The 250,852-nt window shown below is 39.5% G+C and overlaps 1 protein-coding gene and 1 pseudogene across 4 annotated transcripts; both read right to left on the reverse strand.

The window, feature by feature from the left end:
• Positions 1-13,099: 13,099 nt before the first annotated feature.
• Positions 13,100-20,818, reverse strand: LOC114225650 (actin-related protein 2/3 complex subunit 2 pseudogene; annotated as a pseudogene).
• A 77,587-nt stretch (positions 20,819-98,405) lies between these two features.
• AKAP7 (A-kinase anchoring protein 7) lies at positions 98,406-242,664 on the reverse strand. 4 transcript variants are annotated; one of them, XM_088024249.1, is made up of 10 exons: positions 242,406-242,664; positions 236,107-236,238; positions 220,884-221,023; positions 211,110-211,246; positions 204,931-205,091; positions 182,831-182,943; positions 160,980-161,127; positions 136,140-136,208; positions 100,264-100,380; positions 98,406-99,501 (listed from the first exon to the last, which is right to left on the reverse strand). In XM_088024249.1, the coding sequence occupies exons 1-10, from the start codon at positions 242,662-242,664 to the stop codon at positions 99,296-99,298; spliced, it is 1,482 nt and encodes a 493-aa protein (XP_087880375.1). In that variant the 3' UTR covers positions 98,406-99,295. The 4 variants fall into 4 exon arrangements, with proteins under 4 accessions (XP_087880375.1, XP_027981142.2, XP_027981143.2 ...); XM_028125341.2 differs by lacking the exons at positions 100,264-100,380; positions 136,140-136,208; XM_028125342.2 differs by lacking the exons at positions 98,406-99,501; positions 136,140-136,208 and having other exon boundaries at positions 99,514-100,380.
• Between the last annotated feature and the right edge of the window lie 8,188 nt (positions 242,665-250,852).

The following is a 250,852-nucleotide window of genomic DNA, read 5'->3' on the forward strand; positions in this document are numbered from 1 at the left end:
TTTGCAGTCTCATTTCCCACTTTCTCCCCAAAGGCAACCATTACCATTATCATTTCATTTGTATATATTAGCAGTCTGTTTCTTAGCAGAAACTTATATATAAGTTATATAAATACTTATCTACTTATATATATAAATACACAGATATGTGTGTGTATACATACACATATATATCCATTAATAGTATAAATAATATATAGTATTGTTTTGTATGAAAGAGTATTTCTAATTCACATAAATAGTAATGTATGCTTATAACTTGGCAATAACATTAGGTTTTAAAAATTTATCCGTGTCAAAGTGCATTATTTTATAGATACTATGTGTAATCTTATTCATTCCTTCTACCTACTGTGGAGAATTTAGTCATATGAATATTTAATTTATCTATTCCTCTTTCCACACCATTGGAGTTTCAAATTTTCGTTATCATGGGAAGTACTCAAATAAATAAATATGCTCATACATGTTTCTTTGTGCTCCAATGTAAGAGATATTTCTAGAGTACACATGTTGTAAGGGGATACATTTTTAAATTTCTTCAATATAAGCAAGTGTATTCCCATTGGTATTATATCAATGAAACTCCGTAACAGTGACTATAAATTCCTATCTTCTCATATGTTGACCAGTATTCAATATTGTGATACTTCAAAATCTTTGCCTGTTGGAGGCATATCTTGTTTTACTGTGCATTTCCCTGCTTATTAGTGCAGTTGGTTCTTGTCTGACATGTTCATTCACCATGCAGGTGGTTCTGGGTTTGCTTTTTCTTCTGAAAGCTGTCTATTCCCTTGCAATGATCTTCCCAGGAAGAGCAGGGTTACTGTTTCACTTAGGAAACAGAGCTCAGAGAGGCCAAGTGACCTGCTCTAGCTCACAACACTGGTGAGAACCCCCAGAAGGACTTCATCCTCCATTATCCCAATTCAAATCATCTCTTTTTCCCAACTCTTACGCTTCTCAAGACACTGATCAACCAATTTTAACCCTTTTCATCTTGCCATACTTGACTTCCTGATCTGGGAAGATTTAAGACACTAATGAAAAAAGCAAAGTGAGGAGTTCCTACAAGGTCCAGTTTGGGGTTCTGGCAATAAACCCTGCCTTAACAGTTCCCAATTGTGCCTGGAGTCCTTTAGGGTTTTTAAGGCTTTTCTGTTTCTGGTCAAACCTTCACAACAACTTTATTGTAATATACAATATTACAATCATCATTTTATACTTGAGGGGTTAAAGAACTCCTTTAATGTGACAGGAAGAAAAACTGAAAAAAACATTTAAAGACCTTCTGAGTTAGAGGAAGGGTGACCAAATCTGTTCAGGAAAAACTGGAGAAGATGAAAGTGAGAGTTGAAAGACTGTTTCCTCCCTCCTCCCACTTTTCCCCAGACTCAGGCTTTATAGGATCACAGGGCAACATAGCTATAAAGATCTTTCGGGGCATATTTCTGAATCTTTTGTCTCTCTTCCGTGAAGAAGTTGAGGCCATTATCCAATCTACTGGAGTCAAGTAATTGCAACAAAGCACCTGGCAGAAAGCCCAGCCAAGACTGATGTGTAGATGGGGTCTCAGACGAATAAATGCACATTTCAAAGCATGGAGAAGCTTCACCTTATGGTCTTTTTAGTTGAGCTTCTTTTAACAAAGCCTCAAGTTAACAAGAATCACAGCCACGCTTCAAATCTAAATAAAGCAGAGATAGCGATCTATAGAGTCTTTGAGTGTGTGTGTGTGTGTGTGTGTGTGTGTGTGTGTGTGTGTGTGTTTACAGATCTAGAATAATTTTCTGCATACTGTTGTGCATCCTGGTATCTTAGCCTTTTGGTTTTCCAGTACTAAGAACCCACTTCTGGGGTGCCTGGGTGGCTCAGTCGGTTAAGCGTCTGCCTTTGGCTCAGTCATGATCCCGGGATCCTGAGATTGAGCCCCTTGTCAGGCCCCCTGCTCAGTGGGGGACCTGTTTCTCCCTCTCCTCTGCTGCTCTCCCTGCTTGGCTCTCTTGCTCTTTCTCTCTCTGTCAAATAAATAAATAAAATCTTAAAAAGAAAAAAGAACCCACTTCATTCATTCTGTTATATACCTTTTGATCTTGATACTTCCCTTATCAGGAAGCTGATCTCTTCCTCACCCCTATCTCATCAGCTCCCATAGCCCCAGGGAAGGCGGGGGAAGCCCATCAGGGAAATCCAAATCAAAACCTCAATGAGATACCACCTCACACCCGTCAGAATGGCTAAAATGTTGATTACAACCACTGGAAGACAGAGCATATGATGTCAGAGGATGTTAAGAAGGAGGAAGGAGAGGTAGCCCACCCTTTCTGATTCTGGTGACTTGTGAGAAGCGGAAGAAAGGAAAAGAGAAGCAAGTCCATGGTGAGACATATTACTATGCCTCCCATCTGGCTAAAGTCCTAGAAGGAAGAGCCAGGAGAGAGGACATGAAGGGCAGGAGCCATTGCCTTACTTTCCATTTGGAGAGAACATCTCACAGGTGACCCCCACCACCTACGGAGATAAGCAAACAGGGGCCTGCGTTTGGCTGTCTCAAGCCATCTTCAGTTTCTATATGGCATAGAATGGGATCCTGAATGCACCCACGGCTATTCAGAAATGAGCTAGCAGTTGGCTAGACATTTGCTGGAAGAGATTACCATCTTCAGAATAAAGAGACCCTGAAACTAAGGAATGTACCACTAGAATAAGAGACAGTCAAATATCAGGGACTCACAGCAAGAACAAGGCTTAAGAAGAGATGGGTCAGTAGGTAGGGCTTACCAAGTTAACTAAACCATGACAGAGCAGACTGAAATATGCTAGCTGCCTGTTTCAACAATGGATGCCCGAAGGACACCGAATTGCTGTAAGCCCTCTAAATTCCTGGACACCATTTTGGAGAAAACAGTGAGTGGGAATTAATTCAAAATATGAGATACTAAGTTATCCATAGTATATGAGTTATCTGCATAGACTCTTTAAATCGTTGTGAAAGAGGACTTCGGCTGCCTCCATTTGGCCTCATTTAGTTGGGTTCTTCTTTCCAGCTGGTCTCTTCCCTCAGTCAGAAGACTCTGAGGACAGCGCATCCCTCAATAAGAGCCAAAACTACCCCTCAGACAACAAGGGCTGCCCTGAGCCAGCAGGACCCCATCCATGATGGACTCCAAGACCATTGATTAAACCTTCACTGCCTACCTGCACATACCCACACACCTTTGCCCATATTTTCCTTATGTAAACCTGGAAGTATTTTCAGCACTTTGGAGACAGTCTTAGATGCTAGTCTGCTATCTTCCTGGTATTGGCCTCAGTGAAATAAATTGTTTTCTTGTTTCACCACCGCTTGTCTCTCTGCATTTGGACTTTGTCAGTGGCGAGTGGCCAAATCTGGTCTGTTTGGGAGTCCTGGAGCCACGCACTCTTGCATCCCTGTGCATAGCTGCAATTAGATTGCTGCCTTTACTGGGTATGTCTGAACTACAGTTTTCCCAATACCCAGGGGAGCTTATAAGGAAGATGAGGTCTAATTTCAAGATGAAAAGTGTCTACATTTTCTTTACTTATCTAATTGTAATATGCGTAATATCTCAATGCAAAGACATCAGCCTCGGTGGAAATGGAAAGAACCAAAGTGGTACCAGGAAGGGGTTGCACACAGCACCTGAGGCCGTAGGGAATCCAGGTGTCTACTAGTGTCTGTCTCTGTCTTTGTCTCTCTCTCTCTCATTCTCTCTCTCCACCTCCATGTGCACATTGCTGTATTTGTGGCCAGCAGAGAAAAGTATCTTTCTATCTCAACCTTAATCCTAAATTCAATGGGAAATGGGTCAGAGTTACAGAAAACAAAAATGGCTGCTGGAGGGCATCCCATATGGGAAGGGTCATGGTTATTACAGAATTGAGATCATTATCATCATTTTCTGCTAGTCCTTATCTTTTCTCCTTATCTGAGCATTTTCCATATTATTAACTATTTCATGAAAACATTTTATATGCATATGCCTACCTAATTGCCCATTCTTCTCTTGCTGGGGATTTTTTTTTATCCCAAAGTGGGTTTTTTTGTTTTTTGTTTTTTTTTAGTATTATATAAAAAATAGTATGTTGAACATGCTTATACTTATATTTTTGTGCCTATATTTGATTTTCTCCTTAGGACAGTTTCATAGAAAAAAAAAATGCTGATTGCTAAGGATCTGAAATTTCTCACTGTGTCTAATAGTGAAATTTCATACACCTGTCCTGTTTATAAAATGTCACTTATAAACAATTACAGTAATTCTTGAGACAAAAATATCTAAAATATTTATTCTCTCACACGATGAAATTATTACATTAGTTTAGATTTGTAACTTAGTGAAAATAGATGTGCTTTTCTGTTTTAACATCATATTTTGGATTTGTGGTTGTCTCTTGGTGACATAGAGTTCTTTTACATATTGCAAATATCAAAAGATGGTATATTATATTTAAATCTAGAGTAAATTCTTTTCATTTCCAGACTTTTTTTTTAAGCCTCAGCATGGGGCTTGAGCTAACGACCCTGAGATCAAGACCTGAGCTGAGATCAAGTCGGATGCTTAACTGACAGAGCCACCCAGGTATCCCTCATTTCTAGACTTTGCTATAAATAACTATAAATAACGATGCCGCATTAGTCAGGTCTGAGAAGATGATTATCTTTGGATAAAGCATCTCCTAGAATAAAGCATCACATTTGAATTCGAATTCAAATATAACCCCAGTCATTGATTTTAATAGAGTACTAGCTCCTTATCAGTACAAATGTCAGAGCCTGTGGGAACATTCTTCACCTGTGTCTGATAACAATGTTTACTGGGATTATAAGGGGTGTGCCCTGGCCCCCTAGACCCAAAGGATTTGAGATCACTTTTTGATGAGCTGAATGCATAAAGAATAAAACAATAAGCATTCTTCCATGTGCAGGCAACATGATTCATTGTCACACAACAGTAATTATCTTAACAGAGCCTGGCCCTGCTATTTATAGTACAACTAGAAATAAAAGCTAAAGCTCAATGTTTCCAAAGTAAAAGCTATGATTTTTGGAAAATGACTTTTAATGTTTTGAGAATGCAATTCATTCAGTTAACTAAGGGTACATTTTATAAGTACCAAAAATATCTAATAAGAAGTTATATTAATTAAATTTTAGCCTCTGAAAGTACTTTGTTGGGGATTTTTTTTAATGGCATGAGACCTGTTAACACTGATTTTGAACTTTTCTAAAGATAAAAATCATAGTTGTTCTCTGGGACAGTGTTTCTCAATTTTAGGTTATGTATATGGTAGACCCCTTTTTAAAATGTCAGCATCTTCCTAAAGGAGAACACAGGCAACGACCTCTTCGACCTCAGCCACAGCAACCTCTTCCTAGAAACATCGCCAAAGGCAAGGGAAACAAGGGCAAAAATGAACTATTGGGACTTCATCAAGATAAAAAGCTTTTGCACAGCAAAAGAAACAGTCAACAAAACCGAAAGACAACCGACAGAATGGGAGAAGATATTTGCAAATGACATATCAGATAAAGGGCTAGTATCCAAAATCTATAAAGAACTTCTTAAACTCAACACCCAAAGAACAAATGATCCAATCAAGAAATGGGCAGAAGACATGAACAGACATTTTTCCAAATAAGACATCCAAATGGCCAACAGACCATGAAAAAGTGCTCAACATCGCTCAGCATCAGGGAAATCCAAATCAAAACCTCAATGAGATACCACCTCACGCCCGTCAGAATGGCTAAAATTAACAAGTCAGGAAATGACAGATGTTGGCGGGGATGCAGAGAAAGGAGAATCCTCCTACACTGTTGGTGGGTTTGCAAGCTGGTGCAGCCACTCTGGAATACAGTATGGAGGTTCCTCAAACAGTTGACAATAGAGCTACCATACAATCCAGCAATTGCACTACTGGGTATTTACTCCAAAGATACAAATGTAGGGATCCGAAGGGGTACATGCTCCCCAATGTTTATAGCAGCAATTTCCGCAATAGTCAAACTGTGGAAAGAGCCAAGATGTCCATCGGCAGATGAATGGATAACAAAGATGTGGTATAGATACACAATGGAATATTATGCAGTCATCAAAAGGAATGAAATCTTGACATTTGCAATGATGTGGATGGAAGTGGAGGGTGTTATGCTGAGCGAAATAAGTCAGTCAGAGAAAGACATGTATCATATGACCTCACTGATATGAGGAATTCTTAATCTCAGGAAACAAACTGAGGGTTGCTGGAGTGGTGGGGGTGGGAGGGATGGGGTGGTTGGGTGATAGACATTAGGGAGGGTATGTGCTATGGTGAGCGCTGTGAATTGTGCAAGACTGTTGAATCACAGATCTGTACCTCTGAAACAAATAATGCAACATATGTTTAAAAAAAAAAGAAGAAGAAGATAGCAGGAGGGGAAGAATGAAGGGGGGGAAATCGGAGGGGGAGATGAACCATGAGAGACAATGGACTCTGAAAAACAAACTGAGAGTTCTAGAGGGGAGGGGGGTGGGGGGATGGGTTAGCCTGGTGATGGGTATTAAAGAGGGCAGGTTCTGCCTGGAGCACTGGGTGTCATGCACAAACAATGAATCATGGAACACTACATCAAAAACTAATGATATAATGTATGGTGATTAACATAACATAATAATAAAAAAAAATGTCAGCATCTTGGGGCACCTAGATGGCTCAGTTGTTAAGCATCTGCCTTCAGCTCAGGTCATGATCCAGGGTCCTGGGATCGAGCCCCACATCAGGGCTCCCTGCTCAGCGGGAAGCTTGCTTCTCCCTCTCCCTCTCCCACTCCCCCTGCTTGTGTTCCCTCTCTCGCTGTGTCTTTCTCTGTCAAATAAATATACAAAAAATCTTTAAAAAAATAAAATGTCAGCATCTTTCACAGAGCAGAGGCTTTTAATTTTAATAAAATCTGACTTACTAATATTTTTCTTTCATGGATTATGCTTTTGGTGGTATATCTAAAACCTCAGTGCCAAACCCAAGATCACTTAGATTATCTCCTATGTTACATTTTAGAAGTTTTATAGTTTCACATTTTACATTTCAATCTGTAATCCATTTGAGTTAATTTTTTTTAGAACAGCTCAGCAAAATAAAATTCTGGTTTATTAAAACAACATTGTTTCACACAAACATCACCTAGGCCAAAATAAATAAATAAATAAACAGCAACTTCATAGACAAAAAAGGGGAAAAAAAGAAACGTTTTATCTTTGGCCTTTTTTTTTTTTTTTCAGAGATTTAAGAAAAAGAGAACGAGTCGGGGAGCGAGTTGAGGGGAACAGAGGGAGAGAATCTTCCAGCAGACTCTGGGCTGAGCCCAGTCTGAGGCGGCTGGATCTCAGGACCCTGAGATCATGACCCAAGCCCACTCTTACCCCACTGCAACACCCAGGCGCCCCTATCTGTGGCCTTTTTAACCATCTCACACAAGCCAACGACTTATAGTACAGCAGCTGAGTACACACACAAAAAATGTTACTGGAATGCTCAGAATAAGATTGTCTTGTTGCTGTTTTTGCTTTTTCTTACAAGGTTTTATTTCTCCTTTGAGATTAGAATGAACACAGGCACACCACAGGTAAGTCAGAAGTAGGACAGAGAAGGTTCGGAAGGCTGGTTGGGTCATCAGAGATCACTGAAAATGGCTGACCACCAAGACTATGTACAGAAATATAAAATGTAAGTAGAAAATACAAATTTTCCTTTTTAAAGTATTTTTAAGAAAAAAGGCAGGGCCTGGGAAGTTTGGGTTCTTCTTTCCTCCCCTGTTGCAAATTCTCACTCTGGTTTTGGCTGGTGGAGGGCGTGTGTCACCTGCGGGGTGGCACTGCCCACATGGGGCGGCCGGCAGGACTGTCCCCTCGAAGGTGACCCCATTTAGAGTCTGAGACGGGAAGCGAAGGGTGAATAGGTTAAGTTTTGTTAAGTGTAACTTTTCCTTTTTTGCTGTGTAGTCATCCTCATTGGTCTTCCGCTTCTTGGTGTCGGCATCCTCCTCCTCCTCATCTTCAGCTGCCTGGGCTTCCTCATCTTCTTCTCCATTCTCTTCCTCACCATCGCCTTCCTTCTCCTCCTTCCTTACGTCTTCCTCTTCTTGCACCTCACTGTCAGCCTGCTGCTCCCCACCTTCCTCAATCTCAGTGTCCCCGTTAGCAGGTGCATCTCCCCTATCCTCTGCCTCCTCCACCACTTCCTTCTTCTCCTTTAAGTCCTTGGTGGTGATCTCGGAGCTGGGGTCCACCGCGGCGATCTGGTGGGGCACTCGCTGATCCAATGCATCAGATTCAAAAGAGAGCGAGGGTTCCAGGACTCTGGCAATAAAGCTGCCAGAGTCCTCGGTGGCGGAGGAGGTGCCCAGCGGAGGTGGCTGCAGTGAAGGGGAAGCCACACTCGGGAATGCAAAGATGGCTTTTCAGAGCAGCCAGTGGGAAAGGTGTAAGGTGTAAGGTCTGTGTCTAAGGTCATTATTTTGCACGTGGATGCCCAATTGTTCCACCACAGTTTAATGGAAAAAACTATTTCTCCACTGAATTGACTTTTCTCCTTTGGCAAGATTTTACTTATGTGGGTCTATTTTGGGGCTTTGTATTCAGCTTTATCGATCTATCTGTTCCTTTGTCAATACCACACTGTATTGGTTATTGTAGCTTTATGATGTCTTAAAGTCGGATAGTGTCAGTCTTCTAAGTTTGTTCTGTTTCTTCAATGTTGTGTGGGCTATTCTGGGTCTTTTACCTTTCTATATAAACTGTTGAATCAGTTTGTCAATATCCACAAAATAACTTGCTAAGATTTTGATCTACATTACATTGAGCCTATAGATCCAGTTGGAAAGAACTGGCATCTTAATAGTATTGAATTTTCCTATTCATGTCTATACAATAGCTCCCTGTTCATTTAGATCTTTGGTGTCTTTCATCAGAATCCTTGTGGTTAAAATTTTACTACAAATTCAATTTTTTTTAGAAGATACAGTTTATCTACTTTTCTTGAGTGACATTTGATAGTTTGTTTTTCATGTGATTCATTCATTTCATGTAAGTTTGCAAATTTATTGGCATGAAGTTGTTCATACTACTCCCTTATTATCCTTTTAATATGTGCAAAATGTGTGGTCATGCCTCTTCTCTCATTCCTAATGTTGGATATTTGTGTCTTGCCCCACTCTCTCTTTCCCTCCCTCTATCCCTCTTAGTTAATCTATCTAGAGATATATCAATTTTGTTAATCCCACCAATGTACCAGTTTTGTATTGCATTCATTTTATATATGTTTCCTGTCTCCTATTTCATTGATTTCTGCTCTGTTATTGTTTCCTTTCTTTTGCATACTTTGTGTTTCATTTACTCTCTCTCTCTTTTTTTTTTTTTTTAGTTTCCTAAAGTGAAAGTCGAGTTCATGGATTTGAATCTTTTTTTCTTTTTTAATATAGATATTTAGTGTTATTTTCCCCTAATTATTTCTTTAGCAACATCCCACAAACTTCAGTATGTTGTGTTTTCATTTTTATTCAGTTCAAAATGCTTCCTAGGAGAAGTACTTATAAAATGGTGGAGTGAAGACTTCCCAAAATTTCCCCCTCCATAAAAGCAATGAGAACATTGTGGCAAAAATTATCAAAATTCAAAATTCTAGAAATTAATCAAAGGCTTACAACAATCTGAGGATGTTTTTTCAAGAAAATCACTTGAGTTTCAGTAATAGTGACCTTTGCAGAGTTTTAACTTGCCCTGTTCCCATCCCCCATTAGGTCTATGGTAGCCTTGGAAACCAATAGTCTTGTAAGCACAGTAGCTGTGAAAATCAGCAGCCAAGCAGGTCCTGGAGGGATAAGAAAGGGTTTGGGGCTTCTCAAAATGCTCCATCTCCAGAGCATTGTCACCATTTGATTGATCTGGAAGCTCTTTGGAAAAGCTCTGAAAATGAAGCATTGTTTGACCTCACTCAGAGCATGCTCTGTGCAAGCAATATATCACCAAAGCACTTATCAAAAAGGATGACAAGCAATTATTTAACATCACCACTATCTGAAGCAATGATGACATTGGGGCTTACACCAGGTTGACCCAAACAAAACAAAACAAACAAACAAAAAAACTTAAAAGGAAGAATGGGGAATGAGATATTCATAAAGGGATTTAAAAGCCTTCAACATACTTCTAAAAATCTAAAAGGCTCTGTGCATGCATAGGGCTGTGTGCAGGCCCAGAAAAGAACTGACAGGGCCCTAATCTCTCACCTCAGGCTAAACTTGAAGCTCTGCATGAGCAGGAAGCAAAAGTTAAAGCAAAATTGTAAAGTGCCTGCCAGACCATTGGAGGCTCACCTTAATAAACACAGAGAACCACCTGGCAAAGCTTGGTTGACTTATTGGTTCAAAGCATTTAATAAATCTCTGTCCAATCATTACCCTGACCACTAAAGCTACCTGCAGAGATTTCAGAGGATACATACCAAGAATACAGACTTTACAGGGTTACCCAGGAAACACTAAACAAACAAACATCAGCTGTCACAACAACCATAATAACAGTCACAAAGTAACTCCAAGCTAGGGGGAGGGGGACCTGATTTTCAGAGTTCCCACATTTTATTCATTTATTTTAAATGCACTGTTTTTGTTTGAAACGAAAGAAGTATGAAACATGCAAAGAAGCATGAAAACATGGCCCACCTGGAAAAACACAGGGAAGAAAAGTAGTCAGTGGAAACTCCTCTGATGAAAACAAGATGTTGGACTTACTTGACAAAGACTTTAAATCAGCGATCATAAGTACGTTCAAAGAACTAAAGAAACCATGTTTAAATATTAAAGGTAATTATGAGACTGATGTCTCCTCAAATATACAATATTAGTAGATAGGAATTATAAAAACAAATAATTAGAAATTCTGTAGTTTAAAATAACAATAACAGAAATTAAATTCACTTAGAGAGGCTCAACAGCAAATTTGAATTAGCAGAATAAATAATCAGTAGGCTTGAATATAGGTCAATTCAGATGATCTAGCCTGAGGTACAAAAGGGAAAAAGAATGAAGAAAAAAAAACAGAGCCTCAGAGACCTGTGGGATATCATCATACCCAAGTTTGCCAACATATGCATAATGGGAGTCCCAAAAGGAAAGGAGAGAGAAAGAAAGCAGTAGAAAGAATATTTGAAAACTTAGCAGCTGAGAACCATCTGAAGGTAGTGAAAACCATTGATCTACACATCCCAGAAGTTAAATGATCCATGAGTAAGATAAACACAAAGAGATCCACACATAGATATATTGTAGTCAAATTGTTAAAAGCCAGATCAAGGAAAGAATATGACAGCAACAAGAGAAATGTGACTCATCACATACAAGGAATCCACAATAAGTTTATAGCTGACTTCTCACCAGAAACCAGGGAAGCCAGAAGGCCATGGATGACATATTCAAAGTGCTAAAAGAAAAAGACTATTGGCCAAAACTATCTTTTAAAAAACTAAGAAGAAGAAAAGACATTTCCAGATAAACCAAAACCGAGGGAATTTGTCACTTAGCAGACTTATCCTCCAAAAATACTCTTAAAGGGAGTCACTGAGACTGAAATGAAAGGACAGGAGACAGTAATTTGAATCCACACAAGGAAATAAAGAGTATCAGTAAAGGTAACTACATAGGTAAACATAAAATCATGATGCATTTTTATTAAAATATTGAAATTAGATTCACACACCAAAATAATCTTTTAAAGTGTACAAATTCAGTGGTTTTGAATATATTCAGAATTGTGCAATTATCATCACTATTGAATTTTAGAATATTTTCAGCCCTAAAAAAAAGACTCATATCCGTTAATAATCTCTCCATTCCCTCCTACCCCCAGGCCTTGGGAACCACTAATATACTTTCTGTCTCTATGCCTATTCTTGTCATTTAACATAAATGAAATCATAAAATGTGTGCCTAGGTGACTGGCTTCTGACACTTAGGATGTTTTTAAGGTTCATCCACATTGTAGCACATTATTAGTACTTTATTCCTCTTTGTAGCTAAATAATATTCCATTGTATGGATATACCATGTTTGTGTATACATTCATCAGTTGATAGACATTTATGTATATCACAGTTTCCACTGTTTGGCTACAATAAATAATGCTGCTATGAAAATTTATGCACAAGTTTTTGTGTATGGACATATGTTTGTAACTTTCTTGGGTCTATACCTAGGAGTAAAATTGCTAGGTCATATGGTAACTCTAACTTTTTGAAGAACTGCCAAACTATTTTCCAAATAGCTGCACCATTTTACAAGCCCACCAACAACATATGAGGATTCTGGCTTCTCCACATCTTTGTCAAAACTTGTTATAGTCCATGATTTTAACCATCCATGTGGGTATGAAGTGTTATCTCATTGTGTTTTTCATTTGCATTTTCCTAATGACTAGTGACACTGAGCATCTTTTCATGGTATTATTGGCTATCTTTATTCTTTGGAGAAATGTCTGTGCAAACCTTTTGTTCATTTTTAAATTGGGTTATTTGTTTTTGTATTGTCAAGTTGCAAGCATCCTTTATACAGTGTGGATACTAAATCCTTATGAAACATATGATTTACAAATATTATCTCCCATTCCATGGACTGTTTTTTTTTTTTTTTTACTTCTTGATTGTGCTTTTTGATGCACAAAAGTGGGGGGGTTGGTTTTTTTTTTTGTGGGGATTTTTAGAGACGGGGGAGGGGGAGAAGGAGAGAGAGAATCTTATCTCCAGCACAGAGCCCAATGTGGGCCTCGATCTCATAACCCTGAGATCATGGCCTGAGCCTAAATCAAGAGTCCAAGGCTTAACCACCTGAGCCACCCAGGTGCCCCATTTTTTTCTTTTTTTAATTCTTGAGAACTATGAAGTCCTTGCAAGCATAGCTCATTTCTGTAGATTATTTTCCAAAGGTGTACAAAATGGAACCAAAAGTGAAAATCCCTCAAGAACATGAAGAGGTGCAACATTTAAACCCAGTAGCAAGTGTTCCAGCCTGCAGCTGCCAGCCGCCTTCTCTTCCTGTTCCCAAGAGTTAGTGGTATGAACGCATCTTCCCTGTGACTGTTTTCATTTCTTTTTTCTCGACGTCTGGGTGTGCACGGTTCAGCACCTTGAGGAAGTCGGTTGTTTTTGCCCGCATACGTGTGTGAATATCAGCCTTAGAGCACTTGATGTGCTAGTGCAGATTGTCCTGGAATGGGTGGATCAGGTTGATGGTGTTGTCTCAAGCACTGGAGTTGGTGTGGCGAGGGAATGGCATGAAGGTAATATAGCCAGTGTTGTTACCCACGGCAGCATCCATGTCTTTCAGCTCCAGAGGAGCTTCCCTGTGGAGCTTCACATGTAGGGCTGTGTGCCTGGTTCTGCATCCTTCTTTGAACTCTTGCATGAACACTTTTCCAATGACCAAATCCTCGTCATCCTTAAACACAGTGCTGAAGACTACTGTGACTCTGTCCTTTTTAGACTCAACATACATCCCTCTAGTGGATAACTGCCCTGTTCTCTCCTTCCCTGCCCTCTTCTTGGAATTGGAAGTCTTTCTCAAAGACAGAGGCAAAACAATTTCATTTCAACATGCCAGCCTTGATGCACAATGGATGTCGGCAGATTTTCAAGGCCATATAGCAGAGACATTGTGTCCTGTTTTAGGATTTACCAAGCAACTCCAGTACACTATCTTCAGTAGCTCATCCGCACCATGTGCCTGAACTTCCTTGTTGAATTTCAAAGAAATACTGACCATCACTTTTGTTTTGTCTCCATTAGGATTTGAAATATGATAGAAGACTCCATCAAAATCTGCACGTTACTTCGACTACTTCTGATTTGTCACCGGCAGCCGCTTTCTCGACCTTGAGTGTGAGCGTCCCCTCAATGATGTGGCTATTCACCTCTAGCAGGATCTCAGCAGCGCCTCCCGCCCACCCACCCCCACTAGCAAGCCCACACCCACCTGCCCAGCCTCCTCCCCCACTGCCACCTCACCGACCTGTGCTGATTGGTTTATTGTTATTGATTTTTAACTGCTTTTGAGTTTACCCTGGTGATTTATTTCAGAGCATTTTTCATCTTACAGGCTTTCAAACTTAATCATTGTATGATTTCCTGGACCTGGAATGGCTTCTTTGTGGAAATTAGCCATTCTGTATTTATTCATCATACCATTCAAATTTTCTAAGTGGTGTTTGCTTCTTCCAACAAAAACCATTAGTGATACCTTGTGTTTCTGCCAAGCATCTTGTAAGCAACACGTATTTGAATTTTGATTTTAAAAAAAGAATCTGAAAACCATTGCTTTGTCCTTTTCCTTTTATGACATAGCTGTTCTCTTTGATCTAACTTCAACTCTTTTATGCATGTTTCCTATTTTTTTATGATTTTCAGTTTCATTTACTTTCTGCCTTGTACTATATGGGCTGTATCTTATCTAAACATGTTTTCTGCACTTATTTTGTTTTATTTCTCATTAAGTTTTATACTTTTGTTCACTTTCTCCTTGAAACTCTTGCTTCCTTCAGCATCCATGAAGCCACGTAACTCCTGAGTTTTAGTCTTCCCTCTGGCACTTTCTTCTCAGTTATGATGTTTGGCTGTCCTCTCTTCCCATTCCTCAAATGTTGTGCTCTTCAGAGCTCCCTTTTTTTTCCCAACCCACTTTCCCCGGGCCATTTCATCCCATTCCTTGTATTTAATTGTCATCTATACACTAACAATTCCCACACTTTTAGATCTATCCTAGACCCCTCTCCTGAACCCAAGCCCATAGACATCTAACTACCTACCAGATATCCCCATTTGATATCCTCCAGGCACATTAAACACAATATACTCAAAATAACTCATTTTTTTTCCCAGTAAGTAAACTGCTCCTTTACCAGAATTTTCCCTCCAGAAAGTGACAGCCCTATCCACCTCAAACCTAGAGCCAGAAAATCTGGGAGGATATTTAACTCTCCCGTTTCCCTCAGCCCCCACATCACTCACCCATATCTTTCAGTACTCTTGATTCTGGATTTTACATAATGGTGGAATTCATCTTCATCTCCCTATCTACAGAGCCTCTGCTATGGAGACAAGCGACTACCAGCTCTTACTTGGATCCTGCAAAGGCTGTCTAATTGATCTTTTTCAATCTATCTTCCCTCCTGCAAACAGGAGAATCCTTTAAATGTAAATCTGACTGTATTGCTTGCTCCCCCACTTAAAATTTTTCAACTGGGACCCCTGGGTGGCTCAGTCAGTTAAGCATCTGCCCTTGGCTCAGGTCATGATCTCAGGGTCTGGGGATCGAGTCCCACAGTGGGCTCCCTGCTCAGTGCAGAGTCTGCTTCTCCCTCCTCCTCTGCCCCTCCCCGCCTCCGCTTGTGCTCTCTCTCTCTTGCTCGCTCTAGCTCTCTCTATCTCAAATGAATAAATAAAAAATCTTTTAAAAAACTATTTAATGGATTTCCATTACATTTAAACAAGTCTTAGAAGTCCCTCCTTGATCTTGACCCCACTCATCTCTGCCACCCCTTCTTGAGCTACCCTCCATGTCTTTCTATATTCTCCAACCATAGCTATATTACATTTAGTTCCTTGGACATGTTCGGTACCCTATGGCAGACACTGAAAATTTCCCCCAGTATCCATTGTCTTCTTTTTAGTAATAGAACTGATCTCACTCCGGATTATGTAGGACACATAACTGCTAGTTACTACATTTTTTTTTCCTAGTTACTATTTTTACCAGCCTCCCCTGCTATTAGGTGTGACTCTGTGACCCAGCTTTCATGAACGGAATGTGTGGAAGAGAGCAACTTTAACTTCACTTCCTTAAAAATAAGTTGATTGCCCTTTGTTCCTTCTCTAGGGCTGGAGCCGGTGAACAACCTTTGACCATGTGAATGAGGAAATACACCAGGAGGTTGGGAAGACTGGAAAATGGAGGAACCTGTAACCATAAATGATGATGTGGCGCACAGACATTTGAGTTCTTAATTATAGCAGTTTAGTCTGTGTGTCCGTCAGCATTGTCTGGGTTATGCTGCAGTAACAACCCTTAAGCTTAGTGGTTTAACACAACTAAGGTTTATTTTTCACTCATGTTACATGTCCAGCACAGATCATTAAGGTGGCTCTGCTCGTGTAGTCACTCAGGGTTCCAGCTTAATTGAAGGCTTCATCTAAATATATTCTTTAATGGGCACACAGGTGAAAGGGCGCTCAGCAAACTGTGTTCTGTCTCTTAAAGTTTCCAGCTGGAAGTCAGGCACACCACATTCACAATGCAAGTCAACCTTCTCACCTAATTCAAAGAGGATTAAGAACAGATAATCTTACTATGTTTCCAGAAGAAAGAGAAAACAAGAATATGTGTAACTAGTCCTAATGACTCTCTCAGCTTCTGCCTTAATATGTCTTAGCCTGTGTTCCCTCGAAAGAGGTAAACTCTGATATTCTTGTTCAAATGTTTGTAGGATTTTTTCTCAATGGTTTCAAAATATATATTCCAAGGATTTCACAAGACTGTATCTTCTCATGAATTCTTCCTGCAATCGTTACCCTTGGGAATCCTGAGTAACTATTCCCTTTGCATAATGTTTCCCAAATATTTATCTAAATATCTGAACTTTCTCCAAAGCTCCAGTCCTAGATTTCCAACTGCCCACTACCTGTCAAACTTGACAAGCTAAATACAAATGACTGTATTACTTTCAGCCCCCCTTAAATCTGATTCTTCTAAGTTTATGTTTTTTTGTTTTGATTTGTTTATTTCTCTCTGTATCTCCAGCCCCTAGACTAGTGCCTGGCATGAGAAGAGGCACTGTATACTGAATGAATGAATGAATGAATGAATGAATATTATCAAGATTTGACAATGGCTTGCAAACCTGGAATCTTCTCTGACTCCAATCTCCTCCTTACTAGTCTGTACACAGCCCTTCTATCTGGCTTGTCAGGTGCTCATTGCCTATCAACTAGATTATTACAATAGCTTTCTCAAAGTCATCCCCATCACCAAATTTTTTCATTCTTCCTCCCATTTTATGCAATGTTCCCACATTAATTTCCTTCAAGCATGTGACATTCTGTCACTCACTCTACATCCTTATAAGGAGCGCATTCACATGGAAGCAGTATGTTCCAAAGGTAAACACAAATAAGGCACAGTCTCCATGCTTGAGTAGCTCACAATCCAGTGGGAGACAGATGTGCATCTAGAGACACAAAACAGAGAAAGCAGAGCCGAAATAGAGGAGCACAAAGGGGGAGTGACAGATGTGACAGATGCTGAATCAGTCAAGGAGTCACAGAAGAGGGGACATTTACTCCATGTCCTAACAGACAATTAGACATTTTCCAGAACTGGCGTTAGAGGGAAAGAGCAACGATGCATCTTTTGAGTCAGGAAGGGAAAAAAAAAATGAGCACCAACTGAGGTTAGTTTGGGAGTGGGCAGGGATTGATGGTAATTTTTTCTGAGGGCCTCTGTTTCGTCTCTGATGCCCGAGAAGGATGAAGGATGAGTCACTGTGTTGTGTGGTCTTCCAGGGAGACCTGGAAGTGCTGTCAGTGGGTCAGGATGGCTTCGGTTCCCCATGCCTGCTGGAAACCTCTAGCTATGCTCACAGCATTCGATCGGGTTCTACAAACAGGTACTAATGTATTGGCACCGGCATTTGACTGCATTAGGAAGCTGCTGTTCCCTGTTCTTTCTTGCACATTTCCACAATTCAAGAGGAAGTTTGGCTTTCACAAGAATCCTCAGAGGCACACTGCTTTCCAGGGCAGGAAGCCTGAAGTCAAATGAATTGCTGCATGGATTTTGTAAATTCATAGCAGACCCGATGGCTTAGAAGCAAAGCCATGGCAATGGTTTATGTACATAAGCCAGACTTGTTTGAGAAAGAAAATAGGAGGGTTTTGATGGGGCTGGGGGCGGGGGGTATTATTTTGAGAATTCTAGGGCTGACTTTGAATATAGAGCCAAAGCTCAGAAAATTAAAAGCACAGACTTTGTAAATAAGCCACAGAGAAGGGAAAGATTACAAAATAGCTGCTTTTGCTATATGACATCATGTCGTCCCCTCCCTCCCCCCCCCCCCACAAAACCCATCAAAAGGAACAGAGTCTGACCAGCAGGCAGAAAGATGTGGAATTTTGTAATTTACTTTAAGTGTCTCTTTTGTACAAGGCTCTTGGAGAATAAAAGAAAATTCCCTTTTAAGAAGGGATCATATAACCTGACGACGGTGATGGACAAATCGTCACATGAAGACTGTTCTTTGTCTTCACACTGACCTAGACTTTGCCACGACTCCTGGCTCTTGTGCTTGTGCTTCCAGAGAGCATACAGCTTTTGATAAGATCTTCTAGAAATGTTCGTGGACCTCTGCCTGATGAATTTCCAAAAGGACTAGAAATGCCACTCTACAAAATACATAGGATGTTGAGGTCACCTAAATGAGTTACCAAACACCAGCAGAAATAGGGGAATGGATTAAGCAAATTCCCTCCCTCTCCCTCCATCATTTGATGAACCCTTAGAAAAGAGACCTGGAGGCTTTTAAAAGAGAAAATCTAAGCCCTTAACAGTTTTCCAAGGCACACCCTAGAAAAGACTTTGTAGCTAAATAATAATTCTTAGGCAAATTAAATTACCTTTACAGTAAGAAGCACACTATTCTTACTTTACACTAAGAACTGCAGAGGATTACCTCGAAATCTCCTTGACATTTGTCCAGAATTGCTTTATGATAAAGAATACCTGAAAGGCTGGTCTTCTTTCTTCTTTCTTTCTTTCTCTTTCTTTCTTTCTTTCTTTCTTTCTTTCTTTCTTTCTTTCTTTCTTTCTTTCTTTCTTTCTTTCTTTCTTTCTTTCTTTCTTTCTTCCTGGAAGATTTGTAAAAAAAAAAAATTTAATGCTATGAAAACAGCTATTTCTTTTCAAAAGACAGATCCTCCCCTACCCCACCCCCCTTTTTTTTTCAATATAGAACTTTGGTATTGCTCAAAAGGATATGGGCATGTCAGGTGGCCTTTACAAAATCCTTTTGATAGAAAGAAAAAAATAATCTAGACAGACAGGAAATCACCAGAATTCCTTTAACTCTTAATAATTACTGGACCTGAGAGAGGAGCTTAGAGTATGGTTAACATTCCCCCAAGGAAATGTCAAACTCTCATCAGCAGAGAAGTCTTTTATCAACATCTAGGACTCCGAGGTATGGAGGGACATGAGGAATTTCATAAGCTATACCAGTTACTTGAAATTTTGTCAGGCAAACTGAGCCAATTCTAAACATGTGGGTTATGGGTGCAGCCAGTGCCCCCCATCCCCCAGATCCCTGTCACCTGGCTGCGGGGACCATGCCCCAGCTGGTAGGAGTGTTGGCCTCTGATGGTTCACACCTGCCCCTGTCGCAAGCGCAGCGCCCTCAGCTGTATGACAGTCTCCTGCCTGCAAGGTCATGCCCTGCCCCAGGCGATGCCTGACCACAGAGGTACAAAAGGCTGGCATCTCCTGGGGGGGAGACAAATTCTGTGGCACAGTTGTGGCCCAGAGTGTCCCCTGCGGGGCCTGGCTAAAGCCAGGCTACAGCTCATCCTCGCTTAGCTTTTCTCCTCAGTCAGACATCTTGCTTTCCCAACTTTCTTTCTCCAGAGAGCATTCCCTCAACAAATCTCTTCCACAAGAATCTTGGCGGAGGCTCTGCTTCTCAGAAAACCGACCTAAGACAGTGCAACCAGATAAAATGAGACTCTCTTACATCATTTCCTCAATCCCCTTTCTGTCCCTTTCCTCTCTGCCAGCCAATATTCACATTTTTCACATTTTCTTCCATTTTTTTAAATCAAAGTCTTCCCTCAGGAAAAGATCTGACGGCTTCAGCCTCATACACATTTATGACATATGAGGCTTAGGGGTCTCTCTCCTGGGGCAGTGGCATTTTAACATGACACAGAGAACATGACTGGAATTAAGGAATTCATTATTGGTGGCTCAAGAGTTTTGAGGGGATGGAGTTAACTTTTCAGCACCTAAGCCAACACATCATACATAGGTCAGGGCATACTCTGCCTAAACACGTTTCATCTTAATTAGAAAGTGCTGACGTCATTTGTTTTTGCAAAATTATAACCCCTGACATCGCCATGAATACTCCAAGGGGCCTACCAAGCTCTCTCCAATTTTGGGTAGGCATGAGGGGATTCTGGAAGCAGGAGACAAGTGTCTCTTTCCCCACTCTATCTCATGGCCTCATTTCTTCCCTGGAATTATGGAGAATTAGACCTGCTAGTTCAGCATTTCCCAAAGGATTCTGTGTTCAAGCACCTTTGAAAAGTTATCTTTAATCTTATCCCCATTTAGGGGGGATTCACAATATCATTAATATATTAAATCTAAGAAGTAAGATTTAATATATTAAATAAGTCTAAATATATTAAATCAAGAATCCTATTTAACTTACTGAGGCCAGACTTTTCTAAACTTATCCATAGAATCCAATTTTTCTGGCTCTTGATTTAGGAAATACCCATCTGTTCCAATTTCCTTATTTTACACATAGCACCCGAGGCCCCCAGAGTTTAGCTTCTCTGATTTTCCAACTCCCTGGGTGACAGACAGCTTCAGCTCCGCAGTGATGTGACACATCCTGGAGGCGGGGCTGCCCCGCATCCCCTCTAGCAGTGGGCCAGGCCAGCGCTGGATGCTGCGCGCCTTTGCTAGTCCACACAGGCTGGCTACACAGTCCTCCTTCATAGGGTCACTTTATATGGTTAACAATTCAGTGCTTGAAACGTGAGCTTCAGACCTCCTGTTGTATCTGTATAAACAGACAAAACTGTCCCAGACCGAAGTTGACCAAACAAGTGACTTGTTTGCTTTTATTGGGTGTGTCTCTGGGGGGCTGAAACACGCCTTGGAGGTCTTGGGATTCACCTGTTTTAATTCACGGTCATTCTCTGGTCCAGCGGATCTCAATGACTTTGACGATTCCGGTTTTCTGGGTTTTATCAGTGATTTTTTTTTTTTTTTTTTTTTACAAAGTGATTCATATTTTTTTTTAACACTTGGGAATTGTCTATACTTTTACCTTCTGGTTTACATTATCTACAATCACTGTTTAATAACATTTTGACTTTTTGATCAATGAAGTCAAATTGAAAGGCTCTTATTCTATGAAAAATCAGAGTTTACACTCAAAATAACTTAGGCTTGATTTTCAGCTCCGAGCACGAGAAGAGGACTCGAGTTTCTTCAGCGATATGTCACAAAGCCTGCATATTTATAAATAAATTTGAGCCGTGGTGTGTGTGTGTGTGTGTGTGTGTGTGTGTGTGTGTGTGTGTGTGTGTGTTCAGAAATAAATCCTCAGGCTTCCTGCTCCGTTTTCAGCTCAGTGGAGGAAACTGTAGCAAAAGCTGCTATAGCTGGAAAGAAAATCAGCCATTTTATACCTGTTCCGTATTCAGCCTTTTATCTGTGTCTAAACACGTTTATAAAGAAACCATTAGCATAGCTTGCTTTTGCGCCACTCCAATTGCCGCCGCTGCAGGAGTGGACATACCACAGAGAACCTAAACGCGAGGGTCTGGCGCAGCCACACCCCCATTCCCTAAGTTCATGCGCAAGTTCAAGGAGGGCAGCCACGCGTGCATCCACGCGGTGCGTGCCCCACTGCCCTCTACATTCTTGCCGCTCAGGATTAGCAGTCTGCAGTTCCGCTTGGGGCATCAGTACCCTTCTCCCCTTCCAGCAACAACAGTGAGAGTGTCTCCTGGTTTCCTGACCTGCCATCCTCCTGGTTCGTTCTCACTGCGTACCAGTGAGGAGGGGAGCAAAGCAAAACGAACAGTCCCACAGTTATATGCAGAAACATAATATTTCAAAGTTAAAGAGGACTTTAAACATCACTTCTTTTTTTAATTAACATATAATTAAATAATTTCAGGGGTACAGGTCTGTGATTCATCAGTCTTACACAATTCACAGCACTCAGCATAGCACATACACCTCCCAGTGTCCATCACCCAGCCACCCCATCCCTCCCACCCCCCACCACTCCAGCAACCCTCAGTTTGTTCCCTGAGATTAAGAGTCTCTTATGGTTTGTCTCCCTCTCTGGTTTCGTCTTGTTTCATTTTTCCCTCCCTTCCCCTATGATCCTCTGTCTTGTTTCTCAAATTCCTCATATCAGTGAGATCATCTGATACTTGTCTTTCTCTGATTGACTTATTTCGCTTAGCATAATACCTTCTAGTTCCATCCATGTCTTTGCACATGGCAAGATTTCATTTTTTTTTGATGGCTCCATAATATATATACAATGCAATATTAAACGTCGCTTCTGTGCATTTTCACCAGGAAAATTGTGCTATTCCAGGAAGCCATGCCATCCTCCTTTCTTTCCCTAAGCTCTTGGAGCAGGTATGTTTTGTAGCTGTTGGCGATGTAGCCTTTCCCTTTGCACAACCTCAGGAGTGAGTTAAGCCTCCACATGTGTGCGCACACACATGTTGTTTAGAGGGATGGGAGTGGGAGGCAGCATGAAAAGGAAGGCAGAATAAAGGATGGCGATGAATTTTGTTCAGAGTCAGCTGAGAAATACTTTGGGTCCCATGGAGGATTCCAGAAGCCCCATGTTATGGGCTTCAGAGGCCACTGACCAAGGCTGAGGCCCAACAGGCTTTAGCTGGAACAACAGCTGGAGCAACCCCTTTCCCCAGTGTGCTGGGGTGTTCCCTTCCTGCTCCCCCCCATACCCCGCCTTTAATTAAACAAATTTAAAGTAGGGCACATGGGTCTTCAAGAAAATTGTTAAACAACTAGAAGAACAGATGTTATCGCCTGAAAAGGAAGTATTCGTTTTGGTGAAGTAAATGCGTGTGTTTGTGTGGCCAGAGTGAATTCTCAGCAGATTTTGTGTTCTGCCTCTCCAGGAACATAATTGTTTTCTCTGTGTGGAATTATTGCTCATTCCTGGGGAGATTCAATTGTTCACTTGTATTACTTTGCTGGGGCTGCCGTAACATAGCATCGCAGACTGGGTGGTTTAAACAACAGAAATTTATTTTCTTACAGTTCTGGAGGCTAGAAATTCAAGATCACGGTACATAGTTCCCCCCACCCACCCACACGCACCCCCTTGTCCACAGTTTCACTTCCTGTGTTTCAGTTAGCCGAGGTCAAACCACAGAAGCAGATGATCCTCTGCTGTGAGGTGAGCAATAGCCTAAAGTTACAGCACAGCTCCTACGTCATTCACCTCAGTCCATCTGACCAACTTGCGAAGGCGTTTTATTATCACACACCCTCACAAGAAGAAGAGAGGTGAGTGCCACACACTAAGATATTTTGAGAGAGAGAGACCATTCATTTTTTCTATCATGGCATATTGGTATAATCATTCTATTTTATTATTAGTTATTGTTAATCTTTTACTGTGCCTAATTTCTAAATTAAACCTATCAGAGGTATGTATGTATAGGAAAAAAACGGTATATATAGGGTTCGCTACTATTCATTGTTGTAGACATCCACTGGAGGTCTTGGAACGTATTGCCCACAGATAAGGGAGGACTACTGTATTGGCAGAGTGATTTCTTTTGAGGCCTCTCTTGTTGGCTTACAGATGGCCATTTCCTCCCTCTGTTTTCATACAGTCTTTCCTCTCTGTGTATCTGTGTCCTAATTGCCTTTTTTTTTTTTTAATTAGGTAGATTCCACGCCCAGCATGGAGCCCAAAGCAGGGCTTGAGCTCACAACCCAGAGATCAAGACCTGAGCTGAGATCAAGAGTCAGATGCTTCACCAACTGAGCCACCCAGGTGCCCCCTAATTTCCTTTTTTTATAAGGACACAAGTAATATTGGAATTAGGGCCCGTCTTCATGACTTCATTTTAAATTAATTTCCTCTCTTAAAGCTCTATCTCCAAATACAGTCACATTCAAGGTACTGTGGATTAGGACAAGACATGAATTTTGGGAGACACAATTCAGCCCTAACATCACCTGGTATATGTAGGAAGAAAAAAACACAAATGAATTGAACTACACTCCTGGCATCTCCGTCAAAACAATGAGAAATATAATTGATATTCCCATCCTATAAATGGTGATGTTATTCATGACCAAAATGTACTGATGTTATATCACTGTATTCTGAAGTAATTCAGAATTACTTGTTGAGCAAGAAGGTGTTGCTATGGGCGAAGGTTGGGGGTTCACCTGAAGGGATTGAACATTCTCACTGTCAGACATCTGGAGATGTGCTTTTTGTAGAACAGGAATAGAACTCAGGGAAGCAAACCACAGATTAGGAGAGTCTCAGGAGAAATGGGTCTGACGTCCAAGACATGGACAGATTCGCCATACTCTCAGCGCTGGGATAAGTCAGCCCCTGCTACAAGGACGAAGCCATGTAGCATTTTTGCTGGTTACACCACTGGTAAATAGGGCTTGGTGGCAGCTTCCATTTAACCGGTGGGATTAATATTTACCACCCACACTTGCCCAGTTGCTGGCTTGGGGAAGGCAGGGGTGAGGGGTCTTGGACCACAGGAACGCCAAGCCCATTGCTTGATTTTCATCCACTTTACAAGGCAACAGTTTATTTTTTTTTCTTTTTTTAATGTTTAATTGTGATAAAATCATACAACCTAAAATGTCCTATTGTACCCATTTTTAGGTGTGCAATTCAGTACTATTAAGTACATTCACATCTTTGTGCAACCAATCCTCAGGTCTTTTTTATCTTGCAAAACTGAAACTCTGTACCCATTAAACAACTCCCCCTCCTCCTGTGCCCTCAGCCCCTAGCAACCACCGTTCTGCTGTCTGTTTATAGGAATATGACTACTCTAGGCACCTCGTGTAAGTGGAATTGGGTAGTATTCGTCTTTTTGCAACTGTCTTATTTGACTTAGCATAATATCCTCAAGGTGGTTGTAGCACGTGTCAGAATTTCCTTCCTTTAAGGCTAAAGAACATTCCCTTGTATGTAAACACCACATTTTGTTTATCCATTCTCCACTGATGGGCATTTATGTGGCTTCCTCCTGTCGGCCCCTGTGAATAATGCTATGAACATGGGTTGAGACGCTGCTCTCCATTATTTTAGCTATGTACCCCCAAATAGAATTGCTGGACCAATATGGTAACTCTATTTTTGTTTAAGGATTTTATTTTTACACCAGGTAATATATTCACTTGGTTCAAAAACCGAAATGATATCAAATGCTTTACACTGGGAAATCTTAATAATCCATGCCTTTTCATCATCCCAACCACCAACTGTAGCTAACCACATATATCATCTTTTTTATATCCTTCAAGTGTTCCTTTATGCAAATATGTGTATATGTCCTTGTTTTCTAAGGCCACGGGTAGCTGTGGCAAGCAGGATTTTGGCCCCCATGATCTTCACCCCCTGTATCTGTGAATATGTTTCATTACACAGCAAAATGGACATAGCAGAGGGAATTAAGGTCATGGGGCCTAAAACAAGATTATCTTGGATTACAGAAGTGAGGGCCAAGCTAATCACTTGAGCAGCAGAAGAGACAGGAGAGGTAAAGCAGAAGTGGAAGTCAGAGAAGCAAAACCCAGGAAGGACTCAATGTAGCTCACTTTGAAATAGAGAAAGTGGGCCATGAGCCAAGGAGCACAGGCAGCTCTAGAAACCGGGAACTGTTGTTGGGTTGGGTTGGGTTGGGTTGGGTTTTTATCTCAGAATATTTACATTCTGGTGATGAGCTGAGGCACACAGAGACAATCCATAAGGAAACATGTACAGATGGCCTGTTATGGAGAAAAATAAAGCAGGGTGTGAAAGTGCCAGAAGCCGGGAGGACAGGTGTAATTTTACATAAGATGGCATTTGAGCAGACATCTGAAAGAAGGATATCTGGATATTTGGAGGGAGATACAGTTCATTTCAAAGTTCTTCTCCATTTCTTTCTTTTTTTTTAATATTTTATTTAAATTCAATTAACCAACATATAGCACATCATTAGTTTCAGATGTAGTGTTCAATAATATACAGTTGCGTGCAATACCCAGTGCTCATCACATCACATGCCCTCCTTAATGCCCATCACGTGCCCTTCTTAATGCCCATCACCCAATTTAATGATTCCTCAAATGTTTATTAAGCACACACTATGTACCCAGCACCAAATAATGCAAAAAGGAATGTGATCTAAGGCATGGTCTTAGATCTCCTCTGCCTTTGAGTTTCTAGACCAGAAGGGAAAGATTGGCAAGTAAACAATTCTCTGAAGAGTTCAGTGTGTTTGGGCGGAGGTCCATGGGAGAGAGGGGGTACAGAGAAAATCTGATCACTCCTCTGAAAAAGCTTTAGAGAAAGTGTCACTGGAGCTGAGTCTACAGGGAAAGCAACTGTTTACCAGGAACTGGGAAAGGGCATTCTGGGCTCCAGGGAGCAGTCTGCTGGAGAGCCAGGGGAGCTGTATGTGGGTCATTCAGCAAGGGTAGGTGGAGTTCCAAGGGGATTGTCAGAGGGAGGGGGTTTTGCATAGGAAGTCAGGGCCCCATGTGGAAGTCCTTACATGCCGTTCTAAGATTCATTCCATGTTCTGTCTTTGATGAGGAGCTTTCAAAGCAGTTTAAGTGGGGTAGCAGGGTAGTAGAAATTACTGAGGCAACAAGAATGAAGACAAGATCGCAAGGAGTCCAAAAACAGAACCTAAGCAGAAACTTAGCTTGTATTCTCTCTAGATTAGTTAAAAGGATGAAATCAAACTTTGAGAGGTAAATATTTAATTGCAATATTGAGGAACTGCTACTTAGGAAAAAATATTAAAATTAGGTTTGACAGTTTCTCTTTTTTACACAGATCTGATCAAAGACACATTTAAATTGACAATTACAAACAGTCCATGTCATCACCCTTACCATGGCATCTAGAGTTACCAAAATGGAATTCTTGGCCCTTTAGTTCTCCTTTGCTTGATGGATAGATTCTTCAACTTTGGATTCTTCAAGGAGAGATGAAAGCTAAACTCTATGGCACCCACAGAGAGTCATCTTTTTAAGTGCTTTTTCATATTGTAAATGTGTCTTTTCAGGAGGAGTTTGCTTTGTGTCTACAAAGGTGTTAAGCAGCAATGCATTTCACTCTTGATAATTGGTTTTCTTTTGGCCTGACCTCAATCTGCTACTTAGCAGAGTAGATCTACACTTCCAATTGAAAGATATTAGAGACACAATTCTATTGGGGGTGGTGGTTAAGCTAATAATCCTTTCCATTAATCGACACACCAAAGCTTCAGGGCAGAGATCACCCTTTGCAATTTTAACTCAGTTGTGCTTTCTTGTATATTATTTCTTTCTTAGAATGAGATCCTTTAAAAAGCCATAGCTGGGTGAAGCAAGTTGAGAAATGCATAACGTGTGATAGATGTGGGTATTATTGATTCTTCCCACCCCCGCAGAAGAGAAGGTATGAAAACTCGTGAAACCACTGGCCACAGCCTCTTCCAAGGCCCTCCACCTAATTTTGCACTTGTACTTTCCAGTCCTTGAAGAAGGCCGCCCCGTTGTTCATATGCAGACACTAGACAATGTGGACTGTTGAACCTGTGTAAATCAGGCCACACCAGCCTGGGAGTAAGTCAGACCCCAAAGAGAATTTTTCTGATTGCACGGCAGCTTGTTCTGTGGTCATTTCAGTCCTCCTGAAATTCCTTCCAAATATTTCCAGAAAGTTCCAGGAGTATCTCATCTGTTTCCCAAGCTAAATTCTCTTAGCAATGACAGTTGTCACTTTCCTCCTGCCTGTCTCACTTCATAACAGAGAGGGGTCTTGTCACTGTTCACAGGAAGAGTTGCACTCAGCCGTTGATACCAGGTCCTCTGCTGGTGCCCACCCTCCCCCAGTCAAAGCAATCCAGGCCAGCGCCGAGCAGGGAGACTCCTGCCTTGAGGGCATCATCTCCCTAACCTGTCACCATCTCCTGCGACTGGGGCTTTCTTTCTCACAACCCTTCTCCCTGCTCACCCTAGGTCTCAGCCTTGGCGCCATAGGGGCTGGCCTGGAAGACAGATGAGAGAGACATCAGGCTGTCCTTGAACCGGCTTGGCTCTTTCTTCCCCTACTGTGTGTTCTTTCTCAAGAGGATCTGTGGTCCCTCCGGTAACATACACTCTCGAAGATTCCACTCCACCAGGCTTATATAGACATTCCCAAGGATGGAATGGTGGGAGAAAGGAAAGCCATGGAACAAGGGCATGCCACCCACAGCAGTAATAGGCGTGGCAGTGCATGGGCTGGGAAGCGTGGGCTCTAGACTTGGCTGTCTGAGCTCTGATCCTGAGGTGCTGTAAATAGCTCTGCAGCCTTCAGCAAATCAGGTGACATTTCTATGCCTCAGTTTCCTCGTCTGTAAACCGGCATAAAAATAACACTTACCATATGGGGTTGCTGTAAGGGCTAAAGGAATGGATGTATATAAAATGGTTGGGAAATGATGCTTTATGGAAAAGGTAAAGGAATTTGGAACACCTAATTGAAGCACGGAATTAATTTCTATATTTAAATGGTCATTTCATTTTATTTGCTTAATAAAACTTTTTTCTGGAGTAATGGCAACAGAAATCCATTGAAAAATTTTAAATATTCAGAAAGAGGCAAAGTGAAGAGAACCATCCACTTTCCCCTAGTCTCTGGCCAGTGAGATGGCTCCAGACACAAGGCTGCTGTTGTTCAGGTACCCTTCTGGGGTGCACTGTATGTTTATGCAGTGCAGGTTTAACTTGTTAGCAGTCTCCAGGTTTTGAAAGGTGACTGCCAGGACAGTGATCAGCTCTGCTAGAATGTGCCCTTGGGGAACTGGCCATCTGGAGGAACAGCAGATTAACAACAAAACACTGGGGAGCCTGGAGAAAGTGAAGTGGGGGCAAGCAGAAGGAATTCTGTCACAGACAGAAAAAAAACCAGAAGCAATTCCGACAGGGGTGAAATAGCTGGTGGACAATGTTGCTGAGACTCGAAGCATGATTTGGGTCCTCTTAGAGGTACATTTGTACTACAAATTTCATGCAGAATCTAATCCAAAAAGCGTAAACTTTGCAAAGAAACTTGAGGTAAACAGGATGATTTTGCTCTATAATGTTGGATATGTACCAATCATATTATTTTCTTTTTCTAAACTAAATTAAATTGACCTTGGAGCCGAGAGGATGATACCTGAGATCTGTCATTGTCACAAGACCCCTCTTCACAGAATCCTTGACAAAACTCGAAAAAGACTTTCTGGTCTCCAGGCTGCCATGGCCCCATGAGGAAGCTCTCTGTCCAGCCCACGGGTCCACTTACGTGGGGGCAGCACTGCTCCCTCCAGGCCCTGGCCACGAGGATCTTGTACAAGTACCCAGACAGGCTGAGGACTCAGTGCTCAGGACCCATGCTTCCCCATCTGGGGTCCTCCCTGCACTCAGAACCAGAGTCCTCCTCGCCCCCGACCTGCACACACACGAAACCCTCTGCCCCTTCCAGTGAAGGGTTGCCTCTCCAGTCTTGGCTCCTTCCAATCTGTTCTCCCCACTGTGGCCCAAATGACTTTTGTTGTTTTTGTTCGTTGTGTGCTTGCTCTTTACTAAAATTTACATCAATATAACCATGCTTTCAGAAAAACATTCATGTCATTTAATGCAATGAAATTTATTTTAACTTACCCTGTGCAAATTTGAACCAAACGTCGTCCATAACTTAAGTTTACAATAAATAAACAAGTTATTTTGTTTTTAAAAATCTATTATAATAATAGCTTAAAATCTATGTTTTTTATGCTGCTAAAGCAGGCAGTAAGAACCATGAGAAATTTACCATTGGTTTACCTTTTTTTAAAAATGAGAAAAGAAAAACAAGTTCAAAAATTGGTGCAACAAAGCAATTTCGTCATGTGTCAGGGCCAGCTTATAGTTTTTCAATAATTACCGTGTAATTTGGGAGTGTAGAAAGCCTGTTTGCACCCATGTATTAGTTTCCTAAGGCTGTCATAACAAATTACCACAGACTTGGTGGCTTAAAACAGCAGAAATGTATTCTCTCACAGTTCTGGAGTCCAGAAGTTTGAAATCAAGGTGTCAGCAGGGCTCCCCACAAAAGCTCTAGGGGAGGCTCTTTCCTGACCTCCTTCAGCTTCTGGTACCTTCTGGCGTTTCCTGGCTTGTGGCAACCTAATCTCTGCCTCTGTCTTCACATGCTCTTCTGTCTGTGTCTCTGTGTTCGGATCTCCCTTCCTTCCTCTTAAAAGACCCCAATCCCTGGATTTAAGGTCCACCTTAAACCCAGGATGATATCATCTGGAGATCCTTAGCTAATTACATCTGCAAAGATCCTATTTCCAATAAGGTCACATTCTGAAGGGCTGGGTAGACGTGAATGCTGGGAGCGCACTCCTCAACCCTCTACAACCCATGAAACAACTTCGTTAGCTTGTATTTAGTTATGATTGCATGTTGAGTATAAACATACATAAACCCAGACCCAAGTAATTTCCTGAATCTGAGTTAGCAACTTCAGTTCATTCATCTGCTGAGATGAACAAGAGAATTCAACTTATTGGCTGTCAGTATTTCTGATTTTTATTTTTAAAAAGGGCATTTTTACCATTCTTTCTCAAGTCCAGACAAGTAAATTAACTATAGCACTGATAAGAATACCTTCTGCATTCAAACGTGTGTCGAATAGCATGCCATGAAGTCGATCTGGGTTTCGGTTCATAAGCACAGAGTGCTCTAAAACAAACTTGGCTGTATCACACACCTAGTAACACCCATTGATGATGTGCTCATTGCTCATAGACAAATACCTAACACTGAACGTGAACTTCTGTGGTCTGAGCCCTTTTCTGACCAAATCCCTGAAAAGGCCTCCCCCTCCTTTCCGGGCCCCCTCACACCAGTGATTTTACATCTATTTGAATGATTATCTAAATAATGTAGATGAGCCCAATGAAGATGGAGACGAAGTCTGTTTGCTGTTGTGTCTCCAGCATCCGGCACAGAGTATGGCACGTAATTGATATTCAGTAGACTTATTTGTTGAGTGAGTTAACAAATGAAACTCTGAACCTTTTCCATCCGTACTGTCTCATCCCGCTTTGTTAGGTGGTATCAATACATACACTCCCAGCGGACCTGCAGTCAATGCAAAGCAAAATCCTTAGGTAATCAGCAGCCTCTGTTCCCTCTGAGAAAATGATCAACTGGAACAAAAGCTGAGGCTGGAGAAATGAGGACAAACACGAATTTCGCACAGTCAACAGAGATTTTCGCAGCATGCTATCGCTTTTTCCCCTTTTGGAAAATTAGCAATCTCCTCTTGCGTGAGCGGGAGGGATGCCATGGAGGGAGTCAACCAGGAACTGGGCAGGGGACCCCATTGAGTAGCAGGATATGATATCAGTTGACAACTTGTGAGCCCATCCTGAGTCCCCCTGCCAGGATGTATTTGAATTGGTCCCATCTTCCCTGAGAGCGGGTGCCCCTTTCTGCGTGAGAAACTGACAGCCTGGTGCCTCGAGGCTGCCTGCCAACTCCCAGCCAAGGCTTTGTTGGCCGAAGCACCAGGGAGTCTTGGTCTCTTAAAGGCAAGCGACCCGCTGTTGAAATTTATGTTGGCCTTCAACTGCCACAAAGGCAATCTGCTGAAAAGTTTATTTCAAGTTGAAATGAAAGGGAAATGTCTTAAATGAATCCAGCTGTTTGTTTCAGTTCTCATTTTTAACGAGTCGAGTCAAGCACATTGATCTTCAGCGGGGAAGAGGGCTGCAGATGGATACAGCTTCTATTGATTTCCCTCCATTGATTTTGGGGGGGGATTCAGTCAAGTAACCAAAACGTCATTTCTGGGTAGGAGTCTCCATCTTTGGGATTTTATTTATTTATTTTTTTAAAGATCTTATTTATTGATTTGACGGAGAGAGACACAGCGAGGGAACAAAAGCAGGGGGAGCAGGAGAGGGGAAAGCAGGCTTCCCGCAGAGCAGGGAGCCCGATGTGGGACTCGACCCCAGGACCCTGGGATCATGACCTGAGCCCAAGGGGAGCTCCTGTGTTTTTAGGGACATCCTTCTAAACAGCTATCACAGCACTTCCCCAAACTTGTTCATGTCACGGCACACATTAGAACAATGATGGTCTTTGCATAGCACACATTAATAAACAGATGGGGTCGTGTTTTAAGGGTAACTGAAGTAAAAAGAAAGTTCCTGATTATCACGGTAATTTTACTAATAATCAACTGAATTCTGCAGAAAATGAAGCAAATATAGACTTTGCTGGAAGCTAGGGAGCTACCCACTTCCCCACCTACCCTCTCACAGGCATCTACACCCACAACCACCACTAGCCAAGCTCTCCTGAATTGCTGGCTGAATCTGCACTGGGGCTTGCGGCTGGGCCCGGGGTGGCCTGGTGCTCCCCCAGCAGAGATGATAGCCAACGAACTACATGTAGACCAAGAGCCCGTAAGTGTCACACTGTACATCATGATTCTCACCCAGAAGTGATTTTGTTCCCTCTGCCCCCCAACCTGGGCCAGGGGCCATGTGGCAATGTCTGGAGATATTTTGACAGTTGCTAGTTCTAGTGAGTAAGACCAGAGATGCTCTTAGACATCCTACCACGTATAGACGAGCTCCCCACAAGGAAAAATCATCTGGTACAAATGGCCCTCATAAAAGGTTGAGAAACTGGGCCCTCCCTCAACACGTAGGGAGCGGAGAGAGATGTCCAACAGAAGGAGAATGTTCTGTTTCTGTGAATGACCACGTCTGGCCAGAGACCATGCCGTGTTAAGAGGAAGACTGCGAAGAAATACGCATGTGCCACGTTGTCTGAGAGCCAGTGCTTACATAGCGTGTCGAGGCTAATGCTGCTGGTAATGGTTTGGACCTCTGTGCCGGTGACTCTGACAGTCCTGCAGACCATTCCCACCAGGACCTGGGCACATCCGCCCTCAGATCCTCAGGAGCGCGCAGTAGTGGTGGGATGGCTTGGTTTTGTCTGAAACGACAGGCCTTCCCCCGTTCACAGGCAAATAGACACTAAAGCTGGTTGTAAAAGGCATGTGTTCTGTTTTTCCCCATTTTACGGAGATATAATTGACATATTGTGGTAGTGGAAGATATAGAACGTAATGATTTGATATCTGTGTATACTGCAGAATGGCCACCACAGTACATAGTCTAGTTAACATCCATCACCACACATAGTTACACACTTCCCTCCGTTGTGATGAGAACTTTTAAAATCTACTCTCTTAACAACTTTTGACTGTAAATACAGTATTGTTAACTCTAGTCTCCTTGTTATACACTGTATCTCCAGGACTTACTTATCTTATAACTGGACGTTGGTACCTTTTGACCACTTCCAACCATTTCACCCACCCCCCACCCTCCCGCCCACCCCCCACTTCTGGCAACCACCAATCTGTTCTCTGTTTATATGAGTTTGGTTTTTTTAGATTGCACATTTAAATGAGATAATACCATATTTGTCTTAAGAACAGGTATGCTTTATTCTGGCTTATAACCTAGTATTTGTTCCATGCTAGTTAATACTTCTGAAGAACATTATGAAATGCCTTGCCTTCAGAGTGAAGAGATAATGGCCTCAAAATACATTTGCAGAAGAAAACCCTAGCTAGAGTCACTATAGAAACAGAAATGTATTTTCACAGGGAAAAGCAAAAGCATTCAGTTAGGCTTACAACTTCCAAATCTAAATCTCCAACTCTGACCCCCCCCTGTGTATCTTCTGGGTACTTCTGTCCAGCTGGAGCCCTGTTTTGGGGACACTAGCAAATTCCCAGCCAGGCCCCAGCCTGCCAGGGGCAACCAAGGCACTCAGGATTGCTAAATTAGGTCCCTCCCTCTGCTTAACCCTGCCACCCTGCACCAAGGTTTTGATAGAACTACTCAGGACAGGGCTGGGTGAGCTGGGGTATGAAGGGAGAACTGCCTTCCCTTCTAAACACAAATGGAGGCAGAAGACCTTCCGTTGTTGGGCGCCCCCAGATCCCTTCCCCTTGAATTTACACCTGAGCAGGTGAAAGAAGAAAACCAAAACTCTGCTGTGCCCTTTTCCTCCCCTTTCATTCCCTGTGTTTACCCCTCAGGCCAGAAGTTTCTGGCTGCATTTTTACTGCCCTGTCTTGTGGGCAGGTTCTTCCTTGACTAGGCTCGTGGCCCAGAAAATAGGCTGTGGCCCTTCCTTCTCCCTCCCTGCTCCAACCTGAAGGCTAAACGGAATGATGTCTGGAGAGCAGGAGAGGGACCCCATAAGAGAACGCAAGAAGAGAGACAATCTTTAGCATCATACCATTATATGATATATGATCATTGCTTCTTTACAACTGAGAAAACGGGGGTCAAAAGGACATAGTTACAGAGCTAATGGGTGCTGGAGGCAGGGTTTGAACTCACTTCTCTCTCAGCAAACATGTGCTCTTCCGGTAAGAGCTATGGAAAAACACATGTGCTCTTCCGGGAGAATCAGAGTCCACCTCTCATCAGCTCTGTGATCTCTTTATGCCTCAGTTTTCTTACCTACAAAATGTTGGTGACGACAATAGCACCTGTTTCCCGGGAAGGTTATAAAGATCAACGGAGCTGATATCTGGCAGTATAAAGCAGGAGACAAATGTTGGGAGGAATTATTGTGATAAATGCCGCACCCACCACGTTGGTGACGAGAGTTCACTCTCGCATACAGGGAATGCTGGGGTTCTGCTCCTCCCTTGTTCTCAGGAATTAGGCTGCCCAATGAACAGCTCCATTAGCGGTACGAGTGATTAATTTCTGAAATCATTATCTAAGGAGATATTGCTATTACATCTGTACCTTTTAGATTCCAGACTAAGCGTTTGTTCAAAAGCATAATCTCATTCCCAAGAGCTGCAGGTTGGACTGGTCTAGTCACGGCAATTACTCCTGAAAGCATATTTCATAAAAATGTATTTATGAGTATGGTGTGAGTTTTCTTTAGAGGAGATTTACTTTCCAATTAGGCTTGATTTAGTCTGTTATTAACAGAATTGTGTATTATCCTAGCGCCTGCCACCACCGATCTTCTCTGGGAAAACTGTGCTAGTAATCTCATTATTACTCCTTTCTCTCCTTCTGTGTTTATCATGGATGTTACACAGTTAATACTCAGGTCATTGGCTCTACCTCCCATAGTGGACACGTGATGAGCACCCCCTCCCCTTCTGCCAGCACTTCAACAGTTAATAGGACACTTCTTCACTAAGGGGAGTACTGTTCAGGTGGTTAGGATGGGACTGAATCTCCCACAAACCAGATCCCCTTACAACAGGGACTGGCTCAGGGACAGGCACATGGCAGAGCCTGGGGAATAAGGGTCTTCCCAAGGACTTTTCTGCAAGAGCTCTCCAGGGAAACATCTTCAGGGGGTTCCTAAATAGTAGGTGTGAGACTTGATTTCTGGCAGCCATCTTGCCAATGGTCTGGGGAACACCTGCCAAGGAATGAATCTGAGCAGAGACATAGTGAAATAGAAAGAGTGAACAAGAGACCTGACAATATCTGAACTCGAAACCTGGCCAGTCTTAAAGCCTGCTACGTCCCAGTTATGTTTCAATAAATTCCTCCTCTACCTCTAATTTATTTATTTTGTTATGGTTTGAGTTGGGTGTCTGTCACTTGCAATTAAAGGCATCCTAATTTGCAGCCCAACTGAGCATTTGATTTTTATCTCTGTGAAAGTGAAGCATATCCTAAGTCTAGTGTTTGATGCCACAGACATATACTAGTCCCCTCCATCCATGATTTCACTTTCTACTTTCAGATAGCCATGGTCAATGGCAGACTTATCGTCATAAGGTCAGCAGTAGCCTAACACTACTTAACACTGCCTACATCATCATGTCACTTCTCCTCACATAGACATTCTATCATCTTATATCATCACAAGAAGAGGAAGGGTGAGTACAGAACAGTAAGTTATTTTGAGAGAGAGACCACATTCACATAACTTTCACTACAGTATATTGCTGTAGTTGTCCTATTTATTATGAGTTATTATTAATCTCTTACTGTGCTTAATTTACAAATTAAACTTTATCATAGGTATGTCTGTGTCAGAAAAAAACATAGTATATATAGGGTTTGGTACTATCTGCAATTTCAGGCATCCGCTGGGGGTCTTAGAATGTATCCCCCATGGATAAGGGGAGACCGCCGAACCTTCACGCAATAGGATATCATCAGTGAGGTAATCTCAGTAGCTGAGGGCCCACAGACTCAGTGCCAGTTGAAGAAGAGTCAAAGCCCGGGGCATGGTTATTAACTAGCCCCCTCCCCCATCTCTTCTTTCTTTAACTCTTTCGTGGAGGCTGCTGACCTTGGTTTCCTCTTGGATTTCAAGTACTATCCTGCATTTTTTCAGCACAGTGGAACCAGGAATCCTGGAGCCTTATGTGGTATTAGAAAAACCTCTTGTCTCTTCGCTTCTTTGTCTTCATCTATCAAGTCAAAGTGAGGGACTAATCTTGGAAAATCACTGTTGCTCTTATGAAATCACTGTGATTCTTATGTCTTAGTTGTTCCCTGCGTTTGTCTCATCCTCCCACATAAATCATAAGCTCTTTCTGTACAGAAATAAGACTTTAAACTTCTTTTGTGTCCTCAGCATGTTTGGTTTATACCACTCAGAATATTTTGGTTGGCCAGATGGAAATGTTTTTGAAATAGTTACTTTTTTTTATTATTATTAATAAAGCAATTGAAAATAGAGCAGTGAGAAAGTAGAGTGGTTTTTTATTGCTCTTGGAGAAAAGGGGGTTGAGGAACTCAGAAACTTCCAGTTATTAGAATAAAATCTCCCAGACTGGTACCAATAGTTGGAGCAGAGATTTCATCAAAAATATAAAAGCTTAAACCACAAGATAGTAATTTCTTAGCACAAGATTACTCAATATACATTTTTTTAACATTAGTTTTCCTCATTATAGAGTTAGTAACAATTCTTTTAAATTCTGGAAATGGGTTTAAAAAGAAAAGAGAGGCACCTCTTAAGCTTAAGCATCTGCCTTCAGCTCAGGTCACGATCTCGGGGTCCTAGGATTGAGCCCGGAGTCCAGGCTTCTTGCTGAGGGAGTCCAGGGAATCTGCTTCTCCCTCTCCCTCTCTCTCACCTCTCCCTCTCCCTCTCTCTCTCTCGCACACACACACACACACACACACATGCCCTCTCTCTCTCAAATAAATAAGTCCAATCTTTTTTTTAAAAGAAAGAAAAGAAAAGAAAAATCTTTTGTAATAATTTCATGCAGAAAAAAATGAGTATTACAATTTGATCTATTATTTTCAGTCTTTTTGGGAGGGACTACTATTTTTTTTCCATCCCCAAACAGGGAACAAATGGTGTGCCCTACAATTTTTTTCACTTAATATTATGAACACTTCTTCATATCATGATTTTTGAAATCATTTTTGATGGTTACAAAATATCTCACCCTGGAGGCAGACCATAGTTTATTTGCTTTTCCCCACCTTTGAGAGACATTCAAAGTCATTTCTGATTTTTCTTATTATAAATAACACTTCAGTGAACGTTCTAGTACATAAATCTTTGTGTGCACCCTCTTATTTCCTTAGTTGACATTAATTAATTAACTTGTAACCTAATAATTATGATCATGATGTAAGATAATGAATTCATTAATTGACTCATGGAAAACATTGAGATATTTAACGACCAAAGTTCTTGAAGAGGGTTTCCCAGCAAATGCCGAAGCAATTTCAATGCTGCTTCTTGTAGAGACCCTCATTTAAAGCCGAGTGTAGAGCATGAGTGTGAAATTTCGCCAAGGCGATTTGGACAGAGGCTTTGGTGTTGAAGTCCGTGCTGTGGAATCTGCTGGAAATATCCTCAGGATTCAGTCTCAGGATGACCCTGATGCTCAGAATTGCACTGTCCGCCCAGCATTCACTGTCACAAGAGCTTCACCATCTGATGTTATTATCATGTGACATTAATAAATTATTTCACCCCTACACCTTGCTGCACAATTTACCAGGCGCTTTCACATGCACCATGTGATTCCTACAACACACATCATATCAGGAATATTTCTTCTCATTCCTAGGTGAAGTAAATGAGGGTCAGCATTCTCTCTCAGAAAAATAAATCTGTCAAACCCCATTCTCTCTTTTTGTAAATCTCTGTGACGGGACATTGTATTACGTGTACTTTGACCGTTGCAGTGAAATCCTCCATGGTAGAAGCACTCCTCAGCACGTGGCCTGAGATCCCTCCTGAGCTGACCCCAGCCTTCCTGTCGGCCCTCTTCTCTCACCTCATCTTCCTCTCGGCTCCTGACCCACCGTGCCTTGCATACCTCCCCGTGGGCCCTTCCCCATCCTTTGAGGCCTCTCCCTTCATTGCCTGATAAACCACTCCCATCCTCATAGACTATTTCAAATGGTACCTTTTCAAGAGACTCTTTTGAACTCTTGAAGATACAGGTTTTTCACTGAGGGTCCAGGGCCCTGTATTCCAACACTTACTGCCTCATCTTTGTATTGTGTTTGATAACATGGGCTTTTCTCCAACTAAACGAAACCCCCTTCGGGAAAAAATCATTTCTTATTTATCTCTGTTGTCCCAGTACGTGGCATACTGCCTGGCACGGGGTAGGGGCTTTGTTGGCTGAATGAGTTTGGGGACTGGGCCTCAGAGGCTCAGTGTGCACTAACACGGTCTAGGGATCCAGTGGGAGCTCCCAGGCCACCGCAAGAATAAAAACATTTGGTGAAAAGCAGTAATGTACAAATACAAGCATCTGAGTTCTGTTGGTACGTTCCTGCCCTCTGTCAAAAGTTTTATAATTTGAAGCAAAGCTGAATTTTTAATAAAGGGAATTTTTAAAGGAATAAAGAAAAAAACTGAAAGTATTGAAGAATAATCACGTGGCGTGTGGTAGAAAGAGTCCTGGGCAGGAAGCCATGATGCTTGGTTTTCATCTTGATTTGGCCACTGTCTGGCAATTAATGAATTAACTGGCAAACGCAGTACCTTTCTAGGCTTGGCTTCATCATCTAAGAACAAAGAGACCAGGTTAGGTGACTCTGACATGCTCCCAAGTCTATTAATTAACGGTGAAAACACTCTGATGTGTGCCACATAAAATTGATTCATTTGTATTATTTTATGATTTGGTTTTCTCATAATTTTTTCACTGTCAATTTTTGCCAAAATTACCTAATGCAGATTTGTTCAAGGTTTTTTCCTATATCTGAGAGGAAAACATAAAGTATTGTTTCTCAAAATCTCCTTCTGAAATCTCGAAAGGCATTTCCCTCTGCCCAGGCCAGGAGCTGAGATGTGTGTGGAATGGATCAGATGTGGCTCGAGTTCAGAGGTGCTCCTCCTCAGACGAGGATTGCACAAGCAATCCCTCAGGCAGTAGTCACCTTTTCCCCTGGATTTTAGCCAGACTTGCCCACCTAGTATACTGTAACAGAGTCACGCTGCCGGTCACGTTAGCTTGGGAGCTGCCCAGGATACTGATCTATAAATGACCTTAAATCATCACAGAATCCATTTAAATATGCAGTGCCAATCACCTCAGCCTCCACACATCCCTCCCTGGATACGTGACGAAGTGAAAATCAGCTCCGTCTGAACTGAAGTGGACAATGCATTTATGTGAGGAAAAGGAAGAATCACACACCCAGTATTTTTGCGCGGTATCCGAGACACACCGTGGGCCCCACCATCACACCAAGCCAGCCGGCAGCCACTTAAGTGAGGTCCGCAGAGCTAGATGGCTGAACTTCTAAAAGATAATAGTATGCGCGATGTTGTAATATTCATGGAAATGAAGCACTCGTATTAATATTCCAATTGGGGGCAATTTACTATGGCCCCAGGTAGTTGCCTGGTTTGGAAGAATTGCTTAGAAACCCTGACTGAGTTTCCAGCCGACAGATTTTAGACTCGAGACTGCAATCCCAACTCTATGAATTTCCAACCTGCCGACTGGCTTTGCAGATTTCAGACGTGTCAGCTCCCACATTAGCACGAGCCGATTCCTCAAAATAAATCTCTCTCTCCCTGATCTCTCTCTCTCCTTCTCATATATATATGTGTATGTTTATATATATGATTATATATATGTACCTATATATAATGTGTTTTATATATAATGTATAAACATAATGTGTGTGTAGATATAATGTGTGCATATATATGTGAAGTGCTGTGAGAGAGATACACACACACACACACACACACACGGTATATGAGTGCATCCTATTGGTTTTGTTTCTCTGGAGAACCCTAGATACACTATAACTCTACCCAATTCAATTTGAACTAATACTCAGAGTGCCTACCTGCTGGGACGTTAAGGAAGACCCTACACCAGTGGAGGAGTGTGGGGTACAGGGTGGGAAAGGCAAGAGTTGAAAGCAGCGCCTCTGCTTGAGGATCAGGGACCAAGGTGAATTTTCTTGAGAAGGGGTTTCTCCTAGGTACAGCCCACAGGCAACAAGGTAATCCATACATCTACGTCCAACAAACAGCTACGGTCCTTGCTGAGTACCTTTCCAAGGCCAGACACAGTTCTAAGGTCTTTACATATAATAAATCATCCATCAGGACAGCAACCCTAATGGGGTGATTGAATAACACAGATGAGGAAAGTGAGCCTCAAGGAACCTAAGTAAACGGCCACCTCATTGTGGACCCAGGGTCTAGACCTATGCCGCCTGACTCCAGAAATTAGCCTCTTAACCATGATGCTTAAAGCCGTCTCCCGAGAAAGAAAAAAACAATATCTGGTGAAAAATCAACTGAAGGGAAAATACACATTTTAAGTGCAAAGAAATTAGAACACTTAATGGATCTTCTGGTGTTTGGGGTCAAACTCCGCTAATCTTATCCAAAGGCTTTTGCATTCCAGGCTTTAGTGCTCATGGGCTTCTCATTGGTTGAGACGGGTCAGGGGTAGGGAAGAAGAAAGAGAATAACATATACTGAGCGCTTACTGTGTGCTAAGTGCTTTATATATATATTTTCTCATTAAACCCTGATGATAATTTCCTGGGGCTGGGAGAGGCATATCATTACCCCATTTCTCAGATGAGAAATCTGAAATTCAAAGGAGATTCCATAATTTGCTCCATCCAGGATGAACGTGTTGGAGTAGCAGATTCCAGGTTCAAACCCAAGTCCCTCTGACTTTTGCTTACACATTTTCTAAACACTACATCACCACCCTCCTATAAACAAAGTGTGTAAAAGGGTGCAGTCCACCATTTCCTAGTTGTGGTAAACTCAGAAGTCCTGACTATAACTCGGTGTGGATTTCTTTAGCCTGTCTGAAGTTTACTCAGCTTCTGGAATCGATGGATTTATGTCTTTTGCCAAATTTGGGGACATTTCAGCCATTCTTTCTCTGCGTACTTTTCTGACCTTATAAGCTCTTTCTCCTCTTCGTCCAGACTTCCGAGGAAACAAATGTTAAGTCTTTTGTTAGGGTCCCACAGGTCCCTGTGGGATATTTTATTTGTTTTTTTCCAGGCTGTTTTTTCTCTGGTGCTCAGATTAGGGAATTTCTATTCTTCCATCTTCCAGTTCATGGGCTTCTTTCCTCTGCCCCCTCCATTCTTCTGATGAAGTCATCTGCTGAGTTTTTTGTTTTGTTGATTATAGTTTTCAGTCCTGTAATTGCCAGCTGGTTCTTTACACCTTCTCATGCTTTGCTGAGCCTTTTATATCTTTGCTGAGACTACTTTTTTTCATTTGTTTCAAGTGTATTCATAATCTCTCACTGAGGCATTTTTATGATGCTACATTACAGTTTTCGTCAATAATTCTAAAATTTCTGACACCTTGATGTTGGCATTTATAACGGGGCAAATTATGTCCCCCTCTAACTCATTTGTTGAGGTCCCAACCCCCAAAATCTCCGAAAGTACCTGTATTTGGAAATAGAAACTTTCAGGGGGTAATTAAGGTTAAATGGGGTCATATGAGTGGGCCCTGAACTATATGACTCTTTAGACATGGAGCCTTCAAAGCAGTGATTAAGTCAAAATAAGACCGATAGGATGGGGCCCCAATCCAATATATGGTGTCCTGATAAGAGGAGGAAGAGCTAGTAGGGATGTGCATGCACAGAGGAAAGGCTGTATGAGGACAAGTGAGAAGGTACCCACCTGCAGGCCAAGGAGAGAAGCCTCAGGAAAAACCCAAACTGTCAATTATCAGTCTCCAGAACTTTGAGAAATGAATTCTGGTTGTGTGAACCGCCCGACTCTCTGGCATTTTGTCATGACAGCACTGCCAAACTAATACAGCATCTATTGTCTTTTTTCATTAAGTTTGAGATCTTCCTGGTTCTTGGTATAATACCTGAATATCAATTAAACCATATACATTTTAGATATTCTGTTATGAGACTCTAGGCCCTACTTAAACTTTCTGTTTTAGCTGGCCTTCATGAGACACCACTGCAGCATGGGAAGGGGGAGGCATCACCTCATTCCTGCCAGTGGGGGGATAAGTCCAAGTTATCCATTTGGTCTCCACTGACACTTGAGGAAGCTCTTGTCTACTCCTGGCCAGGGCTGGGAGATCCAGCTGCCCCTAGGTCTCCACTTAGTACTTCCCTAGTTGGCAGGGTCAGAGTGCCTTGTTATTGCTCCCCACGTGGCTTTACTGTACCACAGGGAAAGGGATGGTCTTGTTATCGCTGGGTTGTAGTAAAGGCTTGCCTCTTCGTAGGCCTCCTCTGCCATCACTCTAATGGGAAGAGCATGGGATGCCTCTTCTCTGCTCGTTAGGGGTGGAAGACTGGGCTCTCACATGGTCTTCACAGACACCAGGGGAGGTGAAGACACCACACAGTGGGGATGAACGCTCTGGTGCCCTAATCAGCATTTTCTGACACCACCTTGGTGGGGTTTGGGGTGTCAAGCCCAATAAGGGTGGGAGTCTAGACTCCCCACTCCAACTGTTGGATGGTTGGGGGTGACGCTGTAACACGGCAATTATTTCCTAAAAGTTTTCTGTTTTGCTGGGCTTCTCCTTTCCTGATTCTTTGGCTAGAGAGGGCAGGCTTTTGTCAGAGTTTTTTTGTTGTTGTTGTGTGTTTTTTGGGGAGTTGTTTTTTGTTTTGTTTTGTTTTGTTTTATTTTGTTTTGTTTTTGGTCTATATTCATGGACATTCTGGGGCGATGGCTTCTTCAGCTCCTGGTCTGGGGTATATTAAGCTAAAAGAAAACTCAAAGAACTCAGCACTGTATGTATCATTCCTTATGTTCTGAGATCTCGAGAAAGTCTGCTTCCTTCTCTTTACCTCTCGGGGTCTGCTTAGGTTTGTTTTATAGATAACGTCCAGAGCTTTTAGGTGCACTGAGCAGGAGGAATGGGGGAAATGTGTGTATTCTATCCTCTTGGAAGCAAAAGATTTGACCCATTTTGAGCATTCGAAAAGCTGATTTGTCAAACCATTTTATAAATAACCTTAAGTTGAAGAATAGTTACCACACGTTCTCAACCCCTTGGTGGGCATTTTCACATAATCTAGTCTCAGCCTAACACCATCTTTTTGGATTTCTCTCTCTCTTTCCCCTTTTTAGTTAGAGCAAACCCAACAAACTATCTTGCCCACCCTTCCCCGAAATCTCTGTGGTGTGTTGCGCCCAGATCTGCAGACTGTGTCCAGCTAAAATCTTCCTTTACCCTGAGCAGAGGGAAGGCTGCTGAAATATTGTTATCCTGTTGTTTATTAAGTGACCCTAAGTCACAGATAATGATTATTTCAGACTCATTTCATATTATCTTCTACCTTGTGTCCAGTTTAGAAGAAGCCACTGTACGCTTTTAAAAGATCAGCCACTCAAAGTCATCTTTAGAAAAGTAGCAGCAGAATGAGGTAAGGAGGGGCGCCTGGGTGGCTCAGTTGGTTAAGCAATTGCTTTCGGCTCAGGTCATGATCCTGGAGTCCCGGGATCAAGTCCCACATCAGGCTCCCTGCTCGGCGGGGAGTCTGCTTCTCCCTCTGCCCCTCCCCTTCTCATGTGCTCTCTCTCTCATTCTCTCTCTCAAATAAATAAATAAAATCTTAAAAAAAAAAAAGAATGAGGTAAGGGGCTTCAGATTTGTGCTCAGTGCCTTCTTTGCTTAAGTACTATAATTGAACTAATGGATTAAACTTTGAAATCTTCAATAATACATCTTGCTACTGAAAATAATGGCTATTAGTACCTTTTAACTTATTTGTAACATATTTATTTTTACTTTAAAATAAGTGAGAATCTAGGATAACAGTAATTAAATCTACAGTCTAATATTCTGATTTATATATGTATATACACATACAGTATAATAATTCTCCATCATTTGTGTGTACCACAGGGTTATCTTATTTTAAAAATAACAAATTCAGAAAGATGTGTTTGGTGAAATAAAAAAAAATCTATATTCAAGTCCTCACATTTGGGCACTTTTATATGAAAAACACTTTGGAATTCTTACATGAAAAAAATCAAATGAGAGTTTAAAAAAAACAGGTGGCTAGATCTCTTTAAAAACAGTTGAGGTAAGGGAGGCCTGGGTGGCTCAGTCGTTAAGCCTCTGCCTTTGGCTCAGGTCATGATCCCAGGGCCCTGGGATCGAGCCCCGCATCGGGCTCCCTGCTCTGCGGGAGGCCTGCTTCTCCCTCTCTCACTCCCCCTGCTTGTGTTCCTGCTCTCACTCTCTCTCTCTCTCTCTGTCAAATAAATAAATAAAATCTTAAAAAAAAAAAAACAGTTGAGGTAAAAATGTAAAGCATTTCAATTAAATTTCCCATAAAGATAGGTCGATGTTGAAAGTGAAGAAAATATAATAAGAAGTGAAATATACTTGCAGAAATTCTGGATGTTATATGTTTAAAAATTTCATTTGAACAAGTGCAAACAGGTATTCCTGGACAGTCTGTCTACGCCGTGCCAGCCCAGTATCACTGCTGGGAAGTGACTGGAGACAGGACAGCCAGTTCCTGCTCTGATCGTGGGGAAGACTGAAGATATACCTATAAACAAATAAGCAAGATCATCTCAGGGGGTGCTAAGGACTACAAAGAAAATAAAAGGGTGATGTTTTGGAGCACAGCTAGGAGAGAAGCACCTTCAGAGAGGGGGTCCAGGGAAGGCATCTTAGAGGAGGGGGCTTCTAAGGCCCGGCCTGGAGGGTGTGAGAACACTTCCAGGCAGAGGAAGGGGCAAAGTGCAGGGCCTCTGGAGAGAACAAGCACGACCTGTTTGGCAACCTGAGCGATACCAGTGCCCTAGAGCCCAGGGAGCAGAGTGGGAGTAAAAAATAAATAAATAAATAAGATGGTCCAGAGAGGCGAGCAGCTGAGATGACAAGGACTCTTCAAACCACAGCAAGGACTTGTATGTTATACTCCACCTCATAAGATACACTTGGAAGAACTTGGAGAGAAACAGTTAAAAAGATTCCCAGCACTCTAATATCCCCTGTTCAGGTTGGACTGTTTGTGAACATTTAAATGCACATTCAATCGGGAAGTTGGATGTATGAATTGGGAGCTCAGGAGGGAAGTCTGGGCTGGAGATTAGTGACCTGCAGGTACAGTTGCTACTTGTCGTACGTAGTGTAGGTTCTGCCAGAAACAGACCCGAAGGCAGGCACTTGGATACAAATAGATTATTCGGGAAGTGCAGGAAACTGTAGCAGGGAAAGAAGGAAGGGGTTCAGGCAAGGGAAGGCAGCCACTTAAAGAGATAGTAGCAGCCAGTTACCCAAGTGGGGGGTGACCAGGAATGTCTAGGTAAAAGCACAAAACACAGCACCCAGGATCCTTCCATTTAAAGGCTAATTTCCAAAAGTCATTGGTCAAGGATATTCTCCTGGCCTGCTACATGCATAAGTGGACCAGATTCCATGGTTTAAGACCCAGAGTTGCAGGTACTAGCAGGTAGAAGTTGGCCAAACTTCACGGGAAGATCCAAGGGATGTGGGAGGGCCACTGACAATATCTGCAACATCCTGTTAAGACCATGAAAGCTGGAACATCTGCACATGAATCCCAGCTCTACCACTTACCAGCTATGTGACCTTAGACAAGGTAACATGTAACTGAATCTCTCTGAGCTTCATCATCTGTCAAATTGGGATTGTATTATCCAGGGTTCTCCAGGAAAACAGAACCAGTAAGATGATAGATAGATGATAGAGAGAGAGAGAGATAGATAGATACACAGATACATAGATATATAGATAGACTGATAGATGAGAGACAGAGATTATGAGGCATTGGCTCACATGGTTATGGAGAACAAAAAGTCCCATCACCTGCCAGCTACATGCTGGAGTCCCAGAAAAGCTAGTGGTCCAATACAATCCAAGTCCGAAGGCCTGAGAACCAGAGCTGCTGATGGTGCAAATCCTAGTGCAAGGGCAGGAGAAGACTGATGACCCAGCTCAAGCAAGCAGGCAGGAATGAAAACTGGGGCAAATTCTTCCTTCCTCCACCTTTTGTCCTATTCAAGACCTCAACAAATTGGATAATTCTCATCCACATGGGGGAGGGCCATCTGCTTTACTGAGTCCACCAATTCAAATGCTAATCTTGTCCAGAAACACCCTCACAAACACCCAGAAATAATGTTTAATCAGGGTATCCCATGACCAGTCAGCTGACACAAAATTCATCGGGGATAAAACTACCTACCTCATTCCTCAAAACTTTAAAAATAGAAATAGCATTATGATCAGGTAATTCCACTGTTGGGTATTTACTCAAAGAAAATGAAAACACCAACTCAAAAAGATATAGGCACCCCCTGTCGACTGCAGCCAAGATAAGGCCAAGATAAGGAAGCAACCTCAGTGTCCATTGACAGATGAATTGGATAAAGAAGGTTGTGTAAGATGGACAATGGGATATTACTCAGCCATAAAAAAGAATGACATCTGGCCGTTTGCAACGACTTTGGGTTGGACCTAGAGAGTGTTACGCTAAGTGAAATAAATCAGACAGAGAAAGACAAATACCGTATGATCTCACTTATATGTGGAATCTAAAATCAAAATAAATGAACAAATAAACAGAAACAGACTCATAATTACAGAGGACAAACTGGTGGTTGCCAGAGCGGAAGGGCGGGGGGCGGATGGGGGAAATACATGAAGAGGGTTAAGAGGTAAATACTTCCAATTATAAAACAAATCATGACTGGCAAATGGAAAGACCCACTAAGGGAGGCCATGTCAGAGCCCTGTTTACATTGCTGGACTGTAATATTACATATTATATATACATATTATATGTATATGTATATACACTACCAGACTGGGTCTAGTGGATCATAGACTCATTAAGAAGGAAATGAAAATACAAGTGAAAGACTTGGCCTAGTTCCTGGCCTTCGGTAAGTACTGTATACCAGTACCTGTTATTGTTATGAGCTCCGGCTTAGGAAGCCAGAGAATGACTTACAGCAAGAGTGATATGATGTCAGTCATCACTCGAGCTGTTGAACTACAACTTCATCAAAGCCTCTGAGGGAGAACAGGACTGATGCCAAATCTTGAGGCAAGGTTGAGCTGAGTCTGGCAGGCGACTGCAATTCCCTTATCCTTCTCTTCCATCTCCTAACTAGAAAGCAGAACTCCTCGTTATGAGCTGAACTGTGCTCCCTACCCTGGAAATTCATGTGTTGAAGACCTAACCCCCAGTACCTCAGAATGTGACTGTATTTGGAGATAGGACCTTCAGAGTGGTAATTAAGGTAAAATGAGGTCATATGGGTAAGCCCTGATCCAACAGAATTGAAAGAAGAAATTAGGTCACAGACAGATTGGTATAGAGAGTAAACCATGTGAAGACATCAGAAGACTTCCATCTACAAGCCAAGGAAAAAGACCCTCAGAAGAAACCAACCCTCTGGACACCTTGACCTTGGGCTTCTGGCCTCCAGAATCATGAGGAGATGAGTTTCTGTTGCTGAAACCACCCATCTGGGTACTTTGTTATGGCAGCCCTAGCAAACTAACATACATCTAAATGAGCAACATCGAAGCTCAGAGCATCGTCAGCATGCCCCAGTTGTACCTGGCCTGTGAGCTTGTGAGGCAGAGTGTAAGAGCTCAGTAAACCCTGGAGGTATTACCCGTGTTGGTGAGGAAATAATCTTCTAGAAGCTGTGAAATGAGAGAAATGAGTTTAACAATGCTCACTGAGAGTCATAATCACCAAGCAATACTAAAATTTCTGATACAGAGAGTGCAACTTTCTTTTTAAGTCATTAAGCAAGAATTAACAATAGCCAATACCTACTGAAGGTTTTAACGTGTTAGATGTTGTTCCTTTGCTATATTAAATTCATTTACTGCTCACCAACAACCCTACCAACATTAAAATATTAAAGTGTGCATAGTTAATGTGACTATAAACAGCATTCTAATTATATCCTTAACATAAAACCCCTTGTGCAGATAAATAGTTGAGGCACAGAGGGGCAAGATAATTTTCCCCAGGTCACAGAGCCAGTAACTGGCAGACTTGAAACTATGAGTCTAGCCCCAATATCTGTGCTCTTACCCATTATTCCACATTTTGCCCCACCATACAATGCGTCAATCACAAGATATTTATAAAACATTGAAAAAACATTTTTAAAAGTGCAAAGTACTAAGAGAGATCTGAGGTTGGGTGCGTATGCCTGTGTGACCTTGGTAAACTGGAAAGTAAACCTCCTACCTTCTGCCACTTGAACTCTCTACCAATCAGAGGTCGATCTCTGGCCCTAACAAATATCAATGTGAGTTGTTTTTTTTTTTAAACCAAAAAGAGGTTAACGTGACTATTCCTTTTAAGAGTGGTCAATGGTGAGGAAAGAGAAAGCATTATGGGCGGAGTTTCGGTGATTCTCCCTTGTAACCTCATTCCTTTGTCATCCTTTCCTCAATATTAAAATCCTCATCCTTAATGCAAATATGATTAGCATTCTAATTGTGTATTTACATAAAGACTCCGTTTTTCCTTTTTTTTTTTTTCTTTCTCATCCACAGATTTCAGTATTTGGCAATCTCAGGGCTGAGGGTCAAGGTTTGAAAGCTGCTCTGGGCCCCCCACCAGATTTATTTACAACCTCACAGAGTTCCCACCTAACTACAGATGGGTCCTTAGGCCTTAGTCTATCACAGATTCCTTTCTGTAATGCATGAGGAGTGACCCAGATTTTTTTAAATGCCTACAATCTCCTCTGAAATAGCAGCTGCTTCAAAGGAAGCATTTATTACAGAGAATACAAACTATTTCAGCTGGGAGCTACTCAGAGATTTTACAATTTACCATTAAATGGGATTCTTTGCATTTTGGCAACAAGAAGGTATTCCACCAAGAGCGGACCATTTCAATCGATCGGAGTCACTGTCACGTGGCTAAGAAGGCAGAAATAATCTAACCACCCAATCCAGCTAAGTCAGCCAGAACGCTTTATGAATTCAACTCCGGGATGCTACGCAGGGCATGATAGAAGATAAGGCCCCTGTACCAACTGAAAACACTGTTAATTTTTTTTAAAGATTTTATTTATTTATTTGACAGAGAGAGAGAGAGAGAGAGAGCACAGGTAGGCAGAGCGGCAGGCAGAGGGAGAGGGAGAAGCAGACTCCCCGCTGAGCAGGGAGCCCGATGTAGGGCTCCATCCCAGGACCCTGGGATCATGACCTGAGCCTAAGGCAGATGCTTAACAACTGAGCAACCCAGGCACCCCCACGATTAATTTTTCTAAGTCTTTGGTCAAATAATTTTTTTCTAAGCACTGTCTTAGAACAAAAGCCCTATTTCTAAACTTCTTCCAAAGTGTGATAAAAAAGAAAATACCCACCTTCTTGGAAATTTCATCAGTCTCTTTCTAGAACACTGACTTACAACAGTATAATGTACCTCTAAGATGGATGAAATTTATAGACCATGACTTTTTCATCTTTATCTACACAACTGTATTGGGAATGACACCTCAAATTCATTATGGTTTCAAATTAAAGTCCAAAATTTCTCATGCATCCTGTGCAAAACAGTCGAATCCATAATACGTACTTATTAAATATTTGCACCGTGATTGCTGGAAATCACAAGAGGGAAGGTAGTTTTTCTCAACTAGTACAAACATACAAACAGATTTTTTAAAGTGAAAAATATATTCCCATTTTGGACGTCAAGCCCACTGTTTGTATACAGACTATATTAAAATCAGAATCAGAACCATCTTTCGTATAAGCCCCTTCAAATTGTATTTAGTATTTTACATAACTTCCAATACTCCTAAGCATTTCATTAGGGAAGACAATCTGTCCCAGTATCTGGCAGTGGCAGATATAAGCACATAAAGGTTGCCCCTGAGATGTCTTCCGCCTGATGCTACCTTAGGACTCTGCTTTGTGAACATGGCGCCTACATATCACCCTTGGCCGGGCCTTCTCCTTCCTGGCTCTCTCCCCCACTTTGCATTTCCCTACTCCTATCCTCTGGCTACTTTATGTTTAGCCTGGCTTGCATTCTAGCCCTCAGGTAGGGATATGCAGGCAACCCCTCTACCCCAACTTCACCTTGGTCCGTGTGAGAATTCCCTGCCCTTTCCCCTCAGTCCTGTAGCCTCTGCTGTCCTCTCCCAGGTCCCCTTCCTCATGCCATGGACTCACCACTGAGGAGACACAAGTCTGGGAGCCCAACACACAAGCACATTGGATTAGAGAAATGGAGATGATCAGAAATCACCAATGTACCTTCTATCTCTCGGGTGTCAGGTTGTTGAATTCTTCATATTCCTCGGTCCGTAGCACATTATCATCAACCATCTATACAAGGTTTCCCTTTTGTGTTGTAAACAAAATTAATTAAATCAATCATTTATTTACTATCTTGTTCTCAGAGCCAATTCCATTTCCTCGACTCCCTTGTAGAAAACAATTCTAACATGTCTATGTGTATTTTTTTGATTAAGTGTGTTGCTATAAAATGTTCATTGGTGTGTGTTTGTGTGTTACAGATCTCATTCTATTTATCTTCTCACCTCAGATCATTTTTAAGAGTCATTATGTCGCTATGTATAATCCAATCTGTTATTTTTAACTACTGCAGAATACTCCCTGTGCCCATTCTCCACATTGTGTCTATTTACTCTCCCAGTGATGATCCCTCAGCTTGCCTAGAACTTTCTGACACCACAAGTAATGCTGCAAAGAACATCCTCATACATATCCCATATGGAACTTTGTAATCTTTCCTTTAAGCTTATTCTCAGGAGTGGAATCCTGAGCCAACCCCATGGCAGTCTCTGAGGGCCATACCCATATCTGCTTGGTCTCCCCACTGCATGCACGTACACGCACACATGGGCACACAGGCCTCCTCAACTGCCCACTGCCAGGATCTGCATCTCCTTGCCTGTGGGCTTTCTCAGCAGCCCTCAACCAAGTGAAATCCCTCCAGTGGGCAAACTCTGAGGCTCTTGTTCTACACTGGCTCCTGGAATCCCCCAGTCAAGCTCCGTGAACCCACAGTGGTGACATGCTTGAAAACATACCCTTTATTGAGTGCCTTTCCTTCTCTATCTTACTTCTCCTCTCCCCTACCAGGGTCTCCTGGGCTCGTCTCTCAAATAAATCACCTCCCTTCAAATCCTCATCTTGGGGTCTGTTTCCGGAAGAATCCCAGCTAAGACATAGGGGGTGTATTTATTTACCTTGACTAAGTAGTAGCTGGTTGCTTTCCAGAATGACTGCACACATCTCACTCCCAGCAGTAGTACTGAGGGTGGTACCCATGTTCCACACCCTCCCCAACACTGGGGTTATCCAGCTCTCTCACTTGTGCTTGTCTAATTTGTTTAAAGTGATATCTCCCTGTTATTTTGATTTCCAGTTCTCTGGTTACAAATCTTTGTGAACTTTTCCTTATCTGGTGTACTACCATCTCCACCTCACCTTCTGCAACAAAGATTCATGATACAGCTAACCCTAGATCATCTGTGCATATTCTGAGGCCATATTTCAAGAGCTCTCTCTATATATTAACTCATTAAATCGTGACACCAACCCTAGGTACTCTTCTTGTCACCCACATTTGGAAGATAAACCCAAACACAGAGATGTTAGGTAACTTCCCCAAGGTCACATAGCTAGTAGGTAATCAAGCCCGAGTTTAAAGCCAGACTCAGGCTGAGAATCTGTGCTCTTAATTCCCTTACTCTGCTGTCATGTCTGATTCAACATTGCAAGAATATTCCCTCTTCCATTCTGTAGAGTTTCCTTTGAGCTTGAGTCCCCTTCCAAGCAAGTCAATAATGTAGGGATTGAGTCCAAGAAATGGGTAGGGATCCATTATCTGAGGAACTGTAAACCAAGCCTCTTCAACTGCACAATACAAAGAGCACTTGGTTAACACAACCATTACAAAGTGAAATATTCTACTTAATTAAATACTCTGGTCAACTGAGGGTGATATGGCCACCATATTAAAATGTAAAAAACAGCACCCCAAGATGATACCTCTGTATTAGTTTTCTTTGCTGCTGTAGAAATTACGATGAACTTAGTGGCTTAAGCAATGCAAATGTGTTATCCCACCCCTTCCTTAGGCCAGGTCACAGGAGCTCAGCAGGTTTCTCTGCTCTGTGTCTCAAAGGCCAGCCTGAGCACTCATCTGAAGCTCTCACGTGAAGCTCCCTTATCTAGGAGAATCTGCTTTCCAACTCACTCAGGTAGTTGGCACCTAGCCCCTCTCAGCCACTTAAGGCCAGCTGCCCTACTCATCGTGCAGCGACCTCCATCTTAGGACCAGCAACAGTGTATCAAGTCCCGCTCATGCTTCTCATCCCTGATGTCTCCTTCTGCATCTATTTGCCTCCAGCCAGAGAAAGTTTTTTGCTTTTAAGGGCTGATAGGATTAGATTGGACCCACCTCAAAAATCCAGGATAGACTCCCAATTTTAAATTTATAATCTTAATTACATGTACAAAGACCCTTTGTCACACAACATAACATGTTCAGAGCCTCCACACATTGAGGCAGAGACATCTTGAGGGAGTGGTATTGGTCACCACAAGATCCTAGCAGAAACCTGGGGTGCCATTCCAAATTTCAATGGGAGTAATAACAATACCTACCTTACATGAGAATTAAATGAATTAATATTGGTAAAGTGCTTGGAACAGTATCTAGAAAGTGCTATATAAGTGCTGAATGAATGAATGAATGAAGTTCTGAGTGTACTCAAAAGATTGGAAGTTATGGGTTTGGTGGGGGAGGGTAACGGAGGAATGAGAAAAATCCCTGATGGCATCTTTGTTTAGTTGTCATTTGCAATAGACAAAGGTAGCTGTTATTTAGGGTATCCTGGTTATATGTAAGGTCACTGAGAAGGTAAAAATGCCAATATGGTTGCTTGCATAACAATTTATTTTAAGTCTAGTTAGTCAACAAATCTGTGCCCTGGCATGGGCCTGATGCTAGATAATCCCATGTGTTACATCACACACTGTGGTGTTGTTAGAGAGCCCCGACGCCCTTGCTTCGATATTCCTAGAAACACAGATTTCCTGGCACAAGACCGTCATCCTAGAAGTTGAGAAGAAAATACAGGCTTTTTCCTACACTCAGTGGCACCTCTTAATCTCCATTTTCCCATTACTCTCTCCAGTCCCTTCTGCTGTACCCAGGATAGGAGTAATGACCAGAGACAATTTGTAATAATAAACACTTGGGTATTCTCCAATTTCAAAATGCTTTCATCAACTAAAGAAGCAGCAGGAAATGGTGGATTTGAACCTCAACTCTGCTATTTACTGACTATTTGATTTTGGAAAACTTCCACCCTAGATGCAAAATGGGGTTAGTAATAACTGCCTTTGACTGCTATTACCATAGAGCCAGAGTAATCCAAGTACCTAGCAGTGCCCCTGGCACATGAAAGGCACTGAACAAATGGCTGCTATTATCACATATTATTTCTAAGAATGACAGAAAAATAAAGGATTCCAGGTGAATTTTAATTTCAGATAAGTAATAAATAATTTTTTAATATTAGTATATTCTAAATATTGCATGGGGTACACTTATATTGGCATTGTTTTTTTTAAGATTTATTTATTTATTTTAGTGGAGAGGGGGAGGGGTGGAGGGAGAGGGAGAGAATCTCAAACAGACTCCCCACTGAGTGCAGAAGAGCCCAACACAGGGCTCAATTTCACAGCCCTGAGATCAGGACCTGAGACAAAACCAAGAGTTGGATGCTTAACCAACTGCGCCACCCAGGCGCCTCTTGGCATTATTTTTATTTGCTAAATCTGGCAATGCTCTTTCATGTGATCCTAGGGCAAGCATCAAAGTAGACATTATTTCCATTTTATGGGTAAAGAAATTGAGACCCAGAAAAAGTAAGTGATGTGAAATGATCACAAATTGAAATGAGGTGGATTAAAAGGAAAGATGGGTATTAATTCTATTACTACTTATTACCGGTAGAGTACATGTTGACTTCCAGGCAATATTTAGTAAGGGTCTACTGTATGTACCGAAAAATGAGCTCCCTCAAGTGTAGATGTGAAGTGAGGGGACAGGGAGATACCTTAGGAACAGCATTAGGATCCTCAAGGTCAAGAACTAAGATTTCTTGGAGGCCTCTGGGTGGCTCAGTCCATTCAGCATTAGACTCTTGGTTTCAGCTCAGATCATGATCTCAGGGTGCTGAGATTAAGCCCCGCTGAGGCGCCACCCTCAGCGGGGAGTCTGCTTGAAGATTCTCTCCTTCTGCCCCTCACCCACTCTCTCTCACTCTCTTTCTCACTCTCTCAAATAAATAAATCAATCTTAAAAAAAAAAAAGAAAAGACAAAAGACCTGGGATTTCTTGTATCTTCTCCATCTATCCCCCACCCCTCATTTTAGTTGTATCTTATTCCTCATGGCTTACCAGCATCCTCATGGAAGAGCAAATAGAGAAGATAAAGTTCAAACTAAGTTCTGGCTGGTAACAAATCAATACAGCTGACGTCTAGGTGTCTGGGATTTCACTAAGCCAGGGCAGAATTACCATAACCATCAAGAGTTGGTCTTCCCGCTAATGATACTGTTCCTGGCTGGTGGGTTGTGGAACTCCTCGGTGCTTAAAGGAGAGAATCCAGTCGAGAGACTCCATAGAGAGTTAAAGCGGCAAAGGATTTAATTTAGCAATGGGAACGTACACTCGGGAGACCGACGAGAGGCTGACCCGAGGATGGGTGGCAGTCCACTGAGTTTCTCATTGTGTTCTTTTATGGGGGGTGATTGGGTCTCCTCCCTCCCATCTTGTCATTATCACTCCACCCTTGTGTCGGCCTTGGTTTCCTCCCCTCCAACCCCGTGCGCAAGTCTGTGGTAGTCATCTTCCCATGAGCATCTAAGCACAACCCACGGAGGGCCCCAACCCCAATGCAAATAATACTACAATATCCTTGGGGCCACAGTCTTTCTTAAGTGCGCATGCTCCAAAGTTGGGCAAGTCCCTGTAGCCGGTGGCCCGTGCTTATCAGTGTGCGCTAAATAGCAAAAGGGGTTGGTCCAAGGGAGATGCGTCTCTGGGCCACGGATGGGTAGTCGCTGGCAAATGTCCCTGTGTTACCCTCCTTTCTCCCCTCCTGCTCATGTCTAACTGCCTACTCTAACAAAATTAGAAGAAGATGGGAGAAGAGTTTTAAAATCAGCTTTAAATTACCTCGTTTTAGGGACATGCCAATTGAAAAACATTTGTCCTCAACCTATAGAGGCCAAGAAGAATAAATCTCCTTGATTCCCTTTGTAGGGAGGCTCCAGGAGAAGTGTGATCTCCAAAAAGTATCCTGCCTCCGGTCCGTTTATCTTCTCTTCAGAAGAGCTAGGATTTCATGTTTCTGCAAGCACGCTAAAGAAATTTTTTGTCAATTTTAAGTATATAGTTAGGAGAAAATTAACACACAAGTACTTACATATGGTGTTAACTTGAGTGGCTAAAACGGGCATTTACCCATAGAGAAAACAGAGTCCTGTGGACCTTCAGATTATCACTGGGCCCTGAAGGCTGACCCTTCTTTTTCTATAGCGCATTTTTGCTGACATTATCATTATTCCCATAACCTCTTTTTACTGTACAGTGGCACCCTTTTCTGCCTACTGTAGATTTTATTTTCACTGGTTTACTTGGTTTCGTGGAGAGAATAAACTTGGGGCATTATTTTTAATGTGCATGAAAAATCTTCCTTTTTTTTTTCTTTTCCATATTTATAGCAGTCTGATTTAGCATCTCCAAGAAGGAAAACAATGTAGGGTATGGGAAAAGCTTACGGCAGCCTGAAGAGTGACAGGTCAACTGGGCCCAAAAAACCCTGCTTCTTGACAACACCTGTATCTCAGCTCATTTCTACACACATAGACTGGAAATAGCTACCATGAAATTTTAATTGCTCACACACTAATAAGTCTGCAAATTGCTTAGCTTAGGAACCAGAGTTTCCTTTAGGCAACCTTTCTCAAATGATGGGCCATGGACCACTTGTATCGGATTCACCTGAGATTCTTATGTAAAAGGCTAATTTCTGGTTCCCACCGCAGACCTACTACTGAATGGGAATCTGTAATTAACAACTGTGAGTTTTTAAGATCTGGCCTTAGAGAATGTACACATGCAATTCAAACTGAATTTTATGACTTATTTCCTCAGTTGATCAGCCAGTATGGTCTGGCTAATAACTGTGATTTCATCACTTCCCTACATTCTCTGGCCCATGCACGTAGGTCAAGAATGGACGAGGGGGCTTCATAGTGACCACATCTGAGAGAAACACTAGGCAGCGCTCAGGGCCCAGTGTGGGTGAGGCGAGCAGTCTGTTGTAGTGCCAATGTGCACGATGCTATGATTTCTCTATGCTGAGTTCAGTGCCTGCAGGACATTCTTGACTGAGACAGCTTCCGTTTGACCTACCCCTGGGGAGGGAGATGCAAATGCATAATTCCACACACACAAAAAATGGAGAATTACATAAAGCTTATTTTTAAAAGTAATTCAGGCGTGAAGATATATGTTAATATATTAAAACTACAGTTTAAATACACATTTCCTCATTAGACGACACTTGATGCCAGCATCCCAACATTTTCAGGCTTCCCGTACTTGCTCCAAATCTAGATCTTATACACTGAAACAGCATCAGTTGGATTTCTGTGCTCCATCTCACTCCTTAATTACACAGAATTAGAGTAGTTCCCTCTTAGTCTTGATCTCTCTGAGAAATGTCTGTCCCCAGAGAAAAATGTGCAGCTCACAGTCTGCCCCTTGGCTCCGAGCCTCCTACAGGCTGCCTATCACTGTCACAGGAGGGCTGCGTGTCTCAATCTGGCAGCTGTGAAGACCTGCTAAATTAAGCCCCTCTCCCTGGAAAAATTCCCTATCCACACACACACACACACACACATACACACACACACACATAAAAAAAAAAAAAAACAACCTTGCATTTTTAGCACATTTCCTGCCACCGAACACTCTCAAAGCCACCTGAGTTACACCCTGTCTGCAGGTGGGAGAATAAAGTGAACTCTCCCTCCCTGAAGGAGCACAGCCTTTCTGCAGTGCATCCAGACCAGGTACCTAGAAATTGGGAAAGCAGAAGCTTATGGGACGCTTCTCTGTCTGGAGGGTGTTCTGCCTTCACGGAGCAGCCTAGGAGGTGAGGCACAGGTGCATATATTACCTGCAGAGAAGATCCTGCTCCTTGCTGGGTGAGTGATAAAGAACTCCCAGTCCAGGGACATTAGTAATAGGAACTAAGGAAGAGGCAAGAACATTGAAGGAGGCACCCTGGCCCCCCTCCCTTAAAGAATGGGTGTAGTTAGTGACCACCAGGTTCATATAGAGATAATCATGTGGGTGGAAAAAATGAGAGTTTGCATCAAAAACTAAGCCATTGTTGTAATCAGATGATCAAAACACAATGAGTAGAAACATAGACTTTTACTGGGTAGGTGGTAGGTATTGATGGAGTCTCCAAGGCAGGAAATTGAATTTTAAACTGTTCTTGGATTTTGTTCATATTCAATTTTTGAAAAGATGAGGTGTTATAATTTTTTTAATCACTGCAGAAAATTAGGCTTTCTCAAAAACGGTCTATTCCTTAAGGAAAACATTCTATAATGAAAGCAATAAAGATCTATAATTGCGTGAAATGAGCATTTTCTAGTTAATTTGGGCAGAGAACTGAATCAGGTTGGAAAAATCTATGCCGCAAATCTTTGATCCTCTAAATATAGGAGAAGCAGAGCCATTTACATTTGTTTTGTGTGTTTTTTGTTTTGCTAGAATTATTTTGACAATCCTATGTATGCCTGAATTATCAAAATAGAAACTTGATTTACTGGAATAAACTTCCTCATGGGAAGAGCAAGAAGTATTATCCCTATGATGTATTATTTTTTTTAAAGATTTTATTTATTTATTTATTTATTTATTTATTTATTTATTTGAGAGAGAGAGCACAGAGGGAGACACAGAGGGAGAAGCAGACACCCTGCTGAGCAGAAAGCCCAACGCGGGGCTCGATCCCAGGACCCCAAGATCATGACCTGAGCCGAAGGCAGACGCTTAACCAACTGAGACACACAGGCGCCCCGTATCACTATGATTAAAAAAAGGGGGGGATTTCAGTGTAGAGATCCCAGACTCCCTCTAAGCAGAAAACAGACTTATATAAGTGAGGGGATGGATCCAAGAAATTCGTTTATTCATTCAACTGATATTTATTTGCACTGGAGCTAAGCTAGCCTACACATGTAATGGCCATTCCTTTTCTTTTGTCTTTTGGATCAAACAGCAATACATGCTTCCAGAAACATTTCCAAAGATAAAGATGTTTATAAAGGAAAGTTGTTTCCCTTCCTGTCTCCCCAAGTAGGAATTAACAACCTTTTGTTAATCCCACTAACAATTTCAAGTGAGTCCCTCTATAGTTCCTTTATTTAACTAATCATATGCACATATATTTATCATTTTCTTTATGTTATGCATATTATAAACCATAGAATCTACACATACATATTACTCTGTAACTTTTTAACTTTATTCTATATCGATATATGTTTAAGACATATGTAGAGATATACCTCTATATTTTACTTGGCTACATAGTATTCTATAGACTAAAATTCCATAATTTAAAAAATTCAGTCACTGCCTTCTTGACAAGCCCTTAATTTTTTTCTGGTTTTTGTAAATAAGAAAATTGTCATAATAAACATTCTTTAATATATGCATTAAACTTATAAGCAAATAATTTTTTCTGCTGAATATATTCTCAAACGTGTACATTGTGGCATTAAAGACATATACATTTTCAATTTTAATAAAAATACCAGATTACTTTTGTGTAAGTTCTGGCAATTTACAATCACACCAACCATGTAAGTGAGTGCCTCATACCCTAGCCAGCACTTGATATTGTCATGATTTTTTTTAAAGATTTTATTTATTTATTTATTTGAAAGAGAGAGAGAGTGTGCGGGGAAAGGGGACAGAGGGAGATGGAGAGAGAGAAGCTCCAGCAGGCTCTGCTCTGAGCCAGACGCAGGGCTCACTCCCACGACCCCGGGACCACAACCGGAGATGAAATCAAGAATTGGATGCTCAACTGACTGAGCCACCCAGGTGCCCCAATATTGTCATTATTTTTAATATTGGAACCTAACGGTTAAAAATAGTAGCTCACTTTTGTTTTAATTTTTATTTCCAGATCACAAAGTTTCATATATTTATTGGACATTTTTCCCTTTCTTTTCTGTGGACTGCCCATTGATATCCTTAGGCCATATTTTTATTGGGCTGTTTATCATTTGCCTGCACATTTGCTGGAAGCTCTTTGAAATATAATCCTTTGTTATGTGTGTTGCAAACATTTTTTCTCCAGCCTATCTGCTTGTCTTCTGACTTCTTAATGTTTTCTTTTGTCATGCTGAAGCTCTTAATTTCTGTATAAAGTTCTCTCACATTTTGTTACTTATTCTTTTTTTCCTGTCTAAGAAGTATACCCCACTGCAATCTGTACCCGAAAAACATACAGATATTCTCCGCAGTCCATAGCCTTACAACAGTAGGTTCCTATGACATCTTCCAGAGCCAGCCTTTGGCTATTTTTTTCCCAAACCCTTTCTACCTACTCTCTTGCCATGCTGCATCCTCTAAGACACCCTGGATTTGCGGGGGGAGTTTGTTTGTTTTGTTCTTGTCTTTTTTGTTTGCAGACTTAATCTGTTTTGTCAAAGAAGAAAATAATACGGGAATATTATTAGCAAAGGCACTTCTGTTTGACAAAAGGGCTAGAGAGAAGAAAGTGCATAATGCAAGGAGGGCAAATGCATAACACAGGCTGCATTGGCTCATCAGCGCCTGTGACACACACCTACCTCCACACGCAACAACACTCCAGCGCTCCTGTGCTCCCATGCACCATGGATGTGGCCTGAAACCCTTCTCAATAAAGCACCTTTAGCAGATGGTGCTTCTCCAAGATGGCCACAGCTTCCCACGAGCTTTCCAGCACCTTGTTGCCTCCCAGCCAAGAGGTAGAGTCTAATTCCTCTCCTCTTAAGTCTGGGCGGATTTGTGGCTCACTTGTAACCAGCAGAATGTAGCAGAAGCAACTCTGATGGCCTTCTAAGGTTAAGTCATAGAAGATGATGCAGCTTCAGCCTTCTTAGCAGAAATGCTCGCTCTTAAAGGTGAAATACATGTCTTTGAAGTCTTCAGCCATTCAATTACCCTGAGGCCACCATGCTATGAGGAAGCTTTGCAGAGAAACTATCTATGGATAAATCAGTTGATCAATCAATAGATGTAGATAGATATATAAAAAGAGAGAGAGAGAGATGCCGTGTCAATCCCCAACTGCTCCAGACCTCCACTGCCCTAATCACTGTCTGAGTGTCCTTCATGGGAGACATTCACATGAGCCCTTCCTAATTCCTGACCTACAGAAGTCAAGTCATAATAAAATGTCTATTGTCGTTTTAAGCCACTGAGTTCTGGGATGGTTTGATAGACAACATTACATAATTATAATGGCATACTAGACGGAGACAACCAATGGAATGGAGATGCCCATGAATTGAAACCTATCTAGTATCCCTTGCCTAACTATAAGTGAAATTTTAAGCATTTATAAGTAAGGTAATTTTGGGGGGGTTCCTTTTTTTTTAAGTTCAGTTAATTAACATATAGTGTATTATTAGTTTCAGAGGTAGAGTTCAGTGATTCATCAGCTGCATAAAACACAAAGTGCTCATTCTGGCACGTGCCCTCCTTCATGCCCACCACCCAGTTACCCCATTCCCCCACCACCACCACCACCTCCCCTCCAGCAATCCTCAGTTTCTTTCCTATGCTTAAGAGTCTCTTATGGTTTGTCTCCCTCTCTGGTTTCATCTTGTTTTATTCTTACTAGTTTTGTTTCTTTTTTTTAACTAACCAGAATCATGCTGTATGTATTGTTCTTTGATGTGCTTGTTGGAGATGTTCTCAGCCTAGCACACTCCTTTTATCCATTCTATATTCCACAGAAATAGTTAGATGTTTGGGTTGCTTCATTCTGCTGTTATAATTATGCCCACTTTTGTGCACAAACTTGAGCACAGGGGCTGGAATTTGAGGGGAAGAGTGTCAATTTGAGCCCTTGGCAATCTGAGGTGAAGGCGTGTTGACTTGGCATTGAGCAGGTGGCAGGCTGTGCATGCTGACTCAGGCAGGAGGGCGGCTGGACTGTGCATTTGGGACCCACAGGCCGATGGCATTGTGTGTGACAGGGACGTGGCTGGTTTTGCTTTTCATTTTTGTTTTTCTGGGAAACTCGATCTCTCCCTCTATTCTAAATGAAAGCCTTGCTGGATCAAGTATTCTTGGCTATAGATTTTTTCCTTTTAACAGTTGGAATTTATCATGCCACTTTCTTCTGGCCTGCAGAGATTTTGCTGAAAAACCCACTGATAGCCGTATGGGGTTTCCCTTGTATGTACCTGCTTTCCTTCTCTTGCTGCTTTTAAAATTCTCTCTTCATCACTACTTTTGGCCATCTTATTTACTTTGTGTCTTGGTGCAGACCTCTTTGGGTTGGTTGTGTTGGGGGCTCTCTGTGCCTCCTGGATCTGGATTTCTCTTTCCTTCCCCAGATTCAGGAAGTTTTCAGCTATTATTTCTTCAGACAAATCTTCTGCCCCCTTTTCTTGCTCTTCTCCTTCTGGGATCCCTATCATGCGACTGTTATGCTTGACGGTGTTGCTGGGTCTATTCTCATTTTGTGTGTTTTTGCCCCCCTCTCATCTGCTCGGCTTGATTACTTTCCATGACTCTGTCCTCCAGGTGGCTGATCCTTTCTTCTATTTCCTCTTGCTTGCAATTTATTCCAGATGGTCTATATTTATTTCCATTTAGTGAGTCCAATAGCTCTAATTGTTTCTTTTTTACATCTTCTATCTCTTGGTGGAGGGTCTCATGGAGGTCCTGCACTCCTTCCTCAATTCTAGTGAGTATCTTTATGAGCGTTACTTTAAATTCGCTATCAGACACATTGCTTATCTCTGTTTCACTTAGGTCTCCTGCTCTGATTTTGTCCTGTTATCTGATTTGGGACATATTTCTCTGTCTCCTCATTCTGTCTCTTGAGTTGTCTGTTTCTCTGTGTTAGGAAAGTCAGCTACATCTCCCGCACTTGAAAGTAGTGGCTTTATGAAGAAGAGATCCTGCAGTGCAATGTCTCCTGTTCCCCAGAACCTGGTGCTTCAGGAGGTGTCTCCTATATGTGTCGATCCAAGGGTGTCCTACCGTTGTGGCTGGGATGTGTTTGCCTTCAGTCCTGTTGTCTGCAACGGCTCTCTGCCTGTTGTAGGCAGAGTCTGGTGCCCGTGGTGTTAGTGGGCTGGTTCGGGGCTGCCTTGGGCTTGAGTTGAGTCAGACCAGGTGTTTGCCAGAGATGCAGTAGCACCAGACTGCAGGCACTGTCCCTGTGTTGTCCCCGGAGAAGCTTTTGTTGGTGCGTGGGGCCTGCTGCCTGCCCCTAGCCCACTGCTGGGATCACAGTCAGATCGGTGTGTGGTTATCTTCCCCTCTCCCTGGGGCAGGACTCACTTTGGAGTGGTGCTGACCCTTGTCTGGGCTGTGTGCACACTGCCAGGCTTGTGGCACGGCTTTGATGGGATCCTGCCAAGCGCGATCGGAGGGGGTGGACCTGCTTCGCTGTGGCCTCTTGTCTATGCCGGGCTGCGGAGAGTCTGTTCTGCCAGTTTTCAGGCTGCTTTCTGGGTTATTTATGCCAACATGGGTACTCTCTAGGCGGCCACAGCAAGAGGTGAGCCCAGGGGTGTCCTACTCTGCCATCTTTCCAGCAGCCTCTCTAATTGAGATCTTTTTAAACAGACAGCTTTTATACGCTCTTCAAATCACTCGGTGGTGTTTGTTTGTTTGTTTGTTTGTTTGTTTTCACCTTTAGGTATAATGCTGGCCGGATATCTTTCCAGAAAATTACCTCTCCAAAGTTTCCCTATCTTACCATCAAGCCCCACCCCCCCAACTCCCCAGAAAAAAGCATAAGAAAATTGTGGGAAAAGAATCTACAACTAAGTATCGGGGCAGCATTAGAACAGCCTACATACTGTCCTCCAGTCCATATCAGCCCCTCCCTTGACATGCCCGAGCAAAACGCCCTTCACCAAGTGCCATGGGATTGTCTGTGCTAAGCCCCTCCAAAGTCTGAAGGCGAGTTAGTTTCTTTCTACATCTTTTTATAATCTTAGAGAACTTCAACACTGTGATCACATACATGCTTCATCTTATTTTTTCTTGGCACCCACTTGCCTCTCTCCTCTCCTCCCCCCAACATACACCCCATCTCCAAGGTGACCCATGCTAACGGCTTACATGTATCCATGTATCCTTCCATGTTTCCATCTGTGCTCCAATAACGCTACACAGCCAGAGGCACGTGTAGATTACCATATAAAAAGCTATGCTTTTAAACTTGTTAGTCACACGGGCTGTAACTGCCACTGCTGATGGCAAGCCACACCTCCATGCCTTCTTCTCTTCCTCCCCATTTACCCTTTGATGCAATTGCTCTCCCCTTCTCTCCCTCTCCCGGGTTCAGATCATTTGGAGCCATGACAAGTAGCACTTATGTTTTCATCTCTCCATCCCTCTTTCCTTCCTTCCATCATGCTCTTCCTAGCAATGCTTATTGTTACTCTTTTGATTTCTTCTCAAGAAATTCAGGCAGTCAAACAGGTGAAATGCTGGACGCTTAAGCAGAAACACAAAAGGATTGGTTGGCAAAGGCTCTTGTCCTTCTTGATTTGGAGGAGAGACAATGCCTCATTGGATGGGCTCATCACTGACCTCACCCTGCAGGAATCGCTTTGTTCCTGCTTTCATGTCTGCTACACATTCCAGAAGGCAAGTTAGAAAAACACTATTAGCTTTTCCAGCTATCATTGTCCTATTGTCACCATAGCGACAGATGTTATGTGAAATCAGCTGCTTTATTGTGAAAACAATATAGGTTGGAAACTAGCCTTGGGGAAGTTGCAAAGAACATGGGATTTAATTCTGATATACTCCCCCGTGGGTTCTTTTCTATATTAGCTTTTTTTTTAAATAAACTTTATTGCACAACAATAATATAAAATACAATAAGAAGTCAAAGCGTCATCTTTTAAATTTTTACAATGGTTATTTGATCCAACAGTATGAGACCAGATCTTGGTGGCAGATGTGAAAGCAAAATCAAATATGTACATCCAAAGAACTTCAAAGCAGCCGAAGAAACTATAATGGTCAATGTGTTGTGTACTGAACATTGGTTGAGGCAATTTTATTCTTCTGAACATTAAATTCTATTTCTGGACCAAAATTAGGAATAAAAATACGTACACTGGGAATCTGATACTATCCCATTAACTAATCAGAATCCTGATTTGTCATAAATGAGATCATTCAACTGCTGATAAATAAAACTAAATAATGGCACAACCAAATTTTTAACCCCAAAGAAGATACGTACACATCCAGAATGGAATAATACAATGGGGTGAAAAGAAAAGAGTAAGAAAACTGTGTTACCATTGTCTGTGCCAGCCATGAATTCAGGAGGCATGTTACCTAGAGAGCATGTTTCTGCAAGTGGTCGGGGTGGTGTCATTCACTGAATAAGCCATTAAAGTCAGAGGGACTTTGAACTAGACTTGATTTCAAGACATGAAAAATGCCTGGGCCTTTGCATAAAATTACCCAGGAAAAAGTCAGGCATAAGACAAAGAAATGTACACCATCTGGAAATACAGAATTAGAAAAAAATATTTAGATGGTAGGTAGACACAGTGTAGCTTCAGTTTCTAATCATGCTATTACAACCACACATTAGAACTTGGGTATATTGCAAAGACAAATTTTATGAACTTCTTTAAAATCTTTTTTTAATTAATTAATTAATTAATTAATTAATTAATTTAGCAACCTCTACACCCAATGTGGGGCTTGAACTCACAACTCTGAGACCAAGAATTATGTGCTCTTCCAAACTGTGGAAAGAGCCGAGGTGCCCTTCAACAGACGAGTGGATAAAGAAGATGTGGTCCATATATACAATGGAATATTACTCAGCCATCAGAAAGGATGAATACCCAACTTTTACATCAACATGGATGGGACTGGAGGAGATGATGCTAAGTGAAATAAGTCAAGCAGAGAAAGTCAATTATCATATGGTTTCACTTATTTGTGGAACATAAGGAATTACATGGAGGACATTAGGAGAAGGAAGGGAAAAATGAAGGGGGCGGAATCAGAGGGGGAGACGTACCATGAGAGACTATGGACTCCGGGAAACAAACTGAGGGTTACAGAGGTGAGGGGGTGGGGGGGTGGGTTAGCCTGGTGATGGGTATTAAGGAGGGCACGTACCGCATGGAGCACTGGGTGTTATATGCAAACAATGGATCATGGAACACTACATCAAAAACTAATGATGTAATGTATGGTGATTAACATAACATAATAAAATTAAATTAAAAAAAAGAATTATGTCCTCTTCCAACTGAGCCAACCAGGCGCCCCTTTATGAATTTCTTTAAACAGTTACGGATATCAGGTTGAATACTCACACCATCTATCAGCCTATTTCCTTGATACTAAATATATGGTAATTCATATAGACAAAATTTTAAATTAAGAAATCAAAATATTTGAAAACCAAAGAAGGAGATCTAGTGAATCTTAAGGAAAGGTATGACTATATTTCTATATGAATTATTCTAACTCTGGCTAGGGAGACTTTCTAGGAGTCTAAAGCATTGGTACCAAAAACCTGAATTCAAACTTTGAATCTGCTCCCTATTAGCTGAGTGATTGAGATAAGTTGCTTAATTTCTAAACATCAGTTTCCTTATTTGAAACACCCACTTCACGATGCATTGTGAGGATCAAATGAAACAATGCATGCAAAGAGCTTATTTCAACCTAGAACTTTTATTGTTATTGTTGGCATTCAGCTGTGCAATCCGCCTAACAATTTCAAAAGCTTTTTTCAAGCCTGAGGAGTTTATAACTAATAATATACTTTTTAAAGCTAACTTTATTAGTGTTTGTTTGGAACTGGTATAAAAAGATATGTCCATTGGTCTTCATATTTACATATGATGCCAAACAAGGCCTGAAATCTATCTATTTCATCTGGTGTTTCTGACCAGGACTAGAAATCATCACAGAAAATACTTAAATCTGAAAAGAGTTTTTTTTAAAAGTCTGCAATAATCTGGAGACATCAGAATAAAAATAAGAAATAATGAGAAGAAAGGAAATTGGAAATAAACCGATGTGCTTGAAATACTTATTTCCACAATAAATACTAGGCTTTCATTTGCCATATCACATTAAAAGAATATAAAAGTCAATTTTTTGGAAACTAGGTTGCCTAGGATTTAGATTAACAAGCTAATGTTGTGGATAAATGCGCTCCTTCAGCAGTCTGAGGCATCAGAAGAAGAAGAATTGGGAAATAGTGAAGAATTATACAATTATATGACATTTGTTTAATTTGTGAAGTTGACAGGCAGCTATTTACCTCTGAAATTGGTTTCCGAGAAATGAAAAGAACACAGGGAACATGCGGAAAAATTAAATTAGGTTCCGTGATGAGCTTCTCCAAAGGCAGGGTACTTCTGTTCGGAAAGCCACTCCTGCCCTGAGCCTTGTCATTTCAGAGCTCACCTTACAGGATCTGAATGATTTGGACCTTACATGATTTGGACACAGTGGGTCTCAGACTTTTTTATTTTACAGTTTTCCAAGGATGTCCCAAAGTGTCCCCTGGATCCAGCCCTCCGCTCACAAGAAAACATCTTCGGCTTTTTTTTCTGAGTCTCACATCAGATCGTGGAAGGTTGAAGAGAAGACTTTTGGGAAGGGCCAGGAGATGGAAGGCCTGTCTCCGGCTGGTGTTTCTGGAGGAGATGCGTCTCTGCCTCCCCCGGGCATGGAGCAGGGACACGTTCCCCTGCCGACACTGACCTGGAGGGCTCTTCTGTGACTCCCGAGCGCCCCTGACCACACCCCTCAGCCACAGTCCTCTCTCCAGCTCCCCAGGTGGAGAAGTGCCACTTAGCTTCCATTTGCCACCCTCACACTTGTTTTCTCTGTTACCCAAAAGGCAGGAAGGTGTAATGCAAATGTGAAAGTAAGGAACTGTCTGATGGTAAAGTTAAATCCGATGTCTGACCTAGGAGAAAACATACCCGGATCCTTGTTTTGAGATAAGCCATCTCAACTTTTACCTCCTCTCTCACAGAGGCAAATCCCACTCGTACCTCATCCCAGGACAAGTAACTACATTTCCAATACCTACAGGGTACAAACACAGTATATATAATCCCATTCAAAAAAAGCCTTCAGGCGTCTGGATTGGCCCAGGGTCTTCCCTAGGGTGTCTCTTCTTAGGGCTCTCTTACAGTCCTTCTTCAGCCTGGTACTACAATAGCAACACCCAGGAGATCCCAAACTGTGGCAGCTCTAGGATTTCCATGGGCACCCCAGGGCCTGTCATACCTGGGCTGGAATCCTGGGCTGGGCTTTGGGCAAGGAGCCACGAGGAGTGTCGCATCAGGCAGATTCTGGTGAATACCAAACTTCAGAGAACACAGATTTCCTCAAGGAAATCAAACAGAGAAGCTTGGAAAAATCATTATACTATACCCCCCTTTCTTCAGCTAAAATATTTTTCAGGGGACTGTAGGCATGCAAAGTACTTGCAATTAGCGTGTTCGGGAAAGTATGAATTCTAGAGACCAATGCATATTTATTCACTGACCTAGTCTGTTCAACACGTTAAAACTCCACTTATGTGTCCTAAAACTACATTCTAGAGCTGGCAGAAAAACTCAACCCTTCAAACCCCACCCTTGCTCCAGACTCAATTTAGTTTGTCTTTTAATCTTGAAAATGTTTCAATTAGAAATAAATCTTTAATTTCTCAGGCCTGGAGTCCGGCCCTTTTGTCAAAGAGGATATTCTTGAACTAATTTCCAAGAAAGCCTTTCTAGCAACACCCGTAAGCTGAGCCAAATGGTCTGGCTCATTAGGGAAAATTTCTGGTAAACATCCCCCAACATCTGGATAATTGATTACTGAGCTTAACGACTTTGGCAACCTTCTTGTTGTTGTTCACCTTAACGTTATGAAAACCTGGACCATGTTTAAGGACCAGAAGGAGCTAAGTGCTTTTAGCGGAAATTCAGTAAACACACAAAAGAAGAATAACGTGAAGTTCCTGGCATAGCATGCCAAGAGTGTTTTTTTTCAAACTCAGGTCTGATGTCAGGTTAGCAGTTTGGTGAGATGTGAGCACTACCTCCCACAATCTCTGAATCTTCAGCAATCGACTGCTTGTCTTCTCCTCTCTCTGCATGGTTCTCACCTCCCTGGGGAATCTCAGAGATGGGGGCAAAGGTTGCCTAATTTACCTTCAGACCCTTAGGTTTGTTCATGTTCAAGATAAAGTCATCAACGAGTTTAAATTAGTTAATATACATATATTTCCCTCCCAACTCCAGATCACTCTGGAACTAAAAGGGAAGCTGTGAGGTGTTCAAGACAAATTGTCAATGCTTTCACTCTATTAGGAATTCTTCGGTAGCAAGAAGACAACACATTCCGCTTGTTTCTGGGAGCACTGGTTTCTCTTCCTTGCATCTGCCTCTCTTCCTCCTCTTAGTTCTTTGAGCTCTGAATACATTTCCAGTAACACACTCTTTGTCTGGGCTTAGTGACATCACTCACTAACTATTAAACATTTGTAAAGCACTAAAAGATTGTAGAACGAGCAGTAGTGATAGCAGTGTTTTGGGACTTGCTCTCACCGTTGACTTTAAGAAACCACAAGCTTCAAGAATTTACATTTCTGATGCCTTGAAAATAGAATTAAGTTCTAGATAGATAAGATAGTGGAAATTGCCATGTTCTATGTACCTCAAAACATGTATTTACTAAAATCTTTTAAAATTCACTGAGCTATTTTTTTCCTTTTTATTTAACTTTAAGAAATAAGTTTTAACTTCCACCATAAAATAGATTATGGTGGTGTGAACGAAACAATATGGCTTAAAATTAGGTATTCTCGGGGTGCCTGGGTGGCTTAGTTGGTTAAGCATCCGACTCTTGATTTTAGCTCAGGTCATGATCTCCAGGTCATGCGATCCAGCCCCCTGTGGGTTCCATGCTCAGCAGGAAGTCTGCTTGAGATTCTCTACCTCTGCCCCTCCACCCCTATTCTCTCTCTCAAAATAAATAAAATCTTCTTAAAAATTAGGTATTCTCTAGGTTATTTGTGCAAGTCCATACATAGGTGTTCATAATAAATACTGTATTTTCCACACTGAAATTACTGTTGTCCTCCTTGATGACATAAAAATTTGTGGCTTTTATTAGCCATTGTTTTGTAGAGCATCTAGATATGTGTTTTGGAAAAAAAAAAAAGGAAGGGAGGGAGGGAGAGAGGGGGGGAAAGAAGGAAGGGAAAAAAATGAGGGAGGAAAAGAAGTTGATTCTCTCTATGAATAATCCACTGCCATATCTGTAGGCAGCCATCCAGGCACAAATGTTAGATTAGTTAGAAAAGGGACACCTGGGTGGCTCAGCGAGTTAAGTGTCTGCCTTCAGCTCAGGTCATGATCTCAGGGTCCTGGGATCGAGTCCCACAGGGAGCCTGTTTTCCCTCTCCTCCACACTTGCTCGTGATCTCTGTCGCTATTTCTGTCTGTCTGTCTGTCTGTCTCTCTCTCTCAAATAAATAAGCATAATCTTTAAAAGAAAAAAAAGATTAGTTAGAAAATAACTTGTCAAACCTACTCAGTTGATTCTCAAATCATAGAATTTGCCCTTAATACATAGTGCAGTAAATTGTCCCCAATTCTAAATTCTCTTTCCTCGAAATTTTAGTTATGCATTTTCATCAATTCCTTCTTTTTAATTTATGTGTATGAGTCACTCTTGTTGAGAATCATTCAGGGAAGAGAGATGTGAAATGTGAAAGTGAGTATTCTCATATTCTGTTGAAATAAAAATTGGTACAAACTTTTTCATTTGTATGGTTATAATTGGACAACTGAACACTAAATATTTCATATAGCATTTTTTTCCTAAAAGGAAAAATATTGGAAGTAACCTCAGTACCCTACAATGAGGAAATCAGCTGAGTAAACTGATTGAAGTCCTCACAATAGACTAGTACACAATGATTAAGAAGTTATAAGGCAACACACCTAGTGTTGAGAGTATGATTTTCAAAAGGTTAAAAAAGTGATTGTGTCACGGATTTTATTTAAATCAGTAGTTAATGAGGGAACAGTAAGATGGTAAAACTTGCCCAAAGAGCACTTGAGAAAATATGCATTTATAGGCAGTGTAATAAACAAATGTTCAGAAAAGATTGCAGGGTTAGAAACAAAAATAGGTTAATGTCCAAGAGGGCAATGAACCATAACCTTTGGGATTACCACATGCCCCCTCCACTGGCCCACCAACCCAAGAGAAATTCTTTGTGTCTCAACACAAATCTACAAGTTAATCTCTGCCTCTGCAGAGTTGCAAAATAGTCTGTTCAGGCAATAGAAAATCAAGACTAGTTGCAAGCCCAGCCATGCCCTGGAAAGACACAAACTTCTCTCTTTTCCCTATTACTAGGTTTCAGATAATGTTTCTGGCACTACCTTGTAGGGTTGATGTGAGAATTGCATGTGTTAATACGTGCAAAGCACAGAGAAAAGTGCCTGGCCCAGAGTAATCATCAGTTACCATCATCATCATCATCATCATCATCACCATCACAGCTGGGCATTCATATTTTATTCATTAAAAACCATTTACTTATAAAAGGAAAGGAGACAAAGTAGATGACAGAGTAGGAGTTTTCTAATGAAACTGTATGTGATAATTTGGAAGTTGCGGGAAAAAAGTCATCACAGGACTGAGTCTTTTCTAAAAGAGGGCACTGGAACATTCTTAAGAGGTGCTATTTCACTCTATTTGTCTCTAGAACATCATGGGCCTGGGAGGCGGGAATCAACATCTTCTAGGGACAAAACTTAAAGGTCTTGAACATTGGGATCAAGAATGAAACTAACTAGGCAGTGGGAGGCAGGGAGGAGGAGGGCTTTTTAAAATACATATTATCAGCAGCAAAGCAAAATGAATTTGAAAGCAGCTCAATAGGGGATGATGAATAACTTCTGCAGAGTTAGAAATGGTAAATGGGAATTAGTTTTATAATGCCCATAATTAACTCTTTTAGGATTTATGAAATGTCACTTTTGCTTGCTTTATTTAACATGTTGCCCCATTTATGTTGTTTTAATAGGTTGACAGCCTATTATAACAGCTTTCAGGACTTCACTTGCATCCTCAGCCCCCCGCCCCCAACTCTGTGTTCCCCTCAAGTCTTAGGTTCCTCAGTCATAAATTCTTCCTCCACAAAGATTCCAAGAATCCTCACAGCAAGTCCCATTTGTACCTCAGGGTTTGTGCAAGAGATCATAACCTTACAATCTCTATTTCTTTTTTTTTATTTTTAAAAAAATTATTTTAGAGAGAGAGAGAGTGAGTGGAGGGGGTGGGGAGGCAGAGGGAGAGGTACAAAAGACTCCATGCTGAGTGCAGAGCCTGGCTCGGAGCTCGATCCCATGACCCTGAGATCACGACATGAGCCAAAACCAAGAGTTGGATGCTTAACCAACTGAGCCACCCAGGTGCCCTCAATCTCTATTTCTTAATTTCTAGTAAAAACAATAGTCAAAAGAAATAATCCTCATGGAGGGTTGGCCAAAAGTTAGGAAAGCTATTTACTCCAATTGCTCTTATTTTAGTAAAATAGACTCCTAAGAATGTGATCAGAATTTTGGACCTCTTCCCTAGAAAAACAATTCACATTCATTCATATAGACATTTTGTACATAAGTCCAGGAAGGTGATTGAGCCACTAAAATCCCTCACTGGGTCAGTTAAGCATATTTTAAAAAGCTGCTGTTTTAAGTTTGCTTTTTTTTTTTTAAAGATTTATTTATTTATTTTGAGAGAGTGAGAATGAGAGAGAGAGAGAGAGTACACGAAGTGGGGGAGGGTTAGAGGGAGAAGCAGGCTCCTCGCTGAGCAGGGAGCCTGATGCGGGACTGGATCCCGGGACTCCAGGATCATGACCTGAGCCGAAGGCAGTCGCTTAACCAACTGAGCCACCCAGGCGCCCTTAAGTTTGCTTTTTAACCTTTTCTTATAGAGAATCTCAAACACACAAGAATAGACCAGAATAAGCAGAATAGTATAATGAACCTAAATATACACATCACCCAATCCCAACAGCCATTAGTCCTGGGACAATTCTGTGCTGCTTTCATCTTAATCTGTCTTTGAATCAAGCCAGACCCTCAGATAACCGTACATCTGAGATATATTATTAGCCCCTAGACTGCTTTCACCAAATTATGTTTAGGCATGCTTATAACTTTGGAATGCCTTGATGAATACTCAAAGAGACTCCTAGAAAAAATTTGCTTTTGCACTTCTTATAAATTCATGTTAAGGAAGTTGTGCACTCCTTACACATCCATTCCTCTCTTAGGGCTCATTACTAGGACAGTCTATACTTCTCCTAAACTGTTTCTCTGAGATTATTTCATGAATATTATGAATCCTATAATTGATCATTTTCTATTAAAGTATTTGGTGTGTAGTTTAAATATTGGTTGCAATTGTGAGTGCCTCTTCTTTTTTCATTATATTTAAGCTCATTTTTGTCTTAAATGTTGACTTTTGGTGTCATTATCAGGTATCCTGCCATTTCATTGAACTTTACAATTAATTCTTAGAATTTTTCTGTCAAGTCTCTTGAGTTGTCTATGTATGATGATGTGTGATAAGTATATGATAATGTCATCTGAAAATAATCATGTTGAGACTTCTTCCTTTCTAATATCTTTCTATTAATCTAGTTTTATATCCAATAGCACTGACTAGAAATTCTAGACTGTTATTAAATAATAGTATTGATACAGGATCACCTAATGTATTTCTAACTTTAAAGGGAATATGTTTGAATTTCAGCAATAAATGGGTTCTAGGTTGTTGATTTCAAATTAATATGCCTTATCACATTAAGGAATGTTCTTTCCATTTTTACATCACAAAGAGGTTAGTTTTACTTTATTTAAATAAAAAATAAGAGGATTCTCTCAAATACTTATACAACCTACTTTGAGATGAACATATTCCATTCTTAACTTATGCATTCAGGTTATTTCAGTAAGTTTCCTAATATTAAATTTAACTGCCATTGTTTTCCTAAAATAAACTCCATTGCAACCGATAGGTTATTGTCTTACATACTACTAAATTCTATTAGATCCTTTGTTTATAAACTTTCACATAAAGTAAATTGGCTATGGCATCTTGTCTGTATCTATTTGATATTGAGATTGTGTTTATTTCATAAAATGAAGTGAACAATATTTACTATTTTTCTCTACTCCCAATTCATTTCTATAACCTGGGAATAAATTGATCCTGGAAAGTAGGAATCAGTACACTTATAAATCAATCCCAAGTTTAGAGTCTTTGGAGGAATATAGGCAGCTTTCTCAATTTATTCCATATTCATGTTTTGTGCAATTAAAAAAAAAGTAAGTCGTTTTACTTTTTAACTTATTTTTATTTTGTTAAAATATAAAGACCCAAACTATGCCCTTAAAATGGGTGAATTTTATAATACGTAAGTTGTACTTTCATTTTTTTTAAGACTTTATTTATTCATTTGACAGAAGGAGAGAGAGCACAAGCCAGGGGAGCTGCAGGCAGAGGGAGAAGCAGAGCAGGGAGCTTGGTGCGTGACTTGATCTCAGGACCCCAGGATCATGACTCAAGCCGAAGGCAGACACTTAATCTAAGACTGAGCACCCAGGCGCCCCTATATCTTGACTTAAAAAGTGAATCAGGGAAGGGGAAGCATAGAAGGAAAAATCTGAACTCTTTTGGACTGCCTAATGCTTAAAAAAAAAAAATTTTAAGCCTTTACATTTAAATGTAGTCTGACGGTGTTTACAGATATTTCGTTTTTCTTCTGTGATTATAAGAAGAAACAACTGGAAAGACTGTTGTTTAAAATAGTTATAATAAATTTCTTTGTAACAAGCCAATGCTGTCTTGCACTATGAAAAGGAAAGCAGCATAGAGACTGGGATATCCAGGTGGCCGAACGTTCACGGTCATTTGTTAATTACTGTAGCACAGAAGAAACCTAAATTTGGTGCTCAGTCCTAGTACTAATCCTTTTGAGTCTGTGCTAAGGTATATTATATTAAAACCTATGGTACCTGGTATATATTTGGTGATTGTGAATTGTATTCATTTGTTCATGTAATTTTGGTATCCTATTGAGGAAACTTTTGTCAGAATATTTGGAGGTTTATCAAAAGAAATGGAAAAACTAATTGTTTCCTTTGTAAACATGATATGAATCATTCAGAGAAGGGGGACATCTGAACTTGTTCTTCCTGTTGTTAATCCTCAGTCTTGAAAAAGAGAATTGATAACCAGATTGGACAGACAGCAGAATTCTAAGTAAAAGAAATTATATTAACTGTGTGCTTGGTGCAGGATTTCATATCCAGTCCCTGATAAATCTAATAACATCCAGGCCTCAGCCATGATTAAAGGAGTCTGTGGAGAGAGTTAAGAAAACATTTGGAAGACCTATGAAGCCTTCCAAGGACTGGTCAGAGATGATCTTCAGCATCACCCAGCCACTGACAAAATCCTGCTGCCAATCCACCCTTGGTAACTGAATCACTATAGAAAACATACACTCTATAAGAGATGCAGATGTTGCCAAAGCTTTGTGAGATCTTTTGGAAGGTTTCTGATGACAAAGAAAATTTTGCCTCCCTAACATTTTGTAACTAATAGTAATGGTAGACAGGATTACTTGGTTCACTGAAAAGTCTTTGAATACCTTAGCATAGACTGGCTAAATCTAAGAATAAGGTGAATTGAGATTAAATTTATTAGCCCAAGCATATGGACAAGTAGGATCCAATAGAGACTTGTATCCAAAGGAAGCAGGAAGGAGCATCCCTGGGAAAAGAAAAATCGGTGGCGGGGGTGGGGGGGTGGCGGAAAGGTCATTAGGAACACCCAGTAGAAATGAGGAAGTTGGCAGAAAGATGATCTTTGAAACTCAGTACACTTTCTTCAACTCATCACAGGATATAGACCTGTAGTCTCTGGGTGGAAGGCCTCTCTTACAAGTTACCTGAGTTTTGACAGTCCCATTGGCTTTAGACTGGATGATCAATAACTATACCTTACTGTAGAAACTACTGCAAATTCTTTGCCCACAATGTATTAGTCTCCAGACTAATGGAGACTGGTAACTAAAAAAACATTATATGTTCTGTAGAAGAAAAGCTATGTCAACCAAGATTCCAGCTTCTCAGAGTATCACATGGATATTTCCCAACATTCTCTACTGTGTGGACTCAAAGGCTCTCTGACATAATCTCACAGGTTTTGGTTGGTTTGGTGAGTCACGCAGACCATACAGTTCATCACTGGCATCTAGGGAACCCATTTCTTCCGGGGTATTCTAGGAAAACCTCAGAATCCCATCCCCTCTCCATAATCTGGTCAGGATTTACAATAGAAGAGTGTTCCCCTTCAATGAAGGCTAACTCTACGTGTGCTTCATATCCTGTACCTTAACAAGTACCTCAACGAGTGAGAGCCCCATCCCTTCTCCTTCCTGTGTCTTCAATCTCTGCCTCTCCCTTCTCTCACTTCTTCTCTCACTAAAAACAAACACAAAATCAAAGAGTTCCCCACCCCACTCCATCTATTTCCTCTCTCTCCTCCTTTCCATAACCAAATTTCTCAAAATGGTGTCTGTTCTTACTACATCTGTGGCCTCATCTCCTGAAAAATCTTCCACCCTCTCTGCTATGGCTGCCACCCCACCATTTTTCCAGAAGGCCTCACTCAAGCTCTACGATGTTGCCAAACCCAAACCCTAATTAATGTCAACTTTTCATGCATAACCTGTTTTGTTCATCTCATACCCCCAGGGCCTGGCACACCAGAGACGTTCAGTATATATCTGTTGAATAAATATTTTAAGTTCTAGCACTCGGGGCAGGAGGCATTATTCTAGCAGTATTTCTCTGAGCATTTTCTTTGTTCACAGTTCTTCGATCTCTGCAAACCCACCATCGTGACTGCATGTGAAATCTGAGGAAAAATGTTCTTTGAGCAATCGAAAAGACAATGGTGGTTATGCATGGCAAGATAAGATAAAAAATCCTCGAGATCAAAAACCTTGATTGGCTATCTAATACAACCCACACGCCACACAAACATCGTCAGTCAGCTGTAGGGAATAGTCTGGAAATGCACTAGATTACATCAGGTCTGGGAGATAGTGGATGGTAGAGCTGAGGCTAGACCCCAGTTGTCCAGCCAGGGCTGTTGACAACATGCACATACCCGACGATGACATCCTGGGGACAGACCTCTAGGACCGGAGAAGAGCCCAAACACTGCATTTGCAGTTACTGAGCATTTTCTTTGGCTGCTTGGATTTCAAACTTCATCAAACTTCAATTCTGTATGGAAATGGAATTCCAAATATGGAATCAGCCAGGTGCCATCCACAAAACAAGAGCTGGGCAAAAGATCTAAATTTGGTTCTCTGGTGTCATTTGTTGGAACTTTTTCATCTCAAGATTTTGCTGTTAAGCTGAGCAGCAACGGGTTGTCTCCAGACCTGCAGGAAAGAGCTTCGATTCTGCTTTCGCTTCACTCTACTCTCTCTGTGTGACCTTAGGCACATTACCACAGTTTTCATTCTCCCATTCATTCTTCCACTCCGTTGTTCACTTAATAGCCCTCTCTTGAGCACTTTGTATTTGCAGGGCATCGTGTTGGGTGCAACGAGGTGTGAGATGCCGTCTAGTCCTCAACAAACTTTTAAAAGAAACGAGAGAGGGGAAAAGCGATTTGTACACTTTAGGAGGTAAATGAGCATGTAATCCAAAGATCTGCAGGAAAAGAGTGAAGCAGAAAGGAGAGGAAATCTTAAGAAAGAAGGAAAAACTACACCCTGAAATTTATTCATCCTAAATTATTTATCGTGTTGGTGCCGTACCTGAATGTGATCAATGAAATTTTTTTTAATGTTTTATTTATTTATTCATGAGAATCAGAGAGAGAGAGAGAGGCAGAGGCAGAGGGAGAAGCAGGCTCCCTGCCTAGCAGGGAGCCCAATTTGGGACTCGATCCCAGGACCCTGGGACCATGACCTGAGCCAAAGGTGGATGCTTAACCATCTGAGCCACCCAGGCGCCCCAAGTGATCACTGAAATCTTTAACTATGGCATGACAGAAAAAGCATGAGAAGACCAGGTCCCATGTGGTCGCACACTTACTCTGCATCCTTTAGGCCAGTCCCTTAACCCCTTCCATAAAACATGGTTAATAATAAACTATTTTACAAGATTGCTATAATGTATGTAAAGTGGTCTTTTCATATAAGCACGTTCATGTATTATTTCATACTGTATCTTGCTTTCCCATAGGCTACTGTTAGAACCAGCTTCCAAAGATTCTGCTAACTACAAGTCAGGGACTACACTCAGAGGATAATCTAGGTTGAGTTTCAGGAGACTATGGATTCGTTTTTCATTTATTATCTACCAGTCTATGCACCTCTGTCCTCCCATCTGAAAAATAAAAGTAATAATGCTTATGCTAACAGGCTCATGAGGTTGACATGAAAATCAAGAAAAGCAGTGTTTGGAATGCTTTAAAAGGGAATAAAACTGCTAAGTATTAAGGAACAAAAAGAAAATCATCTGCCCTTAAAAAGAGAAGTGTTTTACTTCTGGGTCTACTCATTTTCCTTGGAATGCCAACCCCATGAAATAGTGCCATTAACATTTTGATTGGCCACCCTTTCTTGAATCTCTTTAATGCCTATAAAACCCCTCACACACCCCCTCCACACACATACATAGTATTTCATGTGAATAGACTTTCACAACCTGTGGTTTGTTTTTTTAAACAATATTTGTTTTATTTATTTATTTATTTATTTAGTTAGTTAGTTAGTTAGTTAGTTAGTTAGTTAGTTTGTTAGTCACCATACAGTACATCATTACTTTCTAATGTGGTGTTCCATGATTCATTGTTTGAGTATAACACCCCAAGCTCCATGCAATACGTGCCCTCCTTAATACCCATCACCGGGCTCACCCCCCACCCCCTCCCCTCCAAGACCCTCAGTTTGATTCCCAGAGTCCATAGTCTCTCATGGTTCATCTCCCCCTCTGACTTCTTCCCCTTCATTTTTCCCTTCTTTCTCCTAATGTCCTCCATGCTATTCCTTATGTTCCACAAATAAGTGAAACCATATGAGAATTGACTTTCTCTGCTTGACTTATCTCACTTAGCATAATCCCCTCCAGTTCCATCCATGTTGATGCAAAAGCTGCATGTTCATCCTTTCTGATGGCTGAGGAATATTCCATTGTATAAATGGACCACATCTTTATCCATTCGTCTGTTGAAGGACATCTCAGCTCTTTCCACAGTTTGGCTGTTGTGGATGTTGCTGCTATGAACATTGGAGTCCATGCACCCCTTCTTTTCACTACATCTGTATCTTTGGGGTAAATACCCAATAGTGCAATTGCTGGGACATAGGGTAACTCTATTTTTAGCTTTTTGAAGAACCTCCATACTGTTTTCCAAAGTGTCCAAACACAGTCACCTTCCTTCAACTTTGACTCCTCACCAAAGCATTTTTCAACAGTTAACTCAAGCTGTATCTCATTTTTTGAGCCCCTCTTAAAAACTCCTTCTACAAGGTGGAATTTCTCCTTAGCCCCCCGACCCCATAAATGCCTCAGTCACAGCACCCAATGCTTATGGCACTTCCTTGCCCCCCAGCTATGACTATCTTCGTAAAAGTGGGGACCATGTTTTATCCCCACTTCATATCACTGGCATTTAGTAAGTACCTGGTACGCTATAGGCACTGAAGAGATAATCAAGAAATGAGTGAAGGAACAAATGGATGAATGAATGAATGAGTGAACTGTTACCTAAACTGTACACACACAAAAATTTTAAATGGTCTCTTTCTAAATTAGGAGGCCAGTCATAAAATTGTTTTCATTATGTATGTCTCAATTATCTGTGTAGACCTCATTAAAGCATATATAATTTTAAATTACACATATAGTCAAATCCAAAATATAATGCTTGCAAAGGTTCAATGATACATTAATTGAGAATAATTTCTTATGATTCAAAATCTTTTTTTTGCATGATTCCATTTATATGAGGTATCTTATGTAGTCAAACTCAGAAATAAAGAGTATAATGGTGGTTGCCAGGGTCTTGGGGGAAAGGAAAATGGGGAGTTGCTGCACAAAGGGTATGAAGTTTTAGTTTTGCAAAATGAGTTAATTCTAGAGATCCACTGTACAACATTATACCTATAGTTAACAACACTGTATTGTGCACTTAAAAATGTGTTAAGAGGGGGCACCTGGGTGGCTCAGTAGGGTAAGTGTCTGCCTTTGGCTCAGATCATGATCTTGGAGTCCAGGACTGAGCCTAGAGTCAGCCTCCATGTTCCGCCGAGAGTCGGCTTCTCCCTCTCCCTCTGCTTGTGCGCTCTCTCTCTGTCAAATAAATAAATAAAATCTTTTAAAAAATGTGTTAAGAGGATAGATCTCACGTTAAGTGCTCTTACTACAATAAAAGAGGAGCTGTCACCACATAACATATAATTAGATTATTCCATTTACTCAAAGCTTTACATCACTTCCTTTGATGTTCAGTAATCTGCTAAACTACAGTAGGCAAATTTTCTTTTTTAATCTCATTTTCCTTTGTTTAGCTCCTTGTTATACTTGATAAAGAAGCTCAAAATTAAAAAAAAATTAAAAATAAATCTAAAGCCCCCAGGTGAATCAGGAGAAATTATAGAGCCATAGGATTTAGTCAACCCTTAAAAGCCTGTCTCAAATGTCACCTCCTCTGCAAAGTATTCCCTAAATCCCAAGGCAGGATAAATCTCCTTCCTCTCTGTTCTTACAGCTCTGTGGCTATGGGTTATGTTAACATTTATGACATTTCGAACTCAGCAACGTACTACATTTCTAACTCAACAAAGGGAAGAAATATGTCATGGCTAGCCTTGTATCCGAGCCTAGCATGCCTGGCATACAGTAGGTGTTCAGTAAATATTCGATTGCTGAGTGAAGGTAAACACTTTTAGAGGTGCTTGGAAACTATGTTATTTTGTATACAAAGTAGCATCCTTCAGTTGATTAAGTAGCAACTGAAACTGACGAATACATTAAGAGAAGGCAGTGGCTGATCGCTAATTACAGGTCTGCTCTAATAGTCCTTGCATTTGTTTGGTTACTAAGCACAAATTTTTTTTTGGAAAAATTCACAAGTGATTTTTGAAGTCACTGACATTATCCTTTTAATATATTTTCCCTTGGGTTTTTGCCAAACCCACCCCCACCAACAATCTTGCGGAATCTACTGATGTGTTTCTCATTTTAATTCCTACAGTACTTGACAGGTTAAAGCATTTTATAATTCTGATTTTCTGTTCCACGAAGCTGTCTAAATATTCATGGTTAGCTTTTTGATTCAAAGTCTTGTCAAAGAATATAGTGAATCGAAGTTATTAGAGATTTCATGTGTTAAGTTTGAGAACAGTTGTCCTAGTGAGATTATAATATGTATTGCTGATATCACTGCTACTTCATTCTTCTCCAGGATGCAATATGCCAGCTCAGATTAGCTGGGCGTTTCATAAGGAAGAATAAATGTGCAGCAATTCTAAAATTTTAATTTGTACAGAATCACCTATGAATCATGTTAAAATACAGATTCTGATTAAATCTGTCCTGGTGGGGTCTAAAGTTCTGAATTTCTAAAATGCATCCTGAGGTTGTCAATTTTCTTGGTCCATGGACTGCCCTTTGAGAGGTAAGGCAATAAAGAATGAGAAAAGGTAATTGCTGTCAACTTCATTTCCAATGACAATCTCCCAAGTCTTAGATCACTATGAACTTAACCACTGCCAATTGAGATGCCAGTTATTGAACTTGTTTTATGAAAAGCAGGATACTTATTATCAGTTCGTCCACCCTTTTTGTTTCTTGAATGGTTTCTATGGAGAACTAATTTAAAATGAGAAAATCTTACTAAATTTAATTTTGAGATATTATCACCTTTGCTGCCAGAGAAAACATTCCATCCACTCAAGCATATACTCCAAGATATTAAATTCAATGGAAGAATAAGTAAAAAATATATCATGTTCTACATGCAGCACAAACTCCAGAGACTGAGCTCAATACTGGCATTGCAGCTCACAAGAACACACAGGTGAACTATCTCAAAGGGAAAACTCCCCCTGCCTAAAGGGAAAGCAAACGCTACTTAAAAAGATCTTACCGAATCCATAGATCGATGTGGGGAGAACAGACACCTGAACAAAAGTGAGTCTTCTGATTCATCGACATGGTATATCTCTCCATTTTTTAAGGTCTTTTTTGATTTCTCTCAGTTTTGTAGTTTGCACTATACTGATCTTCTACATATTTTATAAAAGTTATTGCTAAGTATTTCATGTTTGGGGATGCTATAATAAATGACTTTCTACAATTTTAGTATCTAATTGTCATTGCTAATATATCAAAGGTGCAATTACAGTTTTCTCTTGGCCTTGTATCCTATGACCCTGCTAAGCTCATTTATTAGTTCTTTAGCTTTTTAATACACTCTCTTGATTGGTCTGGCAAGAGCCTTGCTTATTTAATTGTTTTTCTTTCATAGAATAAGGATTTGTTGTTTTTTAAAAATGTTCTCAATTATTTTTCTATTTTCTATTTCATTGATTTCTGCTCTTGTTTTACTATTTCCTTCTACTTACTTTGTATTTAATTTCATCCCTTTTTTTCTGGCTTCTTAAGGTGGAAGCCTAGATCGTTGATTTGAGACCTCTCATTTTTCTACTATAACATTTAAAACTCTAACTTTTCCTCTAATCACTACTTGAGCTGCATCCACAATTTTTAATATGCTTTGTTTTTATTTTCATTCAGTTTGAAATAATTTATAACTGCCCTTGTAATTTCTTCTTTGATCCATGGATTATTTGCACATTTGTGGCTTACTTTCCAAAGGTTTAAGCATTTTTCAGAAGTTTTTCTCTTATTTCTTTCTATCTTAATTCCTCTCTGAAAAGAATGTTTATTTGAGTAGAATATTCTATGAATGTCAATTAGGTCAAGTTGCTTGACAGTGTTACTTTAGTCCCCTTCATTTTTGATGCATGTATTTTGGAACTCTGTTATTGGATTTATACGTATTTATTATCGTTTTGTCTGCTGGATGAATTAATTTTCCCCTTTATTGTTATGAAATGACACACTTTATCCCTGACAGTCTTCATTCTGAAGTCATCTTTGACTGATATTAACATATCCACACCAGCTTTCTTATATGTAGTATTTGCATGGTATATATTTTCTCATCTTTTACTTTTAATGTATGTCTTTATAATTAAAGTGTGCTTCTTATATATAGCATACCATTGAGTCTTGATTTTTATCCAATTTAAGAATACTCACCTTCCAACTGCAAAAATTAACTTTTATGTTTATATAAAAATTAACTTTTCTGTATTAGTATCATTTTCCTTCCACCTGAAAAATTTTCTTCAACATTCCCTATAATGAAAGTATACAGGCAACTAATTTGCTCAGGTTTTGTCTCTGAGAAAGTTTCTTCTTACCTTAATTTTTGAAGAATTTTTTGCTGGTTATATAATTCTGGGTTAATACAGTTTTCTTTTGGCACTTTAAATGTGGCTTATACAGTTTATGCCCCAGAGTCTGCTCTCATTTTTACCTTTTTTTTTCTTGAGATTTTATTCATTTTTTGACAGAGAGAGAGAGAGACAGTGAGAGAGGGAACATAAGCAGGGGGAGTGGGAGAGGGAGAAGCGGGCTTTCCGCCGAGCAGGGAGCCCAATGCGGGGCTCGATCCCAGGACCCTGGGACGATCACCTGAGCCGAAGGCAGATGCTTAATAACTGAGCGACCCAGGCGCCCCTCTCATTCTTATCTTGTAACTGGTCTTTAGAAATGTATGATTTGTCAGTATGGGATTGAGTATATGAAAGTGTGGATATGTGGGTGTTTATCCTTGTTTAGATTTATTGAGCTTCTTGAATCTGGGATTTATAGTTTTTATCAAATTTCGAATTTTTTTAGGCATTATGTCTTCAACTATTTTTTTTCTATCCCTCATGCAACTGTAATACCTTCTTGGACTCCAATTATAAGTATGCCAGACTCTGATACCGTCTCATAGGTCACTAAGGCTCTGTTTATTTTTTTCCCAATCGTTTTTCTCTATTTCATTTTGGCTAATTTTATAGCTATGTCTTCAATCTCACTAATCTTTACTTCTGCAGTATCTAATCTGCTCTTAATCATATCCAGTGAAATTTTCATTTCAGATATTTTATTTTTGATCTCTGGAAGTTCTATTTTTAATCTTTCCCTTCTCTTCTCATTATGTTATGTCTTCCTTTATGTGCTTCATATACTTACCATTTCTGTTCTAACAATATTATCTACCAATTTCATCATTTGGGGGTCTATTTTTCTTGACAATTTTTCTTGTTGTCATGGGTCACATTTCCTGCTTCTTTGAATATCTAGTAATTTTTTTTTTCATCAGATGCTGGACTTTCTCATTATGAGGTGCTGAGTATCTGGACTTTGCTGCCTTCCATTAAAGATTGGTGGTCTTTGTCTTAAAGATAGTAGACCAGTTTGATCCCTTGAATCAAACAAAAACAAGCTTTGTTTTAAGCTTTGCTAGAATGGTGCTAGGGTAGACTTCATTCAAAAGACAGTTCAGCTCTACTACTAAAGCGTCATCACTCTGAGATCTCCATCACATGTCTCATATGATCACTAAGGAGTTTTCACTTTGCCTGGCCAGTTGAAACATCTCCCTGTCCTGTGTGAACTCTGGGAATTCTTCTGCTTATGACACCCCTGGCTTTCTTTGCCTTGTAGTTTCATGCTATACTTGTGTGGCCTAATACTTAGCCAAGATCCAAGAGGACCCCCGTACAGATTCCTGGAAGTCTTCTTATGTGTAACTCTCCTTTTTCCAGAACTCTGACCCACAACTTCCAGCCATCACAGCTTCCCTGAACATTGATCTCCACCTTCAACTCTGTAAGGCCACCCATGTTTTGGGAGGGCTCCCTTCCCAATCTGGAATTTGCCTTTGGGTGAAAGCTGAGACATGTAGAGCTTGTTTCTCTTCTCTCAAAGATCACATTATTCTGCTTGTTTCTAATATCTAAACACAGTTGTGTTATATATTTTGTCCAGTTTTCAAATTATTTGTCGGGGGGGGGGATTATCTCTGGTCACTGATATTTCGTCATGGCCAAGAGTGGAAGTTTGAAGTCATTTTTCATGAATGACATTGTAAGACTAGGCAATGTGTTTAAAAGCCCAGATGATATAGTGTGCCACAATATTGAGGTGAGGGGAATACTATCCATTTCTGTGAGGAATAATTGCGGCTTTACTCCGTAAGGACTGAAGGGAAGGCAGTACCACACTATGATCTCAGTGTTTCCACCTTTGGGATGGAGCAAAGAACACCACTCTGTTCTGGACAGCATTCTTCTGAAGAGGCAACAGAGACATTTATGGCAGAGCATAAGGAGTGAATGATAAAGCTTCAGAAGCTGGTATTTGGGCAGCTCCTTGGCAGAAGAATAGCAGTAAACAGCACTTAAGGCAGAAAATACTTGATGAGTCTTTTGGGATATTCTTGCAATATAGGGAGGAATGACCTGCAAAATGACTGATTTATTTTTTATGGAAAATTAGATCTCTAAACTTTCATTTCCAAAGCCATAGTACATTGTCTTTTCAGTCTAGAAACAATGGAAAAAAATAAAATTCTCAATACGTAAATATTCTGTCAAAAATAGTTATTGAGACTTTATGGTGTACAAAGGAAAAGTTCCTGTCATGGAAGGCCCCCAAGACACCTGAAGGAAAGACAACTACGTTGGGCCAATAATTATAAGAATATGTTCAAGGTGTAATGAGTGCACAAAGAAGAAGCAGCATTTACTGCTGTTTGGATGACAGCCAAACATACACAGTTCAAAACAGTTTTCATCATAACATTCCTGAATTCAAAAGAGGCTAACCCAGCTGGAAGAAATGAAGTCAATTCAGTTTTCCCAATGAAGTATGTATAAACAATGGTCTACTCATTTTTAGTCTTTGGTGCAGTACTTGATCTTTCTCCAGTGTGAAAGACATACCAGTGAAGGGTCTCCCAGTCTGATCAGCACAAGAGGGATGATATTAATAGAACTATTTCAATGTTGGGGCGCCTGGGTGGCTCAGTCGTTAAGCATCTGCCTTCGGCTCAGGTCATGGTCCCAGGGTCCTGGGATCGAGCCCCGCATCAGGCTCCCTGCTCGGCGGGAAGCCTGCTTCTCCCTCTCCCACTCCCCCTGCTTGTGTTCCTTCTCTCGTTATGTCTCCCCCTGTCAAATAAATAAATAAAATCTTAAAAAAAAAAAAAAGAACTATTTCAATGCTGTGCTTGGTTATTGAACTACTCTGTCTCTGGATCACAAACTTCTCATAATTTTAAACACAAAGTTTTAAATAAACAGAGACCCTCAAGGAAATGCAGTCAACAATTAAAATGGAAAACAAAGCCATTTGTAATTATAACACATTTTAAAGAAAACCCTAGGAAGTACAGAACTGAGCTCATTGGAAAAGATCAACTCAAATCGCCTGATATTAACCATTTGAAGAAATCAAGCAAGTTTTCATATAGCCATTCTCTAGGCTCTACTCTTCCTTACACATCCCACAGCACCTCTATTCCTTATGGCAATGTAGCATTAAAAACTCCACAGCAAACCAGTTTGCAATGTAGACTGTTCCCTGAAAGCCAATCCCCCACAACACATAGGAGTGAGAATGTGTGTGTGCGCGCGCGCGCGCGTGTGTGTGAGGAGATCTAGAAATGGAGGTTGCTGCTTTTATTTACTCAGCAGGTACTGAACTACATATCTGTTAAATATGTTCGTTGCAATGGGAATTCCAAAGCACATTGTTAATTCCCTCCCTAAATAATGGTTTCCTTCATATGAAAGAGCAGCACTCAGCAGCAAAAAAGAATGTATTGCTTATAATGAAGTGGGAGCACATTGATGGAAGCTGGAAATGCCCCTCAGGCCACAAAATACAAAGCCTTGGCTCTTCTTACCTCTTACAGCTCCAACTCAACTCTGTGTTGCCCATAATTGTGCTCCGCAGCACAGCCTGCCCTAAATAAACCTATGACAACTTGGAAGGTCAGCAGTTTTCCAGGGAACAAGGAAATCTGCTGCTAAGGATTATCTCGCCAGCAACAGAGTAAGTTCCAGTGCCCAACTAACTAAAAAATTTAATTAAAAACTGAGTAATTAGGTGTCCACATGCGGAGACTAAGGGAAGTCTGCAGGAAGGTGAGTTTTCTTCCATCATGCCTCTAGAGGACTTTTTTTTTTTTAACATGCCCAAAATAGAAAAGGCAAATCAGAATACATATGCTTTAAATAGATGAAGCTCTTATTACAGATGAAGGAAAACTGTTTCAGCAGTGTCTGAGTGACTTCTCCATTTCTTTTAGGATGTCAAGATACAATCCATGTAAGTCCTATAGTAACTGAGTCTCTCCTGTATTCCTTTATCTTGTCTTCAGCAAAGATAAACATTCTTTTAAAAATTAAAAAAAAATTATGTATGTATTATGTTAAGTGAAAGAACTCAGCCTTAGATGGGTACATATTGTATCATTCCATTTATGTGACATTTTGGAAAAGGCAAAAATGTAGGCACAGAGAACAGATAAATGGTTGCCCAGGGCTCAGGGTGGAGGGAGCGTCGCCTGAATACAAAGGGGCAGCTTAAAGGTATTCTTCAGGATATGAACATTTTTCTGGATCTTGTCTGTGGTGATGGTTACAAGAATTCAGGCATGCATTAAAAACTCACAAAACCGTACACCGAAAAAATGAACTTTGCTGGATAGAAATGTTTGAATTGGTTTAGAAATTACTTGAGTGCCTATTTTGTACCATGCAACAATGAGACTCTCTTGTTTTCATGATGCTGGGTTTTCAGCCTCTCATCTACGGTCTTAATCAGTGCTATTGTAGCCTTCTTCCTTGAGCATCATTAAAATTCTTATCTCCAGCATCATTACAACATTGTTACTTCCGTGTCACCTAAGCATTCTAAGCTGCTTGCCCAAGTAATATAACTCAGACTGGAGTAATTGATGGTGGGCGTGAAGCACCCAATTCTCCCATTTCCCTAACTTTCACTTTGTGTCTCTAGCTCTGGGCAATATTTTTTAATACACAAGTACCAAGATCCATAACTAACAAGATAAATAATGAACGGGATATTTTTGTTACACCATCAAGGTGTGCCTCGCCACAAGTTCTCTTAATGCTTCCCTCCCTCTCTTCCTTCTTTAAAAGAATAACCAGAAATTGTAAGAAAATTTTACTAGTTGCACATTTTTGAAAGGCGGTTTGTTCTGTAACCGGGTATCAGTGATGTCATGACATAAAACCTGGACGTTCGTTATGCCAAGTGAAATGAGAAAGACAGAAACTGTATGTTATCACTTGTATGTGGAATCGATTGTTTTTAAAAGCCAATCTCACAAAAATGAAGAACAGAATGGTAGTTGCCTGGGGTTTGGGGTGGGGGGTGGGGAATGGAGAGGTGTCGGTCAAAAGTACAAACTTGCAGTTAGAAGAGGAATACATTCTGAGGATCTGCTGTACAACGCGCTGACTGTAGTTAATCATACCGCACTGTATACTTGAAATTTGTTCAGAGCAGATCTTATGCACTGTCACACTCACACACACAAAAAGTTACTTGAGGTGGTGGATGTGCTAATTGTCTTGACTTTGGTAAATCACTCCGCCATGTGTATGTATATCAAATCACCACACCATGCGTTTTAAATATAAACAATTACATTTGTCCATTATTCCTTTAAAAAGTTGGAAAAAAATAAAATCAGCTTTTCGAGGTAAAAAAGAAAGACAATGATGCTATGAACAAAGGCTTCAAAGAAGACTGTTGTGTATGGCTCTCGTCCTGGTTCTCTGGTTTCCTTACCCCCTTTGTCATTTGCAAGTCACTAAAGAACCCCAGTCTGGTCCCTGTATGAAGACATACAATTGCCGTATAGTGTTGTCTTCAAACCCAGCGTCAGATTCAGAGGGGAAAGGCGTCCCCCTTGAGGTGACTGTGGATTCAGATGTCCACACTCTTTCTAGCACCTCCGCCTGAAAACCCTTCCTGGGTAAACTTTTTCTGTGTTGCTGTATTTCCGGGAACAGGAGCAACAGTGCCATCTCTGCCATTTATATGTCGAGCCCTTTAAATTCTGTACTAGTAGCAAATCCCTGAGGTAAACCTTAGGAGGAGAAACTCTCCTGTGGTGGTGTGTCCGAGGGCCTGTCACCAAGGATCTCTGGACACTTACCATAACTGGCTCAATGTCCGCCTCTTTACCCTTGAGAAAGCTGTATTCCCACCTCTCCCCGTTTGCCTTCCTTCCATCCCCTGCTCTCTTGTCCTTGCCCAGCAGGTGACTCCATTCATTGCCTACACCAGAGACTGAACTTTCCTTGAAGGCGTCGCTGTTCTGAATTCCATCTTCCAGTTTCCTATTCCCTGCCATGGGTTAAGTCCCTGCGTCTAAGAGTTGCTTACTGTTCCCAGTGTACACTGATGGGGAGTGAATCCCAGCGTTCTTCCAGACCCTCAGTCATCATCTCCAAAGGAAGCATCTTCCTCAATAATTTCTTGGGTTTCCTTTCAGAAACTTCCCGAATAGGAGCAGATTAATGGTATTGTCTTGTGCTTTGCATTTTGCTTAAAATGTACTTACTGATGTATATATTTCAAAATATCTATATCCATTTTATTCTTTTTAACAGCAGCATACTTGGTATATACCACAACTTATTAATCAGACCTATATAGATTTAATTTCAGTTGTCTTCTTTTTTTTTTGCTGTGGTTGCCATCATAAACCAGGGTGCAATGAACAGCCTTGTACTTGTATTTTTGCAAACACATGCAAATATAATTTTAGAAAAATTTTCGCAGTGGAACCGATGTCTGGGTTAACAATTTCAGTTGATTCATCCTCATAAATTTCACCAAATTGTCCTCCCAAAATGTTATATCTGTTCATATTCCTACCAAAATGATTCAAGAGTTCCTGATTCACACAACTTCACCAACTTCGCATATTATCACTGCTTAACTCTCTATGCCCTGAGGGGTTTAGAAAAGGTAGCCCATTATTGTTTTAATTGTTTTATTTTAATTATTAGTGAGGTCCGTATCTTTGTATATGATACATGGTTTTGCCAGTTTATAACTTTTCCTGTGAACTATGGTTTTTGCCCATTCTGGGATAGATGAAGATCTCTCATGGCACCCTGAGCCCTCAGAAAACTCATCATGCAATGGAAGCGGGTGCTCTCTTACACTCCCTCTGGCCCGAACAAGCCCCGGCACCACTTCTACTCTTACAGATGACCTCCGGTACAGCAGCAAAAGGGGCATTTCCACCCTAAGCTGGCCACCTCTCTGGCACTCCCACCAGAAATGATGCAAAGGAGCTCCCTGCTCTCAGATTCAAACTCAAATGTCGGGGAGGGGGTCGAGCGTCACCCAACCAACTGTCCAGAGCAACAGGGGGAAGGAATGGAGGACACACGCCCAGCCGCTCCCTCCACGACAGACAGTCCCGCCCCCGCCATTCCCAGGGTGGACGCTGTCCTGGAGGGCCACAGAGGCGATGGAGGCCGATTCCGTCATCTGGCTGCGACCAGTTTGTTGAGCAAACAAGACTCGTGATATTAGCCAAATACAGTTTTGTTTTTGTTTCCCCGTCCCTTTAGGCTTCATTTGCCTTCTCTTTCCCCGGGGGACGATTCTAGCAGTCCCCCGGACTGTGTGTTTCCTCTCCTGCGGAATATCTATTCCACCAGCCCCTTGAAGTAGCCCACGCCGTCTCGGTCTCTCTTCGTCCTGCCGGCGCCCAGGCGGTGACTCGCTCGAGCTGCTGCAGTGGGGAGAGGGCTGGTTCTCTTACCTTGCGCTGCCCTCCCCCACTGCCCTTTCCCTCCCGTGGTGGAAGCTCAGCGCCAGAGGAGACATGAGGGGAGGCAACAGTGCTTCCTAGGCTGGGAGACTTCCTTCTCTCAGGACCTGACACTTGGTTCTCACAGGCACCCCTGAGGGAGAAAACATGACGGAAGTTTCCTCTTTCTTTGTGGGCTCCTGGGGGTTCCTGCTAGGCCCTCCCTGGCCCCGGAGGATACGGTTCTGCCCTGAGCAGGCCCGTTCTCCCTCCTTGGCCTCCCACCTCTGCTGGCCAATGCCTTCTCCCCTCCCCAACCCCACAGCGAGCTCGCCTGCCCCCGCCTGGGAGCCAGTCTCCTCCTCATCCTATAAATTTCCCACGGTGGGTTTTGGTGGTCTCAGATGCCTGAAGCTAGTCCTCTGAGCGCCACTGAGGTTGGCACTGAGGGGATCTGGCATTTGAAAGGGAGAATGAGGGAGTGGGGAGGGAGAGAGCAGGGTCTTGAGCAGAGGCAGAAAAGTGAAAAATTACAGAAAGCAAGTAGCAGGGTGGGTCACTGGAAATAGGGTTAGGCTCTCTGGGTAGGCTGACTGGCATCTGTGGGACTTAGGTTTCTACCCTCCCGAAGAGGGAGGGAGACAGGCGCCCCCTTCTTTCTGATGATGACGTTTCAAAGGAATGGCTTTCAGGTCTTTGAGAAAGACACTTCTGGGTAGAAGGAGATACACACACTTCTCAAAGGGACAGAGGAAGGTTTTGCCATTTTAATTTCTTTTAGTGAAAGAAGAAAAGGAGGTCAAGTGTTGGGCTGGAACAAACGGCACATCTCTTGGCAGCCTTAATCTTTTTCCATACAGAAACGCAAAGAAGGGCTGGGTCGTCCCAGACACTTCATCTTGTTATGTTAAAAGTCTGGCAGAGTTTGGGCAAGTCTCCTCGTGCAGGGCTTTGGATGGAGTCGTCTGTGGGGTGCAGCCCTCAGCAAACACATTCTGCCATGGAGAGCATGGCGTATAAAGTGCAGCTTGCTCCAAATACCTCCTCCTCACAAAATTCTTTTTAACCCCTTCCTCATGTTCTTAACCTCCCGGAGGGGTCTGAGTGTCACTCCCTTTGTACCCGTGACTATGAGGAAGGCTCTGTCTCACCCACACATTGGTATTCTGTTTAGCTTACTGGTGCCTTACGGGAAATGGCAGTAAACAGCGCCCAACTGCAAGATCCTGGGATGTTGCCAAAGCTACGGCTGATACCAAGAACTGGGCTGCAGGAGGGGCGCCTGGGTGGCTCATCTGGTTAAGTGTCCGACTCTTGATTTTGGTTCAGGTCATGATCTCAGGGTCTTGGGATTGAGCCCCGCATCAGGCTCTGTGCTCGGCAGGGAGTCCGCTTGAGATTTTCTCTCTCCCTCTGCCACTTTTCCTCTCTAATAAACAAATCTTTCTTTTTTTCCTGTTTAAAGAGTTGGGCCACTGGAGCTCAAAAGCCAAAAATATGAAACGCAGCCTCCTTTTTATTTTGGTTGTAGCCCCCCACCAAAGACAAGGTCTTGTTTGAAACGAGGTGGGTGATAAGGCGGGGAGGCAGGGATTATAGGGAAAGGAATAAATACATCATTCCAACAAATGGATCTGTCACTTCCTAAGCAGCCAGCCCAGTATCTGGCCCCTGGGAAATGCTGAATGAATGAATGAATGAACGAATGGGCCTTATTTCTGAGTAATGCAATCTTTACGCAGTAAAGGCTGCAACGAAATCAACTGTCTGATAGCTAAATAGATTATTTTTATTTTAAAGTAGCATTTAAGATTTTATTTATAGGAATGTTTATTATATGACGTTTTGAAAATACTAAAATGCACAAAACAGGAAGTAAACTCACTTGTAATCCTACCGCTCAGAACTCATCACTACTAATATTTTATATTTAGATATAAACATATTGTGTAAATTATTTAAAAGCAAAACTACTAAATGATAGAATACTAAACTAAATTAGATGATTCAGAATTCATATAGCCCCAAAATGATACATCCTGCCTGAATACTATGGCATTTTTTTTTTTGGCACAATTTTGCTCAAATTTGCTGTTGTGTTTCAGTTTGACGTGTAGGTCCCACCTAGTCAGCTTTTGCCGCAGTAACGCTGCATAACAAAAAAACGGGTGGCATAGAACAGTAAGCATCTATTTCTCGCTCACATGTCTGCAAAGACATGACTGCTCATGGCTGGGCTGGGCTCCAGGCTGCAGAAGTGTTTCAGGTGTGCTCCACAGATTCCAAATTCCAAGCCTTTGCTTGCTTCACACCTACATACATCCCCATTGGCCAAACAAGGCAGGTGGCCATGCCCAACATCAAGGGGGCAGAGAAATACACTCTGCCTTCGGTAAGAGTAACTGTTATGTCATAAGACGCAGGCAGTCACATGGAAATGGATACAGGGAGGGGTGAAGAATTGTCAACAATAATCCAATCTTCCCTGGGCCTAACTATCCTAATTTATATCATTTTCTTCTAGCTAGATTAGGAAATTCACTGATTTTTTTTTCTTAATACTTCATTATGGAAAGCAACAAACTATAAGTTTATTTATCACAAGCATAAAAGGCAGGCATTCTGAGTGTACTAAAGACTGGTCATTTCTCTTAAAACATAAAGTTTGAATCTTCTACACTCTATAGAGTTAATATGATGGACTCATTTTCTTCTACTTATTACATTCCTTTGATGTAAACGCTCCATTTAACTCTTCTCTATATTTCCATGCATGTTATTTGACTCAGGAAGCCACCTCTGGGTATCAGTGGAGCCCCCAGAAATAGCTCTTCCCCATTTTTATGGCTGAAATCTTTCTAGCATGCCTCCCAGAGAAAATTAATATTTTTCATTTATTAAAGCATTTCTGTACTTCTGATGTATCTCTAATTTATTATATTAAAATATCCCTACATCTGTTTATTATACATTATTTTCTATTAAGCACACAATGTAAAATATTTGTTTTTATGAAATGAATAGGAAACAGCCTTATTATTATATTACCCATCATGTGATATCATTTTAGAATTCTAAGTCTGCCCCCCAAATTATATAAACCATTAAAATTCTTTCAACAATGACACCACTACCATCACAATTGGTCCTTTCTGCCATTTTCCATGTACAGCAACTGGGTCTTTTGATTCATGTTGCATAAAGCATGCAGGTGGTTTTGTTTTTCTGTTTCGATCCAGATACCTGATAAAGTGTTGGCAGAGCCCCAGGGAGCATGTCCTCTTTAAGGCCTAAATTACTTGTTGAAAAAATGGGCATGAAAAGGAATCCTGACTCTTTTCTGCTCATAAATGTTACCCCCATTTGGAGAGGATTTGGGAAATGCATGGGGCATATTTCGTTGTCATAATAACTGAAGTCTGCTGACGTTTACTGCCTGGAAGCTAGGAATGGTACCTTCCTACCATGCACAGGACCAACCCACTCTACAGAGAAGTGTCCAATTCAACATGCCAATCGTGCTTTGTGTGGGAACACTGATTCAGTGGAGTGTAGCTGGTATAAATTGGGAGTTTTAGTTGCAAGTAATAGAACCAACTTTAGCTAGCTTAAGTGGAAAAGGAACTTGATAGTAAAAGATTCTCCATAGCTCACAGAATCCCCAGAAGGTCTAGAGAATCAGGCTGGGTGGCCAAACAGCAGGAAAAGGGCTCCATTACACCACCAGCTGCTCCAGGGGAGCCCTGTGACCTCTGCCACTGTATACCACCCACACAGGGTATGGGAGCTCCCAGAGGGCATCTTTGCCACTACTGTTTCTAAGAGCTGGATGTCTGTCTCTCCACTGTCCATGCAGAGTCACGCTCTGGCTTGGTGGAGCCCAGGTGACCCAGGGTCAGCCCAGGTCAGCCCAGGTTTGAACCCCAGTGACAAAGAAGGCTGAGAAGGTGAGTTCTTGGCCTCTACCTCAGGCCCTCTACCCTGGGGAAACAGGGCTCACAAGGCAGGAAGTTCCCCTCAAATAGGAAGGTGTTCAAAAGAGGCTGGGAGATCACTAAGTGTGACACAATCCCTGAAATCATCCAAAGCCCTTATCACATGCCCTTCCATAAAGATATTTCTCAAGCATGAACCTGACAAAAATAGCTTCAAAATTTGCCTTCCAGAGTCTTAAAAAGATATACTTAGTTTCTCCCCACTGTTCCATATTCATTCTATTTTCTCTGTCTCAATTACCATATCAGATATTTTTTGGAGTGGTGCATACATATCACTTATGTTTCCTTTCTAAGCACTGTAATTCCTGTCCAGCAATAAGACTTATTCTTTGTCCTTTCACCACCTAGAGCTTTATAGATCCCACACGAGCATTTACCAAAAAAAATTTTTTTTTAAATTATGGATAAGTTACCACCTATGTGGTTTAAAGAGTAAGCAAAGAAAGGGCAGTGCGCTTTGATTCAAAGACATTATCATGGCGACTATGCGCCCACATGGTTTTTGGCAGGAAGTGTGGGAAATAATCCAAAGAGTCGTGCCAATTCGCTATGAGGCTACTTCAGAACAAGAGCCCCAGATGCCATATAGTTGCTCAAGTTGACAGGACTGCAAGCAGATGGGTCAGAGGATACTGCATAACATGGAAATACATAGGTAGGAGAGTGGCTTTCAGAAATAATTTGAACCACTAAAGGGAAAGCAACGTAAGTTTACTGGGAAGCGTGCATTGATTCCTCACTTGTATTATTCCTAGCTTTATGCTGTAACAGAACTTAATGACCTTCCAATAAATGACTAATGACAGAATATATAGAAGAATAACTACTGCAGTTTACATTTTAAAATCATCCTAAATTGCTTAAACTTATCAGTTGCGCCTAACAGATGCAAATAAGTAGTTTTGAGTGTATTACGCTGGTGATGATAATTAACACCTTCCTTCAGCTCTCAGATTACCTTTTTACTCCCAGAACAGTGATCTGGGGGGAAAGTGCTGTAGCTAGCATCAGAATTTTAAATTCGCTGACTCAAAGTGAATTTCTTTAATATTCATTTTTACTGTGAATGAAATAATCCAAGGCTTTGTCTTGTTAGCATATGTGCTGCTATCAAATTCATGTAGGCACTTGGAAACTATTTTCTTTTAAGTACATTGGGTCTATTTATTTTTTATATGGATTCTCTTTACCTGAGAAAAATTGGGTTCAGAAATGCATCTAGAGTTTGTTCAAAGAAAAAATTATTAGAGAAGAGTTCTTGAATATGATGAAAACAATGACTGACAACAGATTTATCCATTCAAGTTATGTTTGGATATACTATAGGTTTGTTGTCTTTAATTATATAATGAAATAAATCTTAATTTGTGACCTAATGTGGTAGCTGGTTTATGTACCTGTGATTGAGTGCAAAAGTGCAAATATATCTTATTGGTCATAGGTCTGAAATGATACCTAGAATATCAAGTTAAAACTGCTTTATTTACCTCCTTAGGAGGACATCTGGCTGCTGGAATCACTGGGTGGAGGCACATTTGCGGTTCTGGAGTGAACGGTTTGAATCTTAAGTATGCTCTCTATATAAATCTAGTATATCTCAAAGGGCTATAGTTAGCCTAGACTGAGAAGTAGATTAATACAGTAATATGAGCGTCTATAAATAGGACCAAGTTCAAAGCTGACAGAATCTTGTCCTGCTGTTGCAAATATGACTTTTTAACATCCCTTAAAATATTCATATAGGATCTACTATTTCTCCAGTGACTGAAAAATGTTGGAATTTTGTCATAAATGTATGTACTATTGCAGTTTCCCTGCCTCAAGATGAGAACTACCACAAATAGAAAAGAATGTAAAGCATCCAACACTTGATTTCAGCTCAGGTCCTGATCTCAGGGTTGTGAGTTCAAGTTATTTTTTTAAAAAATCACTTCTCAGTGGTGGAAGGTCTAGAAGTCACAATGCACCTCCTGGACCAAACCGAGACCCAACTACTACCATTTTGGGACAATATATTCTGGTGATGGGACCCGACAAGCGATTATTCTATGACTCTAATTAGTGGGGTAAAGGTCATTTTGAATATTTCAGATCCCAAACTTAGATTTTTTACAAATTCTTACTTGGTTTTTAAGAATGGAACTATGAAGAAAACATGTTTTATTGTGTATTTTCCATTATTTTTGTAAACCTGCATAGATGAAGATTTCATTGATAAGAATTAGAATCTTTAATCCCTAAATTAAATATCTGGGGTTCCCTCCACCTCCCTCCCCTGCCAGTTCCATTCTATCAGCTGACAGATCTCATATACCTTTTAGAACTTCAGGACTGCGAGGGAGCTGACTTCGTCAAAAGAAAGTGACGCTCTTTGTTACCCATCCTTTACTCATGAAATGCATTGTACTTGGTGGGGAGAAGACGTGTTGCATTGTGGAAAGACGGTGGCTTTGAAGTAGGAGACCCAAGTCTCAAGAAGCCCTACCTTCTATTAGTTTTATAAATAGCCATTTAGCTTTACAGCCACTTCACCATCTACGGCCCCAGTTTCCTAGCTTCCTAATCTGTCAAACAGTCCTAGTAACTTCCTAGGAGGGTCACCGAAGGGAAAAATGTCACAATGTGCCTAAATCATCTGGTGCACAGACATGGAACCAATGGAAGCGAAGATTCTTAACTAAAGACCTGTGACCCCAGATGGCAAAAAAGAACACTCTTTCAGCCTTTCAAGTTGTTTGGAAGGACTCGAACAGCTCCTTGAGGATAAAGACATTTGTGGATAGAGGCTGAGAAAAGCTATTTCTCCTGAAATCCTGTTACCCTGGATTAGGGGACAGTGAAAACAGCCCTGGAACATTGAGAAGGGGCCCCAGGTTGTCGCTCTCAGCCAGCTCCCAGCAGCAGCGGCCTTGCGTTAGGCACTCAGTCTCCTCGAGTCTGTTTCTTCATTTGAAAAACAAGGTGGGCCCCAAAATATCTTTGCTTCCTATCTTATGGGTTTATTTAAGGAAGCTGTCTTCGAGCAGGAGAGCCCTCTACCCCCAAGGGATTTCATGGTAAGCAGCTCCCTGTCTTACATTTGGAAGGATCCACTCCTTTCATCTTTGCTCCTGCTGTCACTTCACTGACACATAATTAGCAGTTTGTGGGATGCTATTTAGATTTTCTTTGCATTTAATGTTCTGTTGTTAATTCTCTGTGAAGCTGACTGATTTGAGGTGATTTTAAAAATCTGAAGTTGAAAGGTGTTCTGGCAACTGCTCTCTGAGCATGAAGAAGAAGGGCATAAATAAAGGTGAAGAAACACTACAACTATCCGAGCTCCTGTTTATGACTTCCTTCTGCCAGCACAGAGCCAACAACTTCCAAGAATGAGAAAGAAAGTGAGGAGAGGCAATAAGGGAAAACAATACATTTATTAAGAGGCATGAAAATGCATAAACTCATTTATAAATAAATGTCGAATTTACCCAGTGAAAAAATAGCTAAAATCCATGAGTAAACTGGATTTTACATTTGAAATGATTACATATTTGATCTCCAATTTCCCCTCCATCATGATCTCTTAGTAGCAGCAATTTTGCAATGACTACAGAAAAAGCTGTTACCAGTGATTATCATATGGGGGGAAATTTTTCAAGAATTGTCTTTAAAAATGAACCAGTGCAAACAAATTCAGATTATAAGGGATACAGTAAGACTTAGGGCTTCTCTTCAGAAAAGTAGAAAATAAAAATCCCAAACATTTATTCATTAAGAAATGAAAAAGCAAACTACATTTTGATCATTGAAAAATAATACATATGGATGTTATAAAACATTCTTAACCAGTAATTGTAAGAATTACACTTAGAAATGTTCATTCAAGTACTAGTGTTCAATAAACATTCAAATTTCCATTAAAAGTAACACTAGGTATAGACTTGTGTGGACAATACTACTTCTGATTTAACAACAAAAATCACATCAACAGAAGGCAAGTGACCCTTAAAATACTGTATTTTTTGTATGTAAATGATTTTTCACAGTCTGTATGTGTTATCTGTGAGAACCCAAGAAACATCTCACGACAGCTAATTAAGTCCTTTCTATAAAATAACTCTTGATATTACAGAAACAAACATGCTGAAACACAAGTTTAGCTTTAAAAATAACAGAGCACAATCAGTTTTCTTTGGCAAGAAATTGTTCATTCCTTACCAAATGTTGGTTTCCTGTTGTGTAGACACTATCAGAACACTTCTTTGGTATTTACCAAAGAGCTATGAAATAATCTGACAAGGTTGCATTGACTAGGGTACCATGATAGTAATGTAGAGCTTATGTCAAAGTTACACTGAAATCAACCTGGTTTCCTTGATTACTGCTGTTAACAGATCTTCCTTCAAAAAGCTCCCTCCTAATCCTGGCCTGAGTCTCAGGCTTTAACAAAAGTTCCTTTATCTGTTTCACTTTGGACTTCAGACTCATCCTTTCTCGATGCAAAGCTTCATTAATTAAGTCCCGGAGTCCAATAGGTTTCTTGCCTATGGAAAAAAAAATTATATAATACATTTTACATACAAATGCCAGTGAAAAACATGAAATATGGCACACTGACTTATCAAAAGAAGGTTAAAAGAAACCTGTAAGATGTTGCCCACGTTTTATAGAAAAGGTTGCATTTTGCCAAAAATATATCATTTGCATGAAACCAATTGACTGTAAATAAAAATCACCTCATAGCAACAGCAGATGTAGGACAGACGTGAGACATTATGGACCAACAGTATGGAAAACGATTTCAACAGTGATTATTTTAAACTTAGCACTTGTTAGCTGTGTGTGTGTTTTGGCCTCAGATAAAGTGGTCAAATGCCCTGCTAAGCAATATAAATGGCAGTATTCCATTGATGGCCAGGCCCTTTCCATGCCCTTTGAGTCCACGAGGCATAACCCAAAGTTCCCCCCTCTCCCTCGGCCATGGCAGAGGACAAGTGAAACTTGGGCCATTCTTCTGTAAGTTAATCTCCTCTGCTAGTCCCAGCACTCCATTTCTCTTCTGTTGTGTTTCAGAAATGCGAACACATTGATCATGAAAGTGGTGGGCAATCTCCACAGATTGGACAAGAGACACTGAAACAGCACAATGCAAATTAGTCCGTTGACCCAGCAGAGGGGAGCGGGATGCTTCTCACGGAGCAGCGGGGGCCTGCCTGCACTGGGCTCTCACTTCCTGTTGTTGTCACTGTCAGTGCCATTCCTATCAGCCTCTTGAGTTTTCACAGAGCTCCCATCCCCTGGCTTGCTTTTGTTCTGTGTTTCTTCCAGATACTGCTGGACAGCCTTGAGCACCGCGTTCTCCACCAGCCTCTTACTGAGCCTTACCAGTTCAGCATCATCGGGCTCACCTCCATTCTTATCACCTACATTCCACAATAGAGAAGAGAGGTCACTGAGGTCATACTGCCACAGAAACTTGGCATGCAGGGGCCGGCTAGTTCGCTTAGTTAAAGAGAGCAAGTGTCCTTTCAATCTGGTAAATTGGATCTATAAATCCAAGAATACTGGCTTGGCCTTTCATTTGGTATTTGCAGAAACAGGAAACTGCCTATTCCTGAAGATTTCAGATTGAAAAGTAATTCATTAACCCCAATCTAAAAATATGCCACCTTGCCATGCTGGAAGCTTCCCATTTCTAGAATTTTTGTTCTTCTCTCATCCATGGCTATTTGCTACTATTAAAGTCCATGTGCCCATCACCTGGAGCCTCAGGCATGTGAATTCACCAACTAGATCTGCGTCTGCTTTTCCTTCGCCACTGCCAAATGTCAAGTGATCAAGATTTCCCAATCAACTAACTGCTTAGGATCACTAGTGTTTTAAATGTTTGGCCCATAGGTTGGTTGTTAATCAACTCTCAGCACGCCCACTAGGAACTGGTTTAAAATAAGCTTGTAAAACTAATATTCTTTTTACTCTCAGTGTGATCACTGCAATTTAAGAAATAAACTCTTCAAGAGTTAGGATGATGAGAGTAAATTACTAGATGTTAATACTTTACGGCCATGGGGCACCTGGGTGGCTTAGTCGGTTAAGCATCTACCTTCCGCTCAGGTCATGATCCCAGCGTCCTGGGATTGAGCCTCACATCGGGCTCCCTGCTCAGCAGGGGAGTCTGCTTCACCCTCCCCCTGATCTCTTGTGCTCTGGCTCACTCGCCCGTTTTCTCTCTTTCTCTCCCTCTTAAATAAATAAATAAAATCTTTTAAAAAATACTTTATGGCCATTTTACTTCCCTGCTAGTGATGATGAAGGTTTAATTATTCTACCTTTCATTTTACTGTAAAAGGGCTGATTCTCACCTATTCCTCCTATGCCAGACATTTCCCATTCACTCTCTTCCTTGTCTCCATTAACTGGGAAAAAACACAAGGAGCTCATCTCTCATGCCCATTCAGTCCCTCATCTCCTTCCACTGAGCTGCTGACCCAGGAAGGCAGATGACTGAAGGGAAAGACATTCGAGCACCTAAATATGATAAACAAATGCTAATAGATCTAAAGTGAGGGACAGACAGCATATTATAATAATAGTACGGGACTTTAATATTCTACTTTCTACAATGAATAAATCATCCAGACAGAAAACCAACTGGGCTTGAACTATACTTTAAACCAAATGGACCTAACAGGTATATACAGAACATCCAACAGTAATCAAAACAGTATGGTATTAGCATAAAAACAGACACATAGACCAATGGAGCAGAATCTAGAGCCCAGAAATAAACTCACACATATACAGTCAACTAATATTTGACAATGGAGCCAAGAAAACACAATGGCAAAAGGATAGTCTCTTTGATAAACGGTGCTTGGAAAACTGGACATCCACATGCAAAATAATGAAACTGGACTCCTATCTTATGCACACTCAACAAACATTAACTCAAAATGGATTAAGGACTTAAACATAAGACCTAAAACCAGAAACTTCTAGAAGAAAACAAAGGAAAAAAAGCTCCTTGACATTGGTCTTAGCAATGATTTTTTTGGATGACACCAAAGAGCAAGCAATGAAAGTAAAAATCAGCAAGTGGGATTATATCAAACTAAAAATCTTCTGCACAGCAAAAGAAACAATCAACAAAATGAAAGGCAATCTACAGAATGGGAGGAAATATTTGCAAATCATACATCTGAGAAGGGGTTAGTATTCAAAATACATAAGGAACTCATACAATTCACAAGCAAAAACACAAACAATCCAATTTAAAAATGGGCCAAGGACGTGAATAGACATTTTTCCAAGTAAGACATACAAATGGTTAACAAGCACATGAAAAGTGCTCAATATCACTAATCATCAGGGAAATGCAAATCAAAACCACAATGAGATATTACCCCACACCTATTAAATAGTTATTATCAAAAAAACAAGAGGTAACAAACACTGGCAAGGATGTGGAAGAAAGGGAATCCTTGTGCACTGTTGATGGAAATGTAAATTGGTGAAGCTATGATGGAGAACAGTATGGAGGGTTCTCAAAAAATTAAAAGTAGAATTACCATATGATCCAGTGATCCCCCTTCTAGGTATATATCTGAAGAAGATGAAATCATATTGTCAACAAGATATCTGTGCTCCCATGTCCATCACAATATATCTCACAATAGCTAAGACAAGAAAACAACCTAAGTGTCTGTCGATGAATGGATGAAGAGAATGCAATGTGGTATTTATATAAAATGCAATATTCAGCCATAAAAAGAAGGAAATCCTGCGATTTGTGACAACATGGATGGAACTTGAGGGCATTATGCTAAGGGAAAGAAGTCAGACAGCGAAAGACAAATACTGTGTGATCTCATTTATATGTGGAATCTAGAAACAGAAAGTAGAATGGTGGTTACCAGGGACTGAGCAAGGACAGAAAAATGAGGCGTGTTGGCCAACGGGCACACATTTTCAGTTATAAGATGAGTAAGTTCTGGGGATCTAATGGACGGTATGGCAATTATAGTTAACAACACTGTACCGTACACGTGACTGCTGCAAGAGAACAGAGCTTTAGCGGTCTCACTATACCAACAATCTTAAAATACAAATATGTGAAGTAAAGGATGTGTTCACTAATGTCTTTGTGGCAAACATTTTGCAATCTATAGGTGTATCAAACCACCACATTCTGTACCTTAAACTTACACAGTGTCATATGTCAATTATATCTCAATAAAGCTGGGGAAGAAAAAGAAGTAACTAGACTGCTCACACATAAAGCGCAGCTCAGTTTTGGAATATCACCCATGGCCTCCAGAAGCCAAAAGCCCAGTGTTTCACTTGCAATCTTAGATCTGGGACAGGCAGTTACTAAGGGTGTGAGCTGGAGGATGGATAATTATCTTCTATCCTTACATATGAAAGGGATTGAAGTACAAAAGCGCATATGCTAAGGGTGAGAACTGGTCTCCAACCCTCCTTCTGAGCCCCACCACTTCTATTTAACACATGTCCAGGACCAACTCTGATTATAACCATCATTCCTAGAAACATCCAAGCAGACGAGAGATAGCTTAAAGACTCATCTAGACTTGCTACCAGTGGGAGCCCTTAGCAACGGCTTTCCCCTCAGAAGTGGCAATATGGCACTCCAGACTCATGATCAAAAGTTCTAGAAAGAACATTTGTGGTGCAAAATATGCTTAGAATTGAGTAAGCTTCAACTCCATAATACCTACATAGAAGTTACTGAACCTAAATATGTCAGGATATTATCAAAAGAAAGATAAAGAAATTCATTACTGTTACCATATTTGGGGCAATTTAAGACTATTTTTATTAGTAAGAAGGAATGAACATATTGTGTAATACTTAAAGGATTTTATCTTAATCTTACAAGATAGTGTTTATACTGTATAGCTGATACCTCCAAATGTGTTACCTATCTGGAACTATTTGTACAATGGCTCTTCAAACTTAAAAGGGTGGGGCACCTGGGTGGCTCAGTTGGTTAAGTGCCCGACTCTTGATTTCAGCTCAGGTCATGATCTCAGGGTGGTGAGATCGAGCCCTGCATTGGGCTCCATGCTTAGCAGAGAGTCTGCTTAAGATTCTCTCTCTCTCCGTTAGTCCCACCCCCACCAGTTCATGCTCACGTACTCTCTTCTGTCTAAAACAAAACAAAACAAAACAAAAAACCATAAAAAAGCTAAGAAGGGGAAACTCAAACTGCAAATGAAGGTATACTCTAAGTACCCTCCAAAACACTGGAAATGACTGCATCCTGTCACCCTACTTGTGCCATGCACCCAGGCCAGAGAACGCATTCCTCTGGATTGTTCCCTACACTTGTCAGTTTTAAGATAATCAGTCATCACATCACTGACACGTCATCAGTAAGACAGAGGGTTGTATTGGAGTCTAATCATAACTCACTCTCTAAGATGCCTCCAGTCAAATAATCTGTGTTTCTGAGATTTTTCTCAGTCTACTATGAAGTGTTCCCATTACTTCAAACACTAAGAGGTTTAAAACACAAAAACCTTCCCACAAAAAGTTAATTTCCCCTTCTGACCTTCCGATTTCTGATTATGCTTTTACTATCATCCAAGTCAAGTAAGCTCAAAACAAGACTGTCACCATCTCTAACTGCTTCATTTCCCTCATCAACCCATTTAATCACAAGCCCCAACAATGTGCTTTTTACAGTTTCTCTTCTCCTCTCGATTAATATTTCTAAAATGTCCCTGTTAGTCTCCATTGTCTCTACAGGAAAATTTAAACCAGTCTTCCTAAGCTTTCTAAAATTTACCTTTGGTGATCAGCCTCCATTGCTGTGCTTCCACTGCCAGCTTCCAACCTCTCCTGAGGATCCTCCGCATCACCCTCTATTTCTAGATGGCCCTCCCTTTCTCTAATCAAAATCCCTTTGCTCCATGAAGTCTTCCCTGACTAACCCAGCTGGAAGTGGCTCCAAGAACTCTGGCTGCAGGGACGGTACATGGTCATTTGGTTATTCATTCACATATGCACTGAGGACCTACAATATACCTGGCTATTCTAGCCTACGGGGACACAGCAGAGGACAAAACAAAGTCCTGCTGGTTTTCCTTTCTTAGTTTCTTCACAAATTATGAGCATTATTTATTAATATATTTATTCAACAACTACTGATTGTCCGCTCTGCTAAAGATCTGGTCTTGAGTAGAGAAACCATGTCCTAGGCTTCTCAGTCATCCCTCACTCATGAGAGTTCAATGAACAGTTCAATGAACTGTTGACTAAAGTCCTTAAAGGACTTTAAATGTTGCTATCTTGCTATAAGGATAGCACACCTTGGCCAGAAATTTACATTTAATATTAATTTAAAGCAAGAAGAAGAAAAAAATTTAAAGCAAGAGCAGAGAATTCCAGAGTAATCCAAATAGTCATGTGAAAATCTCCAACCACTTGGCTTGAAAAACCTGGTCAATATGACAAAATATCCAGCCTATGGGACAAATATTAACCATCTACAATAACTAACCAATCAACCAAAAAACCAAAGAAATTTATAAATGAATCTTTCAGATCTGTCCTGATTTCCACCTTACGATTTCCACAAAGCATCCTCAAGACTAAGACCCTACTGGAAGGTTCATCACAGAGCCCTGAGAGTGGGCAGCAATTCAAAAAACATGTATCTCCATTCCAGTAAGACCATATTTGTAGTCCCACTTTCAACAGACTTAGTTCAACTTAATTAACAAGAGGCAGCTTAAGATTAAAATTATACTGTATTTTTCTTCTGCCTACTACTTGAATAAATGTATGTCTCCACAGTGACCTCTAAGATAAACGGCTACCTTCCTTTTACCTGAAGCATAGTTTAAAATAGCATTTCAAAGAGGTTACTGCCTATGTTCTCCTCTAGGATTTTGATGGATTCCTGTCTCACATTGAGGTCTTTCATCCATTTTCAGTTTATCTTTGTGTATGGTGTTAGAGAATGGTCGAGTTTCATTCTTCGACATCAGCCACAGCAACTTCTTTCAAGATACATCTCCAAAGGCTAGTGAAGGAAAAGCAAAAATGAACTTTTGGGACTTCATCAAGATAAAAAACTTCTGCACAACAAAGGAAACAGTCAACAAAATAAAGAGGCAACCCACAGAATGGGAGAAGATACACTATAGACAAAACGCTGATTTCCAAGATCTATAAAGAACTTCTCAAACTCAACACCCAAAAAACAAATAAGTCAAAAAATGGGCAGAAGACGTGAACAGACACTTCTTAAAAGAAGACATAAAAATGGCTAACAGACACATGAAAAAATGTTCATCATCATTAGCCATCAGGGAAATTCAAATCAAAACCACACTGAGATAACACCTTACACCAGTTAGAATGGCAAAAATTGACAAGGCAAGAAACAACAAATGTTGGAGAGGGTGTGAAGAAAGGGGAACCCTCTTACACTGTTGGTGGGAATGCAAGTTGGTACAGCCACTTTGGAAAACAGTGTGGAGGTGCCTCAGAAAATTAAAAATAGAGCTACCCTATGACCCAGCAATTGCACTACTGGGTATTTACTCCAAAGGCACAGATGTTGTGAAAAGAAGGGCCATATGCGCCTCAATGTTCATAGCAGCAATATCCATAATAGTCAAGATGTGAAAAGAGCCGAGATGCCCTTCAACAGATGAATGGATAAAGAAGATGTGGTCCATATATACAATGGAATATTACTCAGCCATCAGAAAGGAAGAATACCCAACTTTTACATCAACATGGATGGGACAGGAGGAGATTATGCTAAGTGAAATAAGTCAAGCAGAGAAAGTCAATTATCATATGGTTTCATTTATTTGTGGTACATAAGGAATAGCATGGAGTACATTAGGAGAAGGAAGGGCAAAATGAAGGGGGGTGAATCAGAGGGGGAGATGAACTATGAGAGACTATGGACACCAAGAAACAAACTGAGGGTTTTAAAGGGAATGGGCGTGGGGGGATGGGTTAGCCCAGTGATAGGTATTAAGAAGGGCATGTACTGCATGGAGCACTGGGTGTTATACAAAAACAATGAATCATAGATCACTTACACCAAAAACTAATGATGCATTGTATGGTGACAAACATAACATAATAAAATTAAATTAAATTTAAAAAATTTAAAATAGCATTTCAACATGCCATTGCAAGGTACACAAACTATCTTTTGATATTCCAACATTTTTTGCATTTTACATGCAAAAAATATTTCCAACCTATGAAGCAAATTCTTGATAAAATTTTCTTTCTTGGTCTAGTTGGGTTATTTAATATCATACCTACTTAAAGTGACAGATTAACCTTTGTCTTTGACACTGTTATTTTAGAAGTCTCCCCCAGAATATCTTCAATCAATTTCTTAGGGGAATACTAAAAATATAAAAGAAAGGCAATGAGAAATTCTGTTAAGCCCACCAAATAAAGTACTGTCCCTAAAAGAAGACCTAAATTTTCAACAAATTTCAAGTAGGCAATTCCACACTCTAAGAATTATAACACCATTAATCCACTGTATGTACCCATGATTCTGTTTTTGTTTATAATACCTGAGATCTCTGATACTGATCCAATGTAGAAAGAAAATTTATTTTTGTGGTAAAAAAAAAAAAGTGAATTCCTTTGTGGTAATAAAAATATGTTCTACCTACTAGAATAATTTAAGATCAGCATTAATATGGTTCAGCTGTCCTTCTATGTGAGTTAATTGCTTAGTTGATGTCACACAGTGGGCTTCAGGAACCATCACTATTCCCCACCCACCACAAATATCTATTTGTCTTGACAAGAATAAATCACAAGAGGAGTGCCTGGGTGACTCAGTCCGTTAAGTGTCTTACTCTCGGTTATGGCTCAGTCATGATCTCAGGGTCGTGGGATTGAGCCCCACATCCGGCTCTGTGCTCAGCGTGGAGTCTGCTTGAGATTCCCTCCCTCTCTCTCCCCCTTTGCCCCTCCACCAGCTCACATTCTCTCCTTTCTCTCTCAAATAAATAAATAAAATCTCTCTTTAAAAAAGAATAAACCATGCTAGGATTTGTAAAAGAAAACAAAAGAAATCTTGCTTACAATGCCATGTAAGACCAAGGGAGAAAGTATAACTGCATTAAAAGTACTCAACTGTCCCAATCAAAATCCCAGCAAATTATTTTATGGATATCAATGAACTGATTCTAAAGTTTCTATGGAGAGGAAAAAATAACATAATAGCTAATGCAGTACTGAAGGAGGAGAACAAAGTTGGAGGACTGACACTACCCAACTTCAAGACTAGCTATAAAACTATAAGACAGTCTGGTATTGACAAAAGACTAGAAAAATATATCACTGGAACAGAACAGAGAGAGCGCAGAAACAGACCCACACAAAAACTGATCTTTGAAAAAGGAGCAAAAGCAATACAGTGGGACAAAGACAGTCTCTTTAACAAATGATACTGGAACAACTGGACATCCACATACGTGCAAAGTAATGAATCTAGACACAGACCTCAAACCCTTCACAAAAATTAACTCAAATGCATCACAGACCTAATTATAAAATGCAAAACTATAAAACTCCTAGCAGATAACATAAGAGCAAATCTAGATGACCTTGGGTACAACAATGACTTTTTTGATATAAAACCAAAGATACAACCCATGAAAAAAATAACTGATAAGCTAGACTTCATTAAATTAAAACCTTCCACTCTGTGGAAAATGAAAATGTCAAGCTAATGGGAATACGAGCCACAGAATGGGAGAAAATATTTTTAAAAGAACTATTATCCAAAATATGTGAAGAACTCTTCAAAACTCAACAATAAGAAAACAAACAACTCACTTAAAAAATAGGCCAAAGGTCTTAATAGAAACCTCATCAAAGAAGACATATAGATGGCAAGTAAGCATATGAAAAGATGTTCCACATCATAAGCCATCAGGGAGATGCAGATTAAACAACAATGAGACATCAGTATACACCTATTAGAATGGTCAAAATCCAGAACACCAACACCACCAAATGCTGACAAGTATATGGGGCTAAAGAAATTCTCATTCATTGCTGCTGGGAATGCAAAATGTTTCAGCCACTTTGGAAGACAGTGGATGGTTTCTTACAAAAACTAAACATATTCTTACCATACAATCAAGCAAGCACACACATTAGTATTTGCCCAAAGTAGCTGAAAACTTAGGTCCACACAAAAACTTGCACATGGATGTTAATAGCATCTTTTTTTTTTCATGTTAACTCTTTTAGTTCGATTTTATATTTATTTTTGTTTATAGCATCTTTATTCATAACTGTCAAAACCTGAAACCAAGATGTCCTCCAGCAGGTGAATGGATAAACTGTGGTACATCCAGATAATGGAATAATACTATTCAGTGCTAAAAAGAAATGAGTTATCAAGCCATAAAATGACACAAAAGAACCTCAAATGCATATTACTAACTGAAAGAAGCCAGCCTGGAAAGGCTACGTACTATATGATTCCAACTATACGACACTCTAGAAAAGGCAAAACTATGGACAAAGTAAAAAGATCAGTGGTGGCCAGGGGTGGGGTAGGGAGGGGAGAGATGAATAAGCAGAGCACAGAGGATTTTTAGGGCAGTGAAAATATTCTGTATGATACCATAATGATGGATACAGGACATCATACGCTTGTCTGAGCCCCAGAGCATGTACAATACCTATAGTGAACTATAAAGTAAACTAGGCTCTGGGTGGAATGATGTGTCAGTGTAGATTCATCAACTGTAACAAAGCATCACTCTGGTGGGAGATACTGATGGTGGGGGAGGCTATGCATATGTGGGGGACAGAGGGTGTACAGGAAATCTCTGTATCTTCCTCTCAATTTTTCTGTGAACCTAAATCTGCTCTAAAAAAATAAAGTCTAAATTAAAAAAAAAAAAAGTTCTCACTAGCTCACATCCCAACTCTCAGGAACTTCATGTGGTATCTATGACAAAGGCTTCCGAAGCATCTTCCCATCACTTGCACCATTTTGTCCTCCACATTCCTGAAGCATAATTGTGTCCCCCTTAGCAGCGGATTTTTCTTTGAGCTTACCTTTTCTTCATCTACCCAGATAAAAAGAAATGTTAATATAGATCTGCAGGCTATTCTAAAAACTGGGGTGGCACACTCAACTTCCTTGCACACCACTTGCAACTTATCTGTGATAAGGGACAGATCAAGAATTGTCCCCAAGTGCACATTTAAACTCACACTGTCTGTCCTTTGGCACTTATCCGCCCGAAGTATTAGCTGTAACACCGCAGGAAATAGAGTTCCTGTAAATAAAGCTCCCCTCTTCTTGCCAAATACCAAAATTCCTTCCCATCTCCAACATACACACACACACACACACACACACACCAGAAAATTTTAGAAACAAAATACCAAAATGGTATTTTAAATATTTTCTATGACATAAATCTCAAAAAGGAAAAAAAAAAAAAAACATGCCTTTATAAGTTTTATTCTGGGTTCAGTAGCGCAGATGATACTTTATGTGAAAAATGGACAATTTCCACCCCCAAGGGATCCCACACTATACTGTGTCCCTCCATCCACCCCATCTTCACCACTGTTAAATTGGAGGGGGTGAATAGCATGCAGTTAAACTGAATATCACTAATAGGTCTTAGGGGAAACAAAGGGGAGATAAGATCCCAACAGGCAGTTCCCCTACAGCCTGAGTGGGCCAGGGCACAACCCACACAGCCTCAGCCAAAGCTGTCATGATGAAGACTCTAGAGTCTTCACTTCCCTCCACTGTTCCCCAAGGCATAGCCTGAAGCCAACCCCTTGACCCACACACCCTTGTAAGAACCTTGTAGGATCCTGTTGAATCACAGATCTGTACTTCTGAAACAAATAATGCAATATATGTTAAGAAAAAAAAAAAGAAGATAGCAGGAGGGGAAGAATGAAGGGGAATAAGTCGGAGGGGGAGACGAACCATGAGAGACGATGGACTCTGAAAAACAAACTGAGGGTTCTAGAGGGGAGGGGGGTGGGGGGATGGGTTAGCTGGTGATGGGTATTAAAGAGGGCACGTTCTATGTGGAGCACTGGGTGTTATGCACAAACAATGAATCATGGAACACTACATCAAAAACTAATGATGTAATGTATGGTGATTAACATAACTAAAAAATTATTTAAAAAAATAAAATAAAATTACCATCTTTCACTATAAAAAAAAAAAAGGATCCTTGCAAAGACTCCAAATCACATGGCTTAGGATGCTTTCTATGACTTGTGCCCTCATGACTGCTCTTCATACAGTCATATCAGAGAAGGGACAAGACACATTTGCTGGATGTTTGTAGGCCAAACAGCCTACCAAAGAAATCTTTCCAGACATCATGTAATAGCCTTGTAGAGATTTCCCTTTTCCATCTATCTGTAACATCAGTTCTCTGAGTCCTTATTATGATCCACAATGTTCTTTATGCAATTTCTACTGTAATGCTATCATTTCTTTTTTTTTTTAAAGATTTATTTATCTATTTGACAGAGAGAGACGCAGCGAGAGAGGGAACACAAGCAGGGGGTGTGGAAGAGGGAGAAGCAGGCCTCCCGCTGAGCAGAGAGCCCAATGTGGGGCTCGATCTCAGGACCCCGGGATCATGACCTGAGCCGAAGGCAGACTCTCAATGACTGAGCCACCCAGGTGCCTCAATGCTATCATTTCTTATTGGAAGCCTTGGTGATGAGCTAGAACTATGGGTAGTGATGTGACAAAACTCCTAATATGTAAGGAGAGAAAAATATATACGTATGAGTTTGAAATTCAATTCTGTCATTTTCTAACTGCACAGCCTTGTTCACAATCTCTCTAAACCTAAATTTCCCTTCAATAGGCCACTCGTGAGGATAATATACCTTGCATTGTTGTTGGAAACATTCGAGATAAGGTATGGAAAGTGCCTACCATGTACCTAAAAAATAGTAGGCTCTCAAAATATGATAGCTATTTTATTAGTACATGTATTATGATTTGATCTGAGTTCAATTTATTTTAAGAAGAATGAGTTCAATACTTACTATAAGCCAATCATTAATTTACTCAAACATTGTATTAAGTGCCTACTATGTGCCATTGCTAAGTATTTAAAAATAAATAAAATCAGAGTGCCTGCATGGCTCAGTTGGTTAAGTGTCCAACTCTTGATTTCAGCTCAGGTCATGATCTCAGGGTCGTGAGATCAATCCCCTCATAAGGCTCCACGCTGAGTATGGAGCCTGCTCAAGATTCTCTCTTTCCCTGTTCCTCTGTCCCTCCCCTTGCTTGCTCTCTCTCAAATAAATAAATAAATACATACACACATAAAATCTAGTCTCTGATCACACAGAAGTCAGTCTAGGAGGATGACCAATAAACAATGATTGTAAAACAAAAGGTTAATGCAATAATAGAATATGCTCAAGGTTCAGTGGAATTGGAAAGGGATAACAAGGTTAATTTTCACAAAGGAGATATTTCAGCTCAGTGAATAGGAGTTTTCAGACATGGGAGTAAGAGGGAGTAGGAAGGTTTTCTCAGACATAACAAAGGCATGAATGTGTGCTCAGAAGAATGAAAATGCATGATGCACTTAAGGAACTGAAGGTAATTCCATGGTACCCGTATAAAGAGTCCAGAGTGTCATGGGGAGGGTGGAGGAGATGTAGGAGGGAAGAAGGCTGGAGAGCAAGTACAGATGAAGGGCCTTATGTACCATGCTATGGAGTCTAAGTTCATTCTATAAGCAATAGGCAATTATTGAAGAATTTTAAGGAAAGCATATTTTAGAAAATTCACTATAATAGCCATGTAGAATATGGAAGAAGGATTTGAGAGGGGTAAAAATAGAGACAAGTTTTTACAGTAGATAAAAAGAGAAACAATGAGGACATGAATTTTTGGTAGATGCAGTAGGAAAGTAAGAGACACATTACAGAGACAGTTAAGAAACAGGAATATTGGACCAGAGAGTCAATTTAATTAGGAAAGGGTTTTAAGGAAAGAAGAAGTGGAGTGTGAAAAAAATACATAGATGAAGAAATATGGCCAAAAATGTTTGAAATTCAATAAAAACTTAAACTCTAAGTTCAAGGAGCTCAAAAATATCAAGTTTAAGAAATGTGAAGAAAATCACACTGAGGAACATCATGATCAAGCTGCTAAAACCAGTATTAAGAAAAAAACATAAAAGCAGCCAAAAGAAAAAGGATGCATTATACACAGAGGAATAAAGACAAGAATGATAGCAGACTTACTCATCAGAAACAATACAAGCCAAAGACAAGAGTACAACATCTTTAAAGTACTAAACGATAAAGAAAAGGCAATATAGAACTCTTTATCCAGACACATTATCTTTCAAAACGAGGGTAAAAGAAAGATTTTTTCCAGACATATAAATGCTGAGTTAATCAACCAGCACTAGAAGAGATATTAAAGGAAAACTTCAAGCAGAAAAAAAAATGATACCAGATGGAAATTTGGATCTACTCAGAGACAAGAAAGAACTAAAAACTGTACATATGGTACATATGTAGATAAAAATTAAAGACTTTCTCTCATTCTTAATCTCTTTAAAAGACAACTGTTTTGGGGCACTTGGGTGGCTCAGTCGGTCGAGTGTCCGACTCTTTTTTTTTCTTAATTAAAAAAAAGTTTTATTTATTTGTCAGAATGAGAGAGAGAGCGAGCGTGAGCACAAGCAGGGGGAGTGGCAGGCAGAGGGAGAAGCAGGATCCCTGCTGAGCAAGGAGCCCGATGCGGGGCTCAATCCCAGGACCCTGGGATCACGACCTGAGCTGAAGGCAGACGCTTGACAGACTGAGCCACGCAGGCCTCCCGGGTCCAACTCTTGATTTCTGCTAGAGTCATGGTCAGGGGTTGTGGAATCGGGCCCCATGCTGGGCTTTCACTGGGCGTGGTGCCTGCTTGAGATTCTTTCTCTCTCTCCATGTCTTACCCCACCCTTACTCTGTATGTCTCTCTCTCTCAAAAAAAAAAACAAAAAAAACAAAAAAAACAAAAAAAACAAAAAAAACAACTGTTTTAAATGGAGTTTATAAAATACATAGATATAAAGTATATGGCAACAATAGCACCAAGACTGGGTGGGAAAATGGAAATAACTGTTGCAAGGTTCTTTTGTTAAATGTGAAGTGGCATAATATTATTTGAAGGCACACCATCATAAGGTAAGAATGTATATTTTAAAACCCTAGAGCAACCACTAAAGTAAAAATAAAAAAGAGGTAGCTAATAAACCAATAATAAACATAGATGGAATCCTAAATTCTTAATACAAAATAAGGCAGTAAAAGAGGAGGAAAAAGAACAAAGAAAAGATAGGACAAGAACAAGCACAGTGGGTGGTTTAAATTCACCCATATTGCTAATCACGTAAAACACAGATTGGTCTAAATACTCCAATAAAATATTAAAGATTGTTAATTTGCATAAAAAATAAGAATCAACTATGATGTCTACCAAAAATCTACTTCAAATATAAAAAACACAGAAAGGTTAAAGGTAAAAAGATGGAAAATAATATATCATACCAAAGCTAGTCAAAAGGAAGCTAGAGAGTCAATATCAAACAAAGCAGATTTCAGAAAAAAAAGTATTATCTGAGATAAAGAGGGACACTTTATAACCTTAAGGAAATCAGTTCAAGAGGATATAAAAATCCTAAATGTGTATGCAACTAATAGCAAGAGCTTCAAAGTACCTGAAATAAAAACTGATAGAATTGAAAGGATGAGAGATAATCCACAATTAGAGTTTGAGATTTCAAGTCCACTCTTACACTGATAGAACAAAGAGAGAGAAATTCAATAAAAATATAGAAGACTTGAAGACTAGTAACCAAATCCACCAAACTGACGATTACAGAACACTCCACCCAACAACCACAGGACACACATTCTTTTTAGTATACAGAAAGCCTTTACAAAAGGAGATCATACTCTGAGCCATAAAACAAGTCTCGATAAATTTAAAATTATCACTGTATTTTGAGAACAATGCATGCTCTCAAAATACAGTGGAACCAAATAAGAAATCACTAACAGAAAGATATCTTGAAAATCCTCCAATTATTTAGAAATTGAACAACACAATTCTAAATAATCCATGGATTAAGGAAGAAAGCAAAAGAAATTAGAAAATATTCTGAACAACTGAATGAAAATTAGAAGACAACACATCAAATTTGTAGGATACAGCTAAAGCTGTACTTAGGGGAAAATTTATACCATTTTATGCTTAGATTAGAAAATAAGAAAGGATGGTCTCAAATCAGTTTTATTAAAGCTGCCACATTAAAAACAAAGGAAAAGAGAAGCAAATTAACCCCAAAGTAAACAGAGAGAAGGAAATAATAAAGATAATAGTAGAATGAAACAGAAAACAAATACACAATAGTGAAAAAGCAATAAAACCAAATGCTGGCTCTTTGGGGAAAAAAAAAAATCGGTAAGATTGATAACTCTCTCCCCAAACTGATCAAGAACAAAAAAACAGAAGATATATATTACCAATATCAGGAATGGGAGAGGGAACATCACCATCAATGGTACAAACATTAAGAGGGTAATAAGGAAATATTATTAACAACTTTATGCCAATAGATGCAACAAACTAGATGCAACGAGCAAGTTCCTTAAAAGAAACAAACTACCTGATTGTTCAAGAATAAACAGATAACATAAATAGCCCTATTAAAGAAATTGAAATTATAGTAAAAAAAAAAAAATCTTTCAGGCTCCTGCATGGCTCAGTCGGTTAACTATCTGCCTTTGGCTCAGGTCATAATCTCGGGGTCCTGGGATCCAGCCCCCGGTCCAGGGGTCCCTGCTTAGTGGGGAGCCTGCCTGTCCCTCTCCCACTGCCCCTCCCCCTGCTCATGCTCTCTCTCTCAAATAAATAAATAAAATCTTTAAAAAAAAAAAAACTCTTTCAACAGATGGCTCCACTGTTGGTAAATTCTACCAAGTACTTCAGGAAGAAATTTTACCAATTCACAAAATCTTCTAGAAAATAGGAGAAAGAGAACAATTCCCAATTCATCCTGTGATACCTAAGCCGGAGAGACATTGTGAAAAAAGAAAACTAAAAAGAAAAAAGAACAGTATCTCTCACAAATAGAGATATAAAAACCCTTACGAAAATACTGCCATATCAAATATAGCAATGCATGAAAAAGATACTGTATCATAACTAAGAGGGGTTTATTCCAGAAATGCAAGATTGAGTTAACATTTGAATATCAGTATAATTCACCATACTAACAGACAATAGATAAATACAATCATCTCAATATATTCAGAAAAAGAATTTGACAAGATTTAATACTCACTCATGATAAACATGATAAACACTATTAGCAAACTAAAAATAGAAGGAAACATTCTTAGGCTTAAAAGGGCTTCTATGAAAACCCACAGCAATGCCTAGTAGGTAAAAGGCAATGATTTTCCTCTGAGGTCAGAAACAATATAAAGATCTGCTCTCACTACTACTACTCAGTGTTGTACTCTAAGTCGTAGACAATGCAATCAGACAAAACAACAAAAACGAGTGAAAAGCCTCTTGATTGGAAAAAGAAGTAGTAAAATTGTCTTCGTTCTCAGTATATATTATCATTTATCTAGAAGTCCTAAAGAATCTACAAAAATATGTTCAGCAAGGTCACATGATACAAGGACTACATTTTTATTATGTATTTTTTTAAAAGATTTTATTTATTTATTTGACAGAGAGAGACACAGCAAGAGAGGGAACAGAAGCAGGGGGAGTAGGAGATGGAGAAGCAGGCTTCCCACTGAGTAGGGAGCCCGATGCGCGGCTCGACCCCAGGACCCTGAGATCGTGACCTGAGCCGAAGGCAGACACTCAACAACTGAGCCATGCAGGTACCCCAAGGCATAGGCTTTAAGAGAGGAACGTGATCCTTACCTCGCAGCAGACAGAAAAATGAACTTATAATGGATCAGAGAGCTAATATAAGAGCTAAAAGTATAAAATGTCTAGAAGAAAATACAGAACTTTTTAGTGACCTTGGATTAGGCAAAGATTCTTAAATTTTTTTTCCAAAAAAAATCTACCGAAAGAAAAGGATAAATTGGACTTCATCAAAATGTAAAATTTTGCTCTTCTTAAGACACTGTTAAGGGGAAAAAAGGCAAACCACAGGATGGGAGAAAATATTTGCAAGTCATAGCCATTAAAGAATGTGTATCCAGAATAAAAAAAGAATTCTCACAACTTAGTAAGAAGACAAAAAAAAAAAAAATTAAAAATGGCCAAAAGAATTGAAGTTACCCCATTAAAGATATACAGATGGCCAATAAACATGTGAAAAATGCTCAAGATCACTAGCCATCAGGGAAAGGCAAATTAAAATGACAATGAGATACTATCACTCACCCACTAAAATTAAAATTTTAAAGATTAACAATATCAAGTGTTGGTGAAGAGGTAAAGCAACTGGAACTCCTTCCTGCTGGTGAAAATGCAAAAACGGAACAGCCAGTTTGTAAAAACAGTTTGGAAATTTCTTACAAAAGCTGTTCTTATGAAAGTTGGCCATATTCTTGCCATGTAACCAGCAATCTCATTTCTAGCCAGAATTGAAAACAAATGAAATGAAAGCATATGGTCACACAAAAACCTATACATAAATGTTTGTAGTAGCTTTATTCCTAATTTCCCCAAACAACCAAAATACCCTTCAACTGGTGAATGAATCAACAGGCTGTGGTACATCCACACAACAGAACAGTACTCAGCAATACAAAGGAATGAATTCTGATACATCAACAACACAGGTGCTCAATATAAAAATTTGAAAAATAATTTCCAGTGTAATAGACAGGGGTGGTTTCTGAGCATGAATGAACCCCAAATCATTTTAATTCTCCCCTTCAGGGTACAAAACATGTATCATTTGGTCTAATCTGCTCCAAAAGAGCAAACTCATGTGCAGCCAGTCCTTGATTGACAAGTGATCACTGTCACTCTGTTGCTGAAATCTATGTCCAAGGGGCATTGTACTCACTAGGTTGTCTTGCTCATTTGTTTTGCCTTGTATTGTTTCTAAGCTGTTCCCTATCACAAAATGCTCTCTACTATGTAGAGACTATGGGTTTTTTTTTTTCCTCCCTGAATTTTTATTCTTGTATTTGCTTGCGTTGGGAATGTAAGTTCTCAATATCCCTGACTATTTGCTCAAGGACCACTCTACATCCTTTGTATAGTGCATCCAGTGCAAAACTGGGAAGTGCCATTTGAGCAATCATAAAAGCAGCAGAGATTTCAAACATAAGCCCCGGTACAAAGGAGTATCAACAGAAGTATGGTTATCCCTGGAAAGTTATTCATATGACAGAGAGAAAATAAATGGTCTCAAACATGTCAAAAGCATCATGATCTTGTCTGGCAGAAAAATAAGGGGGCTAGAAAATAAGCATTGCTTTAAATCGTAAAACTTACCATGTTCATGTAATTTTTTATCATCTTAATATTTAAGAGAGTTTTATATAAAACAGAGCCACCTGGGTGGCTCAGTCGGTTGAGCGTCCGACTCTTGGTTTTGGCTCAGGTCATGATCTCAGGGTCGTGGGATTGAGCCCCATGTTGGGCTTGGTGCTCTGTGGCTCTGTGTGCAGTGTGCTTGAGATTCTCTCTCCTTCCTACTTCCTCTGCCCCTCCCCCACTCAAATAAATAAATAAAATAAATAAATAAAATCTTTTTAAAAAAAGAGAGTTGTACATAAAACTTAAAAGCACAACCAGCTGGGATTAATTTTCACTTGTTGGGTTAACACACCTGCTCATGGTAATACATACTTCTCTTCTCAGGCTGATATTCCAGGCTAGGAGTTGATTCAAGCAGAAATAAAGGCCACTTTCCTGATCTAAAGGCAATGTTCACCAAGGCAGATCAGCAGCATAAACGCTGCCATCAATCTAATCTGGTGAAATAAATCATAACTGTAGATACCACTTTTCCTCTTTTCAAGCCATCAGGACACACCAAAGGTCCCCCAGACTGAGAAAACCCCCACGGTGCCAGGTCACAAACAGCAGTTACAGGAATGCTTCCCTCCGGTCACTCAGACAACACTTCACACTTTTCAAAGTGCTTTCAGAAACATTATTGCATCTGGTTCTCAAAGAAACCTCCTGAGGTAAAATAAGTGTTATTCTTCCCATATTACAAGCAAGAACAACGAGACACAAGAGGTTACACAAACTAAGATCACATAGTAGAAGTGATGAAAATCTGGAGTTCTCACTCAAAGTCAGGTAGATGAGTTCATCCAGGGCCCCTGCCCCCAGGCAGATAGCCCACAGTTCTCTGGTACACCCACACCCCGGGGCAGGGAAGGTACACATGAGAAAAACAGCACATAATTTAATGGTTGGCTAATTGGAAAAAAAACAAAAACAAAAACAAGAAACTCAGAAAGTTTCACTCTCAGATTAAGATTTTTATACTAAATAATGGATATTGATTAATGGAGTATAATCCCTTCATCCCATCCCCCATCCTTCCTTCTTCCTTTCATCTTTCCTTCCACACACATTCAGTGCACTCCCTCTGTGTGTGATTAGCATTGCTGCTCTGAATACAGAAATTAATCCAACATGGGCCCTGCCTTCAGGACACCTGCAATGTAGCAGAGGTAGAAATACGTGTGAAGAGATAAAGAAGAGATCGTGAATGCTCGGAAGGAAAGATGTACAACACAGAGTGGGTACACGGAGTAGAGAGTGGTCAATTCTAACTAGGGGAAAATATCAAAAGAAAGTCTATGCTTGAGCCGGATCTTCAAAGTGTATCTCAGGGGGGCCAGGGGAGAAATGACATGACTGTGGTGGAAGTGGGAAGGCCAACCAGCTTGCCAGGTAACTGCAGAACTTGGGCTAGTATACAATGGCCGGTTAGTAGGAGGGAAGGAGAATGAGGAGGCTGCAAATGTACTCAGGGGAGAGATTATGGAGACTCCTGCAGGACATACCAAGTAGTTTGCACATCATTTATTTCTACACAAATTATTTCGTCTTGTCTTCAAGGAATTCCCTATTTTAACCCATGAGGTATAATGTTAAGGAAAATTAGGTATTCACATTTCTGCTGATGTTTAAAAATATAAGCTTGGGTCTAAGAATGTCCCTATAATTTTATAGGAAAACATCAGATATGCCACTAACCAATGATTTTACTTCATTTTGTTTTAGGTTCAATGCAAATAACCAGTCATTAAATTCAGTGAGACAGACTAAAATACAACCATAACTACAATGTGATCAAGAGCATCATAAATACTTCAATATCATAGAATGAAATAAATCATATTTTTAAAATTATTCAAAACATAGCTCCTTTTAACTCACCTGCCTAATCCTAAACCAAACCCTTTTTGGATGAGACTGTAGAATGCATTTGATACTACAAGATTTTCAATCTAATTACTCAACTAACCAACACATAAAATAGCTTAAACTGCCACTGTGGGTTTTCTTTGCTGGTTTCCAAAACCTAAATTTTAAAGTCTGAGCAATGAAAATCCAGGTCCATAAAACTATTTGGTCAGTGTATTTTGCTTGTGAATACTGGCCAATCTGTGGACCGTATCTATCAGGTATTGTAAAAGCAATAATAGTGGGTCAAACAGAGAATACGTGATGCTAAAGAAAACTTGAAAATGATTAGTCATGAAAATAAAATCAGAGGGTCGCCTCGGTGGCTCAGTCGGTTAAGCGTCTGATTCCTGATCTCAGCCTAGGTCTTGATCTCAGGGTTGTGAGTTCAAGCCCCACATTGGGCTCCATGCCCAGGGTGGAGTCTACCTAAAAAAAAATTTTAAATAAAATAAATAAAATCAAGAGAAAATACAATTTAAGGTCTTGGCCATTCTTCAGGGCATGTAACAAAAATGAATAAAGAAACTGAGCCTACTTGTGACCACGGAGTTCTGAGCACTGGAACCAGTTTCTCCGGCTGTGAGAGGGGCCAGTCACCCTGCTCTGCTGTCCTCACAGGCCATTGAGAGGCTCCGAGGGGAACACTGTGAGTCCTTGAAGAGGGAGAGATGCCAAGGGGCGATGTCTCCACTTCCCCTCACCTCCTGACCACTGCAGTCCTGGCCACCCCCACTTCCTCACACACTCTTCGCCTTACTGCCAACTTGTGTTCATTAATATAGTCTTGTTACTCATTTAAAAAACAAACAAACTGAGGCTTGTTGAACTCATGCATTTACTGCTTTAGCTTCAGGAAGAATGACTGAAGAGAGTAATTTAAGATACACTTTTCTTTTTTCAATGACCTATGATTACCAATTTACTAGAGGCTTCCAGAAAGCACTCAGACGAAAATGAAATGATTTTCAAGTTCTCTTTGGTGATATCTACTGTTCACTAAAGTTCTTTGAGGGGCGCCTGGGTGGCTCAGTCACCTAAGCGTCTGCCTTTGGCTCAGGTCATGATTCCAGGGTCCTGGGATGGAGCCCTGCATTGGGCTCCCTGCTCAGTGGGGAATCTGCTTCTCCCTCTCCCTCTGTGTTTGCTCTCTCTCTCTCTCAAATAAGTAAATAAATAAAATCTTTTAAAGTTCTTTGAATATGTGAATTCTTACAATAGATAATTAAACTACCATTTACACTTGTTGAGTAATGCACTAATGGTATGTAAATGTAAATGAACTCATTTCTTGTGTCAGTTGATGTTTGCTTCCCAAGCTCTTGATCTCCAAGTATGGAAGAACTGCTCCCAGCACAGGAGTCTCAGGTCTGGGTAAGAAACCTGCCTACGTGTCCCAGGGTGAGCACAGAACACTCGGTGTCACACAGGGCTTACTCGCCACGTGTGCTAATGGCAAGCCTGATGTCCCTGGGGAAAGCAGGGCACCGAAAATGAGATCAGAGATAACCCTGGTCTTGTCCAGTGTTTTTCTCTGAAGAATAAACCAGAGCCTGTCCCTCCTACAGCTGTTTAGAGTCTCTTCCCAGGAGCCTCAGAGGCTGAGGAGTCATGCTCCTCATCACCAGTTCCTTCGAAGACCTAGTGTCCTGCATATGGAGTCCCAAGGCTCTACATACCCATGTTTTCATAACACCTAACATTACTTTACTCAGTGGTAATAATCATATTTGTGGAACCTTTTAATAATAATAAGCCTACCTAATATTAAGTGCCTATTATGTGCCTACCTTTTTTCTCCCTACATATTTAAATCAAAAGCTTACTATTATTATCACTATTTTACCTATGAGAAAACCAAGGGTCAGAAAAGCCAAGAGACTTGCCCAAGTCCACACAACTAAATATGGCAAAGTCAGGACACTTGTACCATTATGCCACGATGCTGCTGCATATCTGGCGATGGGAAATATATTTCTATGATACTTTCTGTGATGTCTTTACCACTAAAATGAGACTTCCAACTAGAAAATATTTATAATGCTTCTTGTTAAGTTATAGGGTCAGAAAACAGGACTAGAACCCAGCTCCTCCATTTACTAGCTCTGTATCCCTGAAATCTGCTTAACCCTTCTGAGGCTCACTTTCTTTATCTGCGAACCAGGGATAACAGTAGTTCCATGCCATAGGACTGTTGTGAAAATTAAGTAAGATAATAATACAAAGCACTTACTACAGTGCCCCCCTTATAGTAAAAATTCAATACAATTAGCTATTCTTACTGTTTTAAGTGAAAGCTTTCAACTTACAAGGTTACAAGGCTATTTGTTGATACCTCCTTGCTATACATCTCTGTAAGCAAACATGATTATTAGTAACCTACGCACTTTATAGAGTATGTTTCTTAAAACAATGTTGGAGTGACTGCAGATAGGAAATTTATGCACTGTTCTTTAGAGCTTGCATTTACATCTTTTGCAACTGAATGACATTCCTTCTGAGGTACAAAGGAGAGCTAAGGCTAATTAATCTTACAACAGGCCTTTCAGCACGCAAATGAACAGATCTCAGCTGAGACAATGAGGTACAGATGGTTTTAGGTTTCTAGATGCACACACTGAATGTGAGGCACTGAAACAGTGATTTTCTGTAAATCACAACTGATAAAAATAATCACATAAGTCTAGTTTCTATGCAACTTTCCAGGAACATATCTACTTCAGAATGTGCATTATGCACGTGTAGTGAGTGTCAAAATCCTTCACAGCTTCTACCTTGCTCTTGTTTTCCTAGTAGGGCCCTTCCATCCCTTCAGCCACATGCTTCTTTCCATCATTTGTCTGTTCGTCATCCAAATCCAAATCAAGAAGATTTGAGATAATTAGTGGCAAAAAATATATACAGTAAAAAGTACACTATAAGTAAAAAGTAAAAATCGACACCAAGAAAAAACATAAATTATAACAGCAAGTAAAGAACAGAGGGAAGTATAGATCACAGAAGTGCAGATCATGAAAGCCATGAGCTGGATTCTGAGCTTCCCAATATTTAGAATAAGAGGGGATGCATGGTGGTTCTCCTTGTCAAGAACTGAAAGAGCATACCATGGTTCCTTTAGGATCAGTGACTGACTGCTCCATTGCTGACCACCCCCACAGGGCTCCAGACCATATCCACTTTATAACGATTGGCCCAAATCCTTTCCTCACTTACCATCAACGCTTTTTGATAAATCAGAGCACCCACTTCACTTCTCCGGTTCAGTTAACTGCTCATCTCACATTCCATATGACTCCAGCGGGGCTGCTGGTCTACCAGAGCAACCACTGGTCCATATTGTGCCCTGTGTAAATTTTTTTAAGTGCCCCTTCCTCAAGACACTTCATTTCTATCTCTTGGAAATTTTTCACAATAAACAGCTCTTATTAGTATATAAAAGTACTTCATGCCATAATACATAAATTACAATGTCTTTGATATGTATAGCACCCTCTAGGGTTGTATAATTTATAACCTGTACCTTCCTTCAGATTTTATATATGGGGATTAGGAAAGAGAAACCCATTCTGCTCAAAAGTTGAGTAGGAAAAATGCTCCTAAGAGCTGTTGGAAGTCATCTCCATCACAGAGCAAAGTCTGAGAGGGTGAGAACACAGAAGCCGCTGGAAGAGACAGAGGGCTCACAATGCCTGTCAGTCAACCTCAAGGTCAACTCTACCCATCTTCTTGTTTGTATATTAGAGCCAGTAAGTTCTCCCTTTTAATAAAAAAAGAATAAATTTGCCTTGATGTCTGTAACTTCCTGGCATCTAACCTCTCACTGCCTTGACCCTTTTGACTGCCCTTTTCTATTTCTGTTCTGACTAACTGATCCCAGATCCTTTTAAGAATTCCTCAGAATTTTGGGCGCCTGGGGGTCTCAGTCGTTAAGCATCTGCCTTTGGCTCAGGTCATGATCCCGGGGTCCTGGGATTGAGCCCCGCATCGGGCTCCCTGCTCAGTGGGAGGCCTGCTTCTCCCTCTCCCACTCCCCCTGCTTGTGTTCCCTCTCTTGCTGTGTCTCTCTCTGTCAAAGAAATAAATAAAATCTTTAAAAATATATATTATAAAAAAGAATTCCTCAGAATTTTCAGAACATTCCACAGACTGCCCTGGCCTCCTGGCATCTGAGCCTTTGGTTCCCTTAATTTCCAAAGCCATGAGAGTACTGCTTATCATTCCAAACACTAACCTCTGCCTGGCTGCAGGTGTAATCCCCGTAATTCACTAACCTGTCCCTCTATCATGTGTTCACAGTGAACATCATTAATTTGGAATGAGAGAATTGGTGTAAAGACATTCATCAGAATGATGTATTAATTATATCTCAATAAAGCTGGAAAAAAAAAGACATATTCACCAAAAAAAAAAAATCATACTGTGAGTAAGACTGGTAAGATTGTAGAACACAAACTTTAAAAGAGAAATTATTTTTAAAGAATTTCATAAACTGTTTATGAATTAGTTCAAAAAAATTCTGTTCTTTCTAAGTTTACTAAATTGACCTGGGTGATGGATTTTCTTTTTTTTTTTTTAAGATTTTATTTATTTATTTGAGAGAGAGAGAATGAGAGATAGAGAGTATGAGAGGGAAGAGGGTCAGAGGGAGAAGCAGACTCCCTGTTGAGCAGGGAGCCCGATGTGGGACTCGATCCCGGGACTCCAGGATCATGACCTGAGCCGAAGGCAGTCGCTTAACCAACTGAGCCACCCAGGCGCCCCTGGGTGATGGATTTTCTCAGAAACATCTTAACAATTCGTTTCATAACTACTACCTATTTTTAAACTGTATTTCTTTTGAAATATTCACATTTCTACATAGTTTATAAATACTTGTGGTATTTTATACACCATTATTTAATACAATTATTATTCTTGTCCCCAAAGAAATAAGGACCACAAACTGACAAAGTGAATGCTTATCTTGGAACAATGAAAATAGAAGATAATGTTAAAACACAGCCAATCACTCTGTGCCAGTTACTGAACGACTGTCTCTCAGCTCTGAACCCACCTTCCTTATTCAGCTTTATGATACTGAACTTGGCAAACGGATTTCTCCTTGGCCAGCTACACATATGTATGATATGTAAAGTACCCTCCAGGACTTCGTAGCTTACAACCTGTAACTTCCACAGCTTTTATATATGGTTCTTCCAAAAAGAAGCTCCAGAGGGACATGGGACAGCTGCACAAGGGGGAAAGGAGCTTGCCTCACTGTTCCCATGGGGTTGTCCCCCTGATGGCAGCCACTCATTCCCGTTGGTTGCAGTTTTCACTTATTTCCTCACTCCCGGAATCAGCCTCACTGCCCTCCCTCAGAGAGAAGAGCAAAACAGAGTGGCCTCCTTTGAGGCCAGCACCCTAGCCTCACAGGGCCCAGCTGTGTGCTCTGAGGTACCTCCCGGAAGACAGTAGCCCCTCCTCCAAGGCCTGAGTCTCAGCTCCCTGGGGTCCCTCCCCCAAGTGACCCCAGCCTGAAAGTCACTACCCATGTTTTCCCTCAGTATTGCCTTTTATTCTTTATTCCTCCAAAATTTGTTTAATTAATTCCCTACGTTAAATTCTCTCTGTTAAAATAACCGGTGTATTTGCTTGACCGGATCCTAACTGACACAACAGTTTGTAGCTTCTCCCCCACAGTGTGGTATTTACAGAGGACTAAGACATAAGAGCAAACAGTACCAAGTTAGGAGCAGCTGTAAGGCTGATTTTTTTTTTTTTTTTTAGAAGAACTGCATATTTTGTGAACTTGCTTCCCCATAAAACAATTTATTATGCCTTTGAATTTAATATTCAAATTTCATATAGTTTTATGTCTCCATTTTTAGGTTCTATAAAAGCTACAAATCTGTAAATCGAATTTTACAGAGATTAAGTAATGGAGAGTGTACAGTATATAGTGGTGGTATACACAGCAGCATCATAATGAATTGTTATCTTAAATTTCCTACACCCATATTAGACAAAATTAACTTAAAGTCTAAATTTAGACAAAATATTTTCATAAAAATTTCATTTATACAAGTAATAGGCAATGCACCTTAGCTTGTTATTTCTAGGACTTATTGATACCAACTGCCCACTGTTACTACTGAATTCAACAATCAACATTTAATGTTATGTATACGTAATACAAAAACATGCCTAGATAAGAACCCAAAGTTGTATAGTACATTTCAACTTTAAATACTTATTTATTTATTTATTTATTTGAGAGAGAGTGAGACAGTATGGGGAGTTGGGGGGGGGCAAAGGGAGAGGGAGAGAGAGAATCCCAAGCAGGCTCCACGCTCAGCACAGAGTCAGTGCAGGGATTGATCTCACGACTCTGAGATCATGACCTGAGCCAAAATCAAGAGTCCGAGGCTTATCTGACTGAGCCACCCAGGCGCCCCTACATTTCTATTTTAAAGCAAGTCTATTGATCTTAAAGAAATGAGTTTAAAATAGTCATTTAATGGTTATTATAAGATAAAAAAATAATAAAGAGGCATACATTTTTTTCACAAAACCTTTGGTCCTCCACTTAAGGTGGCTTCAAATTAAGAATTATTAATGCAGGGGTGCCTGGATAGTGCAGTTGGTTAAGTGTCTGACTCTTGATTCCAGCTCAGGTCGTGATCTCAGTGTTGTGAGATCAAGCCCCACATGGGGCTCTGCGCTCAGCGCAGTCTGCTTGAGATTCTCTCCCCCTTTCCCTCTGCCCCTTCCACTTGTGCTCTCTCTCTCTCTCTCTCAGATAAATAAATAAATCTTTGAAAAAAAGAATTACTAATACAAAATTTGACTATGATAATTTCTCTGTGCTTAGGACTCCATTTCAGTATTTTCATTATTTAAAACTAGAATTATTGCTAAGTTGATCCTTGAACAACATGGTTATGAACTGAGCAGGTCCACTTACATGCAGATTTTTTCCATAAATATATGTACCGTACTATAAATATATTTTCCTTATGATGTTCTTAATAACATCTCCTTTTCTCTAGCTTACATTATTATAAGAATACAGTGTATAATGTATATAACATACAAACTATGTGTTAATCAACTGTTTATATTATCAGTAAGGATTCTGGTCAATAACAGACTATTAGTGGTTAAGTTTTTTGGGAGTCAAAAACTATATACAGATCTTTGTGCAGGGGGTCAGCACTCCTAACCCCTATGTTGTTCAAAGGTCAACTGATGAGAGCTAGAATCCTCCTATTGTTTATTTTTAAATTCTTCATAGGTTTATATATTTGCATATGTATTTGTGGAGAGGTACACATCTATAAATACACATAGTTGTATCAAAAAAAAAAAAACTAGAGTTATTGCAAACAGAATTAAAATACTACTGGGTTTTATATATCTAAGATCGCCAAAAGAAAATGTGTGAGAACATACACCCACTGTCCTAATTCTGCCCCGCTGGAACCATAATAACTCTTCTTTTCCTTCCATGTTAAAGAGTCCTCCAAATATTTCAAGACAACTAGCTCATCCCCCTTCTTTTCTCCTAGCTCAGCAGCCACAGTCCCTCAGCCTTCCTCTTATGATGTGGGTTCCAGGCTCCTCACCATCCTGGCCTCCCTCCTCAGGACACACTCCCACTTGTCAGAATGTTAAATAAGACCCAACTGCTACAGATCCAGAGAGAAGGTCTTAGATGAACAGATCATCTGCTTGCCATTTTATTAGCTATCATAAACATCAATCAAAACTCTGAACAAGCTGAGCTTCACAGCTAACTTTAGCTGAATATTTTAAATGCTTAGAAAGTGTGAATTTTATTTTTGCTCTAACAGTCAGATGTAAGACATCAAACTGAAACTTGCAGTAATTTACATGGCAAATGCCAACACCAACATTCTAACCATAAGACAAAGGAGAGGTGGTGGGGAGGGCTGCAGGATCATGTAAGAAAGTGGGTCATGCTTTCCATCAGATTCCTTCTTCCCTCTCCCATCTGCATTACCAACTGGTGAGCTCTGTCTCTCTTAGGAATGTGAACCTTCTCTCCATCTACTCCAAGCATCCTGTTTTCACGTCACTTTCTCTCAGGCATTACAATTTCTCTGTATATATATCTTAGGCTTACAAATGTCCTTGAATAAACTCACAAGTTTCGGGGGCAGTATGTAGAAACAGAAAATTATAAACTTCAAATATCTTTGACTCAGCCTTTAGGAAAATTAACATCTTTTATATCCCAGTTTCCACAGATTTTGAGCTAAAACTATACTTGTTCTTTTTATTTTTGTCGTATAGTTCAGTTTTTGTCTGTGACTACTTGCTAAGGGCAGAGAACTTGACTATATAATGGAAAGGCTGGTTTTAACAGTTCCAAGTTCTGTGAACTTGTACCTCTGGCATTATAAATGTTTGTCATAGGAAACTTTATTTTCTAAAATGTTTATTGTAGAAACGGTGTTTGCCTGCGTCAAGCTGTACCCACTGCCTGTGACAAGGGTCTGAGGCAACCTCCACTCTCAGTGGTAATTAACTCGTTCTTCCTGGACTTGGCAGATGCAGCCATGTAACTTCCCTGGTATGGAAGGGCTGTGACTTCGCTTGTTTGATTGAAAACACCAAGACCTTTTATCTTGGCTTTTTCCACTCAGGGCATAATAAACATTGGGCTCCAACAATTCTCTTTTTAAAAAGCCATGCAAATTAAAAGGAAATTCTCCAACAACAGGGACCATGTATCATCATTACACCTCCCATAACACCTGGCTCAGAGCCTTCCAAATGTATGGTGCTCAACAATATTAGTTGAAGTGGATGGAATTACTCGTCATAACAGCTCTTGCTTGAAGCTAAATTTTATTGCCATTAAAATGGAACCTGAAAGTTCAGGAGAAATCAGAGTTTTTACTTTTTTTTTTTTTGAGTTTTTACTTCTTCACCAGATTTATAAATATTTGTTCCAGAATGGGTCTACTCTTATAGATACAGAGTGTCCTCTATAATAGTATCTGAAGCTATTTGGTTGTAGGTGACAGAAATTTAACTCAAGCAAACTGAAGCAAAGAAAGAGAAGGATCTAATGCTTCATGCTTTAATGAAGAAGGTCTTCATCATGGCTGCACTCAGGCTCAAATATTATCATCAGGACTGACTCTTTCTCCTTCTCTGGCCTCCTTTCTGTGCTGGTTTCATTCTCAGGAAGACTCCCACTGACTCCCTACCAACTAGCAATCTTACGTTTACATCCTTTACACTCACAACCCAAAAGGAAGACAGACCCTCTATCAAGTCTTAGGGAAGACTCTCAGTTAACTCTGCTTGGACCACACGTCTCTCCTAGGGCAGGGAAGTAAGGCATCCTGATGGACAGACCCCAAGGAGAAGGCAAGGGAGTGTCCCAAAGGAAAAAATACCACACTGATAAGACTACTCAACAATTCAAGGCCTGAAATCATAAGTCCCTTTTTTCTCTTCCTGGGCATGCTAGAAATAAAACCATGGTTCTGCCAAGCTGACTTCTAAAATGACTACAATTATACAGTATACTCTCATTTGTTACAGAGAAATGATATTTACTGGGTCTATTATATGCTAACCACAGGGTCAGGTATTTTATACACGTTAGCTTATTTAATTCTCATAATATGTAGATATTTAAGATGAAGGTACGGAGGCTTAGAGAAGTTACACAGCAAATATTAGAACCAAAGATGTACGCTGAGTCTATCTGCCTCCAAAATCCCTTGCTTTCAGCACCGAGAATTTTAGAGCTCTTCTGGGTTTCTTTACTGTGGGTATCAGAAATTTGTGGATGAAAGCTGAAAGACCTACATATTAGGCAAGGCCAACTTAATTAAAAGGAAGGCAATTATCTATAGAAAGTGATTTATCAGATGCCCTGAAAGAGTTTTACTAGTTGCCTGAAATTCCTCCACTAGAGATTATTTTGGACTTAGTCATTACTGCTGCTTAATTTATTTTATTATTTTACTACAAATACTTCCCAAGAGCACGTGGGATAATGAGACTTGTTAAAATGCAAATGCCCCAGGAAGGGGTAATACACGAAGCTTTTTTTCTATTAGCCAAAATCTTTATGTACATCAGATTCGCCACTCCTTTTTCACACGGCTCTCACCCAGGAAAGAAGACATAGGGACAGGTCACATCACATTACTCGACAGGGCATCTGGGTAGAGCTCACAGCGCCAGTGACTGCACTAGAGGCTGGGAAAAATTCTACAACCTTTGTACTCCCAATGAAAATTACTTCAGCATTTGATCATACAATCCAGGAAACCTGTAAAAAGGTCTGAGAACAGCAACAAAAAGGAAAACAGTTACTATATAGCCTATGAATTAGCAAAGGGAATCAGGGAGTGAAGACAGGAATAGTAACTATGAGAATTTGCATTAAAGTTCCTCTACTTAATTTTAGAAACATAAACCTCTTGGGTATACATTATTTAGTAAAGGAAAAAATCTAATCTTTAGTGACTATGGTTAAATGCTTTATATCACACATTACTGGTGCTGCCACAATATTACCCACAGGAAACTTATACAAAATGGAGTCTCGGGTTACACAGAGCACTGCTGCCTTCACTGTGCCTCACTGCTTCAGAGAGGGGGCAGCAGGGAATGAACCACCTGGAGTCCCAGCCTCCTGCCAGCTCTTGGCCCCCCAGCACCTCTGGATGACTGTAACTGAGAACGTCTCCAAACTACGGGCTTTCAGCCACTTCCCCTCTTAACTGGGACAGTTAGGAAGCATTTATTTTCTAATAGTTGCTCTTCATAAGCAGTTTCCCAAATGATCCTACTTGGCATAGTACCTGACACAAAGGAAGTGTTCAATAAGTTAAAATGAAGAAGAGGAGGGAGGAAGAGCAGGAAGAAGAAAGAACTGCATTCTATCTTATTTATTTCCTAGACTCTTACTTCTAGGGGACAAATGGGGAGAAGCTGAATAAACTTTCAAGATCACAGTAGTTCAAGCCCTACTTCTTAAATATGAGGAAGCAAGGCCCACAGAGGTTGGTAACTTCCCCAGCATCAGGCTGTTACTAGCAGAGCTGAGTTTCTTGCCCACTTCTCCTTATGCCCCTGTGCTCTTTCTATAGTAAAAACTTCATGCCAAGGGATGGGCTATAGGTTTTCAATAGGCAGCAGCAGAACAGTAAACCGCTGTGTCCCTGTGTCCAAAGCATTTCTACAGGCGAGCAAGGATGATGAACATTGCTGCCCACTGATGGCAGGTTCCCTATCACACATTTCCTGGGACACATGCTGTAGCATCTAAGTGAGAACAAATTAAAATGCTTCTCTGGTACATTCAGTAACCAAAGTTCTTTCCAGGTTACAGCATTAACCAGAGTCATTCCAAGTTCTGTCCTCTGACAGACTGATGTCAGACTGACTCCTGTTCTCTCATACTTGTAACAGGAAATGTGTCTCACTCTCTTCACTAACAAACATTTAGAACATGCCTCCTCTAGGTAACACACTATGTTAGTCTCTACAGCTATGAAGAGAGGTATAGAACATGGGTCCTGCATGTGTGGTGTTTGAAATCTGTGAGGAGATAGAACACACATATGAAAGATAACCTCAAAGTGGGTGTATCTAAGTACAAATGAGAGGAGCAAAGGATAAGGCTGTAGGATTTCTAGGAAGCCCTCCAGGGAATTAGAAAATCTAAACGCAGACTTCCCTGTGTGTAACTGAACGATATCCACCATGGTAATTAAGGTTCAAAAATATAAGTATTCACCAGACATGAAATTAACACTGTTTATCTCAATTTATATATTACTGTTATATCACCAAATTCCAAATCATCAGAAACAAACTATCTTGAGATCTGGCTCATATTTATGAAACAAATACTATCCTCATAACTCATGTCAAACAAAAAAACTATATTGAGAAATATTTCATATATAAAAGTAAAATATGTTTGTATTGTTAAAACACACACTTATAACCTCCCAACAAACAAAAGTCCAGGGCTGGATGGCTTCACTGGTGAACTCTACCAAACATTCAAAGAAGATTTAATACCTATTCTTCTCAAATTCTTCCAAAAAAAATTGAGGAGCAAGGAATGCTTGCAAACTCATTTTAAGGCCAGCATTATCCCAAGGCTAAAACCAGGCAAGGACACCATAAAAACAGAAAATTATAGGCCAGTATCCCCGATGAACATAGATGCAAACATCCACAACAGAGTATTAGCAAATTGAATCCAACAATCCATTAAAAGGATCCTATACCAACATTAAGTGAGATTTACTTCAGGGATGCAAGGGTGGTTCAACATCAAATAATGTGACATTAACGAAATGAAAGATAAAAATCGTATGATCATCTCAACAGATGCAGAAAAAGCATTTGACAAAATTCAACATCCATTTACGATAAAACCTCAAGAAAATGGGTATAAAGGAAATATACCTCAACATAATAAAGGCTATATATGAAAAACTCACAGCTTTTAAGACCTGAAACAAGACTAGGATGCCAACTCTCCCCAGTTTTATTCAACATAGTATTGGAAGTCCTAGCCACAGCAATCAGACAAGACATAAAGAAGAAATAAATGGTATCCAGACTGCTAAGAAAGAAGTAAAACTGTCACTATTTAACAGATGGCACAATATTATACAGAGAAAACCCAAAAAAGGCTACCCAAAACTGTTAAAACTAATAAACGAATTCAATAAAGTTATAGTATACAAAATTAAAATACAAAAATCTGTTGCTTTTCTATACATTAATAACAAACTATCAGAAAGAGAAATGGGGAAAAAAAAATCTCATTTATAATTCCATCAAATAAATACCTAAAAATAAACTTAACCAAGAAGGTGAAAGACCTATACAGTGAAAACTATAAGACACTGATGAAAAAAAAACTGAAAATGACACAAATAAATGTAAAGATATTCCACACTCATGGATTGGAAGAATTATTATTGTTAAAATGTCCATACTATCCAAAGCAATTTACAGATTCAATGCAATCCTTATCAAAATTCCAATGGCATTTTTCACAAACTAGAACAAATCATTCTAATTCTAATAATTGTATGGGACCACAAAAGACCCCAAATAGCCAAAGCAATCTTGGGAAAAAAGAAGGAAGTTAGATGTATCACACTTCCTGATTTCAAACTAAACTACAAAGCTACAGTAATCAAAACAGTATGATTTTGCCATAAAAGCAGACACACAATTTAATAGAACAGAACAGAGTGGAAATAAACCCATGTATACGTGGTCAATTAATTTATGACAAAGGAGGCAAGAGCATACAACACAGAAAGGACGGTATCATCAATAAATGGTGTTGAGAAACTGGACAGCCACATGCAAAAGAAAGGAACTGAATCACTATTTTACAACATATACAAAAATTAACTCAAAAAATGGATTAGACTTGGATGTGAGACCTAAAGCCATAAAACTCCTAGAAGAAAACATAGGTGGTAAGCACCTTGACAATAACGTTAGTGATGTGGTTTTGGGTTTGACTCCAAAGGCAAGGACAACAAAAACAAAAATAAACAAATGGGACTATACCAAACTTAAAAAGCCTCTAAACAAAACAAAACCAAAAAAGCTTCTGCGCAGACAGGGAAATCATCAGCAAAATTAAAAGGCAATCTAAGGAATGGGAGAAAATATTTACTAATATATATCCCATAGGGGTTAATATCCAAAATATACAAAGAACTCACACAACTCAATAACAACAACATCTGATTTAAAATCGGGCACAGAATCTGAATAGGTATTTTTCCAAAGAAGACATACAAATGTCCAATAAGCACTTGAAAGATGCTCAACATCACTAATCATCAGGGGGATGCAAATCAAAACCACAATGAGATATCACCTCATACCTGCCAAAATGGCTATTATCAAAAAGACAAGACATAACAAGTGTCGGTGAGGGTATGGAGAAAAACAAACCCTCATGCACAATGTGAGCTGGTGTAGCCACTATGGAAAACAGTATGAAGGTTCCTCAAAAAATTAAAAATAGAATCATTATATGATCCAGCAATTCCACTTCTGGGTATCTATCAAAATAACAAAAACATGAATTTGATAAAATACATGCATGCTTATGTTCACTGCAGCATTATTTCTAATAGCCAAGATTTGGAAACAACCTAAGTATTGATAGATGAATGGATAAAGATGTGGAATGCGTGTGTGTGCATGCACGCATACACACACGGAATACTACTCAGCCTCAAAAAAGAATGAAATATTACCATTTGCAACACCATGGACAAGACTTTACGGTACTATGCCATGTGAAATAAGCCACACAGAGAAAGATAAATTCCACATGATTTCACTTACATGTGGAAGCTAAAACCAACCAACAAAACAAAACCCAGACTCACAGATACAGAGAACAGACTGGTGGTTGCCAGAGGGAGGGAAGTAAAATGGGTGAAGTGTATCAAGAGGTACCAAACTCCACCTATAAATAAGTCAAGGAAATATAATCTACAGCATGGGGAATCCATTCAATAATATTCTATTAACTTTGGGGACAAATGGTAACTAGACTTACTGTAGTTATCAGTTCCCAAAGCAGACACATGTCAAATCACTATGCTGTACACAAGAAATTAATTTGTATGTCAATTATACTCCAATAAAAAGACACATACTTGTAAAATTAAAATATGTGTCTTGTTGAAATACATACTATTTTATTTTCAGCATCACCAAATATCAGGGCTAGAAAGTAACCAAGTTGCCAGTGTATCCATTTATTAGCTGTTCCGTTCACCCTTACACATCCCTAGCAATGGCTTCTCATCCTATGCTTGACAACCTCCAGTGACAGTAACCTGACTAGCTGATGAGGCAGTACGGTTTATCTTTGGACATTCATCTATTTCATTCTACATAAAAGCAATGTACTTCCAAATGGGAAAATTTGCAATACGGGAAGAGAAAGTGGAATGTTTTCTAATTCGTTACAGAAGTGTCTGCCTTTCGTTATTAAGTTTTTTTCCGAGGTCTATTTCATGAGACTGATAAAGTACAATGGTCAGTAAGCCTGTACAGTAATATGCCTGTTCGTGGACAGTCCCTTCGGGAAGCTCACTATGAGAAATTAGGTAATGCAAAGAAAACAAGTGCTATATAAGAATTCAGCAAAAAAATACTGCATTGAGAGTATCTACAACATCTGTTAATCCTACAGTATCTAGAATAATGTTTCATGTAAAGTATGTTCCTGTGTAGCAACAGAAACAGCTTGATCTTGCAATAAGTGCATTTATTAATCTTGCAAGAAACATGCATTCATTATCATTATATTCTACTTAATGTGGCCCAAAAGCATACAGTTTAAGAAAATGCTTACTGCTGGGATTTAAACAAAAAAGGGTGTAGTTGCTTTGTGCTGCATTAGCTGAAAAATAAACCATTATGGGTTCTACTGTATTCTACGATTCACCCCATTACCAAGATTTCTGGCTATGCAAGCAGTTAACTTTTCACACAAACTTAGGCCCCTTGTACAACTAGTTGATTAAACAATCATCTTGTTCGCTATTGATAGATTAAAATAGTAACATTAACAAATGAATTAAATGGGAATACTTTTCCATTTACCACCACCACCAAGGGTCAAAGCAGGATAAAGCAGCAGTGGGAGGGGAGAAGGGGTCACTTGACTCTTACCACTTGGCCAACTGGGTATATCCCATCTGTACCTCTGCAAGACGGTAGAGGACGGGCTTTCCAACTCACCTGTGTTTTGAGAATGACATCCACAAATTTAAACTTTCACCCAAACCTCATGCAGTTCTCCATAATTTGAGCTGCCCTGAGGAGGTATATTCCAGAGCCATCATCCTTTACAGCAGAATTGAAGGGTGCAGGCATTTGCATTTTTGTACTCTGCCTCTAGCAGGTCCCCACTGAGCATGTGGTTCAGAGCAGGCTAACAAGGCTGCTAGGTGGGGATACAATGATGAACAAGACCCAGGAGGTTACTGTACAATCCAGCAGCAGGATCAGAAGAATGCTAGCCACCCCCCCCCCATGTCTACTATGGATGCTTTTACCTGTTATCAACACAACTTATGGACTGGCTATCTATAGTTAGTGCTAATTTACATGTTTCTTGAGGCATGGCTAATGAATTCTCCGCCACTTTTTTCTCAAGTCCCCTTTGTAAGTACTGTTAGACATGTATTACCAGCAGCGTAGCAGGGCCTGGCAGGGACACTCTTCTTTAGACCCTCCGGTAGCAGATAAACACAGCATTGGAAAACAGCTGATGGGATGTGTGATGGAGTGTGGAGCAGATCGTGAGGAGAAAAACAGGGAAGCAACATCAAAATCAAAGACAAATGCAAGACTGGTGAGGGGACAGGGGAAGGTCAGCAGCCTGTGGGGGTGGAGGCGAAGAAAGGGGTGCAAATGCACTGATTCCAACCCTCATTTGCACTTCTGAACTAGAACTTTGCTTCAGACACCAGTGTAATGCCTTCAATTCTTTTTTAAAATTTTGGTACTTGAGGAAGTAACCCCAAAAGGCAGTCTCTACCACTCCCTGTCAGCTAATATGAAGAAGCACTGTGCATAAAACATGAGACTTTGCACCCCACAATCCCAGATAAAGACAGAGAAGAGCAAACTCTTCAATGAGGTGAACCCTGACTTCTGTTAGCACCAAGAAGACTGCTTACACACGAGGAAGGAGAGAAGCAGAATACAAGGGAAGCAGGTTCCAGGGGAAAACCGGGAGCAGTGGAGCAGGAAGTGGTGAAGGGTAAAGAGGGAGAAGGGGAGAATTACTATCCCTACATCTGTCCATACCACGGTTCTTCAGATACAGATGGTGTTCAAGCAATGACTCCATCAACCAAAACCCTCGGGAACTACAAATAAATCATCCTGACCAATACCTGAAAAGTTTCAGGCTGCCAAACTAATACCGATGCTCATTGTTTAAAAAAAAAAAAAAGAACAATTCTGCTGTAAACTCACTCAGGTTTTAAGCTCAGGGTCATCATGTATTGTACACTATCATTTTCACAAGTAAAATTTAGAGCACAGTTATTGGCTCTTGTTAATAATCCAATGCCCCAAAGTCTCCCAACATTCATTCCAAAGCACTCCCAGAAGATTTCTTATAAAAACTGGCTTATTTCCCAAGTGAACAGGTACAGGATGTATATCAATGCTTTTAAAACCTAACCCTGGCTAGTTTCCTAAAGAAACAGCAGCAGGAAATATAAGCCAGATGTGGACCTTTCAGTATCTGAACCAGATATCATGAGATTCTAGAGACCTATTTAAATTTATTTAAATAAAGCCCCGACGATATGGCTGCAAATTCACAAAGTATGACTATAAACCACTTTATGGAAAGGGAACTAAAAATTCAGGATTTGGGGGCAACTAGTGTAAGGCAAATTCTATTCAGCACAAGAGTTAAAATGCTAGTACTGTATTTAACAAAGCCAAAATGTAAGCGAATACACAGAATCCAGTGAGGAAAAGAATTCAATGCAAGTGTCATCAGTTTAAGTTCTGTTTTCCCAACCACAAGCAGATGTTGAATCTGCCTGGCATCGGCTTAAAAATATGCATAAGGTTTTTGCTGGGAAGCAAAGCGGCATCACCTGTTTGGAGAGCTGTCTTAACAGTTACACCTGAATCCCCTCCACGGAGAACAAAGCAGAGGACACGTGAAAATACCTGCAAATGTGTAATATACGTCATTCTAGAGCCAGCTTTTCTTCTCTATATGTTATTATCGAGCACTGCCCTGAAAATACCCCAATTGCTGAGAAGAAAAATTAAGTCCGGCTTATACAACATCTCAAATTGAATGCAGTGATTTAAAGAAAGTCAAAACTAAACTCTGACTCTAGATAGTGTGGTAAGAATGAACTGTAGGATTAGCAACAGACGAAAATCAAAAATAAGTTTTCAGGATTTTGTATTTTTAACCCAGCCTATTTATTGAGTCACGGTAATTTCCCCAGTTAATTATTAACCACATACCTACCAATCCTTTTCAAGAAACGCACAGGGAAAGAAAAAAAAAATCACAGCTCATTCTTCTGTTATCTTTCCCATAAGAAAAAAAACCCAAAACGACCCCTGGAAGACAACCACACAAAATAGTCAAGCACTTCGGATGCTGCCCAGTACAATCACACTTACTGATCTTTTCCTCAGCTCTTGAGAAAGGAAAACAGCAGAGCTGACCCATGGCACTGGTGCTGTCTTTCCTTCCAGGTGCTCTTCTCCCCGGGCGCCCCAAATAGAAGCTGCAGCTTGTGCCGCGGTCTGCGAGCACGCCCTGCCTATTCCACTCCCAGCAGCAGCCGGAGCTCCAAGAGCCAATGCACAGCCGGCAGAGAGAAAGGAGAAGGGAACTCGCCGTGAGCAAAAAGGCTCCACCTCCCAGTCCTCCAGCCAGAGGCAAGGGCTCTGGGGCTGGCATTCAGTGAGAGAAGTAGCCACATGCTCGCCCAATTCTCTCACCCAGCTGAGAGCTCCCGGGCTCCGCTCCGTGCCACGAGCACAGCCTGCAGAACCGTGTGTGTCTTGAAGCAAGATCGTCCAGAACAAACCACAATGAGTGGTCCTCTCTCCCGCAAACAAATATAGTAATTACACCAAGAAAGCCAAAGAAAAACAAAATGCCTACATTTTCGGCCTGCTATTTATAAAGAGGAAGAGCTTTCTTTTATCCCCAGGAAATTTGGGGTTCTTTGTATGTTTTATGGGTAAGGAAGCTGATGTGGCAGAACACTGAGAACACAACTTGGACGAAGTACCACTAGTGACCTGCTAGCTGCACTGACCGTAGGAACGACAGCGAAAAAGTGCGGGCAAAAGACAATCCTGTTGTCGGCACTTTACAGTGTAGCTGTTAAAGTTAAATGTCTGCTTTCTGAAACAGTGCTGTGCTCTTCTATTAAATCAGTACTATGGATTTTGAAATCAGAGCATCAAATATGTCATTGGCCCAGAAAATTCCCCAAATCTAGAAGCACCACTGAGAAAAAGATCGGAGATAAGAGCACCTTTCAGAATGAATCCATGACGTGGCCAAGCAAATCCAGGGACAGCACAACAACTAATTTTAAAACACAATATTTGAACTTCATGACAGGAGATAAATGACTTCAAGTAACAGCTCCAAATCTGTTCCCTTAAATAGGGAACAGCCTTACTTTATGACACTACAGGAATGAAAGACAGCTCCTAGTGCCCGAAATGCCATCCAAATTCCTGCCGTCCTCTACTTCCAACAAGGCGCACACACCATCTACCAGGAGGTGGGAGGGTGATCGTGAAAACTCGCCGTGGTTCTGGATGCAGGGTGCCTGCTCATAGCCCTCTGAACAAGAAGAGTGTGCAGTCTGGAAAAATAACAGCTGTCTGTTTTTTTATGTTAAACATTACTTCCTGCATTTAAAGAAAGAAATATTTGTAGTAAACACTCTTCACTGAAAAAAATTGAGTAATTCTTGGCATTCCCCAATCATCAACGCTGATGTCGCCATAAAACCTTTAGAAGTAGAAAGCCAGAGGTTTGAATCCCAGATCTGCCAGATATTAGCGGTTCTGAAATACTGACCTCTCTGTCAGAGTTTGGATTATCTTCCTCTGTAAGACCTGGAAATCAGGTTAAGTTCATTATAAAGTTTTTAACTTGTTGTGAAGTAGATAGTGTTTGGGAGGAAGGAAAGAGGCAGAGAACGGATAACTATAGCTATTTGCACCTATGTCTTTTTAGCACCAGCCAGTAATCTCCCTTCCTCCTGTTCCAATCTCCTGCCCCAGTAGCTGCCATCTTGAGTTACTGCTTACACGTTACACATGTGGACTCCGGGCAAAAAGGCCCCTCACTCCGATGCAGCACTCAGGGGATAATACTCTGTGATGAACCCTACACCAACTTCACTTCATTAATTAATTCCTATTGGCACTACTTCTGACAACATGCAATTAAGAATAAAAATATAAGTAACAGTGTATACCTCAGGATATCCTGCAGTCCAAGGGGGAAATATATATAATGTCAGATCTCTCTCTCTCTCTCTCTAATGTCAGAGATTTTTTTTTCATAGGCACTGAGTGAATCAACCATAATATAAGATTAGAAAAACAATTGAAAAATTCAAGACAGGAATTTTTAAACTGGCTTTTAATTGTGCAAATACTTAGCATATCATTTAACGTCAAGGAGAGGATGGAGTCTGGTTTCCTCTCACTAAGGTTTCTCTCTGTTCTGGAAGGCTATAGTTTCATACTGTAGGTCATGGCTACTCTCAGCCCAGGATTTACAGGAATGGTCTTCACGTTGCATATTTTTGTGTTTCTTTCAATAAAGATAATTCATTAAATATACAATGAAATGTAATTTCCCTTCTATAGATTTCATAAGAGTTTCCATATACCCACATTTTCAACTCAAAATAAGAGAGACATTCATAAGTCTGGATTTTTGTTTGTTTGAAAAACAAACTATACATAGGTTGGGAATACTGGTGAAAAAACTGATTTTTTTTTCCCTACCATCACATGCCCCTTCCTCAAAGTTGAAGAGCTACCATACAGAAGGACCTAGAAATGATGATCTATTCATCATTTACCCAATTGTTTAGGAACACAACAGTCTGTAACTGACTTGAATAGTACAAGATACAAGCCCCTCCTTGCCCTTCCTTATCTCACAAAAACAATCAACTAATAAACTGAGCAAGAATAAATGCTAAGATTTCCTGGACACTTACTATATGCCAGGCTCTTGCTAAGTGCTTTACATTTACTCATTCACTTCATCCCTACCACAGTTCTGTGAGGTAGGGAGTATTTTCTATCCCCTTTTTACAGAGGGAAAAAGTTGAGCTCAGAAAAAAACTAAGCCAAAATCTCTGAGAATATAGGACAACAATGGGATTTGAACTCAATTTGCGTGGCTGCACAAATCCTGAGCATCTCATCCCAGAGTTCTGTATTATTAAACACAATTTGTATGGGGTATCAGGTATATATCTTATGAGCAGCTTACCTCAATATCAGAATAATGCACAGAAAAATAGTTATTTAACCAAGCTCAATGGTAATATGTTTAAATGTCTTGGTTTCTCATGTTTTGTCACCAAATTCCTTTATTCATAGGGCACAAGTAGTATAATCCTATGAAGGCAGATCCCTTATAGGAGCTGCAGCCTAGCTCTGCTGCTTGCCATGCTGTGGGCAGGACTCTATCTAGAGCACAGAAATACCAGAATGGCCCCTGAAAGCATTCACCTTCCAGGAAAAATAGCAACTCCTATCAGTCATGAGGAAGCCCTGAGAATATTAATAGGATTTTGTTAGAGGATTAACAGACTTCTTTCAGTCATAGAGAGAGATCTACCATAACTAGGAGAAGATTTTAAAAAGAAGTTAACTTGAATGAGAAAACCTGATATGATATCATGTTCATAACTTTAAAGCTGTAACCTTTTCGGGTTTTCTTTTCTCACAGGCCTACCTACAAACAAATCATGGTTAGGACAGATACCTGTCTGCTACAGTTGCTTGGATTCTTATTACAATGGTTAAAATAGTAGGAAGGAAACTAAACAGTAGGAGGGGGTGGCCGCTGACTCTTCTCCATGTGCTTTGATCACCTCTGACAATACTGTCTCTAAGGGGACAACAGAATTCTTAACTATGACTAAAACTCTATTCCCTGTATCACTGGGTAGCATCATTTTCAATCTGAAAACACATATACTTGGATTTCTGAGCAACCTGGCTATATGAAAGTCTGACTCAAGGTAAAGAACAAATCTCACTGTAAGATTCTGAATCTATAAAACTGTCCAGATTACCACCTCTTCTGAGACCTCCAATTCATTAATTAAAGGGAATCTGCATTTGACAACTTACAGAAACACACGAGAAAGAAAATAAAGAAGTAAATGTTCCTTTATTAAAAAGAGTAGAGGGAAAGAGGACATTAAGTCATGAAGTGTAAAGAGAGGGAAAAAATCCTTTATCCCTCCAAATTCTGGAACCAAGCCCTTAGGAGACATGCCTTTAAGAGCAAGAGACAAACTTCAGGAAGATTTCATTATACAGCAGATGGCATGCTTATGGAAACTGTTATGCCAAGAAATGTCACAGTTTCAGTGAAAATGTATGTAAGTTCAAGAAATGCTTGACAATTCATGAAAATACAACTCATAAAAATTGGGTTGTTCTGGAATATATCCCAATTTCTTATGTTGATATCAGGGTGCCAAAAGACAACCAGTCTGGGCCTTAAGAACGTTGGATGCACATATTCAATATTGTATCCTGTTTCTCTATGTTCTCGTAAAACCAAATTTCAATTTTCAATCATCAATCCACAAAGCATATATCAACCCAGATCTAATGGATGTTCCTCTCCTCTTTACCCACTGTTACATCTTTGCAGCCATTTTGTAACCAAAGGGCAAACTTCTGAAGCTACATGATTAAATACTGATCTTTGAAAGCTCTTTTTATGAATGTCTGTCTGAAAGAAAAAGAGGCTGAAAAAGTTATAACTGAAAAACTTCAAGGATTATCTGTAAATCTCACTGGTAAAGGTCTATTTTTAATTACCAGGTAAAAGAATCTTGATCTAACTGTGAAATTTGGGAACAAAGAATATTTTTTTACTATTATTCCTACGTTAGTCATATTTTCAACAAAGACTTTTTATTTCTCTTTCCAGTGTTTTGTTTTTCTCTAAAACTGAAAGTTAGAGGTATTTGCATTTGAAACTGCCACATGCTATAGAATTTCAGTAGGTAATTGAAGGAAAAATGTGTTTTTTAAAACACAAGGAGAAAAACATAATGTACCATATACAGTGTATGTGCATTTAGGAAAGGGGAGGAAACAAGCAGATAACTAGAATTACAAAAGAAGTCCTTCTTTACCAATCCATAATGGTCACTCCCAAATCTCTGCTGATGCATGTCTACCTAGTGCCAATTCTCAAATGCTTTCTCCATGCTTATTATTAAGATCTTTTCTTCTGTGTTTTAAGATTTATTTACTTGTTTGAGAGAGGGGGAGCACAAGCAGGAGGGGCAGAGGGAAAGAGAGAATCTCAAGCAGACTCCCCGATGAGCACGGAGCCTGACATGGGGCTTGATCTCATGACCTGAGATCATAACCTGAGCCAAAACCAAGAGCCAGATGTTCAACCAACTGCGCCACCCAGGCTCCCTCAATCAGTTATTTTCTATGTGCATGACCCAATTTTCAACAATGTATGTAGCTGCAGCCCTTCCCTTAATTGGTAAGAACTAAATCAGGGAGGAGAACTTACTTTCCTGCTCAGAGACTAGAGAGCGGTAGAGCTCTTGAGGTAAGAGCCTGGAGGACGGGCTGACAGGTTTCATTATCTGCTTGGACACCTCCAGTTTACATTATACCATTTTATCACTTCAATTTGCTTCTAGTCACTATTTATTAAACACTTAGTATGTGCTGATATGATGATCATAATGGCTCTTGAGGTGAGGTTAACTTTCGAGACAAGGAGTACAACCAAAGTAAGTGAGAGAGAAAGCCAGGGCCAAACCTACTTGGAGGCAGAAATCTGTAGGCATGTGCCCGCGGGAGCAGGAGGGGCATTCGCCTTGTGGTAAATCCCACTGGACAGTTTCATAAAGGCAATGCAGTAACAGGAGAACAAAGGCCAGCAACAGCCATCCATCTATTCTAGTTAGCTTTGCTGTTAGTCCTGCTTTTACACTCTGTCCTTCTTTTCAGGCATTAACAATGAAATCGCAAAAACCGGCAGGAGTGACTTAACTCAAGGACAAGTTAAATGATTGGATGTTAAAACCTATTTTTTTTTTAAAGGGAAAGCAAAGATTATACTTAATCTGCTGGCCAGTATTTGTATTATTTGACATGGCTGCCTTCTTATTCAACTGCTTTTAATCCGTTAATGCCCTGAGACTTTCAGAGAGAAAGCAACATCCTTCACAGCAGGAAAAAAAAATGTACTTCAGAAAAGCCAACAGGATCCAATTGAGTAGATTCTATTTGCAATTTAACAATGTAAACAACAAAAATTTGGTTGTATAGTTTCTAATTTACTGGGGGTTTTCACAGTTCCTAATTATTCTTTATCTGGGATATCGTCCAATCTGTATTTAGCTCTAAAAATGCTCCACTGTTTGACCTTGGGCGAGACAACAGTCACATTTCCTGCTATATAAAGGATTGGAAGACCTCAAATAAAAGGTGCTTTAATAACTCAGTGCACTATTATTAAAGGTTTTTTTTTCTCTAATAAGAGTGAAAGGGATGAGGAAGAATGAAAGTAAATCCCCAAAATAATAAAAAGAAAATTCACTTATACTAGATGAAAGGCAGGGAAATCATGATTGGTTTTGGCAGGTCTCAGTATCTGTCCTGATCTACCGTGGCCCAGTGTAACATTCATCTGATACACTATGTCACTATTCGTTCTGTTTATGGACACTTGTTAACAACATTTGATAACTGTTGTTTAAATATCCATAAAACTAGGGTGCCTGACTGGCTCAGTCCAAAGAGCAAGTGACTTTCCATCTCGGGGTGGTGAGTTTAAGCCCCATGTTGGGTGTAGAGATTACTAAAATCAATCAGTCAATAAACAAACAAACTAAAAAAAAAGTTTAAATACCCATAAAGCCAAAATACTGATGATGTGGAAAACAAAGGCAAAAGAAATGTAGATAAAATCAAATGTCCTTACACCTTTGCTGCCACCCATTGACAAGTGGCTGAGCTAGGAGAGCAACATTCCTTAAGGAACTCACAACTGCCTTAATGTTTTGTTGTTTTTTTTGCTTTGCCAGAGGCAAAAAGCAACCTTAGCTTGGCATTAGCCAGACCTCCAGGATCCTGTAAATCCTCTTTAACAAATGAAAATCCTTCTGGAAACTTCCTTTATCTCTGCCCCTCCCCGCTTAAAAATATATAATCAATAGCTCCTCACAATCCCAGGGCAGCTCTTTCTGCCCACAGGTCCTATCCCTGTGCTTTAATAAAACCACGTCTCAAGAATTCTTTCCTGACTGTTCACTCCCGTACCCCAACATCACATCACTATGACTATTTTCTGTTAATATATTTCTTCTTTCATATCCAAAATGTGTATCCGGTGGGATGCACTCAGCTGCAAGTAACAAAAAACTCTTGATTCAAATGGTTAAAAGATAAAGAAATTCATTACCTCCTATAATCAGAGATAGAATGGCTTTTGAGTTGGTTATTTCAGTGGCTTAACAAGATCCAGATTCCCCTTTCTAGTCTGCCATACACAGTGCATATGTTTGTAGTCCCCTAGTGTCCCCCTGGTTGAGATGGCCGCTAAGTCCCGGCATCACACGCATACCCAACAATTTCCAGCTAAAAGATGATGTTCTCTTTCCTATGGATCTCTAAGTCTCAGCCAAAACACTATTTTCTGAGTTCCCATGTAGATTTCCCCTCAAATACCAGATGTGGTCACATGCCACTTCCTAAACTAATTACTGGCAAGAAGAATGGAACCAGTCACCGGCAGGCCCAAAGCCAGACCCATATGCCCTGAAGTTCACCACCTCACGAGGAAGGCGGGGCTCTGCCAACAGAGAAGGAGGGGAAGAAAATGGATTCATAACAGGCAAACCCCTAGTGTCTCCAGTGGTCAATTAAAATTAGTAAAGTTACTGAAAGGGTCAATAAATAATTTTGTATAGCAGAAAAGGGAAAAAGCCCTAAAAAGTAAATAATTGAAACAGAGTGCCACACTAGTAAAAAAACAAACAAACAGAAAAGCAAAAACGATCATCTATGGGTAAGTGTATGGCACACTTACATACTGAATGCATAGTTGGAGAACAAGTATCAAAACTGTTAACTGTCTTTCTCCTCAACCTTACAATGCTAAGACTGACTTCTTAAATAAAAGCTTTTGCTTTGATCAGAGATGTTAGCAAGGGAAATATTTTTGGCAGCTTTGGCTCTCTGGTAGGAAATATAAAATTTATGATGATCATATGCAGTTTCCTTTACTCATAGCCAGAAGCAAGACAAAATATTCACCTGAATATCCTCATCAGTAGAAGATCAAGTAGAACCACAGTGAATGAATTGACAAAATGTTGTTCTCTCCATTAGCTACAGTTAGTGCTCTAGGTATTTTATATAAAATGTTTTCAAGTTAGATAAAATAGTCAAGGATCTTTATGGATTAACAAATAGAAACAGAGAATTTAAATTTAATAAAGGGAAATGAGTATACTCAGTTTCTTCAGCTCTCATGGCCCTTGTTTTTACCAGAACAAGTTTCTCTATAAAAGAAGGAAATTTACATAGTAAAGGGGCGTTTTTATGCCATTGCTGTCCAGATCCCATAGACCAACAAGAAACAATAAACAGATTTGTCATATTTGTTTAACCAGTTTCCACCACCTTTTATTTTAGCCCCTTGGTTTCAGATCTCCTTCCTTCCTCTGCAATAGTTACCTTAGGTAACTAGCTGCAAAACTAGTCTGAAGTCCCAGGTTTCCAGATACCCCTCAATTATTTCATTCATAGCCACAGCTTTCACTGTGAACCTAATGCCACTGAATCCCAAATCTATCTCTCGGATAGGTCGTCTATGTCCCACACCTCCCTCTGGGATGTGTCACTTGACTGGGCCACAGGTGTTTTAATATGTCTAAAATCAAACTCATCCCCTTGTCACCAAAATGTTTTCTCTTTTATCCCTTACACTGGTGGAGGGCACTACAGTCGACCTAGCTGTCAAACCCCAAATATGGGAGCCATTCTAGACCTCTCCCCTGTCTTTCATAATCTGCCGTAAACCTAAAAAGACTGATTCTCCTGCCTACCTAGACCTGCAGTGCACCCCGCCTTCTCCACCTCTGCTGCCAATGTTAACTGCAGACCGTCTTCAGGACCTGGCTCGGCTAGTGCTCCAGTCTCCTTACTGATCTTACCGATTCAGCTCCCTGTTCTCCCCACCATCGGGCTTTCAGACTACTGGTAGAATGGCCTCTCTAAAGTACAAATCTGAGAGTGTCATTGGAGTTCCACAATTTTTGAAGGCTCCCATCCCCTACAAAATTAGATCTGAATTCAGATACAATCTGAAGGATCGGTAATTCACGTGCAGACTGTATTACTTACACTCCTCTGGGAAGCTACTCTGCCTGGAAAACACCTCCCTTTCACCTGCCCTCCTTCCCACATTCTCACTTATCCTTCCCTCACTCTGTTCTTCCCTCTTCAGTGCAGCCTTTCCTGACAATCCCAGGCTGAATTACACATACATTCAGTTGGTTCCCATTAACTGCATTACAGTCATTATCACCTTCAGTTGTAATTGTTTGCATGACTTTGCACTAGAACGTAAACTCTGAGAGTATAGTCCGTGTTGGCCCACCTTTGATCTTTAATATACAACATAATGCTTGGCACTTGAGAGGTTCAATAAATATCTGTTCAGTAAATTGCACAAGTAAAATACAATAAAATGTGTTTACGTGCACAGCTCGCAGCTCTTCAAATGCCCCGAGGGAGCTAGCCTGATCGCTCGGGCAATATCGAATCCCAAGTTCACTCTACTAATAGTACAACAGCCAAGAGCCGTTTACTCACTACGGTATAGTCCCCCCTCCCTTCCAATTCCCATTTTAAGAGTAAATAGAGAACAAAAGAACATACTGGAAATGGATTTTCAGACAGAGATGGACAATGAGAATATTATTCTCTTCCAGTTAATCAGATGCGATAATAATTAAAACCTAGCTCTGGCAAAAACTGAAGTACGACAATTTAACACAAAATAGAGAAGTTGGGAATGATAATGATGGAAAAAATTTCATGAGCTCACTCAGACCTCCAGGTTAGATGACTCACAAATGGTACTCCCTCTTCCACCTTAAAAGATGGGTCAGTAAAGACGTTTATAACAAATCCCTTAACACCTCGTCCCAGTGTTTAACAACCAATCTTTTAGAGTCCACAGTTTTCCCTAATTCCTAAAATAGTATATTCCCAGTAAAGACTAAAAGGAAAACGACTTTTTTCCCTTATGCTAACCCTTCCTTAAGTCACTCTTTAGCCCTGTCTGTCCTAGGCTAAGAATTCTATACACATTGGGGTGCCTGGGTAGCACAGTGGGTTAAGTGACTGACTCTTGGTTTCTGCTCAGGTCCTGATCTCAGGGTCACGAGATCGAGCCCCACACCGGGTTCTGCACGCAGTGTGGAGTCTAAGACTCTCTCTCCCTCCTCCCTTCTTGCTCGCTCTTTCTCTAAAATAAATAAAATCTCAAAAAAAAAAAAAAAGAATGCTACACACACTTTGTAATAAACACAGCAATAATGGACACTAGTGAGTGCGAGTACTGAGTATGAGTCAGGCACGATGCTAAGTGCTTTTAGTGCATTATCTCATTCAGTCCTCACAACATCCTCATGAGTTAACCATCATTATTAACCCCATCTTACAGATGGGTTTAGGGTCATGAAGTAATGTGCATAAGGCTACCGAGCTGGGAAGTGGCAGTGACTATTACAACAAGGTCTGTCTCACTCTAGGAACTTCTGGGTCACTGCGCTTTTCCCTCTGTAGTGCGTGCACTGTCTCTCCACTGTTCTGCATCCTCTCTAATTCCTTAGTGCTTCACTGAAATGGGAGAGGAACTTCATGAGTTTTACATACTTGTCTCATGATTTCATCACATTATCAAACTGGGTTTTTTTAAATAACACTACATTAAAGAGGACAGATTGCCAACTTTGTTGTGTTTTTCCTAGAGCCAGGAAAAAACAAAGCTAAGGTTTCTATCCTCACATTGTACTTACATATATTAATTACATATAAATATATATGCAATATAAAATATTACATAAATACATAAATCAAAAGCACGATATACATCCATGCATTTTCATTTTTTAAATGCACCAATATTAATCACAGGCCATTAAAGGAAAGCATTAAGAGTAACGCAAGTCTATAATTACCTAAAATGGGTGTTCTGATGTTAGAAAAGTAAGAACACCATTGCAACAAGTATGCTAATATGAGTAGTACAGCTATTAATATGAATAACTAACATTTTTATAACACTATATGTTAGGCACTGTGCTAAGCACCTTTAGAGAGATAACTAATGTGGTGAAAAAGTGTATTCAGAGTCAATTAGGCAATGTGATGGGCTAGTTAGCCATGACTTTTGGCAACCGGCAGGGTCTCCTAACACTAGTTTTACTGTACATCTTAATGCCTTTGTTTGACCACAAGACTCTGCACTCCAATATTATCATTCATGTAGTTTTTTTTCTTTTTATTAGAAATTCAATATTTACTTTCATATTTCCTTTTTTTAAAAGATTTTATTTATTTATTTGACATAGAGAGAGAGAGTGTGCATGCACACAGCAGAGGGAGCGGCTGGCAGAGGGAGAAGCAGGCTCCCCGCTGAGCAAGGAGCCCAATGTGGGACTTGATCGCAGGACCCTGGGATCACGACCTGAGCCAAAGGCAGACGCTTAACCAACTGAGTCACCCAGGCGTCTCTACTTTCATATTCCTAAAACACTTAAAACCAAAGGCTCAACAAATAAATCATAAAATAACATGAACTGCTATTGTATCATGCTAGCACTGATGCTTAATTTGTCAGATCGTTAAATTTACCACACAGCACTGCTCCTTTAATACGTAAGGTCCCTACGGCATCTAATATAAATCATAAGGTTTGAAACCAAGCCAACGAATGGTAGCATTTTCAATCAGCCTGAGCCACAGCTTCCACTTTGCGTTAGCATCAAGATTAATAGCTGATACACCAGTTAAAATACAGTGAGCCATCACTAAGATTAATTTTCTCAGTTACTTAATCTGAGGCTTCCTCTAACTCAAGCAAATGTAAAGAAATAAGCTGAGAGTTCCAATTATCAGTTGCTTTTTATTTTTACTAAGGGCACGTAATAATGAAATTTCACTTTCTTTTGAGAAGACATATTTCACCAAAGAAACACTTAAGAGGAGGACAGTTAGATTACGAAAAGGAACAACATGGGCATCTGAGTAATTTTAACACATCAAAGGTTCCACTATGTCAAGAGCATTCTGCTTTCTAGGCAGGATGACACAGTCCCAGCTGAATCTGGACACTCTTGGCTTTCTTTTTTTTTTTCTTTTATCCCAGCCTAGTATACTCACAAGGGTACATTTAAATGATACATTACACGGTCACTCAATTTCTGTGTCAGAAAGTAAATAATTAAATACTCTGTACTCAGCAATTACTAATTTACTTGATAATTTTGAACAGAGGAAATTTCCAACTGCTAAAGTTTTCAAGTGAAAAAAAATGTACAGTTTTCTCAGATGATAAACTGTCTTTTCACCTCTCCCTCTCCTAACATGCTCGAAATAGATTCATCTTAATTGGTCTAAGCAGAGATGAAATTTTCTTAATTGTCTTCCCTGTCAGGCTGTGCAAAAGAAAACAAGACAAACTTTTTGGTCCTGCCCACCACAAAAGAGGCATTCTATATTATAGAATATCAATTTCATATAAAATGATTTTTAAATGTGTCATTCATATAAATATGCTACTATCAGTCTGGGGTATTTTTGCACTTCTTACATTTTTACCACAGAAAGCTTAAATGGAAATTAACTGTGCAGCCATCAAAATTAATTTGTTGGAAGAAAAGGCCGGAAATATTGATCAAAATTAAGTTTGGAGAGGGGTGCCTGGGTGGCTCAGTCCATCAAGCGTCCAACTCTTTATTTTGGCTCAGGTCAGGGTCATGAGATCAAGCCCCGTGTCAGGCTCCACATGCACTGAGTGTGGAGCCTGCTTAAGATTCTCTCTCTCTCTCTCTCTCTCTCTCTTCCCCCCTCTGCCACTCCCCCCCAACCTCCCCCCCAACCCTGTTCATGCTTGCATGCCCTCTCCCTCTCTCTCTCTATACACACACACACACACGCATAATTAAGCTTGGAGAGTGGTCTGAGGATTAAATCTTTTCATGGCTTTCTTGGACCATGAACTGAAGCAGCAATTTGTAAATATTTTGGTTTTAGGAACATTTTACACTCTTAAAAATTACTAATAATCTCCCCATCTTCCTCCCCACTCAAAGGCCTTGGCTTATGTGGGCTATTATTTATCAGTATTTACCATGTTCAAAATTAAAACAGAATTTTCTGAAAATTTATTAATTCATTTTAAAATATCATAAACCCTTACGATAAGTAATAAAATATTATTATGAACATTTTTATGAAAAACAACTATATTTTAATTAAAAATTTTATAGTGAGAAGAATGGCATTTACATTTTTGCAATTTTCTTTGATGTCTGGAATAATCAAAGACCACTTTATCCTCATGTCTGATTCTGCATTCAATCTGTTGCAATATATGGTTTCATTTGCAGCCTAAGAAAAATCCTGCCTCACATAGATACAAATTTATTTTTGAGGTTTTATTTATTTATTTGACAGAGAAAGACAAAGCAAGAGAAGGAACACAAGCAGGGGGAGTGGGAGAGGGAGAAGCAGGCTTCCCACCAAGCAGGGACCCAGGCGCGGGGCTCGATCCCAGGACCCTGGGATCATGACCTGAGCCGAAGGCAGACGCTTAACGACTGAGCCACCCAGGCACCCCTAGATACAGATTTTTAAAAGGGGGGGAGAATAATAGCCTTTTCAGATAACTGTGGATATTCTTCTTTGATATTATACCAAAACACAACAAGTTGTAGTTTCTTAAAGTTTAGTTGCAATGTGAAATCTTAAAACTTATAAACTCTTCTTACTCTTTACACTCAAATCTTTTGATATCTTGGACTTTCAGTGGATCTTTTATCTATCCACGTTTTTTGTAACACATATTGGTCATTTAAAAAATACAGAGTTATGCAGATCTTCCATATTTTGACACATTTCTTTACATAACATCAAAAATTACCACATTAGGGATGCCTGGGTGGCTCAGTCATTTGGGTGTCTGACTCTTGATCTCAGGTCAGGTCTTGATCTCAGGGTTGTGAGTTCAAGCCCTATATTGTACTCTAGGCATGGAGCCTACTTAAAACAAAAACAAAACAAAAACAAAACCACATTGGACCAATCATTATTATCACCCATGGACTGCCAAGGGACACTAGTAAACTTCTGGGGGTGATGGAAATGTTCAGGATCTTGATGGTGATAATGGTTTCACAGTTTAAAAACTCATCAAATTATGCACTTTAAATATATACAGTTTTAGGGCGCCTGGGTGGCTCAGTCGTTAAGCGTCTGCCTTCGGCTCAGGTCATGATCCCAGGGTCCTGGGATCGAGGCCCGCATCGGGCTCCCTGCTCTGCGGGGAGTCTGCTTCTCTCTCTCCCACTCCCCCTGCTTGTGTTCCCTCTATCACTATGTCTCTCTCTGTCAAATAAATAAAATCTTTAAAAATATATATATATACAGTTTTGTATATAAGTTGTACCTCAGTAAGATAAAAGTAGTGTGACAGAGGGAAAAAAACTGGGAAAATGGAGTTCATTACTCTACTTGGCTAATTTTGTTTATGAAATTTTCCATAATAAAAAGTGGGAAAAAGTCTTAAAGTTTAGAAACTGTCAAACTCATGGTAACAAATTAGTGTTTTTCAAAAGTCTTATTTTTGCCTGAAAGCCTGAATTTTATCATTAGTAGCAAATAATGTTAGATGCCCCTCATGTAACAAGTGTATTTTAAAGAAAATGCCGGCCAAATACCCAAATGTGAAAATGACAGCTTGCAAGTCATCTTTTCAAGAAAAAATGACATTCCAGAAAAGAAAGTGGCTACTTTAGCTGGTAGCTTAAACAATGACACAAGTGCTTTTCCCCCTCTTCTATATGCAGAAGTGCTTTATGCACACTCCTCATTTTCATTAACAAAATACTTAAAAAGACACATACAGAGACAAATCAAATACAACTAACAGATTTTACTACTCAGCAATAACATTCTTACATGAAATTGGCTTTTTTTAAATATTTTTAATTGCAACTGCTTTGACTCATATTGGCCACACACACCATTGCTTTTGCACTGTTAGTATTAATGTTAACTCAGTGGAAAAGGCAAATATCTTAGCCTTTGCACCATAAAAACAGTTGTGCCCTCACAGTCCCTAAAATTATCCCAGGGACCACCAGGGATCCATGGACCAAACTCTGAGAACTAGTAAACTAAAGTCTGTTTTAAAAGAATTTAAAATCCAGGGGTGCCTGGGTAGCTCAGTTGGTTAGGCATCTGACTCTTGATTGCGGCTCAGGTCATGATCTCAGGGTCGTGAGATTGAGCCCCATGTCGGGCTCTGCGCTCAGCAGGGAGTCTGCTTGAGATTCTTTCTCTCCCTCTCCCTCTGCCCCTCCTCCTTTGCTCGCACACACGCGCGTGTGCTCTCTCTCTCAAATAAATGAATTTAAAACCCAACTGAAGCGTAGCCCTGTAAATTATTAGGACATTGAATCATTCTTAGATAAGCACAGTGAAGCACATTTTTCTACAGCAAAAAGTAAACAGTTCACATGAGAAAAGTAAACATTCAAGCACATATCTATTGCCAATATCCCTTCCCACGAAGTGGACCTTCAAGAGAACGTATGTCATTTAAGCAAAACAAATATTTTCAAATTAAACATTTTAAAAATTTGTTATTTATCATTCATCTAAGTTTCAGATTTAAGGATTCTAGAAAGCTCTAAGACTTTTGTCCTAGTTATGGCTTTCACCTAAGGAAGAAAAAATGTTGACTTCCTTCTCCCTCCACCCCTTCTTGCTGCAACAACCAAGGGGTCAATTACATTGACAGTATTATCTTCCATAAAGAAGATCCTCATGCCTACATACTAAACCAGGCAAAATCCAGAAGTGGACAACTCAGTGCATTGGAAGCTCTGTTTGGTCTCTAAGGGGAAAGGAGCACTGAAGCTTAAGCACCAAACTCAGAGCTAAGGGTTTCCCCAGATGTACCCCAAAAAGTCTTTTCCTACTGGCTGAATCACCACCTAGAAACTACTAGAAATCCCTCTGTGGACCAAGTCAAGCTTTTTAAGACTGACAGGATTGTCTAAGCTGTCCAGGTTTCTAAAGGGTGATTCTCAAAAAAGGCACATTTGGACAGAATAAATTCATTGACCCACATCACTTATAATTCTCATAGTGTTTCATCCCATAAAGTCTGAGTCTGGTATCTCTCTGTTCTGATCTTTTGCACACTGGATACAGACCGAACTGACTACAGCTGCGCCAACTCTAATTTACCTAACCATGACCCTTTTTGTCTTCTATAACCCTATCTGCGCACACCTGTATGTTTCTATTTGGGCCAACAGTTGACTCAACCTTAACACCTTCACTGCCTCTGTGTTATAGTCTGAAACTAATTCAAAGTCTTATCTTCAGGATCCAATTCTGTGTTATTATGTGAAGTATTAAACTTCACCCCCTTTTATCCTACACCTATCCACTCAGCCTTTTTTATTACATACCCATTGCCTTAGTATGTGTGACTGTGTGCATCTCCTTTCCTACTCCTTCACCTACTCCTCATATACACAAACCTAGCAAGCTCCTTGTCGTACCTCCGTTGGCTAACTAGACTGTAGGTTCAGTCATTACAGTTTTTGTAACGTGCCTCCTATCACTAATATTGCCTCCAGCCTGCTTCCCTCCCCCATAAGTCCAATCTGCTGCTCCCGGACAGGGTCCTTTCCCTGCTCTCCATCTGCCCACTCAGTCTCATCCTATCCTTCAAGCTCTGCCTCTCCTCACCACCACATTCTTCTAGGAGGTAAAATCATAAGCTTCTTCCACTACATCCTAACAGAGCCCTCTATTGTTATGGGCAAACCCCCATTCGTCTAGTCCTCCTTCCTTTCCATTTCTCATTGCCAGTGACTCATCACCCTTAAGGACTATGTCTTACACTTCTCTGTATCTCATGATACTGAAGAGAGGTGCACATACATTGTACACACTTAAAAACATTCATTAAATCAATGATGAATAATTATTATTAAATAAAAAAATAGCTGAGGTTCCTAGAAAATTATGGCTTCCACCTCTACTTGCAAAAATTATAAAGAAATATGCTGGCCTTCAAAAACAAAAAAATACCTCTAGACCGTTCCAAATTCCCCATTGCCTCCTCTAAGATATGTCTGACAGCTGAAAGTAAACTAGTCTTTGCAAGCATTAAATTGCTCATCAATCTTACAAAGGATGTCATTTAGTCAATTACCTTCCCTAAGGAAATATAAATGGAATATAGCTGCCTGAGAAAAATTAATTCACCCAACTCCTGTAAGTAGCTCACTGAGAACAGCTTCCACCACTCCAGGATATCTGAGCCATATTTCATTCCTAGTTTCACCAGAAAAAAAATTTTTTTACCTTTTTTTCTTTTTGGATTTGAATTTTATTTTTTTTAAAGATTTTATTTATTTATTCATGAGAGACAGAGAGAGAGAGGCAGAGGGAGAAGCAGGCTCCCAAGGAGCAGGGAGCCCGATGTGGGACTCGATCCCAGGACCCTGGGATCATGACCTGAGCCGAAGGCAGACGCCCAACCATCTGAGCCACCCAGGCGCCCGGATTTGAGTTTTAGCTGACTATTGCGGTTAGGTTTGTAACGAGTTGCAGCCCAATATTAAGCAGGCATAATATCACCCAAAGTTTGGACTATGAGAGAACTAAGATGTAGAACCTTTTCTTGTATCTGAAAATATGAATGTTGCCTCCATATCCTATCAAACTCTCCTAACACTCAACTCACATCGAGGTATATGATGGCTGAAGACAGAGAGGAAAATGCTCAGCATGGAAATATAAAGTAGGCACAGGGAATAGCAGTAACTGGCAGGGGAAATCCAAATTCAGATGCCTTCCGGAACCAAGCACATAGTGTGAACACGCTCAGCAAATTTATGGTAAGAACAACAGAGTAAGGGGGATGATAAAAGGCAGCTACTTCTAAGGTCAGCGTGCCAACTACTCCATCCAGAAAATCGTTACCATGCAAGAATGTAGAACCAGTGTCACATTTTCTGATTGTTCAGAAGGCAGCAGGAACCCAGATTTTTTACATAAAATTACCCCAATGTTGGCAAGTTATTAAAATTAGAAGAAAAAAAAAACAAAACTCTGTGCCCGTGAAATACAAAATGAAAGGCTGCTAATTTATGATCTCTGGAACAGAGCTGGGGTATAAAAAAATATCATAAAAATACATTCCTAAAACTAAATCCCTACTTCACACTCACTTTTAGTAACCGGATTTCTGTATTAATCCTCTGGGTCTGAGTACTTATATTAATGATCAGATCAGGTAGGTTAAAAGCTCAAATGCAAAAGCAACAGCAACAACAAAACTGGAAGAAAATATAAACGAATATGCATCAAATCTTTGATTTGGAGATGACTCTTAACTATAATAATTAAAGAAATCACAGAAGAATTTTTCATCTATAATTTAACAAAACTTAAAAGCATTTATTGTGAAAAATGCCTTGTGACCAAAATTAAATGTAAAATAAAACCTGGAAAATATTTGAGCCAATATAGTAAAGGGCTAATAGTCTTTACTATAAAAAACAAAACAAAACAAACAAAACCCTCACAAGTTGATAAAAGACACAAAAAGAACAGATTCTAGCTTCTTATGGACAAGGATGGTTTGCTGTTGCCAGCTGCTAGCTCAGTTCAAAGCAGTGTTCCCGGTGAGACTGGTGCTGAGACATCTGCCAAACCACACAAGTTCAACACAGTAAGCACTCGAAAACCTAAAAAGCCCCAGAGGAAAAGGAGTGCCACAGAAGATCCAACAAATAGGAGAATTCATACCCAAGGAACTAGAGATTTTAAAAATATGAAAAGTCCTGTTTGGAGAAATGTCTATTTAGCTCTTCTACTCATTTTTAAATCAGATTATTTGGGGCTTTTTTGTTCAAAATGGCCAACAGACACATGAAACGATGTTCAACATCACTAATCACCAGGGACATGCAAATCAAAACCACAACGCAGTATCACCTCACCCCTGTCAGAATGGCTATCATCAAAAAGAGAAGAGACAACAAATGTTAGCAAAGATATGGTGAAAATGGGGCTCTTACACACTTTTGGTGGGAATGTAAACTGGTCCAATGACTATATGAAAGAGTATGGAGTTTCCCCCAAAAATTAAAAATAGAAATACCCATACGATCCAGTAGTTCTACTACTGGATATAAACCCAAAGAAATGAGAAGAGGATTTCAACAAGATATATGAATTCCCATGTTTATCACAGTATTATTCACAATAGCCAAAATACGAAAACAACCCAAATGCCCATCAATGGACGAATGGATAAAAAAGATACGGTACATATACATAATGGAATTTTATTCAGCCATGAGAAGGGAGAACATCCTCCCACTTGTAACAACATGGATGGACCGTGAGCACATTATTCTAAGCAAGATAAGTCAGAGAAAAATGAGTACTGTATGATACTTGTAAGTGGAATCTAAGAAAGTTAAACCTGTAAAAAACAGTAAAAATTTTCTGGTTACCAGAAAATTGGGTGGTAGGGGGTAAGAGTAATGGTGTTTCAAAGTGTACAAACTTATAACAAGCAGTAAATAAGCAATAAAGATCTAATTTACAGTATAATTAATATAGGCACAAATACTGTACATAATTACATAATGTGATAAATATTGCTACATCAGCAATCATATCACAATATATAAATGTATCAAAGTAATACCTTATACTCCTTAAATTTATACAATGTTATACACCAAATTTATTTTTAAAAAAGAAAAATGAAATAAAATATTTTTAAATATATGAAAAGAACTGAGAATTAATTATATTGAAATCCTCAAAGAGATAAATGAAGGAATAATGTCCATGAGGCAAAGAACAGAATGGGACAATATGAAAAGAACCAAGTGGAAATCTTGGAGATGAACACAGAGTCACTGATTTTTTTTAAAGATTTTATTTATTTATTTGACAGAGAGAGAGATAGCAAGAGCAGGAGAACAAGCAGGGGGAGTGGGAGAGGGAGAAGCAAGCTTCCCACCGAGCAGGGAGCCCGATGTGGGGCTCGATCCCAGGACCCTGGGATCATGACCTGAGCCGAAGGCAAACGTTTAACAACTGAGCCACCCAGGCACCCAATATTTTTAAAATAATAATAATAATAATAAGATGCCCTAAATGGCATAACTGAGACAGCCAAAAAGAAAATATTACTCCCCAAGAATTCGCTATTAACAAATTAAGACATAGCAAATAATGCAAATCTAATGAATTCCCTCCCCAGAAAAATTCACTTATGTACCTACATACAAACCTACTTTGTATGTAGGTTTTTATAAACAATTCCCAGAGTCTTTGAACCCAACTTCTACCCTAGACTTCTGAATGCAAAATATCTTAAGAATGGAAATCTGTCCCATTCTATTAATACAATACAATATTAATACAATAAAATACTGGTTCAAGGTATAGGAAACGGGCTTTAAATTTGAGTTAGGATCAAATCAGAAAGAAGTCAATTAAATTTGATCAAGAAACAAAGAAAGTGTCCTGAATCTTCCTAAATATTCTGTTATGAAACTCAGGTAAAAATAAGGTTGAGAAAATCAGTAACTATCAGTAGCAGATAAAGGAATTCTAGTGTGTATTAAAACTGGTTAATTATAACATAATTATCATTTTAGATGCAAATATGATTTTAAAGTTCATTTTGGCATCCCAAAATGTGACAGAAAAAGTAGAGCGTCTGTAACAGGCAAAAACCATTTTTTAAAATGTTAAATGATCAGTATGGGGACACAAGATTGGTGGAGTTTAAGAGAAGCTAAATTGCTCTGAGTTAGAAAAGATGAGAGATAGAGAAGCCTGAGGGGAAAATCTGGAGATGTTGCCTAGAATAAGGGAAATTTTAAAGACTAAGCGGAAAAGAGCAATAAAATAGAAAATTCACTGGTTGATGCATCGTGATTTGGGGTGAGCTTCACAGAGCTGTCTAACGGCAATGTAGGTGACACAGGGTATAAGCTGTCTGATGCCAATCCCACGATATCTTTGGGAAAACCTACACATTGCTCAGGTTTTTTTTATACATTTGTTTTTTAAACAGGATCAGAAGAGGCAAGGAAGAGCACAGAGTTCTCCTTCAACGTTGGCCTAAAGTAAGTACACAGAGAACATATGGAAAGCTAGCAAACATCTGTGTTACACAAGAAAGTCTTAAATTTGTCCTTTGCTATTAACCCAAATGGAAATGTTTGGTCCTTATCAAAACTTCAATGGAAGATAGCTCTCCAACAGAGATTCTGAAAACACAAAAATCTTTCTTAAAATAGACGTGAAATGTTTCAGAATATAAATTCAGATGACATACTGAATATCTCCCATTTGAGATAGCTAAGGTCTTGAAGTAAGGTAAAATGATGACTTCTCTGAAAACATCTAGTGAGAATTTGGAAAGAAAATTGTGTCTCTGGAACATTTTCTTTAATGCATTAATAAACTTCAGTATTAAGTATACTTCTACAGGTTTTCTTCAAGCTGATATGGAGAGAAATTATCTTGGTTGAAGACCTTGAAATATTTAAATACAGGTATTTATCTTCTTTGATTACTTCTTCTTTGTTACTTCAAAAGTATACAAATCAGGTTGTCTTGAAGTTCACAATTATATTTTATTTTTAAAACTTTTTTGAAGTTCACAATTTTATAAGAATAATGCCTGGGTTTGAAATAGCACATTTGCATCACAACAGATCAGATTCCTTTGAATACATTCACACAGCAGAATAGTCCTGTTCTGGTTTAAAAAAAAAATCTTCATTTGATGTATACACTTTCCACTTGGAAACATAATTGTGTATGAGTCTGTCTCAATCACATGCCATCTCCCTGATAAGATGATAGAAGCATTCATGTATGAATCTTTGTTTCCCCCCAAAAAAACATGTTTCCTTTGGGGAAGAAATTGAAGGACAAGTTTTCAATCTTTGCAGGCCACCTAGACCTTATCTTCTCAGAATGAAACTTTTTGGCCTGGAATATTCTATTCCTAATTCCTAATTAAAAGCAGCAAACATGAAAATGCCTGGTGTGGAATTCTGTGTTCATAGAGGCCTTCACTGGAGAAGATGCTTTCTTCATATTCATGAAATAAAATTAAACTGGAATGAATTTTGAATCGTTTCAAGACTTCATTATAATTATATTTAAAGCACAAAAGTATAAAAACCATAGGTACTAAAATCTTGACTGATAAATATGAATAGTAAATATGTTCTATAAAATTTCCAATGTATTATTGCCAAAATAAAATATTTACAAAAATATGTCATTGAGAAAAATATATGCAACTAGCCCTAAATATCTGCCAAAAGGAATGATGCTAAAGAAATAAAAACTAAAGAGTGTAAGTAATCTTTAAATGGTACTCACCAATCACAACTGAAGACTCACAGTGATAATAACCATTACTTTGTTTTTTCTTTAGCATGGAGCAAAGATCTATGCGATGTACCATTTCTTCTCCAAATCTGTGACCGATAAATTTTTCATAGAATTTGGGGTCTATTTTTTTCACTCCCTTGAAATGACAAAACAAAATCACATCACTCAATCATTCCACTGAGGCAGCTAGTTCATATTTATATCACTTTTTTAGAACCTGATATTACACTTTGGTATACAGTTCTGCCTACTGGCATTTGAAAATGGATATGACAAAATGGTCGTAAAGCTATTTTTAAAGTCTCCCTGTCTAGGATGAGTTGTATTACCCCCCAAAAAATCATTAAAGAGTGTGGGCTTTAAATTTGGCAGCATTCAGAACTTCATATACTTTAAGCTTCTGAAATAATAAAGTGTATCGAGTTGAAGTCTGAGGTATCAAAAAAGAGTAATCATCAACAACAATGAAGAAATGGATGAATTTTTAAAAAGTGATATAGATCTTAACATTTTATAGTGTATAAAGTGTTTTAATAAGATCGATGCATTTTTAAACTCCTTCCTTAAGAATCATTTGAAGACAGTTAAAGGTTATTTGAATTGGAGGAGGGGGTCAGTGATCTTCCAAGTCCTTCTCTACCTGCCTCTCCTTGTTCTCAGTATCTTTCATAGCAGGAAGAGGGCTGATTGGTGAAAAATAACAGTGGAAAACATTGTTACCTCTGTAGTTTCTCAAAACATAGGAATGAATGAATGAATGTCCCCCCACTCTTTCCTATGCAATGGTCCTGCACCCAGCCTCATAGTCCCAAACACAGTCCATAAGATGAAGATACAATACCTTACAGGGCAAGTTTACTTGCTGACCATGTGTGAACTTTTCCTTTTAATTTATAACTTTTAAAAATTTTCTGGCAATACTTGTTTGTTAAAAATAAGAAAATATGAGGAATCTAGGGGCACCTGGTTGGCTCAGTCAGTGGAGCATGTAACTCTTCATCTGGGGGTTGGGAGTTCAAGCCCTACACTGGGTGTAGAGTTTACTTAAAGAATAAAATCTTAAAAAAAAAAGAAAAAGAAAAAGAAAATACGAAGAATCTAAAAAAAAAATCATGTCCCTGCCATTTACAGAAAATACATTAATACTGTGGGTACCTCTTTCAGGTCTTTTCTTTCTTTTTAAGTTATTTATTTATTTGAGAGAGAGCAATAGGGCACGAGATAGAGACAGAGAGGGGTGGAGGGGCAGAGGGAGAGGGAGAAGCAGACTCCCCGCTGAGCAGGGAGCCCAATGCAGGACTCAACCCCAGGACCCTTAGATCATGACCTGAGCTGAAGGCAGACGCTTAACTGACTAAGCCACCCAGGCAACCCCCTTCGGGTCTTTTTCTATGCATACATATATTATATTTAGATTATATTTATATAAATCTTATTAAAATGTAGGTAGAATATATATTTTCCCTTTTTATTCACAAAAAGTTTTGACAAAAATTTTAAAAAGATATAAAAACAAAAAATTTAAAATTAAATTGCCCCACACTGCAATACTATAATTTTGTTATGTATTTTATTTTTCCTATGCAAAACAAAGTATTTTTTCCTTTTTTATAGGAATGTGGTTGAGCCATGAGTACTATTTAGCAATCAGCTTTTTTATGTTAGTATGTCAATAAATAATACACAGATGTGCAAAATATTTTTAATATTTTTAATTTTAACTGCCCCATACAGTTCCCATACTCCACTGCATGGGGGCATCATTAATTTATTCATCCAGTTATTTATTGTTAGACATTTAAGTTGTCCTTAATTTTTAATATTGTATTTAACATGTTTTTGTTGATACGTGTTCTTTTTCTGTATCCAAACTGAGCTCCATTCACAGACTTTCCTAACTTTAGCTCCACTCATAGACTTTCCTAACTTTAGCTCCACTCATAGACTTTCCCACCTCAATTAACTGCAACTCTATTCCAGCTGATCAGGCCAGAACCCTGGGGTCACCCTGAATTGGCCTCTTTCTTGCAATGCTGCCTCCAAGCCAATCTTCTTGGCTCTACCTTCAACACGTGACTAATTCTCATGCCTCTCTTGCTGCCTTTGTCCGAGCTTCTTCTGTTTCTTTCACCTGGATTATCCTAATAGCCTCCTGTTTTCCCACCTTTGCCTCATCTACAGCCATAATTATCCTATAAAAACATAACACCACATCAGGTCACTCCTCCACTCAAAATTCTCCAAAGGGTCCCCATTTCTCTCAAAGGAAGAACCAACTTCCCCAAGACAGCCCACAAGGTCCTGCTCCATCTGCTCAGTACTTCCTGGGCCTTGTCTTCTACTCCTCCCCCTTGACCCTTCTCCGGCCTCAGCCTTGACTCCGTGCCTTCCTTGATCACACCAGTGCAAACCCACCTCAAAGCCTGTGCACCCCTGGTTTCCTCTCCAAGAAATGTTCTTCCCCCAGATAGCCTCATGACCAGTCTCCCACCTCCTTGAAGTCCTTGCTCAAATTTTACTTTTTTTTTTTTTTAAATAGTGGTTGGAGGGTACTTTGAAGATTTTATTTATTTATTTGACAGAGAGAGAGACACAGCGAGAGAGGGAACACAAGCAGGGGGAGTGGGAGAGGGAGAAGCAGGCCTCCCGCGGAGCAGGGAGCCCGATGCAGGGCCCGATCCCAGGACCCTGGGATCATGACCTGAGCCGAAGGCAGACGCCCAACAACTGAGCCCTTTACTTTCTTAATAGAACTTCCCCTGACCACTCCCTTTAATATGACTCCCAAATCCTTTCTACCCTTCCCTCTTTATAAATATTTACAGACATTTTTCCATAGCACGTGCCACCTCCTACCGCAGTGTGAAATTTACTTTACTGTGTTGATGTTTCATGGGCTGTCATTATCTGTCTCTCCCCAGTAGAATGTATGTTCCACACAGAAAAAGAATTTTGTCTGATTCGTATTCATGGAAATGTACCCAGTGCCTAGCACCTGCGTGACACGGAACCGTGTGTTAATAATTGTCACAAATGCAAAACCGTGTGTTAATAATTGTCACAAATGCAGAACCGTGTGTTAATAATTGTCACAAATGTCACAAATTGAAGTATAACACATCAAAAAAAAGGTAGTTGACAACATCAAATGCTGCTCACTGGAAGTTCAGTAAGAATGAAACCAAGTAGCCTTCCTTTGATTTGGGAAGTAGAGGCCCCAGCAGAGCATGCTGCCAAGGAGCAATTGAAAGGCTTGAGTTCAGACGAGGCCTGCTGCTTTTCAAGATGCGGTTTTGCTTCAGTTCCCTCGTCTGTAAAACGAGGTTAACAATGGAACCTACCTCAAAGTGTTAGATGGACTAAATAAGTGAACTTATAAAAGTGTTTAAAATAGTGAAATAGAGTAAAGGCTATCATAGTTATATGATAAATGCTGTTCTATATATATTATATATAACATACATATCTACTAATAGTGAACTTTAAGGAATAACTTCAGTAGAGGTAAGGTTTCAGAAACATTTTTAAAAGGTTCTGAGAAAATGGAAACTGACCTTTCTTGTTTGTCTTTTAAATGCTTTTTTGGGTGTGCATGTGTGCTGTTTGGGGGTGGGATGCAGGGCAGGCTGGTGTCATTCCCTTAGACCAGAGAGAAGACTTGTCATAACTTCTCAGGAAAAAAAGAACTTCAGTTTTCAAGATGTCAACGTCAGTGCTGGCTAGCCACCATAATCTCCATTTTGGTTTTTGTAAGATGTCATTATTTCTTTAAAGTAAGAAATAAGGGAAACATAACAATGACAATTCACTAGGCTTATTAAATTTTAGCAAAAAGTAAGGACCAGCCATTTTTGTAAGAATTCTTCACAGATGGGGCGCCTGGGTGCCTCAGTTGGTTAAGCGACTGCCTTCGGCTCAGGTCATGATCCTGGAGTCCCAGGATCGAGTCCCGCATCGGGCTCCCTGCTCGGCAGGGAGTCTGCTTCTCCCTCTGACCTTCCTCTCTCTCATGCTCTCTACCATTCTCTCTCTCTCTCTCTCAATAAATAAATAAAATTAAAAAAAAAGAATTCTTCACAGATGACATGAGTCTTTAAGGAGCGAATTTTTATTAGAGAGTGGAATGGAATTAAGTCTTAAAGTCATAATTTATAGAGAGAACTGTGGTTCAAAAGGCATGCCTTAGGAGGCACTGAAATTATATGCCTTGAACAGAAAACATCTTCAGTGATAAAGAATCTAAAAACAGATAAGAATCTGCTTTATCTGATATATAATATTAACATGATCTTTGTTCTCTAGGGAATTTTCTGTTTGGCAATATATTTCTTCATTTTTTTAGGCTCTTTTTCCCACAGCAATATACATCTTTTCTAATAAAATGTATCTGAATTGGTCTCACCACCCAGCTACAGCAGGTGGTGTTTTTCTTTCATAAGAAAAGAAAGGACTAGCATTCTAAGAAAATAAATGAGCATATAAAAATTGGATATCATTCAGGGTAAGGCTAAGAAGGCTCCTATTTTCTTTTCACTTTTTTTTTAAAAGATTTATTTATTTGAGAGAGAGTACAAGTGGGAGAATCTCAAGCAGACAGCCCACTGAGCATGGAGCCTGATGCAGGGCTCCATCTCATAACCCTGAGATCATGACCTGAGCCAGAACCAAGCATTGGATGCTTATCCAACTGAGCCACCCAGGCATCCCAAGGCTCCTATTTTCTGGATGCATCCACTGAGTTGCCAAATAGTCCCAGAGATGGCACCCTGAAAGGTTCTAGTTTAAAGCTAAAAAGGCTGGGTTAGCATTATTTTCATGTTTTAGAACCCCCCCCCCATTATTCTCTGCTCCCTTTCTTCATAGGCCAGACTCTTCCCAAGGTACTTTGTCATTTAAGGATCAGTAGAAGTATAACACATTAGAAGAGCTCAAAGAAAATTACAAAAGTGGATAAAGCCAGAAACATTTGACCTGTAAAGGCTAAGAGAGTTGGGACTATTTCAAAGGTAGGGAAACAATGTGTAGGCTAACTTCAACCAAACCACATGAAGGGTGTTGCACCCCCAGAATTGTGGACATGCTTGGTGACTGCCTAGGACTAAATCTGAATATTATTTTTGCCTTGAGCCTAGCAGGGACAGGGTATATTTTCAAGGGCTTCACATTTATAATTTTATCCAATATAACGACAGATCAATTATGCAACATAACACTGAAAGACAAAATAGGAAGTTAAATACGAGATATCTGACTTTGAAACAATAAATGAGTAGCAAGAAACATCAAACAAAAATTTTTCAAGACTGTCTTAATTAGTCATTAGAAATGACTAAAGTTTTACTTTCCTTTAGCCTAGTTTCAGGCACAGTTTAAGGAGAATTATCAGTGGTGTTCAAAGCTACTTGATGATCTTTGATACAATGTACCATGAAACCCTGAGAATTTCATTCTTGATTGCAACTTGGCACCAAACAGCCAACACAGGAAAAATGCCATTGAGACCACGATGAGTATTTTTAGAATCATCTGAGGCTGCATCTGCTAAATAATAGAACCTATTTACTCAGAAAGCACTCACCATTTAGCTAAATGATGTGTATAATTTAATATGTATAATCTAATATGTACCAAAGAGGGCTCAGACATATTTTAGTATTTTTATGCACCAAACTCTATTTTCAATATAGAAGTAAAGAAAGCCATGAAATATGAAAATTCACTTTAGTTTCCAATCTGAATATGAAAATCCTTCTAAGGTTCTGAAAGATAAAATTTAATTTCTGTGACAAAGCTATTGTGATCAGAGGAACAATGAAATGCCAGTTTCATTTAAAAAGTTTAAGACTTTTAAATAATAGCAGATAATTTCTTATTGTGACTTGTTATCTTACAATAATCACAACTTCCATGATGAAAACATAAATAGGCTGCATATCAAAGAAATTATGTCTCCCACTGATAGTAAGCCTGACATTCCTGGAGCTCTGCCGTGTTTTCTAATAGTTTATTCCTGTTATGAGTGGCTATAAAGAAATGTATGTTTCCTGTGATAATGACATGAAACCAAAATTCAGTAATAAATTAAGAGCCAAACCAAACTGGTTTGTCATTTTGGGGATCAGCTCGTCAAAGATTGGTAATCTTTTTTTTTTAAGATTTTATTTATTTGAGGGGGGGGGCATGTGTGCACACACATACACAAGCAGGGGGAGGAGCAGAAGGAGGAGGAGAGAGAAAATCTCCAGCAGACTCCCCACTGAGCACGGAGCCCAACTCAGGACTTGATCCCAGGACCCTGAGATCATGACCTGAGCCAAAATCAAGAGTCAGATGTTTAACCAACTGAGCCATCCAGGCGCCCCAAGAATGGTAATCTTTTATAACTCATTTCCACAATTGGAAAGTTTACATATCTGTAGTAGTATAGCATTAGTTAAAAAACTAAAATCATTTTTAAGGGTCACTGCCCCTAATGAAAAGTTACATATTGGCAATTCAAAGTTATTAAAAGGATATATATATTGACATGGGACTTCTCTGAGGCAAATCTTACTTTATAATTCTTAATGACTCCTTCCTTCATGTCCTGGCATAACTACACTTTTCATTATTTGCATTGTTTCATTTCCATCTTCCTCCTCATACAGACCCCTCGATTACCTTCTTGTCAGCTGCAGCCTTCCCTCAGCTCCTCTCAGTTGGGAAAACGGAGTCTCTTCCCATTCAGGCTCAGTTCCATCCAAGCCTGTTCTTGAAAGTGATGGAAGAAGATGAAGGAGCCTCACCACATGAGCTCCTGGCCTCTATTATAGCATGTTGATTTCAGATCCAGTATCCAGCACCCGTGGGCGAGATCTGCCTGGCAGCCTTCCTGTCTCCTCGCCCTGCCTCTCTGGTCACCCCTTGGGGCTGGGCTCCGCCTTGGTCCCCCTGTCCAGCATGCCCATTTGCTGCCTGGGTGAGGCCCTGATCCCCTGCCTCGTGCCTGTCACTAACTTTAAAGATGACAAAGTAGGAGTGATGGAAAATAGAAAAGACAATGGTACTTTGTTTATTGTTTGGAGCCAATTTGAAAAAAATGATGCTCTATTATCTGTATATCAACAGTAATAGAAAATACATAGTACTCTGTACAGGCTCTGTTAGAAACACTTATTAACTCATTTAATAATCACAATAGCTCTATGAGATTGGTACTATTATTATCCCCAGAGAAGGAAACTAAATCACAGATATTAGGTCACTTACTAAAGTACACATAGCTAGTAAGAGGTGGTGTGGTTCAGATTCAGGATAAGTGGGGAGCACAGGCAAATTGAAAAGAACAGAATGATAATAGTCAAGCTCATCACTATTTCTTTTAAAATATTAAAATCCTAAGGCTATTAATCATCCTTAATATATAATCATATGTACTATCATATTTCTAAAACCAATGTGAAAATTACTTTGGGAATCTCTTGCATTCCAAAAATACCTGCCTTTAACATGTTGCACTAATATTAATAAATCAAGTGATAATTATATGTCCATAACAAATGTACTTCATAGAGGGAAATGGAAAAGAATTCAGAGGTTACTTATAAATGGAAAAAAATATCTAATCCAGCCTATAAAAAGAACTCTTCTTATACTGTCAACACCCAAATAACTGAGTAAAATATTGGCAGAGATTGCATTTCTAAACCAGCTGTTTGAGTATACAGTATTTCTCAATTTTTCATTTTACTTTATGATGGGGCATCACCATGGGGTTTTTAGATAAGCCATCTCCTCAATCCCTCTATTTATAAATTTGGTTTTAGCACTACTGCCTTGTTTAATCTTGAGGCTTTAGGAAAAGAAACAGTTGAAACTCTTTACCTTAGCATTATGTCTAATATTTAAAATATTACACCTTTCAGCAAGTAATAAGGAGAAATATAGCTGCTAGAGCTCTATTTTTTTTAATCCTCTGTTGATAACCCCTTCGACCTATCTTAACACTTCGAGAGGAGCTGAACACTCCTTGGGGGCGTCCAGTGGCCAGGAAAGCCTGCACAGGCTGAAGATGATGTCCAACTCCTCAGGGCACAAGCCACCTCACAAAATCACCAAAAGAATATGCTGTAGCACTTCCTGGAGGTTCTTTCCATGAGGTGCCGACATCAGAGAGAACAGAAGAAGAATCCACATTTAGTTCATTTGTACTAATGACATATTAACCAAAGAGGTAACAGTTTGACGGTCCCTGGGACATTCTCAAGGTCACCAGCTCCCTGGAAAATTACATATGCTCATTCTTTGTCTATTTAGCAAACCTCTTCTCAGTTCCTCCTCAAGCTTTCTTGAGGATAGCATACGTTGTTTGGCCATGTGACTATTATATTCTCCTGTGGCTTTTCTCATTACACTGAAACAAAGAATCTCTCAAGGGAGGCATCCAAGACTGCTTCCTATACAACTCAGTCTCAGTTGGACTCTCAATTCCCCTTGATCCAGCCCCAGCTGTGTGCTTGGCTCACCAGAGCCTTGTGGTCACTCAGATGTAAACAAGCTGCAGCCTGCTCCTCCCTGTCACATCTGTTTCCCAAATATTTTGCTGTTTGGAACAAATAACATGTTCTCCTGAATTCACCAACTTAACCATTTATCTCTATAAACTAAAGATAAAACATAAAATATCCCCCACCTCAAAATTTCTCACCATATGTGGTCTATTCACTCACAACATTTTTTAATCAATTAACATATAGTGTATTATTAGTTTCAGAGGTAGAGTTCAGTGATTCATCAGTTGCAGATAACACCCAGTGCTCACTACATCACATGCCCTCCTTAATGCCCATCACCAGTTACCCCATCCTGCCACCCACCTCCCCTCCAGCAACACTCAGTTTGTTTCCTATGATTAAGAGTCTCTTATGGTTTGTCTTCCTCTCTGATTTCGTCTTATTTTATTTTTCCCTCCCTTCCTCATGTTCATCTGTGTTGTTTCTTAAATTCCACATATGAGTGAAATCACGTATTTGTCTTTCTCTGATTGACTTATTTTGCTTAGCATAATACCCTCTAGTTCCATCTACATTGTTGCAAATGGTAAGATTTCATTTTTTGATGGCTGAGTAATATTCCAGTGTGTGTGTGTGTGTGTGTGTGTGTGTGTGTGTGTGTGTGTGTGTGTGTGTACACCACATCTTTTTTTTCCTTTCATCTGTTGATGGACATCTGAGCTCTTTCCATATTTTGGCTATTGTGGACATTGTTGTTATAAACATTGGGGTGCACGTAACCCTTCGAATCATATGTTTGTATCCTATGGATAAATACCTAGGAGTGCAATTGCTGGATTATAGGGTAGTTCTATTTTTAACTTTCTGAGGAACCTCCATACTGTTTTCAGGAATGGCTGAGCCAGTTTGCATTCCCACCAACAGTATTCTACCAAACTCTCTTCACTCGCAACTTAATCTTAAATGTTCTCCTCCTTCAGTCAATAGCTTTCCCTTCTAATCAATACTTCCCAACATGAAGTAATGCCAGCAAGCTATTGGTGTAAAAACTTCTCAGGGTCTCAACAATCAAGCAGGAGAGTAAAAAAATTATTCAGAAAATCCTAACAATTGTAATTTGTCCTATAACACTGGCTTATATACTGCAACATACTTATATCGTGGTTGAATGTGTTCTGATTTTATAGTCCAGAGGTCAAAACTATTCACCTAAATCGGTTAGGTTGTCTATAGACAGAACTTCAGACCTAACTGTAGCCTCAGATATGATCCAAATGAGAGTTAAATACCTAGATAGTGTAGAAGCGGGCCATATATTTGACAAAATAGCTTAACGCATCCACAGACGTCACTAACTATAGCCTTCTAATGTTAAGCAAGAAAGACCTAGAACGTTTTTGTAGCTCATCACACTTCTATGCATCTACTACTCGCTTCTTTTCCCACTATCTTATGAATTAATCAGTGTCCTTGGTTTTCTTCCCATTAACATTCTTCCTTCCTCTGGCTCCCCCATCATTCTCAGGAGAGTGCTTTACTTCACTTGCCCAGGCCTATTCTGTGCACACTCCTTAGGACAGAAGCCCCTACCTTCCAGAGGAAGGTGTCCCAACCAGGGAATTTGATGAGAAGTGAGTGAAAGAGCAGGAAAGAAATAGTAACACTAAGATGTACACTGAGTGTGCTATAGGTTAGGAAATGGGACAAGGTCAAAAGGTGCTCAATGATACAAGCCTTTTCACTTTACTTGGTTGGAAACATTCCCTTAATATATTAGCTAAAAGAGAGCTTGGTAGAAAAAAAAATAGTTACATATGAAACAGTCACCAAAGATACAACCTGGGAATCATGTGTACCTCTAAACCAACTTCAAAATTAGTATTTCTCTCCAGATAGAGCAAGAAATGTATCCAATGATTTCCTTTTTTAATATGATACACATTGCTATGCAAAATAAATTTGTATATAATATACAATTGGAATCTTTCTTGTGTCCTCATTTCAAACTTAATCACATTTAATGTGAAATCTCCCTGTGGTATATTCTTGAAATATACAATTACAGGGATTACACAGTTTCCCTAATGGACTCGCTGTCAGTATATATCTATGAATATGAGATTACATATTGCTTCAAAAAAAGTACAGAGATGTTCCCCTTTATTATCTATACAATTTCAAAAAACTTTTCTTATATAATTTTTCTTATATAATTGAACCACATGAAAATAGTATAATAAAAATTCCTATACACCCATCAAAAAAAAAAGTACAAAGATAAAGATACCAGACTAACCAGGAATTTTCACACAACTCTCTCTTTTAGAAATTTTTTAAATGAAGTATCTTTTCAAAATTTCGAGAAGTACTTCTAGACTAATAAAATAAGGCAGTGGGTTTGGTAGAAAAAAATTTGATGGAAAAGTTAACAAGAAGCACGGGATCTGCATCTTAGGATAAGAGTATGCAAAAAAGTATATGCACTGGTATATTCTTTGGCTATACCTGGTCTGTGTCATCACGGTGGGCTGGGCCTCAGGAAAGCTAGACTGGCCACACCTGACACCATCCCCTCCGTATCCACCGTACCTATCACACATCTACCCCTTTCCATCACACATATCCCTGCCAACAGGGATTACAATTTTGGCACCTGCCAGTAGGGATGTATGTCATAGACAGTTACAACCCGCTGAGACGGATATGTGACATGTCTCTATAACCATTCAGTTTATTCCCATGGGACCATTTCTCCCCACACACACTTAATCCCACTGAATTAAGTTCTAGAGATGTTTGTGCTGGAAGTCCAAGAGTACAAAGTTCTCTGTCTACCATCCTGGGATTATCAGGGTAGGTCTGGGAGGGTGAGAAGTAAGAATCCAAGAGGACCACATCCCGAACAGTGCAATGTGTATGCACAGGGAGGGATGTGGCTGGAGGTGCAGGGTCCCAGGCAATGGCTCAGTAAGATCTCACAGTAGTGCTAGAAACCAAACATGAAATTACTGTGCAAGAAATGTCCTGGTCCAAATAAAGTTCTGTAACGAATTATTATCATCAACTTCAGCTGTGGGGAAGGCAGTAGCTAAAGAAGGAAGTCTTTATACTGGCCATGAGCTTAAGGGCAGTGCATAGCCACAGTTGTACTTGGAAGGCCTTAAAGATGGGTCTCCAAATGGTATCAGTTTGGGCAACAATTCAAAATGGTGCCATCAGGTAGGTTTAAGAGAAAGAACCCTTACTGCAGGAACTAAGCTGGAGTTCCTGTAGTCACAAGTGGCTAGTCCCTTAGGTGATATGAGCAAGTTTTGTTAGGTCTTCAACTACACATAACATGAAGTTTGGCCCCGGCAAAGAGGCCAATAACATTTTTTTTCTAACTTACTGGAGTAACCAAGAGAAAGAGAACTGAGCCAACTGAGTAATTCAAATTAGTATTACTCTGTTTTTAAGGTACCTCTCGAGAGAGTAATATTCTAATGAATGGCCAAAAGTAGTGAGCTCATATTTAGGAATAGAAGTATAATTCCAATGTAAACTAGTACAGTTTTGGATTGCAACCTTAATTTCCCCTCAAATCTAACTGGGGCTCTCAAGAAAAAAATATAGCTTTATCTTCTTTTCTGATGCAATTAATTAAAATTAACAAGAGGTGAATGACCACTCTCCAGTGGTGGAGAAAATCTTATTACCATCCAAATAATGCTAGCTGGTTTGCTTTTATGTGACTAGTCAAGTGGGTAAGAAATTAGCTACTATAACTAAATAAACTAAATAATTCTGTATCAACACTGTTTTGGAATAAAGTTTAAGTTTTCTGAATCATGTGTTCTATTTTGCCTTTAACCATAATCAATCCACTGTGGGGCTTGCTGGTTTCATACAAGATCAATATGCTCCATTCTGTCCTTAACTAGGAAAATGGAATTAATAGAGTTTCAAAATGTCTACAAAAGACCTGTTAAGAAATTTTCCCAACACTAATGGTAATAGTTGAGATAGACAGAACGTTTATATTTTAATATAGTTAAGCCAAACCCATGCAATTCTAATTACCTTGACTCCTTTGTTATTGTATTTTAATACCAGTTCTAAAACTGTTTCTTTTTTTATTATATGTTAATCACCATACAGTACATCATTAGTTTTTGATGTAGTGTTCCATGATTCATTGTTTGCGTATAACATCCAGTGCTCCATTCAGTACGTGCCCTCTTTAATACCCATCACCAGGCTAACCCATCCCCCCACTCCCCTCCCCTCTAGAACTCTCAGTTTGTTTCTCAGAGTCCATACTCTCTCATGGTTCGTCTCCCCCTCCAATTTCCCCCCCTTCATTTTTCCCTTCCTGCTATCTTTTTTTTTTTTTTAACATATAATGTATTATTTGTTTCAGAGGCACAGGTCTGTCTGTGATTCAACAGTCTTACACAATTCACAGCGCTCCTTAAATTACACTTAAGTCAGAATTTTGTCTGTGAATGCAAATGTTAGAAAATAAGTAAAAATGTCCACTGAATCTGGATGTTTGAAGCAAAAATATCACTTAGGCCTGAATTATCAAGATCAACATTTCCTAAACCATGCTCTGCCAAACACTAGTGCTACAAGACGGTCAATGAAAAAAGGACTTGCTAGTCAAGTACATCTGGGAAATGATGCTGAGGTAGATTAAATGTTTGAAATAGTCACTGCCCCTCCTTGTAGTGTCCCTTCCTACAAGTACATTACACATCCCGCTTTGTTGAATTCAGAAGGGACCATGTGATTTGCTTTGGCCAATAAGATGTGGGCAGGAATGACGTGAATCATTTCTGAGCTTTAAGAATCAGCCTGGGATTTGCCATCTCCCTTTTCCTTCTGCCAAAAGACCAGCATGGTCCTACGTGGAGGCTGCCCAGCCCGGGTCCTCAGTAAAGACAAAACGGAGCAGAGCCACACGTGACCCACATCTGTGAGCAAAAAATAAATCTTTGTTGCTTTAAGCCCTTGAGAGTTATGATAAATATTAGCACTTCAAAATTCCTAGGAAGTGTTGGAATAAAGAATCAGATAAACTTTATTTAACCCAACACTGCTAACATTCGCTTGATCACAGAATCCTTGCCTCACGTAAAACCCTGAGAGATTGCAAGAGAAAAATTTCAAGACATGCTAATGAAAATACTTGCTTCAAATCTCCATTCCACTTTGCACAGACTTAAAATTAGGTTGACTATGTCATTTCTTCTAGAGTTTTCCAAGTTTTCAAAATTTCTAACAGAATTAGGGTCAACCAGGCATCATTTGCTCCTCTGACATTAGTCAATTCCTAGAATCCTCCCTTAAATAATTCAGCTTTCTGTCTATAATTTCCCATATGTTTCAATTTTAAAGATGTATAAAGTAGTAAATGGTTTCAAATGAATATTCAGTTTACCTGTGTAGGTATCACTTTTAATTGCCAATTGCTAAATAATTGCAAACTCAGTTTGGGTTTTTTTTTTTCAATATAAGAGAAAGAGACAATACAACAGCATGAAGTTGAAAAATGCATTAGAAACATAAGTGAAGTCACTTGCTATAAATCATGCTCTTTGACACACAGTAGATGACACAGTTGACTAATGGCACCTAGAATATCTCAGGAGAAATTAGTATTCCATCTCAGAGCAGATTTCACTGGATTTTTAGTTTTAAAAAGCCATTAAAACGAAAAGAGATGTGTTGCTGTGTTTTGTTTATTTACTGATTTTTAATTAGGAAAAATCCAATTCCACTCTAGCCTCAGATCTAAGTGCACCTGGTCATATGAAGATGTCCGAAAACAACTAAAAACCACGAGGAATTAAGTCATTCGGCATTGGGAGATCCAGGACTCAGTTACTGAAGCCATCTGCTTTATCTTGTACCAAGGATATTTTGAGACAAGCTTTTGTCTGGAAGGATAAAGGCTTGTCGATCCCTACAGTGCCTGCTTTCAGGGAGGGGGTGAAGGAAGTGGCAGGGCAGTCTTGCAGGCTCCTCTGCTCAAGGCTCCCTCCCAGTCTGCTACAGGGAGGGACTATTGTGAATGTGGGCTCTGCCTCTCGGCTGCCAGCCCCAAGCTCCTTCCCTGCTGCAGGAGGGACTCCCTCCTCTTTGGAAGCTGGTGCTTCCTGAGATTCACCTCCCCTGGGTCCCCTTTCACACTTTCTCTACCTTCTTACAGCAGAGTCCTCACCCTCTAGGAGTAAGAATTTGCTGATCATTTCTGAGATCTGTCACCTAGGGGTCTGCCCCTCCCTCTACAGTCTTCCCCATCCTGAAGCAGCGTCTCATGAAAGTCCTGCTGGTCCCCGATGCTTCTGGCCATACTTGCACATCATTTGCTTTTTACAGATTTCTCTATCTCCTACTTTCACTGAAGATGCAGCTTGTGATATTTTCCCCGTTGTCTCTATTGCTCTGTGCGGTTTCCAGGAGCAGAAAGGAAAGATCCAAATCTAAGTTGCCACGGTCTTCTTATACTTAAAGACCTTCTCCTTTCTGCCTATAAGAAAACCTATCTGAGGTTTTAAAAAACAAAAAACAAAACACCAAAAAAACCTCTATGTGAAGCCAAATTCGCTTAGTTGGTCAAAATGCTGACCTTATAGACATTACAGAATAGCACAGGAGTCAGGGTTCAGTAAGACTACACTCCTTCTTTAACTATGAGTTAGCAAAGGTCAAGAGAAGTTAAAAGATTTGTCCAATGCTAAACAACAAAGCTAAAACAAGAAAACTCATGCTCCTTCAAATTTATCACAGAGACCTCCTTGAGAAGGAATAGTCTTCTATTCCTAAACTAAACTAGTATTCCTGAGTTTTGAAATGGCTTATTAAGGCACATTATCATGCAGAACCAGGAAAGTGAGTGGCAGCTAACTTCAACTAACTTAGATCGGCCCATTTAACAAAATCCTGAGGGGCGCCTGGGTGGTTCAGTCGGTTAAGCGTCTGCCTTCAGCTAAGCTCATGATCCCGGGGTCCTGGGATCGAGTCCTGCATCAGGCTCCCTGCTCTGGGGAGTCTGCTTCTCCCTCTACCCCTCCTCCCTGCTTGTGATCTCTCTTTCTCAAATAAATGAATAAAATCTTTAAAAAAAATCCTGAGAAAATGTGCTATTAAATATAGAGGAGTAAATACTGGTAGTAGGTGAAGATTTTGTTTTACAATCTTGGTTCTGTATATTGAATCCCCAAACAATTCAGGGACTGAGTTTTCCCCCTTAACTATACAATTAGAACACAACCTTTGTCCATACGCTCTCCTTTTCCACTTCCCATTGCCATTTCTACTAATGACTGCCCTGTATCCGCCTCCCTACTTCCCCTCAGCCTCATCATCTTAGGGTCCAATAACCACCCCTCCACCAATGTTTTGGGCATATCAAATCCTGCATTCAAAACAAACCCATCTAAGTGACAGTAATAGCTAACAATTTCAAAGGAGATCATTTCTTTCATTTTAAAGTTCTCTCATTGTCTAACTATGTGAAAAGCTGATACAAGGAAGTGCCAATTAATAAACTATAGCTTTGATAGTTTAGTGCTACCTTAGTAATTTGAAATAGTCACAGATCAAGAAAGGTATGGAAAAAGACCAGAGAATAATTAATGCTTAAAAACAACTGATTTATCCATGAAAAGATCACATTTATTTCTTAAGGAAACTAGATCTGCATTAAGGTATGTGTTTGATTTGAAACTGGTCTTCTTCTGCCACCAAGTGTTAGCACACACTTCTAACCAACCAGTTTTTGCAATGGTTAAATCACAGAAGTACAAGGTCACTCGATGAGAAAAATGTATCTAAAAGAAGGGCAGTATAAAAAGCATGGAGGTGAACAAGTTGCAGAGTAACAATGTAGAACAAATATATTCCAAGAAAACTACACAAAGAACTTTAATTTTAGTTACTATTTCAGACTTGTGGTAATTTAATAAGGTTTTCTGAGGCTCCATTCATTTAATGAAAGAAACTACAACTCTAAAAGTACAATGATAATCAAACTAGCTTTAAAATATACAATAACTACTTTCAATATTCTCTTACGCAATATACCCTACTAGAATTTCATGCAACTAAGTATGTGTGAAACACATTGACTAAAGGCCTCCTAGTGTTAGAAAAAATATATGATGCCAAGAAAAATCTTAAATTTCTCAGAATCTAAAGTAGAGAACTCAGTTCTAAGCTTGGGAACCAGAATACCATGCTGTAGCAGAGGAAGATCCCTATCAGGAAATGTGAAGAAGAAGGGTTTCTGTATTTTCAAAATTCTGATCACAATCTATAGAACTTTTGGTTATCCCACTGGGCTTTTGGTTAATTCTATTAAATGGTATTACCTACAAATAGGAGCCTACCAGAGGATGGCACCCCAGAAGCCTAGGGACTTTTGCAGCCAACACTCAACACCACTGGGAAATCCTCACACTAGATCTTTATGACCATTCCAGTGGTGGTAAACACTCAACCCCTGCACCTGACATCTGTCCACATCTTTTATGTAAGGAGCTGTTTTACCTTCGTGAACAGACCAATTATGGCTCCAACTTTGAATTTTGTGTTTACACTGGCATGGATAACAACTTTTTAGACCATAAAAAATAACTGATATATGGCAAAAAAAAAAACCAAAAACAAAAACAAAAAAATACCAACTGAGGTACTATTACAGAATAATAGGTTACAGCTCCTGTAGATAATAATGAATGGATCATCTTAGCTATCTCAGAATTGGCCTATAAAGATCCGGGGCACTTCTCTACCCAGAACACCCCTTTTTACTAATAATTATCACGTCTACCCTGAAAACAGAACCACCAGTATCTTAGGAGTACACCAGTATCTATCCACCTGACACATAAAATGATTTCCAGTTGGCCTTCCAGCAGGTCAAACTGAAATATAAAGAGTACACCAACCTCAAAACAGAGCATCTTAGTGGGAGACATCATTAGCTCTTTTCTAGATACTTTCACTATGCATCACCCATCCATCAGAAACTCAAGGAACACTCCTCAAGATCATGGAAACCTTCAAGTATTCTGCATCTTGTGGCTTCCTTTTACCCTTGATTTTCATGAGACAACTAACTTGCCCATCACCATATCTATGATCAGCCCCCTAAGGCTCCAGTCTTCCTCAGAACCTAAGCAAACCCCTAACCAACCAAGAGAGAAATTCTGGGTGTGTCAAGGGGAATCTACTATATTCCAGGTGACATTAAGGTCAGCCGTATTCACTGATCTACCAGAAGAATTAAGGGCTAAAAGAGCAATTGTTGGAACCTATCTTTTACCTCCAAAATACAAGGAAGCACATTAAGCTGTGTTGAAGGCAAACCCAAGGAAACTATCTTTACACAACTTTATTTATGGTTTACATTTTTATGCTGTTCCACAGTTCTTATAAGTTATCTATTTTAATAGCTTCTTAAATCACTGATACAATTTGTAGTAACTGACCTAAAAATTCCCTCATTGTAATGGAAGTTATTTCTAATTTTTCCTCTATTATGGATATTGCTTCAGATATCCATATGTATATGGATATAAACATCTTTATACATAAAGAATTCCTTCTTTAAAATTATTTCTTAGTTATAAAATAAATAAGTCCTGGGGATATAGTGTATAACATGGTGATAATAGTTAAAAATACTATATATTGTAAAAAATATATATACTATATTGTATATTTGAAAGTTACTAAAAGTAGGTCTTAAAAGTTCTCACAACAACAAAAAAAGGTAACTATATGAGGTGATGGATTTGTTAACTAATCTTATTATGGTAATCATTTTGCAATATATTAATATATTAAATCATTATGTTGTACACCTGAAACTTTCACCATGTTGTATGTCAATTTTATCTCAATAAAAAAATTATTTGTTTAAGATAATCCCAGCAGCATGAACCTCTTAGTGAAAGAATATGAATATTTTAACTTTCTTTATGGGAACTGTTTAATTCACAGCTCAAAGGGCCATACCAAGCCACCATTCATAATCTTTGATGGTCCTTCTACCTCAAGCTTATCCTAACAAATGTTCCTCTAATATAATGCGGTTGGAAGTATAAATTGGGGCCACTGTTTTAAAAGGCAATTTATGGTGTTTTCGAAAAGCTGAATATATAATACCCTTTAACCTTGACACTCCATTTCAAGAAATGGGTTCTTTGAAATATTGGCATGTCTACCCAAAGGAAAATGAACATGGACGCTTACTACAGCATTGTTTGTGCTAGCAAAGAAACAGAAATTAATGTAATTATTCATCAAGAGGAGAATAAATTATGATAAATCAAAATAATGTACATTTATTTCTGTTTTAAAGAAACTACATGCAGGTATTTGCACCTATATACATTTGCAGTGTATAGGAAAAAGTCAGAAGAATATACTAGTAGTGGTAACCTGCAGAGAAATTGTATTGGGAAGAAGGGGGTGGTAGGGTGGTACTGAAGGAAAATTGTATATTTCACTCTATAGGTTTGCATCTATTTGGACTGTTTACAATCACCAAATATTTACCTAATACTTTTATAATTAAAATCACTTTTAAAATAAAGTACTTGAAATAAGACAAACTTTTAACACTCCAGTGATAAAAACCTAGTTTCCTAACCTCTCTCTCTCTCTCTCTCTATTTTGTAATCAATCTAAACAACATTGAACACTAGCAATACATTCCACTACTGATTTTATCAACGTCCACTCCCTTACAAATGAGTGAACCCGAATAAAAACCCAATAGAGAATTAGTGCTGAGAAAGGAGGATAGTTGGAAAGCTAAAAAGTTAAGAAGAAAGAGACTGAAGAAACACATATTTTCAAATAATCTGTATTCCAAACCACAAAGCATAATAAAAATGCACTTTTATGCATGCTACCTTTTCATACTGGCTTTAACTTTTACAGTGGAACAAGTGCATAAAGAAAATGTTGGCTATTTATTGAAACCTGCAGGTCTCTGAATAGTCTATTCTACAGAGAATCTGGATCAGAATCATCAGTGGCACTGATCGAACATCAAAAGTCACGATCTTTAGGTACAACTCCAGATCTGAAGCTAGAGGGTGGAAATCTGCAGCTTCGGCGTTGACACATGAATCCCAAAGTTTAAAATATACTTTCTTAAGCATTCAGAAATACTGGACATCAGAGTGGTACATAGGAACAGAGTCATTCTATTATTGAAGAGAAAAATCTCTCATTTGGCTTTCTGAAAGGCAGTGAGGTCATACTTTATTTTCTAAAGATTAAGCTTTCTAATCTAAACAAAATACAATGATTTAGATTTTTTTTTAAGATTTTATTTATTTATTTGACAGAGAGAGACACAGTGAGAGAGGGATCACAAGCAGGGGGAGTGGGAGAGGGAGAAGCAGGCTTCCCGCTGAGCAGAAAGCCTGATGCGGGGCTCAATCCCAGGACCCTGGGATCGTGACCTAAGCCGAAGGCAGATGCTTAATGACTGAGCCACCCAGGCGCCCCTGATTTAGATTTTATATACCATTCAGGCAGGGACTGTTTCTATTTTGATCAGAACTCTGGGCCCAGCAGCCCATGTCTGGCACGTATTAAGCATGCAGTAAATATTTGTTGAATTAATATGGCTTGGGCCAGGGAGCTCCTCACGTGATGACAGAAATTAATTTGGATGAACTGGACGTGGCCAGTGGGAGAGAAGAATCTGGGCCTGGGAAAGGGATAAGATGGATTCCACACAGGGCTCTGTCAGGGAAGAATGGGCCACTTCACATTTGTAAGTCTCGTATTCCTGCTCTACGAAATAAGGGAGCAGATTCTGGGAAATTAACTGCCAAGAAATCATTTAAATTTAGTCTGAAATGTTAAAATTCAGATTCTAGAGTAGTTTAAACACTCCTGTGATAAATGTCCTTGTGTGCTCTCAAGTAAAAGTTAATGCCATACAGACAAAACACTTTGAAATGTGGATATTACCTTCACCACTGACTTGTCATTCTGGGATTAAGTGTGAAATCACTGGGAAGAGAACAATCCATTTGAAAGCAAAACAAGAAAGATAACGAGTAAAGAAGTAAATGGTCAGTCTGCAAGTTTTGTCAGCTCTTATTCCAAATTTCAAAATCTATTATTTATACAAATTATTTTTACCTAAATATTCAGGAATGGTACCTGATTTAGTTATTGAATGTGCGGGATAGTTATCAAAAGAAAAAAAAAACATGCAACGTGTCTTTTTGAAAAGGTATTCACAATAGTTTGCACAACCACAGGATGGCCAATCACCCAAACACATGTTTTAAAAGATAAAAAAGACTATCTGTGCACAGAGACATTAAATACAATAGGTACCCAATTTAGAAAAGAGATCGACTTACTAATAAACATGACCTTCATTTATAGAGCTGCAAATCAGTCTTAACTGCAGCAAGGGATCATGGAGAGCAGGAACAAATATTAATCTGCATGCCTATCTCCAAAACCCTGGTATGTTACAGCAGGTCAGCAGATGGCTAAATTTGCATGAGAAGCTCCCTAGGCCGAAACGGGAAAAACAATGAAGAATGCCCTTAGGATTCTAGGAGAAAAGCTCACGAATCAGAAGAAAACCAAAAGTTACTTCAAACTGAGGGAGGAGGGGGTGGCCTGGGAAGGCAGAAAGTCACCCTGAGATTTGGGAGGTCAAGAGACATATCTCTCAGTTCATGTCACTTCTGCCCATCCTCAGGGAGAAGTACATTCAAGTAACGGGGGGATTGGGGCTCCTCAACTACCCTCTTGCCCAGTCCATGGAACACCTGTTCCAAGTCCTCAGTGGAGACAACTGCTAAAAGCACAAGGTTGTCTTCTGGAAATCTTGAAAGAGCTGGGTAAAAGGGGATAAAGAAGCTTGTCCCACCATGAAGAACCCAGTTCCAGTGAGCAGCACCAGGGTATGCAGGCGAGAGGAGGAAGCTTGGAGGGCAGCAGGCTGCAAACAACCAGAAGCAAAGAAAGCAGTAAAACGGGACCCTGGCCCTGCCTCGATGCTCTTCAAGGGATGAAGCGGACGTGGCATGAGAAGCAGCATCAGGAAATGTTGGTCCAAATATGCAGCTAAATGTTGGCAGAGGATGTGGTAGAAGAGCCCCAGTGGCAAAGGAGGGCACAGCTGGAAGAGCCTGCATGGAGTCTCGCGAGCCAGCATCCCTGGGAGTGGAAAACAAACTGACTTGGAATCCCAGGACCGAGAGTGGTAGGGCGTCAAGAACCACTACAAATGTCACTCATGCCCCGAGCATGCTTAGTAAGGCTGGTGTAGCTGGTAACACAAGGCTTACAATCAAAATGTTCACTCACCTTCTTCCGGAGCCATGGTGCTTTGGACAATTTCATAAAAGTCAAGTGAGGCTTAAAACTCCTGTTTTCTCCTGCCAAGATGCCCTTTTCTTGAAATGTCCTTTTTGCAGCCTCTAAAGAAAATAAAAACATAAAAATGCTACTGTAACACATGGCTATCTTTTATTATAAAAATGGCAATTCAAAAAATAACAAATTATTTTATAATGAAGATTGCTTTATATACCTGTATGAGATATTATTTTCTAAAAAAAAAAGAATAAAACCACAATGTGTAGGACAACATATTATTAAATCTGCAGAGATTTCAAACTTTAAGCATACAAAAGCAACAATTTGAAAAGGAAACATCTAATAAATAAGCGTTTATCTGATATGATGCTGATCTTCACTAAATATCCTAGCAGTGCCCATATGCATAAAAAAAGGACTAGTTTATCTGTAATCCATAATATCTAAAACTTCTACCTCTGACTAAGATGGAATAACAGAAATCAGATTTACCTTCCCATCTGAAACAATGAAAGGACAAAGTATATAAAATGGTGGTTTGTAAGATACTCTACTTATCAGGCAATGAAGGTCAGTGATCCTTTAGAGAGGAGAAACAAACAAGGTGAGCCCTTCAACTGCCCAGCTTTCATCCTTGAGTGTCTAGGACCCTGTGCAAGGAGGAGAAACCCAGGTGGAGCTTAGTCATCTCACTGGGTCGAGTAAAAAGAGCCGAAAGTAGGGGAAGCAAAGGTATCTACGGCTCACAGGCAAGATTCCTAGAAAAGTGAGACCTGTGCAGAGAGAAAACCCCACAGATCTACAAAGGGTTGCCATAGAGTATTCAGCTGAGTATAGACCAGTGCATATATATTAGGAAACTACCTGAGGATGGGGAAACACATTCAAAAGGATTAGAGGGAATGGTGCCCAGTGCTCATACAGGGGCAGGAGAATTGTCTGTTCCCATGAGCCAGGCTGGAAAAACCTCAAGACTTCTGGGAAACTGGGTAGAATGAACAGAAAGGTCTTACCTCAGTAGTGGGGAAAAATTAGCTTTGAACTGGTACTATTCTAGTCCCATCTAAAAAATCTTACAAGCAAGATCCAAAAGGAAAAAAAAAAAACTGTCTCCAAGTAACTGAATTGTGTCCCAGAACAAAGCCCAAGAAGTAGACTATCCAAACCCATCAAGGTAGACTTCACAATGCCTGGCATCTAATAAAAAATGTCCAGGCATGCAAACGAACAGGAAAATGTGACCTACAATGAAGAGATAAATCAATTCACCAAAGGGAACTGACACAAATGTTAGAGTCAGAAGGTAAGAGAATCAAAATAGCTGTTATAACTGTTTTCTTTATGTTCAAAAAGTAGAGACATGCAAGATATAAAAAAGACCCAAATCAAATTTATAGAGATGAAAATTGCAATGTCTAGAGAAAAATAAACTGGAATTAATGACAGATTAGACATTGTAGAATAAAAAATTAGTGACCCTGAAGACATGGCAATAGAAACCACCCAAAATAAAATACAGAGAGAAAAAAGAAAGAAAGGAAAGGGGAAGGAAAGGAAAGGAAAGAAAAGAAGGAACATCGGTAAATGTGGGGTAACTGCAAGTTGTCTAATATATGTATAAGTGAAGTCCCTAAAAAAGAGGCAAGAGGAAGACAGAGAAAAATATTTGAAGAAATAATGCCTGTTGGGGAATGAGAGTTGCCACAACCACGACAGAAAATAATCTAGGCAATAATTTTTAAAATTTAAACTGCACAAGTAGTTGAACCAGCAAATTCAATTCTAGGAAAATACACAAAAATAAAATTATCAGCATATAAAATTCTATATAGAAGATATTTAGAAATGTCTGAATTCACACAAAGTAGAAATAACCTCATCAATAAAGAAATGGTCATTAAATTACCATACAGCATACTAAGGACTATCACAAGAAAAAGAGAATCAGAGCTACACATCTTGAACTGGAAAGATGCCCATGATCTATTAAGCAAAAAAAGGCAAGTTGCATGGTTAATTTAACAATAATATGATTTCATGGCCTATTTAAAGAAGATAAACTCTCTATGTTTTATTAGCATAAAAATGGTATAAAATACCTTAGGATGAGGGTTGACATTGAATAGAGATAGAGGAGACCAGTAACATGTTCTTTATACATCTGTATATTGTTTGAGTGGTTACAACGAGCATGTATTACTTCTGAATAAAAAAAGTTAAAAAAAAACTAAATAAGCACAATAACTGACTAGACATTAGCAATATAACATTATTACAAGTGCACGAGCATCATACTGGAATGCACAAATATGTATGAAAAATTCATAGTTTTCAAAGATCTTTGGTAAACAACTTTACATTTGTTCTTTCTACCTCAAAATCAGGTAGGGCTAATCCCTAAGTTAATTTTAAAGATAAGAAAACAGAAACATAAGAAGTTGATGCTCAAAGTCACCCTCCTTATTAGTGAAGAAGGAACTGGAATCCAGATGCCATCGCTCCTACTCTGACCATGTTTCAAGCTGGATAAAACCCTAGCTTAAACCAAGGTCAGCGAAGGGCACAAAAGCTGCTCCAGCAACTGAATGAGGAAAAGTAAGGCAGGGCATTCTGTCATCTTCCACCACACCCACACACACACTGGTTTCAGTCAGAGAAGCTCCCCTGTTTTATGCATGCGCTTCTAAGTAGCTTTTCATTTTCTAAAAGGATTCCAATATTTACCCAAAAACAGTTTGAAAAATCAACGCTCAAAAAACACACAGAGAGGGTCCCTTTAGTAACAATAATCCTGCCAGTGATGTCCATTAAAAAATAGAAACAGGTGAAATATAAGGCAAAAAAAAGTCTTCAAATATCAAATAAAACCACATCCAATCCAAATGTTTAGTGAAAAATTGTTCCTTTTAAATTCATTTATTTCTTATCAATGTTAAATATGCTTTAATTTTTCTAACAATTAAAAATCATGAACCTAGTAGGAGATTATCTAGTATTTCCAGAAAATGTGTCCTAAAAAATAAAAGATGTTTTTAATACAATAAATACTAGTGTCATAAGAATGCTTTAGTTCAACCACCAATTCTGTTGGAATCTGGAAATTACTAATGATACATAGAATTATAACCAGAAATACCTGGATGAAAACAAAACCAAATATATTTCCATCCAATCTGATTATTTTTTACATAGGGTAAGACTTCAGTTTTTTTGAATGGGAACCCGAAATAAAAAAGATGTGGGAGTGAACAAAACAAAGATACAATAGTATCCTTTCTGAGAAAAAGAAGGGTTTGCTGTAATGACTGGTCCATACGAAAGTAATAAAATAACAGGGAAGAGCAGAGTTTCAAAACAGAAATACCCGCACAAGAGAAAATTCAAATGGATGCATTCTTTTTACCAATGACATAATTATTAGCCCCATCAGTGATATCTGGTATGCTGGCTGGCATGAAGGATAAAAAGCAGAGAAAAGGACCTGCCCTCCCAGGTGAGGAGATCCTGGAGCAGAGATTAGTAGGAGTTAATCAGCTAAGTACCCACAGTGTCTGGAGCATGTGCTTAGCATCTATGGGTATTTAATAGTAACCTACTGAATTTGAATTGAACATCACCTTTGTGCTAGGTGTTTTATGTATGCTTGATCATCTACTCCTCCAGATAACCCTAAGAGGTAAGTTATTATTCCCATTTTTAAAAATTAAGAAACTGAGACTCTGAAATGTCAATAGCTTACTCAAAGATCACTGAGCTAAGTCGTGGTGAGGATAGAATTTGAACTCAAATCTAACTGACTACAACATTCATGCTACCTCCTATGTGAAGAATCTAAAGTCTTGGGGGGCCTAGCTGACTCAAGTGGAAGAGTATGCAACTCTTGATCTCAGGGTCATGAGTTCAAGCCCCATACTGGGTGTAGAGTTTACTAAAATAAATAAACTTTTTAAAAAAGAATTTAAAATCTTCTTTCTCCCAAGTTATTTTTTAAGATTTACTCATTTATTTATCTGAGGAGTGTGAGCGGGGGAGGGGCAGAGGGAGAGGGAGAAGCAGGCTCCCCGCTGAGCAGGGAGCCTGACTCGGGGCTCGATCCCAGGATCCTGGGATCATGGCCTGAGCCGAAGGCAGACATTTATCTGACTGAGCCACCCAGGCGCCCTTCTAAAAAAATTTCTTAAATACAAGGTAAAATCTGGTTAGCTTATTTTAAAACTTATATAGCACTTATGAACCACAGTTGACAAACTCAGATCTGGTCATTTGCTCACTCATTCAGCAAATAATTACTGACGGCTACTGTCGTCAGGTACTGTTCTAGCTGTGGGAACGACAGCGATGCACAAAGCAAATCCCCTGCCCTCGGGGAGCGTCCACACATGCTGGGTGCTGTCAGGTATTGATCAGTGATAGGAAGAGAAATAAAGCAGGTGAAGGAGCTACAAAGTGATGTGGAAGAAAAGAGGCTGTGATGTTAGAATGGCGGTCTGAGAAGCCTACTCTGAAGAGGAGACGGCTGAGAAGCTACCTAAGGGGAGAAGGGTACTCGAGGCCCCGGGACAAACTTACGAAGAATGTTTAGTAGGTCCAGAAACAGGAAAAGGAATAAAAAGAATGGAACACCTGGAGCAGGGCGGGTCAGCCTTTGGGGAAGAGGTAAGAATGGGTTCAGAGAAGTAGGCAGGATACTCGCGGGCATGATAAAACCTTCAGATTTTATTCTCAGTATGGTGGGAAATTCTGGGGGTTTTAAGCAAGGAAAATTTACGTGAGACTAACTTTCTTTATTCATCTATTTCAGCTAGAATATACCTTTCTTCCTGGTGGAAGAAATTTAATCTCAGGCAATTCAAAGTGCTCCGCTCTTTCCCTAGAGCTGTATTTTAGCGGAAGGGAAGGTAGCTAATGGGGTGTCAGAGTGGTTTCGATGGGGGTGTAGCGCCTGGCTCTTGGGTCACCATCTGGCATCTCCTGAGACATGCACCACGCTTGATTTTGTAGCTGCCGCCTCCCTCATTCCCATATATAATGACTCTGCCACTCCTGTGCCCTCTCAGGCATGCAAGATTTCATTCTATGGATCATCACACCATACCAGGGCAAGCAGGAACTCGCTGGGCCTGTCTCAGGCCCTTTACCACTTTCGTGCTACTCTTGAGCACACAAAAATAACAGAATTTCCCGGGGCCAAGGTGGAAAGGGTCAGAACACTAGAAGGACACCCAACACACCATACCACCCTCACTTCACCTCCACTGCCACTCTGGAAGCAGAGGGAATTCTGGCTTGCTGGCTCTATGAACACACCCCCGGAGGAAGGCACAGGGTCACTCCTGCTCTCAGACTGATGTGAGTTTCTGCTGTGCTGTTCAGGGGATGATGAAAGGGCAAGAACTCATACTCTACCTTGGCCTCTAGCTCTCTTCTTTGCCTGACCCTGAGAATGTTTTCTAGCATCAAAGCCGGAAAAATTTATCATTATGCTTAGGTGTTGAAATCCCAAAGCATTTTCTCTATTTTTCTTGCTATATTCTCTCTCTTCTGAGAACATGGGTGCCACTGTCCAGGAGGCAGCTAGGCACAGAACAAAGGATACAAGAAATTCAAGGAGAAAAACTCAGTATCGCAAAATATTATCCCCACATGTCCAAAATCTTAGCTTACTGGGGCGCCTGGGTGGCTCAGTCGTTAAGCGTCTGCCTTCGGCTCAGGTCCTGATCCCAGGGTCCTGGGATCGAGCCCCGCATTGGGCTCCCTGCTCGGCGGGAAGCCTGCTTCTCCCTCACCCACTCCCCCTGCTCTTGTTCCCTCTCTCGCTGTGTCTCTGTCAAATAAATAAATAAAATCTTAACAAAATAAAGATCAAAATCTTAGTTTGTTATTTTACTTTCATAATATCTACTAAATGCTAATATGTGCTAAATGTGACATTTTGATCACCATTTTAAATGTGGGGCATGTCCTAAAACCCATCACTGCTAGTCATAGCAGCAAATGATTTTTCCTCTCTCTTCTATGGTAATAAGTCAAGCAATGGACCAATAAGATGAAAAAAAAAACCAAAAACCAAAAACCCAACACTGTTCTTAGTTACAAACAACAAATGGCAACTTTGGCTGAGTTAAGCAGGGAAGAAATGTATAAGAATACCAAGGGACACCTAGGTGGCGCAGTCGGTTGAGCACCCAACTGGGTTTCAGCTCAGGTCCTGATCTCAGGGTCAGGGGATCAAGCCCTATGTCGGGCTCCATGCTCAGCTTGGAGTCAGCTTGAGATTCTCTCCCTCTCCCTCTCCCTCTGCCCCTCCCACTCATGCTCTTTCTCTCTCTCTCTCTAAAATAAATAAATCTTTAAGAAAAAAAAAAAAAAAAGAACACTGGGAGGACTGGAAGACCAGGCTGGAAGGCTAGGAGGCCAAGCAGATGTCCAGAGCTGTGGTGGAGCACAGGTAGAAGGCCGCCACCACCTGCTCCCACTGGGGTCACTGCGACCATGACAGCACACAGAGGGCTACAACTGCAGCCACCTGCCTGCCACTGATGACACAACCCGTCCCCAGAACAGATTCTGCACAGTCCTTTTTTGTTCGAAGTCCTAGCTTCTGATTCAAAGTCTAGACCAAAGCAAGATCATGTTCCTAGCACCAAAGCAACCTGAGGAAGAATGTATGTGACACAGGAGACAGTGGGGAAGAATTTAGATGCTGGGCAGCTAAAAAAAAAGACAACAGTCCAGCATATGCATATTTTAAAACAATAAGAGTGTATTCATAACATCTACTATTATAATTAACTTATCATCTTTTGGCTCATGTAAATTATAAGCAGGAATATCTTTCCTCAACTACTCTCATAACCCAGCTCTGACCCTCTCTATTATGGCATACCCACAACTGTTTTAGATAGACCTCGAGTTAAAATATTAGGCTGAATCATGCAAAACCATCATTTTTGTCAAATACTGGCAATGTCTGATGGCTTACCATATACAATGGTGGACTCACTAAGTTCCTAGGATCTGATTTAAGGGATCAGGGCATATTTTCTAGGTCTTCAAGTACTTGAAGAATTATCACATAGAAGAACTGCTGACAGCAACTCAGCAATATGTTCATATCAATCCAGAAAACAGAACCAGCATGAAGGTGTGAAAGCAAAAATTCATTTCTTTATATACTGAGCACTTCCCATATGTACCAGACACACAGTCTGCTTGCGACAGCAAACACAGCCCTGCTCTCACAGAGCTTACAGTCTCAGGGGACAGATCTGGGCCCAATAAAGAGGACTCAACAATGTTCAGAGTTATCAAAAATTACAAAGATATAAGGAAAGAAGTTTTGTTAAGAGAAATGAAAACAGTAGGCATTTGTACTGTTCGTTACTATCTACATTAGCTTTCACATATTATTTTATTTGATATGACAATCTCATCAATTGATTGTAAAGATACAATATTTTTCTATTTACTGGTTTCAGTTACTTTTTTTTAAGATTTTATTTATTCTATTTTATTTTTAATAAGCAAGGGGAGCGGCAGGCAGAGGGAGAGGGAAAAGCAGACTTCCCGCTGAGCAGGGAGCCCAATGCGGGGCTTGATCCCAGGACCCTGGGATCATGACCTGAGCCGAAGGCAGCTGCTTAACTGCCTGAGCCACCCAAGAGCCCCAAGGTTTCAATTACTTTAGATTTTGACCCAAGAGTTCTCATTATTCACTGGGCCTGAAATCTTTGATGAAGGATATCTATTCACAATACTGTTTTAAATAATATGTGTCACAAAGCACATATAATTTGTTATTAATGTGTTTTTCCAGTATAGTACATTCTCTAGGTAGACAGAAATAGGGAAAAGAGAAATTGTTGCCTTTTTTTTGAAAAATATTTCTTAGTATTGGTTTCTTATTCCTATTAGTATAATCTATTGCTTAGCCAGACTACAGGATAATGGTTAAGGAAATACCATTCTTGAGATAAGAGTTTTTGCTGGTGTGAAAACCACATGTCATTTTTCATCTACGCTAATTCATGTTCTGGAGGAAAAGCTTATGAATAATTTAAGAGACTGTTCAATTCCTCCTAGTACCACAGACATTCCTTCAAGCACTAAATAGAAAATCACACAGCAAATATATCAGACATCCTTCAAAAGTCAGCTAAAAACACTTTCTAAATAATATAATTTACCTCATAGCTAAAGATGCAAAATGTCTGAAGAACAATTTTGTAAAGTGTATTTTAAACACCAGGAAACTTGGCTATATAAAAGAAGACTGAAATGAATAATTTAATAAAGAAACAATATTTTATAATCCTAACAAATACATTACAGTTTTACCTGTTTAGGCGAGTTTGTTTGTTTTATTCAGCAAACATTTATTGAGTGTGTTAAGTACTGGGAAGTTTTCTCTGTTTTTTAAATTTTAAATAGACATATTTTTACATAGGAGATCTTCTTTACGTGAACTCTTTTAAGTATGTAGCAACAATAAATTTATACTTAAAATGTGAAGAAATTGCTAAAAGTTGTCTGAAAGTAAACCATGACAGATCAATTTTAATAAAATCATATCTTTTTAATTATACACATGTTCTTATAAATTTCTTTCCTTTTCTTTTGCTATTTTTTCCTGTTTCTAACATCGTGAGGGATAGTTATATGATAGCATGATATATAATTTGAGAATAATCACAAAGAGGTTTATTTTTTTATTGAGGTATACAAAGAAGTTTATTAATAAAAATAGTCTAGAATACGAAATGTAAACTAGGTAGTCCTAACATACTCTTAAGATTAAATATTCTATTTTAGATGCAACAGAAATAATAAGTTGGATTTTAGTTTTAAGAAGACTGATCTGTGATTAGACAATACACCATACAATAGGAGGTGATAAGGTCTTTTCTTGCTTTCCATCTGGAAGATACTTTCTTATACCATCGTAAGCTACAGTAAAACTATGTCACATATAATACAAAAGATCTCAATAAAATTTTAGAATAACTTTTTAGCCATCTAAAACTTTAAGTAAAAGCCATACAACTGTTTTTGTCATTCCTGTTATTACTATTTAAAGGATTCTTGTTTCCGTATGCTCCTCAAACTGTTCCATTTTTAGATGGTTTTAGTAAGTTATTTGATACATAATGGCAGGCATAATGTTGAAACGAACTTCATTTTAAAATTTTTATACTCATCATTTTAAGCAAATATTTCCAATTGATTACTGTGTAAAACTGTCAAATAGAATTTTATTTTTTTTTAAAGATTTTATTTATTTGACAGTGAGAGATGTAGAGAGAGAGGGAACACAAGCAGGGGGAGTGGGAGAGGGAGAAGCAGGCTTCCCGCGGAGTGGGGAGCCCGATGCGGGGCTCGATCCCAGGACCCTGGGATCATGACCTGAGCCGAAGACAGACGCTTAACGACTGAGCCACCCAGGCGCCCCTCAAATAGAATTTTAAAATGTTTCATTCTTAAAGGCGAGTCTTTAAAATTACACCTTGATGCCAGAGGCATCCCATTCATTCCACTGCAGTAGAGGAAGGAGACCCAGATTGAGCATTCCAACACTGGCCCAGTTCTCCTATTATTCAACTTGTGTTCTTGGACAGGTCACTTAACCTTGACAGTAAAAGTGATGAGGCTATTACAAATGATCTCTCAAGTCCCTCTCCTCATCCTAACAACCAGCTAGGCCAAATAAATTGTCAGAGAATGCTGGTACATCATCCATCAGGGATTCCATTTCCCTTCATTTTTAAAGAATTTCTTTACTTATTTAAGAGAGAGAGAGAGAGAGAGAGAGAGAGCATGAGTGGGGGGTGGGGCGCAGAGGGAGAGGGACACACAGACTCCCTGCCAAGTGCAGAGCCCCATGTGGGGCTCAATCCCAGGACCCCAAGATCATGACCTGAGCTGGAGTCAGATGCTTAAACGACTGAGCCACCCAGGCACACCCCCATCAGGGATTCTAGACACCAGGACTGGATTTTACTGTCATACAAAGATTTAGACATGAATATAAATAAGGGAAGAAAGACTATGTAAGGTTAAATGTTCTTTCAATTACACTTTTATGTTTACATCAGACATTTCTCACTGGTTTATATATCCATTTAAAAGATATTTATTGAGCCTCTCTTACATAGCAGGCTCTGGGGAGACAAAGATGAAAGATTCCCTCAAAGAGTTTTCACTCTAGTTGAGGAACATTGATTTCTAAACAATCAAATCCTATGAAATATTACAGTTTCTACAGTAAATATCCATCTATGGAATATAGGGGAGATTAGGAGGGAAAATGGTCATTTCTATTCTGAAGAAATCAGAAAAGCCTTTATTTTGGAAGTGACCTTTGAAATGTTTTATAAAAGATCAATAATACAATCGGAAAAAGAAATTAAGAAAACAATTCCATTGACAATAGTTCCAAAAATAATAAAATACTTAGGAATAAACTTTAACAAGGAGGCAAAGGACTGACAACTACAAAATGGTACTGAAAGAAATTAAGAAGACACAACTAAATGGAAGACATTTCACATTTAGGGACTGGAAGCCCTAATACCACTAAGATGGCAATACTACCCAAAGCCATCTACAGATGTAATGTAATTCCTACCAAAGTTCCAATGATGTTTTTTGCAGAAATAGAAAAAAAAAATCCTAAAATTCATATGGAATCTCAAGGGACCCTAAATAGCCAAAAACTCTTAATAAAGAAGAACAAAGTTGGAAGTCTCACACTTCCTTGTTCCAAAATTTACTACAAAGCTACAGTCATCAAAAGAGTGTGCTCACACCTGTCAGAATGGCTAAAATCAAAAACACAAGAAACAACAGGTGTTGGTGTGGATGTAGAGGAAAAGGAACCCTCTTTTTTTTTTTTTTTTTTACACTGTTGGTGGGAATGCAAGCTGGTGCAGCCACTCCAGAAAACAGTATGGAGGTTCCTCAAAAAGCTAAAAATAGAGCTACCATACGATCCAGCAATTACACTATGGAGTCTTTATCCAAAAAAGGCAAAAACACTAATTCAGAGGGATACACGTACCCCTATGATTACTGCAGCGTTATTACAATAGCCATAAATAATAATAATATAAAAACAAATATAAATCAATAATAAATTAAATAATAAGTAAATAGTTACTTACAATAGCAGCCCAAGTGTCCAGCAATAGGTGAATGGATAAAGAAGATGTGGTATACAATGGAATATTATTCAGCCATAAGAAAGAATGAAATCTTGGGGCGCCTGGGTGGCTCAGTTGGTTTGGCGACGCCTTCAGTTCAGGTCATGATCCTGGAGTCCCGGGATCGAGTCCCGCATCGGGCTCCCTGCTCAGCGGGGAGTCTGCTCCTCCCTCTGACCTTCCCCCCTCTCATGTGCTCTCTCTCTCATTCTCTCTCTCAAATAAATAAATAAAATCTTTAAAAAAAAAAAAAGAATGAAATCTTACCATTTGCAACAACGTGGATAGAACCAGGGAATATAATGCTAAGTGAAATAAGTCAGAGAAAGACAAATACCATATGATTTCACTCATATGTGGAATTTAAGAAACAAAACAAATGAACAAAGATAAAAAAAAAGAGAAAGACAAACCAAGAAACAGACTCTTAACTATAGAGAACAAACTGATGGCTACCCGAGGGGCGGTTGGTGGGGGGATGGATGAAACAGGTGACAGGGATTAAAGAGTACACTTATCATAATGAGCACTGGGTACTGTACAGAGTTGTTGAATCACTATATTGTATACCTGAAACTAATATAATACTGTATGTATATTAATTATACAAAAATTATATAAAATTATATAAAAAAAGGAAAAACACACAACAGTGTGGTACTGGCAAAGAGGTAAACCTATAAACCAATGGAACAGAACAAAGAGCTCAGAAATAAGCCCTCTTGTATATGGTCAAATGGTTTTCAGGCAAAAATGCCTGGACCCATTCAGTGGGGAAAGGACATTCTTAACAAATAGTGTTGGGAAAATTGGATATCCACATTGTAAAAGAATGAAGTTAAACCCTTACCTTATACCATATACAAAAAATTAACTCAAAATGGATCAAAGACTAAACTAAACATAGGAGCTAAAACTATAAAGTCTTAAAAGAACACATAACTTCATGACTATGGACTTGGCAATGATTTCTTAGACATGACACCAAAAGCACAGACAACAAAAATAAAAATAGATTAATTAGACTAAATTAAAAACGTCTGAAAAGTTAAAAATTTAAAAACTTTAAAAAATTAAAAAGCTATAAATTAAAGCTGGAAAAAAGAGAAATACCTTCCATTTAAATAAGTGATATTATAAGTTCTGAATGTTCTCAAATGTACCAGTTACTGTACATTTTGGTGATTAATACAAGATTCATAAATATTGAGCTAATTAACTACATTTAAATATTTTTAAATATACAAAATTCATGAACCCCTTTAAGAAAAACAAAGCTGTGCATCAAAGGAAATGATCCGTAGAATGCACAGGCAACCTACAGAATGGGAAAAAATATTTGAAAATCATGTATCTGATAAGGACTAAATATCCAGAATATATAAAGAACTCCTACAACTCAGGACACCTGGGTGGCTCAGTCGGTTAAGTGTCTGCCTTAGGCTCAGGTCATGATCCTGGGGTCCTGGGATGGAGTCCTACATGGGGCTCCTTGCTCAGTGGGGAGCCTTCTTCTCCCTCTGCCTGCCACTCCCCTTGCTTGTGCTCTCTCGCTCCCTGGCAAATAAAGAAAATCTTAAAAAAAAAAAAAAAAAACTCCTATAACTCAACAACAAAAAACCAAAAATCTGATTAAAAAATCAATGAAGAAGAGACATTTCTCCAAAGAAGATATATAATACGCCAGCAAGCATATGAAAAGATGCTCAAAATCACTCTCATTAGGGGAATGAAAATCAAAGTCACAATGAGATATCATTTCACACCCATTAGAATGACTACCATCAAAAAAAACCAACAAAAACAAAAAACCTTCTGGGCTCTAGGACGACACCTACGTTTCTGGCCCATGTTCCTTTTAGGATAGTGGAGAGGGTTACCAAAATAGTAAATAGGAGAGCAGAAACAAGGTTAAGCAGTAAAGAAGTTTCAGAAACCTGAAAATATACTTAAATAAAGAGGTAAGCCAATAAAATAAACTGAGAAGATGTATTAGGAGAGATTAAAAAAAGAACCAAGAAAGTGGTATCTCAGTAGCGAAAAGGTGAGTTTAAAGCATCTATTAGGTTTAGGAATTAGAAAGCCATCAGTGGCCTGTGCTGTGACATAGTAGGTTATAACCCACTGACTGCTGGAGCTTAAAGAAAGGAGAGTAAGCACACATAAAGAATTGGAGACAGATATCAGAGGCTACGCTTTTACAGATTTGGCTCAGAAGGGAAGGAGAGGTTCAATGCAGGAGCTGTGGGAAATTCAAGGTCAAGGGAGTGCTGAGTTTTCTGTTATTTACATTGTTTCTTGTTTGTTTATTTGTTTGGGGATAAGAAAGGCATAATCCAGTTAACAAAGTTGGGGAAATGAGCTGATGAAGAGGAAACGCTGGAGATATGGAAATGCCGTAAAGAGAGGAAGGAACTGGTAGAGCAAGATCCAGATTGCCACACCAGATCAAGAACACAGCTGAAGAGATTAGTCTTAGGTAGACAGAAGACACCTCTTTTCCTAAAACTATACGATTTAAAAAGCCAAATGCAGTAGCGGTAGGTTTACTACATACAGGGAACAAATGAAGTGGGTCCCAGCCTCAGTTTTATCTGTGGGGGGAAGAGCAGGTTAAGGGAACCTAAGAAAAGGCTGGAGCAGTTGACAGGGGACAGGAGAAAGAAAAAACCAGGAGCAGTGGGACTGCTGAACAGGATGCTGCTGAGTCTGGAAAACTTATACTTGCAGGAGAACCAATCTATAGGACTGTACACTTTCTTCATTTTTCTCACGCATCTGATAAAACTACTCATTAACGTGTGTTACGTGTCACACATTCTAGAAGGTACTAAGTAAACAATGGTCAACAAAACAGTCATGGTCCTTGCCATCATGGAGCTTCATCCAGGAAACGATGTCAAACAAAATTACACAATTACAACCTGTAATGAGGCCTGTGAAGGAGGCACACCAGGTACAGTGACAGAGGGCTCACTTATGAGGAGACTCTCTCTACAGGGCACAGGGAAACGCTCTCCGAGGTGGTGACATTTGAGCTACAGAATGAAAAGGTCCAGATGAGGGTCTACTCAGACATTTGCAAAAGTTCCATGGCAAGAATGAACTCGGTGAGTCCCTAATGAACCATGATAAGACAGGAGACGGAGGCAGGAGACCAACACGGAGACACCATGGACCACAGTAAGGAGTCTGGAGTTTATTTTGCCCACGTGTTGAGGTAAAAAAGCAAATGGCTAAACTGATCTACCATTGGTGTTTGCCAGCCTGCAGAAAGAGAAGAACAAGAAGACAGGACACCCGAAAGAACCACCCACGGAGTGAGGCACCATGAGGCCGTGACCAGTTTAAGAAGAAATAAACTCCGTTGGCCAGGAAGAAGAGAGCAGAGACCTCGGTGAGGTTCCACAGCATGAATAGCATGAGGTTCCACAGCATGGAAAGAAAGTGAAACAGCATAAAGGGAGAGAAGTTAGGGTGCTAGACAGCTATATCCGATTTACGGTCTTAGAATAGTTCAGGTGGATGAATAGCCAAAAGGTATCACTATGCTTATGAACTGGGGGAGCAGAGTATGGGTATTAGAGGGTACCTTCAAAGAAGTCAAGGGATTTTAAGAAAAGTAATAGCTGTGATGGTAGCAGTGGGGGTGGTGGGTATTTATCATTATTATTAATGATAATAGCTACCATCTATTTACCATTGTATATGTGCCAAACACTGTGCTAAGCATTTCATGTATGTTATCTCAGTTTATTTTGAGAACAGTCATTATTATGCTTGTTTTACAAATAAGGAAACTGAATGCAATGTCAGTTCTAAAAGACTCCAAATCCACAGCTCACTTTGAGCCAGGATGTTTGGATGGTTGTGTTCATGGTGCTGCAAGAAAAGGTCACAATGTGAGCTAGGAAACAAAGTGCTCAAAAAGTGAGAGGAAATATTTGGACAACAGCAAAGAGGAGAGGTAGAGGGTAATAGCAAGAACTACCAATAAGAAAAGGCTTGTGTGTGAGGGTAGAATGGGAACAAAGCAAAAGAGAACTAAGAGAACATGGATGACATGTCTGGGCCCCACGGTGTGAGGCACTGCTGGAAAGAACAACCTGCACCCAGAGGAAGCTGCGATCTCAGACTGGCAAATAGATCAGCTAAGGCAAGAAGGTAAAGGGGATGCTCCTGAAAGCCAGGAGTCCAGTTGTTAATTTACAGTGTAACCGACTAGCGTAGTGATTAAAAACACAGAATCTGGTGGAGGATGGGCAAAACCAGTGCAAGGACTCAAAAGTACAAATTTCCAGTTATAATATAAATAAGTCAGGGGATGTAATGTACAACATGGTGTCTGTATTTAATAATGCTGTACTGCATATTAGAAGGTCGCTAAAAGAATAAATATATTTTTTAAGAGTTTATTTATTTGAGAGAGAGAGAGAGCACACACACAAGCAGGGGTAAAAAGGGGTAAGGAACAAGCAAGACTCCAGGCTCAGCACAAGCTGGACACAGGACTCAATCCCCCAACCCTGAGATCAGGACCTGAGCAGAGGCAAAACCAAGAGTTGGGTGCTCAACCAAGCCACCCAAGTGCTGCAAGAGTAAATCTTAAAAGTTCTCATCACAAGGAAGAAATTTCTAACTATGTGAGGTGATGGATGTTAACTACTTATTTCACTATATACAAATAACAAATCATTATGTTGTAAACCTGAAATTAATATAACGTTATGGGTCAATTGTACAATAAAAGAATATGTCTAACAACAGGGAAACAGTAAAATAAATTAGGATGCAATGGAATACTATATAATCAGTAAAAATTCTTTTGGAAACTATTTCATGTTGATGATAATGATAGCTAACTTGAGAGCATTTATTCTGTACCAAATACTATTCTTTATGTACATTATATTTCACACATATATTATAATGAATGATAGTAATTTTTTTTTTTTTTTTTAAAGCACACAGAATCTAGAGCCAGGCTGCCTGGATTTGAGTCCTGGCTCTATGACTTACTATCAAATTATTTAGCCTCTTTGTGCTTCAGTTTCCTTATCTATAAGATAGGGAAGATAATAATGGTCCCTATCTCATAGAAATGCTAAAATTAAATGAGTTAATATTTGTAAGATGGTAAGAATAATGGCACAAAGTAAATTCATTTAAGTGTTTGACTGAAAATCAAGTAAAATAAAAGAGGGGATGTAGGGAACCACAATATGCCACTCCAAAATACGCCACTTTGGCACAAGAATTTTGAGCGAATGAGAATCAGTAGATGCAGAAAGAAACCTTCCAGATCTTTCCTTGGCTGACTAAAAGCAGACTTCTAGAAAATGAGACTGCCCAAAATCCCCTTACCCAGGAAAGTCTTTTGGCCAAGATGGACCTGTACAAACCTTACTCTGTTAGAGCCCCCCATATGTTTACCTTCCCAAAATTTGCCATTCCAGAAAGCCTAAATCCTTTTTTTGTCTTATCATTTCTCTACAAAGTTGCTGTTCTTCTGTTAAGATGCCGTATCAGCCAAAGTTCTAACCATCCTTTTGAGTTACTCTTCACTGCATCTTCTCTACATGATGTGTACTGCACACATTAATAAAATCCTTGTTTTTCTGTTAATTTTTTATTGGTCTAATTTTACAGGGCCCCTGGGGGACAATCCAGGAGGGTGGAAGGAAAAACACATTTCCTCCCCTACAGGGACAGTGGAAAAGGGTAAAAGAGGGATGTGAAGGGACAGGAAGTGCGGGGAACCTGTGCCTAGAGAAGCGTGCACACAGAAGCAGGGCATTCAACAGAGCCTCTGAAGGTCCTCAGTGGTGCAGGCTTGTGATTCAGACATCCTGATTGGGGAGAAAAGCTGGTCTTTGCTTATTCTAAATGAAGTGTGGCAAAGGTGTTCTGATGTTTTTATTTATTTTTTTATTTTTTAAAGATTTTATTTATTTATTTGAGAGAGAGAGAATGAGAGATAGAGAGCACGAGAGGGAAGAGGGTCAGAGGAAGAAGCAGACTCCCTGCTGAGCAGGGAGCCCGATGTGGGACTCGATCCTGGGACTCCAGGATCATGGCCTGAGCCGAAGGCAGTCGCTTAACCAACTGAGCCACCCAGGCTCCCTGTTCTGATGTTTTTAAACACAGACTAACCCAGGCCATGAAGGGGAAGGATGCCCACCTACCTGTGGTAGTGAGAAGTCCAAGACTTCTAATATCTTCTGTTATAGAAGATATTATATTTCTTCTGTAATAGAGCAGCCTAGAAAGGCCCAAAGATACCAGCAACCAAACAGATTCCCCACAACAAGCAGAAAACACAGGGCATATGCTCCCCATCTTTTCAGGGAAATGACCATCAGCATAAGAGAAAGTATAATGTTCAAATGAACATCCTAAAAACCTTTCACTTTTCCTTATATGAGATAAATACACTTGGAATGTTTTCTCATGCTAACCAAGGGCACTTTTCTCATTTAAAAAAAAAGATTTGCAAGAACTATTGTAATTCTAGCAGGCTAAACTTTTAGCAATCTCTCAATCTAATACACACCTTAACAAAATTACAAAATTACATTTTGCTGAAATAAATGAATGAAATCATATTCATTTCTACACAAACAGCTTTGCAATGCAATTTCATCATTGTAAGATGCGGAGAAATGCCATATAAATGCATAATTTTCACTATCTTCTTAGCTCTATGAGCTACCGTGTACTTCTAAGGAGAAAGTAGGTGCTGTTTTATTCTGGAAAAACAGAATCTCTCAAGGTCAAGATAGGAAGCTGAGACACAGAGTTCTGATGCCACACACCTTACTGGCTTCCTCAAGCAGCTATCCCATAAACCTACATGGACACGGTTTGCAAAGATGGGCTTGGTCTCTTCAGCCCACTAGGCATCTACCAGAAACAACAGTTAGCAACAGCACATCTGGATGCATAATTCAAGTACTGATGGTAAAAGCACATAGATTCAGACTGTATTAGTCCAAAATGTAGAATAATTTTCTTCAATTTTACACATTAAAAAATCTAAATTATTCTTGATCCTGTAATTTTTCAGTAATGAATTCAAGTGTTAGGGCCTAAAATTCAGTTCTTTTTTCGTAACAACTATATAATATTTTAAGAATGTTTCTTTTAACTTATAAATTTAAAACTCTGTGAAAATTAGGTAAATCAAACTATTCATGAATTATAATTTTCAACAACTTTTCAAGTTAGTTTTACTTATAATATGTACTTAAACTTCATCAATACTTTATTAAATTTATTTTCTTTAAAAATGCTGTTCTCCATTAAGTCAAATTAGCTCTGCCTTCACTATTTTGAACAAATAAGATTTTATTTATTTATTTATTTTTAAAGATTTTATTTATTTATTTATTTATTTGAGAGAGAGAATGAGATAGAGAGCATGAGAGGGGAGAGGGTCAGAGGGAGAAGCAGACTCCCTGCCAAGCAGGGAGCCCGATGCGGGACTCGATCCCGGGACTCCAGGATCACGACCTGAGCCGAAGGCAGTTGCCCAACCAACTGAGCCACCCAGGCACCCTGAACAAATAAGATTTTAATATTCTTGTATCAGCATATACACACACATAGTTTATTACACTTTTAAGAAATGTAGTACACCCTGGTCAATTCTAAAAGTAGAAATATATTATTTGAGTAAGTAGTTTATAAAATGTGATACAAAGACAAATTACATTATTTACTGATACTGCTGGACTAAAGCAATACCAATCCTGAGGCATTCTTGTCAAAATAAATCTAATGAAGTTGTCAAAATAAATCTAATGAAGTGAAATGTTGACAAAAATTCTCTGTATTGAACATTCTATCTGAACACTATATATATGGAGTATTAGTCCATTTATTGACTAAACTTGAACAAAAATTTTCCATATACACATTTAAATATTTAGATTTCTTATAAAAGTGTATGAAAACTATAATCAAAAGCAACAGTACAAAATACACATAAAAGATTAAAAGCAAGCAATAACAAACAGTGATTATATGAGGACAAAATGCTATTCTCCCTCTATTTTCCATTTTTGTAATGTTTTGCTTAAAGTTTGGAAAAGTGTATGTATTTTTAAGCAACAGTCTCTCACATCAAGAAAAGAATTACAGGGGCAGTGGCCTTTCCTAAAATGACAAAGCAACACCCTTGGGCTCATAGTCATACTAAAGCTGGCAAGATTTCACATTCCTCAGCACACAATGGATCTTTCATCAATACTGGAAACTGCCTTTGTGAGAATATTTGCTAAGAATGGATGGAATTCTCAATGTTGCAAGCACCCATTGAATTATTCAAAAGAACAATGAATGAATGACTAATCAGAAGTGTTTCTTGAGATCAGGGATATTTATATTCCAAAAAAAAAAAAAACACCTAAATCTAGCATTGTCTCCAGAACAGTTAGGAAGAACAGATTAAGTTTGTTAACTATGGGCATTGGTTCCCAAATGCTTTGCTATCAAAACTGTTAGAGTTGCCTTTTTCTTGACCAACTAATAATTTTAAGTCCTTCTTGACTCATAAATATTGTTTGCATGTTTGTTGATATGTACTTTGCTCCACAAAAGAAAACTTAACCAACAATGAAATGAAATTTGATTCTCAAAGTCTCCCTTAACCCAAAAAGAGAAGCATTTTCATTTTTCTGGTTTTTTAAAATTATTTATTTAAGTAAGCTCTGTGGCCAACGTGAGGCTCAAACTCACAACCCCAAGATCAAGAGTCACATGCTCTTTGGACTGTGCCAGCCAGGCACCCCAAGATGTACCTCTGAATGAGTAACTATAAAACTACACAAAGATAATTTTTATTAAGTTAAAAAAAGTATGTCTCAAAAATTCATATACATGATAAAGTTAAAACCACTTAAAAATACATATACTTTGGGAGAATATAAGGAAATAATAAACACTAACTTCAGGATGATGGTTCGCTTAAATGAAGTATGGCCATGGGATGGATTAATGAAAAGGACAACACAGTTAAGGTTATTACCAGTGTCCTAGCTTTTGTTTCATGGATTTTGTTTTGTGTTTTTTGTTTGGTGGCAGATTCCCAGGTGATTATGATACCATTTTAAAATAGAGATGGATGAAAAAAATAAATGAATAAAATAAAATAAAATAGAGATGGATGGATGGCCAATAGATGATTGATAGATAAAGTAGAACAAGCATGGACCAATGATAATTGTATTATGAACCAAAGATCACTAAACCTGAAATGAAATAACAGGAAATGATCCAACACGATATGAAGATAAAAATTCTTTACAGCATGTAGATTGACAACCAAACTACAATCTCTGGATCAACTCAAAAGTCATTCATCCAGATTTTGTAACTTTCTTCTTCTACTTCACTAAACACTTTCAATTATGCTGCACAAAGTGACCTGTCAGACCTTCTAACATCACCAATGGACTTCTGCTCAGAGAGTAGAACCTAAAAAGAAAGGGGGAAAAAAGTAGCACAGAGGAAAAGCTGCTGTCTCACCCACAGACTCTCTGGAATGGGGCTGACAATGCCCACAAAGCCTGAATAGGCAACTGGTAATTCTTATCCATACTGTCAATACTTACTAAATGCCAACTATATGTCAAATGTCATGAAAAGCACTAGAATCCTTCAGACTTATGATTAGGACAGTCCTAGCAGATATTTAAGTCCAGCCCATCACCTTCCAGAGCCCAGAATCCACATATCTTCAGGTCAAAAAACTCAAGATAGGACAGTCACAGTGGAAACAGTATGGAGGTTCCTCAAAAAATTAAAAATAGAAATACCATATGATCCAATAATTCCATTGAGTGTTTACCCAAAAACAAAAACGCTAATTTCAAAAAGACATATGCACCGCTATGTTTATTACATCATTATTTACAATAGCCCAAATATGGAAGCAACCCAACTGTCCATCAATAGACAAATGGATAAGGAAGATGTGGTATATATACAACAGAATATTCCATAAAAAAGGATGAGATCATGCCATTTGAGACAACATGGATAGACCTATAGGGTATTATGCTAAATGAAATAAGTCAGGTAGAGAAAGACAAATACTATATGATTCTACTCATAAGTGGAATGTAAAAAACAAAACAAATGAATAAACAAACAAAAAGCAGAATCAGACCTATGAATACAGAGACCAAAATGATGGCTGCAGTAAGGGAGAGTGGGGGGGGGGTTGGGCAAAATGGGTGAAGGGTGGTGGGAGATACAGGCTTCCAGTTATGGAATGAATAAGTCATGGGAGGGCGTCTGGGTGGCTCCGTCAGTTAAGTTACCGACCGTTGGTTTCAGCTCAGGTCATGATCTCGTGGGTCATGAGACGGAGCCTTGCATCAGGCTCCCTGCTCGGCAGACAGTCTGCTTGAGATACTTTCCCTCTGCCCCTCCCCCCCAACTCCGTGCTCTCTCTCCATGCTCTTTCTCTCTCTCTCTCTAAAGTGAATAAATCTTAAAAAAAAAAAAAAAAAAAAAGTCATGGGAATAAAAGTTACCACATAAGGAGTACAGTCAGTGACACGGTAACAGTGACATATTGGGTAAGACGGTAGCTACACTTGGGGTGAGCACAGCATAATGTATAAACCTGTCAAATCACTGTGTTGTACACCTGAAACTAATGTAACACTGATGTCAACCATACTCAAAAAAAAAAAAAAAATCAAGATAACTTCAGGTATTTTATTTGGCTGCTTACCTACACATGCAAATGCTGAAGCCACTCATTTATAAGGTAAGGTTATAAGTTAAAAGATTTCAAATTTCTATTATAAGAATTGGGGATGGGGAGGTTATTTCTTCAAAAGATGAGATTTCACATGGATGTGTTGCTGTTTATTTTACCTGCTATCTCCAAAAGTGAGTTTACATGATCTCCTTCTGCCAGCTTCACAAATCCAACCTGATTTCCGAAAGTGTCAATCCCCTGAAAGGGCAAAATCAACTGTTTTCCTTGGAGGATTTCTTCTATGAATGGTTTTAATTCCAAAAGAGCACCTATACCACTGGTAAGAGATAATATAATTTTCAGTAACATATTAAGTAATAAAATATATAAAACCAATCAGTTTTAGAAAGATAAATTTTGATATTTGTTCTAATTAAAGTTCAAAAATAACTTCAAAACCTAATCCATATGATTAAAATAAAACTATTAATTTTTTTTAATTTTAACTTTTTTTATTATGTTCCATTAGTGAACATATAATACATCCATTAGTTTTCAATGTAGTGTTCAACGATTCATTAGTTGCGTATAACACCCAGTGCTCATCACAACACGTGCCCTCCTTAATACCCATCACCCAGTTACCCCATCCCCTCACCCCCCTCCCTTCTGTAATCCTCAGTTTGCTTCCCGGAGTCCAGAGTCTCTCATGGTTTGTCTCCCTCTTTGTTTTTTAAACAAAAACTATGGAAGAAGTGAATTAAATCTTTACTTAATTATAATTTATATTATATTAAAGACATGAAAGAAAATACTACTTTATAGTTCACCAAGAAGTTTTTAATCAAGGGAACACTGCACAGACAACTCAAAAAAAATTACTGACCATATATTCCAAAAACCTAATACCAAAAGAACTTATATTAGATTCTGTGGGAAGTTCTGGATTCTTATTAAAAGTACTAGTACAGTATTTATTCTATTTACTTAGGGTAAATAGTATTTGCAAAGTACTCTACTAAAACTTAACATTCATTATCTCTTAAACTATAATAGCCTCTGTAAGAAGGTAAAATACAAGCTTATATTTACCAACTACAACCACACAAGTTTATTTCTGTTTAACCTATGTGATTATAGGACTACTCTGTTTCAAATGCTTTCTTTTTCTTCATAATAACAAATGTTTACTATATAAATGAATTAAACATGATCAGGTTTGGAATATTTTGAAAATTAGGATAAATTATTTCCATCTTTAAGAGAATTCTGGTGTAGGTATGTTGTTATGAGAAAAAAATTAAAATCTCACTAGAGGGCAGCAATTACTCCAAAAAGAAGGGTACAGTCTTACATAATGTAAAGGGCTTTAAAACACCCTTCTGTTGAAACATCGTTAATTTAAACTGTCTTGATCAGTGTGATTTGTTCACCAGTAATTATACATCAAATGTGTGAAAAGAAATGTAGGTATTTTTCTAGCTCTTTCATATTTCTAAATTAGTTTTCATATAAAGTTTGTAACGGATTTCATCCATAACTTCATACTGAGTTTCAATTCTCATCTATGCCGTAACAAAATGTACAATACTTCAAAATACCTTTGGAAAGGTCAACATTTCTCACTGTACCTCCAAACCCGCATCCTAAATCCAATCTTTCCTGATTGTATTTATGTTCATCCAAAAAAGACACAGTGTACATACGCCTACTGCAAGACTGTCCTTCACTGAATGCTGGGAGTTAGAGCATGTGAAAGTTGAATGGCCACTTCTGGCTCATCTTTCGTAAACTGGGGAATTCAAGATACTCATTTTAAATGTAACTATTTATGCTCTAGGAGCATAAACCAATAAGTAAGTCCCAATGAGATGTCACTGATCACAGAGTAAGAAAAAGTCATAGTGTCTATTGGTAAGTATCACTAACTTTCAAATTCTTTTAAATAGAATATCTTTTCAAGATTGATTTATGGAAAGACTTCTTTATGGTAAAAAGGGTAAAAAGTAAACGCATACACGAAACAGACTCTGAAACTAGAGTTCAGACCCAAAGGTGTATTTATTTGCAATTAAGGCAGGACAACCATCTTTTCAACTCAGCAGCTGGGTTTGACCTTACAAATTTCTATGCCTTTCTTCTACATCATGAGGGCAAAGGACCTGAGGTGGTATCTGAAGAAATTCATGATTAAAAAAAAAAAAAATTTTTTTTTAAGTAATCTCTGCACCCACCACAGGGCATAACCTCACGACCCTGAGATCAAGAGTCGCACGCTCTACTGACTAGGCCAGCCAGGTGCCCTGAAGAAATTCATGATTTTAAAAAAATGCTTCCGCATGCTCCATACCCAACCCATTGGTCAATATATCATTAAACACCTAAATAATGATACTACATTTTGAAAAGTAAGAACACAGAACAAGGAACTGATAATATAGATGTCAACATACTATACAGTGTAGGATGAAAGGTAAAGTTAAAAGATTAGAGACTTAGAAAATCCTTCTTACAAATAATGTTTTACCAGAAAACCCAATCGGTTTCTCTCTCACTATATAGCTACCCAAAGTGAAGTCACATCTTGATTCTGTTCCTTATTTAAAAGTTAACACTGCTAGGGCACCTGGATGGCTCAGTCCATGAAGCGGCTGACTCTTGACTTCGGCTCAGGTCATGATCGCAGGGTCCTGACATGGAGCCCCGTGTCAGGCTTCCCACTCGGCAGGGAGTCTGCTGGAGGATTCTCCCTCTCCCTCTGCCCCTCCCTCCTCCTGCATGCTCGCTCGCTCTCTCAAATAAATATATCTTTTTAAAAAACAAAATAAAATAAAAAATAAAAACTCTGCCACAGACACTTCCCTGGCTTCCCAAACTAGTAGCAAATCTTTACTTCTTTGAAATTCCATTAATACTTTATATCTTATGAAACATAACAGTTTTTATGTTTTTCTATTATAGTTATTTGAGTTCATATGGTATCTAGTCAACTTAATTGTATAATCCATGAGCATAAGAGCCATCCCTGATTCATCTTCATTTTCCCCAAAGCACTTAGCTCAGTATCTTGCACATGACTGATAATTAACGCTGGTTGAGTTGCAAAACACTGTCTTGTCTGTATAGCAAACCTCATTATTTCTTAGATTTTTTTATTATAACTTTTGTCAAGAAGAATTACTAAACTGCAAATATCTGGTCATCATCTTCTAGTAGAGAGAATATTCCCAGTATCATAAAGTTGCATAAGGATGCCACTTCAAACACAAAGTTGACTTGCTAAACATTTCATTTTTTCACAAAACTAGAAGTATTTGCAAAAAGCCCTGGTAAAACACAGGCCTGAATGACGCAGAGTCACCATGCTCTCTGCACAGGAATTCTTCAACATGTGATGCCATGACTTAGGGCAAGACGATGCTGCCTCGTTCAGGACTGTCCCATGTGCTGCACATGGCTTAGCAACCCTCACTCCTGCCCATCAAATGCCCACAGCACTCCTCAGTAATCGTGACACCCAAAAATACCCCCACAAATATTTCTAAAAGTCTCCTGGAGAAGGCAGTCTTGCGCCCACTGAGAAATGTAAACAGTACGATACATTGGAGGCATACCTTCCCCCTCACCCTAACCCCACTGGACACCATGTGCTCATCAGTAGAGGCCACTGAGGCATAGGAAGCCATTCATACCTGTGCAGACTGATCTTTCCCACTTCTCTCATGCCCCTGTGCTCATCCTCTCCCTCCTGTCTCCACCCCACCCTTCTCTTTGTGCCTCCCCATCTTTCACACACACACCCCATGGAGTACTAAGAGAACTGACTAGTTCTGGCTTCTCTACTGACCAGTATTTGCTTAATTACTAGGGCTCTTGCTTCCTCATATGTATAAGGGAGATGGCATTTCTGTGCTGCCTCCCAATACCATTAAGAGAATAAAAGGAAATAATACCTGTATGGGGGACAGAAGCTGGGGAGCCGAGGCTGACAGAGACATGCCGTACGCCATGGCCAAGACCCATTTCTGATGACAAAGATAAACCTAAACTTACTGATCAACGGTGACTCAACCTTTTCTGGTTTAAAAAAGTCTCTTTGGGGTACAATTATTCAGTTAATTCAAACCTCCTTTCAGGAGTTTTTCCCTTCCCTCTCTCCTCCTCCTTCCCAAGGAATCCAGCATACCCTTCTAAAAGAACTGAGGAAGACCTCTCAACTGCTTGCTGTTTGAGTCCTCAGAGAGTCCCACTTCGGGGGGACTGGTCTGGTCATATCCCTGGGTGCCCTATATCAGGGTCCATGACAGCACGCTTGCTCTTTCTGGGCTTTGTAGCAGCAGGTACTGCCGAAGCACAAGATCCCTGCCAGAGTCTCTGATCAAGAAACATGGATGTTCAGCAGTGTCCTCAACCCTTACCTAGCTCCTGATTCACCAATTCTTTCTGAGTTGGACTTCCAAGTCCACCCACCAGGACACAAGAAACTTCTGCATCCATCTTTATGTCTTGATAGGCAATGCAGAATTGAAGGAACTTCCTCAGGTCCGTCTGTTAGAAATCTTCCTCGACTCTAATCTACCACTTATGTGATATGTGACACCACATTCTTCTAGCATTAGTTAAACAGGAACTTCCCCAAAAAGCTTGAGTTTCCCCCATACACTGAGAACCCCAAACCAATGTGAGTGTCTCTACCATTCCTAATTCTCTGCTCCAGCACTGGTGGGGGCCAGGCTTGGAAAGAACATTCAACCCCAACAGGGGAGCCAGAACATTGTGTCTGCCTTCATGCCTCGAAGACTCCACCTAGCACTGGAGGGGCTCCATATTCCTTCCCACCCAGGACAAGAAGACTCACAGCAGCCACCTACAACCCTCCTCAAAGTTGTCTGTGCTTTCACTGACCACACAGAAGTTCTTTTGAATTTGTTGCTGGTTCAGTGTCTCCCACTTGCCACCCCTTACACCAGCTCACCAAGAGAAAAGACTGAGGTCCCCCAAGAAAGAAGGAATTCTGCCTCCAGACTGCCTTGGACTTGAGACTACATCAACTCTTCCCTGGATTTTGGACTTGCCAGCCTCCACAGTCACATGAGCTAATTCCGTAAAATAAATTCCATATGTAAGTGTAGATACAGATATGTCAAGATATCAACACATCTAGATACCCATACAGATATACATCCTGTTGGTTCTGTCTCCAGAGAACGCGGACTAATTCAGCGTTCTAACACACACAGGGCACCACTCTTCTCTCAGGCTTTCATCTCCTTCTTCTTTGGCTTCTTTTCCTTTAAGAGCATCAGAGTATTTATTTGTCTTCTGATTGGCAAAGTGAACAGTGAAAGTGAGGCAAGTAAAAAAATCTTCCAGGCCTCTCTGCAATTGCAGGGTGCCCAAGACCTGCTCTTGGGTAGATCAGGTTGGAAGAGATCAGAAGACCGATCTCTAGAGACATGAAGGTCTACTGTTTAAAAGACATAACTACAAAAACCATAATTTGGCTTCATATTTTGAGTTACTCATAAGTTCATTGTTTTCTCCTTTTCCCTCACCCTCTTCCCAATGCAAGCCTCATTCTTCATTCCCTCAGGAAACTACATGTCAGGTCAACTACAAAACAGAAGTAACCTGCAATGCATTCTGATTCTGGTTTTCCAAAGAGCTAAAGCTTCAGCTTAAGCCAGAGAGATATACAGAAGGTACCAAGGAAAGGAGCAATCATACGTACAGAGTATCCCAGAGAACTGGGGGAGAAGACCAACTGGCTGCTGAAAAGCAGCAGCCAATGACTCATACCCAACCTTTACAGCACAACTCTAGAATTCGAATTGGGCAGCATACAGGTACTCTAAAATTGAGTAAGGTAAAATGGTAATTGTCTACTGACCTAAGGGAATGGCAGTTCTAATGACTAACAACACCGGCTGCCTGTGTGTGCCAGGCCCTGTACAAGGAGCTCTTACGTGTACTGGTACTATTATTTTTCCCGTTTACTTAAAAAGTGGACAATTTGCCCCAAATCAGGCAGCTATTCAGAGATGGTTGTGCCATGGTTCCAAAATCTTTACCAAGAATCCTAACCTAAATGGTCAGCCTCCAGAGTGCTTACATGATTAACATGGGCAAAACAACTGCATGACCAAGGGCTACTATTTGATAACAATAACAGAGTTGAAGAAGTCTAAATTAGGAGGAATATTTGTATTGTTAATTCGGTACATTGACTATTAGTTGGAACAAATTATAACAAAGAATGCTTCCTTAGAATTTCAATGCCTCTGGGTTCTGCTATGTTTACTCATATTAAAGTAGTAACTTGAAAAGTGATATTCAAGGAAGGCATATTACTCACATGTTTACTTCATCTTCACTTAATAGCTGCATCACTAGCAGGGTAATATGAAAGGAGCCATCACTGGTCATTGCTTTGGCTAGTTGCTTATCTTGTTGTATTATTGCATTTTGCAGGATCTTAATTCCTCTTGTAATCTAATCACACACACACACACACACACATATACATACAAAACATAGATTAGGCAAGCAAAATTTCCCTATGGCAGTTTGTAAATCAAGAAGAAAAATAAGCAACGATCAAAATTAGAACTATGTCAAGAAAAATAAGCAACAATCAAAATTAGAACTATGTCAAGATTCTTCAACCAAGCAATGCTTAATTACCTACTTGTTCTCAAATATCCTGGATAAAATGACTTGGGAAGCTTAATATGATATATGAGTTTTTAAAAATCATACAATCCTTGTTCATCTTAAAAACATCAAGCCTAGGGGTGCCTCAGTGGCGCAGTCAGTTAAGCATCCAACTCTTGATTTCGGCTCAGGTTGTGATCTCAGAGTCCTGAGATTGAGCCCCACGTCGGGTTCCATGCTCAACATGCAGTCTACTTGAGATTCTCTCTCCCTCTCCCTCTGCCCCTCCCACTCATACACGTGCTCTCTCTAAAATAAATAAATAAATCTTTAAAAAAAACAAACAAACATCAAGCCTAATACCCTTATTTTATAAATTGGGTCACTGGTTGAACCCACTGGTTGACAACCTCTCAGTGACCATGCATCTTTTCAGAAACTTGTCCTTGGAATATGCAGTATGACTCACGATAATTATGATCTTTCCTAAAATAAAAAAAAAGTTTCATTCTTGCCATAGAAAGGTCAAACCCGCAGACAACATTCCATTCCTGTTGGAAGTATTATTTATTTGTCCCCAAATGAATGTGTCTGAGAACCCATTCTTCATGGCCTTTAAAGTTTTTTAGGACAGCAATAATCTCAACAGGAGTGACTATTGTCATTTTTCCAGATGTGTGAGGAGGGGCATAACCATGGAAAGAGAGTTGCAAAGAAGTCCAGATGCATATGTTACAAAAACAATGGCAGTCTGCATGGAGTGAGAGCTCTCGTCTCTCATCGGACTGCCCCCTCTCAGTCTCTGCTCTGAAACAAGCAGGGGGAATGATATCCTTCCCTTCTCTTCCAGCTAGGTACAGTCCCAGTCAACTTCTCCATGTGAGTGTACTGGAAGATGGTTGGAATGCGAAACAGCAAACGGAGCAAGACTCAGAGAAAAGAGAGCACACAGAAGCTCTGAGGCAGCAGAATTCGTCAGAGAGCAAAGGGGAAGGAGAGGGGGCTGGCAACAGAAGCAGAGTCCATTAAAAAATAGCAGAGATAAGAAAAAACAGAATCATGAGCACAGCAGACTGTTCTGATACTAGAGCAGCTGTTTTATCCTGAACAATGTTCCCATTATCTGCAGAATGTGACTGAACAAATCATGAGATGCCATCCTGGGATCCGACTTCCCGTGTATCTTTACAATAAATCCACATCACCCAAAATAATCTCAGCATTTCTCTGCTTCTTGCCATCTGGAAGAGTGACACAGGAAATGGTGTTTTCCTGGGAGGAAGTTATGCAGTAACACCTAACATACTATTTCCCAAGGCAAGATGTCACTTCCATGAAACCTAGCAAAAGAATATTGATAGCCTGATAAACAAGGCGCTCCTGACGAATAGTACACAAAGATTATACAGAGTCACTTTCCTCTACTCTCTATCAATAAAACTAAATTGTAAACACCTCAAGGGAAATGCTCATTTCTCCTAACCCACCCTCTCACCATGGTGACTAGTGACAATAATAAAAACAATATTTAAAGTATACCTGAAACTAATAGAACACTGCATGTTAACTACAGTAGAATTAAAAAAAAAGAGAACTGGCACGAGGACATATCAGTCCACATTATTCTAAAATGTGTTTTTCACCTAAAATTTATTAGACACTTTCCAAATATTAAAGACATAGAATATCTACTTTTTTTTAATAGCCTAGGGTTCCAATTTAATTATCTACTCCCTTACTTATAGAAATAAAGTTTTTTCTTAAAAAATAGTTTTTAATTAAGGAAACAAAACAAAAAAACAGTATTTAAAGGACTATAGCAGTAAGTAACTAACCTTTATGGTATGATCACTAGGTTCTAGGTACTAAAGTGAGCATTTTACACATATTAGTTCACTGAAGCCTCTGAACATTGCTATGTGGTAGATATGGGTATTAAATCTATTAAAATAAATTGAAAAACAGAAGATTAAAAAAAAAATCTCTTCAAAATCATATACCCAAAACAGCAAAGAAACTTAAGGATAAATTACAACACATGAGAAAAAATGCAACAGATACAAGGAAATGGTTTATTTTCAAGAGGGGACAAATAAATATATTTTTTATATATATAAAATGGAATGTTACTCAGGCATAAAAAGGGTAAGATCTTGCCATTTGCAAAAAAACATTGATGGACCTGGAGGGTATTATGCTAAGTGAGATAAGTCAGACTGAGAAAGATAAATACCATAAGATCTCACTTATATGTGTAATCTAAAAAAACAAAACAAATAAACAAATAAAAACCAGAAAGAGACCCACAGATACAGAAAACAAACTCATGGTTACGGGGGCAGGGGGGAGGGCAAAATGGGTGAAGGGGAGAGGGAGGTACAGGCTTCCAGTTATGGAATGAGTAAGTCATGGGGATGTAAGATACAGTAACAGTGTAGCGAGTCAATGGTATTATAATAGCATTGCATGGTGACAGATGGTAGCTACACTCATGATGAGCACAGCCTAACGTATAGACTTGTGAAATCACTATGTTGTACAACTGAAACGAATGTAACACTGTGTGTCAACTATACTTCAGTTTAAAAAAAAGTCATACCTCTAAACAGTATAATTACATCTCCAAATCTTAGCTGGTACAAATGGTAATTCTGGTTTAACTGAACATGAAAAGTAGCACAGGATGAGAACTCTGTTTTATAAATAGAGTGATGCAAATTAAGGGTGCTGGACTTGGCTCAGAAATTCTGGATTTTAACCCCAAATCTACCATAGGTATGAACCCACCCAAGTCACCTAGTCTCCCCGAGTCTTGGCTTCTTCAACTGTAAAACAGGAATAATAGAATCTGCATTGCCAAACTTACAGTGTTGTGTTATAGATCACAATAGATAAGCTACATGAAAATACAATGTAAGCTCTACAGCATTTGCCTAATATAAGGTATGGAACACTGCCAATATTAAAATCAGTGTTCCTCTACCCTACATAGTTCTGCCTCCAGGGTACCATCTGGCAATGTTTGGAGATATTTATGTCATAACTGGGGACTTGCTACTTGTTTTTTGTTTGTTTGTTTGGTTGGTTCTTTTAAAGGTTTATTTATTTGAGAGAGAGAGAGAGAGAGTAGGGGGAGGGCAGAGGAGGAGGGAGAGAGAGAACCCCAAGCAGACTCCCCACTGAGCACAGATTCCATCACAGGGCTCGATCCCAGGACCCGAGATTACGACCTGACCCGAAAACAAGAGTCGGACAGACGCTCAACCAACTGAGCCACCCCCAGGCACCCCAGGACTTGCTACTTGAACCTAATGGGTAGAATACCTACATTTTCATAAAAACATTCTTCATTCTGGGCTCCAATAATAATCATATGTAAATTCAGGATAATGATCGAAAAATTGCATTCATTTGTGTAGTCAGCATTTTAGTGCAATGTCCAGCATGGTAAAACAATTTCAGACCATTCACATTGAAAATTCAAAACCACAAAATACTTTGAAGATTAATTCTCTAATGTCACACAGTATTTATGATACAGGATTACCTTCAACCTATGAAAATTCTAAAGATAATCTAACCAAGTAATATATATCTTTTTTTTTTAGTTTTATTTATTTAACTAATCTCTACACCCACCATGAGGCTTGATCTCACAACCCAGAGATCAAGAGTCGGATGCTCCTCTGACTGAGCCAGCCAAGTGCCCTGAATCAAGTAATATATTTCCAGCTATGCTTTGATGCTCCAGATTAATTTATAATATTCTTTGATATCATCTTAAGAGCTTTATAAATCCTTTTTTATTCCTAATTACATTCTTAAAACATAAAAGAAAAATGAAAAAAACTTCAGAGTCTTCTTCTGAAAGCCACTTTAAAAAGTACCAATGTCATTAAAGGCCAAAGAAAACTAATTTTTAGAGCCACTGTTTAAAATTCTATAAAGCTATTAAACCTTATCTGTCACCCTAATCCCCAGCCATTGACAGTACTACACAGGCACATTCTAAAAACCTAATACTATAGGGCGCCTAGGTGGCTCAGTTGGTTAAGCAACTGCTTTCAGCTCAGGTCATGATCCTGGAGTCTCGGGATCGAGTCCCACATCGGGCTCCCTGCTCAGTGGGGAGTCTGCTTCTCCCTCTGACCCTCCCCCCTCTCATGCTCTCTATCTCATTCTCTCTCTCAAATAAATAAATAAAATCTTAAAAAAATAAAAAAATAAAAACCTATTACTATAGTCATATTTAAATATGCTATTGAAAGAAACTTTTAAAAATAAGAGCATTATTAAAATCTTAAATATTTCATTATTATCTTTGTGTTTAGAGAACAAGAACAAACAACCACTTGTTAAACCTTACCACTAAGCCATATTCCACCTGCCTAAAAATAATGCAGTAAGAAAATTCATTTTTATATCTTTTAAGCTTTCTAATTGACTCAAGGCATATATGAGTACAAAGAAAAAGCCTTAAAGTTACAGTGCTGCATGAGGAAGAGAAGTTACATTCCAACACAGAGTAGGAGAATGTCTTTGACCCCATCTTTTGACATTATTTCCAGAATTTTTTGAAGCTGTTAACTTATATTGTTCCTAAATTTGCTGCCTCATTAAGACTTACTAGAATTATCACTTCAATTTGCTACATAACTTTTCTTCATTGCTGAATACTTTCATTTTTCTTGCTTGTCTACAACCATGAAAAGAACCTGAAAAACTGATGACAGAGCAAAACTGGAGTAAAAGTAAAAAATCATCCTCTGGGGCGCCTGGGTAGCTCAGTCATTAAGCGTCGGCCTTCGGCTCAGGCCATGATCCCAGGGTCCTGGGATCGAGCCCCGCTTCAGGCTCCCTGCTCCGTGGGAGGCCTGCTTCTCCCTCACCCACTCCCCCTGCTTGTGCTTCCTCTCTCACTGTGTCTCTCTCTGTCAAATAAATAAATAAAATCTTTAAAAAAAGAAAGTAAAAAATCATTCTCAAATAGGAGAATTTTCCAAGTCTACCAAGTGCTTAACATACACACGATGAGAGCAAATACTTTTACAATTACATATCCCAGAAAAGAACTGAATACTTTTATTATTTTTATAAGACCAGCAATTTTCACATTAGAAAATGATGAAATATGGAATTAAATGTTACAAATACCTTTTAAAACCCCAAAGAAAATCATACTTTTCCATTAGTATAAAAAATTATCTTATAAAAAATTAATACACTCCTGAATTCAGTTTCTAATTGTTCCCCTGCATTTTTTCAGTGCTGATTTACCTTATAATATTACCACTCATAGGAAAGGGCATAAAACCAACATAAGAGTAAATCCAATTAGAATTAATAATTAATTAAATAATTCTAGCCACTTAAGAAACATGTAGGATTTATTATAACTCCATTAAATGTTTTCCTTCTTTATTTTTATTTTTAAACTAATGTATAATTGCAGGTAAGGGAGAAACACATGCTTCCATATACTTGAAACTAGGATATTTTTATGCAGCCATTCTAATGCATTTTCCAATTCTATTTTTAAAAGTATGAAATTATGAATTTCCATTAATGAAGAATTTCAAACATCTAAGAATAGGTTTAAAAATCAAAGACCCATAAAGTCTGAACACTTTTTTCTTTAAAACTGGATGCCAACAAGCAGAGGCCAAAAGTAGAGCAACTCATTGTGAAAGTGCTAGCTTCTAAAAGCTTGTTTGCAGGTCACTTAATTGGAACTTGGAATACAGTCTCACACTGAAACAATGTTATAAATGCTGCTTCTTTTCCCAGGCCTTCCCACAAAAGCTCATAAGTAGTTTTAAAAGAAAATTTAACATGTGATACTTTAAAACAAACAAACAAAAAAGATGTTCATATAAAAGATATAAAGTGTATCTCCTAATCTTGTTCCACCCTACCTCTCCTCCCTGTATTTGTATTTGTATTTGTATTTGTATTTGTATTTCTGTTACCTGCAAATAAGGCTCTTGAGAGGAAAACATTAAATTATTTGGTTTCCAGATCCCTTGAAGCCTGCATTCCCCATAACTACCAGTCACCCTACCCTCAAATGATGGCTGTTAAACTTGTATTATGAAACCACCTTATAACACTGTATTTCTTATTTGTAAATTATTGTAAATGTTTTGGTGTAACTTGGTATGCCACAAACACATTTCCAGCCCTGAAATGACAGTATTTTCTGTGTGTATATTTCTACTCCTGCCAAGTTCTGCTCTAGGTACTGGGAATGAGCCGAAGAACTTTGTGCAGAAGATGAACACGTTCAGGTTGCAAGGATGATAGACCCCAAAAGGAAAGCTATGAGAGCCTGGTGGTGGCAGGGTGGGGGTGACCAAGGCAAGGTGGTCACCAGTGAAGAGGTCTGAGCTGAGATTATGGCATTAACAAAACCAAGAAGAGAGGAAAGAAAACTCCCAGACAGAAAAAGCTTTCTCTGGGGGCAGAGGGAACTTGGCAAGTTCAAGGCCAGAAGGGCTCAAGGAGAAGGAACAAGTACCAAAGTGGAGAAAGCTGAACCACGCAAAACCTCATAGAACACGGTAAGGCCTCTGTCTTTGTCCCAAAACCAACAGGAAAAGAGTGAAAGATATAAGCAGGTGGGTGACACGTCCAGATTTGGGATTAGAAAATAATTATCACCTCCCTTTTACACCTAAAGAAATGTAATCTACAGACATGAAGTCACCTGACCTACGTCCACAGCAAGTTTGTAGCCCGATGGTATTCAGACAAGGCCTGTGGGACTCCAGAGCTGCACTCCCCGCACTTTCTACACAACCACCCAGAGAGTGGGAAGCAGAAACAAAAACTATGGCAGCTTACAGGGCGAAAACTAAAAGCCGTAGACCATTCTCTCTCTTCCCCTTCCTCAAGGCACTTTTGTGGCCCAAATCCTGAACTAAGTGGCAGAAGGAAAGAATTTCTCGACCCCCTTTCATCTTCGTCCCCTTCCCCACCACAATCACCCCACTGATCTTCACTGGAAGAGGAAGGGGGCCAGAAGGAGGCGAGGAGAGGTAGGGGACATGAAGGGGACACCAAGCTGCCGTTCAGACTACCACAGGAGCCACGGATGGAGGAGTGAAGGGAGACAGACTACAGGAAGGACCTAATTAAAGCAACTTACAGAAGTGCTTCCCAAACTTCCATACTGATGGAGTGCAGTGGAACAATCTCTACGCTGTAAAGCAAAGTAAGGAACCTGGGGTCTCTTCCAATCACAAATCGTGTGTCTGTGGGAAAGTCACTTTGCCTGTTTCACATTCTGGGTCCTAAGGAATTGGCTTTGGACTGATCAGTTAAGCAGCATCACCCCTCTTCTAACTCCCATATGTGCAGATGATCCTAAATTTCAAAAGAAAACCTGTCCAAATAACTCATAGGTATTTTAATGCACTATATAATATGTAACATAATAGATAATTGCTCATGATATTAAACTCTGTGTCACCTAAACACTTTTAAAGACTATTGTACTGTTAACCCACCACTCTTAACTGGTGTGTTCCAGTAAAATCAAAATCTAATTCATTACCGCATTAAATTCTAAAACCCTGGGGCGCCTGGGTGGCTCAGTCGTTAGGCGTCTGCCTTCAACCCAGGTCATGATCCCAGGGTCCTGGGATCGAGCCCCACATCAGGCTCCCTGCTCAGCGGGAAGCCTGCTTCTCCCTCTCCCGCTCCCCCTGCTTGTGTTCCCTTTCTGGCTGTGTCTCTCCATTAAATAAATAAATAAATAAATAAATAAATAAATAAATAAATAAATAAAATTCTAAAACCTTGTATTGCTAGGTAATAGAAATTCTCTTTTTATGTATCTTCTCTCCCCAGCTAAACTGTGGTTTCACGGACTAGAATTTCCTGGAATGCATAAATAATATTTATTTTTTCTTTTGATATTTATTCATTTGATTTCAATTTCATTTGCTTTAAATACTTTGCTTTAAAAATTCATTAGCATCCCCTAGAAACATTCTAGTTAAATAAAGGGAGAAACAAATGCAAAATGTGCCTAGTGTTAAAAAGAAAACCACAGGCCCAAAATGGAGTCACATGTTAAGAGCCCCATGTCAGCCCACCCAAGACTTAACACCTAACCTAACTGTCCCCCCACGAACGTAACCAGTCCACAAGGAATTTCCTCGTCAGCACCTTCCATGGGAGGGTGACCTTATCTAAAACGATGGATTCTTTGCTAATAGTTTCCTTCTTTCCTCTCCCTCTCTACCTTTAAAACCCTCTCCTTTTCTGCAGCCTGATGGAGTACTTTTCTCTCTGCCACATGAGATATTGCCCAATTCATGACTTGTTCAATAAAGCCAACTGGATCTTCAAATTTACTCGGAATTTTTGTTGTTTAACACTAGTAAAAGAGTTCATAGTCCACAATCAAACAGAAATTCCGATCTGCCTCTCAAATTGCACCAATATGTGAAAACAATCAATCTTCCAAGTGAGCTGTTCTTTCCCACCTCACCGCTCTAGCAGTTTTAATCAGATACTGTAGCTCTCAGCTACGTACAAGAGTTTCTTAGTTTGGGCCAATCAACTGGTCCCATTTCCTATTATTCATACCACATTAATTTTTCAGATTTTTAATAGATTTAACAGATTTAACTCTGCCCAAGTTATCACGCAATATTAAATCGGCACAACAATGAGTAATTTTTAAAGAAACTGTGTTGCAATAATCATCGCCTTACACAGGACTAAGCAGCAAGAAATCCTACTTTACTTTCCTAGCAGAGATCTCAGAATCCTCTTTTTCTACCTGGTCACTACTCTCTGCTTCTGAAAAGTTCCCCCATTGTGGCGAGCAAATGCCTAGAGAGAATCACACTTGACATGCCATATGGCAACGCTTTTCAAAAGGCTTTTGCAAAATTATTATTTAAATATGGTTTTTTAAATAGTATTTCTCAAAATTACTGTTTAAATAGATTCTATTGTTTAAACAGGATTATTTCTTATATAGCCCAACTAAAATGCCACCAAAGACACTTAAGGGCTGACAGCAAATGGGCTTACAAGCATTTAATGTACCTTAAATCTAATTTAAAATAAAACTTTATAGTAAAATAGTTTTTTTAAAAAAATAGCACCTCTAAAAAACAAAACAAATGAATAAACAAACAAAAAAGCAGAAACAAATCCATACATACACAAAGAACTGACGGCTGCCTGGGGGAGAGGGGTGGGGGGATGGGCAGAATGGGAGAAGGGGAGTGGGAGGTACAGGCTTCTAGTTATGGAATGAGTAAGTCACAGGGATGAAAGGAACAGCAAAGGGAATACAGTCAATGGTATTGTGATAGCGTTGCATGGGGACCGATGGGAGCTACACCACCCGTGCGACAGTGAGCACGGCACAATATAGATCGTCAAATCACCATGCTGTAGAACTGAAACCAATGTAGCATTTCATGTCAAGTATACTTCAATTTAAAAAAAGCACCTCTTTGTTGGTGATCGGAATGGATAGGAAATAGTTGGGTTGATAATCTTTTTGCTTTTTTTTCCTCTTCTTTATTTGATCTTTACTGATCCGTTCATTTTCTTTACTTCTCTCCCAATTTGTGTGAGGTACATCAGTGACTAGAGGGAAAAAGTCAAACAATAATATGTCTGATGTATTTCAACAAGATAATTTAGTCAAAAAAAAAAAAAGGAAACAAGCACTACATAAGTAGCAATCATTCATAATAGTCATTTTGAAGTCTAAAGCAGGAGCTAGGAAAGTATTCTGTAAAGGAACTCAGAGTAAATATTTTAGGCTTTGCAGATCATATGGTCTTAGTCAAAACCACCCAAGTCGGCTGTAGACACAGAGGATATAGCTGTGTTCCAATAAAACTTTCTTTACAAAGCAGATAGTTAGCCAGATTTGGCCCACGATCTAAAGCACAACCAACAGCCATCCTCTCTCCCAGGACCCTGGGATCATGACCTGAGCTGAAGGCAGACATTGAGTTTTATTTCCCAATTTTTTTTTCCCCATCTTTGGGATCAACTCTAAGAGACCCCAGTGATCATCACACACAATGCCTCGGAAAGGACTGTGGGAAGTCTGAGCTCAACCAACGGCACAATGCCCATGTGCCTACGCAAGCCTGAACTCATTATACATGAGGAAACAGAAGCGCAGAAAAACTTTTAAAAACTCTTCAATGTCACAGAGTCAAATCTGGCATTTAGACCTTTTAACTTTCTCCTTCTAGTATGTTTTCTACTGGCTCAAACCGCTTCTCTGTTGAAGTTCTGCAAAACCAAAGGGCAGAAGTAATTTTCCTTATTCTGTTGTTCTTAAAAAAAATTTTTTTTTATTTGTAAGTAATCTCTACACCCATTGGGGGGCTAAACTTACAACCCTGAAATCAAGAGTTGCATGCTCCAGCAACTTATCCAGTCAGGCACCCCTACTGTTCTTTAAAATATTAAGAGTAGGGGCACCTGGCTGGCTCAGAGAAGCACGTGACTCGATCTTGGGGTCATGAGTTCAAGGCCCACATTAAGTGTAGAGATTACTTAACAGTAAACAAACTTTAAAAAGATTTTTAAAAAATAAAAAAATTAAGAGTAAATAATGTTTAAATAAATGTCACAAATAGTATTTTAGTGCTAACTTCTAAGAAAATTAGTAGAGTATGCTTAAAACTTAAAAACTAAAGGTTTGCAGAAACAGACAGGAGTAACATACTCTAGGAGTAACATACACTTGTGACATCTAGAAGGTAGGGGTAAGTTAAGAGCAAGGTAACCTGGGTAATAAGTCTAACTATATCATTATGAGTTAGGGCAAAATTATCTGGTATGTTTGTGCATCCATTTCACTACCATGTTTCTCAACAATATACCTGATGATTAACATGGTTAAAATGATATATCTTCACAAACAGAGAACATGTGTTTGAAATATAAATTATTATCAGCTTCTTGTATACATGTAAGCTAGTCAGAACTTTATAAATTCTATCGCTAAGAAAAAGTTTGCCGCATTCTCATCTGTATCATGAGCATCATTTGAAGTGCTTCATATGATGCCATTGGGTTTTATTTCCCATGCAATTCTTTAAATATGGAAAATCAAATCAATATGTTGTCGAGCTGCTTGTAATTTTAGACATCTAAGAAACTGTCCTACAGTTGATTATAGTAACAAACCTACTAATTTTATTTTATTTTATTTAAAGATTTTATTTATTTATTTGACAGAGAGAGAGAGAGAGACAGCGAGAGAGGGAACACAAGCGGGGGAGTGGGAGAGGGAGAAGCGGGCTTCCTGCGGAGCAGGGAGCCGGATGCAGGGCTCCATCCCAGGACCCTGGGATCATGACCTGAGCCGAAGGCAGACACTTAACAAATGAGCCACCCAGGCGCCCCTAAATCTACTAATTTTAAACAGAAGCCACAAAATATGCTAATAAAATACCATATATATTTTAAAGCCACGTCTGAATACATTTCTAGCCCACCTCCACCTGCTCTTAGTAAACCAGTACTCTAGAAATGGAAACCAATTTTAATATAGTCTGGATCAGAGTTTGTGGGTTGGAATCCTGTCCCCAGCCCCATTTACTAGCTGTGAGATCTTCAATTAGTCACAAGAACTCTCTTTACTTCAGTTTCCTCCTCCATAATTTGAGAATAATAATAGTAGCTACCTCACAGGGCCATTTTTTGAGTGAGTTAATACATGAAAGCTCTTAGACTACTTCCTGGTACAAATTAAGCACTATCATTTTCTATTATAATTATGAGATGTTACCCAGAGCTAAACAGAATTAGGGAGATAAATGTGTATCTGCTAACATCATTTAGAAGACTCCAAAAAGAAACGGAGATGAAGTATAAACTATCTGTTGTTTTTCACCATCCAGACCACTTATACTCTCTATGATCATGGAAAATGAATAACAATCTTGAGCAGTTTTTAAAAAATTAAAGATAACACTGAAAAATATTTCTAAAGCAAAACACCCACTTTTTAAGGTAAAATCACAAACCAATTCTAAATAAGTTCCCAGCATCCTTCCTTATATATCCAATTATCCAAATCCGGACACAGGGCTAACCCCAAGCAGCACTGGAAGCTGGACAGTGAAGTTACCAACCTATGCCTCTGTGGGGAAAGTAATCTATGAAAGGAAAAGCACGGGAACAACTGCTGGTGAGGCAACTAGTAATGTGCGTTTCAGCCCTGCAGAGGCGGCACTAGATGGTGAAAAGAGCAATGACCCCAAAGACTAGTCTTCCAGCAAGCATCTTTCCATCAAATCACTTCATTTCCCTACCTGAAACTTAAAAAGTTGGCCAGTCCATACAGAATAGCTTATTCGAGGTCTGAGGCATAAAATATACCAGAAGAGCCTGGATCTTCAAAGACTCCTGGCACCATGTCAATTTGAAAGTCCCCTCACTGGCCAAAGACGGCACAATTACAGCATCAGATAGAATAATAACTTCAGTGGTGTGAAATACATCAACTACGCTTAAATCCATCAGTTCATTATGATACTCAAAGGAAAAATTAAAAACAAAACTCACAGGTCACCTTTGGATCTACAAATTTGGTGATAAAAGAGAAAAAAAATCAAGCATTTATCCTGCTTTTCCTTATAAGCAAAGAGTCATACAGGGAATCAAACAGTTAACTAAGGGAAAGTTCTTTATAGAAATGTTCAGCTAGTAATTCAAAAAGACAGAGTTAAAACATCATTATTTTGAAACCCTTAACAGAGTAATGGATCAATCCAAAGATTATCAATGGATGATCCATTAAATGGAAAGCTGATGGGGAATTTTAATGGGTACATCAAGTGACAAGATGGAAAGCCACTGATAAATCTTAACATCACAAAAAGGCAAGACAACCAAACATCATATGCCTCCTGATGTCACACAATAGGAAATTCATAGCATTTTTGCAGCTTTCTTGCCAATATTCCAAAACTTAATCGAGATTCCTTAGTCTACCAGTTTACTGAAATACAAAGGACAGAGAAATACATTAAATGACCATAATATAGGTACATCAATACAGCCTGATTTCTTCAATAAACACACACACACACACACACACACACACACACACACACACAAAGGGAGATCTATAGATGAAAAAAGAAAACTGAAGAGACTTGTCAATCAAATAAAATGTACAGACTTTGGTTCCTAATTCAACAGTTTTAAAAAAAATTATGACACAGAGAAATGTGAATACTGACAGAATATTTGATGACATTAGGAATTACTCTCATTTTTTGTCATGGGATAGATATTTTGGATATGCTTTTTTAAAAAATTCCTTATCTTTTAAAGATACATACTAAAGTATTTACAGATAAAATATATCTGGAATATACTTCAAAATAATCCAGTGAGGAAGAGGTGATAAAGAGATGAGGCTTGGTCTACTACTCTACTTTTGAATATGCTTGAAAGTTTCCATAATTAAATATTTTTTAAAAAACAAAAACAAGAATTAGGGGCAGGTACAGGAGTGGGAGAGCTAGATAATCTCTATCTAGTCTCTTCTAGTTAGTTTTCTCTCATCTGTGGTAAAGGTACTAATTTAACACCTGTACCAATTAGGACATTTCATGGTGAAATTAGATAAAAAATGGTGTCCAGTGGTGCCTGGCAAGCTCAGTTAGAAGAGCATGTGACTCCTGATCTTGGGGTCATGAGTTGAAGGTCCATGTTGGGTGTAGAGATTACTAAAATAAATGAATAAATAACCTGAAGAAGAGGAAGGTGAAGAAGAGTGTCCAAATTAATAATACAGCTGATTTTATCACCTCTAGTTCATTTCAAAATTAATATAGTAGAAAGAGAATCCTGAACCTATAGTCTAGTTTTTCTTGTTTTTCTTTTTTCAAACTGCTAGTATCAACCTACAAGTGGGTTATGAAATCAACTTAGAAGATAATCTAAAAGCACTTTTTTAAAACCTGGAATGGAATGGAATGGGGTGGAAGGTAATGAAATGGAATAAACAGAATAGACTACTATTAGAATGCAGAAGAGGATAGAACGCAAGTAGTATAGTCGTACGTTGTTTATGGCAGATACGAGCACTGCTCCACGTCGGGGTTTCTGCACACACGTGTACTGGGTGGCAATGTAAAATGTATCCTTAGTATGAACTAAGACACTGAATCATTTCTGCTGTATTTTACTCAATATGAACAGACTTAAAAACATGGTATTTAGGAGACCACGAGGCTTTTAGCTTTTTAAGTTGTTTTATACCTTATCTGTTTAAAACTAAAATGTTCTTCCTGTAGCGACTTATTTTTGCCATTTCAAACATTGCGTAAGTCCATTTTACAGACATCCAGAGAAGGAACACCATAATCTCGGAAGACAATAGTTATAATTATATAAAAACTCTTTAACAGTTCTGGTATCGGGGCACCTGGGTGGCTCAGTCTGTTGAGCCTTTGCCTTCGGCTCAGGTCATGATCACTGGGTCCCGGGATCAACCCCACATCGGGCTCCCTGCTCAGTGAGGAGCCTGCTTCTCCCTCTCCCTCTGCTCCTCTCCCTGCTTATACTATCAAATTAATTAATTAATTTAATTAAAAAAAATTCTGGTATCATGAGAATGACATACTGTAAAATCCCAATTCAAAATACAACCTCTTAAAAACAAACCAACCTCTTGGTAAAAATAAAGACATAGAGGGTTTTTCTAAATTCCCTTAGCTCTCTCTAATCTTACCCATAACTATTTAACTTTCTTTTCAATTGGATTATCTAAAATTTTCTTTTGTGGGGTGCCTGGCTGGCTCAGTTGATGTAATTTGCTATTGTTCTTTTAATTTACTTTTTATGAAAATAATAATGAACAAAGTATTCATGTAATATCTAGTTTATAAATAAAAGCATTAAAGATCAGTGATCACAGAAGCAAAACAGAGAACACTTTGGCCATGCGCCCTGGATCTTTCACTGGACTGGAGCTCATAACCTCATCTCATAAATTTAATTTATTACACTGGTGATAATTTTCATAATGTTAATTTCATAATGTTTTGTTATGAAAACTGTTAATTTTCATAATGATTTCCATTACCATTTCAATGTGCTCTAATTAATCTCGTCTTATAAAGGCTACAATTCTCTGATCCATGCATTTGTTTATCCAAAGCACATGTCATTTTATGCAAATTATCTAATTTTTCCTTAAGTTTTATTCCTTCAAAAAAAACTACAAGAGAATGAATTATGGGAGAAATTACTTTAATTAGGTAGTCCATCTGTTATTGTTGGTTGACTGTTTTCACATTTCCTCTTAGCCAAAAGGCTGGGAACAAACTAGATTCTTTGTTTTGATAATCTTCTCTTTTTTCCTTGTTCTGTAGGCAGTCAAAATCTTTGAAGTAATCATTCTTTTTTTTTTAAGATTTTATTTATTTGAGAGAGAGAGCAAGCGAGAGAAAGCACAAGTGGGGAGGAGAGGGAGAAGCAGGCTCCCCACGGACCAAGGAGCCCGATGCGGGGCTCGAACCCAAGACCCTGGAATCATGACCTGAGCCAGAGGCAGTCACTTAACAGACTGAGCCACTCAGGCGCCCCTGAAGTAATCTTTCTTAAAACTCCTGAATTTATGACTTATAATATTATTTTCTCCATTTCATAGCATTATTCCCCCTTATTGAGTAATCTTTAACAAATTAATAAAATTTTCTTTAAAAAATTTTACATCCCTCATTTTCTCTGAGGATTAAATAAAAAAAATATAAAGCAGTTAGCAATGTGCTGAAAGCATTCAATAATATTATTATAAAATATTGCTCTCAAGATGAAAATTTGTTTAAATATTTAATTTAGCAAGTACACTTAGGCAAAAAATTTTGATGAGATTGATGAAACTTTACATGTCTTAACAAGTTAAATCCTCCCAACTCCTGAAATAGCTACAATTATTATGCCAATTTTATAGATAATGAAATTGAGCCTAGACATTTGCTCAAAGGACACAATAAGAAAGTGAAGGAGCATGGTGCTGGAACACTGGACAGCTACATGCAAAAGAATGAAACTGGACCACTTTCTTACACCATACACAAAATAAACTCAATTGGACTAAAGACCTAAATGTGAGACCTGAAACCATAAAACTAAAAGAAAACAAAGGCAGTAATCTCCTTGACATTGGCTTTAGCAACATTTTTCTAGATGCCTGAGGAAATTAACTATTGGGATCACACCAAAATAAAAAACTTTTGTACAGCAAAGGAAACCATCAACAAATGAAAAAAGCAACCCACTGAATGGGAGAAGATATTCGCAAATGATATATCCAGTAAGGGGTTAATACCCAAAATATACAATGAACTTGTACAAATCAACACTAAAAAAAAAAAAAAAATTAAAACATGGGCAGAGGACCTGAAGAGACATTTTTCCAAAGACATACAGGTGGCCAACAGACATGAAAAAATGCTCATCATCACTAATCATCAGGAAACTGCAGATCAAAACCACAATGAGCTATCACCTCACACCTGTCAGAAGAGCTAGAATCAAAATGCCAAAAAGTAAGTGTTGGCAAGGATGTGGAGATAAAGGATCCCTCGTGCACTGTTGGTACGAATGTAGATTGGTGCAACCACTGTGGAAAAGAGTTTGGAGGTTCCTTAAAAACTTAAAAATAGAAACACCATATGATCCACATGCAAAAGAATAAAGGGTGTTTATCCACTAGAGGGTGTTTATCCAAAGAAAATGAAAAGCTAATTTGAAAAATATATGCACCCCTATGTTTATTGCAGCATTATTTACAATAGCAAAGATATGAAAACTCTCCAAATGTCCACGGATATTTGAATGGATAAAGAAGATGGAGCATATACACACAACGGAATGTTACTCAGCCGTATAAAAGAATGAGATCCTGCCATGTGCGACGATGTGGATGGACCAGGAGGATATATGCTAAGTGAAATAAGTCAGACAGAGAGAGACAGATATCAGATGATTTTACTGTTTTTTTACATGTGTAATGTAAAAAAAACAAAGAACAAAGAAACAAAGGGAAAACAGATTTTTTTTTTTTTAAGATTTTATTTATTTATTTGACAGAGAGAGACACAGCGAGAGAGGGAACACAAGCAGGGGGAGCGGGAGAGGGAGAAGCAGGCTTCCCGCTGAGCAGGGAGCCCGATGCGGGGCTCGATCGCAGGACCCTGGGTTCATGACGTGAGCCAAAGGCGCCCCGGGAAAACAGATTCTTAAATACAGAGAACAAACAAACTTGCCAGAGGGGAGGGGAGGATGGGTGAAATAGATAGATAAAGTGGATTAAGAGGTACAAACTCCCAGTTATAAAATAAGTAAGTCATGGAGTTGAAAAGTACAGCACAGGGAATAGCGTCAAAATATTGTAATTATGTTGTATGGTGACAGATGGTGACTACATGTACCATGATGAGCACAGAACAATGTACAGAATTGTTGAATCAGTATGTTGCATACATGAAAGTAATATAATGGTGTATATTATACTTCCAAAAAAAAAGTTTTTAAATCTATTTATTTATAAAGTAAGCTCTACACCCAATCTGGGGCTTGAACTCACAACCCTGAGATCAAGGGTTATATGCTCTTCCAACTGATCCAGCCAGATGACCCCAAAAAAAACTTTTTAAGAGAAAGTGTAAAACCCTGACAATCTGACCCCACAGCCGTAGCTGTAACCACCATAGTTTAACACTATTAGGAAGTGTAGGAGTAACATTAGTGGACAGGATCAAAGAGGAAAAAGTTTATCCAGCTCTCTATTTACTGAGTCAATGAAGCTTACACCTTTAAAAGCAAGTTTTTAAGCACATTTACAAATTCTAATTGTATTTTTTTATTTTCCAACTTTTTTCAATTTTTTATTTAACTAGTTAGTTAACATACAGTGCAATATTGGTTTCTGGAATAGGATTCAGTGATTCATCACTTACATACAACACCCAGTGTTCATCATAACAGGTACCCTTCTTAATACCCATCACTCATCCATCCCCCACCCACCTCCCTTCATCATCCCTTAGTTTGTTCTCTATAGTTAAGAGTCTCTGGGGAGCCTGGGGAGCTCAGTCAGTTAAAATATCTGACTCGGTGTCAGCTCAGGTCATGACCTCAGGGTCCTGGGATTGAGCCCCACGTTGGGCTCCCCACTCAGCAGGGAGCCTGCTCGTCCCTCTGCCCCTCCTCCTGTGTGCTCTCCCTCTCTCTCTCAAGTAAATAAAATCTTAAAAAAAGAGTCTCTTTTATGCTTTGCCTCCCTCTCTTTTTTCCCCTCCCATATGTTCATCTGTTTTGCTTCTTAAATTCCACATATGAGTGGAATCATACGATATTCATCTTTCTCTGGCTTATTTCACCTAGCATAATACACTCTACCTCTATCCACGTTGTTGCAAATGGCAAGACTTCATTCTTTTTGATGGCTGAGTAATATTCCATTGTGTATATATGTGTGTGTGTGTTTATATGTACATGTATACATATATATATATACACATCACATCTTCTTTATCCATTTATCAGTCGATGGACATTTGGGCTCTTTCCACAGTTTGGCTAATTGTATTTTTTCATAAAAAGAATAAAAAACACTCACAAAATTTGAAGATTAGACAAAAGGAACCAAAAAATTACTCATAAACCCACTATCTTAACACAACCACTATGAATTCTGGTGACAGGTCACATAAAGTATTTATACAATTGTAAACAAACACCCATACTTTTTTCCCCCATACTTTTTCACTTTGCATTTTAGGTAGGAAATATTTCTTGTAAGATAGTTTTCAGAAAAATTATTTTCGTACTTACTCCCTAATCTTGGACATTTGGGGGTTTTTCCAATATTTTTACTATTTAAAAGATGTTGTGGGCTCCTGGGTGGCTCAGTCGATTAAGCATCTGCCTTCGGCTCAGGTCATGATCCCAGGGTCCTGGGATTGAGCCCCGCATCGGGCTCCCTGCTCGGCGGGGAGCCTGCTTCTCCCTCTCCCTCTGCCTGCCGCTCTGCCTACTTGTGATCTCTCTCTCTCTCTCTCTCTGTCAAATAAATAAATAAGATCTTTAAAAGAAATAAAAAATAAAAAATAAAAAAATAAAAGATGTTGTGACACATATATTGATGAATAATTTTTTTTTCTGCAAGTAAGACTATGTCCTTACATTGGGAATCCCTGAGTCTGAACATTGCTTGAGACCCCAACAAACTACATTCTAAAAGGACTTATAAAGTACACTGTCACAAGCAATGTAGACATGACATTAAAATCACTGAGTATTATTTTGAAAAGGTATTGCCAATCTGGTAAGTTACAATCGTATTTTAACATGCATCCTTTATACTTCTGAGGTTGGATAACTCTCCATACATTTATGTACTAAATGAATTTTATCTTCTACATCCTTTACCCAGCACCAATAGTACCTGCTACACAGCAGGCATTTAATAAATGTGTGTTGAATGAATTAATATATTCACTGGGCTTTTCCAATTTATTTGTTTTCTTGTGTGTGTTTGTGTACATGTCTTTAAAGGAAAAAGATGTAAAACCTTACAAATACAATACAAAGATTTTACATCTTTTTCCTTTAAATATTGAGACAAATATTTGCCTTAAGCCCCTTCATAAAAATCTGGAATATGTACTCCATGCTTCCCCAGAGATGACACAGAACATAATTTACCTTTTTTTCTAAGTTTATTTTTTTAGTAATCTGTACACCCAACACAGGGCTCAAACCCATGACCCTGAGATCAAGAGTCATATGCTCTTCTGACTGAGCCAGCCGGGAGCCCCTACTTCATCCTTTCTAAAAATTGATTCAGGAGGGGTGCCTGGCTGGCTCAGTCAGTAGAGCATGCAACTCTCGATCTCAGGAGTCGTGGGTTCGAGCCCCATGTTGGGTGAGAGATTACTTAAAAAAAAAATTAAAAAAATTAAAAAGCAGGGGCACCTGGGTGGCACAGTCGGTTAGGCATTCAACTCTTGGATTTCAAGACTCAAGTTACAATCTCAAGGTTGTGAGATCAAGCCCCACATCAGGCATCACACTCAGTAGGGAGTGTGCTTGGGATTCTCTCTTTCCCACTCCCTCTGCCCTTCCCCCATTCTTACATGTGCACTGTCTCTCTCAAATAAATAAATCTTTAAAAAAAAATAAGAAGTTAAAATTCACTCAAGATAATCACTTACTGTACCAGATATTGACATTCAATCTTTATTTGATACATTTTTCTATTAAAAAAAAAAATCTTTTAGGGAAAGGTAGGTTTCATTTGATATTTTAAAATACTTAAGAGTTAAAGTACTTTTGGGCGCCTGGGTGGCTCAGTTGGTTAAGCGACTGCCTTCGGCTCAGGTCATGATCCTGGAGTCCCGGGATCGAGTCCCACATCGGGCTCCCTGCTCGGGAGGGAGTCTGCTTCTCCCACTGACCCTCTTCCCTCTCGTGCTCTCTGTCTCTCATTCTCTCTTTCTCAAATAAATAAATAAAATCTTAAAAAAAAAAAAAAGAGTTAAAGTACTTTTTTAAAAAATACAACTTAATGGTATTAGTTAATAAATAAGTAACAAAATAATAATCTCCCATATCTTTAAAATCTCTAATAATAACAAGGTTAGAATTCTGTATGAGGTAAAATAAGAATTATAACTTTGATATAAGACCTGAATTCCACACTTATAAAAGACATAGGACTAAAAAAAAAAAAAAAATCACTCAAATATTTTATTTTCAATCTTGATTTAAATGTAGCTTGATAGTTACAGACTATGATTCTCTCGAGAGAACTGAGTCAATTAAACTAAAGCTCTCCACAGATTTATACTCCATGGGAAGTACAGTAAGCTATTCCTACCAGCAGAATGACTCTTCATTGTAAACTCTTGTTCAACTTTCAGAGGCAAGACTAACAGCAACTCTAAGCATTCTCTGGATGATTTGCTGGGTTTCTATATATGACACTTCCACCTTGTAAAAAGAACAGACCCATCCAGGCCCAGGTCAACAACTCATTAATGTTATATTTTCTCCCAGAACATGTTGCTCAGGTTGTACTGCTTCTTCAACGTTTCTAAAAGATTTTCTTTTGCACATAAATTTGGATATTTTATTTCCAATGTGTATATTTATATTCTAGTATATATAATTCTAATACAACTTATATTTAATTCAACATAATATTCTAATACATTTTATATTCTTCGTTTTAAGTAGGCTCCACACTGGGCATGGAGCCCAATATGGGGCTTGAACTCGTGACTCTGAGATCAAGACGTGAGCTGAGATTAGGAGTCAGTCAGATGCTTAACCAACTAAGCCAGCCAGGCACCCCAAATACATTTTATATTCTACCATATAATTCTAGTAAAATAGTCTCTTCTCAAAAACAAAACTAACAAAAAATGTAAAGACCCATTTCAGCCAACCAAACCACAAGACACCTACTCATGATAGCACCCACACTAAAGGTAACACAGTTGGCAACGAAGACACTCTGAACCAAGCATTTGGGGAGGAATTTTCTTACTGGCAAGGATTCTCCTTCCCACGATGTTCTTGTTAGCAGTACTTTCCTCATTGCTCTGCCAGGGTTTCTATCAGCAAGAATTTCTTGGCAGTTAACTCACAATTTTCACCCACCAAAGGAAACTGAAAGAACCAAAGGCAACAACCAGCAACTTGAGAATTTTAAGGTTGTTGTCTACCACAGTCCAGTAAATTGATTAAATTTCCATGTTACTAAATGTAAGAGAAAGCCACATTAAGTCCATTCAAGCCACAAACCAGTTTTCCTGTGTTTTGGATACAAACACTATTACTCCGTCTATCTTAAGTTTAAGAGTTGACAACAAAACTCCCAGTTTCTGTGCATTTCTATAAAAAATCTCATTTCACAAAAACTAGTAATTTCAAGTTGCAAAGAATTTTAGTATTTGTTTCTAGTGTCTTAGTAAATGCTATTGTAAAAAGGAGTGAGAACGAGTTGTCCCCAAATAACTGAGGGATATGTTTCAAAGCTTTTGTAAATAGCATTTGTGCATTGTTTTACATTTTAATTGCCCTCTTACACACATTATCTACTCTGATCTGTACAGCAACACTGTGAGGTAAACAAGAGGAACTTACCCACAGTCCACAGTTGAAAAGCCCAGCTCATACAGTTTAAGTGTCCAAGGTTACATGAGTAGAAAATGAAATAACCAAAACTCAAAACACAAGTTTTCTGTTTTTCTCATACCACACTGACTGTGTGTAAAGTGGAGCTTGGAATTTGAAATCTATCTTGCCACAAAAATAATACGGTACATGGTGGTTTGGAGTCTAAACTAATCCACAAAGACCTCTTATTCACAAAGACTGAACTATTAAAAAGTAGTACAATGCTATACAGCTAAAAATGGATTTGCATGGACTGACCTGAGCTCCTAACTTACACAGACAACACCTCTTCAGTAATAAATATAACCTATACCACAGAGAAAAGATCTTCTTGTATAAACAATTGGCCAATCTTCCCAATGCCCATCCTCTAAAGAAGGAGCTCGACCACTCAGAGCAAGAAAGGAGTGCAGAGCCACAAACACATCCCCTTCCTTCTTTCTGGTCCCAGTGGCCATTGTTTCTCCCCACCAGTGGAGATAAAATACAGCAGCTTCAGAAATAGTATTTGCTCTCTGGGATTCTTGCAGTTCACCGTCAGTCCCAAGTAGAAGCTGTTTGTTCAAACAGACAAGCTCTGTGTCAGGTGGTTAAGTCCCAAGCACCTAGAGCTGGCATGGTGAACAAGTTTTAGAGCACTCCAATGGGAATGATTCAGATTAGAATGAGGCTCAGGGACAGGAAGGCTGGATGGGAGATGCCCATCACAGGCATGTAGGCATGATTATTCAGGAAAATTCTTCGTTATTTTATACCCAAATTAGAGAAAGTGATGAAATCAGAAAGAAGTGACTGCATTTTTTTAGATATATTCATTTTATTTGCTCAAAATAAAAGAGGAATCTGTACTTGTCCATCACTCCATAGAAAATCCAGAGGATCGGGTGCCTGGGTGGCTCAGTTGGTTAAGCGACTGCCTTCGGCTCAGGTCATGATCCTCGAGTCCCGGGATCGAGTCCCACATCGGGCTCCCTGCTCAGCAGGGAGTCTGCTTCTCCCTCTGACCCTCCCTCCTCTCATGCTCTCTCTCTCTCTCTCATTCTCTCTCTCAAATAAATAAATAAAATCTTTAAAAAGAAAGAAAGAAAATCCAGAGGATCAGTTAAGTACAAGGACAGTTAGTATAGAGGAAAGAACCTTGGAGAGTTCATACTTATCCACCAGGCATTCACTCTTTTCTTTTTTTTTTAAATAATGTATTTAAATGAAATGCTTTTATTTTAAGATTTTATTTATTTGAGAGAGAGAGAATGAGAGATAGAGAGCACAAGAGGGAAGAGGGTCAAAGGGAGAAGCAGACTCCCTGCTGAGCAGAGAGCCCAATGTGGGACTCGATCCCGGGGCTCCAGGATCATGACCTGAGCCCAAGGCAGTTGCCCAACCAACTGAGCCACCCAGGTGCCCCCAGGCATCCCCAGGCATTCACCTTTTTTTTTTTTAAGATTTATTTATTTATTTGAGAGAAAGAATGAGAGAGAGAGAGAGAGCATGAGAGGAGGGAGGGTCAGAGGGAGAAGCAGACTCCCCGCTGAGCAGGGAGCCAGAGGCGGGACTCGATCCCGGGACTCCAGGATCATGACCTGAGCCGAAGGCAGTCGCTTAACCAACTGAGCCACTCAGGCGCCCCCAGGCATTCACTCTTATCAAACCCCCAGGAAGGCCTTCCAGGATACCCACTACCACCACATCCAGGCCAGACGCCTCTCTGATACAGCCTTGCCCCATGTAAGCCCACAGCATCATGTACAGCCTTCGTTTCATGAGATTATAGCTGTTCAGAGAAAGGTCGAAAGAATCAGAAATCACAGATTCTGTAGGTAATTCTTTTCTTAAAAAAAAAAAAGGATTTATTTATTTGAGAGAGAGAGAGCACACGCACAAAAAAGGGGGGAGGGGCAAATGGAGAGGGAGAGACAGAATCTCAGGCAGATTCCACCCTGAGAGCAGAGCCCAAAGGGAGGCTTGATCCCACAACTATGGGATCATGACCTGAGCCAAAACCAAGAGTCTGACACTCAACCGAGCCACCCAGGTGCCCCTAAATAGTCTTTTCAATTATGTGAATTTAGCTAATTAACTTCTCTAAGTCTCATCTTTTTCTTAGATGAAGAGATGGAACTATTTTTTTTTTTCAAACTACCGCCAGGCTTTATTGCTCAAAATGCAAGCTAAACACAGAGAGTAAATGAGGACCCCAAAAAGACAGAGTTCAGATCCACGGAGGCAGGAGTGGGACTGGTGGGATGTTCCTTGCAAGGCAGCACTCCACACTGGGGGAGACCAAACCATTTTCTTATGGATCCCCCAGTTACAGAACCCCAGCCAAGATAAAACTGTATCAAATCATAGCAAGGTTCTTCATAAGACTGCAAAGCAAGTGGCACAGAGTATATAATCAATAAACATTTGTAGAATACATTGGTGGTTTTGCCTGTTTTCTATTCACAAGTAACCCGGATAATAGGCAAATCTGTCTCATTTTCAGTACTTACTTCCACAATCATCTTTAATATCTATAGTGGCAAATGGCATGTCTATCAGAGAATCCATAGCATTAGCTTCAAATTCTTCTGACGTTTCTTCTTCTCTTGATACATTTTCACACTCACTGGAATTTATTCCTCCTTTATCAAAAAGAAAAATGTATTATTTAACTTATTTTTTTAAAATTATATCCTAAACTAAAACAAGTCAACTGAATTCAATATAAATTAACATCTGTTGAGAAATGATACTTGTATTCAAATATATTGTAAAGCTATATAAACATTATTTATACCATATTCTACATTTCTATAAATGCACTTCTATGTTAAACAGTTTTAATAATTTTCTGAAGTACAGTATTCAACTTGGGGTTAGATGAACACTGAGTTAATCAACAATCCCTAAGATCTTTTATAGCTATATTTTCTTAACTCTAACACTACATTTTTTCCACATACTTTTGAAAACAAATCAACAAAGTTTTGTCAGTCTCCCTCACATTTTTAACAATATCATGTATGTTTTCATTTGTACAAGTTCTGACCTTTATTTTTTTCAATAAAGACTTTTAAATTTTTTCTCTCCATTATTCTATAACATTGGAAATTCATGGCTCTAAATATGCATGGTTCTAAATATGCTTTCCTAGAAATTCAATGATTAAAAAACAAAAGATTTTATACTTCCCCTGACAGCCCTGAACTATTTGCTAATATTAAAGACACTTGTTAATATTAAAGCCACATTTCACATTTGGTCTGTTTTCTAGTTACGGGGGGGAACAATCATATACCTCGGGTGGAGGTTAAGGGAAAGAGGGTGTCTGTTTAAACTGATAAAATTGCTAAATGTATCAGTAGGTGGTCATCCCACTACCATTATTTTCCATGCTTTTACTGACAGAACACAAATGTCGTCCGAACTAGGACTGAACAAAATCTTGGGATAATTGTATAATTTTTACCCTATGTATTTCCTGAAGACTAATTTACCATTAAAGGTATTAATGAAGTCATTTAATTCTTTCTGTTGTTGTAACCCTCTATTTTCAAATATAATACCTAAACCACATTCCATTAAGAATATGGCTTACAACATACAACATAATAACTATCATGAAAAGTAACAGTAAACATGTATACCAAAAAAATCTAAATTTTTATTGCAATTTGAGTGACCTCTATTCTCACGCACACCACACACACGCATACACACGCACATTTTCTAGATAAAAGCAAAAAAAATACAACAAAAAGAATTATATATAAATTAGTCATGTTCGATACCAAAACAAAAAAAGTGATAGTACATTCTTAATAATGATACTATTTATTTATCAAGTATGAGTGCCTGGCAAACAGTGTTCAACAAATATTAGTTTACTATGAGCCTAATCACAGACTTACAACTATTTGAAATATGTGAAAACAAGTAAATGTTTCCTCTCTATTTTTATGTTTGCACTGAAAAATATAAATGCAGTTTATACCTAAACAAAAATTTTAATAGATCAATACATATCCTGTACCTTTGGGCACATGCAGCTACTCATAAAGAATCATCACTGACCACGAAGCTTACACTTGAAAAGGTAGCAACAAAGAGTATTTGGGCAGTTAAATATGCACAAAGCCGAATGAAAATCAGAACAAAATGAAATAATCCCAACTTTTGTTTTTCTCTATTGTATTCTTAATCTAAAAACTTATTACTAAGTTCTGAAGATCGAATGTACAGCATGGTTACTGTAATTAATACTGTACTATATACCTGAAATGTGCTGAGAAAGTAGACCTTCAGCATTCTCACCAAAAAAAAAAGGAACTATGTGAGGTGATGGATGTTAATTAACTTGACTGTAGCAATCATCTCGTAATATATATTTATAAAAAATCATCACACTGTACACTTTACGTATATACAGTTTTATTTGTCAATTACATCTCAATAAAGCTGGGAGGAAGAAAAGAACTCAGTGATATGAAATTGGCCCATTAACACTGGCATTTCAATTGTAGCTCTCAAGTCCCTGTGCCCCTCGGAAACATACTGGATTCCTGGCAATACGCAGAACGGCCTAAGAGGCTGACTTCTGTGCTCTAACCACATACTGTGAAGGCAAAAGGAAGACTTGAATGGCATGATGAATTAACTCTTGTCATTTTTTAAATGAAAAAAGTTATTGAAATACTTTTAGTTTATCTTGAGCTCCATTAACCAATAGTTAGAGAACAAGTGCTCTGTGGATCACTCTGGCTATACCAAAAGCAGAATCAGGAAGGAACAATGGTCACTGGTAACAACAGTGGCATTTGGATAATGATACAAGGCAAGCTGGCTGCTATAACAGAAAGGGTTTGGTGCCAGAAATTAGGAGGCAGATATTCTAGTGTTGTGTGCTGTCGCCTCACTAACTGTGTGATCCCAGGCAATTCATAGGAACTCTCCAGGCCCCACTACGTATCTCCTCTTCTAGATGACATCGTTGTCCTGGTTGAAAAATTCTAAATCCTGGCTGCACTTTAGAATGACCTGAGCTGGGCGCCTGGGTGGCTCAGTTGGTTAAGCGACTGCCTTCGGCTCAGGTCATGATCCTGGAGTCCCAGGATCGAGTCCCGCATCGGGCTCTCTGCTCAGCAGGGAGTCTGCTTCTCCCTCTGACCCTCTTCCCTCTCATGCTCTCTATCTCTCATTCTCTCCCTCTCAAATAAATAAATAAAATCTTAAAAAAAAAAAAAAATAGAATGACCTGAGCTTTTTAAAATTACCAGTGTCTGGGTCCCACTCCAGACCTATCAAACTGGAATCTCTGGACATCACAGAGTAGCTGTGGGTATTTTCTTGAAGCCTCACAGAGTGATTCTAATGTCCAACGGAAGTCGGAAAATCATTGCTCCCAAAGATCCCCTTTCATTTCTTCCAAACTTCAATCTTCACCAGACCAAGAGATTATGTTAACAGTTGAGAATAATCAACTTAAAAGTAAAAACTCAGATCTGCCGTTTCCTGCTAGGGAAAACTTTCCTGATCCCCAGCTCAGGGCTGAGGCAGGCAATCCCATCTCCTTCCCAGGACCTAGTGCTTCCTCCAGTCACAGGACAAACACATGTAGGCATCCATTTGTCAGTCTTCTCCATCAGACACTAAGTTACAGTGATCACATAGTCTACCACCCAAACTGGGACACCTGTGAAAGTGAAAGGGGGCATTTTCATAATTACACCCCCATCGATAAGTACGGCCCCCCTAGTCTAAGTTTCTTAAGTGCCGCGTCTTATCTTCATTTGATTCCTCAATGCCTAGTACAGTGTTCAGCTCACAGCTGGTGATCAGTACATTTGTACTGCATGACTGGATACAGGTAAGCACACATTTGAGAGTGGTTAACATTCACTCAAGTTACACTGCAGTACAGCTGTCCCAATGCCCAAGAAAAACTCATTCCTGGTGTTTAAATGGCAGCTTCAGCACATCAGTTTCTCATTTTCACAGGATGATGAAGGAAAGGTACTATTATCCCATTTGACATAAAAATAAAAGGTGAAGGATATTAGTACTTGCTCAATATCACTCTCCATCTTGTCAAATAAAGCATATATAAACTCTTGAATGCAATGTTATGTCAAAATCAACAGCCTAGAACTTGAAATACAAACTTTGTTCCATGAAACTACAGAATAATAGAAACAATTTTGTAGATATGAATTATTAACTCAGAAAAAAGAGAATGCCACTCCCAAATAACTTCAAAAATTGCTGGTCATTCTCTAGCGCAATGTTTCTCAACAGAGTTCAAATCTGGAAGCCTTCCTCCAGTTCTCTAAGCTCCACTGTTTGGGCAAAGGTGACAGACGGCACCGAAAGACATCCATCGTAACTGCACTTTCTACAGAAGCTGGAAGCATGTTGCTTTTGAAAAACTGCCTTAAAATAACAGACTCTTAAATAAAGCATTTAAACCATAAAATGGTCATTTGGAGTACTAAAAATGTGGTCTAACTAGAGTCAAAATAAAATTCTATCTTTTGCACAAATCCAAATACCACGACAGCTAACACTTAAGTATGTAGTAACAGTAGGCAGAGCGGGAAGCACTGTATAGAAAATGACTCATTTAATCCATACAACCATATGCTATCAGGGAGGTACTATTAACTTACTGGTTTTACAGACTAGCCAATTAAGTAACTTGCCCGAGGTTACAGCTAATTTTGGGGCTGGAATTCGAATCCTGTCACTCTACTGAAAAAACTTTTTTCTGGCCACACACCCCGCTGCCTCTCAACATCCGTAGTTTATGGAGCTGTAAACTGAGGGAATGCTTTCAGAAAACACTCTGAAGCTATGAAAATGTTCTTACGAACATATCTGTATCTATCACATATGCTGACCTAGACTCGCCACAGCTTTGTTTAAAGGAAAGTGGAACAACTTAAATGCCCAATAACAGAGAAATAAATGAAGCACACTCACTCTAATGACAACTACAAATAATGGCTATAAAGACTGCGACAACCGAAAAAAGTTTCTAACAAATATTGACTTTTTAAAAAGCAAATACAACATTGCATATCTTCTGTCATTACAATTATATAGACAAAGTCTAAAGGATATAAATTATTTCTAATGCTGACCTAGCTGTACTCAAAATATTTGTATTTTTCCTCATTCTGCTATTCCAATATTTTATTTATTTATTTATTTGACAGAGAGACATAATGAGAGAGGGAACACAAGCAGGGGGAGTGGGAGAGGGAGAAGCAGACTTCCCGCAGAGCAGGGAGCCCGATGCAGGGCTCGATCCAAGGACCCTGGGATCATGCCCTGAGCCAAAGGCAGACGCTTAACGACTGAGCCACCCAGGTGCCCCTATTCCAATATTTTAAATAGAATATTACTTTTATAAAAAGGATTAATGCATACATTTAAAATATATTATAAAACCGTACATTAAGTATACACTACTATTCAAATATATGTGCACTTCAGCAAATGACTTTATATTAAAGACAGGCCAACAGACGAAAAAAGGACAGTTTTGCCCTCTGTCACACAAAATGCAAGCTTCCTATTTGGATAATAAAATATGACTTCATTAAGTAAGACTCTTCTGTTCACTCTACTAGGTATATCTGGGAGGTATGTTCCCCAAGAACCAATGGAAAGGGTCCCTGCCATCCATGCTAGTGAGGGCTTAGCCACTAAAAATAACAGCATCTTACATCTAGATAGGTGTTGAGCTGTGTGATAATCAAGTCAGCTTTGGTTTCCTCTTCATAAAAAGAGAACAAAAATACAATCCACTACTAGAAAGAAATGGACAGAATGTTAATACTGGGTGAAAAGGAACATAGGGACACAGTAAACTCCAAAAACATCTTAAGCTTTGCCAACCAAGTATGAGTAAGGAAAAAGGCCCAGATAATGTTACCAGTATCCTGAACTTCAAGGCCACACACGAAGCACAGAGCCAGGGTGTGGGTCTCCTTTCTCCCTGATAATCCCCCACCCACTCTCTATGCCCTCCAAACCCACCCACGAGTCTTAATCATTCATTCCCATAATGATTGTACACCTATTTCTATTCGTTACCGGCTATCATGTAACACATTCTAACATTTTAAGGCTCTTTCTCTTTGTATGCGTTTATACTACAAAAAGCGTCTCGCAGATGAGCCTTTTCTCTAATTGGTTTTTGGTCTCTTTCCCCCAAGTCCAACCCCTCACTAGCTCCACCCACAAAGTTCCGTTCACAATAATGCTGACCTAAGCTGGAAATGAATTCTGGGCCCTACTACAGATTTGGCGCCAGTTTAAAAGAGGTCATTTCCACACCTAGAATAAACTCCTAAATGAAACAGCGCGGTGGCTCAGATCTTTAAGGTCTGGGATAGACGACGAAAACCGAGACTTTTCTGAGTTCACTGACCACACAAACACCATGAGTGGGGGGGCTTGAAATTGGAACTGAAGGTCACAAGATCAGAAAGGGGGAAACAAAAGTGAAACTTGGGGCAGGTTTGCACCCCTCGCCTCCCGCCACGCCAAGAGCGCGCGCACTGGAACGCGGGGTTCCAGGCAGTCCGGGGCACGCCGGGTTGCGCGGTGTTCCTCGGCGCGGCCCGGAGTCCCGCCGGTACAGAGAAGAGAACGCGAGCGCGGCGGGCGTGAGGTCGCGCTCCCCGCGCTGGGGACGCCGGCGGGGCGGCGAGGCCCGGCCCTCCCCGAGGCTGAGCGCTGAGCGGGGACCAACGGCCCCCGGCTGCGGCCGCCCCACCCGGCCCGCTCCGCAGCCCGGGCTCACCGGCTCCGGGGCGCTCCATGGCGGCGACGCTAGCGGACAACGCGTCTGGGCGGGCGGCGGCGGCGGCCAAGCGAGGCGGCCGGGAGCCGGGCGCGAGGCGGAGGCGGAGACCGGGGCGGAGCCCGGGGCGAGCCGGCGGCGCGCGAAGGCGGGGCGGGGGGCGGTGGCCGCGGGGGACGGCGTGGGGGGCTCGGGCAGCGGCGAGCGGGCTGGCGGAGGCACCGAGCCCCCAGAGCCGCAGCGCCCGAGGGAGCTGCATGGCCAGACCGGACGCCGGGAAGCGGCGGAAGAGGCCGGCCGCTTCGCCGGTGGTACCCGGATTGGTGCGTCCGACGCCAGCCCCGCGCGGGGGGAGCGAAGGGGTCGCCGCGAGGGGCGCTCGGTCCCCAGCTGAGCTCCAGATCGGGAGGCCTCCTGCGGCCTTTGGGAGCCCTCAGTCACTTCCCGTGGCGCGGCCTTTCCCGCCCCACGCTTTGAGATTAGGATAAGATTGGGACCTGCCTGCAAGCATTCCATGGCGGTCTTCTAAGGATCCGTGTGTTTAGTTTTGCAAACAGCTTTCAAAATAGTTCTGATTACAAAATATTTGGAAAGAGCAAGATGTACAAGAATGAGACCATGTCCTTCTGTATAAATGTCTTATTTACTTTGCTTTTTTTTTAAAAAAAAGGCAAATTTGGCAAAGCCTCGAATTTTTAACAATGGTTTTCTGCCTAGAAATGGAAACCAGCTAATTGATATTTTGCAGATTAAAGCACTGGTACGAGTAAAATGGGAGAAAAAGCAATTTACTTAGTTGGGGGGGCTGACCTTGGAACAGAATTCTACTGAACTTTTAAATGCAAAGAAGCCACGCAGTAAGAAAAATTAGGTGCACCCCTCAAATTAATGTAGCCTATTTCGCAAATACCGCTTGACTGATCTTGAATGCATCCTAGAATAGGAATGGAAGCAAAGAGGACCTTGGCACAACCACGATAGTTGACATAAAGACCATGCACAGGAAGTAATAAAGCTTGTTACTCTGATTCTAAAATGATTCTAGCAAGTTGAGTATATGATTTGCACACTCATAGCAATTATGGGCTGATTAGAGAGGTACAACGGGGTTCCCCTAACATTCACTGCCCTGAGGTTGTGCAGGTAAGTTCTTTTTCTTAAGGAACTGATCACCTAATAGCAGAGAAAGAAACATGAGTTTCTGCAATAAGTAATAAACTAAAAGCTGCAAAAAAAAAAAAAGTAACCCACGCCTATATTGAAGGGGATAAGAATATGCCACCCCAAAAGATGTCACTTGGACATCAAGATTTGGGGCTGGGAGCAATTGAGAAACAGTAGTGAAAGTATTCTGCCCTCCCCCTCTATGCTAAAAGCAGGGCATAAATTTCACTTTGTGAAGGTGACATAAATTTCCATTTGTAAAGATATTCCCCACTTCCAGAAGAGGTAGAAATCCTATCAGCAGAGAAGAGTAACTCATATCTGCATAATGAACCTTATTAAACAACCTTTATTTACCAGACATTTCCTAGTCACCACCTGAAAGCAGACAAAGTCTTAGTATTTCTGAGGGCATAGAGGTTACTCAATGAATAGTTGTTGAATGAATGAAACTTTTATAAGCATCAGATCTATTTAAATACTCAGATTTGTCAAAAAAGAAAGCAACATACCCAAATAAATTTCATAAAAAAGAAACAGTATCATAAGTAATAATGTCCTAAAGCTTCACAGCCTAAGGCAAAAAAAACAGCTGACACTGACATTAACATGTGAGTGTTAATTGCTAAATGAACCTACCTGCTCTAGCAAGAACTCCAGCCACTGGTGAAATAACTCCAAAATACATCTGGGGTTCTAAATGGTGTCTGACATCGCTAATGAATCTTCCAGGCTGCCTTTGCCTCTCTGAGCCACTCCGGTTCAGTCTCCTTTCCAGGAAGCCCTCAGTCCTCACCAGACATCGGCTGATTGGTGGTTCACCTGGCCACATGGATCGTCTCAGTCCTCAGGGTTACAATCTCTTGCAAATGAGAACACCAGTTTTCCCCCATGCTTTACATTCTGCTTGGCGGTGTTGAGAGAGAAGCGGAGACAGCGACAACAGACCCAAAATGGAGTCACTTATGCTGTGTCACGTCAGTAAACCAGCACTTCATATCTAATCTAATGACAATTTCAACCTCTCCCAGTAATGTAATCTTAAACCAGTAAATGTGGAATTTCTTGGTCAGCACTAGTGAGGTAATGCACCTGATAGACCCCTTCTGTCCCCCAAAGAAAGATAATGTAATCTGCCCTTGTCCCTGCCCTCTTTTGACTATAAAAGTCTCACATTTTGTTCAGCTCTTTAGAGCTCCTTTTTATTTGCTAGATGGTATGCTGCCCCTTTTGATGAATCATTGAATAAAGTCAATTTGATCTTCAATTGTATTCAGTCGAATTTTGTTTTTTAACAATGGATAAGGTGACACAAGATTATTTGGACCTCTGAGAGAGAATTCATTGAGAAAGCATGTTCCTTTTATTAAAAACAAGACAACAGGCCCAAAACAGAGTCACTTATGTCAAGCCCCACATCACCAAACCAAGACTTAATTATAGTTTCAACTGTCCTAGAAATGGAATTTTAAACCAGTCAGGAGTCAACTGATTAGCACTTGTTAAGGAATCTGCCTGATAGACCCCTGACACCTCCTCAAGGAAAGTAACCTTGCAAGAATCCACACAGTTTTTGTTCCTAGTATAACCTCCTTGTTCCCATCCCTTCTGCTCATAACAGTCTTTCATTTCGTACAGCTCCCCACCCAGAGCTCCTTCCTCTCTGCTAGATTACATGCCACCAGCTTCAAAACAATTTTTGCTCAAATAAACTCTTAAAAATTTAATATGCCTCAGTTTATCTTTTAGCAGTGCATACACACGGCCTTTTTCTCCCCGGAGGATAATGTACAGTGCCAAGAGAACTGGATTGGAAGGGTTCCAGTTCAAGCTGCAACAACACTCCTGGGCTCCCACCCTCTCTGACCTTCAGGGCCTGCTGCTGAATTGGCTCATGCATCTGGCCAGCTCCATGCTGTATGGTGAGCTCTCTCTTCAGGTCCCTTGGTTCTCTTTTGGGCTATGGTCTCATCCCCATGCATTTCTACCAAAACAGTTATTGTTGCTTTAGATTTGTCCTAGAAGGTTCTTTGGTCCTCCCAATAAACTACATCTACAAGTGGTTATCAAAGAAAATGAAGTCACACAGTTTCACAAGACATAGCCAGTTATCAGTAGAAAGTCAACTATGGCCCTTGGTCATCCAGGGCAACTCAGGATGGCATTTCATTTTGTTGGGTGAGGAATGTGTGTTTAACAATAAAACATGGGCGCCTGGGTGGCTCAGTTGGTTAAGTGACTGCCTTCAGCTCAGGTCATGATCCTCGAGTCCCGGGATCGAGTCCCACATCGGGCTCCCTGCTCGGCAGGGAGTCTGCTTCTCCCTCTGACCCTCTTCCCTCTCGTGCTCTCTATCTCTCATTCTCCCTCTCTCAAATAAATAAATAAAATCTTTTAAAAAATAAATAAATAAAAAGAAAATAAAATAAAACATCTATGCTTTTAAATTAATGTTTGAGGGGCGCCTGGGTGGCTCAGATGGTTAAGCATCTGCCTTCGGCTCAGGTCATGATCCCAGGGTCCTGGGATCAAGTCCCGCATCGGGCTCCCTGCTCCTTGGGAGCCTGCTTCTCTCTCTCTCTCTCTCTCTCTCTCTCCCTCTCTCTCCTCCTCTGTCTCTCATGAATAAATAAATAAAATCTTAAAAATAAATAAAATAAATAAAAAAATAAATTAATGTTTGAGTATAACATTTGTTTAAGAGATGACTGTTCATTACATTAAAAAGAATAATAAAGGGGACAAAGGGAGGCCACGTTTATTACATTTTAAAAAAATCATTACACCTATTTAATAATAGATTTATTTCCGTAGCCAGTCACAATTAAAAAATCTGAAAAGTTAAATGTCAAGAAACAACATTTTAGGGGCGCCTGGGTGGCTCAGTTGGTAAGCGTCTGCCTTCGGCTCAGGTCACAGTCCCAGGGTCCTGGGATCGAGCCCCGCATCGGGCTCCCTGCTCAGCGGGAAGCCTGCTTCTCCCTCTCCCACTCCCCCTGCTTGTGTTCCCTCTCTCGCTGTGTCTCTCTTTCAGATAAATAAATAAAATCTTAAAAATAATAATTAAAAAAAGAAACAACATTTTAAATTATTTTAAATATTTCTGACTTCAAATTTCTAATTTTTTAAAAGATTTTATTTATTTATTTGACAGAGAGAGACACAGCGGGAGAGGGAACACAAGCAGGGGGAGTGGGAGAGGGAGAAGCAGGCTTCCCGCTGAGCAGGGAGCCCGATGCGGGGCTCGATCCCAGGACCCTGGGACCGTGACCTGAGCCGAAGGCAGACGCTTACCAACTGAGCCACCCAGGCGCCCCTCTGATTTCTAATTTATGTAAGTAACTTGTGTTGTCTTATACAATTTTTAAATTCAGAAAAACTCATGGAATAATGTTTAAAATTAACTATAACATATCAAGCAGAAGTATATCTCTCTATATACTATACACACACGTGTGCTATAGTATATATTTTATAAAAATAAAATAATATTGCATCTGGCCTTATAACCTGCATTTTTCCTTGTGATATATTGTGACTTTCACAGTCATTAAATATTCTTTTATACCATAATTTCAATGGCTGAATATTAAATCCTTATACAAATGTGTTTCCTGGAGTATGCAGTATTCATTTATCCTGTCTATCTCTGCTGCTCCATCCGCTTTCTCTGTTTGTATGTGTTATATGGACAAGCACTGAGGTTCATGCAAGGGGGCCCATACTTGGGAGGTTCCCTAAGCTGCTGACACATACTTGCTCTATCAGAAAGGTACAGAGATAAGTACTCCTATCTACAGGTGTCTCATGTACACCTAATGCCTCCTGATTATTAGATAGCTCTTGGCCCTTCCATCCCTTTTAACATGCATCTACATTTAACAGATCCATGCTTCCCTTACTCACCATTGATCTGTATATAATACATCTTCATTCATTCATTTCATCTTTTCTTCTATAACAGAAGAAACAATTACAACAGTTTTCTTTTCTTAACGGATCTGAATATTGTTCTGCAACAGATCTGAAATGCAAGTGCATCTTTCAAATCTAACAAAATTCTCTGTCTAATCTGCTGCCATTTTAGCAAAACTTTCTAACTCACCTTGGATTTCAATTTAGAATCAGAAAATCCACAGAAAGCCTGACCTCAACTTCTGGGTTGTATTTAATTCTCCTAGCACTGAATAACTCCTACTCTGTTTCCAAGGTAACAATAAAAGGAAAAGGTTGTTTACCCGTCTAGATACTCCTCTTGGTTTTAAGATTTGTACTTTTCCCACCCACTTAGCTCCTTATTAAAACTCCTCATTATGGGGGGTGCCTGAGTGGCTCAGTCCGCTGAGTGTCTGACTCTTGGTTTCAGCTTAAGTCATGATCTCAGGATCCTGGGATCAAGCCCCCTCATCAGGCTCCAAGCTTAGCAGGGAGTCTGCTTGAGGATTCTCTCCCTTTCCCTCTGCCCCCTCCCCCTGCTCATGTGCACTCTCTCCCTGAAAAAATAAATAAATAAATAAATCTTTAAAAAATAAAAATTGAAAAAAGATAAAACTCCTTTACTTGGAATGTATCTTTGTATTCACCCTTGCTCTTCTTAATTCCTTCAAAGTTAATTATTTATTTAATATATATAAATTAACGTGTGTGTGTGTGTGTGTGTGTGTGTGTGTGTGTAGAAGGGAATTGCAGAAATGGGATCCCTTTGGCTATGTGTTAATCTAAAGGTTTCAGCCCCACTTGGCCTGTCGTTAGGGCCAATAAGTGTCCTCACCTTACTTTTCCCTCCCTGGAGATTTTGTGGACAGCCCTGACATCTGAATTTCCACAGCAGGTATCCACAAAAGTCACTGCCTTCCCTTCCTTCCCAAGAACCCTCACCACATATATTATAGGTGGAGTGACCAAGTTTTAGCACTGGAAGTCTCATGTCCAAGGAAACCCCTCAGTCCCAAGCAAACAGACAATTGTCACCCTAATACAGATCGAAAGAAATGAGATAATGTGTCCAAAGGATAAAGATTTCCTGAGAGAGCCAGGAAAAGCTTGGAAGAGGAGGTAATATTTGAGAGCAGGTCTGAAAATGAGTGGAGTGAGAGATTTAGAGCACAGGGGGTAACACATTCCAAGCTGGAAGTCAGGACTATGCAAGTAGGTACAAGAGAGAGTGGGTCTACCAGTCTGACTGGTTCAGAGGACTGGGAGATAAGGCTGGGAAATTAGGTTGGGACCAGATTATAGAAGGTCTTAAATGCCAGGATAAGCAATTGGGACTCTATTACACAAGAACTGGGATTTGCTAAAGACCTCTGACCTTGGAACTGACATGGTGAATGATGGCTTCAGAAAGACCCATCTTTCATGTCTGTGCAGGATTTACTGGAGAAGGCAGAGAGAGTGAAAGCCCCAAGTCTAGTTAGTTCACTGTGGTACTGTAGTCATCAAAGAATGAGAGGCAGAGACTTGAACTAAGGTGTTGGCCCAGAAATGAAATGGAAATGCTAGATTTAAGAGATTGCAAGACAATCCCTGGTAAAACTTAGCAAACAATAATGTGGAGAAAGAGAAAATTGGTTGGCACCAAGACATTAGAAGTGGGGTGAGTTGGGAGTTCTCAGAGCAATCCAGAATGAAGAGGGTGAATGAGAAGTGAGAGGATGGAGAGGGGCAAGTTGAGGGAGCAAGATGACAGAAAGTGTGTGGCGGGTAATGCAACTCTTCTCCGCATGCCTCAGGCATCTTGAGTAAAATCAATAATTAAATCCATCAATTTTCAGTGTGAGCAATTCCGCTGTGGAAACCAAAGAGAAGGCTGAGGAACGCAGAGCACATGAGGACACCTCGCTTAGAGGCTGGGAGGGTCCTATGGTTGTAAGTGCCTAAGAATTTGCAGCAATTGTTCATGGGTGGTTGGACTTTCGTGTTCCACCAGAATCTGAGCAGTTTCACTAGCTTTTGAGGGGTGGGAGTGCCATTCAACTCCGTTCCATTTAAATGCCCATGGGAAGGAACTAGTAGAGAGAGATACAGTAAAGGAATAAAACCGGTTAAGTAATATTGGGAGTATAACGTTAGAACAAGATGAAGGCATTGAGCTTAGCTAAGAGAAATAGGAAGGATTGGTTAGGATAGATGGATTCCGGTAAGTTTTTGGATGGGGCTGTGTCAAGGGAGCTACTTCCTAAGGATGTCATGAAAATAGGTGGTGGAATCATTTGCTGGGAGGAGAAGACACTGAAGGAAGAATTTTGGTGATTTAGAAGTTTTAGAGATGTACAAGTGATCATTGAAACTATGGGTTTGTTTGAGGACACCCAGGGAGAGTGTATGAAGTTAGGGGATGATGGCTGGAACACTTTCATTGTCTTTGCGATTACAATCAGAATCTTTTTTTTTTTTCCTTTAAATACATTTCATCAGCTTCCTGAATTACTACATACTTATTACACTTCTTCCTTTCCAGGTAAAAATAAGAAATAATCACCGTAAGAATATATTCATCAAGAACGTGATTCTTTTTCTTCAATCAAATGAAATGGGATCATTTAATTTTTATGAGGAATGTACTAGTTTGTATCATTACTTAGAGATAATAATGTTCTTATATTGTTGGTCTTGAGATAATCTCTATTTTTATACACTAAAGCAGTTGGTACTTCTGACCACGTTTTGGTCACATGCCAGTTGTGAGATTAGGCTTAACAGCTCTAATTAGGTTTCCTGAATTTGATTAGTGCTGGGAATTTGTTTCTCATCTGATAGTTTATCCTATAAGATTTAGCTCAAAACCACATGTTTTCTTGGCTATTTTTTGTATCATATAAATCATGTCAACCGTCATGCTTTCCACTAGACCATTTTGCCTTAGTGATTTCTTGTTTACTTTCTGGTAAGATCTTCTGAATACTGAAATGAAAGTGTTACAAGCTATGTCAGAGTCTACTTTGTAGATCATGGGGGCTAAATATTATTTGTTGGTTTCACTGTCCTCTTATGTGCTTGAAAGTATTGATGTGGTTTATGTTTGAACTTCTCCTTGTCCATTTTAAGTGAATGTTATAATTCTTTTTCAGCAACATAGTAACAGATTATATTAATAGGATATTAATACCTGGGTTAGCAGATTTCACATCTTTCCAAATTTAATCACCTTATTGCTTACTTGGCATAAGTATTCCTCATTTTTCTGTTGTGTAATTGATATTTAAAACAATATTACACAAGATGGCACTAGCAAGACTAATCTTATTTGCATACCCATCAGAATATAGTTGGCAATTATATTA

This window comes from Eumetopias jubatus, unplaced genomic scaffold, assembly GCF_037043125.1.
Source record: "Eumetopias jubatus isolate StellerSeaLion01/CBP00866 unplaced genomic scaffold, mEumJub1_p1.0 scaffold_6, whole genome shotgun sequence".
Lineage (NCBI taxonomy): Eukaryota > Metazoa > Chordata > Mammalia > Carnivora > Otariidae > Eumetopias > Eumetopias jubatus.

Excerpts from the sequence above, each read along its gene's own strand:
- AKAP7 (XM_088024249.1), bottom strand. The coding sequence starts at position 242,664 with ATGCAGCTCCCTCGGGCGCTGCGGCTCTGGGGGCTCGGTGCCTCCGCC. Across the intron at positions 136,209-160,979 it reads TGAGTCTTCAGTTGTGATTG|GTGAGTTGGAAAGCCCGTCC; the intron begins GTGAGTACCATT and ends CTCAAAACACAG. Across the intron at positions 100,381-136,139 it reads TATACCCAGTTGGCCAAGTG|GTGATAAGAATGGAGGTGAG; the intron begins GTAAGAGTCAAG and ends TGTGGAATGTAG.